The sequence below is a fragment of the Genypterus blacodes genome, unplaced genomic scaffold, assembly GCF_046128005.1.
Source record: "Genypterus blacodes isolate CSIRO-AG114 ecotype Tasmania unplaced genomic scaffold, CSIRO-AGI_Gbla_v1 ptg000037l_1, whole genome shotgun sequence".
Taxonomy (NCBI): domain Eukaryota; kingdom Metazoa; phylum Chordata; class Actinopteri; order Ophidiiformes; family Ophidiidae; genus Genypterus; species Genypterus blacodes.
Genome location: NW_027466850.1, coordinates 222873 through 501055, shown reverse-complemented (window position 1 = coordinate 501055; position 278183 = coordinate 222873). Strand labels below are relative to the sequence as shown.

The 278183-nt window shown below is 45.1% G+C and overlaps 28 protein-coding genes, 1 non-coding gene and 1 pseudogene across 56 annotated transcripts in view; 15 read left to right on the top strand and 15 right to left on the bottom strand.

Annotated features, from left to right (window-relative positions):
• Positions 1–9911, bottom strand: part of LOC142996278 (protein polybromo-1-like) — an 11497-nt gene extending 1586 nt beyond the window's left edge. Inside the window, 29 exon segments of the mRNA XM_076147218.1 lie at positions 78–135; positions 137–190; positions 192–238; positions 1051–1206; positions 1304–1505; positions 1612–1813; positions 1916–2099; positions 2216–2373; positions 2515–2660; positions 2789–3040; positions 3131–3288; positions 3382–3567; positions 3649–3860; positions 3948–4587; positions 4672–4777; positions 4876–5155; positions 5236–5330; positions 5421–5562; positions 6283–6499; positions 6923–7008; positions 7081–7166; positions 7249–7347; positions 7444–7512; positions 7994–8110; positions 8241–8390; positions 8509–8656; positions 8738–8835; positions 8945–9092; positions 9824–9911. Coding sequence (XP_076003333.1) covers positions 78–135; positions 137–190; positions 192–238; positions 1051–1206; positions 1304–1505; positions 1612–1813; positions 1916–2099; positions 2216–2373; positions 2515–2660; positions 2789–3040; positions 3131–3288; positions 3382–3567; positions 3649–3860; positions 3948–4587; positions 4672–4777; positions 4876–5155; positions 5236–5330; positions 5421–5562; positions 6283–6499; positions 6923–7008; positions 7081–7166; positions 7249–7347; positions 7444–7512; positions 7994–8110; positions 8241–8390; positions 8509–8656; positions 8738–8835; positions 8945–9082 — 4486 coding nt within the window. The 5' untranslated portion in view covers positions 9083–9092; positions 9824–9911.
• A 1121-nt stretch (positions 9912–11032) lies between these two features.
• Positions 11033–13625, top strand: wdr77 (WD repeat domain 77). The gene is made up of 10 exons (XM_076147069.1): positions 11033–11386; positions 11517–11702; positions 11788–11929; positions 12045–12094; positions 12303–12373; positions 12563–12617; positions 12723–12791; positions 12894–13002; positions 13084–13152; positions 13246–13625. Exons 1-10 carry the CDS (start codon positions 11278–11280, stop codon positions 13391–13393), a joined length of 1008 nt encoding a protein of 335 aa, XP_076003184.1. The 5' UTR covers positions 11033–11277; the 3' UTR covers positions 13394–13625.
• Positions 13626–13698: 73 nt separating this feature from the next.
• On the bottom strand, positions 13699–20759 carry LOC142996412 (uncharacterized). The gene is made up of 5 exons (XM_076147396.1): positions 20619–20759; positions 18465–18553; positions 16979–17069; positions 14647–16546; positions 13699–14547 (listed from the first exon to the last, which is right to left on the bottom strand). The coding sequence occupies exons 1-5, from the start codon at positions 20695–20697 to the stop codon at positions 14448–14450; spliced, it is 2259 nt and encodes a 752-aa protein (XP_076003511.1). The 5' UTR covers positions 20698–20759; the 3' UTR covers positions 13699–14447.
• guca1ab.2 (guanylate cyclase activator 1Ab.2) lies at positions 20728–25903 on the top strand. Of its 3 annotated transcripts, none has more exons than XM_076147404.1 (7): positions 20728–20811; positions 22700–22870; positions 23141–23258; positions 23645–23847; positions 24632–24781; positions 24981–25071; positions 25475–25903. In XM_076147404.1, exons 4-7 carry the CDS (start codon positions 23650–23652, stop codon positions 25606–25608), a joined length of 573 nt encoding a protein of 190 aa, XP_076003519.1. In that variant the 5' UTR covers positions 20728–20811; positions 22700–22870; positions 23141–23258; positions 23645–23649; the 3' UTR covers positions 25609–25903. The 3 variants fall into 3 exon arrangements, with proteins under 3 accessions (XP_076003519.1, XP_076003518.1, XP_076003517.1); XM_076147403.1 differs by lacking the exon at positions 20728–20811 and adding an exon at positions 20882–20960 and having other exon boundaries at positions 23648–23847; XM_076147402.1 differs by lacking the exon at positions 20728–20811 and adding an exon at positions 20882–20960.
• A 1202-nt stretch (positions 25904–27105) lies between these two features.
• irf6 (interferon regulatory factor 6) lies at positions 27106–30764 on the top strand. 4 transcript variants are annotated; one of them, XM_076147399.1, is made up of 8 exons: positions 27106–27351; positions 28025–28199; positions 28326–28521; positions 28616–28717; positions 28805–29071; positions 29165–29557; positions 29636–29754; positions 29884–30764. In XM_076147399.1, exons 2-8 carry the CDS (start codon positions 28026–28028, stop codon positions 30112–30114), a joined length of 1482 nt encoding a protein of 493 aa, XP_076003514.1. In that variant the 5' UTR covers positions 27106–27351; position 28025; the 3' UTR covers positions 30115–30764. The 4 variants fall into 4 exon arrangements, with proteins under 4 accessions (XP_076003514.1, XP_076003513.1, XP_076003515.1 ...); XM_076147398.1 differs by having other exon boundaries at positions 28021–28199; XM_076147400.1 differs by lacking the exon at positions 27106–27351 and adding an exon at positions 27364–27440 and having other exon boundaries at positions 28021–28199.
• A 687-nt stretch (positions 30765–31451) lies between these two features.
• Positions 31452–36806, top strand: eps8l3a (EPS8 signaling adaptor L3a). Its single transcript, XM_076147083.1, has 20 exons — positions 31452–31618; positions 32334–32415; positions 32586–32659; positions 32741–32805; positions 32892–33050; positions 33146–33295; positions 33381–33445; positions 33530–33636; positions 33726–33853; positions 33966–34071; positions 34161–34234; positions 34338–34412; positions 34776–34921; positions 35078–35213; positions 35470–35507; positions 35597–35693; positions 35787–35894; positions 36114–36199; positions 36323–36455; positions 36545–36806. The coding sequence occupies exons 2-20, from the start codon at positions 32351–32353 to the stop codon at positions 36575–36577; spliced, it is 1845 nt and encodes a 614-aa protein (XP_076003198.1). The 5' UTR covers positions 31452–31618; positions 32334–32350; the 3' UTR covers positions 36578–36806.
• A 241-nt stretch (positions 36807–37047) lies between these two features.
• Positions 37048–61319, bottom strand: ampd2a (adenosine monophosphate deaminase 2a). 7 transcript variants are annotated; one of them, XM_076147168.1, is made up of 22 exons: positions 61210–61319; positions 60977–61069; positions 58608–58777; positions 58417–58472; positions 57479–57882; positions 46099–46229; positions 45845–45975; positions 45258–45326; positions 43916–44027; positions 43622–43808; positions 42933–43074; positions 42744–42833; positions 42512–42641; positions 42151–42345; positions 41928–42059; positions 41647–41810; positions 41401–41527; positions 41130–41293; positions 40903–41023; positions 40421–40594; positions 40193–40303; positions 37048–40054 (listed from the first exon to the last, which is right to left on the bottom strand). In XM_076147168.1, the coding sequence occupies exons 3-22, from the start codon at positions 58626–58628 to the stop codon at positions 39839–39841; spliced, it is 2877 nt and encodes a 958-aa protein (XP_076003283.1). In that variant the 5' UTR covers positions 58629–58777; positions 60977–61069; positions 61210–61319; the 3' UTR covers positions 37048–39838. The 7 variants fall into 7 exon arrangements, with proteins under 7 accessions (XP_076003283.1, XP_076003286.1, XP_076003285.1 ...); XM_076147171.1 differs by lacking the exons at positions 57479–57882; positions 58417–58472; positions 58608–58777; XM_076147170.1 differs by lacking the exons at positions 57479–57882; positions 58417–58472; positions 58608–58777 and having other exon boundaries at positions 60977–61028; positions 61210–61256.
• Positions 61320–64513: 3194 nt separating this feature from the next.
• LOC142996399 (G-protein coupled receptor 61-like) lies at positions 64514–65911 on the bottom strand. The gene has a single exon (XM_076147378.1). The coding sequence runs from the start codon at positions 65909–65911 to the stop codon at positions 64514–64516; it is 1398 nt and encodes a 465-aa protein (XP_076003493.1).
• A 6053-nt stretch (positions 65912–71964) lies between these two features.
• Positions 71965–75605, top strand: LOC142996234 (amphoterin-induced protein 1-like). The gene is made up of 3 exons (XM_076147147.1): positions 71965–72132; positions 72518–74718; positions 74776–75605. The coding sequence occupies exon 2, from the start codon at positions 72589–72591 to the stop codon at positions 74113–74115; it is 1527 nt and encodes a 508-aa protein (XP_076003262.1). The 5' UTR covers positions 71965–72132; positions 72518–72588; the 3' UTR covers positions 74116–74718; positions 74776–75605.
• Positions 75606–77742: 2137 nt separating this feature from the next.
• Positions 77743–82461, bottom strand: LOC142996259 (pepsin A-like). Of its 2 annotated transcripts, XM_076147183.1 has the most exons (9): positions 80463–82461; positions 79676–79811; positions 79467–79584; positions 79146–79264; positions 78868–79064; positions 78671–78787; positions 78434–78578; positions 78253–78351; positions 77743–78109 (listed from the first exon to the last, which is right to left on the bottom strand). In XM_076147183.1, exons 1-9 carry the CDS (start codon positions 80519–80521, stop codon positions 77981–77983), a joined length of 1119 nt encoding a protein of 372 aa, XP_076003298.1. In that variant the 5' UTR covers positions 80522–82461; the 3' UTR covers positions 77743–77980. The 2 variants fall into 2 exon arrangements, with proteins under 2 accessions (XP_076003298.1, XP_076003297.1); XM_076147182.1 differs by lacking the exon at positions 80463–82461 and having other exon boundaries at positions 77745–78109; positions 79676–80455.
• A 131-nt stretch (positions 82462–82592) lies between these two features.
• Positions 82593–88097, bottom strand: LOC142996258 (RNA-binding protein 15 pseudogene; annotated as a pseudogene).
• A 6955-nt stretch (positions 88098–95052) lies between these two features.
• Positions 95053–101711, top strand: LOC142996336 (sodium-dependent neutral amino acid transporter SLC6A17-like). Its single transcript, XM_076147304.1, has 11 exons — positions 95053–95335; positions 96944–97101; positions 98131–98257; positions 99327–99508; positions 99584–99694; positions 99815–100056; positions 100147–100339; positions 100456–100648; positions 100757–100916; positions 101069–101231; positions 101313–101711. Exons 1-11 carry the CDS (start codon positions 95053–95055, stop codon positions 101709–101711), a joined length of 2211 nt encoding a protein of 736 aa, XP_076003419.1.
• A 2299-nt stretch (positions 101712–104010) lies between these two features.
• LOC142996300 (uncharacterized) lies at positions 104011–107069 on the bottom strand. Of its 2 annotated transcripts, none has more exons than XM_076147257.1 (6): positions 106556–107069; positions 106044–106130; positions 105709–105936; positions 105234–105465; positions 105076–105147; positions 104011–104945 (listed from the first exon to the last, which is right to left on the bottom strand). In XM_076147257.1, exons 1-6 carry the CDS (start codon positions 106787–106789, stop codon positions 104398–104400), a joined length of 1401 nt encoding a protein of 466 aa, XP_076003372.1. In that variant the 5' UTR covers positions 106790–107069; the 3' UTR covers positions 104011–104397. The 2 variants fall into 2 exon arrangements, with proteins under 2 accessions (XP_076003372.1, XP_076003373.1); XM_076147258.1 differs by having other exon boundaries at positions 105234–105462.
• Positions 107070–107155: 86 nt separating this feature from the next.
• On the bottom strand, positions 107156–114003 carry strip1 (striatin interacting protein 1). Its single transcript, XM_076147256.1, has 20 exons — positions 113844–114003; positions 112779–112848; positions 112620–112694; positions 112389–112523; positions 112160–112280; positions 111839–112014; positions 111621–111748; positions 111326–111508; positions 111024–111244; positions 110832–110897; positions 110677–110740; positions 110527–110598; positions 110296–110370; positions 110063–110160; positions 109688–109814; positions 109493–109593; positions 109313–109379; positions 109115–109219; positions 108786–108990; positions 107156–108672 (listed from the first exon to the last, which is right to left on the bottom strand). Exons 1-20 carry the CDS (start codon positions 113949–113951, stop codon positions 108425–108427), a joined length of 2445 nt encoding a protein of 814 aa, XP_076003371.1. The 5' UTR covers positions 113952–114003; the 3' UTR covers positions 107156–108424.
• Positions 114004–115442: 1439 nt separating this feature from the next.
• LOC142996288 (S-adenosylhomocysteine hydrolase-like protein 1) lies at positions 115443–128356 on the bottom strand. Of its 7 annotated transcripts, none has more exons than XM_076147236.1 (17): positions 127886–128356; positions 122928–123060; positions 122702–122830; positions 122398–122498; positions 122017–122119; positions 121410–121504; positions 121220–121326; positions 121026–121142; positions 119978–120041; positions 119615–119703; positions 119434–119504; positions 119190–119284; positions 118896–118994; positions 118346–118414; positions 117885–117963; positions 117524–117644; positions 115443–117363 (listed from the first exon to the last, which is right to left on the bottom strand). In XM_076147236.1, the coding sequence occupies exons 1-17, from the start codon at positions 128063–128065 to the stop codon at positions 117357–117359; spliced, it is 1659 nt and encodes a 552-aa protein (XP_076003351.1). In that variant the 5' UTR covers positions 128066–128356; the 3' UTR covers positions 115443–117356. The 7 variants fall into 7 exon arrangements, with proteins under 7 accessions (XP_076003351.1, XP_076003349.1, XP_076003353.1 ...); XM_076147234.1 differs by having other exon boundaries at positions 122702–122845; positions 127886–128355; XM_076147238.1 differs by having other exon boundaries at positions 122702–122845; positions 122928–123039; positions 127886–128355.
• A 3371-nt stretch (positions 128357–131727) lies between these two features.
• On the top strand, positions 131728–136208 carry srsf3b (serine and arginine rich splicing factor 3b). 4 transcript variants are annotated; one of them, XR_012961751.1, is made up of 8 exons: positions 131728–131811; positions 132352–132425; positions 132590–132800; positions 132889–133023; positions 133574–134019; positions 134991–135029; positions 135204–135290; positions 135549–135562. XR_012961751.1 is itself a non-coding variant. In XM_076147331.1 (7 exons), the coding sequence occupies exons 2-7, from the start codon at positions 132395–132397 to the stop codon at positions 135574–135576; spliced, it is 531 nt and encodes a 176-aa protein (XP_076003446.1). In that variant the 5' UTR covers positions 131728–131811; positions 132352–132394; the 3' UTR covers positions 135577–136208. The 4 variants fall into 4 exon arrangements, 2 of the variants coding, with proteins under 2 accessions (XP_076003446.1, XP_076003447.1); XR_012961752.1 differs by having other exon boundaries at positions 133557–134019; XM_076147331.1 differs by lacking the exon at positions 133574–134019 and having other exon boundaries at positions 135549–136208.
• A 1409-nt stretch (positions 136209–137617) lies between these two features.
• On the bottom strand, positions 137618–137689 carry trnaa-ugc (transfer RNA alanine (anticodon UGC)). The gene has a single exon. It is a non-coding gene; the product is annotated as a tRNA-Ala (tRNA).
• Positions 137690–139707: 2018 nt separating this feature from the next.
• Positions 139708–143618, top strand: cdkn1a (cyclin dependent kinase inhibitor 1A). Of its 2 annotated transcripts, none has more exons than XM_076147377.1 (3): positions 139708–139943; positions 141741–142185; positions 142278–143618. In XM_076147377.1, the coding sequence occupies exons 2-3, from the start codon at positions 141750–141752 to the stop codon at positions 142331–142333; spliced, it is 492 nt and encodes a 163-aa protein (XP_076003492.1). In that variant the 5' UTR covers positions 139708–139943; positions 141741–141749; the 3' UTR covers positions 142334–143618. The 2 variants fall into 2 exon arrangements, with proteins under 2 accessions (XP_076003492.1, XP_076003491.1); XM_076147376.1 differs by lacking the exon at positions 139708–139943 and adding an exon at positions 141514–141573.
• Positions 143619–146227: 2609 nt separating this feature from the next.
• tmcc2 (transmembrane and coiled-coil domain family 2) lies at positions 146228–148552 on the top strand. The gene is made up of 5 exons (XM_076147082.1): positions 146228–146245; positions 146431–146835; positions 147101–147717; positions 147816–147951; positions 148053–148552. The coding sequence occupies exons 1-5, from the start codon at positions 146228–146230 to the stop codon at positions 148350–148352; spliced, it is 1476 nt and encodes a 491-aa protein (XP_076003197.1). The 3' UTR covers positions 148353–148552.
• A 1456-nt stretch (positions 148553–150008) lies between these two features.
• On the bottom strand, positions 150009–155812 carry usp49 (ubiquitin specific peptidase 49). Its single transcript, XM_076147310.1, has 7 exons — positions 155726–155812; positions 154364–154437; positions 152796–154264; positions 152493–152700; positions 152228–152336; positions 151896–152101; positions 150009–151588 (listed from the first exon to the last, which is right to left on the bottom strand). The coding sequence occupies exons 3-7, from the start codon at positions 154197–154199 to the stop codon at positions 151485–151487; spliced, it is 2031 nt and encodes a 676-aa protein (XP_076003425.1). The 5' UTR covers positions 154200–154264; positions 154364–154437; positions 155726–155812; the 3' UTR covers positions 150009–151484.
• A 1023-nt stretch (positions 155813–156835) lies between these two features.
• On the bottom strand, positions 156836–158388 carry med20 (mediator complex subunit 20). Its single transcript, XM_076147311.1, has 4 exons — positions 158300–158388; positions 157889–158034; positions 157492–157745; positions 156836–157403 (listed from the first exon to the last, which is right to left on the bottom strand). Exons 1-4 carry the CDS (start codon positions 158311–158313, stop codon positions 157182–157184), a joined length of 636 nt encoding a protein of 211 aa, XP_076003426.1. The 5' UTR covers positions 158314–158388; the 3' UTR covers positions 156836–157181.
• A 302-nt stretch (positions 158389–158690) lies between these two features.
• On the top strand, positions 158691–162828 carry bysl (bystin-like). The gene is made up of 7 exons (XM_076147381.1): positions 158691–159082; positions 159499–159655; positions 159771–159909; positions 160144–160277; positions 160386–160546; positions 161853–161955; positions 162154–162828. Exons 1-7 carry the CDS (start codon positions 158812–158814, stop codon positions 162506–162508), a joined length of 1320 nt encoding a protein of 439 aa, XP_076003496.1. The 5' UTR covers positions 158691–158811; the 3' UTR covers positions 162509–162828.
• A 447-nt stretch (positions 162829–163275) lies between these two features.
• Positions 163276–166105, top strand: ccnd3 (cyclin D3). Of its 2 annotated transcripts, none has more exons than XM_076147158.1 (5): positions 163276–163800; positions 163885–164100; positions 164576–164843; positions 165522–165664; positions 165907–166105. In XM_076147158.1, the coding sequence occupies exons 1-5, from the start codon at positions 163561–163563 to the stop codon at positions 166027–166029; spliced, it is 990 nt and encodes a 329-aa protein (XP_076003273.1). In that variant the 5' UTR covers positions 163276–163560; the 3' UTR covers positions 166030–166105. The 2 variants fall into 2 exon arrangements, with proteins under 2 accessions (XP_076003273.1, XP_076003272.1); XM_076147157.1 differs by having other exon boundaries at positions 164576–164858.
• Positions 166106–166717: 612 nt separating this feature from the next.
• nuak2 (NUAK family, SNF1-like kinase, 2) lies at positions 166718–174912 on the bottom strand. Its single transcript, XM_076147156.1, has 6 exons — positions 174471–174912; positions 171435–171555; positions 170850–171001; positions 169819–169884; positions 169429–169681; positions 166718–169339 (listed from the first exon to the last, which is right to left on the bottom strand). The coding sequence occupies exons 1-6, from the start codon at positions 174708–174710 to the stop codon at positions 168288–168290; spliced, it is 1884 nt and encodes a 627-aa protein (XP_076003271.1). The 5' UTR covers positions 174711–174912; the 3' UTR covers positions 166718–168287.
• dstyk (dual serine/threonine and tyrosine protein kinase) lies at positions 174886–188760 on the top strand. 2 transcript variants are annotated; one of them, XM_076147155.1, is made up of 15 exons: positions 174886–174963; positions 176866–178023; positions 179422–179831; positions 182899–183405; positions 183509–183704; positions 183841–184079; positions 184173–184256; positions 184346–184522; positions 185818–185947; positions 186546–186702; positions 187077–187209; positions 187320–187433; positions 187681–187795; positions 187877–188011; positions 188160–188760. In XM_076147155.1, exons 2-15 carry the CDS (start codon positions 177831–177833, stop codon positions 188345–188347), a joined length of 2778 nt encoding a protein of 925 aa, XP_076003270.1. In that variant the 5' UTR covers positions 174886–174963; positions 176866–177830; the 3' UTR covers positions 188348–188760. The 2 variants fall into 2 exon arrangements, with proteins under 2 accessions (XP_076003270.1, XP_076003269.1); XM_076147154.1 differs by lacking the exon at positions 174886–174963 and having other exon boundaries at positions 176845–178023.
• Positions 188761–189694: 934 nt separating this feature from the next.
• Positions 189695–234591, bottom strand: celsr2 (cadherin, EGF LAG seven-pass G-type receptor 2). The gene is made up of 34 exons (XM_076147081.1): positions 231039–234591; positions 217904–218614; positions 212562–212784; positions 208486–208601; positions 208311–208399; positions 204735–204892; positions 204208–204371; positions 203869–203994; positions 202041–202207; positions 201009–201188; positions 200809–200922; positions 200060–200216; positions 199771–199912; positions 199541–199661; positions 199079–199262; positions 198874–198975; positions 198593–198687; positions 198279–198488; positions 197561–197744; positions 197132–197450; positions 196472–196639; positions 196207–196330; positions 195911–196111; positions 195641–195815; positions 195334–195446; positions 194962–195044; positions 194647–194773; positions 194447–194557; positions 194151–194281; positions 193980–194065; positions 193721–193885; positions 193417–193611; positions 193060–193294; positions 189695–192138 (listed from the first exon to the last, which is right to left on the bottom strand). Exons 1-34 carry the CDS (start codon positions 234589–234591, stop codon positions 192114–192116), a joined length of 9054 nt encoding a protein of 3017 aa, XP_076003196.1. The 3' UTR covers positions 189695–192113.
• Positions 234592–236639: 2048 nt separating this feature from the next.
• On the bottom strand, positions 236640–247121 carry capzb (capping actin protein of muscle Z-line subunit beta). Its single transcript, XM_076147255.1, has 9 exons — positions 246856–247121; positions 242729–242818; positions 240974–241095; positions 240363–240476; positions 240118–240259; positions 239830–239946; positions 239670–239735; positions 239502–239578; positions 236640–237718 (listed from the first exon to the last, which is right to left on the bottom strand). Exons 1-9 carry the CDS (start codon positions 246856–246858, stop codon positions 237631–237633), a joined length of 819 nt encoding a protein of 272 aa, XP_076003370.1. The 5' UTR covers positions 246859–247121; the 3' UTR covers positions 236640–237630.
• A 1162-nt stretch (positions 247122–248283) lies between these two features.
• LOC142996229 (MICOS complex subunit Mic10-like) lies at positions 248284–251685 on the top strand. The gene is made up of 4 exons (XM_076147134.1): positions 248284–248392; positions 251170–251217; positions 251313–251422; positions 251523–251685. Exons 1-4 carry the CDS (start codon positions 248332–248334, stop codon positions 251529–251531), a joined length of 228 nt encoding a protein of 75 aa, XP_076003249.1. The 5' UTR covers positions 248284–248331; the 3' UTR covers positions 251532–251685.
• Positions 251686–253473: 1788 nt separating this feature from the next.
• Positions 253474–258442, top strand: nbl1 (NBL1, DAN family BMP antagonist). Of its 3 annotated transcripts, XM_076147127.1 has the most exons (5): positions 253476–253730; positions 253869–253956; positions 255500–255680; positions 256822–256933; positions 257816–258442. In XM_076147127.1, the coding sequence occupies exons 3-5, from the start codon at positions 255508–255510 to the stop codon at positions 258089–258091; spliced, it is 561 nt and encodes a 186-aa protein (XP_076003242.1). In that variant the 5' UTR covers positions 253476–253730; positions 253869–253956; positions 255500–255507; the 3' UTR covers positions 258092–258442. The 3 variants fall into 3 exon arrangements, with proteins under 3 accessions (XP_076003241.1, XP_076003242.1, XP_076003243.1); XM_076147126.1 differs by having other exon boundaries at positions 253474–253956; XM_076147128.1 differs by lacking the exons at positions 253476–253730; positions 253869–253956 and adding an exon at positions 253985–254132.
• A 2649-nt stretch (positions 258443–261091) lies between these two features.
• tmem88bl (transmembrane protein 88b-like) lies at positions 261092–266859 on the top strand. The gene is made up of 3 exons (XM_076147314.1): positions 261092–261261; positions 262487–262827; positions 265733–266859. Exons 2-3 carry the CDS (start codon positions 262534–262536, stop codon positions 265958–265960), a joined length of 522 nt encoding a protein of 173 aa, XP_076003429.1. The 5' UTR covers positions 261092–261261; positions 262487–262533; the 3' UTR covers positions 265961–266859.
• Positions 266860–278183: the final 11324 nt, after the last annotated feature.

Genomic DNA, 278183 nt, shown 5'->3' with positions numbered 1-278183 from the left:
TAGCCCCTCCAGCAAGTCAGAGTGGTAGACATGAAGCAACTGCGTAGCAGGTGGGGTGGCTATGGCAGCCCTCTTACCAAGGTGCGGCATTCCAGGCAACTCAGGCATAACGGGCGGGAGATGTCGGGGATAGACGGGAACCCCCATGCGATGGTGGTGGTGTGCCAGGCATACTAACCATGCCTTCCACATGGCCCTAACAGGGGCATCATAGCTGACCTATATGCACCCATCATACCTTCTCAGGCAGGGACGGTAGCAACACAAGACAGCAACATGCATCAGTGAAACGTGCATTAACTACTGCACTAGTAGTGTATGCAATAGAAGTGAGAGGGATTACAGTGGAGATGAATGAAAATAACACAGTGGCAGTTGGAACCCCAATTCCAAAGTCTCCCCAAAAGCCAGAGCTTGACCTGCCTTATAGTCAATCTTGATGTAGTGATGTTTGAAATGATGTAATGCCTGGAATGATGGCGGTTCTCCATGTTGGGCCAGAGTTTGAGTTGAGGGTTAAAGTAAGGGTTCAGGTCGTTTCAGAGCCTATGGAGTTGGTGTACCAGTGTCAGTTCAGTTCCCCGCCACAGAGATTTGTTTGAACACAAAAATGCAATATGCACAAAGAAAACCAGTGATGTACAAGCACTACTCTCAGCTCCACTCATGCATTAATCCATTTTGAAAAACTAAGTCATTGATTGGTGTAAAGTGCACTTCCCCCCTCTTATTCCTTCTGTGGACAGTGTACATGACTATCTAGGAAATGTGTCTTATAAACCATGTACAAAAAGCTTTCCAGGCTTCCATAAAAAACAAAGGAAATGTGATTAAAATGCATATACACCAATCAATGACTGAGATTTTCGACCAAGATGAAACGTCTAAACCCTTTTCAGATGTAATGTTAGAGGCACATCAAACAGCCCGTACATGCTGATGAGGACGTGATAATGACGTTTAAAAAGCCAAATAGTTGCAGCTGTTTAGCTTCTTATCCCCGTCCTCTATTGAACACTGGATGATCCATCTGCATCCATGAGGGGTTACCTGACACAGGCGACATGCTGGGATTAAGCATTCCCATGGGGGTTGGGGGCGGCACCACCCCCACCAGTGCCCCTACTGGGGTACCTGCTCTAGGGGACGCATGATGCTGGGACGCCCGGTCACGTTCCTGCTGCTCAGCCACTTTAGCTGCTCGCTCTGCAACACAACAGAGAGAGAGCGCTTGGAGCAAAAACAAATCCGGATCGACGTCAGAACGTATCAGTCTGTCCGAGGGAGGAAAGTTACTCCGTACCTTCATACTCTGCTTTCTTTGAACTCTCAAGGTTCCTCCATTCTGTGCCGACGAGGCGACTCAGCTCCCCAAAGGAGAAGTCTGGGTGCCGGGCTTTGATGACTGCACGCATCTCGCTGCTGAATAGAATGTATCCGCTCATGTTGATCTTCCTCTTTGAGCCCTCCTTCTTTGAAAGGCCCTTTATGGATTTTGGGGTAGACTGAAACCAAACATAAGAAAGCAATTTACAATTACAATACCAAATACACATAATTGTATTGCTCTAGGGGAGATTTGCAGTTCTTAAGAAGTTCTCCCACCCTGACCTGTGGCGGGGTGTAAGGCATGGCCTCCATATCATTAGACATGGAAGTCTGCATCTGAGGCAAGGACTGATCACCCTGTTCACCATCATCCTCCCCAAGATCTTCCAGCTCTTCATCTGTCATATCAGCAAACTTTGCCTCCAGTTCTTCAATTTTCTTGTCCAGCAGAGGAGACGGTTCCTTCTGCGGCACTATGAGCTTCCTGTGTTAAACAAATCAGAAAAACACAACAGCGTCTTGATTATCACATTTTCCATTGTGGTCATGGTGTTTGCAGAAGTGTAATTTCTTCCTGCCTGCTCACCTAAAATAGTAGAGCTCGTCTTCCACCACCTTCCCAGAGAGTGAAAAGCGTTTGAGACCCTTGAACTTCTTCATCTGCTTCTCACTCTCAATGTAGCGACTCTCACAGAGCAGAACATTCTCTTCTGGCACTTCAGTTGGCCGGCATGACAGATAGTCTTTAAAGGACGACACTACACATTTCCCTGTGAAATGTGACCGCATCATTTCCATGAACAACAAACATGAAACCTTAAATCGTGAAGGATTTTGTAAATATGAGCTTGGTTATTCAATTTAAAATGTACAGTAAGTGAGGTACCTATGATGCACGTCATGGGACAAGTCTCCTCAAGGTTGCTAAGGAACACTTCCTTCTTGTAGAACATCTTAGTGGGCTCATGCTCCGTTTCCTCTGGATGGATGAAAATGGGACCAAAGAAGTATCCAGCTCCGTCACGCATCCACATCTTCTCAATCCTGTTCAGTGCAAAGAACAATGGGAATCTGCGCTGGATACACTGGGAAACGGAGAAGCTTAGTACAAAACAGTCAATAGAAACCAAAGCAGCAGTGTTTGGATGAATATTTCTAAGCATACGAGAGCAGCATTTACAGTACCTGCCCACACGATGGCGCACTAGTCGATTGGAACCAATATAGACAAAGTCTCCCACTTTTAACCAATGGTTGTTGTAACAGAGCTGTTCATAGTACTGACAGCCCGGCTCCCCATTGGCCATGTCCATCGTTACGTCCTCCCTCTCCTGTAGAAACACACACACACACACACACACACACACACACACACACCGGTTTGCAGAATTGTTTGTATTTTCTTTTCATGCATTTTCTTTTCATGCATTAAGTTTTATTTAAAAAAAATGTTGTTTACCTTCTCCGTGATAGCATCTGTCATTTTTGTCTCCTCTGAGATCTCTGGTGGTTTCTCTTCTTGTTTGGGAGCAAACATGGATGCCACCCGGACCACAGGTAAGGGAACCTCTCTAGGAATGAACCTGACGGAGCTCAGGGGCATGGCCCACATCTTGATCTTCTTGAAGGACTTGGACTTGGCAGAGTAGCGTGACTCACAGACATAGACGTCCTCCCCTCTGAAGCCTTCTGGGTGAAGTTTGAAGTACTCCTGTAAACCCCGCCCCCATCAGAAACATTAGGTCAGTGCTCCACAGGCTCTCCACCAAAGCCATCCAAACTGAGAACAAAACGTATTGACCTTCACAAACATGACCACGCATTTGCCCAGGATCTTGCTGACAGGAGCTTTGTTGTAGTAGTCGCTCTTAAACACCTCCTTCTCCAGGAACTTCCGCGTGGCGAGATGGAATGTTTCATTTGGCCTGTAGAACCAGCAGCCGTACAGCCATTTCTCCCCTGCATTGAGTAGAGGTGGAGATTAATAACTGAATTAGACCCACCTTACAACCTTTGGAAACATGGAACCACTAAAACCAACAAAGCAGTAACCTGTGTCGTCTTGCCAGAGGCGTTCGATGTAGATGATGTGAGGCTGGAGGTTTGGCTCTGCAGGCTCCACGTATACGTAGTCTCCCACATGGTACATGCTGTCCTTGAAACTGCAGTCTTGACTGTATGTGCGCTGCAGGTTGGACTGCCACGATCCTCCCGCAGAGTCATCCCTCTTCTCAGCTTCTAGTAAGTCACAACTTCCTCAGTAAAACAGGGATAACGCTTTTCACATACTTGAGATTTGTCACATATTTAACAGCATACCCCTTTTCTCCTCCTCCCTCTTGAGTTTGTCCTCCTCAAACTCCTTGGGCAGCTTCTCTTTCTTCTCCTTTTCCACGTCGCTGTGAAGATGTTTGGACGTGTAGCTGAGAGCAGGAGACATCAGGATCTCTCCGTTCTTGCACAGCTCGTCTCTGATCCGGACCAGGAAGTGCTGCAGCTCTACAGAATCCTCGAAGATCTCAGAGTCCGTCCTGTAATGAACAAGTGGAGTGACAATAACTTTAATATGACAAACTTACTGGGCGTCACCAGATAATGGACAGTTAACAGAATGTCACCTGTGCATTCGTCTGGCCTTCTCCAGCACTTCAAACATGTGGTCCTGAAAGACATCCAGCCTCTTGTAGTGTCCTCGGTCTACGTTACTCCTGATGATCTCAAAATTGAGTGGTGGCTTATCAGAGTTGGTGGGATCCAGAGCTGGAATCTCAGCTAGCGAGTCGCTGTAGCAACGGCCCTCATCATCTTGGTGACCGAGCACCGACACGAAGAGGCTGCGGATGAGCTCCTGGATGAGGCGTGGGACATCAGGCACGTGGGCGTCGTCCCCTCCCTCCAGGTCGCGCCTCGTCTCCAGCAGGACCCTATGCAGCACCAGAGCGTCACGGTAAATCAGAGACTCCGGCTCGTTGTACGTGCAGGCGTTGTTGAACATGAGCACCAAGTCCTCCACCAGTGCATCCACATCCTGGTACTTATTGGCCAACATGTGGCTCTTGATTTTCTCCATGTCCACAGGCTTCTTGATGGCGAGGTAGTAGTCTGGCAGCTCTGCGCGGGACGGCAGCCGGAGGAAGATTGTGCTGAGGCGACGGCCCCGTTTATCTGTGTAGTTCTTCACGGCTTCATAAAGTTCACTCAGCTTCTGCTGTAAGGGCGTCAGGTACTTGGACTTCTTCAAAGTAATGCTGTTCTTCCCTGCAATTACATTAGTGTACGTGTGTTAAAACCTCCTCACACATGAATACTATGTCTAATAAATAAAGCCAAACACCAACATACTTATTTTCAACTTTGGGGACATGACATCATCATCATCAGCTAACGGACCCAGATCCCTCCGTCTGTCTTTCATAATCTTCTCCAGGACGTCAGCATCATTGTAGACCTGGAACACAATAAAGAGGCTCAGCAGGAATTCACGCTTTCTTTACCCAGTATAACTCAATATTCAGATTTGCATCTTAAGTCCAAACAGGGCCTCACCCGTGAGCCTTCCTCATTGTAATGTCGTGCATTGCGGAACATGAGCCTCATATCTTCCACCATGGCGTCCTCAGTCATGTACTTATCTGAGCGGATGTTGTGCTCAATCGTCCTGAGGTCCACTGGCTCCAGGATGACCTTGTAGTAGTCTGGGTAGTCTTTCTTCGACGGCTTGACCATGAACAGCTCGCACAGTCTGCGACCGGTGCCGGCTTCTCGCGCCTCGGTCACGGAGGCCAGGAGGACTTTCATGCGATTTTTCTTTGTATTCTTCTTGTGACTACAAAGACGAAAATACGTATACCAAACAGTTATAGCTCATAAAATCTACTAGTGAGAGTAAAGAGTATCAAAGTGTACCTTTTTCTTTTTGTGCTGCTGGTGTCGGATGTGGCAGAGGAGAGCATGCTGTCTCCATCGTCATCATCTCTCTGTAACAGCTCCTTTCTCTTCAGCTAGGCAGGAAACAACCACAAAATATGTCAACAAAACAGAATCTGCGACAACGTGAACCCAACTGTGGCCCAGTAGGATCTGAGGCTGACCTGCTGAACGTGCTGGAGCTTCAGCGCACGCTTGTAGATGGAGGAGTGAGGAACGTTGAAGCGTTTGGCGTTCTCGAACATCAGAGTCAGATCGGTGTCGATGTGCTCCACACTCTCATACTCGCTGTTCTTCATCTTGTTCCTGTGGGGAATTACGGGGCTCTCACATTTGGGAAGGAGAGCACAGAAATACTGTACTGTACAGTAAATGTGTGTGTGTGATGTGGTGGGGATAGAAAATAAAAAAAGAGAGAATGTTAAGTATGAAATGAATGAGAATGTCAAGTGTATAAGAAAGTTACTACACTGTATAACGCTGCATGTTACACACTAATCAAAGTGTTTTTAGGAGGAGAAAGGTGTTTTGGTGGTTGTGTGTTGTGTTATCTGACAAGTTACACACTAAATTGACTGTGCCTAATTAATTCACTGCCACCGCTGAATAATTTATGAAGTCTTTAACACCCTTGACTTTAATATTGTGCAGCAAGAAGTCAGAGTGGATTGTGGTTTGATAACACAATGTAGTAATCAAAGCATGTGTTTTGTGCATCACAGGGGAGGATTTCAATTCTATTTCCATCACATCATTCCATCTTTGGCCTCATGCTGTCAGCTATCATGTCAGCTATTTATAGAAATTACGATGCATGTCAAATTAAGTGTTTCTACATAGATCAATGACAGGAAATGTATTAAGTCCATGTGGAATTCAGACTGACAGGCCAACATGTGGGTGGATCAAAGAAGACAGGTGACTTTGAGACAGAATGAGAAAAACATAGACCTCAAACATTTGTGCTTGTTAATATGAAAGCATGTATGAACAGATAGAGTGAGGTCATCTGTAGCTCTGCCATACTTGATGTGATGGAGGCAGATGGGTTGGCTGATCTGGTGGTAGTAGTCAGGGTAATCCTTCCTGGAGGGCAGCTGCAGGAAGGGCTCAGAGATCAGCTGACCCTGGCTGTTCCTGCCCCCTCGCACAGCCTCGTAAAGCTGGAAGATGGGGTTGCTCATGTCCATGTTGGAGGACAAACTCTCTGCCTCCGACTCGCCCTCGTCGTAGTGGACGGAGCCTAGAGACGCAGGGGAGAAAAGGTCGGTGCTGAAACAGCGATGGCACTGCAGCTGTCTGACAAACGCACAGTATGTCTGTAATAACGCACTACCCGGATCCCCCCTCTTAGGACATCACCTACTCTGTCCTAGCTCTTCTTATGCTCTTGTTTTCTAATCTTTCATTTCTAATTTGTCCTTTTTACTCATTCATCATAGTACCTAACTTATTGCACTTCTACTCTAGCTCTAGTTATGCTCTTAGCTGTTGGTTTAGGAAGGAAATGCGCTTACGATTTCTTGTGACCTGAAGTTCTTTTATCTACCTTTGTTGAACACACTTATTGTAAGTCGCTTTGGATAAAAGCGTCTGCTAAATGACCGTAATGTAATGTAATGTAATGTAATGTAATGTAACAAGAGGTAAAGAAGTAAAGCCTTACCTGAGAGAATGCCTTCCTCATCACTTTCGTACTGGAGAGCCATGGTGATTGCTGAGAGGCGGTCGCCCTGGGCTGACCTTCTATTCCTGACAGTCAGACGGAGACATTTTAGTTCCAAATCCCCTCACAATATACTGATGTGTTGTTTCCAAGCGTACCTGATGCGGATGCTGGACTTGATAGGTTCCCCGTGCTCCATCTCAGACTTCTTCTGTGCAAATACCTTCTTGATGGTGTTTGCATCCTGAGTAAAGATTAAGTTGTTTGTCATGTTGCACAATATTGCACACGCTTTGTGTTAACATAAGAATCTATTTCCAGCTCACCTTAAACACCTGTGATCCGGGCTCATTGTAGGTTTTGGCATTCTTGACCAGCAGATCAATGTCTTTGGCCATGGCACTAACTGTCCTGTACTGGCCCATCTACATTCAAACACATTTAATGGAGAATTAACTAAATAAAGTACAAATAACTGAATTAGATTTGATTTCATGGAAGGCGTGTGTGTGATAGATTACCTGATTTTTCTGAGCAATGATTTTCAGATCTATTGGTTCCTTAATGATGGCATAATAGTCTGGGTATTGCTAAAAAAAAAAGGGAGGAAATACACATCAATGCAGGGAACAGAGAGGAAGATAAGCATGACCCAGCAACTCAAAGGCACAGTGGAGAGCTGGAGAACATGGAGGACTCTGGGACGCCAGAATTCACTGAAGAGCTCTCAGGAAACATCATGACATCATTGTTCTAACTCTGTTAGCTTGATGACATCATTGTTGAAGTTTGAGGATGCCACTGTCATATATTTAAAGTGACCACTAGGAAGCTACAGTGACATCAGGAAGGCAGGAATTGAGGGATTTTAGGACGCCACTGTTGAGCCCTCTGGAGACGTTGTGGGTCATTGACAAAACGGAGGAGGAGGAGGAGGAGGGTGCCTACCTGATAAAACCAATGTGCCCACTGTCTGCCACTACTAACATCAATGCAATCTTGGATAATATCACCTCATCCAGTGTTTATTGACTCTTGATATATAAGGAAACATTCTGAAGGTGTCCGTACCACTCTGGAGGGAAGCTTCTGGAACAGCTCACTGACCAAGCGGCCAGTCGGCTCAGTGTAAGACACCACAGCATCCAGGAGCTGCTCCAGGATTTCTTTCACGCAGGAAGATCCACACTGTGGAGTACAAGCAGTCAAAGTGTTAAAACAGGGAAATGCTGACCTCAGTCGCATACAACTATGAAGGCAGAATTCTTTGTCATTATGAAAACAATACAAAAGTCTTTATTATGTGTATGAGCGTCACCTCGTCTTCAGCGGACGCTCCGGGATTGTCTTGTGTATCATATCCATCTTCATCATCATCGTCATACTCCCCTCGCTGAACAAATTCATTCTTGGTTCGCAGGTAAAGGTCCCACAGTTTACAGGCGGCTCTGTACTCCGGGCTGTCTGACTGCACACAAGAGACACACAAGAGGCCTTAATGATGAAAACTGAAGACATTTATAGATTGAATTCCATTTTCAAGTTTTCAAACATTTCTAATAGGTTTATAATTGTAGGTTTGTTACCTTGTAATAGGTTTTTGCATTGTTGAACAGCAGCTGAAAGTCAGCGGTGAGTTGTTCAACATCATCATATTCCTCCATCTTCAACTTCTGCTGGATCTTCATCATGTCAATCGGCTGTGACACCACATGGTAATACTCCGGCTGATTCCTTTAAGAGATGGACTCGTGTAAATCTACTACGTCTGCTGTTTCATAATGTAATTATGTGCACAACTTTAATGCAGCTCACCTTCTCTTCGGGGCTCTGATGAAGAGTTCACACAGCATCCTCCCCTGGTCGTCCTTATAATCTCTGACGGTGTTGTACAATTCATGGCAAACAGCAATCTGAGAGGTAAAGATGAAACACTAAACATGATGCACACATCTGTCTCATCTGTGTAATCTGTTTGTGTAGTCACATATTTCTGATAATAATTGAAATCTGTCAAATTACAGGATCCACAGTTGGAATGTTGGACGTTCGTTTCCTCTTTCTCCCAATGGAAGACACCAAAGATGAAGGCTGGTTATCTTCAAAATCTCCACTCAGACTGCTGGAGGGGGATGTTGCCCGTCTCCTTTTCAAGGCCATGACAGAACCCCTGAGGTAAAGACAAACAGCCCAGCAGCATGGAAATATGGAAAGACTAAAGGCCACATATGGATAACGGCCGCAGGCTGAACTATATTCCTATCCGACTAGTACAAACCTCATTCAGTTTGCTAAATAGTGCACACTGTACATGTACACACTATGCATAAGCTTATTATTATGAGGAATTGATTAGGATAGCACCAGATATACTCCTGTTTATATCCCAATAGCTCCCAATAGAGTTGTTATAATAGAGATAGTGATTAAATAATACCAGAAATACTTCATTCACCCAAAACACCAGCTGGTAGCACACAAACAACCACTAACAAAACCTAGAAGTACCTCAAAATGACAACACTGTCAAATCCATAATTGATACAGTAAAGATCAGACTCATCAGCAAACACAGGCATTAACTGCACTTTCACACTTTAACAGCGCTCATTTATGCTGTGTGTGTGTGTGCGTGCGTGCGTGCGTGCGTTACTGACTGGTCCAGAGTGAACACATGAGCAGTTTACTGTGTGTGTGTCACTGTGTGTGTGTGTGTGTGTGTGTCAGTGTGTATGTGCAGACAACACAACAGCTAACATTAGCCAGCGTTAGCTTTCGGCATCATCCTGACCGAGACAAAGGCATCACTGTAAATGTGAAAAATGTCGCTAAGTTCGTAACACCCGCGTCACCTGAGGGCGCATACGTCATTTTACCTGCGTGACAAAGCCAGGCGCTTACCTGTCGTGTTTACAATTCACATAAAATTTGACGCATCAAGAAAGCCAATCACTTATCGATTTTTGGAGAGAGGGACACCACTGTAAAGTTAGCGAAAGTGTAGCGGCCATGTCCGTAAGTGTCCGTTGATATTTTCAAAATAAAAGCTTTTACGCTTACCATGGGTATGTGCGGAATGACTTATGTATGTATAAGTGTTTATTCTCCTCTTCCTCTGATCAACAGTTGCCATTTAATTCTGACATGACCTGACTTGTTTAATCTTACAAATATGTGTACATTCAACGAAATAAAATGTAACCTACAAAATTAATGTCCTATGATATTTTGACACACTGACAGTTTTCCTGTTTTACATCTGAATTGCATTTCAAACTTGGTTAGACCTCCTTGTCACCATAAATACCTTTGTATTTCCTCCTGAATCAGAATAATCGCACGCCAACAATGACTTATATCTCTTTGCTTTGTATCGCATTGTATTGTATAATATAAACAATATAATAATGTATGTAGGCATAAATCAGAGTATAGATTTGCCACCATCACTGTCATGAGGAAAAGGAGTGAAGTAAAAACTCACTGGTGCTTATTTCAACGTAATGTATGTCAACACACGGATTTCTACTCACCTGTTAGTGGTTTATAAAAGACAAAATACACAGATTTTTGATTTTCACTTGGTTTTTGTTTAATTTGTCTAAAATGACGGGCGATTTCGGGGATTCTTTGCTCCATACGAGAGAGGGGGAAAAACTGCATCTTTATATGAGTTTCCTCTGTCATAATCGTTGGACATTCTCGTCCTACAGTATAAACACATACATGTAAAGAAAACAACACCTGACATGTAGTGTGGCGGCAACGTGCCAGCTTGAGACGTGCGTTCAAATCCTGTTCATATATACTGTATGTACGTAAAGCACGAAGAACGCTTAAAGACGCAATTCACAAGTACGTCCGACAGATGGCAGTGTACGACCATAAAGATAGCCGCTGCTGTACAACATCGACGAAAAACAGATAGAACCGAACGACTTGGAAACCTTTTAGATGATGGAGATGGGAGAGATGCTGTCAATGTCTCTATTTCTAAACCACCTCGCTAGAAAGACGACTAAAATCCACTAACCATAATGTCAAGACAGCGGTGCACACTCCGGCCCAATAGGTAGCGACATAGAGCTCTAAAGCTCGTTTGCAGGCCACCAATTTCCCAGAAGAAGAACACAATGCGACCCGGATCCGGAAGCTCTTGCGTTCGTTCATCGGCTCCATGTGACGGTCCTACTGTTTACCCGCTCGTTCTTCATTCAGTGGCTTGTCTTCACTCTTCAGGGTTCATTATCATATTTAACGATACACCACCTGCGTCGGGTGTCTTAATTAAAAACCCAACTATCGTCCCGATCGCCTCGTAGAAATCACGCTAAAACCCGGCCCGCATTGTCTGGATGCAAAGTGCAGTGCAGGGTAACATGGTGAAGGAGAACCCGTGGAACATCCCCCCTAACGCGCCGGCATGCATGGAGAAGCACCTGTGCTCGGCCCAGTACAGAGCAGGTAACACGTGCTGCCGCTTTAAGAGTCAACAAGTTATCAGTTACACCTTACAAAATGTACACACTGAGGCATGTCATAGATTAGGGGGAGCCCGCTGTGTTGTGATGCTGACTGAGTGACTCTCTTGCAGATGGCGCCTTGCTGCTCGGGGCCTCCAGCCTCAGTGGCAGGAGCTGGCAGGGGTCCATCTGGATCTACAGCGACCCCGAGCAGGCCCCCAACGAGGGGTTCTGCAAAGCCGGCGTGCAGACTGAGGCCGGGGTCACAGATGTCAAGTGGCTATCAGAGAAAGGTGTTATGGTGGCATCTGACTCCGGTGAGTAGATAAAGAGTGTAATGACATAAATCAAGCAAACTCTGGGCTTTAAAGTTGTTTATCAAGTTTGTTTGTCCTCCTGTAGGCGCCTTGGAGCTTTGGGAGCTGGCGGAGGATGAGCGCCTGTTTATGAATCGCTTCACCAAACATGAACACGATCATATAGTCACGACTGTGAGCCCGGTCTCTGGAGGCAGCGGTGCCATCACTGGCAGCATGGACTGCGGGTGAGACGCACTGATATACAGCAGCACATACAGGAGATACATGTGTAGCTAAAGGTTCAACGTTAGAAAGGTGTACTTTCGTCAAATCACATGACTTTCCCTCTCTACATTACAGAATTAAAGTCTGGGATCTCAGTCAGGAGATGGTCGTCACCACCTACAGTGGTAAGAGAACCTCAGAACTGCTCTCTTAATGTTTATGTTGTAGGACTTGAAAGGGCCTTTCTGTGTTACTTATTAAAATGCAGTGTCATGTATTATAACTCTACGAATCTAAAACTATATCAATGTTGGATGGCTGTAATCTAAAATGAACAGTGGTCTTATCTGATATGCAGTCACATCTAATATCTGAACTCAATCCTTCCTCCAGCTCACATCCAGCCGGTCAGCTGTGTGGTCTGCAGTCCTACAGACGAGTCTCTCTTCATCTCCTGTGGGAAAGTAAGAAATCAATCCATGGCTTTAAAAACATTTCCCAACATTGTGTTTGTCAGCAGTGTGTAGCCAGGGCTGTGGACGGTGTGTGTTTGAAGATGCAATGCTATGAACACAGTAACTCAATGATTAAAACATAGAAGAAGAATTATTTGTCCAAACCCTTCCTGTCCTTTGTCTCCCTCCTTCCTTTAGGACGGCTGCTTGTTGTGGGACAGGAGGAAGTCGGCCAAACCAGCCTCACGCATCGGTGGGTGAACCAGTCAAAACTTACACATCTCAATTTTACAATCTAGTGTAGCGGTTTCTTATTATTTATTCCTTTTCTGTATATCTGCCTGTGTTGCTGTCTCAGATTTGGACCCCAGTTGCCGCCCGACCACTGCAGCTTGGCATCCTCACCACGGCACCACCATCGCAATCGGTAAGGATTCAGGGCGGATCGCTGATTAAATGACACGCGTGAGTTTGACAGTGTTCGGGTTGTAAGCGTGTGTGTCTGTGTGTGTGTGTGTGTGTCTCTCAGGTGACGAGCAGGGTCGAGTGATCGTCAAGGATTTCCAGGGAACGCAGCCGACACAGACAGAGAAGGTGCACAGCCGCAGAGTGAACGCACTCGCCTTCTCTACGCACAGGTGAACGTCGATTCTCAGCCAAAGCTTCAGCAGTCTTACCTCAGTGCTCTTTGACTTACAACTTGTTTCTGTCCGTCACAGCGCCGCCCTGCTGGCCTCCGTTAGCGACGACTGCTCCCTTGCCGTTCTGAACTCTGAAATGAGAGAATTGTAAGGCGATATACTTAAAAAAAAAAAGAAATTTAATACCTAAACGGCTTTTGTTGTTTGCATCAAAAATCTGACCTGTTGTTCTTTCTGTAGACATCGAGATCGGCGACACCAGGACTTCGTCAAAGGTGTGTGTTGGCTCAAAGGCGGCTCCAACACCCTCACCACTGTGGGCTGGGACCACCTCGTGCTTCACCACACCGTTTGTCCAGAAGCAGGCGCTCCCCCCTCCTCCTCTTAGAGCCCAGCAGCACACCCGATAGTAAAATGTTAAGTTCTGTAACTTTACCTCTGTTTTTGAGGAGTGTAAAGTTGGAAGTTTAATCTACATGGATTGAAGTTGTCGTGGTGCAGCACTCCAGATTACACACACGGCGTTTGATCATGTCTGACGCGTAGCTTCATTTCAAACTATACACCTGCAGTATATTGTATCGTTTTACATTAAAGATGACTTCATGTTGTAATGGCAACAGCGTTTGGACATTTCAATGAATTGAGTTTGTTTTTGTTCTCAGTTTAAACACAGTCAACACACAAACAGTATTATTTTGAAAACACTTGACTGTCTGGATTTATTCTGCTGGCTGATGAAGCTTACACATTTCCTATCCTGCAGCTTAGCTTACATTGGCATTTAAAACATTTAGTCTATTTCCTATATATACTTACACAACTCTGGACACATGTACATCACACACATCTCACTTAACTTTACACACGTTCATCTATACACAGCAAAAACCTCTCCTGCAGCAGAACATCCTTCATAACAGATCAATCCACTTCATCAATCAATAAATAAGTGAACAGTCCCACTTAGAGCTCCACGTCGTCTAACACGCACATGGACACTCTCCAGTTAAATATTAACTTTGTCTCTTACGACCAAAGGAACTTACATAAATGTGCATGTAACAGCATGAGAGGCATGAATGCACCATCCATGCATTTTACCTTTTATGCTCTTAACTCACCGGATACAGTTTACAGCTTTTAATAACCTTTGTAAGACATGAACTCATTTGGGCTTTCAGACTGAATAAGCTTTGGTCAATAAGGCAAAATGTTTCTATAAGGCGATATGTTTCTATACTGAAACCTGTCGAGAATTGCACTTTGTGTTCTTCAGACGTACATCAATACATTCAGACTCCCTTGTTTTGATAGAATAAGGCGATAATTACCCTGTGGGACGATCAAAGTGCTCTATTGTTCAACGCACACACAGCTCCTTTACACAATCGCGCGATCCGTGTTGGGCTAAACGGGGTAATTGGCTTTGTTTGAACCTCTCATGTGGAATCTCCTCTACTGACGAGTGTGATGGGGTTCTTGGTCCCGGGCCGGACTGTAAACGTCATACCGAACGGATTTGACGACTGCTGTCCATTGCTGAAAACAGAAAGAAGAATATAGTTTTGATGTTGAAGGTAAAGGTTTGGGCTGAAACAGAGGATATGTTCTCAAACAATGGAGGCGTCACATTCTTACCTGGTAGGCACTTTAGTTGAGGACATCCCCTGGTATTTTTTGGCAACTTTGTTCTCCAGTTCGCTCATGTTCAGGCTCGGCGTCTTGTTGTTAACCCCCGAGTAGCTGTTACTCTGCGGAGTAGGTTTCCGAATGGCGGGAAACCGGGGCGTCTCCTCGTCGGACAAGGGGGATCCCCAGTCGTCGGAGGCGGACTCGGACTCCTTCGACGAGCCCATTTTGTGGTCCATCTCCATCATCTTCTTCTGTAGGATGCTGAGGAGCGTGGACTGACTGGAGGAAAGCGCGGGCGAGGGCTGAGCAGGCGGCACTTTGGGCTTGGTCTGGATCGCCAACTTTGGTCTGGTTGTCATGACGGGAGATGGGAGCTTGGGAGGCGTCGGGGGTTTAGGTTTTAACAGAGAAGAGGGTACTGGAGCTGGAGCTGGAGCTGGAGCTGGAGCTGGAGCTGGAGCTGGAGCTGGAGCTGGAGCTGGAGCTGGAGGACTGGGGGCTGGAGATGCTGGGGCCTTCTTCCTGGGAGGCTCAGGTGGAGGCATAGAAGGCGGAGGCTCCATAAATCCATCAAAATCGTCAAACTCTGGCGGAGGGGGGAGTAACGGCATACTGGGCTCTTCTCTGTCAGGCGGACTCGCTACATTGCGAACACTTGCGTCTGTGCTGAACCGGGTCGATGGCGTCTCATCCCTGACCGGCGCTGGACTCCTGACTTGTGGATCTGGACTCTGAGATATCTGTCTACGTTCCATCGGACCCGCAGACGCTGGGCTTTGTTGTCCTACGTCTTGACTCGATATTAAAGTGGACGAGCTGGACTTTGGGGTGACGACAAAGGAATTGGGACTGGAGTTGCTGTGGTGGATGCTGGAGCTGGACGTCTTGCCGTTGTGGGCGGTGTCTTCCCGGGGCAGAGATCTGTGCTTGTCTCTATTCTTAGCTGCCATTAGAAGAGCCAGGGGGGACGTTGCAGGTCCGTCCCGCGCCCCGCTCATCTCACTGCTCTTCAGGTTGTGTAGTTTACGATCTAATAAAGGGCTGAAGCTGCGGCTCTGACTCGGGGATCCTTCTGCTGAGCTCTGGTTGTCCTCTGACTTCATCGCCACGTTGTTCTCTTTCTCCAGTAATATTTCCTGGAGTAGTTTGTTTGCTTTGGCGTCCCTGGTTGGGACGGGACCCTGAGGCGGCTGAATAGTCTGTAAGTTCTCCTTGGGCTCCTGTAGATCGATCGAGAGGTTTCTACGGACTGGTTTGGATTGTGGAACCACAGGTGGAGGTTTGCCGTCAACCTGGGCAGACGCGGGGGCTGATTTAACAGACCCGGAATCTTCCATGAGTAACATCTGCTTGGGTCTTGCCTCATTGTCCACACTTCCACCCAGGAAGGTAGTGGTCGGGACATTGTAAAGCTTTGCAGTGTTTTGCGGGTTGAAGGTGGAAGTCCGCTGGGGGGTAACAGGGGTAGGAGTGGCTGGGGGAGACTCAAAGCTGGACATGGAGGACAGCCTCATGGGTTTTGGAGGCGGGGTCTTCAGAGTCTTGTTCTGCTTTTCGTTGGGGGGCGGTGGCGGCGGGGCAAATTTGGGACGATCAGGGACAAAGGTTTCTGCTGGGCTAGGAATGGGCGAGGACAAGGCGGAGATGGTAGAAGAAGAGGAAGAAGAGGGAGGCTTCGGCGGCGTCATGGGCGGGGGTTTGAGGGCGCTCAGATCCTCCTCCTCGAGCGGCCGTGGAGGTGGCTTTGGAGCGTGCATGGAGGGCGGCTGAAGGTCGTTCAGGTCACCCATGAAGTCTGGTGGGGGAGGGACAAAACTGGGCGGAGGGGGCGGAGCCATCAAGGGAGGAGGAGGAGGAACGGGGACAGGCACAGGTGAGGAAGATCCATTGGACGTGTATCCGCTGGCTGTTAAAGAGAAAAGGAGAGAGAGTGAAGTTTGGTTGCAGCTCATTACAGGATTACAGCACTGCAGGAAGGAGAAGACAAACTGGCTGCCATGATTATAAACCACTTTAATACTTAATTTACAGACCAGCATCTTCATCTTCGTCCTCCTATAAGTCTAGGAAACACATATTGCCTGAAGAGGATTATAATATAAATAAAATATATTTCATTGCTTGTTAGTAATGAAGTAATGACTGAGCACTCCCAGTCAAGGAAACATGCTCACAGTCTGGTATGTCAGCTTGGACGTGTTGCGCAATCGCCTGGACAAACATTTACCTGCTGCATTGTTTTTAACCCTTTATGGCCACTTTGGATTGTATGCTTAAGACTGCGATCCATCAGCAGTAATCTAAGCGAAGGGCAGCGGTGAAAGGGTGGAGGTCTCACCTGAGCCGTTGGTGCTGAGCCCATTGAAAGGGGGGAGGATGGGGACTTTTGGCGTCGGGACAGCGAATCCTTGGAAACTGTAAGACGAGGGCTGAGGAGGAGAAAATACGGGTCAGGCCGGCTGTGAGGAAGAGGGCAGCGGCAATATCATATCAACTTACTGCTCCTGAGTTTGAGAAAAGGATTTTTTTGTGAGTGAACAAACCAGTTCTTACCCTCTGAAGCTCTAAATGTTCTTAGAAATGTTCCAGATTGAATAATTACACCTATAGAACAGAAACCTCAGCCCCTTTCCCTTTCATCTCCTCTTACACCAGGCAGGTTCTTGGGATTGTGACGAAACTATGCATTGTATGTGACAACCATCCATAAAGAGTTCAAGCGATGGCGCAAGATGTGCATTACGATAATGTAAGTGTCATCTTGTTTCCGTGTTGGAGCATTCTTTACTCATGAGGCGCTCACTCTGAATCACAGGCGACACCTCATATTCACCTCATTGTCTTGTATCAAACTGGGCACGGCACGCCGCTGCGACGCGTGTTTGGGTGCGTGCGTGGCGACGAGTGGGAAAGACAGATTTGTTCTCATCGCGGCTTAAAATAAACACAGACTGTTGACTCAACACGGGCCTCAAACACTCCACAGGGCCGCTGCCCTTCAGAAGGACAGAAAGTCGTTCCAGCTGTGACACTGTGTCACTTTACAAGCTAACAAGCAGCGCCATGTAACGTGGAGCTTGATCACTTCGTTTAGACATTACTTCCATTTACTGCTAATGGCGTATCAGTTAATTAGGCCTTTGGCAAATCATGACAGAGTGCTGAGCCGAGCGCTGGGCGTGTCGCCTGGCTGGGGTCGGATCCAGTTTGATTTGGCCTCTTTGTTCCCTTTGCAATGAGTCACTTTCATGCCAGGCAGGACAGTGAGGCTGCTGTCCTGCCCATGTGCAGCTGGGTGTGGTGCATCCAAAACATGCCACAGCCTCAGTAACACACAAACACTCCCAAACACTGAGGTGTGTGTGTGTGTGTGTGTGTGTGTGTGTGTGTGTGTGCCACAGCAGAGATGACCTAGGAATTTAGATCTGTGCCCGAAAGTGTCTGATAGGAACCCTGACAGATGCACAGACACTCTTACTCCAGAGGTGTGTGTACAAGATGACCTTGTTCTCCACAGAGCCTTCACTTACAATATGTGATCAATACAACAGCATTGTTTTCCTATAATCTATTTCTGCTGTAACTTGTTGCATATGATCTCATCTTACCTGCCGATACGGTTGATGATGTGTAACACTGTTGTAAACTGTCATTGATTCTCGCTTTTTGAGACACACACACTGTATTTACAGGTTGATCACTTCCTCTTCCGTTTCACACTGCACATGGCAACGCAACCCTCTGTTACTATATTATTATTATTATTGTCGTGATTCATCATTTGGGAAGTAATCAAAGGAGGAAGGAAGGAGGAAGTTACTTACAATGTGGTGCTTGACTGTGGGTCTGGCCCTCACACTGGCCGTCCCTGATTCGGGGAAGGCTGTTGAGCCCAGGACAAGCTCCACGTTATCTGAGGAGGGAGGAGAGGAAGGTTGTCTTTTAGTGAAACTCTCAAAACCCCACAAATAAGGAAACAAAAATACCAACAAGTGACCTTAAAAGTTAAAATTCAAACACTAACTGCATTTCTGACACTGACTTTTAACCCAGACAGTCAATGAGCTTCTGCATTGCCAAGAGACTCACTGTCTATTGTTCCTTACGCAGGTAAACGTGTACATTCTAATCACTGTGCAGGTAATGTTACACACACTTCAGTGGTTTGGTAGTAGTTCCTGGACCGGATGATGTAATGTGTTCTCCTACTGCTGTTGCTGACAACAAAACCATTATGTGCAACTGAAGATACTTGGGTTTATTTCACCATGGTGACAAATACGCTTTATCACTGCAAATAGAGTTGGAAAATTGAATTAATCTAACTGGAATAACATGACAGCTAAGTAAGGACTTGAATGGATTTGGTTTCTTGACGTTTGCACTTTTTGAAGTGTAAACATTGGAGAACAATGAGCGTTAACATTGGGAAACATTGGGAACATTATTTATGTCATTCGTTAAGGTTAAAAGTGAAAAGACCAAACAATGATGATCTCATGGTTTTGATGTCAAACCTGTTTTCAGGTCAAAGGTAACATTTGAAATAAAGCCCTGAGGTGACACAAAGTCAAATAGCACACAGTAAATCAACGTAACATAAATCCTTCATTCATCTTTAGATACTGAACACATGAACAGTCGCAACGGTAACAGAAGTCAGCAGGTTGACAGAAGGAGAAAGCTGAGCTTGTGTGTCCCTTTGCCTTTCATTCCCATGTCAGTCAAGCTGCTGTCCGTGAAGTGACTGATGAAAGGAAGTTGTCAGCGAAAGGCACTTAGTCTGAATCCTCAGTCAGCCGTCTATAGTTAATGCTTTTCAGGTAGGGGCTAAGCAAAAACAACAATCACACACTTCCATTCAGTTATAAACAAGGACATTTCCTGATCATTTCCTGTATTTATTCATTTTCATTGCTTTTGTCCCTATGAGGTACAGCAGACGACATCGCTCCTATCAAAACAACGTAACTGATGAAGACTACGGCATCAGCACCTGTGATCTTTACCAAAGTCTAGCCAAATTATTTGTCTCCCCATTATGTCCGATTTGAATAAACAAATACTTATTTTGCTTTCTGACAGCTTTGCATGTCAGCGGTTTGTGTTTCCTGCCCTCATCAACCACAGGGGACAGACGGACAGTAGGCAGCAAATGATTTACATAAATATAATAATGTAGAGGGTAGATTGAATTCAGGTTACGTGAATTTGAACAATGAATGTATGATTGTTACAATCCTATCACTAAAATAAAAGCACATAAACAAATTGAGATATTTGAGTATTACAGTTAGATGATCGAAACTAAATCAAGACAAACAAAGAATGAGATATCCTTTGTTGTGCTTTCACTCTTATTAGTCTTCCTGAAACACCTCTTGACATCATTTCATTGTCTTTGTCGTTATATATTCACTTATATTCACTTAAATCGTAACTACACCCATATACTGTATGTGTGTGAATGTAAGCAGACATATACTGTAGATTAAAACCTATTTTTACCTGTTTTACCTAGCCTATTATTATTTTAGGGTGTAGATTAGTTTGCTCTCTAGGTTGTTGCGTCCACACACTGAGGACACGCGAGGACAAACTCGCGAATCCGTGAAGTAAGCGTGCACAAGGTCATCAACATTTACCTTGAATGGACAATAACGTTAAAACAACTTTTTTTTAAAGATTAGACAAACTTTATCCTTTCACTTGTTGACATCTGTCGCCTGTCATCACCTGAACACGTACAAAAGCAAACAGTGTCGAGATTTCTATAATGATTTCAACGCGAGTGTGGGTAACAAAATCACCAAAAAGACCTTTAAGTGTTTACAAAAGTCACAATACAACTGGAGCTTCATGCAAAATAGCATTAACACTTCTTCTCCACGGTTCATGTCGACTTCAGCGGGTGCAAAGGTCGCGTTATTCAAATTTAAACCTCCTATTCTTCGCTAACAGCCCCATATGGAACTCACCCATGTCCGTCATCTTGGTCCCGGTGTCGAAGAGAGACGGGTTCTTCCGACCCAATAAATTCAGCGTCCCCTTCTTCATGGTGACTCACTGTGTAATGTAAAGATTAACGGACGGTTCGACGGTTCGAGTCGGGGTCAATGACACATTTCCTGCCGCGTTCTTAATTCGATCCCGGGGCGAAATGGAGGCGAGGTGAGTTTAGCTTCTGGCTCCTGGTCGCGACAGGTGCGCCGCCAGGTATAGGTGATTTTTTTTATTGAAAACTTCGCCGGGGAGAAAATGGAGGTGAGCCCGCCTCCTCCTCCCCTTTTACTGAGCCTCCCTGTGTTCTACTCCCACAGGTGAGGCCTCCCAGCGAACTCACACACAGAGACAGACACACACACCCGACATTCCTACACACACCTAATCCGCGTGTACGTGGGCATGAGAGAGTGCGAGAGAAAACCCTTAATGCGTGTGCTTAAAAAACTAAAATGGCTGCGTCATCACCGGGACAACCTGGGTTAAAAACACAGCATCTTCAACTGATAAATGCTGGATTTGGGTCTGAAAATGTAAATGTTTTGGTTTAAACCTGGAAGTCAGACGATAATTAGGTGAAAAATGTGTGAAACATGTGACATGAGCATTTGTAATGATACAGAATTGTGAAAATGAAACAATTACAACTATGGCGGTGACGCCTCAGTGTATCAGCCATGTGTCACGCATTCTATTGACACCTCACATCAGAGTAAAACAGGCTGAGCAGTTAGTAATTATGTCTTTTTTAAATCAGCGTCAGGGGTTGGGTCTTGAACATGTGACCCATGTAAGCAGGATAACAATAGAGATGAAGATGAAGGGCCTAAAGAGGATCAAGACTAACTAACCTATTAACACCCTGACCTCTGACCCCTGGGCAACCCCACCACAACGCCCACACACACACAACACTTTTCCTTCACAGACGTGGATTACAAGAAGTTAATGTGGTTGTTTACACTTTGCAGGAAGATAAAAACAGATCTAGGAACCTTAAAAATAATGATTTAATAAACAAAGCATTGACTTATTAGATCATTGCTCTTAAATGTAACATGAAATAGGTTCACAGAATATGATAATGTTTTCAGTCATTATTTTGAATGACATAACTCTGTGTTCTCTTATTTGGTCAGTCTCTTTGCCCTCTTGGCGAGAGACGCTGTATGTCTGTCAAGTGTCTGTCGCACCTAAACCGTAGCAGTCCCAGAGACAAACCAGACTGGTCCGTCCTGCTCCTCTGTCTTTTGTGAGGAATTCACTATGCTGACTGATGATTAGTGAAATGTTAAGAATGTGCTGGCAAGAACCTTTAATGCTTTATACAGTGCACAGAAAGTGCACAGACATGGCGACACACTCTATCCAGGATATCATGAAAGAACAGCAGTATATTTGCATTCATTTGCTGTAATTAAATGAATTTAGTAAGTGTATATACAATTTATTTGGTTACTTACTTACTGTGTGGTCTCATGAAACATAAGCCACAATCCCTAACCTGAAAATTCCCCCAAAAAATAAAGATTAGAAGGAAGAAGACGATTTACATTCTGCATTTACAAACACTGAGAAGAAAGATTATATCACTGCATAGCTAAGAATCGATGTTTATCTTTGGGAGGAGCCAAGGAAATGAAAGTACAGTTGGATATTTGACCCAGTGTTATAGTGTCTGTAATCATGGAGATGATATTACAAAAATAACTGTGCATTTCAAGATAATAGATATTTTAGTAGCACTTCAATTCTGTATCCTATAGCTACAGATGTTTTAGAGTTTGTTTTTGTTATAGGTGGGCAGTTCAAGGTACGACAATGTGGCAGAATATCTCAGTAATAATCGGGTAACAATAAAAATCATATGCTTATCTGAGAGATTTGTAGAGTGGTATGAAATTTTCTGAGAAACTGTTATAGAGGGCGCAGTAAACATGAATCAGAACTTGAAACTCCAGTTTCATTTACAAGGAAACAGCTAGAAGTTTCTGTTTGATAATGATCAATCTGTTCTGGTAAAATCCATTTTGATGTTTATTTCCTGGTGATGTAGCCCACGTCTACACACTCCGGTGGTCTCTGATGGCGACAACAAGTTCTAGGTGTGGGGAGCAACAGGGTCATTCAGGCAGGATGGATGCTGAATGGAAGTGTGAGCAGATGGAGGAGCCTTAAGAGGGGCTAAAGCAACCCAGTGACTGTCATTTGCTTCAGTCAAACTAGGGTAAGCTGGGCCATCCCTGACCACGGCACTGTGCAGACTTAAAGGAACGGGTTTATGGATATTGCCTCATATTTGGGGTCAGATCTTTGTTAAAAATGTCACACCATTTGATTCAAAAAGGCTGAAAAACGCACAATACTTGTTGCTGGTTGATGCTATTTGTTTGCTGGTTAGTTCCTTTTTTTCTACATTACCTTTTTTTTGGGTGGGGGGAATGTTTACCTTAACTGTTGCCCGAGGTGTCACTGAACTCTTTGCTGTTGTGTTCAGGTCAGATTTGACTCCCATGCAGCGTCACAAATCTGAGACGGTGACAGTACATTGGAAACAATGTCAACAACCTGCAGAGGGAACAAACCCATTAACATCTGACCCTAAAGGGGAGAAGGTGGGCGTGTGATCCAGTGAAGTCTCAGAGTTCAGAGTTTAATTTAGAGTAGACATGATTATAAAAACTGCATTAGAGAGAGTTGAGATGAAAAGCCTGCCTGGGATGTTTGATATGAATGTTTTTGACAGCTGACGCCTACCTGTCCATAGGCATGTACAACATTTCTGCTCTTAGGTCTCTTAAATGACTTAAGACGTTGCTTGCGAGCAAAGTGGATTAGCTTTTGACATGGACAAGATGATTGGTTAAAACAGCCACACAATCCTGCTGCTTGCAAACACGTTAAGCATGCATACGTTAAATGACTGCATGCTGCCTGGATGGACTAAATGTTTGCTATGATTTTTATTAGGATTTTTGAATTTTTTTTTCACTTTGAGAAGCAGACATGGGAAACTGTAACGCGGTGAATGTGGAGAAACTACAAGCGTGTGAGAGTCATCAGTGGTACAGGAAGTTTATGACCGAGTGCCCCTCCGGACTGCTCACTTTCTACGAATTCAAGAAGTTCTTTGGCCTCAGTAACCTGTCAGAGTCATCAGATACCTATGTGAAGAGCATGTTTTCAACGTTTGACATGAACAGTGTAAGTACATTCACAATCTGCAATATGTTTATACATTAAAATAGATATAATGTATTGTGTAATGTAAAACTTAATGTATTTATTTGTAGGTAGATCGCCTATGCTAATTCTACTAATACAGCCGTTGCCATACCTACAGCCATACTCACACCAATAAGAGTACCGATAAGGTCTACTTCTACTACACATAAAAACATAATCATTATCATAAGAGGACCCTTTCATTTGAGAGACAAGAAGCTGATGAAGAGGATATATTTATAATACAAAAGTGATCTTACACATTGTTTATTTTAGTGTTTCAAACGTGTGTGTGCATCAGTGTCAGCTGGTGCCACAGGAAAGTTGAGCGTGTTATTTCTGTTTGAGCAGATTTTAGCCTATTAGAGTCGGGGGCTTAATGCAGGAACTCTGCTTACCCAACTGACCCACAACCTGACACAAGACAGGGTCAACCTGGTTACACAAACAAAACCACACAGGACTAGATATTCTCTCCCATAGTATATGAGGCTAAAATTATGAAAATACATGTTTTACATCTAAGGGCATCTAACTAAGACTAGATTATTTATAGATATCAATTATATCTTTGTAAGAGACAGATAGGAAGATTTTGTTCCCTTTTGGCAGTAAGGAAGTACAGACATATTAAGCAGATGAGTGAGTAAGACGCCCACGTGAAGACTGATTTGTGATTGTTGACTTTTATGCTGATGCAAAAATGTATTTTTTTTTCTCCACTGCTCCACTGATGACAATGTTGTGTTGTGTTCCTCTGCAGGACGGTTTTATTGATTTCATGGAGTATGTAGCAGCTCTGAGCCTGGTTCTCAAAGGTGGAGTGCAGCAGAAGCTACGCTGGTACTTCAAACTCTACGATATGGACGGGAGCGGCTGCATTGACCGTGATGAACTACTGCTGATAATTAAGGTGCGCATGAGTTGTCATGTCACATCAATGGCTTAGTGAGAGACTTAGAGGAGTACTGTCCTGATACAACCTGCTCAGCCCACTGCTGTCTGAGGGCACAGTTATGAAAGCAGAGCACTTAGCTGACCTCTACTGGTTAAAGAAAGATCACAGTCAGCCTTCATCCATACATGTGAGCTCTTGTGTTTGTGTGTCGTAGTCCATCCGTGCGATCAATGGAAGTACTCACGAGATGTCGGCTGAAGACTTTGCCAACATGGTGTTCGACAAGATTGACATCAACGGAGACGGTAAGAGGCCTGAAATCTAAACAGTATATTAGAAATCATAAACGATTATTACAGAGGCAGAATATTTGTTTTTAGGTTTTATTTTCCAATCTAAACACAAATGTGACAAGAATCAATAATGTAGCAGCGTAACAGATCAACTCTATACAAAACATGAATCAATAGGTTCCATTAATATACATTCCAATTTTAAGATGCAAGGCAAATTTACACTCTGGGTTAATCTCCTGCAAATATTCAAGATTTACTGGTGTTATCATATCCTCTCTATATCATTGTTGGCACTTCTACTTCATTTCACCAAGACTTCCATTTCAAAGTAGGAGACACTAAATATAAGTCATCTAACATCTACATTATTCTAATCAGTAACCTCTGTGTGTGTATGTGTGTGTGTATCCAGGTCAGCTGTCCTACGAAGAGTTTATGGAGGGGGTTCAGAACGACGAAATGCTGCAGAAGACTCTAACCGAGTGTTTGGACCTAACACACATTGTTGAAAAAATTCAAGGAGAGGTGATGTTGAGCAAAAACTAAGTCTGACTCTCAGATTCACACCAACCAGTGTTCAGGAAAACGACTCTGCAGGACTCTGACCACGTCTACATTGCTGAGCTTTTTCCAAGAAGCAGCATCCTGACAAACTGATGGACTTTAGCCTTCTCCACTAGGTTATGCAAACCAGGGTCAAGGCCGATCACATACCGGTCATAAATGTTTGTCAGGAGACGATGAATGAAGACTGAATGAACAATGCTGCAGACGAGGTCTTCTGAAATGTAGATGAAAGCAGTCGGCACATTGTTAAGGATTTACAAAGACAAACAGGAGGCGTGAGGAGACAAAACCTATGATGTCTGTGCTTTATGATGAAATGTCTTTTTAATTTCAGCTTTCAGTATTGAAATAATTAAAAAAACACAAAAATGTAATGTAAAAATCCAGTAGAGGAGGCTCCTACCCTTCTATAGTTGAGGTGCATTAGGGTGTTGTTGCTGATTCTGCTGGACTCTGTTGGACACACTGGTTTACTTCTCATCCTCCTCCATGTTAAGTGCCATTATTGTCGCAAACGTAGCTGTTAAACTTTATATGTTCAAGCTGAAATCTGTTTTATACTTTGATGTTAGATGTGACGCACTGCCTACTACACTGATGTAAAGTAGATTCACTGTAACAAAGTACTGTATGTTTGAAAATAAACAATTGAAACTGTGACTCATTTCTCCATTGTCACTATCTTAATATTAAAGTTTGTCCTATAGAAAGCACACAGGCTGCCACAATAACCACTGCTGCCTTAAATGAGTAATAAACTGATGCCAATAATCAGAGTAATACTACACTCTGATTATGTAAATTTAAATGCAGACATTGATGCTGATAACATATCCCCTAACCCTAACCCATAAATGGTTTGTAATTAAATAGTTTCAAGTATAGACCGATGCCTGTGTATACAAATTGAGATTGAGAAATCAAAAACGTTCAATTAAATAGATTAGAAAGTTTACAACCATCTGCCCATCACATGACCCTGAGAAGCTGCTTTGGGTGATCAGTCTTTGAAAGTAAAGGTGCCCTTTATGATACTGTACAATCAAATATTTCAGAGTTTTGGGTCCAAATAAAAGTTACAGTGTGTGTGTGTGTGTGTGTGTGTGTGTGTGTGTGTGTGTGTGTGTGGACTATACCGATGGACAAAGAGCCGTGAGCGGTTTCAGGGAGTGGCTTGTTGTTGTCAGGCTCATCATCCCAACGTCCTGCTGCCCTGTGTCATTTAACCCTGAACGCAACACCACTCACTGTTCCTCACTCAATCACTCAAATAAGTCCTCAAACGCAACATGACGTGTAATATGAGGTGAACTCGCTCCAAGTTTTTAAATACCTAAACTAAATGAATTAAATAAAAACATATGGCGCTTTCCCTTCAGTCTGACAGGTACAAACGCTGTAAGGAAAAAGTCACTTAATCTCCAGCTGCTGAGAAAAGGTGTGTCAACGGAGTGACGTCACCCGCGTACCTGAGTTTCGGTGAGGAAGAGGACGGACCGGAGCGAGAGAACCGAAACACATCGACACGGCAAACTTGTCCGAGGTGGAACTTTGCCTTTCATTCTCACCGAGCCGCTTCGCCGGGAAGATCGAAGCCGTAGATTGGAGGGGGAGACGCGGATCCGCAGAGGGGTCAGACGGGCCTAGAGCCTCCTGATCCCGCGGTGTGTGTGAGTGTGTCGGCCATCGGGAAAGGACCTGACCTACTTCCTGGTTCCACAGGTATCAGACTACACCGCTCACTCACACAAACACACACACACACACACACACACACACACACACACTTGACTTTCTGTGTATTCCGTGAGGTAAATGGATTTTACGCTTCGGTTGTTAATTTACAATTAGACGTAGCAGCTGCAGACTCTGAGGCGGAATCACCGAGCTGTTTGTTCCACGGTTGTTTGCGTTGCTCGGTGTGTGTTCAATGTTTGGAAAATCCCGCAGGAATTTCGGTGTAATATCGGCTGGGAATGTGCACTCTGATATCCAAAGTAACATGCTCCTTAATTTTAAATACACGTTACAAGTTATCACCTTGTGTTCCTCGGGAAATATCAAAGTCTGGCTTGAATAGTAAAAATAATCAATCATTAATCACTAATTTGGAATCTGATGTCTCTTGCAGTGATGTCCATGCTTTCACCTTTATTGCAGAAACACAAATAAGTCATTTTTCTCAGATTTTCCCCTTTGAGAAACTCTGTTTCACTGTGCCACCAATCAGAAACAAGCTCAGATGGAATTATGTGTTAAAAGTTAAAACATTTAAATCTGCACATTCAGCATACGAGACATAAAATGTACAATCTTTTAAATGAAGCTTCGTCCTCTGTGTGTGTGTGTGTGTGTGTGTGTGTGTGTGTGTGTGTGTGTGTTTCCTGGAAGTTAGAATGTCGGTCACTCCGCGTCGTGTGCGCCTCAAGCCCTGGTTGGTAGCTCAGGTGGACAGCGGGCGATACTCTGGCCTGGAGTGGATCGACCGTAACGGCTTGCGCTTCAGGATTCCATGGAAACATGCAACGCGTCACACACCGCAACACGAGGACGAGGACACCATCTTCAAGGTGCATACACTGGAGGATGCAGATCAACCCATCTCTCGATTCCTTTCCTGTCTGATAAGAATCTGAAAGGCCCGTTGGCGTGTTGACCTATTGACCTCACCGTCTCTTTGCGGTTCCGTCTTGCAGGCGTGGGCGGTGGAGACGGGAAAGTTCCAGGAGGGAATCGACGAGCCGGACCCGGCCAAATGGAAAGCTCAGCTCCGATGCGCCCTGAACAAAAGCCGAGAATTCAACCTCGTCTACGACGGCACCAAAGAGGTCCCCATGAACCCGCTGAAGATTTACGACGTCTGCGACATCCCACTACCCCTCAGTAACCAAGGTAACAGGGCAGTGGTGACAAATGGAAGAAGAAGAAGACAAACTCAAAGATAACTGAGATCTTTGATTGATTTTCTCTGTTTCTCCCCTCACAGGCTCCTCAGATGCAGGCTCTTGGACTCCTTATGAGGATGAAGGAGCAGAGGAAGACATTCCAGATACTCCAGAGTCTCTTCCTCCATATCCCTCCTCCAATGGTCAATGGCTTCTCCTCATACGTTTGTGCCTAAGGAGTGAATCAAAAAAACTGATTTGTAACTTCCTCTCTCTCTGCCCTCTTTCAGGCATGAGTCCTTCCCCTCTCATCATGTGGTCGCCCCTGGGCTCTGAGTCGTCCATGCAGCCTCCCAGCTGTCCCCCTTCGGTGGAGGTGTGGCCTAAAGAGGAGCCTAACAAAGTCTGGCCTAAGGAGGAGCCTGTAGAGATGGAGATGCTGCCCACACCCATGAGTGTGATGCCTCCCCCGCCTCTGCCCGACGCGTCCATGCATCCCCAACCCATAGCGGAAGCCATGTTTGCCTCGCCGGAAACGTGGATCAGCTCTCTTCCGAGTAAGTACGGCAGCCCGGCAAGGGGGGGGGGGGGGATGTATCGGCTCGATCCTTTCGTCATACGCGTGTGTGTGTGTTTGTTGCCGACCTCAGTGACCGACCTGGAGGTGCAGTTTCAGTACCGGGGAAAGGAGATGTGTCCCACGATAACGGTCAGCAACCCCCAGGGCTGCAGGTTGTTCTACGGGGACCTGGGCCCCATGGTCAACCAGGAGGAGCTGTTCGGCCCGGTGAACCTGGAACAGTTACGCTTCCCGACCACGGAGCACATCACCAACGACAAGCAGAGGATCTTCACCAACCGCCTGCTGGACGTGATGGACCGCGGTCTCATCTTAGAGGTCAACGGTCACGACATTTACGCCATCCGTCTCTGCCAGTGTAAGGTCTACTGGTCTGGCCCCTGCGCCCCCAATCCCACCGCTCCCAACCTCATAGAGCGGCAGAGGAAGATCAAACTGTTCTGCCTGGAGTCTTTCCTCACTGGTAAGTCAAATTCGTGCTTTAAAGAAGAAGGTTGATCTTGATAACAGCTCGGTTCTGTAACGAGCTCCAACTGTGCAGGTGTGATCTCCCACCAGCGTGGACAGACGCAGAGCCCCCCCGACTTTGAAATCAACTTGTGCTTTGGAGAGGAGTGGCCTGATGGAAGACCCAGGGAGAGGAAGCTCATCATGGTGCAGGTAAGGAGAGTAGATGGTCCTCCAACATGTTTAATCAACCTTTGTAGATTTGGAGCCACGTTTCTTTTTCTGCTGCGCCTCACTGGTCCTATCCCTGTCCCTGTCCCTGTTCCCGTCCCTGTCCTCCAGATCATTCCAGTGGTGGCGCGTATGATAAGCGAGATGTTTTCCGGAGACAGCACGCGATCCTTCGACAGCGGCAGCGTGCGTCTGCAGATTTCAATCCCAGATATCAAGGACAACATAGTGACCCACCTCAAGCAGCTCTACTGCCTCCTACAGACCCACCAGGGCCAGGACAGCTGGCCTCTGCCCCCCGGCTCAGGCCTTAACATCGCCCAGGCCCTGCAGTCGCAGTGAAGACGCCCGCGGACGCTCAGTACGCACACACACCGCCAATCTGAGTTACAGTTAGCAAAGAAGTACTTATGTGTAATCGTATTTAGGGTTTGTACAATTTAGGATTCACACAATTTCAGCTTTTCTCTCGTACTTTGACCTGATTTGCTTTTTGTTGTACATAGAAGTCACCTTTGAAGGTTGTCTTCACCGGTAGACAGATTTGGCTCCTGCTCGGGCCAAAGTCCTGCTCGCCGTGTTAATAAGTTACAGACATTAACCCCGTGTGCCATCTTTACCCCAAACCGCTCACAGCTTACTACATTCCTCATTTCTGTTATTCGCAAAATGGTGCATGATGCCCTTTGTCTTCTCAGCTCTCAGTTTGTGTTTGTCCCTGCCCAGTGTGAGACTTCTCAAACCTTCTTGCCAAATGTTTCCCACAAGTTAGCCATTTTGTAGTGGTTAGCGTTTTTACTCTTCTATTGGTATTTACAGTAGGATAGCTAGCATTTTTTTTATAGCTTTTGTTGTATCCAGGCAGTAACACTATTTAACTAACATTGAACTGTACGGATGCGTTCTGTAATGTGTGTTATGGCTGGTTAGATGTCAGTGTATTTACTTTGTGATTGTCTTGTTTATGTTATCAAATAAAAATGCAGATATGACTTTGGATTTGTGACTTATTCGCCCTAACTTACTTTCGTAAAGAGATACGGACATAAAGAGACGGTGTTTGTTGTCTCAGCTTGTTGTTTCGCAAAGGCTGAACGAGACAATCGGCAAACAAGCAGGCAAACAAAGCAAACATCTCTGCTGACCTACTTCACCTTCTGAACCCGCTGGCGGAACATCAGTGCCCTCTGCTGGCGGACTCAAACAACTGCAGATATATAAGAAGTAGAGAAGTGAGGTATAGTGGTTTGGTCCAATATCGGAGCAAACCAATATACTGTTTAAATATATACCAATATAATGGACTGAATACTGCTATTATTATTTATTTTTATTTTATTGTGTTACTTGTAATAGTATTACTGCATACTACACATTATTATTAGTAATTATAATACCAATAATAAAAAAAAAGTCAATTAATTAATTTTTAAAGCTATTATTATTAGTATTAGTGTAGCAGGCCATAGATTAACAAAGTACAATAGAAAGGAAATGATACTTAAATATAATAAATTAAGTAAGTAAAGTATCTGTATCCTGTTTAAAGTCCTGGAATGCTTTTAACTCATCCAGGCTGAGGTGGTTTCCTCCGTATCTGCCTGACCTTTGCTCAGGAGGGATGCCACACTGAAGGCCTCACACACACACAGACACACACACACACCTGTCCACCTGTGTGTCGCCTGTCACTGTGGACTTTGCTCATCTCCGTTATGCGGAAGTCTCCTTGTCTGTATTTATCCGTGGACTGACACACACGCGTAGAAAATGAGTCGTCTGTATGTTAAAGAAGAAGGAAAATCAAACATATAGAAGGAAAAGATTCAACTACTTAACATCAAAGGTAAGAGCTGACGTCTCCATGGTAACCTGGATATGATTTTGCTCTCTTTGTAATCTGTACTGAAGTGTTGCTAACTGTCCGGCGAAGTAAATCAATACAACAAACTATGATCGCTTTAAAAGTAACATTAATATAATAAAATGATGCTTATTTACATTTAAATAGATGAATAAAATCAGATTAAATAAGATGAAAGTGAATTCAATGTGTTATTCTTGTTGAACTATTTTTAAACTTTACACACATTTCCACTTAAATTCAGGTTCATTTATTACATGAACCAAAAGGTGTCATTTATTCATATTTAACTTATATTTGTTACATAAGTGAGTCTATTTATAAAGTTTAAAATAGTTTAATGACACAATAAAGCTGATTCATCAGCGTTTATCTGCTCCTGGGCTTCACCATGACAAGTTAATATTTAAACTCTACTCATTTATTACTTCAGTGCTGCTAATTCATATGGATCCAGAGGGCGTCTCTATTTGATGTCTGATTAGTTTTAGTAAGGTTACTTTTCTTACAAGTTTACATATCAATCAAACAGCTTTGAGTAAAGACTGCAAGTGTTACATTAAAAATGAATGATTGACAGATTTCTGCCACTGGGTTGTTTCCCCAGACGATCTCAATGATGAGTCATCTCATATCTGTGACATGAGGCATTCTTGCTGTGTGTGTGTATGTGTATGTGTTCCATTACATCATGCAGGTGTGTCACTTACAGAGATGTTCAGGAGCAACAGTCCATTCGGAAACGACTCCAGCAGCTATGCCGGATCCATCCAGTCTAAGTGTGTAATCGGGTGTGAAGTAGCTATAAAAGCAAATATATACGCACATAATCACACACACATACATGCTGTGATGCTGTGTGATCAATGTTGCCCTGATCAGTGAAGAGCCTGATTTATTGATTCACTCATTCATTCCCATGACCTGTGTGTTGTGTGTTGTGTGTTAGTGCTTTTTCTTTAATGGACGAGGCGTCGTCACAGACGTCAGGTCTGTCGAGGCCCAGCGCTAAGCTGATTTACAGTGAGTTCAAACTCCAACGTATAAGCAATCAACGCAGCTGCTCTGTTCATTTGATTAATGAATGTAAATGTGTTCCAACAGTGCAGAGGAAGGAGTACGCAACATCCATAAACAAGATGATGAACAGTTTCCAGTACAGAGTGGAGGTATCATCCACATCTCTTATTGTTCTACATCCTGAATGATGTGATGTCATGATGTGTTTGTGTTTATGAACGTACCTCCTCTGCAGCACCTGTTCACGTGTGAGCTGGATGGGAAGGAGGTGAACAGCGTGTCTGACTGCGTGGAGCGTCTGAAGCTGCTGGAAGGGATGGGCCGCGTCTGGGCTCAGAACATGCTGCTGGAGGTCAAAGGGGGAAACCTGCTGCTCAAGGACATCGAAAGCAAGGTTCCATCACAGCCAATCAGATCTCTGTATCGACCGCAAGCAAGCATCTTACTGTGACGCCCCGTGTTTCCTCTCCCTCTGTGTGGAACGTGTAGGAGGAGCTGGAGGTTCTGGCTCTCAGCGACATCCTGGAGCTCCAGGCCGTGATGGATGGTGAAACGTACGACTCCCTGCTGGTGGTCATTGTCCGGCATGGCAGGAAACGCACCACCAACGTTTTCTTGTTTCAGTGTGACGACGTCAGGGTGAGGAAGAGCCCAGTTCAAGCTGCACAACACTCAAATCACACAAATGAGTGATTGATTTAGTCGTTGTTGTTGTTGTTTATAGGCAGATTACGTTCAGAAGGACCTGACCAGAGCACTTTCACGCATGCCGCATGAGTCCAGCATCAGGTACCAACCTTCAATCACTCAGCTCACAATCTGGACCTGCAGCTTCACTGAATTTCCTTCAAACGTCTCTTGTGTCTTTTAAAGCAGCAGTGTCGCAACATCTGGTGGACGTGAGATGATTAGAAACCTTCAGGGTAAAGAGCAGGAGCCGGCAGTCGACTCAACGTCCCAGCGGATGTCTCCAGACTACAGTGAGGCAGCCACAGCGCACACAGCATCATTTGTGAAATATGCAGTCAAAATCATATCAAACCTCCTTTTCCTTCATCTTTGGTTGCAGGTATAGACGATGATGATGATTTCTCTGCACATCAGGAGGAGATGTCAGTGCCTTTGCCACCACCGTCCATCACTGAAGAAGAGCCGCCGTCTCCTCCTCAAGTATACACAGAGCTGCAAAGGAAAGTGGTCAGTGTCCTTTTTTATATTCAAGGGAGAAAAGAGATTCATGTGGGAATGGACGAATGGGATTGGAGGGTGTGTGTGTGTGTTCATGGATAAAGGTGAGACGTGTTTACAGGACACCTTGAATCACATCATCAACGACCTGGAAATCTTTATGGGCGGAGTGGCTGCAGCAGAAGCTAAAGGTGGAAAGAAAAAGAAGAAAAAGAAGAAGAACAAATGTAAAGTGATGAGATGAATCCAATACATTTCAAAGTAACGTAATGACAGATTGAATGTTTTTAAAGGAACATGTGTTGTTGTGTTGTAGCCATGAAGGGGATGCCCTCTGTGGAAGAGTTCACAACATGTCTCCAGAAGATCAAGTGTGGCTTCAACCTTCTGGTTTGTTTACTCACCATCATCACAGCTGTAATCAATAAGTGCAACAGTCCTTCATCTATTCTCACTGTGTTGATGTTATTAATGGGAATCTTCATTCTGGCAGGGAGAGTTGAACGGAAAGATTGATAATCCCAGCGCTCCGGACTTTGTCCACTGCCTTTTCTCCTCTTTAGCATTTGTAAGTCCTTCTGAAAACATTAAGCACAAATATCTGGATTTTCAAATTTTGTATGATACATTGTGTTGTTGTTGTTGTTGTTGATTAATCCAGGAAGATTCATCCTCAGGCCCGAATGCCCCAAATACTTTGCATTAGACTTTGCAAAACAAACAAAAGAAAAGAAAAGAACCTTTTTGTTGTCACTCAGTGTGCATAGCAGTGAAGGGAGAATAGAAATAGATGGATATGTTCCTTTAAGCACCGACCCTTAAACATGTTCCTCTTTCAGTCACATTACCATCACTTATTGTTAATCTGTCAGTTTGTGTACTTGTGTTTGCTTCAGGATGTAAATGGTGTGGGCTCATGTTTCCTCACCAGGTGGTGTCTCACTGTCCGGAGGATCTGCCTCCGTCCGTCGTTGCGCCACTGCTGACGCCCCAGTGTTTCCGTCTTTTGAGTGAGGAGGCGTCTGCTGAGGAGGATCAGCTGTGGCAAAGTCTGGGAGACGCTTGGAACATCCCCAGGTGGGACAGTGAGCAGTGACCTCACCTGACCTTCCACTTGTACCTCATAGTATTTCAGTCCCCTTGACACCCTTGACACTGTTCCCTGCATCTCTCTTACTGCTGATAAACAGACTTAATGTACACGATGTGACGTTCACACTGATATGTTCACAGCACCAAATGGCCAGAGGATGATGAGGACATCCCATCCTTCACTCTGAAGTTCTCGGATGGTTGGCAGGCCCCTGAGGTCACTGCAGAGCCTGAACACCAAGAAACCACAAGAGGGCAGCAATCAGCACCAAAGCAGGCAAATAGCCACATCACACACACAAACACACAGATGGAGTTTGGTGAGATGTGAGCCTGAACACTGAACCTGAACACTTTGATGCTCAAGTTTACTATCTAAGCTACACATTTATGAATGACTGTTTACCTTTAACAAAGATTTAAAATGGACAAGGTTTAGATGTAATGAAGTATTTTCCCGCTGTACTAATACTAACCTATTTAAAACTAAAAACTAAGATAAAATAATCATAATTAACTCTTTTTGTGTGTAGACCTCAGCCCGATGGAGACCAACAGCATTTTCCTCACGGTATGAACAAGGAGATTAAATACAACTCAGTGTAGATGTTCATAACATGAAGGTTTATTAATATCTCTGGTATGTTTGGTGTTTGTCAGCTCCGGTGATTCAGAGCCCAAACACATATGTGTTTTGTACGACTTTGTAGCGAGGAACCCCAGAGAGCTCACCATCAGCAAGGGAGAGATCGTGGAGGCAAGTCAGAGCGAAACCAAAACACGACTTAGCAGCAGCAACTAGGTCCCATCACACCTCATGGTTGCTCTGTTGCTCTGTGTGCATTCACAGCTGCTGGACACGTCCAAGCAGTGGTGGAAAGTGAGGAACAGCCAAGGGGAGGAAGGCTTCGTGCCCAATAATGTCCTGGAGGCTCAGGACCAAGAAGCTGATGAGGAGGTGGCACTCACACATGCACACACACTCACACACACACAAGCATTAAAGATTCAACCAAAATTGAGATAACAGACAAGTTGACAAAGATATCAGCCCTTGATTTAACTTAACCAGTCACTCAAAAAACAGAAAAACATTCATTTAAAAACACTCTTTTGCAAATCTATTATTCTATTTACTGACTGCAAAAAAAGATTGTGAAATTCTCTCTCTCTTTAGCAAATCAGTGGCTCTCCTGTCCTGACCAGGAAGTCCAAGCCTGCAGAGGTCAAAGCCTGGCTGGAGGACAAAGGCTTCAGTAAAATGTAAGCACACACAAACATTAGATTCCATTTTAGATTCAGATAGTTTTGCATTTGCCCCATTGTAGATCTTGCTAGAATGGGTGTATTGATTGATGACATATTGATATTCTGTGCGTCTGGCAGCACCGTGCGCTGTTTCGGCGTGCTGAGCGGCTCCATGCTGCTGGGGATGAGCAGGGAGGAGCTGAAGACCGTGTGTCCAGAGGAAGGAGGCAGAGTCTTCTACCAGTTACAAGCAGTCAAGTCCGACATGGCTGTAAGTGAGAGAATACAGCTGCAGATCTGAACGCCGCCACAATGGGGAAATGATGTTAATATACATTTGTCCCTCTGCTGTCTCTGTAGCTGGCCAGTGAAGGGAGACTATCTCTGCAGTGAGACGACAGGAAGAGGAAGTCACCACGGGATAATCCTGATATAAGACATTTACACAATCTCTGAAACTTCCATCATTCAGACACACTCACAACTAATATGCCACAGAGTTTATACATAATGATCTAATGTTATTTACTTAATGTTTGGACTCTGAAAGGAATCAGCTCAGTCAGCACAGCGGGTTCTCAAAATGTGGTTCAAGCGCCATGGACGACTCTGGGAACGTCTGCAGAATCAAAACAATTTAAATATATGGAAATTCTTCTATTTAAATAATAAATAAATAAAAACATTGTTTCTTTCCATGCTTATCCTTTTTAAATAGTCCAGGTTGTCCACTTTGTCCTCTAGATGGCCGTCATGGCAGTAGATGTTTTGGTCCACTTTATATGATTAAGTATTAAAGTGAGGATTCAGCTGGTGGCATCTAAGCTTCCCCTGTAAATAAGAACATATGGACACTTGTTGAGTAAACATGCTTTATTTTATTGTTCAGACATTACACATGGACTTTATTTCGAAGTATCCCAATCTGTAAAACACTGGCAATCCCAATTCAGGCAATGATAATGGCTACAAAAACTAAATCGGTATAACAGACACAAAAAGAAAACAATAATGTCCAATGTCAAACGAAAAAGTGTCAAGAAGAGGATCGGAACACTTGGAATAAACATCATGGAAGTGGAATTATATTCAAACCGATGTGTTGAGAGTGTAGTGAGAACTGATTCATTATTTAGTGAAGTTTGAGTCAGCAGCCTCCTACCAAATAATCACAAGAGTCACCGAGCGAGCAGCGTGTTGGGTTCCAAACAGCTTGTGTTGTTTCTTTTTCTCGTCTGGTTCACAGGGACGCACCAGCTGAAGTGAAGTGAACCCAGAACATTATTAAGCTGACTGAACTGGACAGAAGGTTCCCAAACCTCGGAGGGCTTCGTGCTCTGTTCAGGGATGCCACAAATCTGGGGGGGAAAAGCATCCTTGAGCAGAGGTCGTAGGTCGTGGGGCCCCCGAGATGCAAACCAGTCAGGATAAACGCAGAGGTTCTGTTCGGTCTCTGACGACTCGGAACTGAAGGAACTAATCAGAACGAGAGGTGGAAGCAGCTTCAAGATGTAAACAGTTTGTCTGGTTACAGCACAAAATGTAATGAATCATACATGAGCCGGTCTCTACACACTAACACCAGGAACAATAACAAGCTGTGTGATTGTGCTTCAGATGGAGCGTCCATGCTTAGATTACAATCCTGCCGAGTCCAGAGTGACACTGAAGCACGCAGGAGTTAAATGTTTGTTACATATACGGGGCGATTACGTGATGTCGGCCTTTGCATCCTTTGAATAAAAACCCAGCAAAGGCCGACGGATTCAGATCATGTACAAAAGAAAGAAAAAAGGTCCGTTTCTACGACGCTACTTCCACTGTGTGTGTGTGTGTGTGTGTGTGTGTGTGTGTGTGTGTGTGTGTGTGTGTGTGTGTGGGGGGCATGCTACTACAGAGAAGCCTTTCGTCTTTTAAAGAGGTATTGACCACGATCCTACAGTCCTTCATGGATAACACAGGCGTCAACAGGAAAGAAGGCCGACGCTAACTTATGTAAAACAAACACAGAAAGCCGTCCAATTATCATCAGAAATCAAAAAGGCTCGCATCAATAAAACAAATCTATGATCGTATTCTCTACTTCTTCTTTTTTTTGTTATGGGCGATTTATGTTGATTGACAACAACAAAACTAAGCATGACATCAATATATTCTGTGTATAAAATTTGTTATCTCTATATTATAGCCTTTAAAAAAATACACTTTATACATTAAATCCAACAATCATACCAACGGCACCGCGTCGGGCGCCATCGTCCCAATGATCCGTCGTTTAACGTAAACATGTGCTAATACATTACTGTGACTGATCTTCATATAAAGGCTCACATTCCCTCGCCTTCACCGTTTAGAACACTCTGTCGGAAACGAGTCCACTGGCAGGCAGAATGATGTGAGAACATGGACGAGTGTGGAATAAGAATTATAATAATAATAAGAGTAATCATAATGAAAGTATAGTAAAGGTGTGATCCGTCTGTTAACCATGTCCCAGCATGGTTGGTCTACATGTACTTTCCAGTATAAAGATAAAAGTGTGTGATGGACGAAAACAATCACGACAAACGGACGTTGTGACGTCGGCGGCTGGTCGGCGGCCCTGAATGCATTCAGATGGTTCACGTTACAGCTTACTGTAAACAAACTTCTCATTCACTCCTGCCTCCTCCGTCCCCTCGCAGGCATGCAGAAGAAGCGACTACGCGCAGCTAACTGTGAGAGAGAGAGAGAGAGAGAGAGAGGAAGAGAGAGAGAGAGAGAGAGAGAGAGAGAGAGAGAGTTTCCTCTTCGAAAAGGAAGACCAAAGTAAATACTACTTTACACCGAGCATGCAGCTAGGTGGGATTCTTATTGCAACAGCAGCAGCGCCTACAGTGTGACGGAGGCAAATTGATGCTATATTGGGAAAGACGACAACATCACACGGGGGAGAGGGAACGGTTGGGTGGGTGAGGGTGGGGATGGGCTGAGGGGGGGTGGAGCATGCAGCGCCGAAAGCTGGACATGAAAAGGCACAGTAAAGTCTTGGCTGGGTGCATACAGTGCACTGCATGCAAAAGGGGGGGGGGAAGCTCCACAAACCAGCTACCAGCTACTTTGTCCACAGGGGCGGGAGTGAGTGTGATGGAGGCCCATTTACAGAGAGAGAGAGAGGGAGGAGCTACAGATCGTCAGTGACCACAGTGAGGTAACGGCGCCCACGTCCTGGACAATCTGTGCTGTTACATACACTGAGATCCGATGGCTTTTGGCAGGACGGGGGAAGGAAGTGGGGAATCTCAGGCTACATAACAAAGGCCGGGCGAGCATTTTAGCATCAACCTGGTGAGCAATGATGCCGGCTCAGACACTGAAAACATCACAGTGAACGCTAGAAAGAGAAGTTAGAGGGGCGGAGGGCCTATGGAATAACATTTTGGAATTTAAAGACGAGCCCTAGTCCGCATACTAAAACACAAGACGGTTGAATCTGGAGCGTTCTGGGAGCACTGCGTCCGCGGCGTGTGGTTTAGTTGATTCGTTAGCCGTGTATCTATCAGTGTGCAGTATAAATCTATAGTGGTGGTCAGAGGTTCACACCGCCGCCCCCTTACGGCGTCATGCAAACAAAAGGACTGAGGATTTGCAGGACGAGGCGATTGAACAGTGCTCTCAGCGAGGTCCCGGCAGGGGGCCCATGCAGATGGACTCCTCCTCTTCGATGGCCTCCAGCTCGTCTGTGCGCACGGCGTGAGTAATGAGGTGGAGCTCCTCAGACAGCGTCTCGCTCCGATAAGCCACGCGGATATCGGGGACGTTGGTGCGGCGGATGTCGTTGCTCTCCGGTCCCACCTTGGCGTAGCTCGGGCCCAGCCAGTAACTCTTTACCTGAATTCAGGAGAGGGTACATGAGTGAAAACCTGAGCTACAATTACCCACAAGCCACCACTATAAAGGGATTGATTTGAATTGAATACTTTGTGAGAGCAGAAGCCTGAAGAATGAGAGCAGCAGTGAAAGGGTTACCTTGTGTGAGAAGCCGCTCATGAGGACGCTGTTCCTGGCCAGCTCACACATGTCACACGAGCTCAGCTTCCACACCTGAGCTGCAATGCTGTACTCCTCCATCAGAGGCTCCTGGGGTCAAGCACACACACACACACACACACACACACAGAAAATAAGTTATTCAAGCGTCCTAAGCGGGGAGAACTCGGCTGAATGTCGCAGGTGAACAGATGATTTCACGCTGACCTTGGTGAAGTGGAACTGAAGGGGGTCGTCGGTGGACAGAGAGACGATGAGGCCTCTGGACAGATACTCAGGCAGGGGGTTGCGGTGATAACTGAGGAACAGGCTGTTGTTACTCAGCGGGGACATGGCAATGCCAACCTGAGCCAAGTAGTAAAGATACTGGAGGACAGGAGCCTGAGGGACACAGAAGAAGGGAATGACTAAACAAAGCTGTGAGCTGCTGTGGATCCACATGAGCTACAGGCTGATGCTGCCGTGCCTCAGGCCTCATGACGGCAGCAGCTGGCAGGATTATGTTCTACAAGCCTGCTGCATTAAGGGCAAAGCTCCAAAGTACAAGAGCCTCAAAATTGGAGAAATATAAGACATAACTTTGTGGCAAGTCATCTGGATTTGTCTCAGCTGGCATCAGGAATGTTAGCAGGATAGAATAATAATGTTGTTGTTGTTGTTTCCCCCCCCGGTCTTTGTGCTCTCCTGACCTTTCTGAGCATCAGCCCATGGGAGATGTTCTCTGACAGCATGAATCCTGACACCAGGTGGTGGATAGGCCCCGCCTCCCCACAGTGAGGGCGCAGCACAAACGTGTGTAAGCCTCGCTTCCTACAGTCAACAAATTAGAAAGGGAATGTTATTCATTCATTTGGGGTTTGTTGTGGATGAGTCTTTTGATGGATGACAGTCAGAGAGGAGCCAGTCTGCGTCGGACCTGCGCAGGTGGTTGAGCACAGTCATGTTGGCGTAGGTGTAGTAGAGGTAGTAGGAGTAGGGCGGGTTGTCCTCTTCTGTCCAATTGGCTGGCAGTGGACTGTCAAGATTGAAGATGTGGTGCTCAGGTTTGGACTCGTCGTCCACGCTATCGAAGCCCACAACCTATTACCACACACACACACACACACACACACAAACAACAAGTGTAAGTACTTAGTGTAAGTGTGAATGATGAATCCAGCTTTGACTCCTGCGTGTTGATGACTCACGTGCTCGAGGAAGAGGTGAAGCTCCGGGTGGCTGCTGGGGTCGATGCTGACCTCAAACAGAGGCATGAAGATGTTCTCCAGCATCTCCTGGAAATTGGCCAGCTGCTTCTTTGTGCGGTACACATCACTGCGACAGGGACGAGCATTATAAATATGTGAAAACACTGGCAAATGACCGAGATACAGAAAACCTAATCACTGGAAACCTAATCCAGGCGTAGAATCAGCCGGTGTGTGTGTACTCACAAAAGCCGAGGCACCTGGATGAGCCAGCGCACGTTATCGGAGTAGACGCTGTGCTTGACGGCCCACTGGGCCAGCTTGTCCCACTCGTCTCTGCAGCGTCCGTAGATGGAGAGGCGGAGCTCGCTGTTCTGGTACTTGCTCTCCTCCAAATCGTACATGACCTCCTGGACAAGCAGGGACAGGCGACAATGGTGAATCAGTGTGTGTGTGTGTGTGTGTGTGCTGCTACATTATCCATAGGAGGGTCAGGTGAAGTTATTAAACACTTTTCTTTTACGCACCTTGATTATGTGTGCAAAGTATTTTCCTTCCACATGGTTGTCAGTCTTGATAAAAATCTCTCTGAGGATGGATTCTCCGATGGGATTGTACTTGGAATTGAATTTGTCAAACCGGTGGAATGTGTTGCGATCCTGCGGAGGAATGAAAACACTTCCAGGTCACATGTCTGTATAGATTCTTGAACAGTGTACAGACATATGTACTGCTGTGTCAGTGTCTCACCGCGTGCATGTCCAGGGTATCTACGCTCAGGTCGAAGGCTGTCAGGTTCATGGTCTCAAACACGTCCTTCAGGGTTTGCCCGTGCCCTTGCTCCATGTGAACTATCTCCGCTGGGTACTTCTTCATGGCTCTCTTGATGAATCTGAGCAGGTGCTTCTGATTCATGCAGGAAGACGCGTGTATGTGCGTGTCTACCTGCAGACGCGGACAGAGCCCAACATGAAAAATAAGGACGAGATCCCTTAGTTCAATGAATGGAGAAGCAGGTTGAGTGTAGAATCAGAACTACCGGGGGCTGCCATTGCAATTCCTCTGCAAATGACAGTTAAGCCACCAGCCGCCGCCTTGTGTTGGCTCTTACCTTGCGTATGTTGTAAAAGTCTCTGTGGGGAACCTTCTTCTGAGAAGCCAGCTCCTTCATCTCGTTCAGAAGGATGTGCATCTGGAACTTAGAGCTGAGGTACTGCAGGCGGCGGTAGCAGAAGGATTTCCTGGGGAAAAACAAAACAAAAACAAGAAGCAGGGACGCGTTTAATTCCCTGCATCAAAAGTGACATTTCTACGGCGATGACTTCAAAGAGACGGATGCTCACACTGGCCCGTTGATGATGAGAGCCATCATGACGTTCATGTCTGCAATATACTCCTTCAGGTCAGGGTAGGGCAGATCCAGCTCTGTGCTCCTGTGCAGAGGGAGACACGGTTAAAACCACAAGGCTCAAATCAAACACAGCATACAACATGTATGTTACATGTTCTAGCTAAAGAGGCGCTTCTCTTACTTGTCCATCTGCTCCTTCTTGGTGTAGACGTGCATCACTCCATCCACCATCTTGCAGCTATAACCCGTGTCGGCCGGCATGCTGCTGGGATCCATGTTCTCGTAGGGATGCGTCTCTGAGACGGGCGGGTGGACGGGGGCGTCTGGGAGCGCAGAGGACGGAGGTCAAACAAGGTCGTTATCTTGAAACCATTACGTCAGATAAGTTCAAGTGATCTCTGTGATAACACACCGTCCTTCAGATAACCCCGGTTGCCATAGTGACATCAAAACTAATAACCCTTGAAGTGTCGGTGACGACCATTACGCCTAAAAATGAGTGTCCTGCTGCTACGACTACGACCGCTGCTGGTCTGTCCAAACACTCCAGCTGCACTTTGAGCACTTAGGCCAAGGACCATGAATGAAATTGTTATTATAAAAGCAGGAAAGGAGAAGAGGACGTCACACTGTTGGCCTCTTCTGCCAAGGGCACACGACAAGACAGAATCCAGCCCCCCTTTGATGTCGAGACAGTATGATAAGACGACATCAAGCTTGTTTGAAATCTGTCATTGTACTGTAGCAGCTGTTGTCTCTTGAATACGACCTATGGTTTTGTTGTACTTCTTTCCTGATAACACACTTAGTAATTGATATTTCTGCGTTTGTTGTGTGTGTTTGTGTGTTTGTTGTGTGTGTGTGTTATACCGGCGTCCACAGGGGTCTCTGCAACATCATCGTAGACTCTCAGATCCAGGTCCTTTATCCCCAGATCCTGCAGGGAGTGAGCCGTCATCTTGCAAAAGCTCTGCATGGATCGAGCCACGTACTTCTCCCGGATGAACAGAGCCTTCACCACACACTTGGCAGCATCTACCAGGTCAGTGAAGGGCACCTGGGAAGATCCAAACACAAAGAAAAGGGTTTGGAGTGTAGCAGAGAAATTAGTTTCCATTGCTGCGGGTGGAAGGAGCACAGCTGAGCAGACGTTTGTTTCCTCACCCCACACTTTTCTTCTCCGGATATGGACACGCGCTGGTACTCCCTCTCAATGGGCAACACCCTCGCCGTAAAGCCATAGCCCACGGTGTCCACGCTCTTCTCTTTCAGTAATCTGAACAGGACGTGGACGGAGAAAAGGAGAGTGTAAATGAAGATAAAGGAGGACAGAGAGCATGAGACCATCGGGATTAAAACAGACAAACTGACAAACGAGGCTGCCTTGACAAATTAGGGCAGATTGTTTAGTATGATCTATCTACAGATTAGTTACAGCTCTCTGAGATTGGTCTTACGTTTAGGACTTCAGTTCAAATATTCCTACACTTGGTGATAGCTTCATCATCAATCACGGGATGATCTTTAATGCTTTGAACCTCTTTAAATGCCAAAACCAAAGCCGGCCTGAGATTCATTCATCCCAGACGGAGCAGCAAAGTGCTTCAAACGTCTCCGGTCCCGTGGCTTCTCTGAAGGAAGCCCTGAAGCTTCTGTGCCGAGACATTAAAACATCTCCAACTTTTACTGAAGGCACATCCTGTTGTGTTGCATCATTCATATCTAATTGCTATGTGGATATTTGTGTGCCATCAATCAATCGATGCTTTTTACTAAAATAACCTGATTTTTTTGTAACTAATTAGCATACACATTCAGACCTTTTCTTTGGTTCTTTGCAAAGGCTCATTAGCTTGGAAAAACCGCTTTGTGCCTCCTTTGATGTGCCGAGGAAAAGCTCCATCTGTGCCGTTTCTCCAATTCCATCCTGCCGATTCTCACTCAACTCTGATTTTCATGTCTCTCCACAGCTTTTCAAGACAAAGCTGCGTGTCCTCGAGACATTCCAGCTCTGCGTCGGCTTTGTGCCTCTAGGTGTGTATCGGCTGCGGCCCACCAGAAAGTGTGAAGCTGGTTTGTTTCCTCTATTCATGAATCCTCCAAACCTAAACCTAAACCCAACTAACCTCAGTCTGAGTGGATAAGTGAGTGATTATTTAGTCCAGACACAAACATGACAACAACAAAAAGATCATAGGTGTGTGTGTGTGTGTGTGTGTGTGTTTCCTTGACTGAATTTGGCATAGAGGCTTCTAGCAAGCAGAGCAAGGGGTTAACACTTTGACATTACTGCATTAATCATGTCACCAGCAGGTGGGAGATGTGGCCCGTCTCTTCGCAGATGGTCTCTGTCGGTGGTTCTGGTTGAAAGTACTTATTCTGCCATAAATAGTGTCCTCTACATATTGAGAAGTCAGGTGAGTGGCTGCGAGGCTCGTGTTGTGAGAGAGCGAGCTGAACACAGATGAAAGGATAACAGAGAGACATAGACGCAGTGCTCACTCACTCTAGGTCTGCAGCACTGTCGATTTTCATGAAGTCCTGTTTGGCGCGGAGTAAGATCTCTGGCTCAAGCCTTGGGGTGAGGTGCAGCGGCGCAGGGTAGCGTGGGCAAGGCAGGAGGGAGAAGATGAGCACCAGAGGCAGTGAGAAAGAATTTAAGCAAACAAGTCGAGAGAAACCAAATATACGCACAAGCACACGGATAAGCAGCGACACATCGGTACATGCTCTCATAAACGAGCTCTCTCTCTCTCTCTCTGTCTCATACACACACACGAAAAGCATGTTAGATATTAGGTGATCCAGGTGAATAATAAACAAACCACAACATCAGCAGTAGTACAACTAGATAGGAAGCCAGGTCAGATAACCACCCAGAGGCTTGGGGAGGTAAAGTGTGTCACCCCAGCACCCAGGACAGAACCCACTAGAACAGCCCAATGGCCCAGTTAACTGGTGTTAGTTAGCCCACAAACCGATATGTTGGAAGCTGTTGAGCGTGTGTGAGTGAGTCTAAGGGAAACAGGGACACAGCAGGAACCTCAGCCCCCTGTAAGCCGTCTGTGCCGAGGCGTGTTTGGATTATCTCACTTGATGTCCTGGCTGATTTGTCTCTCCAGGCGGTGCCGTCGCTCCTCCAGTTGCTCGATGGGGCTGTCCTCCGGGAACTCGTACGGAGCGCTGCGCATCTCGCTTTCGGCCATGCTGCGTGTGAACAGCTCCTGGGGGGGAAACACAAAGTTACGCCTGGTAAAGTAGACACCGGTGTCTCATGCCACAGAACCTCAGGGCAGATTCCAACTCAACCTCAAACGCATTCGTCTGTGGCTTCTTCACAGTCTCACCTCAGCTATCTCTTTGTACTTCTCCTCCATGGATGTCCGCAGTTCGATTGGGAACTGCGTGAGAGAGACAGACGTCCCCGGGAGAGATCGCTGAGGCTTGAGGGGCTTTGGCCCGGCTGCACCACACAGATCTGGAGACAAACAGACGCGGAGAAATCATTTGATTATACAGACTTTCATTTCAGGTTCTGGTAGCTATTCTTAGTGTAATTGAGCAGGACTTCATTTGACTCTACGTTGAGAACCATTGAGTTAATCACATCTAAAAACAGAGCGTGCACACACACACCCACCCTTTGCCTAACACACTGTATGCTGCCGTAGCCTCAGTTCAGTCGTTCACACTGAATGTCAGAAAGTGAGGATTTACAGTTTGTATTCTTCTTCTAGTGTTGTGATTTCTTTTTGATGTACGATCACATGAGCACTTTGTTTAAGCCTGTCACTCTGATATCACATAACAAAACACCAACTACCATTCAAAAGCAAACACACCTTTTTTTGTATTGTTAAAACTTACAATCTTTACTCTTAACTCTTACTTTAACCACAACAACATTACAGCACCGACCCTTTATATTCAGTCTAGACCTGTTTTCTGTCATTCAGCTACACAAACATTATTCCCAGTGTCGACACAAAAAGCAAAATGATTACAGCCTCATATGTAATAAAGAAAGTCAAACAGTAAAACGTAAATCTAAATGAAATAAATCCTATTAACCTACAAAAAGACAAATCAGATCACATGCACACACTTACCAAATGATTACCTTCACTAACAAATAGATACACACACACACACACACACACACACACACACACACACACACACACACACACACACACACACACACACACACACACACACACACACACACACACACACACACACACACACACACACACACACACACACACACACACACACACACACACCTGACAGTGACACAGGGAGTGTTTCCCCACTCCAGACCTGCTGGAAACAGATGGCAACCGTTCCACTCCAGACGAAAACAACCACAAGAGCAGCGGAGCAACTAAAAGATCAAAATACATCCAACTCCTTAAACCCGAGCGTCTGGGTCGACTGAAGGACAACACATTTCCTCCACTGCTTTCTGTGTGCTGACAGAAATCTAAAGAGAAGTGATGTAGACGTCGTAATTCACTCGTGGCTCAGAGCGAACGCGTCTATGGCGTTGGGAGTGGTGCCTTCATTTCCCTCTGTAATCGGTGGCATTATTGGCTCTGTTTCATGAGCCGTCTCCCTCCAAAGCTGAGGAGGCAGAAAGACACAGTCGCTCTCTACAGTCGCAACAATACTGACTGGCAAGATGCTACACAACAGGAAGACACACAGTCAGTCAGACAATCACATGGACTGTGACCAAACCCCCCTTTGACCGTATATATGTCAGACATAACAAAGTCACATGTATTTGACCAACCTGCCCGTTGTAAACACTCATTACCTTCTTACAGAGAGACTTCCTGCTTGAGTTTGAACTGAATTTGGTTTGATTTCCATATAAGTGGTTTAAATGACAGCAGTGGTTTGGTTTCCGGCATGTGTGTGTGTGTTGCCTACCAGTCTGGGGCTGAGGTTTAGGGTTGTTACCATGAGTCCAATGTTATCAGAGCTGATAGAGCTGAAACACCCAGGTTGTAAAAAAATGTAATTTTCCCTCTAAAGGGTGTGAAGTACACCGACAGCAATCCTATCCTCAAGGACACACAGGTGGTGTTGCACACATACACACACTCCCTCACTGTACAGAACACACATGCCTGCATTGGAAACATGTGTGCATAACCAAGTAGTTGAGCTCAAGTACATGCATGCACGCAGAGCTTCTCCCAGGATAGTATCCATGTAATCCCCCGGGGCCTCCACAGGTGCCTCTTAATCCAGCACCCCCAACTCTGTTTATCTGAGTGGCTACACACACGGCGACACCAGTGAACCAGTGAACCAGTGGATCGGCCCATCCCAGCTCGGCACAGGATCTAATGGCATAAAACACAGGAACAATTTAGATTCTTAATGAATTACATGTCAAACTGATAACGCAGGGTTAATGATTTCATCCCCTCCTTATGGCGACAGGAACAATCGGGTTTATGAGGGAAAACTTGGGAGTGAACGAGCCTGGAATGCCCCAGGATTTGTAACGTCAATGATTAATAAGTCTACGAGTCCTGGAGAACAGAAAGCTGCATTTTGTTACAAATGAAACCAAGTAAACACAGATCAAAGTAGCAAGTTGAGGATTTCTAAATAAATAATGAATGAATCCATGTTTTTACTACTTTAATGATATCATAATGTATTACAAAGACCATTTATATCCCTGATGTCTTATCTATTTGAGCAGAATGAAAGTGAAGGTGTATCGATCTGAAGCTTGTGAGTGATGTTTAAACGTTATCTGCTGGTGATTGTCTGGTAAACGACTGAATACTTTTACTCTATTGCGCTCCCACAAACACCACATTATCACTAAAGCTACCCAATAAGGTTTAAAGTTAACCACTGGCAGGAATAATGGCCCCAGCCCATTAAAGTGTGATTAACAGACTCCTGCAGAGCTTCTCCTGATTCTCCCTGTGTGTGTGTGCCGTCATTCATCAGAACATCCGTACGACTGCCGGACGACCTCTCAGGAACATAAATTATTAAAACAATTAGATTTTCTGGTTTCTCCTTCATCTCAAAGACGTGTCTCTGCTTGAGTTTGAAACGAGTCTCCGGGGGCAAAACGGCAGAATGACTTCACCTTTCACACAAACAAATGGATTCCGAAGAGAAATCAAGAAAAAGACATAAAAAAACCCTAAATGTGTCTTCTTTTACCCCAGGAGCTTGTGGAGCGCTGTGAGAGGGTGGAGTCTCTGTTGGCTCCCTGTTTGTGTTGCGTTCCCTGCTTTTCCTGTCACCCCTGGGTGATGTCAGCACATTCTCCCTGATTATTGATGAAGTGAAAAATGACCTCCTTCTGTTTTGCTGTAACCTGCTTTTTTTTGTGTTAACCCAGCCACACCCTGACATCGTTACAGTATAACACCACAGAGATGCTGGATTGTGTCGAACACAGTCTAAAATTAGCAAACGGGCTATAATGTTTCTCCTAGATTCTTGTGAAACTGGTGCACAGGGTGGTCTGATGTGGAAGATCCGGTGAATGAGTGATGACGTGAAGCCATATTAAGGAGACGAACGCTGTCAGGCCACATTAGAGCTCAGATCTGAGTCTGTGGCATCAGGAGGGATTCTCTCACCGGATCTTACAGAGGTGAAAGTGATGTGCGGCTGTAACAAATGATGGAAACCGTAGTGGCAGAGAGAGAGAATATGCTCCTGTGTGTGTGTGTGTGTGTGTGTGTGTGTGTGTGTGTGTGTGTGTGTGTGTGTGTGTGTGTGTGTGTGTGTGTGTGTGTGTGTGTGTCAATTTAGTTATCAATAGTATGGAGTAGCACAATCATACGTTCCATATCCTTACATCTGTTGTGATCTCAACATGTTTTTTTTCTCCACAGCTTTCACTGGAGTCTCAGAGCGGTGACACAAGCTGCAAACGTTCCTTAGCAACCACAAATGAAAATAACCCCTTTACATTAGGTCTTCACATAGACAACATATCAATATACACAGAGTATATCTACAGCAAACTGAGGTAAAAGACTCACTTACCCGAGGTGCTACCCTGCAGTTTTCTTAACGGGAACAAAATGCAGCAGATGCATGAAGTGTCACACACACGGCAAACAGTGAGTCTGACGCCGAGCGGAGGTGGATCATTGACACTAACGAGAGAGGGGGGGGGGGACGTATGGCTCCTGACCTGTAGAATACAGTTCTACTGATGATGTCACCGCGCTGCGCTCCGGAATCAAACTTTCGACCCTCTCCAACACGCAGCAGCAGCGCTCAGCAGCTGTATCTGCTTTGTAGCAGTCAGCAAACTCAGTCAATTCTCATCGATCAGCCCGGCGGACATCAGAGCTGCATCACACTGAACTGTTGCCACCGAATCCCCATCCGCTCGCTGCAACAGTCTCTCACACACACACACACACACACACACACACACACACACACACACACACACACACACACACACACACACACACACACACACACACACACACACACACACACACACACACACACACACACACACACACACACACACACACACACACACACACACACACACACACAGCGCTGAAAGTGTGGGAGAAAGCTTTGCTCTGACCAAACAGATGATGATGACGTAGTCTTCTCTGCTGCCTGCGCCCCCCCTTTAAAAAAAAAAAAGCTTCCTCCCTCACTCCTGCTTTTCTCCTCACAGCCTTAAGAATGCTGTCATCATGTTACAGAACAACAGCAACATCTGCCCGGCACACTCATGTGTCACTTCCAGCTTGTTTTGCGTAACATGTTCAGAATGATGAGCACCCTCCCTCCCTCCCTCCCTCCCTCCCTCTCTCCCTCCCTCTGCCCTGAAACATCACTTATGAACTTCTACTAACATGACATTGGCAAGCAAAACAGCGGTTCCCTCCCCCAGCGTGTACAGTACCTCTACGTCCCTGTCTTGTCCCGCTCTCACAGTCTCCTCTACGGTCACAGTAGCCTTGTCTGAGCGCCGTGCGGGATGCTGGGACATGTAACTAGGCCTGGGACGGCCGGTGCACCCTCCCCCACCGGCACAGTGGAAGACCAGAGAGAGAATGACAGATAAGAGCGACAGAGAGCGAGAGAGAGACAGCAGGATACACTCTCTGCTAAACACACAGACACACACACGCTGCCTTTTAAACAGCAGCACGGTCCGGTTTTCCCTCTCTGCTCCTCGCTTCTCCTGCTGTAACTGTCTCCACCTCCTGTGTGTTGTGTGGCTGGGTTGGCTCTTTTTTTCTCTCTCTCTCTGTCTCTGCCTCTCTCTCTCTCTCCTCTTTCCCCCCTCGCTGCCTCTTGTGCCTCTGCTGCTTCCTGGAATACGCCGGTTTCCAGTGTATGAACAACACAGCCCGCAAGCTCCCCGTATTTAACTACTGGGTTGGATCGTACCACATGGTCGCCTGGGTGGGTGTGGGCCTGGGCTGTACCACTTCAGTCTGCTCCATTGTGCTGTAGAACGGAGGGGGCTCTCATCCCTCTGGCCACTCCTCCTTCTTCTCTCCCTCCTCATTTATGATGGCATTAATGCGCAGCTGGGATGATCTCATAGGTATAAATGTTTAAATTAGGCTGTGAATATTGATGATGGTTGTTTCTTGCAGACGTGTTACACGTTTAGACTCAGCGGCTGCAGTGAGGCAATGCAGATAGATGCAGATGTATGAATGGATGTAGGATCGCCAGTGGATGCATGTGTGCTCGTGTACATGCGTGTTTAAATTGCTTCCTCCCCCCCCGTGAGTCACGTGGCAGATGAAGCGGCGTCTTCCCTCGCTCACATGATTGCTGCATGACACAGGGGAGGCCTGTGCAGCGGCTTCACAGTGCTCGCATTCACCACACACACACACACACACTTTCTCACAGCTCTGCTAACAATTTGCTTTGGAGGGAATTTGCAGAGCATCTGGGAAGCGTCCGGAGGGAAAAGGTGGATACAGGAGAGGACACACACACACACACACACACACACACACACACACACACACACACACACACACACACACACACACACACACACACACACACACACACACACACACACACACACACACTAAGCAAGGCTCCATTTCTCCACGGACGAGGCGTCAAACAAGAAGCATAACACAAACCACATTCTGGACAATAGCCAACATTTTTGTGCCACATCAGCAGCCACAACGTCGACAAAGTTGCAACAGTAGACCAACCACAATTACACAAGTCTGACACCTCAGTCAGACACCCAATAACAACAAAGAAGACATTTAGACATGTCTAAATTGTGTGTATTTGCTCAAAGCGCGAGGCGAGAACTCACGCAAACCCTGCTGCAGTGTCAGTAATAACAATATAGTAAAGATAGACTCGTATTGTTCCTTTAACAGGGCGGGAGCGGCTTCATCGCTCTGCAAATGGTACAAAGCACAATTAACACAAGGCCACAGAACACAGAAAAAGTTGCCAGACAAGATGTGCAGCATATTCGTGGGCCTACATACACCTCCGCTGAACGTCTGGGAGCTTTTAGCCTCCAAATAAGGTCAACAATATCTATAAAACCTTAAAAAAGCCCTTTAACGATACAAGAAAACATAGGCTTGTAAATTGGGCTTTGTTTTTGTCTCTAAACTGCCAGCTTCTCCACCTTTGTCCACCTGGACCTTGGAGGACAGGGGACCTCTCCTCTGTGCGGGCCTGTAAGCCCTCTAAGACCTTGACATTGTAGGGGACATTGGGCAAAACACATACATCTTACTTGACGGTTAGGTGCATTCCATAAACATAAACATGGAGCCGGGGCCTTTCAGCGCCACACACACACACACGCAGGCTACAGGCTGTGTTTCCTTCAGTTCAGTTTGAGGTTTGGGTTGTTTTTAAAAACACATTCTGAGCCGCTCCACTGTGACCTCTGTTGTTTTCACCCGCTCTTTTCCCAGGGGACAAATAAACGGCACAAGGGGGAAGAAGCTGTGTGAGCCATTTTCACTCCACTTCTCAGACCCGGACCAACAGACAGGCTTATTGTTTAGGTCGTCGTCAAGCAAAATAACCAGACAATCTCTAATCATGCACCAAAATTCCCACGTGAATGAAATGGGTGAAACAGCCAAACAATCCAGTAGAAATGCAGATTGCCCGTCTCACACACACGCAGTACGTTCACACACACACACACACACACACACACACACACACACACACACACACACACACACACACACACACACACACACACACACACACACACACACACACACACACACACACACACACACACACACACACACACACACACACACACACACACACACACACACACACACTGCACAGAAACAGAGCCAGATTTGTTTGTGATAATCCAGGGCGCTCTGTGGCGGCCACACGTCTTGCCACTTCGGTCAATGTGGCTCTCACCGTATCTGAATATAGCAAAGCGGAGCAGCGTGTCACTCGACACTGTCAACACACAACGCGGTGTAGATGGCCACCCGAAGGTTAATAACTCATCTCAGAGAGTGAGGGTGTGTCTGGGATTAAAGAGAGGGCAGTGAGAACAAAGTGGTGTTTTTGGAGAGGAGGACTCTGACACTCCCATCCAACACTGACACACAAGACACACGACTGCAGGCTTCATTTTGTGACGTGCTTTTCGCTTTCATTCAGTGTGTCTAACTGCTGTACTTCAAATAAAGAGTGTGACTTATTCTTAAGAAGGTTAACTCCTCCCTTCTTTGTGATGACTGCATGGAAAGAAAAGTCTAGGAAATACACAAATAGATGCAAATGAACAGGACGTAATTCACAGACTTGACAACAAGCGCTAAACTGTGACAATTAAATCCTCCAAGCCAAATGGACAAAGGCCTACACAGAGACCTTCACACTGGACGTCATATGTCATGTTGCGTACCCTGGTGTGACATATGTGAGTGTATACATGTGTGTGCATCTGTGTCTGAGTCTACATGTCACCATTCTTTACTCACACAAGCCATGCATTAAGTTAACATAAAAGGTTTGTTGTATAAAGCAGGCTTTAAACTTTGGACGGTGAACTCAGTGCCTGGATGAGATCACAGGACAGAAATAAGGCAATCAGGCACCAAACGGCAGCTGAAATGGATTTTCCAGTCACCAAAGCGAGGGATTAAATCAGAATGGATCCTCATCCGGGAAAGCGGCGCGCTTAACTGTACCTCAATGATGAAGTTCAACCCATCATAAATGTTTATCTAAGTCTGTCAGCTTGGGAATTGCACACATGAACTGTTTGCACTTGTGTGTGTGTGTGAGTGAGTTCAGCTGCTCTATGCTCTGTGAACGTGACTGTGTCTGTGGCTTGGTGACGACTGAAAGCAGAGATAATTGGGCTCCAGCAGCAACAACAGATTGGCCCGTTAGTGCGATAGCTGCTGAGACTTTGGTTTGTGGTTCTCCGTGGGAGCACAGGAAGGAGCCCAGCGATTCATAGCAATAGAAACGCTGGAATGTTCCACCAAAACACAACCGCACTGGCCCCCAGTCAGGCCTAAATGCAGATCAGCTGAAAACCTGAGAGACTCACAAACTGCCACTTGGCTAAAACTGATGATGGGACTTTAAAAAGAAAAAGCTGTCATGGCTTAGACTCCCTCTAGTGGCGACAAGAGGAAGTGCAGATTCAGAGAGGCGTCATGTAAACAGTGGACATAAAAAGTAAAAATTCAAACCGTCTAAACTATTATTTGGGCAGAATAAACACTTCAAAATACTCAGGCCTTGCTGGTTAAGTGCAGGAATACAAAGTCCTGATTGTCAGAACTTCACAGCTGCAGGTAAATAAAAGTGCTTTATCATCTCTCCACTTTCCTACTCTATTGTTTAATAAACAATGCAAGACACAGCTGTGCCGCAGTGTCTCTTTCGGTGAACACACACACACACACACACACACACACACACACACACACACACACACACACACACACACACACACACACACACACACACACACACACACACACACACACACACACACACACACACACACACACACACACACACACACACACACACACACACACACACACACACACAGTTTTCCAGTGGGTGTGGATGACAGCCTCAAACTGCAGGCACTCACACACGCAAGGTTGTGCGGCCCCAGTGAATGACAGTTAGTGTGTCTTTGTCACATGTTTGTGTCGTCTGCATGCAGGCGAGGACGCACAGGGGAAGAACATGCAGGATGTGTAGGTGAAAGTCCATAGGGTGAGAGTGCAGCTGCACACTATGTTCTCTGTTGATAGTTAATAGACTCTGTAACCGTAGTTACAGGGGGTTACAGGAGCCACTGAATAACGATAGATTAAAAATTACGAGACAGAGACTAATTACAGGAGACACAAGATTACAGAGACAGGACGGATATAGCATAATGATGAATATGCAGAACATATAGGAAGCGCAGTTGTGAAAATGGTGGGAAGCAGCCACATTGCTGGAACGGCAAAGGTGACGCGTGAATGCTTGGTTCAGCTGAAGATTAAGCTATATTTAACTGTGAGTGTATTATGGATGTAATGCAGAGGTAGCTGACGGGTTAGTTGTTGAGTTAGTGGGGATCAACACACTGTAGATCATAACCGGTGCACCAGATGACATCAGAGCGCAGCAGTGCTTCCTGCTCCCTCCAAACATCCTGCAGGTTCATGCAACACTCCGCTACATATCAACGCCGTCCGTCTCCGGCTGCCACACTGGGCCGTCACACACACACAGCGTTCTGCTTGGTGTGATGCATCGAGGGTCCAGCGGAGAAGAGCAGACTGCTGACAGAGCGAACTCAGACTGGACTGGAGGCGCTGCAGGCCTGCTAACTACTTCCTGCGTCCCTACAAGAAGAGCGTGCTGTGGATCAGAAGCCTCTCCGGTGTCGCCGCCAGCAGGAACGTACAGAAGCGTGACCTAGATTGAAATTCCAACTGCTCCGCCGACAACTACATCCAGCAATAATGTGGTGTGGTCAGGGAGAAAGACTTGAGCGTGTGTGTGTGTGTGTGTAGCCTGTGTGGCTCTGACGAAGGGCCGGTGAGTGCAGAGGATTCAACCAAGCGGCTAATTGAGAGGACTTAAATGGCTGCATGGATGGAGAGACCTCTAAGTTATTTATTACTGCGCCAAAGACAGGATCCCACAGCACACACAGCATAGTGTGTGTCGATGTGAGTTACTGCGTGATCCGCCGCCGCCGCACCCGTCCAAAGGTTCTGCGTCGGAGCGGTGCGACGGCGTACCGAGGGTAAACAGCTTCACACACGCAAACACACTGCTACCATTTATTTCATTATGGATCAACTGCTGTGCTTACTGGCTGCTTCCCCCCGCCCAATGAGACCAGTTAGCAGCAACAATAATAAATCATCAAGCCTGTAGACGTCACACTAATACAGCCGAACACAACCCTAAAGACTAAAGTGACAGATGAATGTATAGATTTAATACGGTACAAACCTTTTACTCTTCACAGGTCCCAGATTTATGAGTGTATGACAATGAATTTGTTTGTTCGTATTAAGTGAGCTGAAAGTGCACTACTACTAACAGTGAGTGGATGATTACTGGTGTGTGTGGATGTGTGGGTGTGTGTGGAGCAGCTCCTGCTATTGTCAGGGGGAGTATCATTGTCTGTTAAGTAGTTTGATCATTTTACATGCTGACACTGGATACCCAAATCTCTCTCTCTCTCTCTCTCTCTCTCTCTCTCTCTCTCTCTCTCTCTCTCTCTCTCTCTCTCTCTCTCTCTCTCTCTCACACACACGCGCAAACAATTATTGTGTGTGTTTCTTTCAAAAAGCTATTTGCAGTAGCTAAACGCTGTGATAAAGGTGGTTGTAGCTGGCACTTAAAATTCAGGAGTCTAGAAGTCACCGTCATAGAAGCGGACTGAGTTTGGACAGAGTTCACACTGATTATTAGAGACCCTGATAGTAACAAAACAGATTTAAATGAAACAATCTATATTCATAGTAACAGATCTCTGGGAAATGCACCAAAAAAAAATCATTTCTCCATCTGCCTCATTTGCTTTCCTCCACATAGCGGTTGCATATTCTCCTGAGCGGACAGAGATAAGGTGAGACGGCTCGGCCAAACGGCTGGTGAGGCTGTCGCAGTGAGGGATGTGGAGTTGGGAGATAAAACCATCCCACTGCTCCGTCCAACCCCAGCTGATGAGATAAGAGGGCTGGAGACGTGATGCTCTGGCCAGCAGCCCCGTGATTAACTGTCCTTGCTCGGAGGGGAGGACAGAGGGGCCCCGCAAAGGGCCGGGCGCCACTTTACAGTCTGATGATAATCCAATATCCCCGGCCGGTGCACCAAACTCAGCCTGTTAAACACATCCAGTGCATCCACTGTGTGTTCACTTTGCTTTTAATTTAGCAATTCTACATTCACTAAGGTTTCTTTAAAATATCCTTTAGCTGTGCATCACTGTCCCATACAGAGCACCGCCTTCTTCCTGAATCAGTCAAAACATCACATTCTGAAGTACAACCAGCTAACTCATTGTAGGTAACCACATTGTAGCGTTCACAACACTGTTTCTGTTCTTTCACTCCCACTGCTCAGGCTTGTGAGCATATGTTTGACTCCAGATTTCTGTAATGTCTCCAACTTTCCTCCATTTTTCTATGGGAGAGCCAAACACCCCCCCTATCTACTCACCAGGGCTAGTGGTGCTCTGCAGGCTCCCCCTCTTGCGTAACGGTGATTTAGTTTTAGGCTTCCCTTGTCCATCGCTGGTGACGGAGGAGGAGGAAGAAAAGGACATCTTGCTGCCTGTGCTCCTGTTACAACTGGAGCAAAGCGAATTAGAGTAGTGAGGTGGCCAGCAGAGGGAGAGAGGAGCAGTAGCTCTTACGCCGGAGCTCCGTCTCACATTGGGGTGACAGGGAGGCAGGAACCATGCTGCGTCTGTAGAGACTCCTCTGCAGAGCTGGCTCCTCCCAGCCAGCAGCAGGTTAGCAGGCATGCTACACATCAGCCGCCTAAACGGCAGCCCAAGGCTCACCCATCTCCAGCTGGGGGCCATCCTCCTTGGTTTCCCTAGCAACCAGTGAAAGAGCTTCCTGTGGCACAGATGGGGGAATACAGCCAAGGAGGAGGCACATCAATGCCTCCAGCTAACATGACCGACACCGAGCCCAGAAACATGCTACCCAACACCAGCAGAGGACCAAGGTGAGTGGAGGACACAAAGTTCTTTCAACAATTTAAAAATAGATATTAGACACCCTCAAAACCCACAAGTTAACCAGATGAGCAGCTAGTGACAGAACAATCCAAAGAAAACAAAAATGAGAAGGAGCACAGGACCCAGCTTAGTGTCTGAGATGACAAATGAAGTCCCAGTGTCCTTTCCTGGAAAATTCTCTGAGGGGCAACAGACACTAAACACACCCAGCACAGTGCCACCTGACGTGAAGTATTATTAATAGTGACAGCTAATGCCCAGCAAAGCCAAACGCAACCCATGACAACTCCAGGCAGAACTTTCACTCATGTACTGTGACATGAGACACCCAATGTTACAACGACATCACCACAACACCAATATTAATAATCAACATTTCATCTTCATCATTTCAAACTATAGGACTCACAAAACTGAGAACGGAGGACAGGATGGTTCAACCAATAATGAACTTTCAGGCAAATACTGTGAAAGAAAGACAAAAAGAAAGAAAGAAGGAAAATCAAAAATCAAAAAAAAGTAACAATAATAACAAGGCACCATTGTTGATGCTGTAATAGTTATAATAATATGATACCGTTATGTAATGCAACTTAAGACCTTAAAAGAGGAGACACCCATCTAGTGGTATGAAAGTGGTATCACCCTGGAGGTGTGTGACGCTGTGTATTCTCTTTTGCAAACACTTAAACGCATCACAGCCGTCTATGAAATGGCTCCACAGTCTCCAGCCCACATACCCAGTAGGTGGACTCCGGTCAAGACCTGGACTGAAACACAATTTGACTTTGAAGTGGGAACAAAACCTTTAGTGAAACCTGATACTTGTAAGAGGCGAGGGCTCAGGTGAACAAAGGTCAAATGGCAATGTCCAAAACTAATCTATACAAAGAAAGGAAAGGTAATCCATGGCAAACGCACAATGAAATATATGGAGCAAATACGTGTTCATCCGACCTGAGCTATGCTTCTATGTGCATGTAGTTCACTCACTTAATCCTCCCTTGACATCAAGTGGACCAAGTGTATATATTTTTTTACATACAGTGTTATGCAGTATTTATATATTTATATAATGTGTATTGTTGCTATACATATTAGATTGTATTGTGCATTCATAGACAGACAGTCAATTGAGCTCTTACAAGACAGATTCTAATGGGTGACAGACAGAAAAGCACGAAGAGAGGGTTTATCTGTGCCAAAGACAAAAGCTTGTTTCAATGAGTCTCTAGCCTTTTCTGAAATCTGACCCATTTTGGAGAGAGCTGACACTAACCATCTGGTGTTAGCAGCAGCAGCAAGGACTAAAACACCCAGGCCTACTTTTTGTCTGAAAGAAAAAAAATCCTACAACCACCACGAATATGATCCATGGCTATGCCAGGAGAGAATTACTCACATTCACAGAGTCTTTACCTGGAAGCAGAAGGGAGTCTTAGCACCCTGTTGTCCTCTTTACTCCGAGCTTTCCTCTTTGCTTCTGCTGCCTTCTCAAGCTTCCCTTCTCACTGTGAGATCACGGTGCACTCACTGACTGACTGTTTGCTGATTTTTTTTCTCCACTTCCTCAGTGCAAAGCTCATGAGGTTCAGCATTTTTGTTTGCAGAGTCCACACACCAAAAGCAATGTTCCGGAGAAGCAACTTAAAGCCAGCTGAAGGCTTCATACTAAGCTCTTAGGTCCTTTGTCCTGAACAAAACTGATTTTTAAATGTATAATGAGATCATATCAAATACACCTAGCATTAAATATTGATAAATCTATTCATTAAATAAGCCTTTTTTTGGATTTTATCTCAATAGAACCATCACATGTTCTGTTCTATTTGAAGTTGTTTGCACATATTTTTGTTATTTATTCATCCATAATGTCATCTGATGGCTATTCCAGTCACATCAACATTCATTCTTGCTTGGACTAACTTATCTTGCTTTGGTTTGATGAAATTTACACACAATGGAAACGTCTCTTTCTTTATATCTCAGTACGGCCTTTGATCCTTTCATTCCTTGCACTTTGACCTCGGCAAATAAAGAGTGATTATTTTGAGTGATGTTGTTCAGCATCACCCTTACTCATCTAATCTACCCTTGGGCTTACTATTGCTTGGAAATGGATTTAGTTTTTAGAATTATTAATGGAGAAGTCAATATTTATGTTTATATACTTTTACACATGTCCATGAGAGAGACATTTAACCTTAAAATAAATTATAAATAATAATAAAATCGTCAGGCTTAAGCCAATTTGATTATATAACAATTTGATACATGATATTGCCATTTAATAGACTACTAGTCAATGGTGCACTGTCACTTTAAGACACAATGACGTGTTGTGACCTATGATGACGTATCACATTTCTATTGGATGCTTTCTAGAAGTCCACAAAAAGAAAGCGAATATGCAGTTATTCAGTCACCAAACACATTTTTTTAAACTAACGCACCGATAATAAAGTTGCCAAACGAAAGAAAAGTTAACTAACTTTACATGTGCATTACAACTTTAGTGTTTATGCAGGTTGTGTTACAGAGGGGAAACCGCAGACGTTAGCCTAGCTTAGTGCTGGGTCAGGTGCCACTTTGCCGAATAATCGATTACGCGCAAGTTCAATGGAAATTTGAGTAGTCGAGTATAATTGATTAATTATAACAGCCCTCACATGTCCCCCCCATGCCACTTTTACTTATTTACAAACATTTTTAACAGCCGAGAAAAGTATAATGTATAGCATACGATGACGTAAAGAAAGGTAGCGGCCATAAACAACAACAACAACAAAACTATTACCACGCTTGAGTTTGACAGGCTCAAATTACCAATTATCGTACGAACACACTGTACCAAACACACAAACATACCGTTGTAAGGACATAAGCAGTCAACTTTGCCCTCAAAATAAGTGACTAAATTTCGTGACATTTTACACAGTTTAAGCGAATATTTGTCTTTTCTGACTTACCACCTGACATGCTGGACACTTGCTGGGACCAGTTGGAGGACAGACAAACACCCTGCAGACAAATAACGACGGTGTTGAGCTTTCACCAACGTCCTTACACACGGAAACACAACATTAAAGACAAACAAAAAGCTCCAAATTCACCAATATGACCGTTTGTCTAGTTAGCGAGCTCATTCAATGTCGTACACAAACGTCACAAGTTACATTTTAATTCCAGGTTAATTACTTACCTCGTCAGGTCTTGGAAAAGGAAAAGCCTCGTGTCATAATCTAAGAAAGTGACAATTAAGCGTTTTAACGATTTTATTGTGAGCGTTTGCTGATTCAGTGAATGTAGCTTTGCCGGAAAAGTAACTTCCTGATGGGGAAAAAAAGGAAGTTTCACTTTTAAAGGAGCCGCGTAGTCTTGACGTCTCGGTCTCAGTCTGTCTGCGTGTCTGTCTCTCTCTCGCTCTCACACACACACACACACACTTACTTGTTAACTTATTATAACTTCAATCCAACGTTGACGCCCTGTTTACCAGTAAAACAAGTTTGACTGCACGGTACAATGCACAGTGTATTAAATAGCAGTATAGTGATGACGTTTCGATTTTTAAGGGTTTTATGAACCAAAGAACATAATTGTATTTACCATGTGTGTTCCTGATGGATAGAAACCTCTAAATAAAAAATACTACTACTACTGCTGCTTATCTTAAGATGCAGTGCGTTTAAATGACTAGATAATATTGTTGAGTTATTCAGGTGCTTTAGCTTAGTGTCCTCAAGAGAACACTTATACAGGCAAATTGTGATATTTCAACAGTACATTAGGTTTTTGCGTTTCATTTCTCCAGAGTGTTGAGATTTGACGATTGTCACCACGCTGGTAACCAACAGCAGCTGTATCACTGAACAGTATTTAAAAAGCACAATGATCAATTTGCTGATACTTAAGAGGGACATTTTACTATTTGTTCACATTTACTTAGAAACTGAAGCATGCTTTTCAAACAAGCAATCCCTATTGTGATAGAACAACAAAAACAAATGCTGTCGGCTCTAATTTGGGCTCCAATATATTTTAAGAAGCCACAGATAACGGTGTTGTGTTGGTTTCCTAGGCTCCTCCTCCATCCGCCCACTACAGTTTCTGAGAAATGTCACTAGGTAATAATTGCCATGGGGATAGCAGAGCCTGGTGAAGCCGGAGGCGGGTTGACTGAGGTCCATTACTGAGGTGTGAGGTCTGTTCTTCTCTGGCAACTTCCAACAGAAAGGCAGCGTTAATCAATCAACCTATGAATCTATGAATTTATCTATCTATCTATCTATCTATCTATCTATCTATCTATCTATCTATCTATCTATCTATCTATCTATCTATCTTTGAAGTGATAGTGATGTCTTTTCTTCCTGATGAAGGTCAGACCACTGTGGCTCGGGGCTTTTGAAGTTAAATGTTACCTTAAGGTCAAAGTGTTTCTATATTTTACACTCCCTCTTCTCAATCAAATGTGAAACCAGGGAGTTTGCCATTCACTGTGAGCAACACACAGATAACATATCAGCACTCACATGTTGAAACATTTTGGAAAAAAAACTTGACATTCTATTAATATGCTGGTAAATTTAAGGTAAAATTAGAAGCATCCATCCAAAATGTTTTACAAACATATGAACTCTTTATTATAACAGTATCTTACACTCAAGTTTGATCCATATATTTTCTCTAAATACAACCAGGTCATTGCATTTTCAATCTTTTATTTTAAACACAGCATCAAAAGAACAACCTCTGAAGAAGTGAAAATCCTAACAAAAATGTTCAACATCATTCACAGTTTGGGATATTTAGACATAATGGAAAGAGGATATCAAGCTCAAATTGTCTCTGGAAAAATATTGTAAACCCTGTATCCACAACTTGAAAGCTATTGTTATTTCAATCAATTAAATCAATGTGTATTTTACCAAAAAGTCTGGCATTAAATACATCATCTCGTCAGCAAACTGAGACTGAAAACATTCTGATCTGCACCTCTGTTTTTAATAAAACCTCAAAAAGCAAAGCATACCTGCTTTAGTCTCTTTACAACATTAGAAGTGCAGGAATCATACTGACAGAAAGTTGATACACGTAACTGTGCAGGACTATAAAATCTATTCTTCCTGCAGCTGAGGTACTGTAAAGACCCTGATGAACAGGGTCGCCAAAATAAGCACAACAGATTCTCTAAAAACACACAAAGAAGGCAGTGCAAACTGTTCAAAATACAACAGCCTCCTTGAAATGAACTTCATAACAAATGAGGAGTAATACTCACCAATAAGAAAAACCGTGTGTGTGTTGATTGGAATATACAACTCAAATGTTTACAGTTTTTACGAAACATACATATAGTTTCATACATTTACCAATGTAAGGAAAATAATCCGATTTGGGTGTAAATTCTGGGTATCAATAAATATAATACTGATTTGTAAACTCTATATCCAAAAGACACTGATTAATACACAACATGGCAGAAAGCTGGAAGACCCTCAAGATGAGTTCAAAAGTCAGCTTACGTTTTATGTTAATTGAGTCACAATAAACCTGTTTTAATTTTAGGAAATCAAGAAAAAGGACTTATTTCGTGGACAAGCATCAAAAGACGAGGGCCAAAATGCACAGGCTTATCTGTAAACAACGGTCAGGTCACACAATGTGTAGGCTTCCTCATCATCTATGGTTATGAGGTCTAATGTTTTAAGGTTTGAGCTTTATCACGGATGAACACTCACCTACAAATCGAAAGTGACAGTAGTGCCTCTCCGTTACCGCTTCTTCTAAATGTTCTGTTGTACCTTCCTCCACTTTATTGCTGTCTTCTTCATCTTTACTTTTCTTGAAGTTGACCTCATTTAGAAAACTCTTCAAAAAAATAATCTATATCCCAAAATACCCCAAAGGTTTGATTTGGCATTAAAAAATACAGAATCTGCTGAACGTTTGGAGAATTGAATCTTCATTTCTGAATATCAAAGGCAAATCTTCAAACAACAGAAAGTCACTGCACACTGACAAGGCGATGAAATGATAGTAGATAGTAGATAGTATTGCCTAATTAGAGATCAGATGGGATACTCTGAAAAAGATTCAGTTAGGTTACCTCTGTGGAGACAACCATGTTTAAAAAAATGGGATTTATAACAAAACAAAGGTGAATTTAACAAGTTAATTCAATATTCATTTACTGTTCAGTGCTTAGTAATCATCTGGAAGGCCAGAATAAAGCCACCTCATTATCTAGCATTCATTTCCTGTTCACAAAGAAGGTTCAAATGCAGTTCAAACAACTACATTTAGCTGCATGATTGCGACTTTTCAAAATCTAGGGTGAAAACCGATGAGGCAAAGTGTGATGTTGCATGGTTAAGATACAAAGTTAATGAATTGAATTGAGCTACCTGTTGGATTTACATATTCTCACTGAAATGACTCCTGAAACGCTTTAAGTCGGATTGATCAAAATTAGACAAATACTCAGAGAAAACATCAATTAATTAATTGTCTGTAATTGTATGGTTATTTTTTGACTGTTCATTTTCAATAAATTCTGAAGTCTCCTCTGCAATTTGTCCAGGAATACGAAAATCAATGGTCTGTGCAGGCTCAGGCTCAGGCGGCTGAGGCTGAGCCACGGGGCAGCAGGCCTCCCCCTTAGGACTGGAGGTGCTGAGGGAGTTCTGAGGATCCAAGTTGCAGCCGGTGCCCTGAAGAAACTGAAGGAAATTCTCCTCTATTGATCCTTCTCTGCTGGGCAGTCTGTCTTCTCCCTCCATGCCAGCTCGACGAAACAGGCAGGGCAGATGCTTGCCCAACTCCTCACGGATCTGTCTGTTGAGACAGCCGTAGAAGAAGGGATTAGAGGTGAAACAGAAATAGCCAATCCAGGTGACCACCTCCTCCATGGCGGCCAAAGTGGCTGGAGGGCTGGCAGCCAGCGCTGAATACAGGTGGAAAGAAAAATAGGGAAGCCAGCAACAAAGGAATTGCCCTCCAACTGCTGCCAGCACTGCTGCAGCCTTTCCTCCCCCAAAGGGGCGCTGTGGAGTCGTTCTGCCTGTCCCGCTTCCTGTCCCAGAGCTGGTCACCATAGTGGAGCGGCTGCTGAGTGATTCGGACCGCTGGCGACGAGGCGTATCCATCCAGGTGGGCAGAGGGCCATGTTGCATGGCCGCTACACGAGCCACTTTGAACATATTGCAATACACAACAAGAATGACCAGCAAGGGACACAGGAAATACACCAGAGTAAAAAGAACCATGAAGGCCAAGCGGTTTGACCCACCACCTGTCCAGTGCAGCGAGCACCTCCTGTGACCCTGTGCAGGGGTGGGTGGGACACCTCCTCCACCTCCCCCAACCCCACTCTCCAGAAGAGGAGTTCTTCCACCTTGCAGGAACCAAGCTAACAGCGGCAGAGCAGACATGGCCAGAGCTTTGATCCATATTCCCACAAGCACAGAGGCGACAAGCCCAACAGTCATCTTTACTTCATAGCGCATGGGGTGTATGATGTAGTAATAACGCTCCACATTTATAACAGAGATAGAGAGGATAGCAGCACTGACCAGGCACACGCTGAGGAAGAGGTAGCTCCGGCACAGGGCCTCTCCGAAGAAGGCTCGGCTGGAGAGCATACCCAGGGGCATCAGCACCAGGGCAGCCAACAGGTCCACCAAGCACAGGTGGAAGACAAAGGCAAACTTATGGAGCTGTGGGGCCTTGGCAATGACCGCCATGACAGCGACATTACCAACCACAGCAAGCAGATCCATGAGCAGCATGGCCAGCAGAGCTAATGACTGGGACAGAGCCCAGCCCTCAGATAATGAGGAGGCAGACATGTTGGACATGAACTGTTTAGGTGGCAGGGAGGAGTTCCACATTGGCTCCATTGAAGGGTGGGATGAGGCAGGCAGGCAGGATCAGTCACAGGCCCATCACCCATCCTTCACCGCCAGGAAGTAGGGCCAGAAAATAGATGCTTGAAAGTGAGGTCAAAGGCTGCTTTGTGCTCAAGACGACGACGGTGCTGTGATTGTCAAGAGGGTCGGATTTTATGATTTACAAAGTCCTCATGTCTGCCGTCAGTCAAAAGCAACCCTATGGAACAAAAGAGACGGATGAAAACCAGAGGATAATAAACTGTGTTTGTGTGTGATGTGATCAGTTAAGTTTATGCCATATTTAACAGCATGGTACTTATTTATGCAGAATAAATTGATCACAAATCATCACCCAACCAAATCATGCCAGTGAAGTGAAGTATCTCTATCTGCTTTTACAATTCAGGCTTGGACCAAAACCTCTTCCAAATGATTAAACCCACAATAGAAAAATAAATCCTAATCAGCTCCTTTGTGCTTTTATTAGCATAGTTAAAAAGGTCAGCGTTTACATCCAGCTGCAGGTGATGAATTCATTTCAAGCACACATCCTGTCAAAGCATGAATGCAGACTAATTCCCCCAAACCAATCCCATCACTGAATAGGCAACACTGTATCCCTTTCCTGTCACATCGCCACCTGCTGCGAAAGCTTTGTGGAATATCTATGCCCGGCATCTTAACCATCTGTGTATGACTACTTTCCTTATTAAAATACAAACGCTTACTGTCGATGCGGAAGGCCTTGTCACTGTGTTTCTCATCATGTACACAATATGTGGATTTTGAATGTGGATTAGTAGGAATCCCTTGTTGTGTTGTTTGTTTTTTTATACATTCAAAGTGGAATATAGCCATGGGTCACAGAAGCCATCTGCATATAAACAAGTAACGTCAATATTGCAGACAACATATAGACATGGATGGCTGCTCGAGCATGTGTGTGTGTGTGTGTGACCAGATTAGGGAGAACTAATTGGTCACAGCTATAAATGCTTCCTGCCACAGAGGTCACAAAAGCCCCAAATGTTCTTTCTAACCGTCCAGAGTGAAAACAATGTGAAGCAGGTAATAAACTCAGCTGTAACCTCCCTCATCACTTATGAATGATTGCCCTGAATGAGCAGTGTCTAAATATAAACATATATATATATATAAATCACACGCAGGGGGTGCTCCCAATTCAGCGGGACCCTCCTTTGCCAAATTTAGGCATGTCTTATCGCCTGCGGTTTGATCTGTCATTTATGCATTACACGCACTGGATGATGCAAGGCTGCTGTTGCATTAGATTTACTATTTATACCTCAACAGTGTGTGATCAGTAAAGGATGACGGGTGAATTAACGTGGTGGGAAAACATGGAGGATGAGATTGGGGAGGGGTGGGGAGAGGGGGGGCGAGAAAGGTAGAGAGCCTAATGCATGATGTACCTGAATCAGAGAGTGTTTCCTGATGGAGCTGTCTGCTGCTGTGGTCTCTGAGGATGAAAACCTGCTCCAGCTCCCACTGCTGAGGAACACAGTGGACATCAATCACTCTACCTTAAGAATGCGGCTCAGGTACTCCCCATTACGACAGCCCGTCCGTCCTCCCAGCCCTCCGTCCGCCGTGTGCATCCTTTTTTCCTGGGCGACTCAGGGCCGGCAGCAGGGATTCTTCTGAGAACCGCTGCTGATGTGAATGCGCGCAGAGACTCCAGCTCAGCCTCTGCTCTCCCCCTCCGCTCATACACAGTGACTGCAGAGATGGAGCAGGAGGCAGAGAGAAACAGTACCAAAGCCGCTGCCTCCACAGGGTCCTAGTGTCCTTACAGTCGAATTGATCAATCGGGAACTGTATTTGGCAGCAGTGAAGAGGAGGTGCTAGGGATTTATCTTTAGCTACGCTGGGAATATTGTTTTTCAGACATATTTGTGCAGAAGCTTACAAATCCTTTTATTCTTAAATGATGGCCTGAATGTGACCTTTTGGTGTTTGTTTTACAAATCATTGCTCACACACACACACACACACACACACGTGCCTGCATGTACACACACACAAAAAGCATGGTGTTGATATGGCTTCATGTCTTTATATTCAATTCCTCAGCTTAATTAATTTTGCCAGTGAAAATGATTGTGGTGGTCCGAAGTGATTTTTTTGGATTAAAGTTTACACAGACAACAAGGCATTGATTAGATCTCAGCTCCCACCATCCCAGCTTGTCAAACTGGGGCTCCTGTTGCCACGGTGATCTTTTTCATATAGAGTCCATCTCGTTGCTCTATGGAGGACAATGAAATCTGGGCAATTATGGGCAAGACCACAGCTCCTAGTCTACTGAAGGAGCAGGTGCTGGTGAGTCCAAGGTGTTTTTCATTTGCATATCTAAGGTTCCCCTTGACAATCTGCACATCATTTGCATTTGGGAATTGCATTTGTATCTCTTTGACCATTAAAAACCTGTTTTATTTCACTGCAGATCATAATGAACAGATTGATTCAGGCCTTTTAATGATGCCGTTGGTGCAGCCAGTGTGGGAAACAGGATCATCTGGTTGGAATATGAATCTATTTGGTGCTTCCCTACATCAGCATGTTCATCGTACTATATGTGCTATACATAATATAATAACTCCTAGAATTATTTCCATTTATTTTAAAGACTCACACAGCATAATTGCCTCCACATTTTTTGATTGAGGGAAAATCTAGATACTGGGTTTACAGAAAGCAATAATTGTATTGTAATTGTATTGAAAATAAATGATATGAGATACGAAAATATACAAATACCATAAAAGGCTTCACGTATCATGAAATGATACGTGTGAGGTTGTGTGCATGTCGCCCGCATCTGTATGTGAATTCTCGTGTGTGTGCATCAGCATGCAGTGCAGTTGTTAACATCTGCACCTGTGTGTGTGTGCGTGTGTGTGTGTTGACTCATGACAAAAATAGCAGAATCTTGCTCGGCCGGCAGCACCAATCACTGCCATCACAAATACAATGGTTTCCATGGAAACCTTGAAAATAGACTCCACATTCGCACTCAGAAATAGCAAAGGACGGCGCACTAACCCCAGAGAGCCCCCACTGCCAATAATAGCTACTCATAGATATGTGCACACAAATATCAACCGCACTCAGAACTGAAAACATGCAATTACATTTACCAAAACATAATTGTAGCAACCTACACAAACAATCAACTCAGATTCAAATGCACCTTTAGCATGGGTGTACTGATGCATGGGGACTGATTAACCAGCTTTGTGTTTCATAACATCGACACAAATAGACGTTTTTCTCCAACTTGATTTATGAGCATGCACCTTATATTAAGGGACACCAGGCGTTATCATGTTTACATTTGTCCTGTAAGGTTAAATGAAGAAGTCATTTTTCGATTTTCCTATTAGGTACAATAGGGAATTCTACACGATGATGTCAGATATTTACATGTTTAAGCACAGCAAAACAGGCAAGTATCATTTTTCTATTGAAGGATCAATGTACTCTGAACATGGATTGTCAAAGAGAGATCTGACCTGAGTCATCTGTGAAAACATGTCGTCTGTCACGTTGCTAGGTACTGTATCTCCATTTGTATGTCTTGAAAATCTACTGTCCACTACTGTCCACTTTTACAATTTTAGAAACTACTGCAATCAAAGCTGAGACCACATCCTCCGGTCTTATGCTCACTTGTTGTCTTTGTTTTCTTAGAATGGTGGGTGAGAGAATAAGCCTCTATGCAAAGGCACTGAAAGTTGATCACTGCTGTTCTGAGTGTGTCCGTTCAGCCAGATGGTGGCAGTGTGTCCACTATATATGAATTTCATGCATCACAGTAGCCGCTTGCTCCACCCAGTGAGCAGCAGAGATACAGTGTCTCCCGGAACTGAGCTGTTTGGTGTGAGACATTTTGATATACTCTACTCCACTCTACTCTTCTCTACTTGCCTCGCAGATCTCTACTGACTAAACATACATGATGTGATTTAACTCCTAAATTGCTGACCAGGTGTGTGTCAAAAAGGAAGAGAGACAGGAAGTATGCAATGCTGTGAAAATAAAATAAAATAAAATAAAATAAAATAAAATAAAATAAAATAAAATAAAATAAAATAAAATAAAATAAAATAAAATAAAATAAAACTCATTGGTGAACTACTGAACCAGGTACATTAAGACAGAGAGAGGGAGAGAGGGGGGAGGGGGAGCGAGCGAGAGAGAGAGAGAGAGAGAGAGAGAGAGAGAGAAAGAGAGAGAGAGAGAGAGAGAGAGAGAGAGAGAAAGAGAGACAGAGAGAGCCTATTCCATACCATGAATCATTTTGTGGCTTATTGACAACAAGAACACAAACAACAATGGAATGGAATGGAATGAGCAGTAGGTCTGTGTGTTTGTATATGTGTATACTGGGCCATCAGTACGTCTGTTGTATATTGTACAGTGTATATTTTCCAAGCTGGGAGCTGCAGCCAGATCTTCTGTGCAGTGAAGAGGCAGACATCATTTAGCTGATGCATCTCTCTGGGCCTGCTTGGATATTACACTAACCTGCTGTCACTGTGCAGAAGCTCATTCATAATTCACCAGAGAGCTGTAAATCTCCAGAGAATGGAACACCCATCCACCAGGCAGATGCATGAAACAGCACTGCTATCTGATACCTCCCTACCTAAAGCACGCTGGGCTGAAGCTTGTTGTGACAGCCTGAGATGAGCTGACATGACTAAAATCTCAAGTGCCAGGGGACATGGTATAAATAGTGTAGGAACAATGGATGCAAATGATGGAAAAATATATTTAGTGGCTTCATTTAGTATTATTATGGCTTAACTAAGACAAAGGCTGCATCAGTACTGATTTGCATAGGTTTTATTTACTATTTAAAGTATAATTCCAACAAATTATAACAAAACACTGCAACATTCCAGTCTGGAATATCAGCCAAACCGAAAGTACAATTCTGTGTGTTTCATGCATGTGTCCGTTTGTCCTGATGCTTAAAAACCCCTCAGTAGTCAATCATGAGTAATTACTGCTTCCCCGCTCCGTTGCCATATTATTAACAGAGGGAGACTTGAGATGCTTGAGATCTATTCGGACCACAAATTACAATGATGCACAGAGGGAGAGTGGAACGAGAGAAAGGAAGTTGCAAAGAGTCAACTCTGAATGCTTTCTGTCACAGCACTCAAACATCAGTTAATTGCTGACCTGGCACCCGGAGCAACCAAAAATATGGCCCATTACATCGTCATGTTGCATTTTATGGCGCATGCTTTTTGTATGAGGTGAGAACACAAAAACACTCAAACATAGCTCTTATTATGGAGCTATGCTTTAAAATGCAAGTATGCATGGGTTTCTTATATCTGCTATAGAGTCATGCACTATCTGTCAATGCAGATGTGATGATTTAGCGTGATTAAGTTCAGTTCAATCATCATTCACCCTCGTCCTTCACCACAGCACCAAGGTGAGCAAGAGGAAAGGTCTTCATCCTTGAGGCCATCAACAGTGAAGCACCAAATGAGCCATTACAAATGGCGCTGCCCTTAAAGAAGAGGAAAGTCAAAGCTCCCCTGGCTGCTTCAACCTCTGCAGGGAAATACACTGCAGGGATGAGATTGATCTAAATTCATAATGAGACAGAATTCCACATCCGGGAATGTTTAAGCTCATCCTGAAGATAAATCAGACCACACCTCTAACAAATGTTTTGAAATACTTACTTAGATATTGTTTAAGTGTATTATAACTGTCAATCTCCTACTGCTGCACTCTGCTGGCTCAGTATGATAGTTTAATAGCTCATTCATAATATATGGGCAATAATTCGCAGCATTATATTATTGTTAATGTATGGAGCCTCTAATGCCTGTAATGTATTATATTATGGTTTGGTAGAAGGGTGCAGAGAAAGAGAGAGAGCGAAGGGGGGAGAGGGAGAGCGAGAGAGAGAGGGAGCCATCTGATTACTGATCTGAGAGCAGGGGGTGTGATCTCTCTCTCGCTCTCGCTCGCTCTCTCGCTCTCTCCTCTCTTTCCCTCTCATCTCTCCCTCTCTCGCAGGCAGACCGCAGGCAGGCTTTCCGGTCATTTGTTTTGCTGTTACAGTTTGTCCGCCTGTAGGACCTCCAGATGGTGCACGGGAGGGACCGCTGATCGCAGGTTGATCCTGTCCCGTCTGGATCCCGGATCACCTCAAAAGATCGCGTCTGAACGAGAAGGTCAGAATAAACGTTATCGAGTGGAATAATGAAGTCTGCGTGTGACAGTGAGTAGCTTCCATGTGCAGCACCTGCGATGGAAACGATGGGACGCTTTGTATTTTTATTACAGATTTGATTCAGATGTTTATTCAGATTGTAACGCGGTATTTCTTTATATTTCCTGACGTGCATGCCGCTACAACTTTTTAACCAGTGAGCTGCCTGCTGCATTGCACCCTTTGTGTGTTAGAATATGAAGTTAGAGTATATCCGGAGCTGTACCTCTGTGAGGTTCAGAGCACCCCGGATATAAAATGCAAACTATGATGTCATTCCACGTTGATATTACATTTTTATTACCACAGTTTTAATTACATTCTGCTTGTACAATATGTCCTCACAGCTCCATGTGACACACACACGTGAAGAAGAGGTAAAGCATCCGGATAGTTTATAGCCCAGTCTAACCTTGACATGATGGGAGGGCAGCTCTGCATGTCCCAGCGGGCCAATGGAGCGGCTTGCAGGAGAAGCTTCTTGACTCTTCTTCCTCTGGTGTTATTACTGCAGACAGTGAGAATAAATGGACAGTTAGTTGGACCCCCCTTGGACTGTGGCAAGACTTGTGTCTGTGCCAGCAACATCATCAGCTGCTCTAAAATGAATCTCAGTAATGTTCCTTCACTGCTTCCACGTTATACAAGTGTACTGGACCTCAGCTTCAACTCCATCACCCGCCTACGAGCTGAATGGACCCCCGTCCAGCTCAGCAGACTGCACAGTCTCCTGCTCAGTCACAATGGCCTCACCTTCCTCTCCTCCGAAGCATTTGTGTATGTGACAAAACTTCGTTACCTGGATTTATCTTCAAATGGCCTCCGCCTGCTGGAAGAGTACATGTTTGAGCCTCTGGAGCACCTGGAGGTGTTGCTGCTTTATGACAATAATATCGCACAGATTGATCGTACTGCTTTCTCTGACCTCGTAAGCCTCCAAAGACTCTACCTGAGCCAGAACCAGATCTCACGTTTCCCCTTGGAGCTGGTAAAGGAGAGGACCCGGCTGGAAAGTCTCAAACTCCTGGATGTTTCCTCCAACCGGATCAAAGTCCTGCCGCGACATGAACTTCAGATTCTCCCTGCCTGGCTGAGGAATGGTCTGTACTTCCATAACAATCCTCTGCCTTGCACCTGCGAGCTGTACGATCTGGTGGCACGCTGGCATCTCAAGGATCTCAGCTCTGCCACTGACTTTAGGGCTGAGCATACCTGTGTGTTACCTGGGCAGCAAAAAGAAAAGATTGCCACGCTGGATCTAAACAAGGTCTCTTTGAACTGCAGTGAGGTTAAAGTTATGGATAGACAGGCCTACTTGGACCAGTTCCTGCTCCTGGACTGTGACACCAGACAGAAGGACATGATTAAGAGCTGGGCACTGCCTGGAAACATCCAAGTGTCTCCAGGAAACACCACTGCGATGATGCTTCCTGGTGGCAGCCTTCAGATTGGGCCGTTGAAGGCAGAAGACTCAGGGGTCTACACCTGCTATGCCACCCGCGACTCCCTTAATGAGACCCTGTATGTAACTGTAGTAGTGTACAACTCCACCATGAAGGGAGGGCTGGACAACTTCAAGACAGCCTACACCACCCTAGTGGCCTGTCTGTTCAGTGTAGTGCTGGTTCTGGTCTACCTCTATCTGATACCCTGCCAGTGTCCCTGCTGTCCAGGTAAAGGCTTGAGCAAAAGCATTGACAGCCTTCACTCTTCAACTGTTAGTGTCTCTCATGCCTACAATGAGACAGGACAAGATAGGGGGGACAAGGACTTCCTAAACAGACATATGGGTTGTTTTGAACCCAAAGGGCAGCTGGAGCAGAACGGGAGGTTAAACCCAATAGGAGAGGAGGACGAGGAGTGGCTGGGGGGGAGCAGAGAGAGAAGGAGGTCTGATGCAGAATCTGTCAGCTCAGTGTGCTCAGATACCCCGATGGTGGTGTGAGTGTGAGACTGTGGGGTGAGATAGCGATGAGGATCCATCTAAGGGTGCTTTGAATGTGTGCAGGATTCAAAAGTCATCATCTTTCAGTTTAACTCAGCGGGGGTGGTGAAAAACCCTTGAGGAGGGGGGGGGTTAGGTATAGGGTATAGGGTTAGTTATAGGGACTCTCCAAAGATGTGTAGCTGTACAGATGTTAGTCAAAGGCTGCTGCTGGAAAGCTTGTGGGGCTCACTAAATGAAGTTATTTATATATTTTATGCTATATTTTACATTCCTGTTTGGTTTGGTGCCCCTTACAGGATGGTGTACTGTGAGGATTACTGTTATGCAATTTAATATGCTATTGTTTGAGTTCATGCTCTCTGTTCTCCTGTTGATTGTGTGGAGGCTGCAATGACAGATATTTAGCCTTATGTGAACAATATTTTCAGTCATTCACCTCAGCTGAATGCTGATTTTAGTTCACAAAATAAGAATTACAGCATTGTGGAAGCTGTTTTGTGTATTCTAGTATCCTTGCACAGCAATTTATTCTAGCTCTAAAGATAATTTGCATAGAATTTCGATGAAACACTGACAAGAAAGGAACAAGACCTTTAAATTGTCGGAATACATCCAGCAGCGTTTATATTCTAAAAATGACCTAATAAGTACGTCTAGTTGTTTACATTATATAAATATCAACTATTAACGGAGACATTTCCATGAACTTTGTATTGGGAGATACCGTAGAATAATTTGGATGTGAACACAAAGATTGTGATGCCCTTTTCATTGCCATATCTCCATTTCTCTGTATTTATTTAAGTGTTTTATGTCCTACTATGCATCATTCTTAAAATTAAGACATCTCTTTCCTAGCAACTCTATGTTGTGTCTTCAGGAGACTAATTTGGGAACTGCAGCACAAGACAATGACCTCATCCATTAACAGGGTTCGGAAGTGATATCACAGTTTTTCCCGATTCTTCACCTCTTTCTTAGAAGTGAAGAATCTTGGTGACACAGACAATTGGTTGTTCAACTTCCAACACATACATGGCCACCCAGCTGCTGCAGGTTTGGACTGCTGATGAGATTACACACATACAAATTGTAGTGCTGGGAAATATTTCCCCACATAGAGAAGAATGGATTTGATTTCCAATAATAGATCTGACATAATAGGGCAATTAAAATGGTTCAGTTGGAAACATAAATGTCCATCCAGTCATATGGTGTGTGGGAGGCAGAGGAGCATCTCCCAGAGGAAACAGATGAGAACAAATACCGTCTACTGAACACTTCCGGCCATTAGTTCTCAACCTAAATCGGCAAATGTCAGCCAGCCAAGGGCCTCATAAACACATTTAGAAACAGCAGCTAGTAATATACAATACACAGGCCTGGTGGCTGAAACATAAATGTAGCAGCAGCACTTTGTTTACAGATCTGTTATGATTTATATCCTGTATGCTCACACAACTTGAATAGGTAGTGTCAGAATGAATGTCTTCCATTGAAAAAGTACGCCTGAATTTACAGTCGACAAATGTAGACCCATGTGTGAATGTTGTCGTGAGCTTGGAATTCAAAGGTTGAACTGATGAGTAATTCTCAGTGTTTGCCGTAATTTACAGTATTGATTTAAATAGTCAAATCCAGAGCAGATGTAGCAATGTAGAACTAGTTTTAGCTAGCTAGAAAGAAGTAGTTAGTTTATCTAGCTAGAAAGAAGTAGTTAGTTTTAGCTAGCTAGAAAGAAGTAGTTAGTTTAAGCTAGCTAGAAAGAAGTAGTTAGTTTAAGCTAGCTAGAAAGAACACCCAAGCAAAATGTAGAATCCATGGTGTTTGTTTTAGTGAATCAAGCGCCTCAATTAAATGTCTATAAAGGGAATTTAAACTAGTATAATGTATGTTATCGTTGTGATGGAGCTACGTGATTACGTGGTTGACATACTGTCTCCTGTGTGCTCATGTTGTAACCTGTTGGCTCCAAAGATGCACTCACTTCCTCTTCCACTGGTACCTATAACCAAAAAGGAATCACTTTAAAATGTTTAGAATTAGGAGCCGACATGTTCCATGTTTACAGTCTGTGTAGTTCTAGTTGTGTGTCGTATGTTTGTGTTTAGTCACACACTTATATTTTGATAATGTTCAGTTATGTGTAATGGCGTGTTGTATTGTATGCTCTTCTATCTGCTAGATTATCTCTGTACATTATTATGCTGTTATTGAATTTTTATTTGCATAAACCTACAAATATATACGAGGCGAATGATGTTGGTTGCAGATTCCAGACCATAGCCATCAGATCTTCATGTGTCACGGTCAGGAATCAGCTGGTCAAGAAGAATGCAAGTCCACTGTGTTCTGTTTGGGTGTGACAGTAATAACAGGCTGCTCAGAGACCACACATGCCACGAGAGCAGAAACTCATACACACACACAGTGGTATCTATTGCACATGTCCCTCCTGTTTACTTTATTCTGGCACCATTTGTTGCTGCTGTCCTTTCAGCCTTATTTGGATTGTTTACTACAGGACCTGTGAATGCGTCTCTGCAGTCTCTCGCCTGGGCCTATTAGGACAGGAGAGTCCACAAATTAGGTTTTAGTTTTGCTTGCTTCTTCAATCTGGGAATGGTGGGACATGAAAGGGACAAGTAATATACAAATCTCAAACAAACATGTCCTGCCTATCAATAGTTGCAATCACAAACAATTTGTTGCAACAAACAAAATAGTTATGTCCTATTATTCTTGCTGATCTCTTCTTTTTGTCCCTGTTGTTAGACACATTTTAAATTGAAAGAGTGCAAAAGCTTAGGTTACTGGTACAAGAGAATGTTAATGCATGTTTGGACATGGTGGAGGTTTGCAGCACTAAGAGCCTGTATCTGTATTGCATTGACTTTAGATAATCTTATATTCCTTCTACAAGTCTGTCTTTCATTGCAATAAACACATCGTTCTTGTCTTCATTTTTTGCATTTGTAGTGCATTAACATCTCACACAGAAGCTGGTCTGTGTTTCCAAGAGATGCTGCAGGCTGTAACCTCACCTGCTGCCGTGCATTTGTAATGTCGTCATGCACTGGATGAATGATTGAAGAGGCACACGGTCCATATTTCCTGTTTCATTAGCTGCTGTCTCATGTTACATGTTTACCCCCCAAATACATGCAGCTCCAGGCAGGTGTGTGTAATTAGTTTCAGTTACGAGGAAAATGCAATGCAAGACACGGCGCATTGAAAACAGAATTGAAAAATATTGCATTAAAAATAGTGTAAAATGGAATTAAGTGTATATGATAGATGATCTGTGTGCCTACGCATGTGCTAAAATGGAAAACAGCTGAATGACGCACCCTTTTGGAAATTAAATCACGAGATATAATTAGAACAAATCCCTCCCCGCCTATGAAGAAAACCTGATATGACTGAAGTCACACACACACAGATGGCAGCGATGCAAGCCGGCCTGTTGACAATGAATGACTGGCATTTGTTTCTGTGCTCCAAAAACTGAATTCTAAGTAAGATGACTCATCCTTTCCTCAGACCCCTCCCTGCAGAAGCTGATGAATGGCTTACTGACTGGAAATGCACCTCCACGAGTCTACTGCCATCTAGCGGTCACCAGACTGAAACAAACTCGAATCTGCTTTTGAATACCACACACACTCATGTTAAAGAGCAGCGTTTAGATTCATGTTTCTCTCCTTCCTTTCCTCCTCCAAAACAAGACTAAATTATTCAAACTGAAAATTTTATTTGTTTCAGTACAAACAGAAAAGAATGGACTTATACTCAACAGCAGAGAAGTATAAAAAAAAGTCTCACAGTCTCTCTCATGTTAAGAAAGCCTGTAAAGAATCGTTCACACAGCTTGAGCGAAGCCTACTCGGTTGTTGCCAATGTCAAAGACGGTGTAGAACTGCCGCATGAAGACATCACCCAGGATCCAGGTGCCTGGTCCAAAAAACCCTGTTCTGCAGCCAGACGCAGACTGAGGGTGAAGAGAGGAAGACAGTGACCAGGAGGGAGGAGATCATCTTACTTAACACAGAGTAGAACACTTAAATCTAATGTGAGTTGTGAGGAATACTGAATTTGAGTAAAACATGTCTGTTTGGTGCCTGAAATACAAACCTTTGTGACGTAGGCTGATGCAGGAAGAGAGAAGCTGTAGCGGTGTATGTTGAAGACGATGTCGGGCATTAACTTCGTATTACCACAGCTCACAGCAGCCTGTAAAGATGGAGACACAGCAGGACGGTCATGTCAGTCAGTCCTGTCACCTCTGTAATACGTTGAAAGCTGGAGAGCCCACCTCTCCATTCTGGTCCGTGTAGGCTCCCAACCAGCCGTTGATGTTGTTGATGTCTTCGCCGTTGCCAATGATAGCAGAAGTACCCGAGTCCACTACTGCTTCACATCCCCCAGAGCAAGCCACTGTGTTCCCATTGATGGTGATGCTGCAACATGAAGGAGATCTTTCACACAAGAATGTCCAATCACACACGCCTGAGGTCACAGATGAGGTTAGATGGAAAAGATGAGACAACACCTCTCTATTTCAACATTCCAAAAGCCAGAAGGCCGATGCACAGGTACCCATTTAATTCCTCCAGTGTAGTAGGAAGGGTCTGTTCCTCCAAAGATGAGCACACTGCCCTCCACAGAGCTGAAAGAGAGTGGGGTTTGGTAAGAAAACAAGCTTCATGTTGAATGTAGCGTAAATGTAAAGACTCGGTAAACGCTCACCTGCTCAGGTATATGGAGAACAGATTCTGGGTGATTTTGCCCTGGGCCCACATGTTGTAGAATACAGGCCTGCCTTTTACATGAGACAAGCTCGAGAAGGCAAGACCCAGGATCCCATCGAACGGCACAAACTCTAGAAACTCCGCCTCTTGTTCAGCGAGGCCGAAGATTTGGTGCTCCACGTACAGATCGCTTATCTGAGAGCAGGATTATGTTCAGGTTTATATACAGAAGTACACACTGTGCAGGGCTACAGGGCTACAGGGAAGCATCCTCACCTTTATGGTGTCATAGCCAGTGACCCCTGCTGCAAATCCAGTGTTATAGGCGATAGAGAAAGGGTGGGAGCCGGCCCGGAAAGAGGCCGATGCCGCGCTGTTGAACTTTGCGTGATTGGCTAGTGACACCGGAAACAAACAGGACGGAGGTGAAATAGACTTTGAGGCAGAGCGAGAAGTTAAAATGAAACAAATCACTGTGTGTGGTGGCTGAACATGAGTCAGAAGTCGGTTTATTTGCTATTATGATGATCAGATTAGAGGTGAAAGTCCTTGCCGCATTAAATGCCCATCAGTATCTAAGCTCAGCTTCACACTTACAGCAACCAGAGGTGGTGCAGCTCTTAGAGGGAACCCACATGTCAGTCGAGCCGGTGTCGAACAGAACTTTGAAGAACTGAGGTGGAGTCCCAATGCCAACAACTCCATAATACGTTAACTTAAGACAAAAGAAGATCGTTTAGTCCACTAAATGATGACATAACACACGACTAGAGTATGCAAATACTAACTTACAAGTATAAACTTACATCTGGATCATACTTCAGGGGCAGCGCACTCTGGTCTGTCCTGGTCAGTAACTTTGGAAACTTCCCCCTGTGTTTCTCAAACAAGCCTCTCTCCTCCAGCACATCTCTGGCTGACTTCCCTCTTATCAGGGTCATCCTGTTACACACACACACACACACCACCACCACAGTCATTATCTCTATCAAATTTGACCACATTCTTTAAAAAATGGAGACCATATAAGTTATTAATCAGGAGTCCGAGACAGTGAGGGATTTAATGAAGAGAGTAAAGGTTGAAAAGGGCCGATACAAAAGTTTCTCCAGGAGAGGGCAGCAGAGGCTATGCAGGCGGCTGAGGTCAACTTGATACATTGAGAGAGGCACTATAAATGAGCTCATACTTTTCCTTCTATTGTACAATTCAGCAATTGGACTGATGGAGCAAAATAAATCAAGATGACATTTTCTAGATTTCTGATAAGACAAAATCATCAAACAATTCATCTTTAGTCATTCATCATTTCTACTGATTTGCATCTTCCAGTACTGTTTGAAGATGTTGAATCTCGAACGTCCTCACATCCAACGCACCTTAATGAATTAGCTGCATGAAGTTATCCTCTCAATCATCATAATGTGTTTCCCTTTACCAGGATTTGCTACTTTCAAGAGGAAGGAGTGGAAGGGAACGTTCAATATATTCTGCGGTCTATATATAAAGAGCTCCTGGTAAACACTGCAAACATTATTAACACCTTTTACCAACTATTTATTCAGAAATAGGGAGTTAGATCGCCTGACTTACCTTTGAAAGCCGTGTGCGACGGTCAGGAAGGCCAGCAGCACCACAACGCTCTTCATCATTTCCACAAGTGAGCCCCAGTGCAAACTCGCATGAGGGCAAAGCGAGCCACTTTTATACGGAGGTCAGCATCAATCACAGCCGATAAGAAACCGCTCGGCAATAACAAACACACCAAGGAAATGTGATAAAGGAAACAAAAGCAGCTGCGAACGCTTTGTGTGTTCTTATCCGTGTCCAGGATCTATATTCTGTTCTATCTGTGAATTCAATACTATAAGACGCTCAGTGTTGATTGATGTTCCTGGTTTCCATAGAATAAACACAAGACATAAAATTAAAAATGTGTTTTATCTTTTCTTTTTGACACGTCAGTCACCAACTCATTCACATATAATGATAAATGTCTCAGGGCTGTTGTATGGAATGATCTAGTGTGACTGAGTGTATTTCATATTTTGGAGCATTAGTGCTACTTAGAGTCCCAAGCTGTGCCTTTACCGCAGCACATACTAATATAAATGAGACACACAGTTCCAACAACAATTCACCAGCCAAGTTTCTTCACAAGCTGTCAGACTTTCAAGTGCAAGATGACATTTGTAGTGAATAATGACAAATAATGTTACGTAAAGTGCAGGTTTAATTTCAACTGAAAACAAATCTGAATTTCACCCACGTTTGTGCCGCACTAGTTCACATTAGTGACATTTTGGAACACATTGAAAGTTTGCAGAATCCCACATGCATTAGTAAGAGATGGAGAGAATTTAAAACATTGGAATGAAGATTGAGAATTAGAGGCCATTGAATTTTTGGTTCATTTCTATAAGATTACAACGCAATTTATGAAAGATACTTGATAGTATCATGTTTTCTGTCCCCTTCCTTAACACTGCGACATCATCACATGACACTCTCATTCCAACAAGACACAAGTCAGGAAAGGAAAGGAGACATTAAGTTTTCCAAGAATAATGTCATTTATTTGAGCACAATTTAATTGAATGTACAAACAAAAGCTGACAAATAGAGAAGTGAGGTTAATGACAGAGAGAAACTCAAAATCCTACTCACCAAGGCACCCAGCAGCTTCCATCAGCACAGCTTCCCTGAAATGTGTTCAGACCTCCACAGTTCATCACGTCTCTGAGGTCATTTAGCAGGTAAATGTGAGCAGGTAACAGTAGAACGTTGTTGCTTCCTCGGCCTCCAGCCAGAGAGGAAAACCTGCAATACTCAGAATGTTCTTGTTAAATCATGTCTAACAAGCTTTTGTATTCAACTTATGTAAGCTTTGTGAAAATGACACATTGTATGATCTCTGCCTTGTACACAATTTGCTGTATTAATGTCCCTTATTGTGTCGTACTGAATGAGGGGACTGTCATTATGTTCAGAGCTGCTTTATGAAGGCCAAAGTCCAGATCCTTAACAGATTTCTATCAGAGCCACAGGATGCTCCGTCCGTTTCAACCAGCACCATTGATTTTGTGCCTGGGGACGATTAAAGACTACAGGAACTCACTCTAAAGAGGGGAAGTGCATAAATGAGTAATGTGATTGGAATAGAACATCAGTTGACGCCCAGTTAGGCCCCGTCTTTGTCCCCTATATTAAGTTTATGTCCAAAACCTTCGCCTTGTTGCCTAAATTTTGCTCCCCAGTCATAGTAGATCCTTCATCCTTTAAGTTGGTGACATTTCCCTTCAACTTTCCAACCGCAGAAGGTAGGAAATCCATGCAGTGCAGGAAAGAAAACTTCACCATGCACATACATTTCTGATTAAACTGAAGCGTGACATGTTTGTTTTGGCAACATGTCAAACCTGAGAATGGAGGGCACAACTCTCTCTCACACGCACACACTATCATCACACCATAACGTGCAAAGTTCAATCATTTTGCAGAATCGCAGAAATCCAATTCAAATAGTCATTCACTTTTGGTTTGTTTTGTAATTTGAGATGATCTCGTCTTATTTTGTCTTAAGTATTGGACAAAATAAGACTTCAGGATGTTCAGCTTGTTGCTTATGTCAGCCATTTGTAAAATAGTTCCTCTTTGCTAAAGCAGTTTGTGCTGTTATCACATTTTATGTTTCCACATTTCCTCTCCATTCTATTAAAGGTAATTTATTTTAATTGGTAATCTACTTAATAACCTAATAATTTACAAGCAATTTCTGGTTGAGTTGTGGCCAAACAGTGAACGTCTCAGAAATCACAGCAGGATAGAGAAGAGCAAAAGCAAAGAGGAACACGTGAAGCTCACATGTGAGCTCAAATGTGGATCATGCCTTCAACATCTCCATACTTACCCCAGCATGGGATTCTAGCTGTGTGAATACGTTACCTGAGTGTCAGGGGTTTAAACCTGTCTCACCACACGGGTCCAGACTCTTGCTCCCCACTGTGGTTCTGGTCCGGAGGAGACCCGGGCCGGCCCTAGCGCTGCTTAGATCCCGTTTCTTGGGAGATGAAAACCAGAAGCAGTGACGAGCAGGAAAGGCGCTGTGTTGATTGGATACATCCTGCAGAGTCTGAACCAATAACGGCAGGAGACTCTTGGTTTTTGTTTCATGGGTGGAAACTCTAGGAAAGATTATGTACCAAATTGACATATCAACTAAAAATTAAGAGTTGCCTGCACAGAACGCAGGCAATGTTTTTCTTCTGTTGTATCCTTTCCACTTAGAGGTGCAGTCACGACGAGTAGATCCTCTTCTCCAACACACGATGATCTTCAAAACTCCAAACTCCTGAACAACTACACACATTAGTATCATTGCTCCTTCTCAGGCTCGTGCATTCTGCACCAGCGTGCTGTCTGAGGAAGATGAAGACAGTCGGGCTTCAGCTGGGAGACCCCCCCAGTGACTTTCCCAGAACACGGCCGGGCGTGGAAACACCTCCATACACACCTGCCAGAGGTATGAGCCGTGTGTGACGCAACAGCAACTCGTGAAGAACTTAAAACTCTTACTATTGCCAAATTTCAAATGCAATGAAGGTCACGTGAGCGGCTCCATTCGTGACGGATAACAACATCAAAACACAGAACCGAGACGCCGTGTTCCCTCCATCTCACACTTTTCCTCTCCTTTCTGCAAAAGACGGCTCCCAGGCTGTCACAGTGACAAGGCATCGTGTTTTAGAGACAATTCCAAGAACAGAAAAGGTCACATAGGTCACAAAGGTTGTCTTCCAAGGCAGATACAATTGTGTTTCCCCCACGAAAGAGTAAATTTATTGAGACAAAATCTATCAAGTGCGTGCTGCACTTTGTGTTTTCTGACAGTTAGGCATAAGTCTGAGGCCCATGAGCATTGATGTTCTCCATTTTCTCTCCAGATTTCCTGAGTACACAGCACAAACCCTTTTCTCCATTTGAAACACAGTACATAAATCAATGCTTGAAAGCAAAACTATTACCAGTCCTTTCAGATGAAGGGATTTAAGGCCACGGCTGAGCGGCCACTTTCCTCACACGAGTCCATAGCAACACGCATGGCAACCATACAGTTTAGCTCCTCATTCATTGGTTACATCATTTTGAACAGTACATGCTCTGCTGGGTCATCGATTGCAATTGTTGGAACAGAACATTAAAATATAGTAATAGATGACAGTTCAGCCAAATACAAATAAAATTAGAAGATAATGGAATGCAATCCAACACAACGGCCCTGTACCATGTAACCTTTAAGAAGCTTATAATGCTTAATGTTGAGTTGATTACACTTTATGGTAATGGCAGCAAAACCTCTAAATAGAATTCAAACCAAAACAGAACAATTATGAGAACTAAACTTGAACATTATAAGCTTCAAAAAGGCATCCTTTGTGTTAACGTTAGATAACATTATATTACGTTGGTTAACAGTATATAGTGCAGGCGTAGATTTTAAAGTCTCCATCCCTGTGGTGGTACCAGTTCTTAGCACATAAAACATTAAACAGAGAAGTAATATGGCTCAGAAAAACAAAAAACCTTTTCACATTTATATAATTTATTATGCTGTAACCACTGAAGCCCTAATAATCGACTTTATAACCGACTAACTTATCCTGGATGAAACTTGTGATCAGATCACAAAACTAACACACTGTCGTTTGCCTGTAGAACGGTTAGGGGCGTGGGCAAAGCTGGAACAACATGGAAAAAGCTCTTATTCTGAAACTATGAATCTTCACTGGATGGGTTTTTAATTGGTCAGAAAGAAAGTCACACAGATGCACATGTGAAGTAAGTATTATTGATTAATTGGGGTATCTTTGGAGCAAAACAAGATATTGTTTCTTCAATCAGGGAGGATGTGTACATGAAGCTGATTCAAGTGTGCTGCACAAACACAGCACCACAAAGCAACTGAGACTGACCGATTAAAGGTAGACTGAGTACACAGACAAAAGGCTTATTACTCTGCTATGGATCTTAAAAGGATTTTTGTTACAATCTGGCAAAAATAGGAAAGGATTGTTGTCTTTGTAAATGAGATTAAAGTAACCAATAACACTGACTGACAGAGCGACACTTTGCTCTGAATTACGCAACGCTTCAATTAAAGGTAGGATACATTAGAGAGCAAACACACAGCATGTACCTGTATCACGGAATCAAAGCTATCAAGTTATCAAAATGTATCCAATTCAAGCTGACTTGGTCGCATTATGTAAACTCCTTTAGCATCATCAAATATGAGTTACCATGGAGATTAGTGACCTTCAAATCAGAACCCTGTCACTTCCTCTTATGATGCTTTCTTTCTTTTGTTAACACAACACAGATATTTCGTACATAAGTGTGAACAGAGACATTTTGTATTTAGATTTTTTTTTTCATGATGCTCCTTTGATTATGACCATCACCAAGTAGTCTTCCTCTGATTTGGCAAAGGATTTGGCAGAGGCATCCAAAAACTGCTGAGAGAAATCACATGGTGGGAAAGCGTGAAGGACTCCTCCGTGGTCCTTGTCTCGGCTGCCCCCCACAGGAAGGCTGATGATGCCCGCCGCCTCTTTCTGCTTCAGGTAGGACACCAGGTTCTTCAGTGGCCTCTCTGTAGAGCTGCTGGAGTCCGGCTCTCCTCCGTCCTCAGCTTTACCAGGAACAGCCAGGAGGACGGCGTACCCACTGGCGGCGGTGGCCTTGATGCGATGAGAGACCTCGTCCAGCTTGGGCTGGTCCAGGCGCAGGCGTTGGTTGATCTTCAGCTGGGACACTTGGCCCCCTGTGGGGCTTTCTGGCAGCAGACGTGTAGCCACAGCCAAATTCCCGTCTAGCAGGTGCAGTGATGTGGGAAAGGTGCTATTCTTCAGCATGAGAACACCCTGCCAGACCTGACTCAGCTTCTGTCCCCCAGCCCCCTGCTTCAAAGAGGATGAGGAGAGGTGTTCTGAGCGCTCCTCCTTCCTCGCGGGGCTCTTAGCCGAGTCACCGGCTTTGTGTTTGCGGTCCTTGTCACAGCCAGAGCCCTGCATGGCTGGGCTGAGTGTCCGTCGCCTCTTATCTCCTGGACCAGTGTTCAGGCAGTTCTGGCGCTCTCTCACAGGGGAGGTTCTACCAGAGCGAGGTGGGCGCACCCCATCTCGGCTGGTTCCTCCGGGGCTGCGCTCTAGTGAGCCGCCATGTCTACGTGGTCCAAAATCACCATTGTCAGGGGAACGATCGTGGCGCCAGCCCTCATCCACTTGTCTCCTTTTTCGATTTTGCAACTCACGTTCCACTGACCAGGTCTCCCGTCTGTCTATAGGTTCAAATCCCGGTCCCCGGATCCTATCATGCACCCCCAGGCCAGACCACTCAGCATTGGAATAGACATCCCTTTCTCTGAAGTGAATGGGGAGTGGAGGGGATCTGTCTCTCACTCTCACTGGATCGGCAGTGATGCGGTGGGCAAAGGGCTCGGGGACTAAGTCATAGTGTGGCAGGGGGAGGGGGAGCTGCATGTATGGCGGCTGCTGGTAGCGATGCTCTGTATCTGCAAAGTCCACTCTGACTCTCCTCTCCGGTCCACCGAGAGGGAAGCCTCGCATGTGAGCGCAGGCGGCCTGAGCGGCGTCCAGGCTTTCGTACTGGATGTAGGCCCACGCTTCACCTTTCCTATAGTCTATAGTCCTAATGGTGCCGAAACGGTCAAACTCTTTAGCCAGAGCAGCAAGTGGAACCCAGGGTCCAAGGCCCCCCACCCACAGCCTGGTAGTCGGTGTAGGCTTTCCATAGCCAATTTTAATTGGGTGGTGGCCCACCACTTTCCCCGACATTGCTACTTTGGCACGGTGAGCCATGTCCAGGTTCTCAAACTTCATAAATCCATAGGTGTTGCTCTGGCCACGCACCGCCCGCTTTATGTCCACCTCTGTTATCGCCCCAAACCTGTCAAATGTCCTCCTCAGATCATTCTCTGTGACAGACACATCCAGATTACCGAGAAACAACGTCCTGTTCGCCCTCTGGTCATCCTCGAGGGGCATCGGATCCTCCTCTCGGAAAACGGCACATTCCGGAATGAACTGGGGTCTATTCCTGGCGTCATAAACGGAGAAGTCCCGGTCTCTTTCCGGGTCCCTTAGGTGAGCAGGTGGAGGCACGGGGAGGCGACCCATGGCCAGCTGCTGTAAGCGGAAGTCTCTGTACCCCATCCCGGTGGGCGACAGGGCTCTCTGGGCCTGTCCGTGCCGGTGTCCGGGGGGGAAACCGTCCTTTGAAACAGGCGAGCGGCTTCTGCGTCGGTTCATGTAGATGGTATCGATTTTCAGCGGGTGGTCGTAGAGCACCAGCTTGCCGCGAGCGTGTTTTGCCGCTCTGGCGTCCTCGGGCCTCCTGAAGTTGACAAACGCCACCCGGTTGTCGTTTTCTCGACTCATTTTCACACTCACGTCGCCGAACCTCTTAAACTCGTGAAACAGTCCATCTTCTATCTCTTCGTCGTTCAGCTGAGAGCCTAACTCGCTTATTTTCAGAGTCTTGTACTCACTTTCTGGGTTTGGCGGAGGCCTCGAGTCGCTGCGTGAAACCGACCGGGAAGAAGCGGCGGCTTGCCCCGCGAGCTCAGCGCACCCGTGCGCTTTGCTAGAGGAGACAGCTCCGTAGTCATAACTGCTGCCAGTTCTGGGTCCATTATGTCCCTCCATGTCCCTTTTCTCGCTGTGTACATTTCTCCTGGCCGAAGCGCCGCAGTGAGCTGAGTTATTTCCGTTATTGCCGCTTACATTCGGAGCGGCTCCCATCTTCTTGACGATAGGGTGGCTTCCTCCTCGGTCTCTGCTATCATCTGGCGCCCGTGAGCGTTTCTTCACCGGGGACCGCTCTTTTCCCTTCATTTCAAGGAGCGGAGTGCTGCCGTCTACAAACACTAATCTGTGTGTGGAGTTTACGTTACTGGAATCGAGTGAAACTGGTCGAACGTAAACGCGGGCTCTGCTATCCTCTTAGGCGAGCCACATATCCGCCATGACTGACTACTTGGAAACTTACAGGAAGTCCCGGCTAGTTGGCTGTGGAGGAAGCTGATTGGTTGAACGGGCTGTCACTCTAGTAAACCAGAAGTCTACTTCTCCTATGATAACCAAGGGTGCGGCTCTGCTGTGAGGTCAAAGTGCATCGAGGAGAAGGTTCACCAAGGACACAAAAGCCACCCAGGAAACAAACAAGGAAGCAAAATTAGCTTTTTATGATCTTTTATATCCTACATATGTACCTTTAACTACTACTACTACTAAAAGGGGGGGGGGGGGGGTGATTGGTGAGCTGACCATGCAACCGTGCAACAAATGACATCATAACATGTACTGTCTGTATTTATTTTGGTTATTTTTTTAAACTAACTCTGTGTTGTCAATGACAGAAAACTGAAAATCGTGTGTTTGTCCTTGACTTACTTACTTAACAGATGAAACCACACCTGCTGCTTTCAGACCTGATCTGACCTGTGGATCCTGTGGGGCCCTACAGGCAATCTGGAAATTGTGCCCCTTAGAATTGGAGTGGCAGTGCAGGATTTTAGCACGGTATACCTGCATTACGTGTTGTGTCCTAGTTTGTATGTATTTAAGATGTCATATGTGTGAGAAGAGAATAAGATTAAAGAGAATAATAATAAATTGTATTGGGCCACTAGGGGGCAGAACAGATCATCTTCACAGCAAGAGACACTGCAGTATTTCAATGAAACAAGTCAAGTCAACTGTATTTCTATAGCCCAGTATCACATACAATGCCTCAAAGGGCTTTACAGGCCCACAACCACAGGAAATTCCCAAATATGTCGAGAGAAGATAAGTGTTTTTTTACTGTTTCGACTTGAACTCATATTGTACTAATATTAATGGAACCTTTGATAAAGATCATCAGCTGATTTCCTTGTGATGATTATGTATTTCCCCTCATTTCACCCATCAGTTCATCACACAAAACAGTGCAGTCTGTGTAGTGTCTGAGTATTTTCCTTGGTGTGTACATTTCTATGGAATACAGAACGCTGACACATATTTGTAGGACGCTCCAACACAGAGGATTATAGTCTGTCTGCTACAGCACAGGCTGAGATTAGAGCCATGCTGTTATGTACATGCATGTCAGATTGCAAGAGTTCTGAGGAATACAGGATAAAACATTTTGTAGTTTAACCCAAACGTGTTATCACACAATATGTTGAAGATTAGGATTTATCACAAACAGAAAAATCTTGGAAACCTGCAAATTATTAATGGGGAGAACATATTTAGTGACTAAGGTCTTGCCAGTAAATCACTGAACGGAACCGATTCTTTATGAATTAATGCTTTACCTCTTTGATGTTAAATTATTGACAACCTCAGGACAAAATTGGCCTTTGCTCTAACAGCTTTAGACTTACATCCTGTGTGGAAAGGTAACACACCACCCTGCAGTGTTTCTCTACGGATGGAGCACTGCAGTTGGCCCAGAGTGACCCACTTTACACCTGCGCATCTCCAGTTACTGATGCACTCTACAAAAATAGAAGGTCTAAATTTGCTACTGCACTGGATGAAAATAAAGTGGATTTCTGAGCTTATTGTGTTTTGGTTTAATGTAAGCCCTGAATAACAGTGTTTGCTTTGTTTTTTAATAAAGTGATAATTTTTCTTTGATTCAGTTCAACAATCGGTTCGACAGTGTTTCATTGTGAAGCCAAAATAGCATAATGAGAGAGCAAGCTTTCCTCATCAATTATCAATGAGCTCTCATCTTCCATTGAGCACAGGCAGACAGCACTATGGTGCGGAAAAATGGAGCCATCAGTCTAACCATTTCTGTAACTGAGTCTGATCTTTTTAGTTCTAAGGAATATTCACTTAGATTTGCTTTTAGGAGTAATTTCATTGTACCACTGATGAAATTGTGTTTCTGCAAGTGATCGTCATTATGGACCAGATCTGTGATACCATGTGAGAACTTCAACATGGTGCCCAGTTCAGGCTGCAAATCTTTTTTTAGAAGCTGAGAGTGACCCAGACGGCATAACACGAGTGGAGAAACAGGAGGGAGGGAGAAAAGGATGGGGGGAGGCTGGGAGAGAGGAATATAAATGAGAGTGAAGGAAAAGTACTGGACAGATATGGTGGTGCAGATGCAGAATATGTGAGGGCACGTGAGTGGAAGTGGGGCTGAGGGGGGAGCGCCAAAGAAAGCCTGCTTTCAGTGAAATGTGCACACAGGCGTCGGGAAAATGGGGGGGAAAGAAAGAGGCAAGTGAAGGTGAACAGCAGAGAGGAAGGTGCTTTGAAATGGTGCTGACGTCAGCCAGGAGAAACAACAGAGGATAGAAGTTAAGAAGCCAGGGGAGAGATTCTTATGAGAAGAATGTGACAACTCATGGTGTGAGAACATAAAGCAGCAGATGGTTAAAGGAATGGAAAAAGGAATGATGAAGACAGAAATCCAGAGGGGGAGAAGTGCAGACACTTTCAGGCTGGACAGACAAAGACAAACGTCTCGGAATACTTGTAATTGTGTAATGGTCAATCTAATGTTGAATAAACCAGAATCAAAGTCAGTTCTCCAGTGATTCTCATGGCCTTTAAATCAGCAAATTGTCACTGTAGGATCGAAGTTGATTGAAAATGTGTACATGAGAGGACACAGCCTCAGCTACCCCGAGCCCAATGGGACTATTCGGTCATTTGCTAAGCAGAGAGGGCAGCAGCAGCACTGTGCAGACACCCCCACAGGCCTGGAGAGCTGCTGATGTAAGCAGAATAAAACCTCCACAAAAAAGCTCAGAATGGTTCACTAAGTGACACTCAGATGTCCACTTAGCAGCTCCAAGGTCTTGAGGAACGTGTTTCTTTACGGTCAGGGACACAGCCCGCATGCATAGGTTACACATTTGAAATAGTGGAAGCCTCATTGAGATGCAATGTGAGCACGTCAAACACGAGTTCTCTTGTCAAAAATGTCTCCTGGGGCAACAAAAGGTCGTAAAGGTTGTGTGGGGTACAAAAATGCTACAGATGATCATCTTCAACTTGGGAAAGGAAATCTAACAGACCCAAACATGAAAGTGTTCCTTCCATTTGTGACTTTTTGGGTTTAATTTAGTTCTTCTCCACTAGGATAAGGCGATTTGTCTGGGGAAAATGCAGAAGAGGGAGTGCAGAGATGAGACAAAGTCTGTCATATGATCCTGCAGGTTGCTGTGGCAACTGTTCCCAGTAGTCGGCTCTGACAAGGTACGTAAACAACGTCACTGCGAGGTCCGGCTATAGAAATAGAAGAAGCAGAACAGCAAAACAGGCCCGGAGCTCGCCTTGATCACAGAACAAACTCATACACACACATCCTAACATTAACCCACAGCATTAAAAACAGGAAACAGATGGACGTACTGTCAAGGTCATGTCAGGTTTAATATTAAAGGATTTTGCACTCACAGAGAATTTAAAAGAAGTTAATTCTGCATATTTATACCCCCATCACTTACAGACCAAATGACACAGTGATGACGGTTGCATCTGTTTTGAATGCAGGTGAGGGAGAATATTGAGAAACAAGCAAAGGGAGGAGGTCTGACTAAGATGAAGAAGGAGGGAGACAAGTGGGGGACAAAATAAATCCATAGGGTCAGGATGAAAAATGGCCATTGAATAATATGTTGTTGCTGTATCAGGCGGTGTTAAAGAATACTGTGCTGGACGGGCTGTGAGTTATGGTCCCACGGGTGGCTGCTGCTGCTGCTGCAGTGTGTCAGTGCCTCAATAGAAGAAGACCACCAATATAGATCAGGTAGGGCCACAGAAATAGAATGTTATGATGAGGATGATGATGAAGATGATGACGATGATGACAATGATGATGCTGCTGACAATGATGAGGATGATGAGGATGATGAGGATGAGGATGATGATGAGGATGGTGATGACGATGACGATGGTGATGAGGATGAGGATGAGGATGATGAGGCTGATGACAATGGTGACGATGATGATGATGCTGATGATAATAACAATAATGTTATCAAAATCATCATCATCATCCTCATCCTCATCCTCATCCTCATCCTGATCTTCTTCTTCATCATCATCATCATCATTATTGCTCTTGTTGTTGTTATATATTATTTTTCATCATCATTCTCATCATCATAATGCAGTGGAAAAACCGTGATTATTACATTAACTTATAACACTTTCACTCTTTTTTACGCTTTTCTGGCGCTTGTGGGAGGCAGTGGCTCAGTGGGTAGTGCTTCCGCTTGGGAACCGGGGGGTCGCCGGTTCGAGCCCCTGCCGACGTGCCCCTGAGCAAGGCACCGAACCCTCAATTGCTCCCCCCTCTGCGAAGGGTGGTAATGTAATGTAAGTCGCTTTGGATAAAAGCGTCTGCCAAATGATCGTAATGTAATGTAATGCTTGTGAAAGGTTTTTTGTTTTTTCACATCAATTGAGACTTTTGGCCCCAGTCTAAATGAATCGTGACGACATCTGCGTCAGAAAATAAACACCCACTTCCTCAGACAGGAGTGGATAACCTTGGTCACTCCTGTCACTATCTCACTGTGCGTGATGAAGATCGTGCCGTAGAAAGTGAGTGTCAGGTGATAATTTGTGTGTGTTAATGATGAGCATCACTCTGTGCGTCACACGGTGCGCCCTGGACTCTCCACCCTGCATGCCAATTGTATCCAGAGCTGCATGTGACCCAGCAGCAGCAGCAGCAGCATCAGCATCAGCAGCCTCCCGTCTGTCCTCCAGTGTCCCGTGCCCATCGCCGGAACGAGCGGATATCTGTGCGTCTCTACACGTATGACGGCTGCGTAAAAGCGTGGATACCGCTGATAACCGCCGCACACTCAAGGTGAGAAACACGCCGTCCTGCTTTGCGATCAGCCGTGAATGAGATCGGGACTGTTTCTTCCTGCAGAAGTTCAGAAGAAGTGTTTGAAATGGAATTTAAGTCCTCGTTTGGCATCATTGTTAAGTTTTCTGTTGTTTGCTGTGATTGTAAACATTGCACCCCGCTGATCCGATCTGGACTCGAGATTAACGTGTTTGACCTTGGGTGCGTAAAAGTCACGTCAAGGTAAACACAAAAGGCGTTTAGATCGATATCAGAGCCGAACGTGTGGCCCAGCGTGCGGACACATGTGCGGCTGTGATGACGCCACTCCACGGCATCTGCTGCTTTGTCCCTGGGAGAACTATGGGATGGAAATAGACTTGAATGACCCCAAAAACGCAAACTTCCTCCAGTTCAAACATTTTAAGACTCTGGTCAAATGGGTTATTGATTAACTGTGACGCCATGTTCAGACAATAACAATTGATTGTAGGATAAGTGTGTGTATTTAGATGAGATTGGTAGCTGAGGCTGATTCCTGCAGACTCTGGTGTTTTACTCTGAATGCTGAATCTCTCTATACTTTCTGTGCTCTATACTCAAACATATGTACTTCATGACTGGGAGACGCTGGAATGCTCAAAAGTTATTTCTTAAATGGGATTGCTATGGAAATGTTCAGTTAAATATTACAATATGGTTTGTTTACCTGAAGTGATAACAGCCCTATAGGTCATTAATATCAAAATATAGGATGTGAACCACAATAAAGACCCTCGGAATGAATTCAAGTCATTCAGCTATTAACATAATATGTGTTGATGAGACATTTGGGCAGTTTGTAATAGGCTAACTGAAGGCATCTTAAGACATTTCTTTGACTAACTGAATCAAATGTAATAATGGTGAAAGAATCTAATGGAAAACATTAACAATGTTGGAGGTCTTCTTCCAAGGACAAATCTGTGTTCTGATCGACCTGTGATAGGACAACAACAAGTCAGCGGCCCCCTGCTGTTTGTCTTTGTTTTCCAGCCTGCTGAAGGCTTTTTCCTGCCATAAAAAAAACAGCCTTGGCTAAGTATAAAATTGCTCCACGTGCTCAGACTCATGGCATCGGCTGTGGCGATGTGAACACTGATTTCCTTTCAGCAGGATTATTGGTGTTTGTGTGTGCGTGCGTGTGTGTGTGTGTGTGTGTGTGTGTGTGTTGGGGGCGGGGGCAGGTGGGGGGGAGCTGTGCTGCTGCTGCTGATTGATATTATGTGTCCAGTATGGGATTGAATGACAAGACAGAAAGCAGTGCTAAAGGCTTTGCTGTTAATGCACGGGGGGGATTATGAAGAAGCTTCTCATATGACTTGTGAATGGCTGTGGATTATTATTACATCATAGGATGATGTTGACATGCACAGAGGAGGAAATCTGCCATGAAATATTTAAAAAAAATCATCAGCAAGCAAAGCAATGCAAAGACCGAGCGAGGTGAGAGCGGCTCTTTTGTGTGTGTTTTGGGCCATCGGTGACTGTGGTGACGATGAAGGCTTGTGTGTGTGCATCACTGCTGTTGCGTCACAGTGAAGATGCGGCAGCAGCTACAAGCCTCTCGAGATGTAACCCCACTCTGACTGCCCCTCTCTGTCTTCTGTGACCTCCACTCGGTCCCAGAGCTCCACTGTTTACTTCAGCTTTAAGCCCCTGAGTGTGAGAGCGTCTCCTTTGTTTTTATTCTCTTATCTTTGGGATCGTCATGCATTCAGAGCCTGATGGATTTTTCATTCATTAAGTAATGAGGCTACACCAGAACACGTGGACAGCTTGTTCACCGCACTATTGCTCACTTCTTCCATTACATTTGGGGTTAAACCAACCACTTCCTGAAAAAAGGGGTGAGAATGTCGTCCCGTGGCCTCAGAGGATTAGAGGATTTGCAGGGGGAAAAAAAAGCTTCACAAAAGTTAATCTTTGCCGAAGAGGGAAATAATTACATAGAACAATTTGCAGGATTTGGAATTTTTCATAGGCCTAAACATTATGTGAGAGACAAGGAGATGTGGAGTTTTTGTTTTCAATGTCTGCTGAGGTTTTGTGAAATGATGAATGATCTCCTGTCTTTATCTTGGCATCCTTCATTTCTCTAGAGTGATGTCGCCATGTGAATGGAAGAATAAATGTGTCACAGGGAATTCAACCGTTCAGGGTGTCTGTTAGCTTCATCTGTCCAAATTGTCTCCACTTTTACGCCTTCCTTGTCCTAACAGCCTCTCTGTCTCCACCTCCAGCATCCCTGATGCGGAAGAACAGCAAGGTGACGCAGCGTGAGCCGCCTCATGAACATGTCACAGAGTCTGTGGCTGACCTGCTCGCACACCAAGAGCCGCTGGACTACAAGAACAGCTCTCTGAATGTCGGAGAAGCCGCCGGGAAGAAAGTCCCGCAGATCGAGATCCCAGAAAACGACGGACGTCCCGCATGGAACAGCAAACTGCAGTACATCCTGGCCCAGGTGGGCTTCTCTGTAGGCCTGGGGAACGTGTGGCGCTTCCCTTACCTGTGCCAAAAGAATGGAGGAGGTGAGTAAGGAGCATTGCTTCCTATTGGCTGAGATGTATCGCTGCAAGAAGCACTGCCAACCAGGTTGCCAATAACATGTACATATAAGGAGATGGTTGATGCATTTTTAGCCATAGAAGCATCAAACCTGAGGGGATCAAAGGGGAGGGGGATAAATTCCTCTATAGTCAGTAGTAATAGGACCCAAATGTGTTCCAAAGCAAAGCCTTTTTCACGTCTGGGAGGAGGTGAAAGTGTGAGTGGGCCAAATCAGGTGAGCAGAGCAGATGCCAAACTAGTTCAAAGCACCAGCGAGCACGTAATCACTGCCTGCTGACCCTGTGTTCCAATCCTGCAACACACTTGGACCCACTTGGAGAGCTCTTGTACAAAATAGACACTCTCTGTATTTATAATACTTGGCAAATGCGCAGTATTTTGGTACTGTAAAATATCCGTACACTAACAGTCTGTGTAGTCGGGCTGGGCTGCAGAAAAGAGCCAACTCTAAATATAGACGGTATTGATCAGTACAGCTGGTAGGGTTCTGGTAAATGGAGAGGAGCTCATTAAAACACTAATGCATCTGTATAGTGATGCCGGCGTGTTTTTCATATGGAATACACACAGTCAGACATATACACTGCAGAACAATACTGTCACAGACCAGAACTGCTTCCACCGCATTGCATTTGTCTGTAACGTTGCTGTGTTTGCTGCTATCAGCCGGCCTTGCTGAACTTCACAGTCAGTGTCTGATTTAATGCAAGCATGCAGGATTTATTGCGTAGAAGCAGCATTTACCAGCAGTAAATTCTCTCCTAAGCAGTCAGGTTATGTGACCCGGTGCGACTCGATTTTTCATTCTGTAATTGGCTGTCTGGAAGCCAATTACAGCCTGAGTAAATGAGTGTGTGTGTGTGTGTGTGCGCGTGTGTGTGTGTGCTTAGGGTTAGGCTGCTTTCCTTTATCTCTCTACCACTTGAGGCCTTCCATTGCCCAACGCCCTCTATCATCCCCCTACCTCATAACGTCTCAATGCTTGGGAGCGTTTTGTGTACAACATGTTATATGGTTCAGATCAGCTGGGATGAAGTGGATTTGTTTGAAATCGCTCACACTGAGGATCCTGGCAAAAGCCCAAAAGGCTGCAGTCTGTATCCCAGCTGTCTCCATTTCCTCTCTTCCCCTCTGCCTCTACAATTTCCTTGCTGCTATGAGATGCGTGAGCTTTGCTGTGTAATTCCTACTTTAGATGTATTAACTGTACTGCTACATATGATGACCCCACCGCAGTTTCATCCTGATTACGCCTCTCTGGATTAAGGACCAAAGGGACAAATTCAGACTTCCATGGAAGAGAATTGAATAGAGCTGGAAACCTTACAAATATAAGTAGCCGGTGTGTGGAACTATATCTCTGTGCATCGCTTTCACCAGTGTATCCATATTTGAAGTAACACAAAACTGAAACTGACTCACGTAGGATTGACCCAATAAACTTCCTGTCCTGCACTGAAATGAGATCTGATCTAATGTCATCACATCACCCAACTTTTCCTTTGACATACTGCTACTAATACTACTAATCACCATTTTTCATGAACTCAAGCTGCTCTCTTTTCCAGGAGCCTATCTGGTTCCTTACTTCATCCTCCTGCTCGTCATCGGCATCCCGCTCTTCTTCCTGGAGTTGGCGGTGGGTCAGAAGATTCGGCGTGGCAGCATTGGCGTGTGGAACTACGTCTGCCCTCGCCTGGGTGGGATAGGAGTGTCGAGTCTGATGGTGAGGAAAACCATCAGTAAACCACAATCATCGCCTGTATTGCTGTGGGCATGATACGCACCCTTGATAACTTTCTTTGGTAGAAATTAAGCTGCATCATAATGCCACAGGAGAGAAGTGTGGGCTCCTCTGACAGGCATCAGGGAGAGTTTTAATGGGGCAGCTGTCAGAGCCTGCAGTTAAACAGCTGCACGTGTGCTGAATATGCACAAGTTAAAAGATACAGAAAACAAGGTGCTGCTCTGTCTGTGTGATTTATGAAGCTACTGTCTCTCCTGCACGGGCACACGCTTCCATTTTCTCCTAAATCTACACACAATTCTACTTTGGTCTGAGAGATAACAGTAATGTAATATGTTCTGGCTGTGCTGTGCCGCCCAACATGTGTAAATTAATATGTAAAAGCCAAACAATCATTGAAGAGATGTAGCAATAAACTGGATTAAGTTACAGGATGCTTCTAGAGTCACCACAACCTTTATCTGCTGTTGTATGACAGTGAACGTTTGCCTTCCTTTAGAGTGCAGATGCAGCTATAAATATCTCCCACAGAAAAGAGGGTGTTTCAATAATTCATGGTTTCCTCGACTTTATTTAGCTCCTGTATGTCCTGGGCTGACATGATCGTTTCCATGACTGACGGCACAAAGCTGTCGTCCTCATTTGCTTCCTTCACTCACACCTGAAATTTGACATTTCAGTTAATGCAACCTGTCATCGTGCAGAGTGGAAAGATTAGAATGTCCTTAATGTGCCTACCTATCTACCTTCCTACCTACCTTCCTACCTACCTACCTACCTTTGTACCTACCTACCTACCTACCGTCCTACCTACCTACCTACCTACCTACCTACCTACCTACCTACCTACCTTCCTACCTACCTACCTACCTTTGTACCTACCTACCTACCTACCGTCCTACCTACCTACCTACCTACCTACCTACCTACCTACCTACCTACCTACCTACCTACCTACCGTCCTACCTGCCTGCCTACCTACCTATTTAACTGCCTTCTCTCTATCAGGTGTGTGGTTTTGTGGGTCTCTACTATAACGTGATTATCGGCTGGAGCATCTTCTACTTCTTCCAGTCCTTCCAGTATCCTCTACCGTGGAGCGAATGCCCGATTAGAAGGAATGGAACTCTTGCCAGTGAGTAACGCCAAATGCTGAAATGAGTCAACAACAAACACAAACAAACACATGATTTTCATTTCTCCATCGTAAAAACAGATTGTTTTCCTTCCATCACAGCCTGTTAAATCAATTATGAGAGGGAGGTTTTCATTCTCTATTGTGTGTGTCTGTATGGGTTTGTGTGTGTGTGCATGTGTGTGTGTGTGTGTGTGTGCATTATAGTATGAAACAATATCCTTTTATGGACTTACTAGTCGATCCTTAGAGTGGATAGATGGAACTCTATCTGTAACAGTAATAACACAATGAGCCACTAGGAGCCACGGAATAAGATAAAGATAGTGGATGGGATAATTGTGGCCCTCAGCCTCAAGCCACATCAACCAAACCACGTTAACATCCTCTCAAGGTTCAGACATGCCAACATGGACATAATCCAGATTAGATACTGTGAAGTGTATTAGATTATAGGTGATAATAACTAAGACCCCTGGCAGCTAAGACACACTCAGCTGTGCATGACTCAGCAGCAGAGACAGACACTGAGGCTGAAACGCAGAAGCAGAAAGGAAACTGGAAATCTAGAGAGAACAATGGATTACTATGTTAAAGTTTAAATTTAAATGTACACTTTATTAATCCCTGCTGGGCAATTTGTCCTCTGCATTTAACCCATCCAAGTCCAGATCTACAGCCTAGAAACATTACGATCATAACACTCCTAACATAACATAACCTACAGTAGCCTCATTCTTTATAACTTAATCGCCTCACCAAGCTGAAGCCATAAAAAGAGAATATACAGTGTGTGCATGGAAGAAAATGTCAGGTGCTGTGAATGAGTGTTGACGCTCTGCATACTAAACACACAGACGACCTTGTTTGGCCAAGAGACGTAAAACAGCAGAGAATTGAGGTATTGACCCTGAGCAAACACTGTCAAACCCTGATTACATTCGTCCTTGTGCCTTTCTCCTCTCATCCTTCCTCTCTCCTTCCTGTCCAACATGGATAATCTGCTCTCACTCCCTCACCTAGTGTCTGTTCTTCTCTTTCACTGCCTACCATCTCCCCTCCCTCGCAGTCGTGGAGCCGGAGTGCGAGAAAAGCTCGGCCACAACGTATTTCTGGTACCGTCAGACCCTGAACATCACCAGTACCATTGCAGAGAGCGGAGGGCTGAACGTCAAAATGACCCTGTCTCTGCTGGTGGCCTGGATCATCGTCTGCCTCGCTGTCATTAAAGGAATCGCCTCCTCTGGGAAGGTAGTTTAACAAGAGACAAATATTGAGGAGGTCGCTGCCTGTCCTTTCCTAAATCTTCCCTCCCTCATTGTACAGGTGATGTACTTCAGCTCCCTCTTCCCCTATGTGGTGCTGTTCTGTTTCCTGATCAGGGGTTTGATGTTGAAGGGATCGGTGGACGGCATCTACCACATGTTCACCCCTAAGGTGAGACCAAAGGACACGACTTTGTCTTTCTCTCTCAGTGTCCTTGCTCATAAACACTCAAGAATCAAATCACAGACGCTGTTGTTGATGTTTGAGTTCAACCTCTTGTGTGTGTGGCAGCTGGAGAAGATGCTGGAGCCGCAGGTGTGGAGGGAAGCAGCCACCCAGGTTTTCTTCGCCCTGGGTTTGGGCTTCGGAGGGGTCATAGCCTTCTCCAGCTATAACAAGATAGACAACAACTGTCATTTCGATGCAGTGCTGGTGTCTTTCATCAACTTCTTTACCTCCATTCTGGCCACGCTGGTGGTGTTTGCTGTGCTGGGCTTCAAAGCCAACATCATGAATGAGAAGTGTGTCGCAGAGTAAGTTTGAGACGTGAAATCAAGATGCTGTAATAATGAAGAACAATATACATACCACTATCTTCACATTCCCCATTCCATCCTCTGTAGGAATGCTGAGAAGATCCTGGGATACCTCAACTCCAACGTCCTCAGTCATGATCTAATCCCTCCGCGCATGAACTTCTCCCACATTTCCACGGAAGACTACACTGACCTGTACGACGTCATAAAGAGGGTGAAAGAGGACGAGTTCTCCCAGCTGGGTCTGGACTCCTGCCTGCTGGAGGACGAACTCAACAAGGCGAGTCCATCAGGAGAGCGGGGAGGAAGGGGGCTCACAGATCAGGGAAACCTTCTAGAATTCAGCTCAAGTCAATGATTCCGCTTCATCTCCTCCTCCTGTCTGTGTCTCTTCAGGCTGTCCAGGGAACAGGTTTGGCCTTCATTGCCTTCACAGAAGCCATGACTCATTTCCCAGGATCCCCCTTGTGGTCCGTCATGTTCTTCTTTATGCTGATCAACCTCGGTTTGGGCAGCATGATCGGCACCATGACCGGCATCACCACGCCCATCCTGGATACCTACAAGATCCAGAAGGAGATTCTGACAGGTAACCCCTCCCCCCCAGCTGCAACAGCGAGATATCTATCGTTTGTTTTTCCAATCGATCATTTCTCACCCTCCTCTCCTTTTCTGCTGCGCCTCTGTTTTCACTCAGTGGGCTGCTGTATCGTCGCCTTTTTCTGCGGATTGCTGTTCGTTCAGCGTTCTGGAAATTACTTTGTCACGATGTTTGATGATTACTCTGCCGGGCTGCCTCTCACTGCTGTGGTCATCCTGGAAAACCTATCTGTTGCTTGGGTTTATGGCACCAAGAGGTACGAGTCAGTAGATGGAGGAGGGAAGGAAGGAAGGAAGGAAGGAAGGAAGGAAATATACTTTTTTTTCCACCTCTGGCTGCTCAAATGTGTGTATTTGGTCATAACTGAAACATTTTTGCTGTGTGTGTGTGTGTGTGTGTGTGTGTCAGGTTCATGCAGGACCTGGAGGACATGTTGGGTTTCAGACCTTGCATCATCTACTTCTACCTGTGGAAGTACGTCTCCCCTCTGTGTCTCATCGTGCTCATCTCTGCCAGCGTCATAGAAATGGCCTTCAACCCCCCAGGTTACAATGCCTGGATCGAAGAGCTGGTCAGTTTGTGTGTGTGTGTGTGTGTGTGTGTGTGTGGGTGTGTGTTTTACTCCTCACTAACTCCCTCCCTGTGTCTCTAGGCTCAGGAGCGTTTCGAGAGTTACCCGCCCTGGGCTCTGGCCATGTGCTTCTCTCTCATCGTCGTGGCGATGCTTCCCCTCCCTCTGGTCTTCATTGCTCGCCACTTCAACCTGCTGTCGGACGGCTCCAACAAGCTGTCCGTCTCCTACCGCAAGACCATGATGAAGGAAATGTCTAACTTGGAGGAGCAGGATGAGGCCCGGTCCATCCTCAGGGCCAAACCCGGGGAAGTGCCGCCGCCTGTCCCGAGCCGCAGAGCCTTCCTGAGTCCTGCAGGACACAAACCGCTGGATTCAAACTCTCTCTCCCCAAGCAGCTGCTATGGATCGGGCTACCAGAATGCCGCCATCAGCCCCACCACGCCCACATCACCTCTCACGCCGGACTCTGACTCATGACTGGGATCCGAGCCCGTCCAAACCCCCATCTGACCCCCCAGTCCATCAGCACCGCTCACCCGTCCGTCACAGCGTCTCCTCTGGGGTCCACTGCAGTGCAGAGAGCCCTCACCTCCATCCACTTCACACCCAATACAAGCATCACCGAAACAGGGGGCAGACAAAGTCCACTTCCATTTGTGATATTGAAGAAGTTGATGTGCTTCAGGTGAGGTCCTGTGATCTGATGTTCTCTGCCTCACTGCCGCAGGTCCAGCAGTAAGCACATAAAGGAATGTAGACGAGCCCGTGTGGTCCTGCTTGGCCACGATGGAGCCATAACAAGATGAATGTGTGTTTAATATTTTAAGATTTAAAGCCATTCAGTGTTTGCTTTGCTGTGTGTGTGTGTCAAAGCCATACACGTGGAGTTATGTGTTTTATTAAGTGTGTACACTGATATGAGCACAATCCAGACGCTCTGAGCTCAAGGATACGTGTCAGTCATTGTGAAGATTTGTTTTGTAAGTAGACCTCACAGGGCACACACACACACACACACACACACACACACACAGATCGTTTTTAAAAACTAACCTCTTGCTGTATCTTGTGCCTAGCCAGTATTGTTATGTTCTTTCTGTAAAAACTGATGTAGTGTATGATTATATTGTTGACGTTTGTGTATGTGGAGCAGCCATAGTCTCTCTCTCTCTCACACACACACACACACACACACACACACACACACACACACACACAAACACACCAAAATCACAAAGCTACAAAAGCACAAATAGGTTAAATACACAAACTTATAAAAGTCAACAAAGTGTTAGCTCCTTTTATGGACTTAATCAAATTAAGCACATCAAGCATGATCAGTGTCCAATCATGTAAAACGTTCCAGGCACATTATGAATAAGAAATCACAACGATTTACATGGCAGCACAGATCTAAATGCACAAACTACACACTATGTTCAGTGTGAACACAAAAGTCAAGATTTAGAAATGTGCCACATTAGCACAATAAAGTTTTTGAAAGAAACAGGAAAAATCAGCAACTGACAAAAACATTTGACACAAGGCATAGATATTAAATATGAATGTCTTGATTGATCTCCACTCTCTACTGTCACAAACACTGAACACGCACACACACGTGCACACACACACACGTGCACAAACTGTTTCTTACTCTTTAACTTGAACTGTTTAAACTGTTGCAGTATGAACGAGTCAATTAAACAATAACATGTTTGGGTTATTGATAAATATGATACTTACCTCAGACTGAGCACATTTGACTCCCTTTTATTTTGAAGGGTGCACCTTTATTCCTCAAATCACAATATAAGTGTGAGGATGAATTAGACTATATTGACATTCCTGAATATTTGCAGTAGAAGTTGTAAATTCTGTGATGAATAATGGAGATCTATCTTTTGAAAGTGACCAGTATATATTTTTTCATCTTGTGTGATGTATATTTAGATTGTATCCTTTATGAAGACCTCTCTATTTTGTAGATTGTGTGTGTGTGTGTGTCTCATCCTTGTTGTGATGTGTGTTCTCCTTTACTGGTCGAGTTCATTGTGTTCTGTTTGTTTTCAGGTCTGTAAATATCCATGCGTCATCAGATTATTGTGCGGATAAAGATACTCATGTGTTGTGTATGTGTATGTGTGTGTCTTAGCAGTAAATGTGACATACAGTTCAGATGAATGTGATTAATGCACTTTTTTTTACTTGGACCACTGAAATGGATTTGTGGTCCTCGTAGTGGTGAAGTCAAGGATCGTCCTCGCTCAGGCAAAGTCTGTTAAAGCAATATTAAAGTTATACTAAACTGCAGAGATAACTGTGGCTGAACGTAAACGAACCCTTATAACCAAAGGGATGCTGTGACCTTTCCTTATGGAGGTGTGTATGTGAGCGTGTGTGTGTGTGTAGATTCCTTCTTATTATGGATGCAGGACTCTCACACATTTAGAAGCGTCCTTTTATAGCATCTCTGTCCAGTTATTATTATTATGACTTTATGATATTCTGAAGTATTGTAGTGTATCATACTAAGAATCAGTGTAAAGATATCCTGTATATATATAAACCTGGGTATAACTAAAGTGTTAATAAAGAGTGGACGAGCTGTTGTGTCTTCATTCCAAACCTCTTTAAAACGTGTATGATAGAAGATGATTGCTCACACTTACTCACACACACTTACTCACACACACACACACACACACACACACACACACACACACACACAGAATAAAGTGTGTACATTCCCTTCTGTTTTATTTAGTTTATTGTTTGTAAAGTACAGTTTTATTTTGTACATTTCGGTTATAAAACATTTAAAATAAAAAACATTTGTTGATTAAAAAAAAGTTAAAATGATTGTAGGTGTAATTTTGGTTTCTGCTGGTTTCTTCTTCTTCAAAAAGCTTCACAGTCTTTAAATCGTACAGAAATGCAGTAAATTACCTTCAATTTATAATATAATATATCATATAATACTCACCTATGTGTATTGTAACGTCTGCTCAACCTTCATTTCCATCCAAGTGTCAAAGTTGAGGTTGAAGCTGAAGCTGAAGCTGGTGTTGCAGTTTGAATCTGGGGCTCCTTGATTGCGCAACCCCACTTAACATACAATATACAAAAGTTTCCAGGAGTTCTCACAGAATGCTGAGGTGAGTCAGAGTCTGGCTGGGCTCAGATCACACAGCCTGATGCTGCACTTCTCTCCCAGCCAGAATCCTGGATACAGCGGCTCAGCGAATTCAGCCCGGATCTTATACAGGAACTTCATATCATTCGACACCTCGTAGAACGCCAGAGTTCCCTCTTTGAATTTCAGATAAACCCCGATCCTGCAGCAGCTGGGGGTTGCTGCGAGTTGGACGCTGTCTCCTCTGTGGCTCACCGAATAGTTTTTGGCCCGATCGAGACTCCAGGAGTTCTGGTTCCCCCCGAAGGCTGACAGGCTGGTCCGTGACCTCCTGTCCATTCCTTTATAAGCCAGGGCGATCTCAGCTTTGCCTCCCTTCACCTCCAGCTCATAGTAGCAGCAATCAGCCCGCAGTCCCTCACTGCACAGCACTTGCCGGCGGTGGATGAATCTCTGGGGGTGACGCAAGCTCGGGTTCCTCCATGTTTCAGTGCATAGCTTCACCTCTTTGTCTCCGTTTGAGACGAGCAGATCTGCGTGAGCTGTGGTGGGATCCAGGCTGAGCTCACAAGCATCTGAGAGAGGAGACGGAAGAACACACATCACATTAGGAATAGGAGGTTAGTTTGGTATAAATGGGAACTTTAGGAATACAAAAGCCAAAACAAACATCTCAGGAAACTCTTTGTCTTTGTGTAAACTCACACTGTAGAAATTCTGCTCTGGTTGTCGGCTCGGCTGGAGGTCCGGTTAGTTTGCTGTTAACTGCACACAAACCTGTCAGGAAATATTCAGGTGTTTCACAGATGAATACAATATAAGCACTCCACTGGTCACCTCACAGTCTAATCTAACACACTCACCAGGCTGTGACACACTGGCTGTATATACAGATGTTTGCAGCTTATCCTCCTCTGCTCTCTCTGCCCGCATATGGGTGATTTGGGTGAATTTGTCATCACTGAAAGCTTCCAGTTGCTTTCCAAACAGTTCCACATCCCTCTTTATCGACTGAAAGGGATGGCGGGAATCCTCCAAAAACGTCTCCAAGTGGAAAGTGTCTTCTTCAGAGAGACTTGGCACAGAGGAAAACTTCTGAGGGGAGAGGGAGAGAGGGAGAGAGGGAGAGAGAGAGAGAGCGAGAGACAGAGGTGATGGAGAGAGAGAGAGAGAGAGAAAAAAAGGGAGAAAGAAAGAGAGAGAAAAAAAGAAAGAGAGAAAGAGAGAGATTATATACAAACAAATTTGGCTCAAAATTCTAATGGAACTCTTGGCGTGTTTTCAATTCTTATTTTTCTGTTTTCTCTTGATATTTGGAAGTATGTCCGTGTGTGGTACCTGTTGGACGCTGCTCTCACTTTCATCCATACAATCCAGCTGAGCGTCTCTGTTCTTCACGTCGTCCATCTTCAGCTTCAGAGTCTGTATGGATCTTTGAAGCTGAGCATTTCTCTCTTGCTCCTGAGCCTCTATCATCTCCCTCACTGAGCCATAATGCTTCTGAAGACGGTCAATGAGGCCGGCGATGATGCTCTCACAGTAGTCATCCGCCTCTCTTGCCATTTCCTGTTTCACAAAGAAGCACGCCGGCTCCGTGAGGGCATAGAACTCAATGGAGGGTTGAGAGTGTGTGAAGATAAAGTGTAAAGAGTGAGCTCCACATTTGTCCTCACCTGAATGTGTGCCAGGCTCTGTTTCATCGTCTTCATCTCCATTTCCTGCTTCTCGAGAATTTGTTGGAGTTTAATCTTTGTGTTCCTCTGTGGACATACACAGGATTTTAGTTAAGGTAAGTTTGATCTAGTCTTCTTATCTGATCTAAAATGTGTTCAATTTTTGAAACCGCCTGATGAGTGATTAGTGTTTTCTCACAAATCTTCTCAGTTAGTCATGTCAGTTGTTGACATCTGACATGACTAACAACTGAGGTAGTGCTCCCCCTTGTGGTGGGATCTTAGTTTTAGTTTTTCCTCAATGGGAGAGGCCAGACACACTTTCCACCATGTAAGCAATGTATCGAGATTGCTATCAGGAAGTAAAGAGAATTTCACCAAATTCAAAGATTTTTTTTTTTTTTTAAAGTTGCATAGAATCGCTTTAAGAAATTGCAGTTTATACTGCAATGGTAAGAAGTAAATGAGACTGAACTTGCTGTGTAGTTATAGGTGTGTGTTGTTGTTGTTACCTGTCTCCCCTCGTACGCCCCCTCGGATCTGCGCCCACCGGCCGCACCGTAACCTCGTCCGCCATCCCTGGAGACTGACTTCGAGGAGCTGCTGCTGATGCCGGGTCTCCCACACGGAATCCCCGCCGATGTCCCAGGAGACCCCGCTGATGTCCCGGGTGCCGCCCAGCTCCGGGGTCTCTTCAGGGACGCTGGGGAGAAGGCGCGCTGCTCCCCGGCACCGACCCGCTTCATCTCCGCGTCTCTCTCCGGCTCAGCCCGGGGTCGCGCGGCGTAGACGGAGCCGCACTGTGGGCAGCTGTAGAGAAACCCGCGCCTCTCCTCTTCGTCCCAACAGGCCCGGATGCACGACCTGCAGAAGCGGTGACCACAGGGCGTAGAGACGAGCCGCAGCGGAGCTTCTCAGCACACTCGCCCGCAGTGGACGTTGACGCTCGCCGACATTTGCATCATTTTTTTCACCGAGAATGGCGCCAAGCAAATGTTAGTGAGTTTCGTTTGTTCTGGGTGGAAATGGGCGTGACTGAATATTCAACAAAGGGAAACAAAGTGAAACCACAAGAGAAGAATGCAGAGGGAAACACAACACACACACGCAGCTATGACAGTATCGTTTTATTACAGTATTTCAATTGATGTAAAACAGTGACAAAAGCCAAGATAAATACGTTTTACAATTTATATTTTCCCATTTTCATCACCTTAAAAGTAAAGCAAAACAACCAAAGTTAAAACATAGAAAAGAAACAGAGGGAGAGAAAACTATAACTTTAAACTTTGAGGCCTTTCCAAGTCCAGAAATCTGTGTGTTGATTAATGAAGCTGCACAGATCTTTAATTTTAAGGGTCAATACTTAAGTAGGGAGCGTCTAGTTTGTTTTTCACATTCACACACCCAAATTATATGTAACCAAGACAACCAGATAGGGCAAGATTAAGTTTGACTGTCTTAACAATACATTTATATCACTCAGAATTTAAGGCTATAATTCCGCGACCATATGATTGAGCGAATGTCTCGACTGTTCCAGATGTCCCGGGGTGGGAGCAGTTGAATAAATAACAGAATAATGCAAATAAAAAGTCAATTCTAACTGCTGTGGAACACGGAAAGGGATTTCAAAGTAATACATATCTTTGAATTTTACACACAGAGATTTGAAGACCGCTCATTCCATTCATCTCTGAATTAAGATGTAACCTAAGGAATGTTTTCATAATGTTATGACTTCATTCAAGAGACAACCAGCGACAGGAAATACTGCTTGATGCTTTATGGGAGTGTGTTTCAGTAACCGGGATGCAAACACTCACACACACCTTCCTCTGAGTCTTACAAGTTAATATTCAAAAAAACCTTATTCTAAAGAGCTGAATGAAGAGAGTGAACACATTATACTGTAGTGCTTGAAGAATCCAAAGTTACTGACCAGCAGGTACGAAGCACACGGAGCAAATTCCTGTATAGGTATGTACAGTCGAGGGGTTTGGGTCCATGGAAGGTGCGGGGTTGGTTTCTATATGTGGGGTTAGTGCGGGGGAGGACATGATGACAGAGAATGCTGATAAAAAGGGACGTGGAATTACAATAATGCTGAATATCCTAGCGGCGATAGTTCGTCACGTGATGCGTTTGGTCGAAACCAAACTGTGAATCGGCGCTGATCCGTCTGTGATGCAGAGGCTGTGGGTGAAGTCGACACCAGTGTGACTTCAGAGGGTTAAATCCATTATCTCTCAGCCTGTACAGAACATGTAACACACTGCTTTGATCAGCGCTTCATCATGTGTGTTTGTGGTTTGTTTGATCTCCTGCTTGAGTCATTGTTTAAAAAGAAGGAGCGGGGAAAAAAAAGAAAGAAAGCGTTCTCACTGCAGCAGCTCTTCCCAGGAAATAGGCTTGGAGAACACCTCGCGTTCCAACCAGAGGTCATAGTTCATTTGAAAGTCCTCCGGCAGGTCCACCCGTTGCCCCAGGACGCTTTGCAGACAGTTGTCCACAGGCAGGAAGTCGGGGTTGGTGTGGTTCTTGTCGTAGCGGCGACTGTTGAAGCGTTCGATGTTGGCGCGCAGGGCACACTCTTCCGCCTGGAAGTCCCACGGGCGAGCGTCCAGATCTGCAGCCGGCAAAAAAAGCAATTCGTGTTCAGTCCAATCTGGGACACAAACAACAAACTGGCTATGCACAATAACACTCATCTCACACAAACAACTCCATAAGTGGACTCACCGTTCCCGTACGCCCAGTCGTCGTTGAGGCGATGACGGACTTTCTGATAGATGGCAGACATGGTCTTCATGTTGCTTTTCCTCCACTGACGCCCCAGATATTTGGTTTGCACTTTGAGCAGTTTGAGGACGTAGAGCTGCATCATGGCCTGCTTGACCTTCAGCGCCCTCTTCAGGATGGGAGCAGACTTGAAGACCACCAGCATCTGGGAGAGAAAAAGAGGGATTTTTGAGAACCAAAAGTCTTTCCACAGCGATACCTGTGTATGTTCTTAACCAACCCTAACTCTACTACATGTATCTGTCATGGTGTCTGTTAGGTGTCCTCACCATGGTTCTGGAGTGTTTCCACTTGGTCAGTTTGTTCAGGATCCTCAGCAGGTTAATACAGGAAAACAGATTCCTCCAACAAAATTGATTGTTGTCTCCCGCTTCCTGTAACAGAATATCAGATAAAACTATTCAGCATCGAGCGTGTGGAGCAACTTCTGACACCCGGACGGTTACAGCTACAAAACGGAGACGTACCAAACTCTCTGCAGTTAACTCTGGGAGCTCATGGACCACACAGTAAGGGAAGTCGAGTACTGAAATACTGTGGAGGGGGCAGAGAGAGAGAGAGAGAGAGACGGCAGTGAAGCAACAGGAATCACAGGCAGTTCAGTGTCATTTGATCATGATTTAAGAACACAGGGTGGTGAAGCGTACCTGTTCTTTGCTGTGATGTAAGACATGATGTTCTGGTTGAAGAACTTCAGAATGAGGGGAATGCAGTTGGCAAACACCAGGTGCTGAGCCATATACTCAAACTACCACAGAGAAGGAGAGTATGTCCAAAAGTTAATGTTCTGTTTCTGCTTAATCTCACACCGTTCATTCCGACACTGAAATGTGAGTGCAAACCTGGTAGATGTGGTTGAGTTTGAAGTGTTTGAGCAGCAGCAGCAGGATGGCAGAGATGGCCTTCACGATGATCTCTTTGTGTCGATTCACATCAACACCGAGCTTCATGCTCTGCAGCACCGTGGTCCTGCACAGACGCAAAGACACGCTCAGTCACATCAGAGATCCAAACCTTCAACACCTCACTGCTCTCTTTACATCTTTGTTTACACCTACACTGTAACACATGACCTTGTAGGATTCATTCGGTGCCACGCTCCTGTTTCACGAGGAGGAAAGCAACACTGAAATAGTCTGGGATGTCATGAATACTCCCAAAAGTCAATCGCAACTGAGCTGTTAGGAGGAAAAGGGGAGGGCGGCCCCGTCACTTACGGCATCTCCTCAGGGAGCACGTCGGCCAGGATGTTGATGGAGTCCGTCTTGGCTTTGGAGGTCGGCGCCGCTGCCAGCAGGATCTTCAGCAGGGCGATCTGACATTCAGGGAGACGCAATACCAATTATTTACAAAGAAGAGGAAGTCTTGACACGATGCTTTCATTAGATTCACTTTAAGGTTTCATTGGACACAGTGGATGATTATCAAACATATAGAGTAAATCACTCACCATATACTGAGGCAAACTGGGCAGAATCCCCTGATAAAGCAGCTCTGTGGAGGATGTGTCCACCTCCTCCTCACCCTGACACGGGAAAGAGAACAGCAGAAGAAGACAGATGATGCGTTAAGACAGAAACACCTCAGCCTCTGCTCGATGAATTCAGTGCATCTTATTACTGCATGGTGTCTGGATGATGTCATACAGGAAGACTTGATGTTCAGATTTGTTGACACTTACCCCAGATAAAGGAGTCTTCTGAAACTCCTCCTCTTTCAAAATCTGGATCTCAGCGATGGAGACGTATTTGTGCTGAAATGAGAACCAATAGGTTTATAAGCTCTTCCAAAGTCACCCCCAAAAGCTCTAACATATTCTGCAATGCAATACCTGCTTTAACGTCCTGATGCTCTCGTGGATCGGCCTCGGCAAGCCAACGACTGTATCTGTATCACTGAGACATGGACAAAGACAAACATCAGGATTGCCCACATCTCTCAGTCAGAGGTGTGTTTGCACTGTGTGTGTCAAAGATGGAAACTCACCTTCCAAGCGTGTAACCGATGAATTTACTTCGACTCGACTCCAGAAAGTTTTCAATGTCCTTTTCCCTGTTGGAGCAAGGGCGAAATCATCACACACACACACAAACCTGACCATCCTATAGTCTCCAAAACGCACAACAGATGTGTGGACGTTTCAGCTTTTCACCCAGTGTGTCTCTGAAAAGCATGTACCTGACTTTAGGAGCCCACGGCAGCCCCTTAGGGAAGGACACTCTCTCTGACGGAGGATGAGGGATGGGCGGAGGCATGACCTCGTCCCTCTCCAGCGGGAAAGTCTCCGGCTCCATGGAGTTGTCGTTGTCGTCGTTGTCGTCTTCATCCTCGCGAGAATCATCGGCCTTGTAGGGGTCCTTTTCGTTGAAGGCGTCCAGGTTGTCCTGTTTGATTAGGCCCTGTGTGAGGAAAGAAGTGTGAATGAATGGAGCTGAACAAAACATGCATCACATCTGCCTGTAATCAGCTGTAATGCCTACCTTGTGTTCTCGACGCGCCCGTTTCTGCTGCTGCTCGATGAGGTCGGACGCCGAGGCGGGCGGCGACGCGGCCCTCATGCTCCGAATGACGCGAATGCTGTCCTCCGGGAGCGGGGGCAGACGCAGCTCCTCGCGTTTGTGCACCTTTATGCTCAGGAGCTGCTCAAAACCTCCAAGCGTGAACTGAAACAGAAGGGGGATTCTTTTATTTCAACCCCTCATTCTGCTTTTGTTTGTAATATCATCTGACAAGAATTCAGCGAGAGCGCTAAGCGGAATTGCAGTGGAATCTTACCAGTATACTCTTCCACAACAGTAATAGGACCTTCTTCATTGGGAAGTGAGGGGCGTGGCCACTGCAGAACTTGGTCACCATACCAAACAGCATGACAGAGATGGGCTCGTTGTTGAAGAGCGGCGCTCCTGGATGAGAGAGTTGGGAAGGGAAGAGTTAAGACGGTGCATCCCGATGACATCATTGATACCTTCTTGAGGCTGGATTATTAGGCGTACCCAGCTCTGCTTTGAAGGTCTCCCTGATGGCCTTCCACTCAGGCTTGTCTGCCGGGTCGTCCTGCTGAATGGTCTCCACCATGAGGTACATGATGTTAAGCAGCACCCTCAGGTCTGTGCTGTCAGCCAGGGAGATGGCTGGTTTCCGTACAGCACTACTACACGCAGCACTGTTACTGAAAGAGATCAAAGCAAATGAGTGATAAGTGATGATTCTTCTTCTTCTATTGTCACTGCATGCTTTCTAAACTAATCTTGCAGGATTGAGTTTGAAGATTTGGGTCAGCTAAGGCAAGGTGAGCTAACCAGCAGGGGACATACTCAATCTCCATGTTGAGCAGTTCCACTAGAGCAGAGAAGGTCCCCACGTCCAGCAGCAGGAAGATGTTGTATCTCATCCAGTACTGCACCTCCACCTCTGAGCTGCACTCAGCAAAGGTTCCTAGACAGAAACAGAACACACTTGTTTAAATCAATGCCCCCATGCAGAGAACTGGATTGTCTTAGACGTCACTTCATCTTCAAACAGTATGAAGTGATGGTGGCTCACCTTGGGCCATGTAGAGAATGGCTCGGGCGACCTTTAACCTCTTCTCCCGGGCGATCACTTCCAGATTGTCCAACAGACGCATTGCGTGAGCTCTGTGCTGAGCTGCATCCAGCTCTGTCCACCTCTTCTCAGACACTGACACACAGAGGCAGACAGGTTGAGCTACAATATACATACATGACTCATTTGTTATGATTTTATCAAGTATGTGTATCATTTATTTATACCAACCATGAGGTGTGAATTCATCCTCAAAGCACTTCCTGTTAAGAGTAAACTCTGGTCCTTCAGTGTAACTGTAGAGCTCTGGAACAAACAGAAGAATCCATATTAAAGGCAAATATGCAAAAGGTTGCATGTTCTGAAAGGCAGAAACAAAATGTCACACACCTGACAGCTCTGACGCCCACTTGTCTGTATCCGAGTATTCAAACTCCAGGTCTGGAGACTCACACAGCCCCTGTGCACAACACATTTAACACACATTTAAGCCTTCATTACCAAAGAAATGACTCCCTCAGCGTACCTTTATACACAACTGTACTTTGATTGATATATTCAGTGTATAGTTTTAATTTTTTGACATTTCCACAGCATTTTTATTGCACATTTTGCTCACTATTACTTATACATGCACTTTATTGTATGGGTGAATTGCTCTGTGTGGCTGTAAGCTGTAATAATATTGACAATGGTAGCAGTGAGACTAGTAGTATTATAGGGTGGATCTAGTTGTCGATTGAGCAACACACTATTTCAACACTTACAGCAGGTTTAACATTGGTGAGATGACTATATGGCAGTGGATGACTTGTGTGTTTGAAGCCCTCAGGTAATGATCACAGCAAGAAAATGAATCACCAGCCAAAGTACACACTGCAACTTTACACAAGCCCTACGATTCAGTTAAACTTAGTGCATTTACATTGAAAATCCAGACTTATTTCACACACAGTTACTACATTACATTCAGTTATAAATAGTACCATTATTTGCCCCCTTATTTGGATTTCGAGGGGCACCACAGAATCCATTGCACACCTTCCCCTGCACTGGTTGGCTTTCAGTCACTCAGATCGCTTTGATTTGTGGAACTATGACATCCCCACGGCCGATATGTACACTGAGTACGTCAATACAGGCCTGATCGAACAGACTTGTCAACAGGTCCTCACACTCTCGACACTGGCCCGATGCTAGTTTACCATTAGCCAGCCTCAAACCGCTAAACTGTGAGTGCCCTTGCGTCAACATCACTTAACACGTCACGACAAACGTAAGAAAGTTACTAGAGAAGTCAAGAAACCCCGTAGCTCGAGTAGTTTTACTGTGTTGTGTCAGATTTTCGCAGGGTGCTAGCTAGCTCGGTGCTAAAGCGGGCCTGCTCTCTGCGCTCCGAGCAGTTTGACACTTTATTATTGTGAGTAAATATAAAGTCTCATCTCTGACTCTTACCTCTGAGTCTTTCCTTTGGTTGCGGATAAATTCTCCCCTGCTTTTGTTCGGCAGCATTGCTCTCTGTTTATTGTTGACAGGCAGCCCGCTACCGTTCCCACCGTCCATATTTTCTTTACAGGCGCATGTGAACTCTCGCGAGAAGGAATCGTGTTCGAGAGTAGCGTGAGTGCGTGACCTGCAGCCGCGCACAAACAAGAAAGAAGTTTAACCCAACAACTGCCAATAAAGGTGTATTTTAAAACATGTAGTGGCATCCAAACATCCAAGACTCAAGCGAAAAGATAGCATAAGTATTCAAATAATAAATGCTCAAATATTTAAAAAGAATATTATAATTATTTATGTTTATTTGTGATCATTCCAAAATCCATTATTTGTATTATTTGCTTAACCTTTCAGCAGAAACATTGCTACAATATACAGTAACAACTCTATTTTCTTCCAGTCTAACTGAGAATGACCTTCTTTTGTACATTGAGTAGAAGAGTCTAATGTGTTTGGGTTCTTTGTTTTGTTATTTTCTTATTATGTTAACATATTTTAGGATAATAAAGATGAAATGATCCTGCAGGCCCTGGAGCTAAACAAGAAACAGCAGGAGGAGAATAAGAAAGCAGGGCTGGACACGGTTTCTAGTCTGACAGCTTTACAAGCCTGAGGTCTTCAAAGGTCTTCGGTGCTGGATGGACCTGCGGGCATGAAATCAATGTCTTCTGTTTACATGCATTGGTTTTCTCTTCATACTCCAGTTCTCCCACAGTCAAAATGATCTAATACTCACAGCTAGTCAGTATTATACCAGACTGTGTAGGCGAGACAGCATGGGAGGCAGCTGTCCTGGGTTTGCAGTTTGTTTCCTGTGTTTGTCTGGTATTCATATGTGTTTTAAACAGGACTTTCTTTTCTCCAATAGGATCCAACGGTTTTACATTTCAGAATATGATATGGTTTCAGGGCAGATCATCACCCTGGCAACGTTGGAGGTAAAGTTATTGTTCCATTTGAACACACACACACACACAAACGCACGCACGCGCGCACACACACACACACACACACACACACACACACACACACACACACACACACACACACACACACACACAGAGCAGACAGGGGGATGTCTTATTCAAAGTATAAGTTGAGAATGTGGCTTACCTGTTTCTTTATGGGCCTCATGTTATTATTTCTCAATATTCAAATTATATATCTGTACTTTTTGAGCTGTATGTAATCAACATAATTGAGATGATGTGCTCAATTATGTTGTGTCATGTACATAGTTTGGGGAAAGTGAGCCAAACTGTGAGCAGCAGTGCTATCTCCTTGTAATAGAGGTTAAAAGCATTTATCAACATTATCTGCTCTATATTCTATCCCATTTACCCTGAGAGGTTCAGAGTATATATATAGGCCTAAAAGAGGGCAGAGAGACAGAAATAAAAGCTCCAGAAGCTTTCACATGAGACTGGACAGCTGTGTTGTTATTTGTTCTTCATACTTTACCACTGAAAATGTATGCCTTTGTATAGATAATACACATTTATTTAACACTCACCTCATGAAAAACTTCAAACCAGCAAGAGTGCGGACCTGTTAAATCACAGTGGTTTGCTTATTTATTGTAATGTGACAACAGTCAAGCTGTTCGCTCCAGTCAGAAGACATTCAGTTGTCAGGAGTTTAAGAGTAAAAGTATGCTTATTATTTAAAACAAAAAGAATCAATTATAAAAAAAACACAGAATACCAAAGAACAGATCGAGATCGAACAACACATAGTAAAGGTCGTCTATTAACGTCTCAACAATGTTATCCATCATACAGGAATGCATACTTCAGTACTGTGAAACACAAACTATCCACCATTTAACAACTAAAACAATGTTGACACATGAAAAAAACTAATGCTGCTGCATAGCAATTACCGTATAATGCTGGGTAACAACCATACAGTGTCTATGCATAAAGAAAAAGACAATTGTACATGTGAATGTGAGTCACAAGGCACTGTCAACTACCCAGTAACCATGGTTACAGCACTTATCATGCTGACAATGATGTCCTAACTCAAATGTTCGTGGCTCTAAAACCTTAAAGCTGTTAGTGCAAAGATGAAAGTACTTCATATAGCAAAGTATAGGCTGCTATTGCATAAACAGGAGTATGTGACAAAGACCAGGAAGCTCAGACAAAACAAGATTTATCTGTAACTCTGAGGAAGGAGTTCACGTTTTGTAAAAGGTAATTAGTTACTGAGGGAACACGTATGGCTCTAAGTGTATGGCGTAAAGTGGACATTATTACAGCCTGTCCAAATGTGTTTCAAGCTTTAAATTCAGTGAGATGCAACAACTACATGCACACTTAACTATTTAGCCTGAAAGAAAATCACTCAAGATCAGTAACTTTAAAAATATTACAAGTATATACAGAGAATTATATATAGCATGGTGATTTGTGCCTTTAACAAGCGTCCAAAAATAGTGTGGAGAAGTGCAAAGCAGTTACAATGTGCAGAAAACAGAGCAAAACAAAGTGTAGTTATTAGAAATACAATAGAAATGTGGCAAAAGCACAAGATAATGCTTATAAAACTAACACAACTGCTTTGTAAGATGTGTTGACAGCAACGCTTATCCATGTCTAGGCCAGGAACATTAAGTGATGCAAGAACACTTTTATTTTGTTTAAATCCTTAAAAAGAAATCATAATGGTTTAATAAGCGCATGTCTTATTGTTTATGATGAAAAACTTCTATAACCAGCATTATAGGATTGGCTCATCAGTTACTATTAGGTAAACACACCGGATTATATACATAAACTGAACATATAGTCGGTGTCTTGTGTATTGTTTACACAGAATATACGTAATATATGCAGATAGGTCAGAGAGGTCAGAGATCTGGGTTGAACCACATTTACATATCGAGATCTGAATGCCCTGAGGTGCAGTTAACGTTATTACAAGACACAGAAACCTCAGCAGTGGACACTTGCTCTTTCACGAACATCAATTCCAAACTCCCTTGTTACGTTTACTGGTGACAAAAAGTATGAAACATCCTTTTCCGTCCAGATCTGCAGCATGTTAATGTGAGGTCGTTGTTCCTTCTACTTGTTTTGGATGGAATGTATTCAGTGAGTGAGTGCAGCAGTACGAACCCTTCCCTTGCACAGACATTTGGCACATTAATATATTAATATATAATTCAAAATCTATCAGAACTCTAAATAACCTTGAGGCAAGCCTGGATGGAAAGTGGGAATTGAAAATGTGTTTGTTTACAGCAGATGTATAAGTGCTGTAGGTACACTGACTGCTTAGTCAGCTGGTGTCATGTGAAGTTGTGTTGCGAGCAGCAAGTGAAGCGACACTTGCTGTGGCTAATAATAAAATACTAAATAGAAGCTTTGCATCCTGTGAAGAGTCTGTAAAATACAATATATATAAATCTTCCGTTTGTCTCTGATGTTTAGCTTGGCTGAGGTGTGGTTCCCCTGCAGATTAATACCTGCAAAGGAAAAAAGGGAAAAGTTAGGAAATGCCTTATATACATATATGATAAACTACAGTATATCTTTCTCTATTTTTCTCACAATTCAACGAATGTTCCACTGTGTTGGCAAGCACGGTGTAAGTGTGTGTATGTGTGTGCAGTGATTGTTTGTTACCTGTAGTAGTTTGGTTTGAAAGGGCCGTTCTTGTGGAGGCCCAGGTACTTGGCTTGCTCATCGCTGAGCTCTGTGAGGTGGGCGTCAAACGTAGCCAGATGCAAACTGGCAACATATTCATCTAAAATACACAGAAAAGTTGCAATAAGCAAAATACAAAAACAATATAAATCACAAGAGGATCAACCTCAGAATGCGATTTAAGGTGCTCTGAACACGTGAACACTGTGAGTCAGCAGAGGAGATTCTGATCATCCTAAACATTTGAACTAAAAACAAGAGAGCATTTTTCAGTGTTTATAAGAGTTTGAGGGGGAAATTTAGTCGCACACCATCCGAAGGTTAACTTGATAGAACGTACCCATCTTCTTGGGGAGCAGGTACACATCCTGTTTGTAGCGTCCCTCAGGGGCATTGTACAGCTCAATGAGGGCCAGGGCCTGTAAAAACATTCATCAGTGATACCATATTGGGTGGATGCACATCATGCATCAATAGACAAAGCATTAAACAGCAATAAACACAAAGGACAGGCCTCTGATGACTCTAATATTCGATCATTCCTGACGAGAAGTATCATATTACTGTGAGGGTTTACAAGTCGTGTCGAGCCACTTCTCACATCTCATCCTGATGGGAAGAAAAGCTCGGCTCAGATAGCTTTCTTCTCTCTCTGATGACATTATGAGATCAGGAGGTGAAGTAATAACAGCAAATGGAGGAGCGGACCTTGAATACTCGCTGTTATCTGCAGCTCTATCATGCCTGTGTGTGTATGTGTGTGTTCGCTTACTGCTAGATGTGGGTCCAGCCTTGTGTTACCTGAGTGGTGGCTGTGATGGACAAGACAAAGGTCGGGACGGTGGAGCAGCTGAGGTTCAGGAGACGACCCTGAGGAAACAAACAACATTTTAATCGAAGACACAGCTTAATATAGAGGCGAGGAGTCACACATACTGTATGGATCAATCTTACATAAGCATCACAGACCGGAAACACAACAACTACCAACTGAATCATCTGAGACAAAACACTGAACTTCATTAAAACAATGTTTGTATTGTTTGTTGATTTAAGATAACACATGTTCTAATAATGACAGTATTGTACAGAGAACATGTAATGATCCATCCTGGTTATTTTTCTGTTGTTTACTTTCACTAGCCAGGCACGTGTAGGCTGATATTACTGTTTCCACACACGAGACTTAATGCATTATTCATGGATCATCAATTAGGAATCCAGAGACAGAAGGCGACATTCATGGAAGCTATTTGCCGATGTCACATGTTTTTTCCACGAATGGAACGTGAGACTGCACTCATCCCTCCCCTGCATACATGTCGAAAGAGATACGGGTTAAAGCAATCACCTCGGCCAGAAGGATAACTCTCTTCCCGTCGGGCCAAATGATGTGATCCACCTGAGAACGCACTCTCTCCCATGTGAGCTCAGGGGTGCGGAGGCTGGCCTGGGAGGGAGGAAGGGAAGAGAAGGTCAACCATCAAATCTCTCTATTTTGTCTGCCTCTAAAACGAGCAAATATCACGCCCCGTCCTGAAGGATTAGGATTTGAGCACGTCAAACAGCACCAACACTAAGTCAGTACAGCTGGGAGCCACGTCTTCACTCTTCTATAATTGAATTGAGGTTCAGGGATTCTCACCACATCAATCTCAGTATTGGAGTGGCCCATGTTGCAGACAATAGAGCCATTTTTCATCCGGTCCAGCTGGTCTCTGGTCACAACGTTCTTATTCCCTAAAGACGGACACAATCATCATCATCATCATCCAGCCCCATCAAAAACAGAGAACGTCATGGAATGATACAGTATACTATACAGTGCAATGCCATAATGGATGCATATCAATGAGTAGCTACATAAGTGTGGTTTGAGGTGGATTTACCGGTGCATGTGATGATGACGTCAATATGGCGGATGATCTCGTTCAGCTTGACCACTCTAAATCCATCCATGCTGAAAGAGTGAGACAGAGCTGTCAAATATCAGCGAGGACAGGTGGTTTTACAGGCAAAGCATATTCCACATTTGACACATTCATCACAGAAATATTATCATTTCCTCACCAGGCCTGCAGGGCACAGATGGGATCGATCTCTGTGATATAGACGATGGAGCCCAGAGCCTTAAGAGCAGCGCAGCAACCCTTCCCGACCTGAGGGGACAATATACTTTATGACAACAGACACCCTGACGCCAGCAGAGAAATATTAATCAGAAAATGTAAACACAAGCCACTGTAATATAAATCCAGCCAGGCTCTGTTATTAAATGCAACGAGTCTGCTGTTGTTAAAGCTGAGCTAACTCTGAATCCACGTCATCATTCTTAACAGACTACAGTCATTTACCAGTCAGTCAGTTACCTATTTGACTAATTTGACCACTACACAGCTGGAAAATAGTTAAAATTTTACATAAATGTCTCACCTCGCCGTACCCACACACAACCACCTGTTTGCCTCCAAACATCACATCTGTGGTTCTCTTCAAGCTAGAGAGGTAAGACACACAACATTAGAAGAAGAATTGGTAGAAGTGAAGGATAAACAACAGAAATTTGCTTTGGATAAAAATAGCAAATTCCATATGGCAGCATAATGGTTGTTGGTTTCAAACGACACAAACACAGCTATTCTCATGTGACCGCATAGTTTCAATTATTTCTGCAGATGTCCCCCCCTCAAACAGGAAACACGTTAAAAAGGGGAACACATACTGATTCTGTTGAGCAAAACGAGCATTAGTGAGCATCAGCAGGCGTCTGACTCACAAAAACAACACGCTTTGTTTAGAAGATGTCCTCGTTTGTTTGTACATGCTCATCTGTTCTGAGAATCTAAATTAATGTGAGGATAAGTAAATCAAAAGTGTGATATCAGACTCATGGTGTCAGACTGCTGGTAGATAATTACAGAACAGAACAGAATGAACAATGAATGATTGAGCGTTGTGAGAGTACAAAGCGCTGACCTCATACAAGGTTGTGCAGACATTGTTAAAGAGTCAAAGATTATTCATATGATACTTTCGCGATAATTAACAGCGGGGTAATAAAGCTAACAGTCCTTGTATGCCATCTGTCGCTCTGCTCATATTACAGGAGGCAATCTATTCAGACTGAGACTGACTGCATATTAATGTGGGATATAAATGCGGCCACAGCGTTTTGACGTTTGGCCAAAAATCTTGTGAGTTCACGTCAGAACTCGGGGATGAACGGTGATGCCAGACCACGACTGAAGCTAAAACGTGCCAGTTGGAGGAAACAGAACCTTCTCACATGAACCTTCGTCTTCATTTCCGTGTACCGAGCTCCAGATTGTTGATAATCAGCTTACATAATATCAACTGACAAATTAATCTACTGGTTCCTCCAAATGCACATTAGGAATTTTAGTCAGTATTGTAGGAACATGAATCCAACCGGAGAATCAAATTAGGTTTTTCCACGTAGCTGTAAAGACTTGAAACTTACCCGTCCAGGATGGACTCTCTGCAGCAGTACAGGTTGTCAAACTTCTGCTTCGTCACCGAGTCGTTGACGTTCATGGCCGGCACGCACAGCTTTCCGGCTTTAGACAGCTGATACAACCTACGGGAAAGAAGAGAGCGGTCGTTACACGTCCTGTGGTTCAGTCTCTCTGTGTGTCTTTTCAAACAGTAAAGTACCTGTGAACCCCGGTGACGCTCTCCTCTACGATCCCTCGGATCTTCTTGAACACATTGGGATATTTCTTGTACATCCAGTGAGTTAAGTCTCCTCCGTCGTCGAGGATCTAACAGATAACAGAAACAGCTGAAATACGTGTTTAAACCATCTGCAGTGCTTACACATCAAAAAGCTTTCTTTCCCTCGCACCATGTTAGGCTGCCATCCCTCTGTGTTGACGCAGCGGTCAATGCACCACCAGAAGTCGTCCTCAGACTCTCCTTTCCAGGCAAACACTGCTACACCTGACACATAAAAAGGGGAACAAGTGTCTGTAACATCAGGCTACAAACATAACTTTGATTTGACTATGCACAGAACAACAACACACAACCCTAAAATAAAGATTCTGCATGACTTGTTCATAACATTATCCAAGCTTGAGAGAGCCCCGAGTCTCCATGATGTCACTGTGACTCCCCGTGGCTGTGAAAGCTTCAGGGCAGGAATAAAGCCTCACGTAGCAACCACAGATAAAGAGCTCGTGTAGCGTTGTGCCTTCAGTAAATGGCGCACCCTCCCGTTATCTCAGCAGGGACATCTTACAGTAGTTTATTGAACATATTTGAACAGTATCCCAGGTTTTCAAAGACACAAGATGGCCACACAGCAAAGGCGCAGCATATAAAGCGAACACCATAGACTACAATATATTCTGCAATTGATTTCCATGCGGCGGCACAAAACAAAACAATACTCAGTGATGCTTATCAGAGCACTACCAGGCAAATGTAAATCTTTATTTCCTGCTGCTCACCAGTCTCTGACAGAGCGGCGGCCACTTCGTTCTGCGTAGAGTAAATGTTACACGCGGTCCAGCGGCACTGAGCCCCCAGAGCCACCAGAGTCTCAATCAGCACCTGCAGAGACGAGCAAGCAAGAGTTGGAATGGAACACGACTGCATATCACCAACGCTGAGTGCATTTTATCACCCGAGGTTACAGTCAACAAGGTCTGTTGTGTCTGTCATAACCCTGAAGCACTGCAGAGACATTTCATTTGAGTAGAGTGTCGCTGGAAGGACAACACCCTCCACAAATGTTTCACAATTTAAGCTGCGTTATACTGGAAGCAGCGCTGACAAATATCTATAGTCACATTGTGGCATTTGCTTGGTACGTCAAAGAGAAATCTTACTGCAGTCTGGGCGGTGATGTGAGTGCAGCCCACAATTTTGGCTCCTGCCAAGGGTTTCTCACTCTGCGCTCTCTTCCTGAGTGAGATCAGTGCTGACATATCTGAAAACAAGCAGACGTTAGATGGATATGAGTGACAAAGAGCCAAGGATGTAAAATCTGATCTCTCCCCAAGCTCTGATCCAGTTAATGAAAAAATCCTGAGGATGAAATGAAGGTTGTGTTTTCCATATAACAGAGAAAACAGCTGCATTAAGCATCAGCGACAAACTGTGATCTCCTACATGTGCTCTTTATGTCTTTACCTTGTTCTGCTATCTCAATCTCACGCCGGCCAAATTCGGTCTGTTTGATGTTCTTGACGCAGAAGTCGCTGCTTCCCTTGGAGTTGACCTGCGTCCTGTCGCGTGGTGACGTCTCGTCATCAGAGCTGTCTGTGTAAGACGCAGCTGTGAGGGAAATGAAGCTTTTCAAACAGCTCGTCGTCAAGTTAAGAAGAAGAAGAAACCGACTCCTTTCTCTGTTTCTTACCGGAGCTGTAGCTGTCTGTGGACGACTGAGAGATGGAGCGGGACAGAGAGCGGCGTCCTGCCTTGGTGGGGAACCTGCTGAACTCCTGCTTGTCCTCCACAAACTGGATTTGCTGATGGGAACAAAAGGCAACCTGTTTGAGGACAAGGGATTGAGGGACATCTTCACACACAGTTCACTTGCGTACGCCTGCACTCGAGTCCGACTTGTGTCTTGTTTTATTTCCTTCAGTAGGTTTTCAGGTCACCTTAATGTGGAATTGATCTCTGAAATCCTTCCTCGCTCAAACTTTGACAGAATATCTTAAACATGTCTGTTTGTTCCTTCATGTACTGTTTCCAGCCAGCTCTCATGTGTGACCCGAGACTCATTGTGCCGAGCTCGACTACTGTTAATTTCCTGTTTACAATATGCAGGTTCACGAACCGAGAAGGTGTGAACCCGTCCCAAGTTTCAGATTTATTTAATACACACAAATGGCTGTGAGAAACCTTTTTGTTCACGTTTCGGTTCAGCAGGTTGACTTCCTTCCTTTAGTAAAAAATGCAAGTTGGACCACTTGGTTATTTTCCTAGTTTGTGACCTTGTTTGTTTATACAGCTTCAGCCCTGACCTGCTGTACTGTAGATGGACTGGAACCAGGAACAAAACTCTAAAGCTAAAGTTGTTACATAAGCCAGCCTTGTTTCTCACTTATATATGTGTGTGCAGCTGCATAGAATCTGAACCTGGACCTATCTTTGTATTACCTCACGAGCACACATAGGAGGACTTTGTACAGCAGAGGGGCCGTGTTCCCTCCTCATCCTCCATCAGCTGATTTAAAAATAGAAGTTTGGTTTTCTACTCCCCGTCACAAAAGGCCGGCGCTTCTGTCTTTGCCTCGCTGCCTCGCGGGCCACGTGTCACAACCACTTCCTCCTAAAGACTCCCTGCAAGTGTTTCAGTCCACATACTTGAAGTGTCATAAGACCGCAACGCCAGGAAACATTTCAAAACATCTCTGCAATGTGTAGAAGGCCACACTGGCTTTATTATTGGTATTACTTAAATACAACAGTTAGTAAAAACAAGACAGATCACTGTTAAGTCAGTAAATAGAGAATGATGAGCTGGCAGAGAGGAAATGGATGGAGGAATGTCAGAACAGGTTCAGGCCTGCATTTTCCGATTTCCATGAAATCCATATTTAGGTGCTGTATTTTTACATTGTTCAACAGACTTGTGTTGACTGAACCGGGCTTTGACCTTTATCTGAAAGGTAAAGGTCTTCATCTGTGTGCGTGGGCGTTCACGTGCATCTGGGAAAGGAGACAACTGATGCTTCTGTTGTGTGTGTGTGTGTGTGTGTGTGTGTGTGTGTGTGTGTGTGTGTGTGTGTGTGTGTGTGTGTGTGTGTGCATAGCTTCATGCCTTGTCAGCTGATTTATTCATCGCAGCAGTAAAACCTGAACTATTTTTGCTGATGGTGACAGAGCGGACATGTTGTCTTCTCCCATGCCACGCCGCCTACGGGGAGATCTCCTGGCAGGGCTCGAAAACTCTGAGGTTTCTGGCCCAGGTTTAACCCCACCAGCCTACAAACGTCTCTGCCCTTTGTCTCTTCAAGTGTATGAGAGAGAGAGAGAGAGAGAGAGAGAGAGAGAGAGAGAGAGAGAGAGAGAGAGAGAGAGAGAGAGAGAGAGAGAGAGAGAGAGAGAGAGAGAGAGAGAGAGAGAGAGACCCTCATAAATATCACCTGGCCTCATTCCCGTCATTCTATGAGAGTCAAGTTCTTCGATCTGATCCAGCCACTCTCCGGTTTCTGGGTTCAGGTCTGCCAGTGAAAATAACATGGCAAGTAGAACAATGAGAAGCTGTTTCCTCCAGATTAAGGTGACAAGACACTGCATTTTTCCCAGCACAGGATCAGTGGTGTGGGTGGCAGGACAGTAAAGCCGGAGTGAGAGTGATTTTGTTTTTTGTTCGCCCCGAAGGGTTCAAGCTAAATACAGGACAAGACAGCGAATTTAACAAAGAAAGGATCAAACTTTGCACTGTAATTAGTCAGATACTTCTTTAAAAACAGTTCCACTTTCAACTCATCACAATAGGTTGTTCAGTATAGGTGTGCAGTCCATTAAACACTGTGTGTACTTGACCTACGTGACCCTGCCTCATAAACAAAGCTGCAGCCGCTCACCTTTGTTGTGATAAAACTTTGATATTTAGTCCAAAGGTCATTTAGAAGGAGAAACTGATGACTGGCCAAACGTGGGTTAGTAAATATCAGCTTGGACGCCACAAATCTGCTGTTTGAGTTTATTCAACACACGCTGCGGTGAAGCTGTCAATCTTCCCCAGGAATGTAGAAGATTCTGCCTGTAAATGCAGGTGTAGATGAGAGGAGCTTATAAGAAGCTGCCGTTAAGCTGTTTTAAGGTCATCAGGGTGCGTGTTGTGTGATGTGTGAAGATCCCCAGGTGGTCTACAAAACTCTAATCAGCAGTTAGGATGGTCTCAAGTTAAGTTGATTGCTAAAATTAGTTACTCGGGGTATAGACGCCTTATGTAGCCCCTCACCCCACATGGCCTCCTGTGAGTACGGCTGCTTTCTTTACTGTGGTGAAGCATAGACTACATGAGAAAGTGGGACAGTACCTATCAAGAGTCATTTAGTTCCAATTAAAATATGTCATCAATTCATTACTGCTGTGACATAATTCTCGTATATTAGATAATAATTCCTCCAGCCATCAAAATCTTAAAACAACAAGCAAAGCAACATAACTATTCAACCTAAACATCGAGCAATTAACAAAACTGTCGCAGGCAAGTTTGTACTGACTTCACATTGCTGAACCAAAACAAAAGACAACACGTGAAGGTTCCACCCAAACGGAGAATGAGGATACAAAAGGGTCGGAGTGATGCAACAAAGGTTGGGCTGACGACGTTTACGGCAAAAGTTTGCATTTGCTCCATAAGATGACAAAGAGGCGTTTGTGTGTTTGTGTTTTGACAGACACTGACAATAGTTTGACTAATTACCATTCACTGTGTGGAAACATTCCATTCCAAATTAAATTCAGCTCTTCCTTCTTCCTTCTTGTGTCTGTTTTGACCGCAGCCTTCCTTTTAAGTGTTACAGGAAACAAATCATACTGCGAGTGCTTAATGGTCAAATGCAGACATTCAGATGCAGCTGCTTCTTCAAACTGATGACAAATGGGACATAACACAATTGTGAGGTTTGAGTTGTGCAATGTGTTTAATTCTTCAGCTTAAAGGTGAAAGGCAGCGTGAGTCAATGAGCGAAGGAGGGCAGCAACAGATTGTTGCTCATTGTCGTACGCATTCAAAAGCAGCGATCGAATGACTTCTAAAGGAGCCCTAAGAGCAGTGTGTGAAATGTGAGTGAAGGTAGATTACAGCACAATCAAATAGTGGATAAGGGCGTGATTGTACTTGTGTGTGTGTACTGTGTCGCTTAAGTAACTGTATATGGCAGCTGTATTACATTGGTCGTAACATTACTCTTTCCTAAATTAAGCGATGGCAGCTGAACCCTTCTGAATTAGAATCCTTGCGAGCAATGTGGCCACAACTCAAACTTTTATAAACCAAGCATCAGAACTATACATCCCACTGCTTCACACATCCTCCCACAATGCATCATTAATGTAGCCACTCCAGGCTCATCCTGTGTTCCATCACCCATTCACCCATTAATTTCTACTTTCTATATTTCATGTTGTAATTACTAATACATATAGGAGAGAGGGACAACGCCTCCCACACACGCAGCATTCCACTGAGTCAGGAGCAATAACTCTAAAAGCAGTCACAGTCATTTGTCAGTGCACATGTTTAAGACCTGCATGGGAAATGAGACCTCAATTGTAATCTGAGTTTCCGCAGAATTACATTAGTCTGAGTGTTTAGGAAGCTCCGCTAATCCAATCTAATCTTTCAACAATATGGGAAAAACACTGCATACAGTTTGATTCCGTTGTGCTCTGCAGGATTTCAGGTTGCTTACGTGTCACAATTCCCACATTGCTTATCTTTTACTTGAAACTCGTTGTAGAGGGGATGTTAATTTGGAACGAGGACTTTCTGTCGATCACTTAATAGATTACTGGTTTGCATGCCTTTCTAGTTCCCACTAGTTACTACTTTACAGTGTACACTATAGTCAGCACCGTGGAATCCTATGACTTCTCACTTCTTGTTGATTTATGTGATTGGCTGCTTCATCAAACACTTGTATTTGTTCCGTCATCCAAACTCAAGCTGCATCATTTTGATACTCATCTCAGACGCATTCAAGGTTTAAAATAATGAATTAGTATCAATTTGTAATACCTACATTTTAATACATGGTGATTATGTTACTAGCACACTGGACTGATCTATCATACATTTTTATGATATTAAGAAGAATTTAAAGTAGCAGCAGAGGGTAGATGCTGGATTATCTGTAGTCTAAAATAGATAGAAATATTGCCTCAAGTTCTGTCCAGTTCTGAATCACCTCCCCACTGCACCAAACTATAAATAAAGTCAAGATAATAACTGAACAAACCCTCTGTGCAGGTATGCAGTGGATGTGGAATGCTAAATGGAATGGCGTTAAATACCACACCATGAGCAGCATTCTGTATGTCGTGATGTATGTGATCGTACATGTTATCATTTTGGGTTATGCCTATTTATGTGTATGTTTCTATTGTCAATGTGTCAAAGTTTATAAGTGCCATGTTGCATTCCATGACCAAAACAAATAGAATTACACTCCGAAGGTCATGTCAAGGAAAGCTAAAGATTAAGGTGATGAATAGCACCTCAGTAATAAGTAACGTTGTGACAAATATAGGGCAATATTGTTCCCCAACATTAAAGTTGTTCGTATTAGACAGGTTACAGGGTAAATCGGTGATTATCGTGACATCACTTTGCTCATCACTAACTCTTACCTTCTTCACAGGTTTGTGTGTGGGCACCGCGCTGAAGGCGGACGACAGCTCTCCCATGTTCATGTCGCTGTTCTTGCTCACGGTCATAGCGGAGTACTTTTCCGCCACGTTTTCGCTCTCCTTCACCTCCTTGCTGGCCTGTTTCACTTCCAGCTTTGCCTCCCCGGCCGTGTCTGACATTTTGGCGGAGCGTGTGTGACGATACCTGGACACGAGCAGCCGTGCAGTCCCGTCCAAGTGCCTCCGTAGTATTTCACGTCAGAGGCTAATGTTATCCGCGCAGGGCTAGCTGGCTTGTGTGCAGCAAACAGCAGAAGACAGGCGGTCAGTTAAAAATGGTTAAAATAAAAACTTATAAACAACAACAGCGAAGTGGCTTTAATCAGACCGAACTGTCTAGTGACGTTCTGTTGTGTGTGGTGCTGCGTTCACGCTCCGCGATCTTTCACTGCTGCCTCAGCTGTCACCTGCCTGAGTTACCGAGGGGGCGGTTTTTATTAAGGCGCGTTTAGGGCAAGTTGGAAACTGGAACCTTTCTACGAGGGGCAGAAAGTGTTCACGTGGATTATCATGTTTGCGTGGAGACGGTAGTAATGAGCTTTTTATTATTATTATATTATTCATAAGAATTCAAAGGGGGTGGGGTGTCAAGAGAATTGTGGCAGTGGATCGAACACAACTATTCACGTGCTGGAAATGGACACGCAAAGGTTATTGAAGTGATAATGTAGGGAAACATATGAGAAGCAGGTGCTTGTTGCACAATGTTGCCATTGTGAGGTAAATGGAATGTCAAGGTAAATGAAGCTTCTTTCCTTTTCGAGGGTGCAATGTCACCGTAACTGGCAATGAAAAACATGTAGGGCTGTTTTTTCTAAACGACTTGATTTCCAAATTTCCATTTAGTCATAAAGCCTTTATGAGTGTTGCATCAAAAATGAGTAATTTTAGGATGAGGTTACAGGTAACGATGCACTGCAGTCCCTCAGGTCCAGTGTGGCGTTCTTACCTTGGTTAACTTCATGATCTGAAAGCTACCAAATGCAAGCAACGTTATAAGTTTGTTTGTTTGTTTGTTTGTTTGTTTGATGGTTTATGGTAGGTTCTACAAAATACTCTAAATAGAGAAGACTAATTAGGATACTTTGTCAAAAATATCTGGGTTCCCACCTTTCATGAATGCAGCTTCAACCCATAGGCATCCTCAACCAGCGCGCATGCTCCGTTTACTTCAATACTGCAAGGCAAAAACATTGATTCAATCAGTCGTTCAGTGCACTCATCAGTCAGCTGACTTTAATTACACAGCATTTTAAACTGCCATTACTACAACAGTAAGACAATTACCTCAGCTCAGACATTAACGAAGAACACATAGAACAAGCAGAATGCTCAGCAATAGGAATGCAACTTTTAAAGGGACATTTTGCAAGTGTAATATAGTTTCAAGGGAAATCTGAACTTAGTGCCTTGTTGCTGTATAATTGACAACAACACTGTATTGATTTGTGAGACATATCAATGATCCTTATTACCCTTCATACATTACATTCACTATGTTTCCTCTGTACATGAATATATTGCAGCTGGCCTGACCTGTGTGTTTCAATTTGTTAAGTACCCAATTTCACAGTATTTTTCCAGCGGACATTAAGATGTGGTTAGGGTCAGTCCCTTGAGTGGATTGTAGAACAATCAATCAGAATGTGTGTTTGTGTGTTTGATGTTTGTATCCTGCTTCTCTGAGACTTCTACTTACATTTAAGTAAATCATCAGGTATCAGGTATAAAAGCACACATGGGGTCCGAGGATGAACATAGGTCATTTGTGATTTGAGGAACATCATTCAGGTGTACAACTCACACATATTGTTTCATCATTTTGTAATTTAATGAGTGAAGAAAGCTGCATATTGTGTATCATGTAGAAAGCTTACCAATCTATCCATTTAACATGATCAAGTTAACATTTCTTCATGTTCTGAAAGCTTACCACAGCCTTTGCGGTGTGCTGATACAACTGGGCACTGACAGAATTTGTTCTTCAACATTTCAGTGAGTGACCCAGATGGATACATCTGCTGAATGATGGGCGTATCACCACCACCACCACCACCTGAAATGAGCTATTTTACAAATATAGAGGTTAAAAATGCTTAAACTGCAGTTATTCACAAGTTGTTGTTGGGTTTTCTTTTCACCAGCTAGAACTACAAGAACTATGCACACTGTGTTCATTGTTATTTGGGTTACTATGAGCTGCTACACCTGTGAGACTGGAAACAGGAAAGCTCCCTGGAGTATTCCTGTTTTTTTGTGCATGTGATTAATACTCTCCCAAGTATCTACAACCTAAAAACATTTATATCTGACTCAAATTGATCAGGTTCCCATAGTGGAGAACAGTGCCCTCAATATTGATTGGTAGGGTCACTGTAGGCTGTCAGTACTGACCCTGGACTGTACACAACATTCAGGAATAGTTACATAGAACAACATGCTGCCTCTGACACGTGGAAAGAGAGAGGGAGAGAGGTGACACGTTAGCCAGTAGCTATGCCATTTTCTGTCTTGCACGGTAGTCTATATTAAACATTTATGCTCACACGACATGCTGTATGTTAAATAATACAGGAGCTTCTCAAGGCATTTCATACAATAAACAAATCACAATCTTCAGAAATTAGAATTCAAGTCACCTCAAACAGCAATCACCTATTTAATGCATAGTGAGTAGCTTGTAATATTTGAGGTTTGTTTAAACTTCACTGCTTTGGGTTAATATTATATATAGAATAGTAATCGTATCCGGTGATAATGTGTTGAGTGTGAACCTGAACCTTAAGTATCTGCTCCATCTGGATGAGGATCCAAGTGCATCCGATGGACCTGAAAAATTAATAAATGTACGTCACTGTTCCTGAAACTGTACAATATCTAGCGCCATCATCAGGCCATTACGTGTAGGTCACCAGAATATACAATACATTTAATCCCCATTAGAGGAAGACATGTTCACTGTACTTGGAGGAAAGAATGGAACTCACAGCTTACACTACAGCAATTCAGCATGAGTTATATAAACATAAAATAGATTATATCAGCAATATGGGACACATTTCAAATGTACCAAGTAACTCGTTTTCATGTCCATACTTCAAATGTCAAGAAATCTGTGATCTGAGACCAGTAGCCTACCCTGTAACCCAAAAGTTTATTTGAACGTTGAATAAACTCTGTTCAATCTGTCAACAGAAAAATTAAACTATTGAACACTTATTACATTTATCCACTTGTAATACCATGGACTGATATACTTTTTTTTTTTTACTATTTTTGGTATTATTGATAATATTGATTTTAAATGTAGGTATCAATTAAATATCTACATTCCTAAATTGTTTGCTTCTTTCTTTACGCATTAATTTATCAGTTTAAACAATGTGTCCATTTTCAGCCAGTAAGTTGGACAGGTAATGTATTGTGTTAATTCCCGTCGTGCTTTGTCTCTGTAGCCTGAGGCTGTCTTTTTCCAGGATTCTGTGGCTCCACCCCTGGCTTGTGCGTACCGGCAGACATCCGCGCGCCTGAGTGTGCGTTTGATACATTCGCCGGATCCGCACGTTTTATAGCCATTTCAAAACTTACGATTTTTCTAAGAATTTATGTATCTTATGAAACGCTCCCTCTATTGTCATGAAACTGTTTATAGTCTAAAAATGTAATGTGGCGACCAAGAAGATTTCATTTAAAACTCTACATGTCATCGCTCCGCCCTCACGGGATGTGCACTGTTTCGCAACGAGCTGCCACCCGGCCAACCTGGTAACAAACGTGTATTTAATCACGCCATTTTCCATCGACGACCGGGGAGGCGTAAGCTAGCGTGAGGAAGTGGAAAATCGTCGCGACAATTGCAACGCACGGTAATATATGAACCAATTATTGAGTAATATTCGCCCTGCAGTATTCTAATGGTTGGGCGATTTTTGAAAGCTAAAAATGTTCTTTTGCTGTATAAATTAATCTGCAACCTACTCGGTTGCTTCTTGCTAGCGCCAGCCCCTATGAAAAAGACAGCCATTTTAGCTCCCGTTAGAGATAACGGGAATGCATCGAAATTTAAGAAACAAAGCTTTTAACGTCTTTTTCTGGTTGTCATAACGTTGTGAGTTATTGGCCTGAGCACCTTCTAATTTTCTGTAAATGACATGTTTTAAGAGTCGCCAAAGAAGCATACAATGCCGTTTAATTCTCAGTAATGATCGATGCTTGTAAATGTCAAATGAAATTGTTTTTATTAACGTCATATATACCTCAAGATAAAAGCTAATGTTGTAAATTGTTATATTTTGTCGTGGCCGAAGTTATTTTTTAATTTGCATTATCTGTTTCCTGTAAAGTCTTGTGTCGGTAAATAAGCAGTTCTGTGTATGCAATTTTTTCTAAAGCACATTGTCTTACAGTTTGCTTCCAAAGGAGTTTAACTTTGGTATATCTTGGAGAAAAATGTCATTGTGTTCAAAGAAGACTGAAGAAGGTAGATCACTGCACTGGAAATCAAATTTAGGACACTTGTTGACTCATTCATTTGTGTCTTATTAGTATTTGTGGATATCAGAGCATGATTCTTTCTCAAGAAGTCTCTTGCACAGTAAGTTGCAAGTTGACTAAATGTCTGTGTCCCTCCCCTTGCTGTCTCAGGTCCAGCCATGCATAGAGATTGCCCTCTCGACTGCAAGGTCTACGTTGGAAATTTAGGCAACAATGGAAACAAGACGGAGCTGGAGAGAGCATTTGGGTACTATGGTCCCCTCCGAAGTGTGTGGGTGGCAAGGAACCCTCCTGGTTTTGCTTTTGTAGAATTTGAAGATCCCAGAGACGCAACTGATGCAGTGCGTGAGCTTGACGGAAGGTAAACAGTGGATAGGTCTATATAAACTAGGCTTGCTTTACCAACAAAACGTCATGATTGGTTGTTTGCACTGCATGTGCCAATGCAGGACATTGTGCGGTTGCCGTGTGAGAGTAGAATTGTCCAACGGTGAGAAGCGCAGCCGTAACCGTGGCCCTCCCCCTTCATGGAGCAGGCGACCTAGAGAGGACTACAGACGGCGCAGTCCACAACAGAGGCGAAGGTAACCACACTTAGACCGTCTGTCCTCTTGTAGTTTATCGCTGCTCTTTTTGCTTATTATTCCACTCTTGACACACAGAATATTTCTCGTAATTGCACGTTTTTTCAGTTAAATCATTGCTAGTGCTTAAAATCTTGTGTCCTGTTGGAGTAAATTGGTGTCTTGTGATGCCTAAGGTCTGCAGTTTCATCTCCATTGACATTTTGAGTCATTTGTGTAGGGAGCCAAACAGCTACACATTCATAAATCCAGTTTCTTCAGTGAAATTCAGAAGCTATCCAGGGTGATGTAGTCTTGCTAAATGTATAGAAATCTGGCTGGCAAGACTTTCACTTATGATTTAGTCATTAAAATGTCTTTTGAAGTGTACACTTATTATACACTTTAAAAGGGCACTTAGGCATGTGAAACAGGATTAGGTTGTTCCTGTTTTGAAAAAAAAGAATCCTTTGTTTAAAGCTTGGGGGGATGAGAATGCCAAATGTGACTTTTCTAATTGAGGATGCTTTTTATTTTCCATTTATATTAATAAGAATGACACCCGTTGCAGAGACACCACCATGCCTCTTCTCACCACCCTCAATCAACTAGTCCTCTTTCAGCATCATGTGGCTGCTGACCAGCGTCCCCCAATCAGCTTGGCTGGTGTTGTCACATGACCCAGGCATGGCCGGTCGTCAGGTTGCACCAGCCCATTGGTTCCTCAGCATGCCGTTCTCAACCACCTCCTCCTCCTTCAACCTTAACCCAAACGGCAGCGGCGCCCCTCACATTCCCGACCAATCAGCGTTTTGCGTTCCCAAATGTCTACAACCTGCCAGCAGCAGCCTTCGGCTAACCAATAAAAGCAGGAAAAAGGCCACTGCCAGCCCCCATCTGCCTGCCACCTAATCACCTTGCAGCATCTGGCCAGTCCTATTCAGCCAAATCTGCCTACCCAGCTGACAGTCTGCCTCCCTTTCGTCATATCTAGCTTGTTGAAAACCAAAAATACTAGTAAGTTTTCCTGCTTCATACTGTACACTGCTGATTACAGTTTTGAAAGTGAAGAGACAGCTGCTTTAAAGGGTCTTTTTTCTTTTCTTTTTTATCATCAGTTTCATTATGTCCTCACCCATTGTTGTAATTCCTTGTTTCAAAGGGGAATGGCTCAATATCCAATGTCTGGAACATCACATTTCCAGATATTTGGATTGTAGATAGTCATCTGGTTTGTGTTGGGGCTCTGAGCAGAAATAGTTCTTCCATACCCCAGTGAAATGTACATTTTATTTTCTTTGTGGTATGGTTGGTTTTATCTGTTTTTTTTGTTTTTTTTAGCAGACCTCGTGGTGGTTTTTGACTTATTCCTAAAGTTCAGTGTATACAGATTGAGAGGAGCCTCATTTTCTGATCTGATGTGTGGTAGACCAGTGCCATACAGGTGGTCGGCCGTGTGTTCTATGTCCAAACCACGGCTGAACCACAGTGCAGTGTTGAATCCTCAGATAGGGGTGAGACATGCAGCTCAGGTCTAAGGTGGTATTGCTATTCTGATGTAGTAAGGAAGCAAGTAGTTCAGGCTCCAACATTAATTTTAATCCAAATTTAATCGAGCAGTAACTGTCCCTGTGGCGGTTAGTATCTGCAGAAATAAATCTTATTTCTCTAAATGTAGCTGGACAAGTTAAGACACAATCTATTGCTTGGGTCACAAATGTACTGTGGGATACTTTGAGGGTACAGAGTGGTGACTGATGGTCTGCCACCGTTGTGTGATGGCTTTTAGTTGTTTGTTACAATGAAACACACTTGAGTCTTACATTTCCTTTAAATTAGTTATTGAGGTGAGCTCAAGTCTACTACAGCAGGCTTGTTAAGGGATTACCTCTGGGTGTTGCGGGTATTCAGTGCATTAGAAAAGTTTGGAGCTCAGCCGGTGGCCACTGAGGCTCTTTTTTTTAACATTTCCATCTTTACCCTCTCAGATCCCCACGTAGGAGGAGCTTCAGTCGCAGTCGAAGCAGGTATGGAAACTTCCTGAATAACTTCCTGAGTAATTCTGTAGCATTAAAAAAAATCGATGGCTTCACATCATCAAAATATTGTTGCATAAAATACCTTGACCAGTGTGGATGTATTAGTCTAACAGAGTCAGTGGCATTGTCATTTTGTCAAAGTAAGATGTCTTGTTTTTGCAGGTCCTTCTCCAGGGACAGGAGGAGGGAGAGGTCCCTCTCCCGTGACAGGAACCACAAACCTTCCAGGTCCTTCTCTAGATCAAGGAGGTACTTATCTGTTACAGCCGTTTTACTTTTAACCCAGAGACCTTCAGTCGTTGTATCTTAACTTTGACATCATAAATCTTGAAGTACAGTCTTTTTTGACATGAGAATGGTGATTGTCCCATCTCCTACCGCCAGTTTAAATATACTTTGGTTTGTCATCATTTAAAGCTCAGGTCTAAATGTGGTGATAATGTTGCGTGGCAGATTTTGTGTTGTTGTGAACAGCTTTTCTTTTCTTTTTTTTTGTCCCCCACACAGCCGCTCCAGGTCTACTGAGAGAAAATAAGTGTCTATGGCAAACGTGCCTGAAGGGAACTGAAGACGAACGGTTGTGCTGGCTTTGCCGATTCGTATGCTAGACTTAAACAAGACCCTGTTTAAACCCCTTTTTTTGTTGGATTTTTAAATCTGTCAATTTTAGTATTTTTCCCGTGTTTTGTTTTTGCCTCTGTAAATACAGTGAGTGGGTGTGTACAGGTGTAATGCTTGTCACTCCTGTCGGTGCTGAGACATTGTGCCACCCAGCATTCCAGTTCAACATTAACTCATTTTTTTATTTTGTTTTTTCGGTCAATGAATGTACTGTGTAGTTTTTGACATATTGTAATAGATCGTTGTTTTTCAGTGTGTAAATGCCAGCAGGACTTTTGTTGGGAAGAATTGGTGTGTTAATGAAAGTACATTACTTTTTGATTGTCTGAAGCCAACTTATTTTCTTAACTGCAATTTTCATACTTAACGGTTTCTATCTGTTAGTGGTTGGTCATTTGTAATAAAGCCATCCAGATTAAAAAATTTGGAAATCTGTAGTGAAACTTGTCAACACAAGTCTAAATTTTGCTCTGTAAAAGATTCCAATTTCTTTCTGATTCTGTGAGTTGGTCTCTACAATAAAAATCCCGTTTAGGGAAAAATGTATTTGTGTGTATTGAGATCATTGTACTACCGTTAGTTTCTGATTTTCCACAAGATGGCGCTGCTCTATTCCTCAAGGCTCTACATTCTCCTGTAAGGCTTGGATATCAGCAAGGAGGTTCAGTAATAAAGATGATAATCATACACATAGCTCTTGATTAGTTTGGTAGTGTCATTGAGATTATGCTGATTACTTTGATTTCTATTTTTGTTTATTGTGGCTTGATTGTCAATCCCATAATAAATCACTGAAAGTTTCCTTGAATTCTCTCCACCTCAATTTAACTTTCTTTACCAACACCATCACATTCAATAAACACTGCAATCTGTAAATTGACTCGTCCCACACGAAGCTACCACGATGAGTTCATGGACCTGTGAGTTTCCCTCATTTTTCTATCATACACGCTGTCCTGTGGGAAGCTGTTATCTAATTAGGTCGCCAGTTTAACCTCTTAAACACAACTGATAAGACATCCAAGTAACCCAAATATCGTTGGGCTGACAAAGGTACTGTAAGACTGTGCCTGAGCACTGTGGAAAGTCACTGACCTCAGCATAAGTGACATTGCTCACAGATACAAATATACCACATGAATTCTTCTTTTGCCTGCTACATTTACATAAATAACTAATAACTTGATTCAAACAAAAAGTGTGTGTTCAGATTGGATGGAAATGTAGCTTAACCAAATGTGTTGTTTCGTAAAACAGTTTGGTCCCTTCCACATTCCCACAGAGACTTGATGTTACCCGCCACTTTCCTCGTGTATCCAGGTGCGTGTTTTCAGTCACACCCCGATAAACCCCACAGTTCACAGCGTTCACCCTCTCAGTCCACGTGAAGAACCGGCATCACAGACCGACAGTCTCGAATTTGCGCGCGCTTTACCCTCGTGTACTCAAGACTCGATGACGTCACCACGCCCATGACCACACATGGTATCAAGTCCACAGTGTGTGTTTTTCAGCCACGGAACTCGCGGGAACCCACTCAGAAACTTTCGGTTATAGTCCACCCATTTTCTGTAACATGATCTACCTATAGACAATGCACAGCCTGTGCAGCTCCCTCCCACGGAGCTCACGGGCTAAAGAATGACAAATCACGGATTCCACGCAAGGATGGAATGGAAGGATGTCTTATTTTAGACATGGTCACGCTATGTTTAGATTTAAGACACATTTGGTTTATTTATATATCGAGTATCTGCCTGTCTGTGTGTATCGGCTGGCAGCCTGTAGACAGTTCAGTCGACAATGACGGCTAAATGTGGCGGCGTGCTTTATCCCTCACAATGTGTGCTATTTTGTGTAGTGTTCAATGATACTGAGCAGAGTATATAGTTTGTACAGCAGGTGGTGACAAGCGCTGCTGGAATGAAACACGAAAATAAAAATGTAAAAGGAAGTGGAGATGCCGGGGATTGAACCCGGGGCCTCATACATGCAAAGCATGCGCTCTACCACTGAGCTACATCCCCTACCGATGTCCATGCTGTCTTACATACAATATATAAAGTAGTAGTACAAATAGTCTCACCCTGTTGTTGACCGTACATTTGACTTTCTAATCTTGTTTTCCTAATTAAATGATTTAAAGGAAAGGTGATCTAGTTTGGTTGTGCACTTTCTCAAGAGGAGACCCATCCATGTGTACTGTGCTGGAGTAAGCCTTTAATATTATTTGTTGCATCAATGTTCGAAACAAGTCAAACTTTCCACCATGAGAAAAACTTTTGTCTGAGATCAATGAAATTTATTGTGGATAATTCGACATTATTGAATTTACACACTGTGTAAACCTACACAGTTACCAGAGCTCAGTGTGTAAGGCAGCAGGCCATCCCACCTGACCTGGTCGGTGTAAAGAGGCAGGAGATAAGAGCCTTCCTCACCAGCAGGAAAACACCTCATACCCATAAACCTGTAGGGTCCACATGTTGTATAAGCACAGTATGCAGATAACCGTTACCATGTCAATACAGATTCTTACTAATTTGTTCTATTCCATATTCTTTTATTTACTACACTTCTGCATGCAGTAGCCTCTAACATGGTGCAGGTTCCCATCTTATTTCTCATTTCCTACTATAATTAGATCGGGTGAGTATGTCTGTGTTGGGTACAACAAGCTCTACTCGTCCAATCAGCTCCAAACGTTGCCTTCCTCAGGCTGTGTTCACTCACAGTCAGCTCTACACATCGTTCTCCAGGGAGAAGAGAGACAGTTTTCATTGAAGGTGATGAGCAGAGTGCCCAGTAACAAATAAGACAATGTGCAAGGGCAGTGTTCAGCTGCCCTTGAGCTGAGAGATAATAAAGTGTCTACTCAGCTGTACACATGTACATACTTTGACTGTAGTCACACAGCTGCCGCTCTCTCTGGACTCATTATTTCTTTCCATTTAGTCACAAATTCATTAGGTTGAATCTCTTCAACATCTACCGTAATCAGTGTAGACATAGGAAAGGGGTTCCAAGTCTGAGTGTATTTCTCCTTGTGCCCCTTCGACTTCTTATGTGTTTCTAACAAAGACCTCTCTGTGATATCAGATCAGTCAGGCCATTATGCGCCGCATCCTTCAGTTGGGGCTCTTTGTGGCCATGCTGGGAACTGGGCTGAAGGCGAGCGTGATGGGTTGGACAGCATGAAAGCATTGGCTTGAGGCTGAGTCACTGGCGAGATAAACAAACCTCGCTTCAGCAATAACAAGGCTCGGGGGTGGAACAGACCTTGGGGAATATTTGAGCAGGATTGGAGGGTTGCAGGGTAACAATGCAATATCACAGTGTGAAAATAGTTAAATACAAGTTGATTTGATTCAAGGAACTGATTGAATTATTGAATGGTTTTAATTTAATAATAATATACAGTATAATGACTTTGATGTATTATGATGAATCCTTATTTGATGTTGTGGATGCTCTACCAACTTCATATACTGCTTGTTAATTGATTAAATATCAATGCATCATATTTAGTGAGTGTCTAATGTGTGTATTTAGTTTATCTGCAGGGTCATGCTTTACACCTGCCTGGGGACTTTCCAAACAGGTTGTTGTGAAGGTTAAAAGAATGTTCTCAGAAGGGGTGCAAGAAACTTTCCAAGAAGGGTTTGCAAAAAAATAAAAAATCGGTGTAGAATGTTTCGGAGCATTCTAGAAATATTAACACACTCAAAATGTTGAACTGGAAAAACATGAAAATCGGAAGTAACCCTAAAGTAAACCAAACAGTAAAAAAAAACTGGGGTGGGGGGAATTCCTTATAAAACTTTGGCCATAATCACAAAACGTCTGAACGTAGAGGTCAGAAAGAATGCTGGAAAAGTTGTGTAAACTCCCTGAAATTCAACATTAACTCTTCCATGTTGAGTTACTGTGGAGTTTTGGGGGCGTAGACTTCATTCTGTGTTGGCACTGCCTCTGACATGCGCACTGGACCGCCCCCTCATGTATGCTCCCCGCCCAGTCGCCCCGGCGGAGTTCATAAAACTTTTAGCCCGTCCGAACCTGTGAGAATACTTGGAGAAAATACAATGCGAAGCGGAGACGGGATTTGATCTACAGTAGTGTTGGGTTGTTTTACTTAGTGTCTGTGAGCTGCCGTGAAAAGTCACATCGGAAACAACAAGGAGAGGAGATAAACACACCATTCATCAATTTACTAAGAAGATCTGAACCTGATTTAGGTTGACCTATCCTGAAACACCGATTGACTGACGACTGATAAATGTAAGTAAAATTAATCTTAATTTACGTTTGACAACATTTTGTGTTTAACTACTTTAATTGGTGTCTAGAAACAAATGTACAATTCTTTCTTAAAGGCTTCTACCGAGTGTATCTAAACTGTTTTATCGTTATTTTATTTATATATATATATTACAATCATTAACATTATCAGCTCCTCAAACAGAAAAGTTCTATACGTTTCATACTTCAGATTTGTAGTTTTATACGTTTCACACTCCAGATTTGAGATTGGATCCGTCAGAAAGTTAAGTAGGTCAAATCAACTTTGAATCTCCCAGAAAACTCAGAAGTATGTTTGTGCGCATGCGTGTGACTGTGAGTGCGCTGAGGCCATTCACCCTGGCTGGCAGCTTGACACGAGTAGTAGATTCACGCGGAGTCTGTAGTAAAGGGGCGGGGTCTTCGGCTTTCCCGACCCTGCCGAGCTGGAGCCTTGCCCGCCATGCTTGCCTCCCTTTCCCGCCACAGACTTGAATAAACCCCGCCCAGTTCTCTGACTTCCTCCGGATACATTTTGAAAAAACAAGTCTAAAAGTGTTTGTTGTGCAGAGGGAACCATTTTGGGGACCACCTTGCTCCCCAAACTCTCCAAACTCCCCTCCACCTTCTACTCTGACCCAACGTAGATGAGTACAGATGAGACCACATTTAATAATTTTTACAGTGTTTTGCTCCTGTGATGGAGCCTCATCTGAAGGGGGCCCTCACTTCAAACAGAACTAGGATTATGTAAAACTATGACGGGACAGTACAGTACAGTTAGCACAACCCATGATGAAGACAGACTAGTCCACCCTGTTTGTCTTTCACCTGAGACCTCTTGGACACACCCAGGGGCCCTCAGCCTTCCCTATTGTTCACTGCATTCCTTCATGTTATCAGACGAAGTGAGCCGTTGCTTGAGCTTGTGGTCATTTATTCATTCATTCATTCCATAGGTTACATCATTTGAAAAGAAAGAGAAATAAGACTGTCATAAAAAAAACATTTCTCTAATGTACAGATACAGATAAGTTTTCTTTATTTGAATGGGGAAGAATATACGTTTTAAGTGTTGATTGTAATAGTCTACTATTGTGATTGATAAGAATTGATTGACCACAGGTCCATTGTTGGTGAATGGTTGGATAGTAGGGGTGGGGAGGATTGGACTGGGAACGCTGTCCAACACTTCCCGGATATCCATAATGACTTCACTGTGGGCTTGACTAATTCCTTCCTGTTGAGTTAAGCAGCATTGTTCCGTGACGTAAAGTTTGTGTATGAATTCTGTGTGTGATCACCCAGAAAGGAATATCACATTTATGAATAAATCCCATTTTTTTCTGACCTTCACTAAGTCATTTCTGATCAGATGGTGATCGGCTGAACATTGAGGCTTTCAATTGTACAGTTTTGTAGATGGACTGCTACTGTCGCCTAGGGGTGACTGCTGGTACTGTCCGCAGCAGGGACTTGCCCTTACATGTCTGCCCAGGCTTATGTCTAGGCATGTACCAGTGACTCGTGATGGGAGGGTTCAGTGAGTCATTGCAGTCTGTATAATAAAGACCCCACATCACTATGATCTGCACTTTTTTACTGAGGACAGTTAGAGTGAGCAACCATGGTGAGACTGGGTCCTGTTTTTCAGACATGAGCAGTGATAAATAACTTTTATCCATTTAAAGCCTGGGTCAATCAATATCTGATAGGATTGTTTGGTTGTATTTTTGTTATTTTTTTACATTCTGTGGACATTTTTTAAACTGTTTTGCATCTGTTTGTTTCCTCCAGTGTAGAATAATGGCTCTTCACAAACGGATCCTGAGCTCTTTGGGGAACGGTCCTACCCGACGAAGCCTGTTTGGCCCAGTGGACAGGGAGCAGCTGCAGGTGGAGTACCGGGCCTCCCTGCAGAAAGACCTGGAGGAAGCTTCACAGCGATGGGGCTTCGACTTCTTCGCAGAGAAGCCACTGAACGGCAGCAACTTCAAGTGGGAGGGCGTCCCAAGCACCAAGGTGCCACTTCTTTACCGATCCTCCACGTCCGGTGTGAGACGGGCAAAGGGCCACAGTGCTGCCGAGGAAACCGTTACACCCTCAGGAGACAGGGCGGAGTCTCCACAGAATGATAAGGAGAACATCCCACTCTCACCAGACAGATGCTCACTGAAGTTGGAGAAAACGCCAGAGAAATGTGAGCGTAGAGGACTGAAGAGGAAGCAGACAAACATTACAGGTACATGTTTGACTGATTCTGAATGAGTAGTTTAGTGTGTGACTTTTCACTGCAGTGCTTAACCCAAAATCTCCTGTTCTTGATCTCAACAGATTTCTATCAGGCTAAAAGAAAAGTCGCCGGGATGCCGCTCAAATCCAGCCAATAACTTTCAGCGCAGTTTATTGCGAAGGTGCCAATATTCCACTTGCCGACTTCACTCAGGAATACTACATTCTGCACAGACTCCACACAGTGACTCATTACGGTCTGTTACCAAGTGATTCATGTGTATAAACAGACTGCAAACTTAAAGTGACCTCATCTACGCACTGCTGTAAGGCGAGTTAGGGTACTGTACTGAATGTACAGCCTAAGAGCAACCTGTCATCTTGACGCTTCTTACCGCACATTCCTCCCTACTGAGGAAGCGATCACACGTCTACTTCTGGATCTCTGCTGCAGTTCTACTGGAACACAAGGTGACGCAGGACTTCACACAGAAATATGATGGAAATTTGTTGAAAAAATTAGGGAATAACCGTGACAGTGTTGCATTTAACTGCAGAATGATTGACATGTAAGTAAATGGATGAGGCCTTTTGTGGTGGTTGAGTTTCATTTTGTATATAAGGGCGAGGGATGTTTTTTTATGTCTGCTTTCTTTATGTAAAATTTTGTGGTTTTCTATAACATGTAGTCAAACGCAGTGGTTTGAAGACATCTGCTCTACTGTACATAGTTTGCTTTGCATAGAACAGATAATCACTGACAGAAGTGACGTCCTCTGCCACCCTCTCAACTTCGATCTGTCTAAGCTGTGGCCTCGCCCACACAAGTGACACACACTTAATCAAAACTCAAAGAACAGTGTCTTCTGTGTATATGTAAATATTATATCAGGGATTTATGTAATTACTTTAATATGGCACTTATAAGTAGAATCATCCAAACATTGCAGTATTGCAAATACAGCAAAAAATGAATAGTGTTAATTGGTATTTGAAGTTCCTTTAAGGACAATCCAAACGTTCAGACCCAACAACAAAGCTCTTATTATTAAGCTAAAGTGCTTTATTCTTTTCTATTTTGAAGCACTGTATAATTGAAGATACGTTATCTGCCAAACAACCAATCGTATACATTTGTTCACTACATTTTTGTGTCTGGAATGGCAAATCCTGCTGCTATGGCCGATCTGAACAGGTGTCACACAAGGTCACTGTATTTGCTGATTTACCGCCTGATAACGTTAAAATGTTAGCGGTGCAGCAGACGCCGGCTTTGCCCCAAACAGTGAATGCACTTCTGTTAATAGACGCTTGTGCGCAGGTCCTGCATACTGTAGTGTTTTATGTTCAATGAAAGATATATTCTTATTTATTATGAAAGGAAAATGCCTTGTGATGATGTAGTTTCAATTATCAATGTTCCAATAAAAGTGTTTAAAGAGATTTATGTGGATGCTTTGCTTGATTGTGATCTTCATTGGGATGAGACACTGCCGTCTGAGCCTTACATAGTAGTTTAGTTTGTTACATATATACCAAAGTTTAAGACAAAGAGGACGGAAAACATGACCGTCCTTTAGTTCAGACTACAGCCTGAACTTCACTCACTTCAGTACTGAGAAACACCCTCCATAATCTGAGCAGCGAGATGGAATATACCATTAAAATAAGACTGCATACCTCCTCCAAGGCTGGATAGTCCTACAATAATGTCCTTAAACAAACCAACAAACTTGATTCTGGCATGTCTGTATCTGAAATGTATTTGTTGCTGTTATATCGCCACCTCCAGGTGGTTTTGAAGTACAGTCGACTAATTAATTCATGCGCTACAGCTCTGTTTGAAGAATGAGCCACGCCCACGCAACAACAAACTGGGGAAATCAAACACATTAGCAATGTGGATATTTTGTGATGTGGCCTTTATGAATGGATGGATTTAAGGTTTAAAAGTTATAGACAAAAAGACAGACAGAGAAACAGACAGACAGGAGTGAGAACATGGAGCTAATGAGAGCAGGAGGAGATAAATGCTGCAGACTGCTGCATGATGGCACTTTCTCTTCAAGATTAGAGATGGAAGATGCTCTCAAATTCTTTACTTAAAACTCTCTCTCTCTCTCTCTTACACACAAACACACACAGTGGGGGGTTAACTTGCAGTATTCCTTCACTGCTCCTGCTGCTTGTGTCACCACATGCACTTCTCCTTCCTTTGTGAAAAGGCAAATTAAAACAGTGAGTCATGGATCAGTCAGACATTTTGCGTGTGTGTACTGTGGTTCCACATCACTTCAGCCCCACATAGGTAAACAGTGGGGTGTGCTTGCTGTGTACTTTGAGGATTTCGAAGGGATGAAGCCCCCCCCCCCCCACCAGCGCCGAGGCACCTGCACGCCTGCGCTAAGCCCTCTCTCCCTCTCTCTCACACACACTCTCTCTCCCATCCCCCTCCCTCTATCATCATCTGTCCCTCAGCTCCCACATCCATTATAGGGCAGGACAGCAAGCATTTGCATTTAGACCGAAAGAAAGAGCGGGAGGGGGAGAGAGAGAGAGAGAGAGAGAGAGAGAGAGAGAGAGAGAGAGAGAGAGAGAGAGAGAGAGCGAGCGAGCGAGCGAGCATATGACACGAAGGGGGGGGGGGGGGGGGAAATAGATCAGAGAGAGAGGGAGAGAGGGAGAGAGAGGGAGGCTGCAGATATCGATGCCATTAACAATGGAGCATTAGGATCTAGGAGGCGATAGCCAGACAACGGGTGAGGGGGACAGATTTTTGAGGAGGGGGGCTCCTCTGTGAGGGAGGAGGAGGAGGAGGAGGAGGAGGAGGGAGGAGGAGGAGGATGGGCCTCGAACACAGACTGGCAATGGCACTGCAAAAATTGGATTAAAGCAGTATGGTAACGTTTCTAATTTAATCTCTCGCTGTGCTGGTTGTGTCTCATCCTCGTGTGTTGGTCTCATGCTTGTTGACATCCATCGGCCGCCTCTCATGTCACAGTGAAGACAACGGGCACATTCCTGGCCCCTGTCCACTGTCTCCTGTGCTCTTCTCGTCATTTATTTGTTTGTTTTCGTTGTAAGACGTCGTAGACATCTGTTATCTTCCATCTTCATCATCATCACCATCATCACAGCCCCGCTTCTGCTTCCACCACCAGCCCGGAGTCTCGATTCACCGCCGGGCCGCTGTTTTGTTAAAGACACGGTGCTGTGATGCGTTTACGTGCACCGCATCCCTCTCATATAAGCCGCCGCTTCGCTCCTGCATAAGCATCCCACTTTTCCTGGGAAAGCTCAGTGAATGATTAACCACCGGGGACTGCATTCATCTGTTTTTCCTGCCATTACAATGTGGTTGCAACCTACTGGCTTAAAAAACGCACCATCCGCTTCTTCCTCGCCTTCTTCGTCTTCTTCTTCCTCGACGGGGCTGATTTAGCTCCAAAGCAAACGAAATAACAACTAAATCCTGTAACCGTCCTGGACAGAGGAATTAAGAACGGCGCGATGAGGCGTTCAGTGTCATGTGTCTGCCTGTGTTCATGTTTGACCGGTGTGATTACAGTGTTTTGACGTGAGCAGAGGGTCGTTAACAATCCCACCATCTGCCGAGCTACATAGAACATTACTGACCAGGGAATCCCCACGTGGATCAATGATGTGTCATCAGAGGTTCATTGTTTAAGGGGATTAAAGTCGCTTGCTATTGTTTTGCTATCAGACAAGGATAGATCTGTATCATTACCATCATTATGAATTGCTGCATAAATCATACCTGCTTTAAATGTACAGTTTCTGAGGCTGTGTGGGTCATTGCAGCGTAGTTGTGTATCTGATTTAAGTGGAAAGTAACTGCGTGCAAATACTGTTGTTAAATTAGTAGTGTTGATTTGATTGTTGTTATATGACAGGAATCCAAACATCTAAATACCTTTCTGTCTAAATGAGAAAGGAAAATATGCTCTGATCTACTTTGGGAAGGCTATGAATTATAGAGGAGCAAGCTCTTAAGCTGGTGTGGTTCATTTAGGAGGAAATTGCATTAAAATATGATATGGGAGAGAACTGTGAGAAAGCATTTTTACACAGAGGCAGCGGTCATCACTGAATCTTGTTTGTATTGAGATAGTTGTGTCAGTATGCAGTATTGGTGCTGACGCGTAACCATAAACCAGAATAAGTGATAAGTGGTCTGTAAACAGAACATCAGTAGGAATAGCTCTGGAACAGTGCTCCCCCTCTCTTTCCTCAGCTGGATAAGAGCGAGGTGTCGACTCTCGGCCTTCCCTCCACCACCACCAGCCATGGAGGCTCTGACAGCAACATCAGTGCGGACGGAGCAGGGGCGGCGGCGTCTGGGGTCATGGCGGGTGGAGCCGAGGGGCCCGTTGTTGCTGCTGAGCCGCAGCGTACCCGTGCTGCTCTGGAGCATCTGCAGCAGAAGGTCCTAAAGGTCACCGAGCAGATTCGCGTGGAGCAGGAGGCCCGGGATGACAACGTCGCCGAGTACCTGAAGTTGGCCCACAACGCGGACAAACAGCAGGCATCCAGGATCAAGCAGGTCTTCGAGAAGAAGAACCAGAAATCAGCACAGACCATCGCCCACCTGCACAAGAAATTGGAACACTACCACAAGAAGCTCAAGGAGATAGAACAGGTATGTGTGTGAGTGTGTACATGCAGAGCGCTGTTTTGAATATCATGAATCCTTAGAACAATTGCTGAACTATCTTTGTGACTCCAGTTGTATCCAAATATAGAAGTACGATTCTCATGTTTTAACACTTATCTTAACACATTTCTAATTTGCAGTAGAGCCTCATCAGTCTTCCTTAAGTTCTCCTGTGTAAATCTAATCACTGCTCTGCACTTCTGAGATCCTCTATATCTCATTTAGGCTTGATTCTATTCCCTCCCCACAGAATGGACCGGCCCGGCAGCCAAAGGATGTCCTGCGGGACATGCAGCAAGGCTTGAAGGACGTCGGGGCAAACGTACGTGCTGGAATAAGCGGTTTTGGCGGCGGAGTCGTCGAAGGCGTCAAAGGAGGCGTCACCGCCCTCACACACACAGCTGTGGTGTCCAAGCCCAGAGAGTTTGCCAGTCTCATTCGCAACAAGTTCGGCAGTGCTGATAACATTGCTCATTTAAAGGACACACTAGAGGACGGAGTTGGGGGACACTCTGAAGACACCCCCACGCCCCGGGCCCTGAGTGGAAGCGCCACTCTGGTCTCCAGCCCAAAGTACGGCAGCGACGACGAGTGCTCTAGCGCCACGTCCGGCTCGGGAGTAGCCAGTAATTCCGGTGGAGCAGGCGGAGGAGGTGGTATGTTAGGACCAACCATGGGCAGTCCCAGGCTAGACGGGCACCACCATCACCACCATCACATGCACAGCTCCTGGGACTCTCTGTTAGAGGGCCTGCAGGAGATCAAAGCCAGTCAGGCACACATGGAGGACGCCATCGAGGACATGAAGAGACAGCTGCAGAACGACTACTCCTACATGACACAGTGCCTGCAAGAAGAGAGATACAGGTACTGATACGGCACATTACACACAACCTGCATCTTATTATTTTAGTTGGTAGGAGGAGGTGATTGATTGTGATTCCTGTGTGTGTTTTGTATATTAGGTATGAGCGACTTGAGGAGCAGCTGAATGACTTAACAGAGCTTCACCAGAATGAGATGACGAACCTCAAACAGGAGCTGGCAAGCATGGAGGAGAAAGTGGCCTACCAGTCCTACGAGAGAGCCAGAGACATCCAGGTAAAACATCAGAGCTCCATAAATGACCCGAAACAAAAGTTATTGGTTTAAAGTCCACTCTATGGTTACTCCTGTGCGTGTTTGTGCATGTGCGTCTACAGGAGGCCGTGGAGTCGTGCCTGACCCGCATCACCAAGCTGGAGCTACAGCAGCAGCAGCAGCAGGTGGTGCAGTTAGAGGGAGTGGAGAACGCCAACGCCCGAGCTCTCCTGGGGAAACTTATTAACGTCATTCTGGCTCTCATGGCCGTGCTGCTGGTCTTCGTCTCCACCCTCGCCAACTTCATCACCCCGCTGATGAAGACCCGAGCCAGGGTAGCTACAACTGTCATGCTGACCCTGCTGCTGTTTGTCCTGTGGAAGCATTGGGACTTCCTGGAGCTGTGGCTGCTGCCCAGCTGAGCTCCACAGAGAGAGAGAGATCTGTACACACCAACAGCGAGGATTCTGAGACTGAAACAGGATGATGGTCACAGGCTTCAAGGGACCAAAGATGGCATTTGAGCTGATTTTAGTTGAAGTCATGAGGTGTTTACAGAGACAAACAAAGACATACGCGACAAACAGCATCTTCTCATCTTGAGGTCCAATCATTGATTGCATTGCTATCACCAAAAAAAAAACTTTCTTGCAAGAAATCTTCGGAACTTCTTTTTCTACATATAATAATTCAACAATGAGGACTTGAACATGATGATAATGACTTCTGTAAACCGCTGATCAAGTTTGCTGTAACCTTCACATTGAGGCAACACTACAGCAGATTTGAGAGGAGAGGGGTTTTCTCATGAATGTTCTGTGCTCATGCATGTCCTCATATGTGCATATGATGCATCTAGCTGGCATGAGTTAACGTTTTCATTAATTAAATAAAAATGAATCTGCCATTTTGTTGTCAGAAACAGTGCAAACATGCTGTATCTTGGCTCAGTGTTATTCCTGATTTCGTTCACATCTTGTTCTGGTGTTAGGTGCGTTTCATTTCTGGCTTTTTCTTGGAGTCGAATTACTTTCTTCAGAAAAGAATAATATATGCTGACGTTATCATAAAAACTCAACTTTGTGAAATCTGTTGTCCATCAGTCCATATCCACTGTTGTAGAACCGCTAATATCCACGGTGTCAAAATAATAACTGGCATGTCAAACCATCGTCTCAAAGTTTATATCCAGTTTGCAAAAATTGTTGCAGTTGTTAATAAATGATTTCTTATCTTATGCTCATCTTGAATATGTCCTCATCCTCCCTCTGTCACCTCTCACCTCTTACCTTGAAAGAAATGAAGAAAAGACATCAAACCACAGCATTGTGAAATTCTGGGGTTAGCTTATTTACTAAAAACTATATATTTTTAATGAAACAATTTCAACATTAATATGTAATAATAATAATTCAACAGTAATAATGTCATCATGAAGCTGCATGAATGACTGAATGCAGCTCTGGACTTTAATCCACTAAAACCATCATCTTTAGTTTTGTCAGCGTTTTCTTGACTCCACACCATTTATGTGTTTTTAGAGTTAAAATGTCTGTTTAGACAATCACAGTCCTACCAACAGAGGTTATTGAATAAAACTTTCAAAGCAATGTTTTGTGTTTGATAGACTTTCTAGGCATTATTGCTGTATTTGAAGATTAAAGCTGATGGATTCACAGGCAGAATCGCTTTTAAATCAACAAATGAGATGGAAAATGAAGTGATTGCAGAGGAAAGGACATGATGGTAGATCAATGGAAGCAGAGACGGTGTGGGCGTGTCCAGCTGCAGCAGAACAGACGAGTCTCCTTAGGACTTATTTGCATTTAGAACGCGGTCTCATCAGCAGGATCCTGGATTGGAGCAGATTACATTTATTCTTAGTTACAAATCTTTAAGAAAGCCTCAGAAAAGAGGAATTAAACAGAAGCTTCAGATCAGCTGGAATCCATCTGCCCATTCATTTCCGTTACTATTATGGTGCAGAACGTAAAGCCTACATGATTCTCCAGACTTGATCCATGGAAAAAGGATGAGAAATTTCGAAACACGGGTTCTGATAGAAAGCACAGAAGACATTTCCATTTTGTTTTGTCTTTTTAATAATTACTGTCAGGCAAAACCCTTATGACCATTACATTTATGACAGGTATTCTTACAGTACAAGACAAAACTCAAGGGCTCAGCGGCGGTTTATCAGCCATACGCCACCGCTGGAAAGTAAGACATTCATCGTCATTAGATTGTTCCAACTTTTACATAGAGTTCACAAATTAATTTTGCATTTGACTCCTAACAAACAAACAGTTTTTTTCTTGATTACCTAGCAAATCCTAAAGACCTCAATAGAAACAGCAGAAGAGTAAAAAAAACAAAACAAAAAAACATTGTATAACAAGCAGAAGAATTCCTGATTTTATCTGAACTTCCTGTCAAAATGCAAGATGTACAATATATTGCTTTCAGGTGCTCAACTCAAATAAAATAGGTATCCCGAGTCTCCCAAAAAACACATTCGTTAAAATCACAGCCTGCCCTCTCGCTTGGTTTCCATCCCTATGTGTTTAAATGCAGGTGCAGCCGTTCCGACCCGGGCCCAGACTAATTTAACCGTTCAACCACAGGGGGGAGCTGCCGTGGAAAGAAGGAGCTAAAAGATCACACAACCACAAAGATAGGACCAAAGATACTTGGCCCACCTCAAAAGTGCAGCTATCCCGTCCATCGCCCTTCATCGCCCTCGTGCTCTTTTTCTTCTTTCTTTTTGTTAAAAAGTGAAAACAGGGGGCGGGGGGGAATGACTACCAAAAAAAAAATCATGATGACAGCGCAGACCGAGGCCTCAAGTCTAAGACACAGTAACCAGTCACAGCAGTACATTTGAGGAGAGGACATGATGAAGTACAAATGACACAGGGATGAGTATCAAAGTTTCCATTACTGACATTTCACAAGAATTAAAAAAGCTCAGCAGGAGGCAACAGGCAGTGTAGATCTTAGTCGGGCTTCTGCCATATTCCAAATGGTCGTAAAGAAAGATACGCCTCGGTGTGTGGAGTACGTTACGCCGTGCCAAAACCCAGAGTCCGTGTTGCCTCCTGGTGTAAGATGCTGTCACAGGAGTGCGTCTGGTTGTTGCCGGACTCAACAGATTTGAGTCTGAAAGCCTGAATGCCGCCTGGTGTTTTCCGCCAGGAGGACAAGGAGGAGTCAGATCTGCTCCCACAGACTTCAGGCTGTAAACCAGTATGCTGGTCGAGTCCCCGCTGGCTGAGACACCCAAGGCCTCATTTATGAAAAGTTTGTTTTTCCTACGAGGTCGATTATAAGATTTTAACCAAATGTGATCATTTTTCGTTGGCTTTTCTCATCCGGATTATGCTACTGGCAGTTTTCCGTCACAGCTTCAGAGGTGATTGTGGCTGTCCTACTGCCCTCATTACCGTTTTTAATTTATTCTTTAATGGCATCTGGAATCGGATCGGAGAAGCTTTTTCATAAATGCTGCCCTGAGTCACCAGGCTGAGGTGGACATCACAGAGCCAGGAGTCCATCTAGGCAGACCTCTGGGTGTAGAAGAGAATGTAGGCCTGAGTGTTGCACACTTCCTCCACGCTGCACACTTTCATCTGAGAGTCGTTACAATGGACCCAGAAACCTGAAAACACAACAACGTGAAAGAGTCAAACAAACAGCAGTAAATTCGCTCAGGCAAACTAAGTGTGTTTGTAGACCTGGAGGTCATTTGTTCTGTTTGAATCGGGGACTAAACGCTGGCGCAAACTCACTGGTCAAACACGTCGAGGGGCGGGAGGAAAGGAAATCACAACAGGGAGAATTTGACTATGCCGTGGTCGCTTTTAGAAGCACTTCCTGGTTGTAGAGGCTAAACTATGGCAGCAAAGTGATGAAGACGTGGCTGCTTTCGGGCAGATTACCTCTGACTGAATGTTATGAACGCTCACCTCCTTCTGTGTTGTAGCAGTATGCGGTGTAGTGCCCTGAGCCGAAGCCTTTCCCATGATGCATAACGACAGCGGACAGATCGTAGGTGTAGCCTCCTCTGTGGACGGAGTGACCTGAGCCTGTGCAGCAGTACGGTTTGATGTTCAGAACCTGGTCGAAGGCCACGTGGACGCCAATCTTCTCCCTGTGGTTCCGCCCTGACCATCTACCAACACAAACGGAAACAAGGATCATTAACGTTCCAGTTTGGGTCCGGAGCTTTTAACACGTGCAGGTTTCCTCAAAGTGAAACTCCTCAAATGGAAACTGAGGCCCGTTGGGGGAAACTTGCCTGAAGCGTTTGAGGTGCAGCCGTAAAACCTGAGGTAAACGGTAGATCAGAAGCTGCTTACAAGCCTCTGACAGAACTAAGGGTTTATGGGAGGTTTTCCGTCTTCTTTCTGAGGCGCAGTAAAAGAAGAAAGGCAGGAAGTTATTTCACAGATGAATTCAATACACACACACACATACACACACACTGCGCAGGTCTGGCACTCTCAAAACACAAGACAAGAAATTAGATGTATCAAACACTTTGAATTTGCGGTTGTACTGACTGTTGCAGTGGTTGCAGGCGTAGATGCTGCCTTCAAGGGCCTCCGTCTCTGTAAACTTGGCCAGCATCTCGGTGAGCGTACAGCTGCGCTGGTAGGCTGTGGAGCCTGAGCCTTTGTCTACGCTGTGGTAACGCTCAGGAAACTCCAAAGACAGATCCCAGAATGGCTCGACTGTGTTGGACTTGTGCTTACACGACAGACAGGTCACCTGGGAAACGAGGACAGGGGGGAAAGATACTCAGAAACACTCAAAAATCAGAAAACTTCTCTACGTCCTGTTGCCTGGTGTGTTGTGGGTCTCACCTGGCTGAGTAGCTGCCCGTGAAAGATGGTGTTGAGAACCTTTAGCACTTGCTTGGACAGCTTCCTCTTTGTGATGGGGATAACTATCCGCCGCTTAGACCCCTCCGTCTCCAGCTCCTGCTGAACTTTGTCCAGCAGCTCGCACAGGAACTCCTGGGCGTCTTGCTGGTCGTAGCCACGGAAAGCTGGGATCAGGTTCCACACGGAATGCAGCATGGCAAAGGGGGAGACCAGAGACCACCGGCCCGACCACATGACCCTGAAAAGTGTATGCAGCTCATGGCACAGGGACATCTGCTGACGGGTGGAGCAGCGCGGAGGCTCCTTGGGCTGGACCAGCTCACCGGCATGCGGGGGAGGTGGGGCACCTTCTCTTCTGCCAACAGGCAAATTCAAACAGCCGGCCTTCTCTGTGCGTCCAAGCGGGCATCCTGACAGAGCTGTGTTACCGCTGCTCACCACACTTCCTGTCACGCCCTTCATTCCCTGGGAGTGATTGGTCTTGGCCAGCAGCTCCTCGGTCTCACACAGGTCCAAAGTGAGGAAACACTCCCTGAATTTCTGCAGGTGGCTCAGCACCTGCAATATCGAGTTCATGTAGCATGTGTTCCCCAAGTTGCGCAGACCGGTGACGCCAGGAGCGAGTCGGGGGCGCGTGACCGTGGAGTAGTATCTCCTCAGTTTAGCGGCTCGGCCATTCTGAGAGGCCTTGCGGGACAGGGACAGAATGGGGGGCTTCTTGGGAGGCGGAGGTAGGCGTTCAGGAGGGTCGCGAAACTTGCGAGGAATGAGTGTGATAGTGGAGCGCGGTGCCTGAGTGAGGAGCCTGGCACTCTTTCTCGGAGGGACGTTGCCAAGTTCTTCCAGTAGTCTCTTTTTAACCTCTTTCTTTTGTTGTCTAACTTCCTCCATCTCCTTCTCACGCTGATTCTGCAGCTCTTGATATTTGCTCATCCATCTCTGAAACATCTTCCCTAGGAGCGCCTTCCTGCGGTGACGCAGAGCCAGCTGCATGGCCGGCTGCGGGCCCCCTTCGCCCACCCAGGGGGTGCAAACGCCCCCCGTGGAGGAGCGCAGCGAGCGTCTACCTGGGCTACGGACGGTAGAGAGCGCCCCCCGGAGGAGTTTGAGGTCTCCCTCTGCGTTGTCATTGAGTACATAGTCTCCGCAGGCGAAGCAGAAGACGTCCAGCTCCCGCACCTCCATGGCCAGTGGGTGGTGGGACTCCTGGAAGTGTTTCAGGGAGTGCTCCTCCATGAAACGTCCACAGGCCACGTGAGAGCACTTGAGACAGGCCCACACCGAGTCGGTGGTGCTGCAGTCCACGCAGTGCCATTTTTGCGGATTGAGGATGGAGTGGTCGTGGCCCAGGCGGAGGCGTCCCACGTGTTTACAGCGATCCATCGCTCCAGATACACATGTGGCCTCAGTGACAGGACACACGTCCTCGAACCGAGCAGCAACTCATTCTGACGGGGGAGGAAAAAATAAATAAAATAAGGAATGGACAAATACACTTTATCAAAGATTCCGTTTGCTTGATCAGGTTTAGGACAAGATCTCAGTACCTGCAAAGAACTCAATCTGAACATTCAGCCTAGTCCCCATGTCCACCGTCACCACCCACACTCACAGGAACATCCTAGGAAACAAGGAGGAAATTAAGATGAATTAAAGAAATAATGGGTTAAAATGGTGTAATCTGGTGCAAGACAACACTACATCACAAGTGACATAATTGACAACAAAGTATGCCCTCTATAAATTACAATAAAACATGAGAACAACAAGAACACTGGATACAGATTCTGTCAAAAAAGCCCACAAGACTCAACACACATATCAACCTGAACTCTCCCGTTTACATGCAATTGATCCCATCTATGATCCTAATTTATAGTCTGAAAAGGTAAATGTTGTGGTATGAAATATCAGTTAAAAAGTTAGACTGCTGTGTCATTACATAATCTTAATATGTGGCTTTGATTTGGAAGAACAACATTCAACAAATACTACAAAGATCATGTTACAGTTTAATCATGAGCCTGGGGTTTATGATTAATAAAGCAGGAAATGGAGTGTGTGATAATAACACACATGTCCGGATACTGTCAGGCCCCCTGCAGTTCAATTATTTATGGAAGTTTGTAATGATTTATGCGATGCAGAGGAAACTTTATGACTTGATGACATGAAAATAAGAAAGAATGTAAAACGCGTAAGGCTGTTTGCACTAATGATATTTTATATATAACACATTTCGCTTGCTCGCAGCTTAGACTGAGCTGCATACCTACATAGTGTTAAGTTTAATGATACTGACATTGCTGCTCTGCGGATATCCAGACATTTAAACTGGACAATCCTAATGCTTTCCTAACGTCCCGAGTGTGTGTGTGCATGTTCCCTAGCATGTTGTGTGTCTTCTCCCCGTGCTCAGCTGCCGTCCATCTCCATGTTGAGGCAGAACAAAGAGCAGCAGAGAGCTCCACTCTGCAGGAACACCAACAACTTTGTTGCTCTGCCGCTGCCCAGCGAGGTTTAACTTAGCTAAGCCCGCTAATCGCTAGCTCCGGCGGTGCAGCGTTAGCATCTTCTGAACCTGATCATGTGCTTTACTTTGTTACATATAAAGGATGCAGCTGCCACCAAGGGGTTAATATTAATGTTAGTAGCTTGCCACAGTAGCTACCGTTAGCTACTGTGGCTAACGCGTTTGCGGAGGACAATCGAAGTTAACGGTACTGTTGTTGCTCGCTAACTATGTAGCTTAGCTCGCTAGCGAAATGCGCCGATTAAAACGAATAAAAACTCTCCGATGACATTGATCACAGAAAGCCGGTTCATGAGGATCACGCCGCCGCTAGCCGCGTTCATGTTGGCCCGCTACATTTACAAGACGCGCTAATGTAAAAGCAGAGTAACGTTACCATCTCCTCCATCCATTACAGAGCTGCTTGTTGTCCTCTCACTCAGATTGAACAACCAACTCTCAGTCCGATTCCGAGTCGGCCGCTCTGATTGGACCGGGACACGCAGGCGGCGCTCCGCTCATTGGCCCGCAGAGCAGAACAACAGGCAGCAGGAGAGGGAGCCGCGGCGACCACATGCAACAAGACCCAGACCAGGAGACCAGGAGGACCGGGTCTCCAACCAAAGCACACAGGAGCCCCAGCAGTCTCAGGAGATTTGAGTATAAACAAATGTCAGTATGAGATCAACTAAGAGGGAAATGAGCCTGTAGTGACGTGTGAAGGGAACATGGGAAGGATCTGATTAGTGTTGTTACCTTATTGAAATGCAGAGATTTGATTTGCTGTGATTTAATCTCCATTGTTGGGATCTCACATCACCATTCTCCCTCACAGATTATGACACAGGCCAAAACTATTAAACATGTTCTTAACTGTGTAATTTGTATGTATATTCATTTGTATTGTGGTGAGATATGTCGGGGGTTCACTATCATTCTGGGAAAATGGCAGGGAACATAAGAAGAACATGTGGAAGTGCCATGAAGCTCGAGTCAGACGAGACTTACAGTGCGTGCAGGTGAGACGAGATGAGCCGGCAAATTCCGGATCATTTGCATTGGTTTGACTGTGCATTCATACCATAACCTTCTTTGAAGGTTAGTTAGACATCAATTGAAACACACAAGTTGGAGACAGGCTCTGTAGGAATGAGTTGAGATGAGTCAAGCTGGATGGTGATTGGTGGTTGTATGGTGGGATTGGCCAGTAAGACAAGGGGTTCAATTTTTGATCAATACAGATGACGGTGTTGTTCCTTCATCCAAGCTGAGATATGAGTGAGACATGCTGACATCTGTCCAGTCTGTCAGAAAGGACAGGGACGGTTTAAGTCCATGCCTCCGTGTCTCCTGGTAAATACAGTACATGCTTTTGTTCATTTGTGTGAGTTGAGTATGAAAATGTCTCATTTTGTAAACAAGAAGTTCCTTATATGTTTGAGTTTAATAATGTCACTCATTCATGCCTGCAACATTGTGGAAGTCATCGGCTTAGAAGCACTTAGTTGTTGTTCAAAGCTTTATTAAGAAACACATAAGACAAACATTGTTTTGTTTTGGGCAGAAAGTTGACAAAATACAAAAATAGCAATATTATTTAATAGTGTCGAGCTGCAAACAGTATTAGCCCTGCCAAGCTGGCAATCAGTACATGTGTTTATGATCATACAACTATAGTTCAGGTAAGAAATAAACATTGGATTATGGCTCCTCTACACAAGAGGATGTATAATAACACAAAATCATTACACACCCCAGGTTGTTTCAAACACCTTGCTGATCCATAGGACCAGAATTACGAAACAGTTAATTAAAACGTGAAAAAAATACAAACAGTTGTTGTTACTGACAGATCAACGTACATTACTACCTGAGATTTGCAGTTTGCGTAGTTTGTTGAACAACTCTAGATACTGAGTCATTGTGTCAATGCAGTCTGCTGGAGCGTAAAGCCCCTCAGGCTTGGCAGCAAACACAGACGGTAGTTCAGGCACACTGGGGCCAAGAAAGGACTGCATGAACTCCTTAATTAAGTTCCAGCAGTCCCCCGGAACCACACAGGGACAGTATTCCACCTGAGGACACACACACACACACACAGAGTTGGTACAGTCTCAGAGAGGAAAGCTTAACGTCACGACTCTCATCATAATACTTAATTACCTCGACTGTGATCCCTCTTGCGCTAGAGCTCATGGTCACAGTACCAACTTTGATTAGGAAGTCAACGTAGCGAAATCTTGTCCCGCGACACTCCACCTTGTGCCCCTTGGCATTCTGGAAGTGACTCTTGAGCTTCACCATGAGAACGTCGAAGTTACCGTCTGCTACGACGCAGGGGCCGCCTTCAAACAGGGCCATGCAGCTCAGAGGAGTCTCAGAGTTGTGCATCACATACAGAAGCTTGGAGGGCTGACCTGGAATTGGACAGGAAACACCGACCACTGATCACCTTTACTCAAACTATGACACATACAATAATAATCATATATTAATAATATTATCAAGGATCAAGTTCAAATTGAAGCATCAGATGTCGATTTAAAAAAATAAATCTTACCGCTGACGTTTCCTGTAGCATGGTACGTCTCACAGTCCACACAGAAGCTGCCTTGCTTAACTGCACCGAGCTGCTCCAGCTTCCTGTGCAGGATGTCCACAGTCTGCTGCACACTCTTCCCCTCTGCCACAGGAACCTGGCACACACTACAACACAGCACGTTACACAGATACAAACCTGATATGTGCCGATCGATTATGCCTGTATTAAACAAATATGACTTTATTAAACAAATATAGCGTAGGTTTCTTGTTTTGTTTGATACAGAGCATCATCGAACTGAGACAGGGCAGAGCACCAAAGCAGAGTCCGCGGAGAGATGCTCAATATGTGCCTTTGTGAACATCATTTAAGCAAAGAACCTCAAAACTTAATGAGAAAATAAAAAAATAATACAGTTGTAACTCTCACCATGTAACCCCCATTGATTCTCAGACTCCAGTTACCGTGTATAGCAGTTAGCGGCTAAACCCAACTGCTTCCGGTTGACAACAGCCCTGTCTTCCGCTATTTTGTGGCATCAAAAATGACATGAAAATATCATATTTATCATACAAAAATCGTGGGGAAAAAGTAGTAACAATATTTACACTTTGGATATCAAACAAAACAGATAACTTCGTTGTACTAAAATAATAGAGATAATTTGCTGTTTTAAAAAGCTTCAAGAGTCAAATATAAACTATAATATATTTAAATTCAACATGCAGTTCTTAAGAAAGAATACTGCAACAACAAAATAAAAAATAAACTTTAAAATAAACTTTTTAACCAGATTCGGATGTGACGGAACATTAAAGTGCGTCACTTCCTTCACACTGGACACGTGCTAAACAAGTGTGTGTTTACGGACTCCGTAAACTCTACGCGACCGTGTCAACAAAATACACGGCGATTCTCTAGTTTATGTCAAATCCACAGCGATGCCGAAAGTGAAACGGTCCAAAGGTGGAGGAGGTTCAGAGAAGAGCGGAGCAGCAGCGGTGTCTCTGGCGGACCAGATCATGCAGGGGGACACGATCCGAGGCCGGGGCCGGGTGAAGACCAGAGACACCCGGCCTGAGAACGAAGACACGTACGTGGATGAGCGTCTGTCGCGGAAGATTCTGCTACAGGCTCGAATTCAACAAGAGGAGCTTCAGACCGAGTATGGTTTGGCACCGGAGAAGAAGAAAACGCCGGCCACCGTTCTCGGTAATGTCGACAATCGGTAGTATTAGACCAGGAAATACCTGCTGTAACTCCTTTACTCACAGAGAGAAGAAGAGTTTTAGTGTTTATAAGCTCCTCTATGCTACTTGTTCTAGAAGATCATGTTTACGTACATAGCTTCCTGTACTGTTAGATCAGTTTAAATTCAACTATCACGTGCATCTGATATGATGAGATGAAGTCCTGCACACTTACTGTACACATTACAGAAAAGAGTGTTAATTGCTCTATATCGACTTTGTTATTGGGCTCTTAATTCCAGTATGACATATGTACATGGATACCATCCTACCTCAAAGTCATGCCAATTACTACTGACATGACCTGACTGTAGTAAAGGATCAGCAGGATTGGAACGATTGGTCAGCTATTGATCAACCATCTCTTTGTCATTTCAGGGCCAGACTCTCAGGATGCAGACTCGGATGAAGAGTGGCCGTCGCTTGGAGCAGCCGGTGCCGCTGACGACGATGTTGAGGGTGATACTGATGTAGTTGTTGACCCTGAGGATGAGAAGGCCATGGAGATGTTCATGAACAAGAACCCTCCAATGAGGCAAGATGCACATTCAACCTGACCTTCACATCAGCCGCTGCACTAAGAGCTTTCCATTTTAGTCTAAATGCTTGGTTCTCTTTCATGGTTTGTCCTCTCTTTGTGCTTCTCATAGACGGACCTTAGCAGACATTATCATGGAGAAAATCACAGAGAAGCAGACTGAGGTGGGAACGGTGATGTCAGAGGTGACGGGATGTCCGATGCCAGAGCTAGACCCGAGGGTAACAGAAGTGTATAAAGGTGTCAGTAAGGTGGGTTGCGTAAAATAAGATTAATTTGCTGATAAATTAAAAAATAGCAGTCTAAAAGTCTGTACTGTTACTATCCCGCATGGTTTATGAGCATAAACCATGAATTTCACTTTTGCTGAACTCTTAGATATCTGCACAGCTAAATAATTTACATTATTTTTTGAAGAAAGCATTTTGAGCACTAATTATTGAGGACAGTTAAGTTAAATGTGAAATTCTGCTCTTTTGATTCAGGTTCTGTCCAGATATCGTAGCGGCAAGTTGCCAAAGGCTTTTAAAATCATCCCAGCGCTGGCAAACTGGGAACAGGTTCTATATTTGACAGAACCTGAGGCCTGGACTGCAGCAGCCATGTACCAAGCAACAAGGTGAGGGAGTCGTCCACTTTGCACAAATAAGAATTAGGCCATTTACTGTTGTTATTTCAAAGTTGGTGTAGCACCTTGTAAGGTAATACTTTGTTCTTTTGCTTGTAGAATCTTCTCGTCCAATCTGAAAGAGCGAATGGCCCAAAGGTTTTACAACCTGGTGCTGCTGCCACGAGTGCGAGATGACATTGCAGAGTACAAACGACTCAACTTCCATCTGTACAGCGCTCTGAAGAAGGCTTTATTCAAACCAGGAGCATGGTTTAAAGGTGAGAATCAGCTCTAAAGTTGAGGAGATGGATAATTGGTGGTAAACTATTGTGGATAGATTGAACTGCATGTGTATTTGTGGGATCAGCCTTTGAGAAAGAGTGAAAGCTGTGACGGGACAACTTCTAGTCTGACAGCGGAGGTTTGCTCAGCTCCTCTCCCATCCTCTGCCTCACACTTCCAGGGTAGGATTGGAGGGGGAGGGGAGGAGATATATTTGGGTATGAAAAGAGACAATTTGACAGGCTGTTAAAATGTCATTTCAGGGCTAAATTTAGGAATTGTATTCTGAACCAGGACAATGACAGTGAATGAGAGGATTAGCTTGTGTCCACAGGCTCTAATCTAACACCGCTGGATCTGGTGGCACAGTAATTAACACACTCAGAATGAACTGGGCCATGTCATTCTCCACAGTATATCTAGAGTTCATTTCAGCTAATGATGGTTGCTGATGAAAATAAGGAGCGTTCATAAGGCTTAGGTCATCGGCTTATTCTCCATAAACATTGTCTGCCTGATGTGTCCCATATTTTGAGAAGCCTCTGGTGCGTTTCCTCCCAATGCTACTCCCATAGAAGCCCTGTACTGCATATTTTCCATCTGTCCCTGCTCGACCCACCCTTGATAATCTGATTCATGTCGGTGTATGAGATCAATAATGTAAGTTTCCTTGCTCTGGGCTGACCAAATGCACCCAATTCATCCAATCAAAGGCATAATAATTCCATAATTAGGGGGCTGATTCAGGGAGAGATGGAAAATATGCCACCCTGTGGGTTTCCCCAGGAGCAGGATTTGGAGCCACTGCACCAGTATGAGACAACACCACCAAGGGGCAGCGTTGCACATGAATACTGCTACAACTCACATGCAAGCACACTGTGTACTGCATGTGAGTTACTGCTCCATTTTGACCACCAGATAGTTCAGTCTTATCTCTCTTATCGGTTATTTGGATTCTTCCAGTCTTGTATCATATATTTGTCATTGATATTTATATTTGAAGGTTATTGGTATGTAAAACAAAGTGTAGGCAAAGCAAATATTAACACAACCAGTAAAACAACCTTAAGGCAATTGAAAGGCATGAACTTTTGAACTCTTGAATTTTATTTTAATTTGTTTTGCATATCATGCGTGTTTCCAAATTCAAAGACATGTTCACATGCTCAATCACAGGATAAACAACATAAACTTGTGTGTAGGAGCTCTAAAATATGTCATTTGTTATCAAGCAGTACCTCTTTTAGGTTAATTTTAGTTTTCTTTCTAGGTTAATTTTGTCCTTTTTCTGTCCACCAGGTATACTGATCCCCATGTGTGAATCTGGCACGTGTACTCTCAGGGAGGCCATCATAATTGGGAGCATACTGACAAAGTGCTCAATCCCAGTACTGCACTCCAGGTCAGTTCTCCTTTCTCACATGCACACACAAGCAGGCTTCATATCTGTGCAGTTGTTTTGATTGAACGTGTTTAATCAGTTCCTTGATGACGGCACATTGTGTGGTTTAACAGAGTACGTGTGCAGTAATGACCACATTTGTCAGCGCAGCACAGGAAAGTCCACCAGTTTCATATCGTGTTATTTCTTGCCTTTCAGTGCTGCAATGCTTAAGTTGGCAGAGATGGAGTACAACGGCGCCAACAGCATTTTCCTGCGTCTCTTGCTTGACAAGAAATACGCCCTGCCTTTCCGTGTCCTAGATGCCTTGGTGGCTCACTTCCTGTCCTTCCGCAGTGAGAAACGCGTGCTTCCTGTGCTGTGGCATCAGAGTTTACTTACTCTGGCACAGCGCTACAAAGCTGACCTGGCCTCTGAACAGAAAGAAGCACTGCTGGAGCTGCTCAAGATACAGACACACCCTCAGATCTCTGCTGAGATTCGCCGTGAGCTGCAAAACTCTGGCTCGCGGGATATTGAAGTTGGAATGCCTGTTACCGTGGATATGGACTGAAGATGCGATCTAGTCAGGCACCCTCTCCTGTGTTGCAAAGGTTCATGGATTCTTCAGCAGATGAAATAGCAGATCAAGTTTTTCCTTCCGTAATGCTTTGTCCTATTAAAGGGCAATTTTCAACATTACAAGGACTCAGAACACCAATCAGTTTGTAATGTGCCCAAACGCATATTAATAATGGGGTGGTTGTAATATATTTAGAATTCCAAAGGTTTATTTGCTGCTGCAGTGCAGTGACTTCATAACAGTACAATGTCAAATTTGTCTGCAATGAGGCATTTGGATTAAAAGAAAGACAAACCCAATCCTTCAAAGTGCTCAGGGATCATTTGTCTTTATTCAAAAGAATATTTGGATTTGCTGACACATTTTAAACTCCATATCTTTATTATTATGACTTGGGGAGGTAGGTAATTGTTAAGATCATTTATAATGCTAGAACCGTCATTAAGATAATAAAATGTAAATGGGAGTTGATATTTCTATGTCTCACACTTAAAAAATATTAAATAAAAGGTAAAAAATACTTTGATTGTTTTAGTTTAATTGTTAGGTATTTTCATTCATTAACTTGGTTTGACCCTCTGCCATGCCACATACTTATAATTACGACTTAATGTGTCATGATTGTGAGCCTGAATAACTCATAACTATGATATTAAATGTTATAAAACCATATAACATAGGCTGGCCGTGGTAGCATTAACTCTCCTCTGTTTTGTTGTGTTTTACACCTGGCGGCCATGTCAGGCGACGGACTGGTTGATTGTCAAAGGGGAAACTAATTAGCTCGGAAACAAAATGTGTCCTGACACCACCGGGCTCCCCTGAAACGCCTGCGTTACTGAATTCTGTGGTCATTAGTTCATTTAGTGACCGGCACACTTTACGATATTAACCCCGCGTTTTCGACAAAATTTCGTTTAAATTGGTTCAACCATGATGTAAATCTTGGAATTGTATGTATGTCGTGTGTGTCTTCATAAAGTTTCTGCTAACAGTTAGCATCACCGGCGCTACAGGCCGGTCGGCTCGTTCGTTAGCGGCTCATGTACGCGTTAACGTGCAGCATGGAGGACGGCAGAGAGGCTCCGGCTGGAAGAAGTACCGACGAACGGAGTGGCGCGGTCCCCCGGGCGCTCAGGGACCCCGCTGTGACCGGAGACCTCAGGGCCCTGCAGAACCTGAGGGCCCAGGAGAAGGCCAACCATGTGTCCCAGTCCTTTGGCCCGGTCCAGACTGAAGTCCAGCCGTACATGAGGAGGATCCTGGCAATTTGGATGCTGGAGGTTTGCTAACTCCTGTGTTTCCCCTCATTTATCCCCATAACTGACTGCATGACACACAGACTCCTCTTCATCCTCTATCCACAGGTGTGTGAAGAGCAGAAATGTGAGGAGGAGGTGTTCCCACAGGCTGTGCATTACCTGGACTCTTACCTGTGCCGCTTTGCTGTTGAAACGTCAAAGTTACAGCTTTTAGGCTCTGTCTCCATGTTCCTGGCCTCCAAACTGAGAGAAACATCCCCACTCACCGCCATCAAGCTCAGCATCTACACCGACCACTCTGTCTCTGTGTCAGACATCTTGGTAAGTCTGAAGGTGGAATGACCGATGTGCAAAGGGTCAAAGTTTAATCTGAGGACCACCTGCCGGCCATGAGGTCTATCATAAATAGAGAATCTCCTGTTATATCTCACCACAAATAATGCAGGCAATTCAGAACTTACTTACAGCCATCACAGATACCTAGATATGCATTATCCTGTGAAATGGACAGCGATGTGCGTGTGTTTGAGATGTTAATAACCCCTTTAGTCGTCATCTACACTAATCACCAGGACCATGATCGCCTGGTGTAGGAGGATTCCCTCGAACGGCGCCATGAAACCGCGTCTAATCGCTTTATTAGGTGTATTGTGACATGGCTTGCATTTTATGCCTCTGTCTGATGTTGCAATCTAGTTTTTAAAGCCTTGATTAGAAACTGACCGCGTCCTGATTAACATCTGTATTATCTATTGACCTCTATCTTGTTTTATGTTGGAATGTGTGTGTTATACAGGAATGGGAGGTGGTCGTGGTCTCCAGGTTACGCTGGTGTCTGGCCTCTGTGGTACCTTCCGACTTCCTGGAGCCAATTCTTCACGCCCTGCCCATTGTTCACCCCCACCATCTTCAAAATGTGCGCAAGCATGTTCACTCCTACGTTGCGCTGGCAGCAGTTGGTACGTCATGTAACAAGTCTGTCAACACGAGGGAGGGCTCCTCTGTGGCTGATCCAGCAGGAGATAGACAAAATATGCATTGGGAGTGGATGGGAATGATTGAAGGTAAAGATTTCCCCGGTCAGTGATAGTATAAGATAATTTTTTATTATTTCAGTGGTACCTTACGTCCAACAAATAACATTTTCGTAGTGAAACGGGATGTAAATATGAAAGGTTGTCGCTCAGATTAAGTGAGTTTCTGCATAGTGAACAATAGGCACAAAGCAGCCATAAGTTTAATCACCGTGTGTCAGCAGTTCATTTTGGAGTCAGAGAGCTGAGTTTGTGTAATCCTGTATTGTGTGGCTGTGAAAGACCAGTGTCCATCTATTCAGCTGGACCAGTTCCCACGCATCTCCATGATGCTGCCCGAGGCAACAAGTCACCAGGATGCAGTCAGTTAGAATGTTTAGATGGTAACTCTGCTGCCCATAAAATGAAGACGATTCCCGGCTCCAGACATTGTTCTCCATTCAAGAAGGTGTCTGAGCAAAAAGGATTGAATGGTTTTCGCTTTTTGTCTCGTCATCTCCTGCCTCAAGCAATAAGGCTAATGTATCAGATTCTCTGGTTTTGGGGGAAATGTCTGCGGTTTAAGCACTTCCCTTTGTCTCTTAGGGTGTGTCTGAAAGTGGCATCCCCTTAATTATCTGCTATTTAGCTTTTACTGTCTTGTATCCTTTAAGTGCACTGGTCATCCTAGTAAGTTAAGGGCCAATAATGTTTCTCTCTCATCCTCAGAAAGTGAGTTTTCAGTGTTCTTGCCCTCCATTATCGCATGTGCCTGTGTGAGCGTCGCCATGCACAGGCTCAAGTTACTGGATGGTGCCGTCTCCTCTGATGCAGGCATGAAGTTTTTGGCCAACCTTTTGGTCATTGATCTGGTAAGTGTAATGTTTAACCAGACACAGTAAAAGCCTGGTATCTGTGCTATCTTTTGACTTTGCCCCGTTGTCAAACTTGGCCAGTGTGCTTTTGATCATTTTGGCAGATGAGGCCATTAGAAACTGCAATGAAACATATGTTAAATAGTGTGTTGGAAAAGCCCACATTCACATTCAGCACTGGACGAGATCCAAAGAAAAGGTGAAATGTGAAGAATTGGTTTGAATGTGATCCTGAACAGAACTCCATCCTCCTCTGCCGGGAGCAGCTGGTGAGCGTGTTGGAGCTCAGCCTGCCTTCTTGTTGCCAGGATCGTTTGCAGATCAGGTACACACAGCTCAGAGAGCAGCAACACCCAGGCTGACAATCAGGATGTTGTATTGACTGACACCTGCTGCATTCATCCAGGACTCCACCCTGCCTCCAATGGCGGCTGTCTGTGTGTGTGTGTGTGTGTGTGTTTAACATTTACAACCATAAGACAAAGACAGGAAAGCTCAATGCCAAGTGAAGCATTTGTTCGTTCAAAAAAAATGCAATGCAAATGTAGCATTTTCAGGTCTGACAGAATGATTAAGTGGACTTGTTTGTTCATGCTGTTGCTGCATGTTGTGAAACCGTTTAAAATGTATTTCGAAATAGCTGAAGAAGCTTTCTGGGATGATTCAGTTTGAGAGTTATTATTGCCTCACTCATTTGTTTACATCATATTACATGTGGGGCCAGACTTCACAATTAAATTGCACTTTTAATAAATAACCTGATCAGTTTCAGTATCTTTTCTGTCTCGCTTCATTGTGCTCCTAAATACACAGAAACTGTAACACTACCAACATAACCAGATGTAAAACTACTAACATAACAAGATGTCAAACAAACAAAACGAGGTAATATGTAGGTCACAAAGATGAATCAGCAGTTTAGAGAATTTCTTTTTTTTTTTATTGATTTCCTCGTCCAGTTGCCAGCTCACACACACACACCCACTCTTGTAAATGATATGCCAAACATAATCAGTAATGGTCAAAGAAAACAAACCCTTTAGGACAAGATCAGAGACAGAATGCCTGATGCAGATTGTATTAAGATGAAGAAACATTCCCTTAAGCCGACTGTATTAATTAGCCTGCATCACACTGAAGTAACACGCTTTGATGGTCAGTTAACAGTAAAAACATTTCCACAAATGACAAGAACTTCCAGTTAAATTGGGATAATTAGACAAAATGAAATCAAATACATTCCAGTTTCTGATCAGCATGATGACGTCTTCATACTGCTCTGTGCAACACAACTTGTTCCATGAAATTAGTTCTAAATGATGATTTGAATGTATGTTGTCAGGTCTCAATGGTCTAATAAAGTGTGATTACAGGCACTGAGTTGATACTCAAACATCATGCTGCTATGCCAGTCCAGTATTTGCACCATGTACCTTTCTCTGAGCCTCAGGGGCCATTTTACAAAACAGGATCGACAAATTCCCCAGATCGTTTTAAGAGTTTCCTCATCAATGGAGACCTATCAGCATGCAATACACATCATACCACTCAACCTAATATTCCCATTAAACAGATTCAAATCATTATATTGTATATTTCTGGTGAATTTTGTTTCCTTGTTTTGTTAAATCTCCCCCCAGGTGTTCTGATATTTGCATACCCATGTTTGGTCTTGAAGACTGGATAAAAGGTTACACATTAACCATGGTAGTTTGAACTATGCCTTCGCTGAAGTTCAACACTTTGCTGTTATTTCAAATTCTGACCTTTTAAAAAACCCGATGTAGAGTGATGTAATGAGCTCTGACAACCTACACACAATGAGACGAGTGCCATTTGTTCGCTTGTGCCAGTGTAAGCACAAGTGAGAGCACAGGCAGGTTCGACAGGTTACACCCGTCCTGACTCATGGTGTTCCAGTCATCCTTCAAGTCATTGTCCAAATTTAAAAACAAGTCAACTCAAAGAAAATCAACAACAATAGAATCCTCTTGACAGCTGAGGTCCATGTCCACGAGTACTTTCAAGATAAATAAAGTTCCAATGACAACAGCTAAACAGGTCTTTGGTATCAAGTAAAGAATTCAGTACGAAGCTGTTGCATAAAGTTGTAAAAATGGAACTATGCATCCCAAAGCTAGAATCCAAGGAACAAAACAGTCTTTCTCAAACTGCCTTCCTGGACTATGTTGTGGTTCTAAACCGGAATAGTTGAATGTACAAGCATGAATCCTTATGCAGTTACCTTAAACATCACCAATTTGGTTTCTGGAAAAGAAATTCACATCAATTAACACATTGAAAAGGCGTCCTGCTTGAAAAAAAGAAAAGAAATAAAAAGGCTCATTCTGTCTCCTAAGCATCTTTGAAATGAACATTTTAAACTGCAGTCAGTTTTTGTAAAATACTGTGCCACAATTAAGCGTTATTACTCACAAAAATACACTCTGATGTTCAACATAAAGACCAGCACTTTTTGGCACTGAGCAACGTCTGAAGTTTACTGAAACAATCACGCTGGTCGTTTCACATAATGCACTTTGGCGATGTTAGTTCAATCCAGTTACATCCATTTTAAACTCCTGACTCAAGTTATTTGTCCATGAATAAAGTCTGCTCTTCAGCTGGCTGTAGTGCCCCGTGTAACCATGGCGTGTTTGTAAGCCTCCGTTACATTCTCGCAGTCTGTGATAGAGAAAGCGCTGTCAGCCACTCCGGACTCGTAGCAGTTCCAGGAGCTTAGCAATCCGTCCCCGAGACTCCTGTCCTCCTTGATGTCCAGCAGGTTGTCGGCGGACACGCAGCCCCTCATACTAGCCTTGGCTGGTTTCTCCATCTGCCTGAGAGGTCCCACGCGGTCCGGCAGATCCAGCTGATCGAAGGACTCTGAAGACAGAATGCTGTCCTCGCTGATGGCCCCGCTCGACCTCAGCCTGGTGCTGCCGTGCGGGAGAGACGCGGCCAGCTGATCCAGAGAGCCGAACTCCTGCACACCGCCTGAGGAGAACTTTCCGTTGCGCTTGAGGATGCCTTTCCTGTACGGAGGCGCTGAGGGGCACTGGTGAGCTTGACCAGCCCAGGAGTCACTGTTGTCGGGAGAGGAGGAGTAGTAGCCAGACTCTTGCTCCGTGGGCTTTTTCAGGATGCCTTTGCGAGGCACCGATGCAGCCGAGTTGGCGTTGGCATTGGCTGGTGTAGACAAGTCTAAAATGGTTTGCGGCTCCACTGTATCTGCAGCCGGGGCTTCATTGGCCACTTTCTGTTTCAGACTTGTGCGTCTCTTCAGAATGCCCTTGGAGGGGCGAGAGTCTGCGGTCGCTTCATTGACCGACTGGGAGACGTTGTTTTCCTTGCGTGACCTGCGCAGGGAACGCTGCCGCACCACTTCCCCTCCTCCGCCCTGTGGCCGGAGCAGGCAGCGGATCTTGGAACCGTTCTCTAGTAAAGGCCTGGATGTGCGGCGCAACCAACCGGCAACACTGGCGAGCCCGGTAGGTTGCGGTGTCGTCGGAGAGGCCGCTGAACTGGACGGCTCAACTGGAGCGCTCTTTGCCTCGGCCAGTAACGGCTGCTGGTAACCCCAGTTGAGCCACCAGTGTCCTGCGATCTCCTCTATCGTCGCTCTGCGCTCGGGATTTATCATCAGCATCCAACGAATAAGGCCACATGCATCTGATAGGGAGCAATAAAACAATACATGTCATTATTTGTGTGCAAGTAAGGAAAGCCAGTACTTCACAAGTGCACAATCAAATACTCACCCGAGGGTTTTTTGGGTTTACGGTAGTTTCCAGTACTTATTTGCTGGACCAACATCTTATGGCTGCTTCCGTCAAATGGCATGGTGCCATGAACCATCGTGTACAACAGCACACCAAGGGACCACGTGTCCACCTCCGGTCCACGGTAGGGACGTCCGTTCACAATCTCCGGGGAGGCATAGAGAGGGCTGCCGCAGAAGGTCTGAAGATACTCGTCGCCGTGGTAAAGATTTGACAGGCCAAAGTCTGCAATCTGCAAAAGAGAGAGACGCCGTGCTAGGTTCAGTGTCACATCAGGTTGGAGCACAAAGTTTTACAATCCCACAAATGCAAAATACATCAAAATGACTGAATGAACGGCTGTGTGTGAGTGTTGGGATTATGCATTACCTTAACGTTGCCGTTGCCATCTAGTAGAATATTTTCCAGTTTCAGGTCACGATGGACTATTCCATTCTGAAAGAGAAAGAGACATCAGAGAGTTGCATAAAAGCTTTGACAATATGAACTCCCAACCCCACACATGGGTTCATCCAAGTTATCTAAAACAGCTTCATCATTACTGCGTCAGTTAGAAATTCTGTCTCCATGAAGCTCCCCCCTCTCCTCCCCTCCCCTCGCCTGGTATGCCAGCTATGCTCCATTGTCCTCTGCTCTGTGGGGGGGCATGCCTTAGACTGCAGCGCGGCCTTGATATGGCCTTAAAAAAACTAGGTCAGCTACTTTCTTACTGGCTGTTGCGAGGGACTTTGGTTTTCTTATGTCCCCTTCATTCACTGCTCACATGAAGAAACTCAAAAAAAATTTGATTCCGCAAACCGAAGATAATCTTTGCCTCACTGCTGCCAAAGTAACATTTAACAACATAATAGTAGATACATAAATTCTCGATAAGGAATTGATAACAATGGAGAAAGTGATAGGTGGTTATCAGACTATATGACTGCAATTCGGTCTATAAACACCAACTGAACATTTATAAATGCCCTGCAATATCCTGAGCAGCTAGACTTTATATGACTGCATCCTCAAAAGGCAGATAACGATGCGTTTATGGTCAAACTGACAGCGTCTCATGCGTTTGCCCAGCTCTCCTGTTCCCTCATTAAGAGTGCGAGGCTGCAGGCGCGTGCAAGCCTCTTTAGCCGCGATGCTAGCTCTCCACAGACTAGCTATTCATTTCCCCCTGTGTCGTTCTCACAGCCTCCCCTTTTGAAACAGTGAAGAATGGATGTTATGTAACTCTGGGGGTGCTGGTGCCCTGAAAAAAACAACAACCAACAACCCAAGAACAATGAGCTCAACAGTTGGTGTGTGTGTGTGTGTGGAGCTCTGCGTCACACTGTGTTACGTGGCAGTGAACTGTGAAAAGGTTCTGCAGGGGTCATAGTTTTAATTTATGGGACATCTTGGCGCCTCACCTGATGGCAGTAGTGCACGGCAGATACTATCTGTCTGAAGGAGTGTCTGGCCTCCTGCTCGGAGATCTTCCCTTTGTCGCAGATGTAGTCGTAGAGATCGCCTCGGCTGGCGTACTCCATCACAATCACGATTTTGTCCTTGTTCTCGAATACTGAAAGACACAGAAACAGATTAAGTAAGAAAAAAAGGTTGAGACTTTCAAACCAAACTCATCAAAACCCAAACTATACGTGTCCATTTTTGTCTTTAGCTGTGCAAATAAGGGCCTGATGGGATGTGAGCAAACATGTGACGAGGCAGAGAACACCAAGCCGCCCATCTGTGCGGCTGTTTAGCGACACGAGGCTCAGTCAGGCTCAGTCAGCACCATCGCCCTGCAGCAGTGACGGCTGTGACGGGTGTAACCTAGCATCCGTCTCTACACAAAGACTTGCGTGACCAAGCACTGAACTCCTTTTCAAACAGAGACTGATTCAGAGATGTCTTCAGCCGGAGTCACGTTTCACTCTGCATGTGGGCTCATTCTGGCTGAAACACACACACACACAGACGGAATGCTCACTGTCGCCACATCATTTCTGTACCTTCATATATGGTGATGATGTGCGGGTGACTGAGCGAGGACATGATCTCGATTTCTCGGCGGATGTGAATCAGGTCTTGCTCATCCTTTATCTTCTCCTTCCTGATGGACTTTATGGCGACCTGAAAGAGAGAAATAACATTTTGGGATTTCAGGGCTTTGATGTCTGATATCTGAGTCTGATCAATAACAGAACACAGCCAAAGTGTTAATAAAGTGTGTGTGTGTGTAGCAGGTGTGGACTCAAAGCGATGAACATGAAGGTCAGCGGTTGGGTCAAAACTAATAACTTAGCATCACAGCAAGAGTTATGCAGTTTAATATCATTTGTTTGGCTCAGATTTAACAAAGCTGAGCTCAACGGGATGAAGGACAGATAAGGACAATGGGCAGCGAACCGAAAACACCACAGTGTTGTTCCGAGGCAGATGGCGAATGAAGTCGACAGCATGGCCTTGTGTCCACACGGATGTTTCACTCTGAATAGCCTCCTTCAGGGTCTGTGAGCTTTTCACAAGTCTGTATTCAAGTCTGTGTGTTGAGTTTGTCTATTTGAAGCTGGGATGCTTGGGATTCCTCTCTGGCCCTGGGTGCGTCATCAGTCTACCCCTGAGTTGAAAGGTGTCACAGGGGCACCAGATGGCGACGGCTGTATGAGTGGCGGGGTGTCGTTGTTTCCTCTCCTTTATGACCCTCCGGGCTACAGACACGGGGGAATGAGTAAAGCGAGGACTTATATCAGCCACAACACGAGTGCCTCCTCCTGTGAGTCACCGTCTGGCCTCGGGTCAACACAGGTTCTAACGCCACGCAGGGCTTTTCTTTCCGGTTGTGCGAATGGGGGAGATTTCCTGTGTTTGTTTTTAGAGCCGTCAGACAGGCTGAACTCACACTCACGATGAGTTCACACCCCTGTGAAGATATCTGTGTGTGAGCAGTCTTTACGTCAGTCTGCTGCGCGACACACACTTGGAAAATGCAGAATATGCGGGTTTGCTGATAGATAAGAGAGAGAAAACATACCTGCAGAATTTAACAAGTTTGTCATGGTTTGCCGAAATCAAACGTCTTTTGATATTATGATTCAATTAGATTTTGTTGAATTGGTGGACTGCAGACACCTTCCATCAATAAACACAGTCCCCACCCGCCTCCTTAAAGGATTATACAATCAAATGTATTGACTTGGACAACAGGACCAGCTGTGATCATAGAGCTGCAGAGCACACGCAATGAAGCCAGCCTTTTATTATTTCACTCCGTGTCAAATTACAGATCTGTGCTCACTGTCTCACTGCCAGGATTGGGGCAATTAGGTAAACAACAAAAGCATGGGATGGTCTATCCTGTTTTTAGTTCACGCTAACTGCCATTTAAGCCATCTTTGTTTGGGGCGACCCCGAAACACAACTCTAGGCTTATCAGCAGTTGAAAAGCTGAACCTGGGTCAGAGGCTTGCAAATTAGAAAGTCGCCCAGAGAGGTAAACCTCAGAAACAACAACAACAACAACTTCCACCCTTCAGAAGCAGACAGCAGGTCATGCCACACACACGTGCTGACAAGACACAACATGTATCAGTAAAGGCTGCCGGAGGGGAATTCCAGGTTGTTATTTCCCTGAGTTTTTAATCTCACTTCTGATGAAAACAATCTTTTCACGCCGTAACAAGACTAAGCAGTTGAGCAACATTTGGTGACGAAGTTCATGTCTGGGCCAAGTATCGTGTCAGGGTTTTGTTTATTAAAGCAGATATTGTATCCAAAATTAGACTACAATGGGAAAAATACATTTACAGTATAGACACAAACAAAAACTCTATATGAAGTATATGTACTGTAGTATAATAACACACTGTATTCATGAAGCAAATCTTGATGAGGTGATTTAAAAACATGGTTGCATCCTAAATGACTTCTAACTAATTCTTCTGGTTTGAATACTATATTTAGAGACAGTATCATCCATCTAAAGATATTTAGCCTGATACTAGACTTATCAATGACCCTATTATTTTAATAACCTCCCATTTCCCTTTAGGTCATGGAGACCTGGAATCCACCTGAAAAGCCAGAGGCAAATTTCCCCTTGTGCTTTTTCCAGAAACAGGAAAAGTTACCTAATATTCCTGTCTAAAACTACATCCTGGTTCGGACAAATCCCTTTTAAATGCTTTTCAAGTACAAAGCAGGGTGAGATGTCTTATTTCCTTTAAGATTAAATCAAACACTGGGAGTGGATTATGTAAAAGTCTGGAGTACAGTAATGACAGATTTATTGACCTCCAGTTTTACCTCTCGCTCTATTATGGAAAGAACACAAGCAGAAGTATTTCTTGCAGTCACACCAGGAAGGATTGCTTATAATAAATAATCTTTCCCTTTCCTTTAATCACTTTTATCACAAATGTCGTGCTAACCTTGTCTTTGTCAGCTATGAAGAAACCTGAATTGGCTCTCTAAGTACTGAATTGACAGTATTACATCATTTTTAATTAAATCTATCTGCTAATTTCTCAGAGGACCAAGATTGTCAACATATGCAAACAAACAACTCCCTATTTTTGTGGACTGTGGGAGTCTAGAAAGAATCAATCTCACGTTTATAATAAGTTATGTCCTTTTAGCAAAAACATTGAAGTATAAAGACGTTTGGTGGTTCAGTATCTCAAAAGTCAGGATTTGCAGCTTTTTTCATTTCATAAAAAAAAGTATTTGAAATTGAAACTGAACAAAACAAGCAAGCAACAAGCTGACGTACATCCGTCAGTGCTTGTCTCGTGGTTAATACAATGAACTGTTTATGTCAAAGCTGATCGATAATCGAAGCAATCATTACACGTTAAAGTTAAAGCATCCTAATCATCGATCCTATCAAATGGACCGACGGTGTGTTCAAAGACCACTGGGAAAAATAAAAGCCGTCACCTACACTAGGCTCACATTCGGTAGATACGTTTACTTTTTCACCATAACAGTTGCTAAAATGTACTTTTATGACAAGAAAACAAATAAAAATGTAAATATTGAAGTCTTACCACTCTGCCGGACCTTTCCCTGGCTTTCTTCACCTTCCCATAGGTTCCTTTCCCCAGAGTCTCCAGAAACTCGTACCTGTGCTTCAGGTTGTGTTTATGGTGGTGTCTCTTCACCGCTTGCTTCTTCACCGACACCTGACACGGAGCTTTCCCGCACGGCGCCCCGCTCTCATCGGGGGAAACTCCGGCGAAACTCGCCCTGCAACCCGACAACAAACGGCCAGCATTGGAGCTCTCCATGGCAGCGAGACGTGTTCTGTTTCGGCTTTACTATCGGACACAGGTAGCGCTGTTGTTAAGCCGCATTCCTCCCTATGCAAACTCTCTGCCGGCGCCTCTCCTGCTTCCAACTCGTTTCGCTTCAGGTTATTCACAGTTAAACCCGCTGGAGAGTGTTTGTTCTTGGTTCCTAACCCTGAGCTGGCAGGTAAACTTCTGAACCAGCGTGCTGCCGGGGGAGCAGAAACGTCTGAGCGACCGGGAGGCGTTTCAGGTACGCGGAGGTACGCTTCATTTATGTGTCAGGCGGTGCCGGTTTACTGTTTACAAGCATACAGTACTTTATTTTCATACTAAACGATTTTTATAATGTGTTTATAGTTTTCAATAAGACTTGTATATAGTGTTTGTAATTGTCAGTGAGACTTGTAAGTGTTTATAGTTTTATACGATGTTATATATAATACTTAAATACTGTAGTAGTTTAAGTGCGCTTGTGTGCTATGTTGGAGTTGTTGTTTACCGCAACGGAGAGAATGGCGAACAAATAGTTTGTTTTTAATGGAGAGAATAATTGCATTGCTTTCAGCTTTTTGCCATTCAATCGACTTGGATTTATTTATTTACGTGTTTAATTAACATCTGCCTTTTCTCGATTACTATTCCCTGATATCATTTTTAAGTAGTCACCTTACATGTTGCAGATAAGTGTGCAGTAATACCTATTGTAGCAGTATAGATAAGAAGTAAATATCACCGCTCGTTACAGTCGAGGCCAGTCGGCTAGTGAGCGAACACACCACAAGGGTTAGGGTTAGTAGGTGGGACAAAGAGTGAACTTTGACAAAGTTGTGAAAATGAATCGTACCTCTACACAACTATTACTGCTATTACAACTAATGATAAGAGGGGATGGTAAATGTACAGTTGTCAGATCATTTCAACATTGCGACGTTTTATTTATATTTAATCTCAAAATGACACATATACTTACATTAGCTCTGAAACTAATTGTAAATAGAGCAAGCCAGTATAATACTTAAATGGATGTCCAATATTAAACACTTTTGAGTTGTTATTATTACCAGGTCGCTTGCAGATAATTCGTGATGTATTACACTACTTCCGCCACAAGAGGGGAGTCATGGGTAGCGTAGAAACTTCTGGGTTCTTCCTCAATTTCAAACTAACTGCATTTTATTTGCCCCTTTCACCTAACAATGTGTTCATGCAGTTTAATAAATGTACATGGAACTATACGAATTTAAGCTATGCCAGAATGTAGCTACAGAGAGGGCTATGGGTGTAGGGAAGTGGATAAAGCTCAGTTTTTATTATTTCTATTATTGAGGTAAACACGGAACTGGGCTATTCTAATTTCAAAAATCACATTTATAAAGTGATAAAGGTGAATATAAATGCAACTGACATATGTCGTGTTTGATTCATTAATTCTGTGCGTTAAAAAACACCAGGAAACAAGTACCAATATACAAAGTAAAGAAAATAAAATGGAAGGCGATTCACTCACATTTACTGAGTTAACAGTTTATTAAGCACACTTGTAAAAATCTAATGCAATTCCATGCAATAGCTCTGCAACTGTTCCTGTTCCTCTTGTTTTTCGATGTGGCAATTCAACTCTACAACTACAATAACTTGAATAAATAAATATATATATTATGGATTACATTGAGGTAGAGGTGTTTCTAATATTGTGTCCTGTTGTATATACTGTATGTAAATGTGTGTGTGTACAAAACTTTGAAAACACCTTTTGATATAGTCCAGTCAAATACAGCAACACCGCCACCTATGGTCAGCAAATATTACTACTGTTGAATCAGCACTTCTCTGACACATTCCAAATAACCCAACGTTAAAATTATGTTTTAAAGATGATATAATAACAACAACAACAAAAAAACAACCTTATTCGCTACACTATCACATGATGGCACCATTCCATTTAAGGTAAAGCAGTGAGCCAGCACCCACAACTCCAGGACTTCGGACCTTAAACACATAAACACAACAAACTGCTAATCCAGCGTTTACTATCCTCAGTGACGTAAAGAAAGAATGTCTCCCACTAAAACCACATTTCCCACAATACCACGCGTGACTCCGCCTTTCTCCTCCCTTACTTTTTCATTCGAGGAATTTCTGTTTGCAGTGATTTTGAAGGCTCGTCCGGAGCTATGCGGTCGGCCCCGGACACACCTCGCCCCGCATCATCATCACTGCCCTCCTCATCTTCCTCAGCCGTGACACAGACACTTGCTTGACTTCGGTTCTGTCTCCGTCGCTCTGCAGGGTGGAATATGTCCGCTGGCTTATTTGGTCCAAAGCCAGTTTAGGAAGATACTTTTTCCAGCGGAACCTCAACAACAAACCTCCCCAAAACATCTTATCTCGCTCGGGGTGCTATCACTGGCCGAGTCGGACCGCTCGGAGGTGTATGCTTGTTTACGGTGCCCGGGTTCGTCGGCTCGACCTAAGACGGGAGGCGGTTATGCGCGTTCTGCCAGGCCGAGGCGAGGGTTGGCACGAGATGGGCTCCGGCTAGCAGCGCCGCTTGTACCACAGCTAACTAGCAACACAACGTCGACATCTTTCTTGACTTTAGCTTTCTGCAACACTCCTCCTCCAAACAGACATTATCAACTGAGTACAAACACCAGCGAACCCAGCATGCCTTAGCGATTGTTACTTTGCTCTCTGGCGGTAGCTTCACCGTAACGCTCGCTCCGAGTCACTCCGTTTAAGTTAGTGAAGTAGCTAGCAGCGCCATCATAACAAACAAAAGCCAAATGATTCGCTTGTATTCCAGGACTCCAGAGGCTGGAGGCGCCGGTGTCGGTTCCAAACCAACATAATACACTAAAGTTAACCAGGGTATGTTTGACGGGACGAGACAGGCGATTGTTTCTGAGGAGTTTATCACAACCGGCAGCTGGGCGGACAAGCAAGAGTACTAATTAGTCTGTGATGATAAAGTTATGATTGCAGAAAAGTTGGATCTCTGATTTGTATTTGAACGTCTCTCCACTATAACGTCTAGTTTGAGTGTTTCAAAGTTTGGCACTCTACTTGAGAGTTGTAACTCAAACTCGGCAGCAGCAGCTCGACTTGCACATCATGGAGGCGAGTGTGCAGAAAACGACTCACTTAGCTCGGGAACTAATGCGGACATTTAACGGGTACAACAAACACTCCGTCCAGCTGAAGAGGAACCTGAAGGAGACCAACGCTTTCTTCCGGGAAATACGACAGAATTACAGCAATGCCTGCGCGTCCGCCATGGGCTCGGACTCTGCCTCCCTGGATGCAGGTAAGTGTGTGTGTATGTGTGTGCACCTGCAGCAGCAACATCCCAACACACCTGCAGCTCATCGGCACACTGACATGGCGCGTTTTGCAAATAAATCAGGCCTCACAACATCAACAAAGCTGCTGCTGCTGAGTGATTCCTCCTCCAACACTTCGACCGGAAGAATGCCTTAATTAGGGTCAGAGTGAAGTAAAGAGATTAGGACTAAGTGCTCCAAATATGTTGAGATTCTTGCACATGTGCTGCCCCTCCGGCTGACTTAGACTTTATTCTCTGCGTTTATTGTGCATTGGGTCTGTTTTCTATCAGTCAGTGAGTGTTTAATTAGGTTTATTATCTATTCAAAGAGTCCAGATATGTTAATCTAATCTAGATAACTAGATAGAATTTGGTATCTTCTTGTGCCAATTTAAATCTGTAAATGAGATCTCTAATTGGACTCAGTCACAAGACTTTTTAATTGTAGTGCTGCAATTTGCAATAATCAACAATTAATCCATCTGTGTCTGATACTTTATGTTTGAGCAATGCCATTCATTGATTAGAATTCTTGTCAGTGAGCGATTTTTTTGTTTCCCCCAATAGTAATCAATTCCTCCATATAGTTTTTAATATTCAAGGGATTATTGAACCGTTTTGACCATCATATGTGTGTGAAACATTTATTAAACACACAGTATGACCTCATAACACAGAACAATAATGCTCCATTTCATTGTCAAAACCAAGTGCATGTCTTCCTTTTCTCACTAGATTCATCTTGCAAATGTTTTCTCTTTATATATACAGTGTATATATATATATATATGAACGTTTGTAGTTTTTGAGCAGTAAACAACTGAGGATGTTTATCATTATCTTGCCACAGAACACAAATCCTGCACTTAAATTCCTTGCATTTGTAACGTATTGCTTCAGATTCATATCCGGGCTGTAAAGTCAGTAGAACCTCGTGGTGAGAGTGAGGCAGTGTGTTGATGGAGGCAACAGAAGGCCTTTGCTGCTCTCTTCTTTGTTGTGTAACTGTTTTGGACAGTGACTCAGCATCTCTGAGGATTATGTCTTGTTACTCTCAGATAATGAGGGTAAACTAGTTCTTCTGTGTGTGCCGGGGCTAAATCGGCAAATAATAGCCTCCAGGATAATACTCCCCCAACAGTGAGCCATTGTATGATGGGATAAAACGAGGCTCTGATATCGCCCATAATGCATCATTGATCACATTCGATCGCTCCTTTCTGTTTACGGCACCGACGGAGAATTCAATCATTCATCCCTGCAGTGATGTTTTTAAGGTTATCTGCTAGTTTGATGAGGTTTATTGAATTTGAATCAAGGTCTGGTCCCAGTCTGTCTGTTTGTTTACATGAGCTGCTCTCGTCCCGCTTGTTCCTCCAGTGCAGATCAGCGGCATCTCCTTCCCAGGCCACGAGGAAGACTTCCTACGCAACACTGTGGGCGCTGCCCCGTACATTCTGGTCCTGGGCCAGGACTGCGCCGCCCGTTACCAGCTACTCAACTGCCTCCTGGGGGAGAGACTGCTGCCACTGGGTCCCGAGGCCGGAGAGGCGTGCGACGGCGTCCAGGGTAGCGTCTGCAAGAGGAGGAAGCTGTGTTTCACCCACGGGAGGCAGACGCGACTCAGCCTGGCGCTGCCGGGCCAGTACGAGCTGGTGCACCAGCTGGCGGCCAACTGCGGCCGCTGGGACACGGTGCCCCGCGAGGACCTGGAGATCCATGAAGAGTGCGAGGACCCGGCTCATAGGCTGGCAGAGCTGGAGATCACCCTGCACCACCCGCTGCTTCAGGTAGGCTTCGATTCACATACCACGGAAACAATGCAAGGGTGAGTCCACACATTCCTCCTGTCTCCACCTGTCTGCGAGAGGGCAGGGGTTAATAACACGTCTGTCATCCATGCTGCTTTATGTTTAGATGAAGAACTAAGTTTCAATCTGAGGTGAAGCTAGAAGCATGTGGATCATCTCTTTCTTTATGTGTGTGGCTGTGACTGGAACACGGCATGATTACTAAACGGCGTGGCCAAGCAGGACAATAAGTGGCCATCATAAGCGTAACGTGTCCTCATGAGGCTGTGACCGTATGAAAGTGTCATGTTTTGTTACGCTGTCATGTTGTCTCATTGTTTGCTAAATAGATTCGCCACGTTTCAGTCATCTTGACATGCAGTGTGTCAGCCATGAGGCCCGGCCCATGTGCGTGTGTGTGTGTGTGTGTGTTTGTGTGTGATCATGGTCTTGGCCTTCGTACTCGCACATGACTCGGCTCACAAACAGATCATAGAACAGAACTGATTATTTCCTGTTTGTCTTTAATAATGACAATAATCAGGATCCATTGCAGCACCCAGGGTTGTGATGTCAGGGGCTTGGACCTCAGCCGGAAGGACCTGGACATCCCAGTCTCCCATGTGGGGTGAAGTGGTTGGCACTTGGCAGGGTGCAGGGATAGTTATCTGTTTCTATCATGTTTGAAATGTAAATAAGTCTTAATTCTTTGTAGCATCTCACACACGCACACACCCACTCTCCAGAGACGAGGCCCAGATTTGGCCCTGCTGCCTTCTCGCCCAACCCCCATTACGTAATGGCGCTGGTCTGGTGCGATTCACATGACTAGGTCACTTAAAAAAAAGAAAATCTCAAACCCCCTTTGCTGTGATGAAGTTGTCATGGTTACAGCCCAGTCCTGGGACACTGATTGTTCGTGTCGTTACAAGGCAACTTTATTAAAAGTTGTTTTTGGAGTGTGGTGATGCTAAAGTAACATCCATGAGCTGTAAAACACATCAGGGTTGATTTCTGTCTTTTAAAATGAACGTTTAATACCATGTGTGTGTGTGTCAATACACTCCTCAGTCCGTCTCTCAGTCCAAAGATAAATCTGTGTGCTTTGAGATCCCGTTTGCTAACTGTTGCGTTCTCAAAGGAAACTCAATAATGTAGGCAGACTTGATTTATGCCTCAGCTCGTGGTCACGGAGTGTGTTCAGTGTAAAGGCGGCTCCATGTGAACTTTCACACGTGGCTGAGGGGGGACAGGGTTAGATTCTGTCATGTGTTCCATATAGTTTGTCACTTTTAGGAGAACTCTTAAGAGAAGACATCACTCTCCTGTTGCTCGTCACAAAGAATCTACATAAACATTGAAGATGGACTTGTGTTTATGCTGCCTGATACATATTTGCATGTTAAGTTGCGGGATAATGAAGTCGGGGAACGTCTCTCTCTCTCTCTTAGCTGTGATATTCACACCCCGCTGCCATAATCACACACACGCTTTAGAGGCCAGGAGAAGAGAACCAGCCTCTTGCTAATTAGTCCTCTCTGTCTGCTTCTCGGAGTTTGCTCATGCTTACCACCTCAACTTGGACACACGGTGACCCAGAGGCCAAACCTCGCCACGCTGCCTTCCTCTAAAAGGCCCTTGAGCTGCATAATCTTGTGTGATTCTCAAGTTCCAGAGCTCCACGAGGTCACATAAGACAGCCTGCTTATTAACAGAGGGCTGTGATAATGGCAGACACTAAAATAAGCTTTTAAAAGACGATTCAGGCGTCTCTGGGGTCTTTCGCCTTTGCTGTTAGGTCTTTTTTACGCGTGCGCCTGCATAACAAGGTCAACAACATGGAAAACAGAGTAGAGTCCCGCAGATATTTTGTGGAAGGGTTGTTGTTGTTGTTGTTGTTGTTGTTAAACCGCCTTCACTAAGGCGACATGGACATGTGTTTATATTTCTTTGGTTGTGAACAAATGTTTCCAGGCCATCTTTGTTCCAGAGAGACGGCTCGTTTGGGCCCGGCTCTTGTTTCTTGGAGACGGGACTGACTGCCTCCTTTGTGTGGCCGCCGGTCATTTCTGCCTCTTTTCTCTGCGTCTCTCCTCTCCACCCCATCATGGTCGCCCTCCCCAGCTCACGCCAAGTCTATTTCTGTTAACCTCGTTATGTACCAAGGGGTTAGACGACCCTTCTTTCTCTCGTGTTGTTTCTCTGCCCTGTCGCAGACGTTCCCAAGGCTAACATAAATGTTTATCTGCCATGATGTGCTGGGGAATAGGAGGAACATGTGACGTGTGTGTGGATGTGTGGGTTTCCCCTCTGGCAGTGGAATCCCTTTTAACATCTTCTGATGTAAATGAGTTGTTGAACTGTGCTCCGTTTGTCTGGGAAACAGAAAACCTGCTGCATTTTAAAGTGATACACTAAGTCCATTGTTGTTTAAATTTCACCGTTTTTAGGTCGTTTACCTGCAAACTAGGTCACTGACGGGCTTTTATTTTGTACTTTGGTGATATTTTGCAATCACTCGGCACGTCTGTAGGCCTGTGAATGGACACTTATGGATCCCTGTGCGATGAAAAGCCTCTATAGGCTGGCGAGGTCATATCTTTAGGTCAACGCAAATATGTTCACCTGCACCTCAGGATGTGTTTAACCCTGAAAGGTCTGTGTTCTCCTTGTGAAGTTAGCTGAGAGAATGTGGGGAAAATGAATGGAAAAAGGAAAATGATACAGTAAGAAATGTTGGTTTTGTGAGATTATCCGCCATTATTGCGCAGAATTTTATCTCGCCGCCCACAAGATGGGTTGAGCTTTTATTGTGGTAAGGGCACAGGGGTCCATTCAGACGCCGACGGACCTGTGAAGTGAATGCCAAATATCCTCAGAATGCTGCAACTTACAACAAAACAATCAGTCACCTTGTTCAGCTGTGGATCACGTGTAGCCATGACAACATGTATGTTTAATCACCACAGAGTCACTTTAAGTCAGGACGTTTCATCATAATTCCACCTATATAAACTGGTTTCCTTGAATATAACCTTCTGGCGGTTTCTATCTTGTTCCTCATCAGGAAGCAAAGGTCATGGTGGTGCCTTGCTCGAGTGTCCAGCCCATAGAAGAAGCCCTGGAGGACTGCACCCGCAACGTAATCCCCATCATCCTCTACGCCATCAACCAGGACTCTCTTAACGCCGAGCAGTTAGCCGAAATCCAAAAGGTCAAAGAGACGCTCGCCTTCCCAATCTGCTTCATTCGTATCCCCGCCGTCATCCCCGCAGCCTCCCCGGAACCTTCCCGCCGCATGGAGAAGGAGAAGGAGAAAGAGAGGAGCGCCCTCCACAAGCAGCTCGCCTCCCTCAACTTACTGAGCACTCCGGTAGGCAACTGTACGTGCGGCGCCCCCACGGGGTCGCCCAGCCCGGGGGCCAAACCTCAAAACATCCTGGGCGAGACCTTCGATAGGCTCCACCGGCTGCTCGTGCCCTTTGCTCGCCAAGTGCTTCAAAACCAGCAGGTGGAGGCGGCCAACCTGCTGAACGGGCTCCACTGCCGCTGTCTAGACCTTTTCATCAACCAGGTCAGAGAGCGAATGTCTGCAGTTGGTTTGACTCGAGTCACAGGAGTCGACGTCGACGTTAACTCGCTAAATCACCTGACCGGACGTTTGTGTTCCCTAACAGGCCTTCGACATGCAGCGAGACTTGCAGATAACCCCCCGCAGGCTGGAGTACACCCGGGAGAAGGAGGGCGAGCTCTTCACCTCCCTCATGGCCATCGCCAACCGCAAGCAGGAGGAGATGAAGGAGATGATCGTGGAGACGCTCAGCAGCATGAAGGAGCAGCTACTGGAGGACGCCGCCAACCTGGAGTTTACAGGTGAGCGTTTGTCTGCAGACAAACCCAGGGGTTACTATGACACCGTGGCACAAACCAAATCTGTAAAGCATTACATCATTATTATGCTGCAAACTCTGGTTTAGTCCACATTACTCCACATGTTTCCCCCCTGCAGACATCATCGTGACAACCAGCGGCGAGCCCATCTCCTCAAAAACGATCAAATCCTGCATCCACCAAATCCAGGAGCTGATAGTGGTCGGCCTGAACCAGGCGGTGGCGAACAAGCTGATCAGTTCCGTGGACTATCTGAGGGAGAGCTTTGTGGGAACGCTGGAGCGATGCCTCAACAGCCTGGAGAAGTCTCACAACGACACATCCGTCCACAACGTCACCTCCAATCATCTCAAACAGGTGGGCGGGGCTTTGCTTTTTGAGGCACAGATGGGGAACATGTGATTAGGTGCTGTGAGGTTCGACGGCAGAAACTTCTTCTTCTCTCCACAGTTACTAAATGCTGCATACCACGTGGAGGTGACGTTTCACTCGGGCTCGTCCGTCACTCGTCTGGTCTGGGAGCAAATCAAGCAGGTCAGTATCGCTCAGATCCAGTCAAAGCACTTTCAGGCAACACTGTGAAGGCGCCGCCTGACACGCAGGCCCGCCGCCACGTCTCTCAGATCATCCACAGGATAACGTTCGTGAACCCTCCTGCCATCAGTCCAGAGTGGAAGCGGAAGGTAGCCCAGGACGCCATAGAGAGCCTGAGCGCTGCCAAACTGGCCCGAAGCATCTGCTCCCAGTTCAGGACACGTCTCAACAGCTCCCACGAGGCCTTCGCTACATCTCTGCGCCAGGTTAGATCGTCTCTCTCTCGCACTGTGACACTTTAGTAGCCTAAAGATCCATTTCCTGTGGCCTCTGTGAACGCTACACTAGTCTTGAATGTGCAGCATCACTAAAACAAAACTAGTCTCAGGAAAATATGAACCTGAAAGTAAAAGTGTCAGGGATGGTTTCCACATGTTCAACCACAGTAACAGAAATATTACTCAAGTTTCCTGTGCAGAGCCAGTGGCTGTGTGATGAAGCATTAGCAGTGTTTCAGTACTGATTTAACCCTTTGAGACAGAAGGAGCCAATGCTCAGTACAGCTCCTGCTCCTCTAAGGCATGATACTTAGCAAAACTGATTATTTATAGGGATTTGTGCTGAGTAACCTTGAAAATATTAAGTGTTTGATACATGTTGCATGTCCTTGCAAATGTGTTGGACCTGATAACTGGATGTGCTTTCAGTTCACATGCATTCCATTAATAAAGCGAAATCTAATGCTTTTTCTTTCCACGGCAGCAGACGTACGACTGCACGTGTCTCATTGAAACCCCCTGACAAATCCATTTGAATCGCAATGCTTTGATGATAGCCATCACATGACTGACTGACTGATATGATTCGCATCATGGCTCTTCTTCATGCTCCCTAATGCATTATTCTGTACTGAAGCTATGAGATAATGTAACTCTGACAAAGGAGTGAAGCTTTATCTGGCAGAGATATCAAACATCTAATTTGAGTTAGAAACGATGAAACTACACGTTGAGACTTCTTCATCCATGAACTCAAACGGGTTGATGTGATGGGGATTCAGAACTCAGCGCCGCCAAACTAGACTAAGCTTAAATACAGCAGGTTTCATTTAGCTGAAGCGCCAAAGTTGTTTGTGGCCCAGAACGCGTCTGTTCTCACGCAGGCTTAATGTTCAGCAACACAAAACATGGAAAAGTAACAAGGACATAAAACTCCCGGGAAGAGGCCGAGTCTGAAACACATGAACTTTGACCTTCTGGGTTCTCAAAACTGAGACGACCAGGGAGGAGGTCTTATTTAACCAGACTAATGAATGAGAAGGAGGTCAACCGACCGGCCTGGGGTCAATGAGCTTTATGGGGTCTGCCCTAGGCAATAGTTTCCATGGTGACAGCACCCTGTGACGTAGGAGTGATGTCGTTTAATGTCAAGAAGACTAATTGAGTTTCAGCAAGAGGGATTGCAATGAGACTTCCGCGTCGTTTTCTTCACGCATTTGCACACAAAACAAGTCAGGGCTCCTAATTGTAATCACGGGATGTGATGTCATGTGTGGCTGCAGCTGGAGGAAGGACACACAGGCCGACTGGAGCGGACCGAGGATCTGTGGCTCCGCGTGAGGAAGGACCACGCCCCTCGGCTCGCCCGCCTGTCTCTGGAGAGCCGCTCCCTCAGAGATGTACTGCTGCACGGTAAGTCACCAACAAATCCTCCCCTTCATCTCTCACTCACTCTTGCTCTCACTCTCTCTAACTAACTCACTCTCTCTCTCACACTCACTCTCTCTCTGTCGCACTCACTCTCCCACTCGCTTGCTCGCTCCCACTCACTCGCTCGCTTCCACTCACTCACTCGCTCTCCCTCCCCCTCTCTCCCACTCACTCAATCTCTCTCTGTCTCTTTCTGTCTCTCTCTCCTCCTCTCTCCTCTCTCCCTCCCGCTCTCTCGCTCTCTCCCACTCACTCTCTCTCTTTCTGTCTCTTTCCGTCTCTCTCTGTCTCTCTCTCCTGTCTCTCTCTCTCTCCTGTCTGTCTCTCTGTCTCTCTCTCCTGTCTCTCTCTCTCTCCTGTCTGTCTGTCTGTCTGTCTGTCTGTCTGTCTGTCTGTCTGTCTGTCTGTCTGTCTGTCTGTCTGTCTCTCTCTCTCTCTCTCTGTCTCTCTCTCTCTCTCTCTCTCTGCCCGTCTTTCCCTCCAGTTCTATTCTTTGATGAAATAAATCTAAACTTGAGGGTCTACTATCTTTCATCACTTTTACCTGCATTCCTAAATCAGTTGTGTTGTTGTTTGACAGGCAAACCCAAGCTTGGTAAGGAGTTGGGCCGAGGCCAGTATGGGGTTGTGTACCTGTGCGACAGCTGGGGGGGAAAGTACCCCTGCGCCCTCAAATCTGTGGTGCCGCCTGACGACAAACACTGGAACGACTTGGCTCTGGAGTTTCACTACACGCGGTGAGTTAAGAAGCGCGGGTGTGAAGCAGATTCATGCTTCTTCAAACCAAACTGCAGCAGGGACAGAAACATTACAGCCGACTGAACATTTAAGGCGTCTACGCAGGAACTTGCAGATGGCTGGAGTAACTGCAGGAGCAATTCCATTTTTTTCATTATCTTGATCCGTATCCAGCTGACCACACCCAGTTAGTAAAAATAAGCGGTGACTGTTTGGGCCTTCAGGCACGCACGCACGCACGCACGCACGCAAACACACACGCACGTCTGGGCCCTGAAGACCTTCTTTGTTTTGTTTCATGTCTTTCCCAAGCGGTGAACTTAATTACTTAAAGACTTTAAAACTAAGCACTTGTTTATATGTGTTGATTCAGGACTTTGCCAAAGCACGAGCGTCTTGTGGACCTGCATGGCTCTGTGATCGACTACACCTATGGAGACGGCTCCAGCATCGCCGTGCTGCTCATCATGGAGAGGTTGCACAGAGACCTCTACACCGGCCTGAAGGTGGCGCAATACGCAGCCGTCTGATCGTTTTATATGCACCGTCTCCTTCTGCTCTTCCATCTCGCTCTTCCGTCTCATGTGTGTTCAATACATCTCTCTCTCTCTTCCAGGCTGGGTTGTCGCTAAGGGAGAGGCTCCAGCTCGCCCTGGATGTGGTGGAGGGGATCCGCTTCCTGCACAGTCAGGGCCTGTTGCACCGCGACATTAAGCTTAAGAATGTTCTGGTAGGGGCAGAGAAACAAAGATGCAAGATGCTCGATTTTCACAGTGAATATTTTATTCTGCACCTGGAAACTGAACCAGTCGGCTCGTCTTCAACCAGCCGTGTCCTGTAGCAGTAAACTGTACGACCCATTTCACTCCTCAAATGGAACAGAAACCGATTTCAGTGGCTAAATGTTTCCTACTAGTGTTCTTTCATTATTTCTTTGATTTGTTTGTCATGTGTGCCGTCCTCTGTTTGTCTTCCAGTTGGACAAACAGAATCGTGCGAAAATCACAGACTTGGGCTTCTGTAAACCAGAGGCCATGATGTCTGGAAGCATCGTTGGAACTCCCATCCACATGGCCCCAGAACTCTTCACAGGTAAACCCTGTTTTATTTATTTTAATAATGAAGTCTCTTCTCTATTATGTATTCATCTGGTTACGTCCTCTCTCCTAACAGGGAAGTATGACAACTCTGTGGACGTCTACGCTTTCGGAATTCTCTTCTGGTACCTGTGTACGGGTTCAGTTAAACTCCCAGAAGCCTTTGAGAAATGTTCCAGCAAGGACCAGCTCTGGAATAACGTTAAGAAAGGTAAAAACACTCCCAAAACCTTTAGTAGTAATAGTTGGTTCATCAACATCCAGCACAATTGAGCAAGTCAGTCCAAGTGTGTGAGCGGGTGTGTTTGTTTTTGTGCGTCGGCCGACCGAGTGTTTACTTGTGCCCCCGTCACCCGCAGGTGCCAGACCGGAGCGGTTGCCCACTTTCGACGAGGAATGTTGGCAGCTGATGGAGGCCTGCTGGAACGGCGACCCCAACCAGAGGCCTCTGCTGGGCATCGTGGAGCCCAGTCTGCAAAGCATCATGGTCCGCCTCTGCAGCAGCGGCTCGGAACAGAAGCGCAGCAGCCTGGACGACTCCAACTAAAGACACGCCGAGACACTAGCACTCCATTTAGCTTAGGATTGTTGATGAGAAAAGTTTTTTTTGTTGTATTTATGAATACTGGAGTATTTCTGACGTACAGGTGATCAATGAGATTCTGTTCTTGTTGTTGTTCTTGTTCACAAGTGTTGAAGTGGCTTTACATTATTTATGAGGAGTTGAAAAATGTTCACAAATGTATGTGTCCATTTTATTGTTTGTGCTCTGTTTACTTGCTTCTCTACTTGTTACTGTGCTAATTGCTACTGGATCATATAAATCTTACTAGATGCACATTGTTTTAAAATGTAGTTCTCAGTATTATGAAAAAAAATATATAAAAGATTAATTTTAGACTGTATTTAAACCAGATGTGTCCTGCATCCATACCAATACATCTTTTTTAAATAAAAGCATCTATGAAACATGACATCATGATGGAGGGTTTTGTATCATGATGCCTTTATTGTATTTGAGGCCCAAACGCTTCATTATGCATTATTTTATAGATTATAAGCGTTTTTTTTATTTTGAGCGTGTGAGCGTGTGTTTATTTAGCCAGAGCAGTACAATCGAAAGAGGCGCATGCGCACTGAAGATTATGCACAGTGTTTCCAATTTAGCGACTTTCTTGGTAAATCTGACGACTTTCCAAATCCTCGTGGCGACTTTTTCAGAAGCGACTGGCGACGAATCCCCCTGATAGAAAGAAGGGGGGCCCTTCTATCGTGCACTTTCCGGTGAAAACCACGGAAGGCTATGATTTAAAAGACGGGGCTTTTCTATTATGACCGGCTCCGCTTTTAAAGATTTTAACGGTAATGGTTTAGCGAGGAAAACGCAGGGACCAATTGTTTGCTAGTTAAGCCATCCCACGTGATGCTACTCAAGCCAATCAGGTTTGTGCCTTTTGGCGGTAAATATTGCGTCTCCACAAGCAGATAGGTGATTGATTTACAGCCAAGTTGAGGACGGAAGCGGTAAAAAGAGCGACACAGGTAAGTGAAAATGTTAAGCTTGAAATTCTCTGCTTTAGCTTAAAGTCGGAACATTTTGACATGTGTTTAAACAAAGAGATATATTTAAACGACTGAATTGGAGAAAGATGAGAAACCCTTGACGGGGAAAGGGAGACAAAATGGCGCTCTCCCAAAAAACTTAGTCGACAGCGAAAATGGAGCATTTAATCCAGAATGGACGTGTCTCATATGTTTAGAATCGGTGGCCCCCGCATTAAAATTAATTATTAATTGAAAACTTTAAGTAAATGAAATACTGAATTATTTGAACATGCACAATTTTCACCACATCACCTTATTCTAAAAATGATTTTTAAAAATCTTTATTGGCTTAACGAAACGCCTCTGAGGCTTTCACACCTCAGACAGCAGAAGCAAATTGATACTCATCATTAACACAGCATTCGTCTCTCACTTATTGAATTTTGGCGAACCTCTTCACAAAGTTATTACACATAGAAAAATATGAGCCATTTACTAGAAACTACCCTGGGAGACTAAAGCTTTGAGATCTACAGCAGTTCTTGGTTTTCAAGCAGTTGATTGCTGAGCGCTAAAATGACACAGCGAATAAGAAACAGCAGTTATACAGTGTGTTCAATAACAGAAAAATAAGGTGTACAGCAGCTGTGTAACATTACTGTGAATTCCGGGTACATGTGTGTTTAAATGAATAGACCTCAGTGTTTGTAGCCTGGTCTCAACATTTGATATGTCACTTGTATTTGCAGTTTGTATAGTCGCAAAACTATGAATGAAAGAAACATTATACAATCAAAACAAAGGTTTAAGAATGATCAGTATTGTTCTGAGTTGGCACAAATGAAGGTTGAGGTAACATAGGACAGGTAGAAAACGTAAAATCACTAGAAGAGAGACACCGGAGTGAAGAGACGTGGTTACCCTTGTTTGGTAACCACGTTGATATGATTTCATAATTAAACTGCTGCTGCTGACTTGAATTGAATCTATACATGAAACGTGCTCAATTGGTAAAAAAAAAAGATATCTACAGAGATCACATACTGTAACAGTGAGTGGAAATCAGAGCAGAAACAAAGAACGACGGAATAGAGACGAACTGGCCCATCTATGAGTCTGACAGTGTGAGACATAAACATGTAGCTATAGAATTCATTTAAAGATTTGTTGAAGTCCTTGTTTCCTTTACAGACCCCCCACCCCCCTCCTCCCCTCTGTACAGTAAAAATTGAATACAGCTCAAATAGTATTACATCACACATTTGTATTTCATTAAGTATTTTACAATAGAGAAACGCTCCGTAGCTAATCTATAAAATCCAGCTGTTTAGTCACAATTGAACGCATCATTCCCTCGAGACAAAACGATGAAAAACAAGAGCACGTTCAATGTCCATAGAAAATCTCAGCTCTCTTGATTTACCAAAACAAAAGTCATTTCTTAAAAGTCCTTAGAGTCCTTTCAGACCTGCAAATGCAGCTTGTGGAGGGACGCTGTCAGTGTCTTAACATCTGTGCAGCTGTGAAACATCCTTCATTAACGACAAGTAGCTTATACGTTAGAGGCAGAGACCGTGCACGGCCATTTTGTCAGTGTTTCAAGTCCACAAATCCACTAAGAGCCTTTTTCTTCTTTTCCCGGTGAAGTACGGCGGCCCGTTTCAAGAGTGGAAGTGTGTGAGAACAGTGTGTGTGTGTGTGAACGAGCTCGACCCGGCCGCTCTGTGCCTCTGGGACGTTTCTGATCCGAACCTGAGTCGGCACAAACATTTGAACGCCTCCGACTGTAACATCGCCTATGCAGGCAAACTGGAAAGACATTACAACGTAGTTTTAAGCATGATGAGGAAATTCCCTGAATGTTTGCAAGTCTACCAAACTAAATGACCCCCAACCCCAAAAGAAAGAAAAGCGTGACGGCTTTATTGTTCCACAGTCTTCAAAAACAAAATATATATCCTGGAACAGAAGAAGAACACTAGAAAAACATTGACCCCCGCAAATATGGGCAGGTGGTTCATCTTACAAAAAGTGCATTGCTTCAAGTATGTAAACAAAATGATTTCTTTAAAGGGGGAGTGAGGCTGTGTCCAAAACGGGTTCATTATACACTTTATAAAAGAGTCTGTACATTGGACGGTATAGTGTGTGTGTGTGTGTGTGTGTCAGGCTTTTCCCCCCTTCAGCAGGTGTCTTGTTTACTGTTTGTCTGCCTGTCCAATGCATGATGGTAGTTGGCGGCCATGATTAAAAAAAAGCAACATGTTGTATCTTTTCTCCAAACAATAAAGGAATAAGCGGACGATTGTACAGGCAAGATTAAACTTTCCTCCATATTGTTCTGGTGGTTTATGTTACTGGTACAGTGGTACACTTTCCTGTTGTATTATGGGATATTTTGTGCCTAACAAGGACTCGGAGTGAACCGTAATGGACACAGCCTGAGACTCGTTGGATCAGTGTGCTGGAGCCTCGGCCAGTGCAGTGACTCTTGATGTTTGGCACACATTTACAACAACAAACACACACAACACAACATGCACATACAGGCTGACCTAAGTATGACATCACACATACACATACACACACACAAACACTCTGGAGGATCATGATGACGAAGGGGAATTCCATCTTTTTCCATGTTTTCAGGGGACGTCCGATGCTCCCTGTGGAACTCCGCTCACATACTGTATTTGCAATGTAGGTCGGCGTTTAGGAAGGAGGCTCTATGACCTGCAAAGACACACCCCATCCATCAGCGAGTGTGGTCACATGGGCGTGTTGCAGTGGCTGCTGGGAAAACAGGGTGGCGCATATGAGGGTGAGGTGGAGGAGGCATCGGGATGAAGAGGTGTGCAACACAAAACACCAGAAAGAACACAAAAAGAAAAAGAAAACATGAGATGTGAGCATGTGAATAACGTTTATACACACACACCACACAACAGGCACGCACACACACACACACACACACCGCGGCTATGAGGGGTGGGATGTTGAAATGATTCACCAATCTGAAGACAGTGATCCTGATTTGTGGGAATGAGGATCAGTGCTTCATGGGATAAAATTAAAGAATAAAAATCTGTGATTTTTGGAAAGAGAGAGGGAGCAGAAAGGGTTAATTAGTAAACTAGAAGATATTATACTAACTTACTAATAAGCTATTATTATAAGACTTAAATATGCACATTAATTCACATGCACAGGTGTTTTTGATTGAGGTCGATCAATTAGTCTTATTTTGTAGTTCTACTCGTTAACATTATCGCATTTTTAGGCTTTAGGTTCATGGTGATTCTTCCCTTATTTAAATATTGTGGACTGTTCCTTTAACCAGGTCGGGCACAGTGATGATGTCATAATCACACCTGCACAAACTTGCCTTTGTTCTTAAATTATTGAATCATGTTCTGCTTTATTTAATACATTTCTATCTTCACACTGATTTCAGGTGAATGACTTCAGATTTGCGTCGTCTTTACTAACAGTGGCAGGATGGGAACTGTCTTCATTTGGCGTCTGTAAGACATCAACAGTAAAGGAGCTTAGTGGACGTGGGACAAACTACGAGTGATGATGACAACGACTGAGGACAACGGGACAGACAGACAGACAGACGCGAGAAGAAAAAGATCACCGACATACAGAACGACAACAATGCACACGATAACTCACATAACACTTCATGTGGTCAAACGCCATGACACTCACTCTGATCCCGATGAGTCGCCGTCCACCGTCCCCGCCTTGATGCTCATGGCGACGCCGTTCAGCTGATCCGGCGGGCCGAGCGATCTGGCCTGGCTGGGTTTGGCCTGGCTGGCTCGACCCTCGCTGGAGGAGGATCCGTGCGGGGAGCCGGGCGCGTTCTCACACAGCTCGCCGTGGAGCCGGTTGAAGCCGTTTCTCTCTACGATGGGGGAAAGCTGCTTCTTCTTTAGGATCCCTGCATGTGATGGAACCAGATATGATCAGATTATGAACAAATGCACTGAAATGAGGAATTCTGTCATAATCAGTTTAAATAAATGACCATCAAATCTATAACAAGTCAATAAATCCTGTCACCTTTGTGTGGATGAGCGTTCAGGTTAGGCAGGCTGGGCAGCAGCATCAACATGGTTTCTCTGTCCCCCACCATGCTGTCTGGAGTCCTGAGTCCTAGTCCAGACTCAGGACTCGCCAACGACTCTCCCTTTGCTCTGTCTGCACCTCCGAGCTCACCGTCGCTCGCCGGTACTGCAAACTCACCAGGCCAGAAGTCTGAGGAATCAAAAGAGAGTGAGCATCATGATTCAACCGTGCATAAACAAAGAACATTTTCTTCTCATTAGTCTTAGATTCTAAATTAAACGCTGTGGTCCTCCTGTACCATGTGGTTGTGGTCTCTTGGTGCCGTTGGCCGCCAGGTTTTCCCAGCATTCCTCTGGGGGAAACGGTCCCTCCTCATCCTCGCTGTCAGAGGAGTGTGTGGAGGCGTAGGAGCCGCTCTGGTCGTCCTCCAGAGACAGATCGCTGTCCGAGTCGCTATCACGATCTACACACAGAGACAGATTGCGGGTAAAACTTCATCTGATGTAAACGCAGGTGAGCTGGATAAGGAGGTGGGTGGAGTCAAAGGAACCACGAACCATCCTGGTGCTCTTTGGTTTCCTGGAAGAGTGACGTGTGGTCATTCAGAGCGATGTGCGCCTGGCTGTTATTCAGTCCCTCGTCCCTTCGAAACAGACAAATTCACCACGGTTATGACCGATCCAGACACTGGTGACAGGTAATGATGCGTTTGGCTTTCTGTTCCCTACCTGAGCACAAAGGGAACGTAGCTCTGCTGGCTCTTGCCGCTCTGCATGGTGCCGTTCAGAGACACGCTGGAGTCTCCAAATGGAAGATGGTACAGCCGGCCGTCCATGTAGCTGGTGTTACATTTGTATCCCTATAAAACACAGGGGAGGAGAAGGTGAGGACCAGGTTTCATTGTCAATCATACTCGTTTAGCAGTAACATAAACAGATGTGATGAGCTTGATGTAATGCAAAGGCAGCATTAACATTTTACTAAAGATGTTTTGAGGCTGGTTTGTTTACACGGCGACACTCACAGTGCTCTTGGATTTGATCATGTGATCTGGACGCTTTCGGCTGCAGCAGTATTTCATGGCGTTCCTCGCCTCCTTACTGAAGACGATGCGGAAGAAGAAGATGAAGGGACCCTAGGTTGGATCAGAAGAGACCGGGTGAGACTCAAGACAGAAAGCAGACAGAAAGCAAACTTCTTGGAGTTTAGCAAAAAACCACTCACCTGCACACAGTTGAACGCAGCAAACAGGTAGTGGAAGATGATCATGTCACTGTTGACGGAGAGGAGCGCCAGAAAACAGGTGACCGAAACCAGGAGGAGGACGCCACCTGCTGTCTTCAGGCCTGAGCTGCAGGCACGATAATGTGACAGAAACAAGTTAAAGGAGCCGATCAAACATCAGAAGTTCAATAACACTATACAATCATTACATTCCATAGATTACAATCGATTCTGATAACCACTGCAGGCTGGACATTGATCAACAACAGGACTTAGTGACTTTGTTTATATTGAGGCGATTGTTGGGTGACTCACACTCGAGGCTGTTTCTTCTCCATGCTGTGGTGTCTCAGCGAGCAGGACGCTCTGGAGGACAGGATGTAGAGGAAGACGTTCATCTGTGGACACAAAATAACAACATATTTTAAGTAGAGAAAGAGAATAACCACGCAGGCGCGCACGTTCAAGCAAGACGAGCTGAGCAGGTTAAGTGTTAGGTGTGTTCACTGTAATATCTGGAATGCCGCTGCGGTGACATCAGCCGTCATGAGTCAGCATGTTTACTGTAACGCTTCAGCGACGGGAAAAACCCGACCGTCTGAAGGTCACGATGACTAAGCAGGGACCAGCAGCAGCATTTCTCTCACACACTTCCTGATTTGTTGCAGGTTGGTGACTTGGACTCACCGATACGACCATGGCGATCGGCCCGGCAAAGCTCCAGATCAGAGTGTCGTACATGGAGAGCCAGCAGAAATCTGGGTTCCCGTAACCTTCAGGGTCGAGTCCCACCGCCAAACCTGGAGACACAAATCCCAGATCACATTCACACACACACCAAGCTTTCCTTTAGCTAATGGAACACATGTCCGTTACACTGACATTCATATTCAGCTTCTCTATTCATCTGATAGGAGGAATCTGAATTTAGTTGGAAAGTTCCAATCGTCTCCTCTCTGTAGTTTCTGTTCTGTGTTCATGTGAGGGCTCAGACCTGTGATGAAGGCCGGCACCCCCCAGCCAATCAGGTAGTAGAACCTCATGGGGCCGTAGTTGATGTCCCGCACTTCGCTGATCATCCGGTAGACGTGCAGCCCCTCCAGGAAGAGCCAGGAGAACGTGCACAGGTAGAAGAAGTGCAGCAGGATGGCGATGACGGTGCACGCAAACTATCACAAGAAACAGGCGTGTGATTAAAAACACGGTTACGCAAAAGTCAAAGTCTCACAAGAAGTTGAAGGAACTGTTTAAAGGGTTTGTTTACAGTGTTGTCGGCCTGGTTGATGCCCAGGATGAAGACGAGCTCGGAGAAGAAGAGGGCGGTGGCCCCGTTGTTGATGATGCTGGTCTTGTTGCACTGCATGGCCCTCAGGCAGAGGAGGAAACACGTCGTGAGGAAGAGGAAGCCCAGCGTCACGCCCACAGTGCTCCACGTGATCAGTCTGATGGGCAGTATCTCGCCGTTCTGACAGATGAAGATTAGAGAGGAGGAAGATGAGGAGTTGGAGTTTCAGATGTGTGTGTGTATTTCCCGATGGCCTGACGTTGTGCGACGCTCACCTCTCTCCTGGAGACGTCCATGAGCACGGCGAAGCTGGTCATGTGGTAACACTGACAGCTGATGTGAGAGTTGTTTCTGAAAACAACCTCACAGCCTTTCGCTGACCAGCCGCCATTACCGCCACTGAGAGGAGGAGAAGAGAAGGTGAGAACGCCGTTTCATCCAATATGTGACTCATGTGGGGACAGAACCCTCCAGCTCATGTCCCCACAGTGTAATGTGTGTGTACAGTGTGTGTGTGTGTGTGTGGCAGTGTGTGCTCACAGTATAGTGTGATTCCAGAAGACGCAGATGGGTTTGGAGCGCTCCTCGGTGGTGACCAGGCGGAACTGCACAGTGATGGGCTTGTCGAGCGCGTGCTGCAGCAGCTCGTCGTTGTCGTGCACGGTGATGCTGACGACTGGAGTGTTGATGACCGGACGCTTTGGCACCCTGAAATAAATACATAAACAATTAAAGCTACTGCTACACAAAGACAGAAAGGACCAAGTGAAGACACAGAGGTCATGAGTCCTAAACAAGTCATACTGTGTTAAACGTAATATCAGACTCACACTTTAATATGATTATAAACACACTATATTGTATAATTGTGATATTTTTAATTTAGCCTTTGGTTTTCTAGAGTCTCTAATCTGCAAATTTGAGACCAAGTTACCGATGGAAAGAGCTCATTAATGAATCAGTTGGAGGAGAGCAAGTCAGCGTCTGTCATAAATTGTCAACAACTTAATTAAAAACATTGTTAAGTCTCATTAACGAAATTGAAAACACTGACAGCAACATTCAGCTCCACAAACCAATGAGTGTGGATGGAACTGTGCTTGTGAAACTGAGATATTAGTTACATGACGAATGATGTCATCTGATCAGAATCTGAGGTCCTGAACATGTTGATGTCTGAGTGTTTGGTTTCCTTCTCACCTCAGACTCCTCTTGTCAGGGTCGTAGCTCTCAGGCAGCAGTGACGCCAGGCTGTTGAAGATGATCACGCTGGCGATGGCGTCCTGCTGGGTGTCGTCGGGATGCCTCTTCCTCCTGTGGCTCGAGTGGTTCCTCGGTAAGGATTCTGGGAAAACGTCCAGGTGCCTGTGTCCCTTCGTGTCCACAGGTGGTTGGAAGACGGAGTCGGGCAGGGTGACGGCCGTCTCCAGGTCAGCGGGACGAGGGCCTCTCAGGGCCTGATACCGTGGCAACTTGGCTCCGGCAAAATTCAGTTTTTTGAGACGTTCCACCGAGATCACTGTGGAGACACACACACACACAGATTAACAGATGGCCAGGAGGATGGAACCTTGTGTGTAAACCATCAAGTGTGTCAGTTGAATCATTGCTCCTGTGTTGATTGCTCACCGATGTGCGGGGTCACGATGGTGAAGGGGCTCAGGTAGGTCTTCCTCATGTTCTGTGCCAGCGTGTTGGCGTACTCCTCGTAGTGGCGCAGCAGTGCAGCGGTGCCGCCCTCCGTGTTCTGGATCAGCTCCCAGTGCGGCCGAGTGTCTGGAGACAAGATGGCGCTGCCCACACGCACCAGATTCTGTGAGAAAACAGGGAGTTCAGTGTGACAGGATGTGACAGCAGCAAGTGGGACGAGGTGTTGTTTACGCTGCGATGCTGTCAGCTGCAGACGCAGCGGAAAAGACAACGACGTCTCACAGGGAAACAGTGTCTCACTGTACATTCAACACTACAATGACGCCTCCAGCAAGGATGTGATTGTTTTCATCCTGTTTGTTTGTTAGTTTGTGATGATTGTTTGTCAGATATTCAGCAGGATATCTTAGAAACCATAGATTTGAGTGAGATTGTCATTGTGTCACATTTGGCTTCAGGCAGAGGAAGGAAGCTCTACATGTTTTCACTCCTGACAGCACAGGAAAGTCAGATCAGTTCCCTCCCTAACCTCCCATTGTGTAGCTGCAACTAAAGGTCGATTCATCTTCTACTATCTAATGTTCCCAGTAAGGATTTGATCTGTGATTGTGTTTTAATCCCTATGTGCACTGTGATGACAACACATTTTGAGGCCTGTGCAGCTTTGATAGATATCCAGGAGCTCGTGGATCTTCACCTCAGTGAAGTGGACGTCCTGTGTGGCTGTGAGGTTGAAGCCCTGCTGGCTGCTCTCGTGCTGCAGGAGCCCCTGGGTGAGCCGGTACGCCACCTTGACGTCGCTGCCATAGTACTTGTTTGTGTGCAATGTTGCGTTAGCCAACATAGCTGCTGTCTGCTGCATGCGCCCGGCATCCAGCAGAGACGCATTACGGGAAATCTTATCAGCCTGCAGGAAGATAAAGAAAGTGGACGCATCAATATGAGGGAGGGTTTCATTGTGGGAAAATGAGATTGGTAGATTGTAGAGATTAAGGGAGCACAGCTACACACCAGAGCTTTAAGCTTGGTGAAGGTAATGGAGGTGCAGTTGAAGAGATTGGGAGGCAGCCAGCCTTTGTGCTCATCACAGTGGCGGATAGCCGTGCCTGGGAGAGAGAGAGAGAGAGAGCGAGAGAGAGAGAGAGAGAGGGGCACAGAAAGATAGCGAGATAGAGAGTCATCATGAGAGATAAGGAGGCGTCTGCAGCACAGGAAGTGCTGGAGGCAGATTTCACAGGCTTGTAATGCTGGTATGGTAATTAGCTGAGCTGCTGAGCTGAGTGCTGTCATACCCAGAGTTCCCTTGGGGCAGGAAACTGCTGCAGGGAGCCCAAACTTGGTCCTGGGCCACCAGATCCCAGCCTCGATGGCCTGAGGACAGCTGTCATAGATCACTGAGAGTGATGGAGAAACAGAGCGAGGTGACATTTATTAACGAGGCGGTTTACATTACAAATTTCATTTCAGCGATGTCACAGTTGTTCGACGCCTCCTGACCTTCGCAGCCATTGGGTGAAACCTCGGCGAAAGGGTTGTCACAGCGGTCACACTGGCGCCCGATGACGCCGGGCTTACACTGACACTGGCCGCTCTCTCTGTCGCACGCACGGGAGAACGAGCCCACCGGGTAACAGTCGCACAGCAGACAGGCGTCGCTGCCTTCAGGGCGGTAGTGATTATCCTGAGGGGTGACAGCAGACAGGAAGTACTGATTTACACTCCGTCGTTTGCTGACTCGGGTTAATTCAAGGTACTTCATTCATTAAATCAAGTTTTTCCCATTGGAGTTTTGATTTCTAGAATGGAGCTCCAAATATAGAAACACCCACTTAACACAGAGTCTCAACGTCAGGAACTTTTCTTTTGCAGTGCTGCATGAATTTGTAGTAAGGGAATCACAAAATGATTTTGACAAATCAAAAAAGTGAAGTTTCCTAACGAGACTTCCTGCACGCTCACCTTGCAGCGACACTCTCCGCTGGTCTTGTTACAGTCAGAATCGAAGCCCTTGTCCGTCTGACAGTTACAGGGGCCGCAGGTCTTATGACCCCACCAGCCTCTGGGGCACGGCAGGTCGGTCCTACAGGAACACAACACTTGAGTATCAACAACACAAAATAAAGCTAAAATACAAGAATGTGCCTTTATGTACAGAAAGGTCAGACAAAAGGTGTAAAACTGTGCCGTACTTTTTTTCACAGTACTGCCCAAAGTAATGGCTGGGACAGTCGCAGGTGTAACCACGAGAGGAGCTCAGCTTCCTGGTGCACGTGGCCTCGTGCTCACAGGGGTTCAGCCTGCATGCATCTGTACAGTTGGCGCCATAGTAACCTACAGCGTCGAAAAACAAGAGGAAAGGAGTCACTCACAGCATAAACCTGTGATTACATGTAAAAGCATCATAGTAAGGGATTATCCTCAGTGGAATAAATGAGATTACATGTGCAGTGATGGATTATGGGGTGTGTTCAGACTGACCGGTGAGGCAGGTGCAGGAGTGGCTGTCCCAGTCATCGCTGCAGTAGCTGTTTGAGGGACAGGGGTTTGAGCTGCAGGGGTCCGGCACATTGCAGCCCTGCTCCACGTTCACCTTCCTGGCCTGGGACAGACTCAGAGCTCCGCCCACACGCAGACCCTGAGCACACACACACACACACATACAGAACAAATCCATTGAACACACCTGTATGAACACCCAGGCCTCTTTGTTTGAGTGCATTTTAGTTGCAGTCTATTCTTATTTCTCAGTCACCCAGCTGTGATCTGCTCATTTGCATCATCTGCTATTCTGCTTTATAATCAACAGGGATTTGAAATTCAATTTTATACTTCAAGACTCCTTTATCTCTTTCATGTTCAGATTAAGCTGAAATATGTATGAGGCAGCGACTTTAAAGGATAATACAGCTGAATCTGATCTTTAATAGAGCCCAGTGAAGGTGAGCTGCTCACATTACACTTTACATGTGGATCTCATTACTTCACCAATGCATGATGACATCATCTATTTCAGCACTGATTTAGCTCCAATACAGCTTGATTATTTTGGTTAAAGCTATGCAGACATTTGTTTTTTGCCATGGAAACATTTAAAGGTCAGAATCTGCACCTCAGACGTCAGATTTATCCTCTACATGTAAGTAGGAATCAGTATGATATAAAAATCAGAATAAACTGAGAGCAATCTGTTACAATGCGATGCTAATTAAAACACAGAGCAGACGGACCTGAATGCAGCCACGGAACCCATGCTGAATTTTCCCATCAGGCCTCTTCACGCCGCCAACAGTCACCGTTTTCAACTTGGAGTCCCTCAACTTGGCGTCCACCTCCATGCTGGCCTGAAAGGATTTAATGAGCGTGAACCTCAAAGAATCTGTTTGCCGTTGATGCGCAGAGACTTTAAGCACTGACAGCCTCAGCTCACCAGGTAGAGGCCGTGATCTACAGACAGCACCGCCTTGTGGTGGGTCGCCGCCCCCGACGAACTGCTGATGTCCAGCTTTACGTGATGCCAGTCCCCGTCGTTCACCAGCACCTCCTCAACGCGGGAGAGGGTGGAGTCCTCCCCCCTGTGGAGCCCCATCAACACACTCCCACCGCGCAGCTGCAGAGGCACATAGAGAGATCAGACGGTGTTCAGGAAAGGAAGGAGCAGTGGGAGGAATGAGGAGGAGGAGGAGGACGGAGACGAGAAGACCAGATGAACACAAACACAGACAGAGTTCAAACTGAGCATCGACTGGAAATAGATTTGAGACGCTTATGCAACATCTAAGATCTTAAAGGAGCTAAAAATGGCGACTCCTTAGACGCTGCAAACAGAATCTGAATATACAATCAATCACTGAATTGTTGATCACTTAACCTACACAAAACAGGATGAGCTGTTACAAGAGGCAATAAAACAAAGGGAAAGCAGCAGATAAGACACTGAATAAGAGGAATAAATCCAAGAATATTAAAAATAAATACATAAATAAAAACTAGACCAAATGATTGAAGATAAAAAAACCCTGATAACAATAATAATACTAACACTACTACTACTAATAACTTTGTTTCAATGCCTGATTTGGCCAACAGGTGGAGCCTTATTCCAAAGAAAGTTCCGTCTTTTGTCTCAGGATCTCTAACACGTGCTATCCTGTAGGGAAGAGACTCCAAACACGACTGAACCAGGTGCAGGTCCACAGCCTCGGAGCATGTAAGTGATCATGCTGATGAGGTTCAGTGACCATGAAGAACAAAACAAGCCTGGAGGTCTTTCCACTCCTTTACCATGGTTTTCCCCTTGAGGATAAATTCATATCCCTGTGCATCGCAGCACTTCACTCACACTGGAGCTGTCAGTGGAGTGTTCTCACGTGTGCTGTGACTTGGCCTCAAGCAGAAGGAAAGCATATGGGTTAACCAGTGTGTGTGTGTGTGTGTGTGTTAGTACATGCTGTGCTCTCACCTGCAGCGTGAGGTTGTGCTGCAGACCACTGGAGATGTGCAGCAGTGTGGCGCTGGCCTGACGTGTTCGGAACATGAGCTCAACGTGCCAGGGAACAGAGACCAGAGCAGCCAGGTTGTCCCACTGCAACAGGCTGTTACCCAGAAAACGCTGCGGACTCACCATCACTGCAGACAGGAGAGAGCAAACACACAACACGTCAGTACAGACAGAGACACACAGAGAGAGAGAGAGAGAGAGAGAGAGAGAGAGAGAGAGAGAGAGAGAGAGATTCACAGCAGGTGACATGTCACAGTGAGTCATTACTGTCAGTCAAGCAGCGAGTCCAATATGTCCTCTGATCATGTCCAAGTTTTTACAGCTGAACAGCTCTCACACATGAGTGTACAGATATCAGAAAAAAAAACCAGAGGGATTCGACCACATTTTCAAGGCCACAGGGTTTTTAAATCCCATCCCATATGGTCACAAAGATGCTCACACTGGCTGTGCCGACTATTAACCTCACAAAGCGCTGCTATATGGGGTTAGAGTAAATGTTTAAAGCCCTGGTGAATACGGACGCTCGTCTACAAGCAGTTTGAGGTAAGAACAGCAGACAGTCACTCATTATCAGAAAGCCTTAAAAGTGCTTTCTGCTTGATGGGAGTGATTTTAGAGCGGGAACACGCTGCACCCCTGCAGCTCCTCTCTCTGAGCTCTCTGTTCCTTTTTACCTGACAGGAAAGTGGCAGGTGAGGATGTTTGGTGAGGAAGAGTTTTTGCCTCATTAGGCCGTCGCTCCACGAAAGTGAGGAAAGGTGCACTGAATCACCCGCACTGAGTGATTGATTATTAAAGACAAATCCATCTGAGGCGGTGATGCAGATGCAGAGAGAGCGACTGTAGAGCAGCTTTGCATGGCGGGAAGAATGACTGCACATGTTCTTATTTTCATGTGGGGCTCTAAACTGAATGCTTTTTATGGCTTTAAGGATGCAACAATACTTTGAAACACTCCCAGGCTATGGGACTGCTGTGCACACTGAGTGAAAAAAAGAAGCTTTATGTACATCCTAAGCCAGACACACACACACACAAGACAGAATTCCCACAATCCGGATCTTCAAAAGTGGAAGTTTATCCGATAGATCATGTTGAGAGTACAAAGACACAGAGACTCACAGACACAGACACAGACACAGACACAGACACAGACACACACACACACACACACACACACACACCTGGCTTACTGGATCCTTTTCTTGCCTATAATTATCAATCTCCCTCTCAACATTCCCGTCCTCCTGTGGTTTCTTATCAAACTCAACCCGCCCCCCTTAATAATAAATCTTAAAACTTAAATAAACCTAATTTATAAAATAAAAAAAAGTAATTTAAGTAACTTATATGAATCTTTTTTTTAACTGGTTCCATCATTCTCCCTCTCTCTCTTAAAACAAAGAGGTTTAGGGGCTGCGGTCTCCTTTATGACTCATTTCTCATCCTCTGTCTCCTCTCAAGTTGCTGTAAAGTGTAAATCAGCCCAGATAACAGCTGCAGTGTTTCAGACCGCACAGAAAAAAAGAAAGCAGACACTGAAGATGAAGAAGAAGAGGGAGAAGAGGATGAAAACATTAGCTCCCAGTCTTCAAAGCCAATGAAGAAGAAGAAATCCCTCTCTGCTGTGGTTCGACCTTTTTCTATTTCAAACGTGAACCCAGAGAAAATGGAACTTTTGTGGCGGATTCACATAAAGGACCGAAGATATTAGATTCTTTACATTTAAACTCAGACAACCAATACGATCTTCATGATATTTTGTCAGAATTCTGGACTTGTGTACCTTTTTCACAGTTTTGCCCTCCAAATCCTAAGGGACAATCACAGCTGAAGGAGCCCCACAGGTTCACACAGGTTCCTCCGTTCAGACACGGGTTGTTGTTGCAGAAATGCCTCTTGGCGGAGCAGCCTAGCACGGGGACAGAGAAGGACGCATCACATCCATCCACACTCATTAGTCCATCAAAGTGGCAGCGGAGAGGGTAAATGCACTATTCATGGCAGGCACAGAGATCATTCCTCACTGCTGGACTCATTATCAATGCTGTTCATCTTCATTGGATTATATTTGACTATTAAACAGTTGGAAGAGTTAAAGTGAGGTCAGAGATGAGGAGCGTACCTGGCAGAGTGCCGTTGTTGGCGATGAAGCTGGCCATGTCTATGTGCTGGTTGTCGATGCGCAGGTTCTTCATGCAGCCCACAAACTGCCGGTTGCTCACGGGGAAGTCCTCCGGGAGTTTGGGAACGCCGCCCAGGAGCAGAGGTCCGGTCAGGTCCAGCGATCTGACAAAAACAGAACACATGCAGATTCTCACAGCCGCAAGTTTTGCTGCTGATTTCATCGAATCACATCATCAGCTCCGGCACAGGGAGCATGAAAAATTCATCAAAGAGAGTTTTGCAGTATTAAATTTTCCCCTGGAGACAAAAGCAGGAAGAGGATAAACAACATAAGGAAAAAGGCAATATGTAGCTCACGCCCCGCAGATGGAGAACTTTATTTCACAACAAGTTTCCTCTATCTGATAACCAGATAAGTGAAGTGAAAGTGATCAGTACTGAAATCAATACAGCAGCAGTCCACCAGAGAGCAACGCTTGATGTTGTCTGGCTGTATTCTTGTTCATGGGGCCCAGGTGGACTTACTTCTTGGATCCTGATTGGCTGCCCTGAGCTGAGCAGGTGTAGTTTCCAATCAGGTGACCGAATCTCAGAGCCACTGAGGAGTCACAGTTGTCCACCGTCACTACGACAACCTTCTGGTCAGAGGGGCCCTGAGGGAGGCCGGCCTGGTTTAAGACGGGCTATGGAGAGAGAGAGAGAGAGAGAGAGAGGGGGAGAGAGAGAGGGGGAGAGTCAGGAATGTCCATTATGAACGTCCATTATGGAGAGTCTTCCTTATGTTTCAGGAAGGCATCAGGGAAAACAATAAGCCGCACAACAGAGTCTGTATTGTACACACACACACGCTCACAAACACACAAATAATCATTTTAGTTGTGCGCTCGTATCAGAGTAGTTTAATCACAAAGGTGTGTTACTGCACTTATGTACTTCTGCATTTCCAGGGATTTGGATTAGTGCGGTTCAGTTTAGTAAAGCAGATTGTGTATAAATAGGTTGATTAAAATGGACATAAGCTATTATGATCGCCTTGCATGAATTCCCTCCAGAAAGCTTCACAAGTATAAAAATGATGACACTCTTAACAACAAAGCTGCGTTTTCATGGAGCTATTTTTAATAGAATGATGTATTTCTGGTTACTGTGCATGTAAATATAGGACTCAAGGTGGCTCATTGTGTAATATATTTATTATTAAACTAGGATCAATACCTATATCTGGATATACATAAGCTCTCAGCCAGCATTTAAATAAACATACAATAGATTCAGAAGCTTCAAAAGGCAGCTTTGCATAAGATAAACAACCAAATGATCTAAATCACACCTGGTTCAATCTCAGTTCAGCTCATTTCAGCTGTTATTCAGCATTTAAATAATTAATTTCATATCAGCTGGAGCTAAAAGGCAGCGGTTGGTTACCACACACACACACACACACACACACACACACACACACACACACACACACACACACACACACACACACACACACACACACACATACACACACAGAGGGCCTTCTCTCTGCAGGACAGCAGCACTGCCGACAAAGGATCTTTCTCATTGTCTGAGAAATCAATAGGGGGAAGCAACAAAAGGAGGCGGGACCTGCAGGGCGAGAATGATGATCCTGTCAATAAAGGTCGCGACCTCTTTTCAACGCTGGCCGTTTCTGTGAGGTCACATAGAGCTCATATTAACCCTAAGTGTGGGTTCAAGCCAGTGTCGCGGGCTGCTGCCACAGAGACGAGCAGTGCAGCGACCGCCCTCACACACACACACACACACACACACACACCACAGACCTGAACGCCTGCAGGGGCTGAGCTGTCAGCTGGTCAGACAGGACTTAACCAGCATTAACCCGTCTCATGGGCAGAGATGATATGAGGCTGTGGCCTCAGTGAGAGCTTGGGAACACACACACACACACACACACACACACACACACACACACACACACTCTGATGTATCTGCTTTCAGATCACTGTCTGATCCTTTAATTTAGAGGCAAGAATGAAAGACAAACATCTACACTCATACTGAATTATTTCTCCCAACTACGTAGAGCGGCGCCATCATGATTGATTTCCCTTACGTCTTGTCGTTAATATCTCATACTAAATCTCTGTGGGTCATGATTCCACCTGAAAGTGGAGAAGAAATGTGTCAGCTCTCACTGAACATTAATTAAACTGGAAATTGGAGAAAGGTTGGCTTTTGTTTCCAGAGCCTGTTGAGGCAAAATGGACAAATTTGTTACGAATGTGTGGATGAACCTGGCAGACATGTGGTGTGAAAGCTTCTCATTTGCCAAAGGTGAAAACATCCGACATGCTCTTTTCCACGGTTTCCCTCCGCTGTGAAAGGTCTTAAACAGGCCCGGTTCCAGATCCGACGGTGCTTTCACTGACCTCTGCTGTCATCAGTCACGGCTGTTGACTCTCCCATAATGACTCTGTCTGCTCATGTCTTTCTCCCATACAAACCCGCTCCTGTCAGCGCTGATTGGAACGCAAATATTTGCTCAAGACTACAGTAAACACTGCTCTCGCCCGCCGCTACAGGGGATTATGGGAATATGAGTTCCCTGTCACCCTCCGTGACAAGGTTGCGCCGGAGGAGCACCGTGGCTCGCAACACAAATATGGGATCTAAGATTGACTGGAAAACCATAGCAACTAGCGGGGTTGGCCCTGAAGCGCAGCCTCTCCGTTCACAGCCAGAGTCAATACTTCTCTCTGCTTTTCTTTCCCCTCCTTTCGCTCCTCTCCTGCTCGGCCTTTCTGTCCTCGCCGGAGAACAGAGAGAGGGGCACCTTCCCCGGGGCCGCATCATTCACTGCCCGTGATCCCAAAGGAAGCAGAGCCAAACACAAAGGCAGCGGTCATTGCCATTCTCCACAGTTCCCCCGCTACCCTGAAAGCCACATTTCAATCTAAAAAAAAAAAAATGCCCCCTCCCCATCCACGTCCCCGTCCGCGTCCCTGCCCCACCCCCTGCGGACAGGGACGGACCGGAGTGGGCCACCGTGGGATACCTCACGGGGGAGGAGCCATCTTTCTACCTCAGCACCTCGCAGGATGTCCAAGGAGGAGGCTGAGGATTAGTTCAGCCACCACAGGGACGCAGCTGGACCGTTCTGGACCACTTCATCACAAAAGCTGTGACAAATAGGTCCAGAATAATTCCTCCTCTTTCAATCTGACGCTGTACATCAAGGGTGACATCATCATTTAACATGTAGCCCACACTGACACACACACACTGCTTCCATGTTGTGATTCAATCTCAATAACATCAAACTAAAGATGAAATAAAGAGGAAAGACTTTCAGAGGTGTGATCAAAGTAAAAGTATTCATAATTTCTGAGGGACAAAGACTCTTTGGGTTTCTGGAATTAGTCCCAAAGTGATTAATGAGACTATAATGTCTTCTTGGCAAACAACCAAATAGTTTTCATCCAGCAACTTACAAGATCCCCCCCCCCCCTTTACTTATTCTGGCTGAATTCTGACATGTCAACGTTATCATAGACACTGAATTGAATATCCACAGCGGGGGTGTTGCCCGGCAACATCTTTATGATGCAAAGTGACTTCCTCAATAGGCTAAAATGTGACATCCTGTGTGTTGGTGCTTTGGTGGGAAACGACTGAGTGAGCAGAGACAATGAGTCCATACACTCCTCACTGATTGAGCCGCGACCTCCTCCAGGGAAACGTCATCATCAGAACATATTTAGTCCGATTGGAGCACGTCTGTAAATGAAGGAGCCACGCCCACTCACATTTGGCAGCCAATTAGAGAAAAAAACGGAAGATTATCCAGAAAGAAACATCCGGCTTTTGTTCTGCTTGGTCCAGAGATTCAACATGTAAACTTTGTGACCATGAACCCAAACTTGTAGGAGGAAATTCAGACCCAAGGAATCCAGGAAAGGAATTCTAAGATTTACGATTCAAAAGTTATAAACCAAACCCTAAAAGAGTTTATACAGCATCAACTAAATGATTGGTGCGCCGATCATAACCCAGGCTGCAGTTTGTAGGCAAGGTCGCCCTATATGATTGACAGGTCTGGATCAGTCGTACCTTGTTGTAGTAATGGACTTGGACCACGTGCCACTGGCCGTCGCTCACACCGCCCAGGATGAACGGAGAAACGGTCGTCTTTGTTTCACCTGGAACGCAAAGGAAAGCTGAATCAGTGACACATCTCAATGGATAAAGGTGAAATCGGAATATTGATCGCTTGGGTTTGCTGGACCTGCAGAGAAGGTGAGCTGAATCTGCTCGTTGATGATTTCCATGGCGATGAAGTCGTGCTTCTCGTTGAAGCGTCCGTTGTAGAGCAGCAGGCCGTTCGGCTCTTTGGTGGCAAATCTGCAAAATGAAAAACGGAGACAAATTTAATTCTGTTCTTCAGACTTTAATGAATTCTACCTCCAGGTATTAGTCTTCATCACTTAGGTTTCTATTCCATGTGAACAGATCGAGAGCGGCCTTTTGGCTTTGGCCTACTTTAACACATCCCCTGATATGGGGCTTCCTCATGTTCACCTTGCTGTCCCTTCACTCCAGATCGCTCCTCCGCCGTAATGCAAAGTGACAGGGAAGCTCCCTAATGTGGACTTTAGCCATATTTTAACAAAGAATGCTGCCCAGTCAACAGGGCTTTAATCACGAGTAACGAAGCGAGCCAGAGGGAGGAGAAGACGCGGCACACTAACAACACGGGAACTGCCTGCCGTGAATAGATATCGGAGGGGAAACTACATACGAGGAGACAGAAAGTAGGCCAATGTGAAAGCAGCAGTGTGTGGAGACTGTGTGAGTGTGTGTGTGTGTGTGTGTGGAGGGGGGGCACAGCAGCACAGTGAGTAAGGCAGCATAAGACAGTAATGAACAACCGCCGCTTCAAAATAGATTTTCTCATGGAAAGAGAATACAGACAGCTGCTGTAACCGCAGCTCCCGTCTCAGGTTTCTGTTTGCATCTTGGTGGTGTCACTATAGTGCCTGGGGGCCAAGTGTGTGTGTGTGTGTATGTGTGTGTATCACCTGTTTCTTTACATATTAATGTACAGTTGGATATGTATGAGCACACAGGTCTGGGTCTGTGTGCGGACAGGAGCTCAGGGTGCAAAAATATCAGACTTTACCTGTCAACAGAGGCCTGAGCTCGTAAATCTGATCCTGCAGAAATAGGTCGCAGGAGTGTGTGGAAGTGTGTTACAACAAAAAAAGAAAAAAAAATCCAGCACTGACAACTGGATTCCATCATTATCCATCCCACCAGGGGGGGGAGGGAGGAAGAATGGAGGCTCGGCTCACATCTGTCTGCTGCTGAGATGTGTGCCATCATTTGTGTGACTTACTGGCGTTGCTGTTGTCCCCGGTGGAAAGTCTGCTCCGAGGTTGTTGTCCACATTAACATGCAGGGCCAAAGTCTTATTATAGAACCGGCCAATCACATGTCACCGTTTCAACCCCAAACTGTAAAGCTAACCTGATTTTTCTGGAGCCAAGTGTCACAGCTCAGATTATTTTGGGATTTGGGAGGAGCACACACACACACACACACACACACACACACACACACACACACACAAATAGTCTCATTCACACTTGCACCTACAGGCAGTTTAGAGATTCCACTTCACTTCTTCTGCATGTTTATCAACTGCAGGAGGAAATGGGAGCACAGAGAGGAAATGCACAGACACACGCAAACACAAAGAGGCCAGTCAGATCTGAAGCAGGACCCTCTCCACTAAGGACTTTACTGACAGACATTATGAGCAGCAGCGCCCCCCCCACACACACAGACACACTCCCTGCTTGAGGGTCCATGCTGTATTATACTAACAGTATTCTTGAGCTTTAGTGGGGCCACAGGGCAAAGCACCGCTGACCTGCTTACTGAGAGAAATCAGCCCTACGACCTCAGAGGAGAAGAAGAAGAAGAAGAAGAAGAAAGATAAAACGTCATCTGATAATAGACTCAGCCGGAGACCGAAACAGCAGTCTGAAGGCGCCGATACGTCCTGTAAAAACAACAAAACGCCAACTGGAATTATTACCCAGAGTCCATCATCTCCTCTTCTTCTACTATGACGTATCGATTTAAAAGGCTTCTTCTCCACATCGCTGCCCCCCCCCCTGCAAGCCCTCTGAACTATATGAGAGCAATCAGCCGGAACTAAACGCTGACTCCACTGGCATCATAGCGTGTCCCATTAGGCAGCCATCAGTAAAAATAACAACCAGTCTGGCCCTTATGAAGGGAACAGTGTCACGCTATGGGGCTATCAGGCTGCAGCGCGTAAAGATGTGCAGCACGCTGGAAGGAAACCCCAGAGCTCCTTTAATGAAGTGTGGCGTTAAATATGGCTGCGTCCTGTAACCCTGCCGCTTCACTACTGAGGGAACGCTCTCACGGTTGAGTTATTACCATTTTTTCAACGTGATTACGCTTCGTTTTGACCAATGACCTACATGTCAGCGCAGACATGATGTCATTATGATGAAGATGAGCCCAGAATGATCTCTCTCGATGATCCTTCATACGCTATTACAAGAACTTTCACACTGCCAGATTGTGGGGAAAAACCTATGAAATGAATTGAAGAGTTGAAAGTGTCAAAGTTAGTCTCATCATTGATCAATAAATGGTTGATTAACCCTTATTAAAGCCATTAAATCCACTGTGTAACCCCTTTACAAAGCCGGGCCTTGTTAAAAAGTGGTACCAAACGTTTTAATCGCTTTTTGTTTAAAAACTTTTATCCGTGAAATCTCCGAGCAGAGGCCTAAAATGAACTTTCTGTCCGTATCGACACGATCCTCATCATAACAGAGCCTCTTTATGGGAGAAACCGGATCAGGAGGCTCAGGTAACAGAGCCGCCTGTTGATCTCACTGGCCTGAAGCTCTGGGTATCGGCGCCTTTACAGCGGCAGCGAACACACCGCAGCTCTCTGACCTGCCGGTGAAAATGAAGACTGCCTTCAAAAAAAAAACAAAAACAGGTTTGTGCTGTTCCCCCATCAAAAAGCCTGTCATCTGAACCCTCTTAAAGAAAGGCACAGGCCATAAAGCTCACAAGAGGGATCGTGTTTCCACCGGCAGCCATTATGAGCGTCGACCTCTGCCAAGCTCGTCTAAGGTGACGCCGCATCACAATGAGTGAAGCGGAGTGACGGGACGCATCCCTGTGATCGCGTCCAAGCGGCTGCGCTTTTGTTGTGACACAAATCAAACGGAGCTGACTGCTTTCATCACCGTTTACGTTTCCTCGCTCTCTTCCCCTCCTCCCCCCCCCCTCTCTGCATGTTTTTTCAGCCACTCACACACACATCCACACACACACACACACACACACACTCACACACACACACACTCACTCACACACACTTTGCATCCATCTCCCTCCCGCACCTGGGATGTGACAGCGGCGTACGTGGTTACACGGCGCATACACGCGTGAGGTAAATCATGATGAAGATGACAGGACGCCGTCTGCTTATGAAAGAGGAGTGAAATGGATGTGAAGTGAAGATTGTTCCTTATGATGTCATCTTTAAATGAATCGTTTGTCTCCATACGTACAGTGCATAATAACTGAAATACTGTAGTTGGACTGTGTGTGGGATGTATTCAACAATTTGTGCAAATCTATACACGTTCCTGCTGTCAGTGTACAGATTCTTTATGTTATTAGAGGTCATATTGAAATCTTAAAATGGAGGTTAACTAATCCAAAAGTCTTGTCGATGACGCAGCAGAATCAGGCGGCGCTGACTCATGGCTCAGGCTGACCGGCTGATAACAGAGTGTAATCGGACTCATCGCAGGCCGCAGCAGGGGCGCAGCTAAGAAGAATTAACAACCACCCCCCCCTCCACCCAGCCTCCAACATGTAGTTCAGCGGTGCCACTGTATTTATGGATAAATCTCTAAAGTGGCCTGATGGTAAAGTGCCCAACCCCCCCAGCCCCCACCAGCGATCTCATTATTGCTGTTAAATGCCATTACTGTTACATAAATGTGAAGTAGGAGAGAGAGAGAGAGAGAGAGAGAGGGAGAGAGAGAGAGAGAGAGAGAGAGAGAGAGAGAGAGAGAGTGGAGAGAGAGAGAGAGAGAGAGAGGTGATGGTGCTGCAGTGGGTGTGAGTGCAGAGGTGGGATGCGGGGGTGCGGAAAGAGAGAGAGATTATTGGGGGAGGGAGGCGGAGTGATAACAGGCAATAACATGCACAGGTGGAGAGGAAGTGAGTACATACACACTAAACTCTTCATCACAAAGAGTACATTTAGACCGGGTACTTCCTGGGTCGTCTTACGTGAGAGACAGCGTGAAGTGGAAGCGTTGGCGGAGGCCTCTGAAGGTCAGGAAGGAGTGCGGCGGGAAGTTCCTGGTGGTCATCTCGCAGTAGGGCTTCTCATAGCCGCCCGATGGACACTCGCACTTGAACCCGCCCACCAGCAGGTTGACGCACGTGCCGGCGTTCTTGCAGACGACTGGCGCGCAGCGACCGGAGCGGGACGACAGCTCGCAGCGCTCCCCTGTGGGACACGGAGACAGACAGAGGAGAGAAATGAGGATTAATATTGTGTGTGACAAGCAAGCTGACACCTCAGGGACCCCATGCTGAGACATTAAGATACATTTTCCCTGCTGCTGTCCTATAGGAGCCATTATAAACTGTAAACTACAACAACACACATCACACATACAGGGAAACAAAGAGAGGAGCAAAGTTACATCATCTTTCTTCTTCATCTATGCCAAATCCATGCTCATCCTCCTCATCAAATACATGCAGTATAACATAAACATAAACATGATGATGTCACGGTAAAGCTCATATTCCAGTGTCAACATGGACAAACGCTGCATTTCTTCACACTGATTCAAATGAAATCCCATTAAAACGCATCACAGGAAAACTCCCATTCAAATCAAACGCAAAGACAAAGCGTGTATGCGTGTGAATGGAAAGAGGAGAGGGGAAGAAGGTGACGATGAGCGATGATGGCGCACAGAGGGAGCCACATGTCACAGAGGCCGGACCCCCAGCTTCAGTCTGGAATTTGTGTCAAAACAGCTCAGTCAGCATTGTGCGGCGCTACTGTAACACACACACACACACACACACACTTACAAACACACACACGCAGCAGCAGCATCTTCACCCAGACCGGGGATAAACAGGCCTTTTATTTACTCGGCCTCTATTAATCACTCTATTCATCCTGGGCTGAAAGCAAGTTTCCTTCTTTAATCACTGTTGTCAGGGAGCATGCATTCACTCTGCGGAGACGTTCATTACTCTGTCACTGAATATTCATGGACTCACTCATAATGAGATTACAGAGATAAATCAAGATCAGCGAGGGACTGCAGCTCATACAGGAGCGTCTGTCTTTATGAACAATAACTGATCACTAATGAATAGATTTGATCGGTAATAAGCCGTTGTAGATTCACGACTTGGATTTATGCGTTCTGATTGATTCGTATTGATCGCAGGGATTATAAATGATTTATTAGCCTTTGGTGAAGACGTATAAAACCTTTATGAGTTTACAGTAAAAGCATCTGGCTGCTTCCTGTTGATCCATCCGACTGGAAACCAAGCTTCCCGCTCGCTGTGCTGTTTGCTTCGTTATTTATTCACAAAGTCGCCGTCGGCAGCCAGCGACTTGTGTTTCTCCTTTTACTGCTGTGATATGAGAACAATCAGCAAAAAGCGAATAAGACTACAGATGCATCATCATCAGTCAGAGAGTCGACAGAATGAGCCTATCAATAATTTAATGCCCTACACACGCGCGCACACACACACACGCACACACACACGCACGCACACACGCACACACACACACACACACACCTTCTGTTTGCCTGCCTACACACCTGAGAAATCCAAGAGGAGATGGAACTTTGTCAGCTCCTGTTTTTGATGAATAAAAGCTTAATTTGATCTGTAAATTATAACTAAGGGGGAGAATTGAAGGTAAAATCTTTCAAACTGAGACGATCAGCATATGAAAGAGAAACTGTAAAAGTAGATTTGCATGAAAGCTTCCCACCTCCTGGAATACTAATTCAGACATTAACACCTCCGCCCGTCCACACGTTAGCCCCATTATTCACTTTTCTACAATATCAAATAAAGCAAAGCGTCCAAAAATGACTTTCCCGTCGTCATAATATGATCCCGGAACATTCAGACAGACGAAAACAAAATGGAGAATAAAAGGTGACTCATAAAAGGAGGAGACCCAACGATGATTACAGATAATGAGCATGTGAAAGTGTCCTGTGTGAAGAGACACTGGGTAACTTCACTGCACCTATGGGTGTGTGTGTGTGTGTGTGTGTGTGTGTGTGTGTATGTGTGTTTAAAAAAGAACATTTCCTCAGAGATCCCAAAGCTGAATGGGCGTTTCTGTGTTGCTTAGTAACAGACGAGCTGAATCTACAGAAGCGGTGGGTGGATCCCAGTGGATCCGTCTGTCGAGGGCGCAGAGAGCTCAGGGAGGCCCGGCCGCCCAGATCCACCGGCGCCACGACGACGCTTGGGGACGCCAAGAGTTCAGTGCTCGGTGAGGAAGGAGATGCAGAGGGACGAGGGCGTGCAACTCTGAGATTGTGAAGGTGAAGGAATAAGGAGATGAGGATGAGGAATCGATAAGATGATGCGCAGGAGAGCTGAAGCTTTATCTGACAGGTCGACTGCAGCCAGAGGACAAACGCAGCCTCAGACGCTCCAACGGAAAAGATGCTGGTCAATAAAGATGCTTTAAGGCGCTTGGTTTCCTCTCTTCTGGCTGGTAAACAAAGACAAAATCACTTCCTGCACCAAATATACTTCAGTTACTGTCAACACACTCTGCTGTTACACACACGTTACACACACACACACACACACACACACACACACAGGCCATATCATGGATTCAGCCCAATCAAATCTACAACGTCTCACAGTTTGAGAACAAAGACGGTGATGTATTAAAGTGATTTTTGTGTCATTTGGTGCTCGGCAGGCGTTAATTTCCTTTGTGATACAAACACGTCAAACTGACACCAGTGTGTGTGTGTGCTGAACTGTCAGCAGCCAGGACGATACATGTGACTGGGTTTTACTTCAGTCTGCTGTGTGTTCAAAAAGGAGAAACATGTAAAAGGAGAAAAGTGTCAGCCTCCACTCAGTCTGTACACACACACACAGACACACACAGACACACACAGACACACACACACACACACACACACACACACACACCATCACAGCCAAGACAAACTCACATTGTCGACAGCTCTGTGTTATATTTTCTCCTTTCCTTTCCTTCTACCATCTGGCAACGCCTACAGGCCAACAGTCTCTCTCTCTCTCTCTCTCTCTCTCTCTCTCTCTCACACACACACACACACACACACACACACAGACATCCACACAGCAATAGGGGACGTTCTAAATTCTCACACGCATATTTTTACCACTTAGTAACACATCCTAATCACATGGATTGAGCATGCTTGCATACACACACACACACACACACACACACTCACACAGAGGGGTTGGGGTGGAGGTTGATGAGCTCAACCCTGTGTGAGGAAGAGCAGAGACAGAGTTCCGTCAAATCAGACCTGTGTGAACGACCTCGGTGGCTCAGACGCAGACAGCAGTGTGAGTCACACGTCTTTAATCACCGCCTATCAAACGACTATCATTCCTTTTTCCGGTGGAACTGGGTGCACCAGCATGTGGGTCCATACACACACCCTCACACACAACCACCTCACCCACTCACCCACTCTCACACACACTCTCTCTCTCTCCCCCATTACCATTAAAAGCACCTGCAGTGCAGCGTGAACACCCACAGCTGCGCATGAGAACGGGAACGAGTGGCACTCCACCTGGACTCTGAGCCGCCGAGCCCACACACACACTGAAATGCACACCGACGCTATTTCCATCTTCATACACACACACAAGAGCGCGTAAAGCACGATAATGGGAGAGGACCCTGCTTTCTTTACGTTTCCGAGGCCTGATGCAGGAGCTGGGCGAGCAACGAGGGAGGGAAAAGTCCACAAAATGGAGGCATTGATTCTTACTAAATGGACCAAAATGACCAGTAGCTAATTTGAATAATTTATTGTTTCTTTATTGATCAATTAATCGATTTATCCAATTTTTAAAGATCCAATTTATTACCATATTTATTACCAAATTCCATACAAACTGATCAAATCCATTCACTTCAGATGCCAGAGCCAGAATTTGTAATTGCTCAATGTCAAAAAAAAGTTATTAACACTTCTGTCAGTAGTTCTAATATCTTATAATGGGCCGTATAGGGACTGACTGACTTGGAGAAGATAGAACTAAAAATATGACATTAAAAAGTCACAGTTTGACCCACATAGCCTCTCATCAAAGTATCCTCATATTCCTTCTGCATACATTTACATATTTTAATCCCCCCTCTCATTTTATACTCTTTAAAATGATTTTCAGACGCTCTTTAACCCTCGGAGGATGTGAATCTTTTTCTGGCGAGGTGAAGAGAAGAGCAAATTCAGTTTTAATGCAATTTCTGTTTGAAAAAATGTGAAAAAGGGAATCCAAGCAGCTCAGCAGCAGTTGGTTCACGATTCTCCTGCCAGCAATATAAATCAGTGTATCATCAGTAAAAGAGAAGAGGAAGCGTTTGTTCTCTACGTCGCCGCAAACTGGGAGCTTGGTGAGGATTTTATTTATTATTTTTTGTAAACCAGGGGGCATTTTAGCAGCCAGCAGAGTCTCCATCTGTACCCATCTATATTTTATCACTTCCCTTATTTCTCTCAGCGATATGAGACCGGACACACAAACCGAAGCTCTTTGCTGCTGTACAGCCTCCAAAAACACAGCCACTGGGGAGGAAACAGTGCGGTTACATCACCGTATCCTGACACACCGCTCGCTCCTACGGCTCCGGTTTGACGTTTGCAGCGAGCGGAGGTGTAGGTGAGTGTGTAGGTAGGTAGACAGCTTACGCAACGGCAGGACGCACGGGGAGAAAATGGAGCTTAACCGTTCAGGCCTCAATGTAGCGAGAGAATAATCAAGTCAGTAACTCATCACTGTATGGAACGTTAACACCGTCTGCGTCTCTAAAGGACGAGCTCCCGTCTACATCTGAGGAGCCAGTGAATGGAACAGATGTAACGCTGACAGTCCCGCGGGATTTAGCGACAAAGAAAGCAACATTTGGTAGGTTACAGTCGCACAGCTTGGCAGTAATTCTGTCCTTTCATCCTGTTTATTGTCTGTTTGAAGCAGAAACGCTCGATGACAGGAATCAGGCGTCCGTGGGCCCGTTCACTCCTTCAGGTTCTAATATACTCACCTAAATATATCAATAAACTGCTCTGAAATGTCAGGGATCAAACAAAACTATGGGTTGATAGGAAGATATGTTAGAGAGCATCTGTATGGCTCATTATTACATCACCCAATGCCTGGATGACGTCACTTTCTAATCATAAAAACTATAGATTAAATGGTTTCGTTCGGGCCGATCAAATCCATCCTAGAATTCAGACCCCGGTCACCAAACTCTCCTGAAATGTGTCGAGCCCTAGGATGAATCTAATCAAACACCCTCTGGTTCCTCTCACCTGTGTAGTCGTCGAAGCACTCGCAGGTGAATCCTCCCTCCCGGCTGCGACACACACCGTGGGCGCCGCAGGGTTTGGAGTAGCACAGGTCGATCTCCGTCTCGCAGTAGTCTCCCGTGAAGCCGGCGGGACAGCGGCAGCGCAGCCCGGCGATGGGGTGGATGGGCCTGAACAGGATGGTGTCCGACGCCACGAACGGCGCCAGGCTGTCGAACTTCAGCACGGACACGCACTTCATGTAGTTCTCACAGGGCTCGCGCAGGCAGATGTTGTCGTCGAAGGGCAGCACTTCCTGCGAGGAGATCTGAGCCAGCAGGCTGCGGTTCAAATACAGCCTCTCCTGGAGTTCCTCTGAGCCAAAAAACTCCAGACCTCCGCCTCCTCCTTCGATGGCCCTGCCGTGCCGGTCGCCGCCCCGGCTGAGCGCCACAGGCCTGTGATCCTCCTCCGGCACGGGCACGGCCACAGACAGGCTCACGTTCAGGATGCGAGCGCTGACGTCCGTGTCGTCCTGGATGTTAAAGATGACCACGTCCTCAGGGGCGGCGGACAGGACCCGGGCTACGCCGTCCAGGAACTGAGCCAGCAGCAGGGACAGGAAGTGCTCCTGGGAGGTGTTGGCCAGCCGCAGCGTGATGCTGTTGGAGAGCATCTCATCGGTGATGATGGTGACCTGGAGGAGACACTGGGCCGACACGGAGTGGACACCATCTGAAAAGACAGAGGAAGGGACGTTAGGACGCTGTAAGAGAAGGTTCAGGTACAGAACAGAGTTAGGGTGAGAGTTCAGCAGAATTCCATCCAATCTGAAGGAAGAATCAAACAGATACTGGTAGATTTGGCAATGAACAATAACAAGTTTTAGATTTTGAATAACAAACAGGAGTTAAGAAAAAAATCCCACACTATGCAAAACACTCATTTGTAAACCAGGCTGGTAACAAATAGAACAGAAGATGTAAACGTGTGCGTTTGCAGCATTGTTGACATCCTGAACAGGGAGGTGTGTGAAATTACCTCAGAATGTGTTTGAATCAACACTTTGTTAGATATCAAACACTTTCTCTTATTCATATTCTTGGCGTGCAGAGGCGCTTTTCTTCTCCTGCCAAAACAGATAACAGACGTATGCCAACACTAAGTGAGAACAAGAGTCTGCTTCCTTTCAATAGATTCCAAGTTTCTAATCAGCGATTTCACGCCTGCGCTCACAGTTCACCCTTTCCTTTCTCTCACCGGAAGAGAAAAGCAGAGAAGCTCCTCCATTAAACAAAGACTCAACGCTCAAATTCAACACTTTCCCTTCCGTAAACGAAGCATTTCCCATCTCTACAAATCACTCCTCTATTATCTCCTGTTGATAGCAGATCTGCTGTCATGTCATCCTTTCTTCTCTCAGCCTTTCAGCGCCTGCAGTCTTACAGTCAGAGGATTCCTGTTGGGTTTTGTCCCTCCAGCCTCGTGAAACATCTTGTAAATGTGTCAGGGACCAGTTAACCACCTCAGACTCCTGCTGAGGATAAAAGTTTGATTCATCATAAAAACAGACGTTCATCAACATGACGCAACACGACGGGCCTCACACACACACACACACGCACACACACACACACACACACACACACATACACACGCACACACACACATCCACATCCACTTTAAAGAGCTTGTTTTATGTGCCTGTATCAACCGCATGACAAAAAAGGGAAAACTCTTCATCGGCAAATATCGCCTTCATCACTGTGCTCACTGAGGGGAAACATTCTATTGATCCAACATCCATTCTCCACTGTCCAATCACAAATATGACACACACAGATCACAACACAGACGTTCTATAGTCTCTCTGTCCCTGACGAGCAGAGCAACGCATGGACCGAATACCTCCACCAAGGCCGAGCAGTAGCTTTTGATTCTAACACGTGCAGTTTGACAGTTACTTACTAAATTTAACTGTTATTGTTATTGTGTGACCATCAGTGAGTGCAGGTGTCCATGAGGTCATCCATGAGATGAATAAAAGTATAGAAAAGAAGAAGCCACGCCCACTCAACTTCAACAGCAAGACGGTGTGAAATGTCAACAGACAAAGATCAAACTTTTATATGGTCCAATTTGGTGCCAATTGACACAAACTTTTAGGAGGAGAAATGATTTGAAATAGTACAAAATGTTGTTTGGTAGAGAGGGGCGTGGCCTATGTGAACAGATGCGGATAAAGCGATGGAATGCAAGGGAAATGTTTTGAGTCTGTGATCTACAGTACAAACATTATACGGCAAAAATGTGAGTGGCTGTTACAGCGACACCCTCAGGTCGACTGGTAGCAAAGAACACGTCCAAGCAGAACACAAGGTTTCATTCAAATCTGTCAATAACCTTTTAAGATTTCATGCTAACAGACAGCACCCAATTACTTTGCCAAAAGGTGAAATATGTGATTTTGTTTTCAGGTTTAAATTGATAGAAATCTGCTGTTCTTGAGGTGAAACGGACAAACTAGCGGCTGGGGGTCTCACTGCGGGCCTGCAGGTTCTTGTCGCCTGAGGAGCAAACACAGAAACGCTTAATCAAATCAAACGTGTCATGAAAACAAGCCCCGGGCTCTCCCTCCAAAATGATCAATAGGACGCTTTGTTCAGCCAGTCTGGACGCCGGCCAGAGAGCAGAACCTGTGAGCAGAACCCACACAAACAAACAGCGGAGTTACCAGATCCCTGCTCGGCGCTGGGCTGAGTTTACAGCCCCGAGTGCCAAAGGGAGGAGGGGAGGAGACGACAGAGGAAAGGAGACAGAAGCATGTTTGACACGGCCTTAATCCTCCAGCTCCCTGCTCACTAGTTCAGGCCCGAGCAGAGGAAGTGAGCCGAATCAAAGGAAAGGCGCGAGGAGGGGTTGCTTCTCACATTCACACCTTACTGTAAACACACACACACGCGCGCACAAACACACACACACACCTGTGTACGCAAAACAGCACTTTCGCATATAAAAGGGAGAATGACAGAGTCAGAAAAGCTCAAAGTCTCTCAAGGAAAAGACAACAGCCTCATTCACACGCAGATTTCTCTTCCTATATTTGCCTGTAAATTCGTTCTCGTCATCATTCCGTCGTCCACACTGAGCGGAGACAGATCGTGGATACGGACGGGACGCGGCCTTAGTTACGTCCCCTTGCCAGATTCACATTCTTGGATGGGGGTGAGCGGGCAGAGCTCCAGACGTGGATGCAGCGCTGGGAAACTGCGCGCAAGGAGAATCTCCCCTCAAAGAAACGGGGCCATCCTTCAAAGAGGTCATTCTCTGCCTGAGGATCCTTCGCTCGGGAACGGAGGGAGGGGGCGAACGGAGCGCTGCTGGGGCGTCTCGGGCCAAAACCAGGGGAAAAGAGGGGATACTTAGCTGGCCATAAGATGCGGTGCCAGCTCTGGAGTGTGACACCGCTTTCAGGCCGGTGTTTGACCCCCTCAGGCCTCTGGGTGCCAGGAATGCTCCAACAGCTCGGAAGTGGCGCCAGGGAAAAGATTAAACACACACTGTGGCTGCAAGACTGACACTGTGTATGTGTGTGTGTGTGTGTCACGGTGAGCCATAAATCAATACAAGCATAGCAGTGCAACCACAAAGGAGTGATGTGTCTGCACAACGATGAAATGGGTTTGATCATCGCAGAGAGATTTACTTTACAATCAACACTTCAGATTCAAACCTCAGAACTTTCCAGAAGTCGCATTTCAAAAGCTGAGCCGGTCTGCAGATCGAATTCGAACAAAGAAACATAAGGCACATCAAGGAAGCCGATCTATTAGAATTTATTATGAAGTGTCACTCAGAGACACACTTGCTTACTCATGTCTGACTTTATGTTTAGGCCAATAACAATGTCAGGAGCCACGAAGCTTAGAGGGCCGAGGATAAACAGCTTTTATCTCTGAAATATTAATGAGGCTCTGTGTCAGCTGCCAAGAGAATTAAGAACTCCAACGATGAGCGAGAGAGAGAGAGAAAGAGAGAGAGAGAGAGAGAGAGAGAGAGAGAGAGAGAGAGAGAAAGAGAGGGCACTAATTAGAACACAGAGTTGCCCTCAGATCTCCCAGTTGACTCGCGGAAAATGTCAACAAAGTGGCGGTGGCTTAAGATCAGAAGGACACTGAGGACAGAGACGGAACAACAACCCTCCTCCTCACACCTCCTCCACCTGCGGGGGTGAAAACCACAATTAAGTCATTTAAGCACTGACTTCTGGCTTAGAGCACGGAACGGTTCCAGGTGGGAGAGAGGGAAGGAGACGCCACGTGACAAATGCTCACAAATGATCTAAAGCGATAATATAGCAGTTAGTATATAGATCCAGTGTCTTGCTCGGGGGAACTTCAACAGAGTCACCGCACCTTTAAACTGGCCTTCTGAATACAATTCATCATGGCCACTGACTAACGTAGATAAAGATACGGGTGCTCAAATATCCTCCGTCACGCCGCAGATGGTTCCATGTACAGATACCAAGCGAGCTGTGTGTGTGTGTGTGTGTGTTTAACCGCAGCAGTGTGGTTTACATTGAGGGGGGGGAAGGAGGGGGAACCACCGGGTGAGACGGTAATGAGGCCGAGCAGAGCCTGTCGCCTGCTGCCCAGCATCAGGACACTACAGTATGCACAGTGCTGACTAGATCAAACTGCAACAGTAAAAACAGGGAGGAAGAGGAAGAGGAAGAGGGAGAGGAAGAGGTCTTTCCCAGCTCAAGCCTGCCAGACGCTCGGCAAAATCTCCTTTCTAACAACGTTATGCTGTGAGAATAACGCTGAGTCGGCCTTAAAGCAGCATTAACCTGTGATGGTCCACACAGTGTGTTTACACAGACGCTCCAACTGTGACACCACTTCCATAAACCAATACACAGATTCTATGAAACAACACAATCAGTTTAAACATTGACATGTGTGTACTGCTAGAATGTGAGATTGTAAATGATTTCACAATCCTTCATCTTACACAGAATCTAGAGTCGACAACACTCATGTACACACAGACAACGGCAGAATGCTGTAATGTACTGAAAGTCAGGACACACACACACACACACACACACACACACACACATGTTCAGAGACCCCTGTGGTGTGAACAGGCCGTCGTCATATGTGCCATGTTTACATAATGCTGACAAACACTAAAACCACAGGTCGCACAGGAACAACACACACACACACTCAACACACACACACACTCACACGCACACATATATCAAAGGAGTGAGACCTGAGAGTTCCGTCCCTTTGGGGCCCCAACAATGGGCCACAGTTTAATTTAATTAGAATCACTCTGCCCTTGGAAGAGCCCAATAATTACAAACATTAATTACCGGAGCTCCGTTGCCCTTGGTGACCTCGACTAATTCATTACAACTCTCTAGTTCTGTAGGAGGCGTTGACCTTCCACATGTCAAGAGATCAACTGCGCCGCGCCGTCAACTTGACACGTTTATAGCCTCTGACGCAGTTGCTATTGGTTACAGTTTTACAGGTGTTGGGATTCATCAACGTTGAAGCTGTAAAACCGACCCTGAGTCAAATCTGTGACTGGTGGCCTTACATGCGTTACTTACACATGGAGTCCTTTGTTAGAGAGGAGCCATTTTGTTTTCATGCAGGCCTCCTTTGCCTTAGAATGTTTGTGTTTGGACTGAAATGAACTTAAGAGTTTTGTCCCGCCTGTGTGTGGACTTACAGGAGCAGAGAGCAGAGAGCAGAGAGCAGAGAGCAGAGAGCAGAGAGCACCCAGCAGGACGTCAGGCGTTGATCCTCTCTCCTTCAGCCCCGTCAGCAAACTGGACTCCAATCGGCTCCCAGTCAACACGGAGAACAAAACCTGCTCAGGACCAGGATCATTAATGAGCGCCGAGGTTTGGTGGGTTCAGTTTCTACACGGAGCTTATCAGATGTCTGAGTCTTTAGAGCGGCTGGGCGTTGGTTTAATTTCGAGGCTGCAGACTGAAGTGGTGATGATCAAAAGGGTCGCAGGCTCTCGAGTGAAGAGTGACCGAGGAGATGCTCGCTTGAATGCTTGAATTAACCACCGCAGCCTCAATAGAGACTGATGACTTAGATGAGGGGGTGGTGGCCATGTGTTTCCAGGGGAGGGATGGGCTTTTTATCCCATTAACCCCCCCCCCACACACACACACACCCCAACCCCCTCTTTCTGACCCCCCACAACCCCAGCAACGGCTAAACCCCACCAGGACCCCCAGCCATCCCCCGTCTGGAGTCGCTAAGGAAATCTGTAGGCTCAAACTTTTCACAACAAACACACGGAAATCATCGCCTATACACCCACATACAAATCTAACCGCTAATATAAATACCAGCTAATCCGGTGAGAAAGTTTGCCGACTACTTAACTGGCAATTTTGAAGTCGAAGTAACGGGGAAAAGAGCAACCAGGAGGGAGAGAAAATACGGGAAAACACTCAGTAGAAGCTTCTCTAATCATATCAAACGTTCGGACTAAGTGATTTCCCTTATCTGAGAGAGCTTAGGGAGCCATTGTGTTGCCATAAAACCCAGCTGAGACACTGTGTGTGGGTGTGTGTGTGTGTGTGTGTGTGTGTGTGTGTGTGTGTGTGTGTGTGTGTGTGTGTGTGTGTGTGTGAGTAATATTTGGGCTCTGCAAATAAACTTGACGTGACTTGTCCCGACAATGGAAGAGGCAATTTCAGGAGCAGGTTCCCGATCAGGTTTTGTTCTCCCCAGGTCGAGAGGGCAAAACAAGGCCACTTCTATTGTTCGGAAAACAGGTGAACCCAAACGCAACGGCGATCGGCTTCACGTACGACAAAAGTCCTACGCCGATCTCGCTCGAGCTCTTCAAAAGGAACCGACGACATGTTGAACCTCCCACGCGGCAGATTGGCTGTTATCGCTATCGGAGCTAACGTGAAGGCCGAATAAGTCACGCCGAGCATCATAATGAGCCATTATCACTCAAACAGCTGGGAGTGTGTGAGTGTGTGTGTGGGAGTGTGTGTGGGCGTGAAGGTGCATTACATCTATTTATAAGTCACGCCTGTTATTCCGCATATTGATTTTTAAATGACTTTATTGGTTTATAAAGGTTTACATGCCCGTCCTGCACCTGCTTACATGTTCTACAGTTTAATCCAATTTCACAAGCCTCCTATTTATTTGATTATTTTTGGTTTTTACCTTTTATCATTGTATCATGTTTAAAATGTAAAGTCATATATTTAATATGTCTTTAAATTTTATCAGTTTATATTTACACGCACCTTGCTTACTATGTTGTCATCAACTATGGATCGCAGTGTGCATCTTTCTTTGAAATTAAGATTGGTTGATTGATTGATTGATCGACTGATTGATATACATGTGTTCATTAGTTTCCGAAAATTAAAAATACACATAGAAGCTAAAATACTTTACCACAATAATACACAATAATAATAGATTGTTTGTTTTTCTTCAAAGAAACACAAATTACCACAATACACACACACACACACACACACGGACCCTGACGTCCTCTGTGATACAGTGCAGTGAAGTCGATAATGAAAAACGCCTGTGTGGCTCAATGTCAAACCAAGGACTTCAATCTGGCGGCGAGAGAGCAAAGCCGCTATCACACTTTTGATTGTCTCCCTCCGGCAGCACAGAGAGAGGACGGACGGACAGACGGGCAGAGACGCTTATTGCTGCTGCAGGCGGACACAAATATCCTCTGATGACACTTTTCGGCTTTTCTGCCGAATCGGACAAAAAAACACAAGCAAGAGGGCATTCCTGAGATTCTTCCTTCCTTTTATACAATAAAGCAGCTCAGAGCGGAAAGAAAAGGAACTCACAATCCATACATTAGCATATCAAAGGGAGACTGCTGGTGGGTGCAGCTGTGGAGGGACGTGAGCAGGCAGAGGCAGGAGACATGACCCAACACGAGGACCATCTCCACGCGTACTCGCTGTTATTAAGTATAAGACAGACAGGCCTCATTGTACTTATGGCCAGAGGAGGAAAAGCCACCCAGGGTTCTTACAACAAACTTTACCTGAACGACGCACAAAACATGACAACGCTTTAAAAAAACAGCTGTTTCTATTCAAGATAACACAAACAGCAAATATCAAGTTATTTTTGGATTTATTATGGTTTATTCCTCATGAATAAACAACCACTCCATGTCAGACTGTGATATCACACTCCTGTATTGACTCACAGGGGAATCATCTGTTCATTAAAGCCGATGTCGTCCTGTCACTGTTCATCCATATTTTGACGCTGACAGAGAGTCTTCAAATTCACTCCATCTCTGCCTCTCTCTCACCATCACTGTCTCTCTCTCTCTCACACAGCTTGACTTCACTCTCTGGCGTGTAAACATATGAAAGCAGGTCAGTGTGAAATCTCAGTCTGGTTCTGTGCTAAATGGGCGCAATGTAGCGTAAAAGGTAGCACACGCCTGTTACATAAACACACTGTGTAAGGATCTCACATCAGAAATGAATTATTAGGTGAATTACAAGAATTATTAGAGAGCTTTTAAAACATGTTGGATCAGTGTTTTGGGCATCAGGGCGTGTACAGTTAACAGGATGAATCATGGGTAATGAACAGCATCACTGGGGACAAACAAGTGGACACAAAGACGCAGACAGAGTCGACTGAGCGTCCCCATTGTCTGGTCTGATAAGGCCGGGGGGGGGGGGGAGATGCAGGACAGCACTGAGATATATGCAAGGTGCCCCCTGCCCCATCCCTACCCCCCAGCGACCCACCAGCCCTAATCCCAAACACCATTTCCCCTCCTTCTACACACACAGAGATGATGTCATCCCCCACCCCGCAACGCCACCAGCACCCGTATCCCACCGAAGCGTAGAGAAGTGGGGGGGGGGGGGAGAAACCGGGCCGGCAGCAGGAAACGGGACACCCGCTTCTCCAAATCAAAGAGCGTCAAAGTTGAGCTTCACCTTTAGCTTCACGCTCTCGAGGGGCCTTCAAAGTCTGACTGAGAGAGAGTTCTGCTTCTAAAAACACTCCAGAGGAAGGGAGGTGGAAAGATTGTGCTGGTAGTCAGGTGTCGTCTGACCCGCGGTGTGCCCTATAAAAATGAGTGAGAGCGGCGAGGACAGGTCGCCGTGTCTCACAGTGTTACAGGTCGCCCCCCTCCCGCCCCCACCGGCCCTAGAGAACAACGTCCATGCTTCACTGCAAAGAGGCAGAGGGGGACAGTTGCACTTTAGAACTTTATGTGCTTCCCCTCCCCCCGCCGTCCCGCTACAAAAGGGACCTTACCCCTCGTCCCCACCCACAAGGAATTTCTCAGGCATTGCTGGGTTTACCATGACAACTGGGCGCCTAACAAAGCATTTCTCTTAGGCATTCTTCCTTTCACAGGGGAGAGGAGGGAGGGAGGAGGGAGGAAGGAGGGAGGGGGGGTAACAGTCAAAGGAGATAGAGAGAGAGAGAGAGGAGGGGCGGAGGAGCTCGCAATGATGGGAGGCAACGGCAGAGGTTGCAGGGGTGAGAGCCATAGAGCCAGGGCGATAGGAGAAAAATGGGGAATGGTGACAGGCGGACAAAAAGTGGGAAAGAGAAACAGGATCAAGGTTGATAGGTGATGCGGTGATGTGAAGGGAGAGAGAGAGAGAGAGAGAGAAAAGAAGGGAGAAACAGGGCGACAAACATTCCAAGCAAGCCTGCGAGTGTGACTAACGCCGTCCTGGGAGGCGAGCGAGGCACAAAGAATGAAAGGAGGGCATTACGCGTTACGGGATGACTCTGGTCAGCAGAACACGGGGCCGCACGTCTACACGCCGCGACTCTGACGCTAATAACTCAAGCGGGGAATCAGGGAAATCCGACGTGCGGAGGGAAGGGAAGAGCGGAGAGAATGAAGGGCGACGAGGGGAGAAGTAACTAGATCAGTCCAGCTGTTGGAGGCCACACACACACACAGACTTGCATATTTGCGCGGCTAATGTTACAACCAGGGTGGCGACGATGAGACAAACCCCTGAGAAAGTCCCTCCTCAGACACTTTTAAAGTTTTAATAGACTCTAATGAAATCACGCTGGCTTACAGTCTGTGTGTTGGAGCAGCGAGTCGCCTCCATTAACATTCCTCTCTTGTCGTGTTATCTTACACAAGGATGGCACCAGGAGGGTGTGTGTGTGTGTGTGTGTGTGTGTGAGAGAGAGACAAAACACCATTCAACTTCACTAAACGCAGACTTCTAGCTTGGAAAGTGTAAGTTGTATTGCGTCTTTATGAAAGCAACAAACTTGGTTCATGAATGGAGGCTGGTTCTGCTGTAGGAGGCCTGCAGGGGGGCTGGATGGCAACAGGTTTGGTTTAACCTTAGAACACACACACACACACACACACACACACACCCTCATGACCAACGATGAGCACCGTGTCAGATGTCCACTGATTCATTTGTGAGCATCTGTGCTACCTGCAGTGCGGTGTGAGCGGAATCAGGCCGCCGTCATTAGGCGAGGGGGCGCGGCTGGATGTTGGATCCATCTTGATCTTGGGGAAAAATATTGGCTCAGACGGAGAGTTTTAAAGGACAAAGCGTCCTGGTGGCTCAGAGGAGATAACACACTCTCACAGCTCCAAGTTACTCCTGCTTTAAGTGCACAACATATCGAACACATCCTACACAGCCAGACAACATGAAGTCATATTCAAAGTAACAAGCAAATGAGTTCAAATCTATACATTCTACAGAGAATGCGATCGTGGATTTAAGGATGAAAGAAAAGCAGGGGAATAAATCCTTATCAGCGAACGCAAACAGCTACTTATGCAGGTGCACGCTCGCCTCCTAACAGTAGATCAGCGCCTGAATATGTCAACACAGAGTCTGACGGATCCCAGAATACCGATGCGGAAAAACTTAATCCCACGGACCGCGACTGGCCTCATCCTGCTGTGTGACCAGAATCCTCATCATCATAACTCCTCAAACAGGTCGCAGCATCGTCTTCCTCTCACTGCGCACGAGGAATGAATACATTTTGATGTTGATGAGGCGAATGATATGAAAGAAACCCCAAGGTATCGTCATTGTGTTTGATTAAAATGATTTAAGGAAGGATAAACACTTAATCTGGCTCCACCTCAGAATAGACTTTTGTTGTGTAACTAATTACATCAATGATGACTCACTTCCATTCAATTTTATCACCCAAATAGCAGCCTGAGGTGTTGTTCCTGAGGTGACACTGTTGAATCTCCAGCAAAACCAAGCTCCATCTGAACAATGATGTCAGTTTCTGCGAGGGAGCGAGTGCTCGGCGGTGACGTTAATCACATTCTGACGGTGTACAAAGGAGCCCATCAAAAATCGTCCATCATAAGGGCCCACTTAAACAGCAGCATAAAGGACAAGATAATAGGGAGACTGTGCAGGGGGGGCGGGGTCCCTTGTGGGGGAAACCTTTGAAAATTGGGGTCAGCAGAATGTAAGAAGAGCTCATCTCTCTCTCCTGAAACCTCCACATGACTTTCCCTCTCTACACGCTGCATTTTCCAAATATGTCCGACATGTTCCAGTTTACATGACCACAACTTAACCCCCTCCTCCCACACAACACACACGCACACACCCTCCCCCACTCTTTCTTCCTGCCCGCCTCACTCTGTCTCACTCTCTCTCTCTCTCTCACTCTCTCTCTCTCTCTCTCTCTCTCTCTCTCTCTCTCTCTCTCTCTCCCCTGCAGGGGTGCTGACACATTTACCCCAGCAGGTGCGGGACGCGCAAGAGCTGAAGCCAGGCCTCTAATTGGTCCTCGGTGGAGTCACAGCTGTTGCCCCCCAACCACCGCCTGGTATGAGCTCAGAGCGCCCGGCCCTGAATCGACAGCTTTCCATTGTCCTCCAGAGAGGCAAAGCACAGCTCCGATCCATAATAATGACTACCCACGCCAACAGTACAGTAGTTGGTAAAGAAAGGCCCATAAGAAAATGCATTTGGCAACGTCAATCAGTAAATGGCTTCTAAAGGATCAATCGGCTAAACCGCTGTGTCACTCAGTCAAATTAATAACTCCCAAGATTCCTTCCACCCCCAAATCCTCAGCGGTCTTGTTAATAATGCTTTCATCTTTAACCCCTAATGACCCCACTCTTGCCAACAGTCTTGGGCTGTTTCTACCTTTGAGGAAGAGCCAAGGTCCAAACAAGAAGGCAGATTTATAGGCGGATTGAGGTCAAACACACTCCCACGGAGGGTATAACAACACACTCGTGTTCTACACAAGGCTGCAATTCAAGTTCAGTCACATTTCTAAAGCAAATGAAACTGTAATTATGGTATGGGGAACGGATGTGATTTAAGACGTTAAGAAGAAGCAACCAGGAACACCCAAGAGCCGGGCTTGTTATGGACGTACTGCCTCTCTCTAAGTTCATCTTAAAAGCCTGCACAGTCCAAACAATGACTCTGTTATCTGCTTCTGCTGCTCTGCCTTTGACACTGCCGAACCCCGTCGCTCAGCCTGCAAACACTCCTAAAACAAAAACAAAAACAAGCCCGGCCCACAATAGAAAGTCTTAGACGGGCGCCCCCTGCGTCTCTGAATAAGCTGTAGACGGAGCATAATTGAATCGGGCCTCTCGTTCTTTCGGCGGTAGTATGACGGCCAATTACAAGGGATGATCGCTCTGCCTACTGGAGTGTGCTTCCCATCCCACAGGATACAGACGTGCTCAGACAAACAGCCATTTCAATCAGACAGCTAAGTCAGGCTGGTGTCACCTTAATGAGACGAGCAGTAACCAAATGAAACAATTTACCTCACAAACGCACAGAATGCTTAAACACATGTGAGCGCCTTGGCACCCAGGAGGGATTAAAAATATCACGCAATGAATATTTAATCCTACTTAGTGAATAAACTTCTACTGTTATAAGGAAGTAGCTCAGGAGAACCAAAGGCAAAGAGGACATGCAGCACTTAAATCATCCTGACCTCCATCATGCAGTGAAGCGAGGCACAAATAAATAAATAAGAGACTTTTAAGAATGGAAATAGGGTATGAACAAGGTTACTCTGCCCTCGCTGCACCCAGAGGAGTCACTGGGTGGAGTCTAAGCTCTCACCTGTTACGGAGATCCTCATGGAGGCCTCCAGGGGCCGGTTGTTATCCAGGGCCTGGCTCAGCTGGATCTCTCCCGTGCTTTGGTTCAGGATGACTAAGTTCAGCTCGTTGCCCATCTGGAAGCTGTAGTGGAGCTGATCCGACACGTCAGGGTCGTGGGCGGGGATGCGTCCTATCACTCCCGTGGGGAAGCTGCTGGACTTGTCGGTGACGTAGTTGTTGAAGATGATCTGGAAGTTTTTCAGCACGGGCACGTTGTCGTTCTTGTCCACGAGTTTGATGTGCACTGTGGCGCGGCTGACCAACGGGGCAGATGTGGCCTGAACCACTATCACATACTCAGATCTCGTCTCATAGTCCAGGTCTATCAAAGAAGTCAGCTCCCCGGAGAAGATGTCCAACTGGAACACCTCTGGGATGTTACCCTCAACTATCTGGTACATAATCTGTGCATTACTGCCTTCATCTGGGTCTGTGGCTGATATGTGTGCGACTGCTATGCCTATGGGGCTGTTTTCCAGCACCATGATGTCAAACTCGTCGTGCTCAAACACAGGGGGGTTGTCATTCACATCCAGGATGGTCACTTGGATGTTTATGGGTGTTTTCAGAGCAGGAACTCCCTTATCCACAGCATAGGCCTGCAGGCTGTACACAGGCACGTTCTCCCTGTCTAATCTGCGCAGTGTGCGGACGATGCCCGAGGTGGATTCAATTATGAAATCCCCATCTCCATCTTCTCCTCCCTGGAAGGTGTAGAACACGCGTCCGTTGAGCCCAGAGTCCCTGTCGGTGGCGGAAACCTGGACTACACTGGTGAACACGGGCACGTCCTCCATCACCGTGCCAACGTAGTGATCTCTCAGGAAACGTGGGGAGTTGTCGTTCACGTCATTCACCAGTATCTCCAGGTAGGTGGTGTCCGACTTCTGCGGGATGCCGTTATCCCGAGCAGTGATGGCTAACGTGTAGGAAACCTGGTCCTCATAGTCCAGCTCCATCTGAGTGGTGACGGCACCGGAGTCCTGGTCGATGTCAAACTGAGGGATGCTGTCGTCCATAATGTAAGTGATGCGCGCGTTCTCGCCTGTATCTTCATCCGTGGCACTTATGATGACTACAGTGGTGCTCACAGGTCTGTCCTCGTTGATATTGACGGTGTAATGCGAGCTCTGAAACACAGGTCGGTGTGTGTTGGCGTCGGTGACATTTACATAAACCTTGGCGGTGTCAAAGCGCGTGCCATCACTTGCTGTCACAGTGAGAACATATTGTCGCTCCAGCTTGTAGTCGAGGGGCAGTGCCAGCGTGATCAGACCCCCTCCGCTCTGACTGGTGATGGAGAATCTGTTCCGGGTGTTTCCGCTCGAAATCTGATATGTCACCACGCTGTTGATGTCCTGGTCCACAGCGGACACTGTTACCACGCTGGTCCCCACAGTGGCGTCCTCATTCAGTCGCATGAAATACGCTTTCTGGGTGAACTCTGGGTTGTTGTCATTGACGTCTAGAATAGTCATGCTAATGCTGGCGGAGGAGGACATGACCGGGTAGCCGTGATCTCGGGCCTCCACTCCAAAATTATAAAAATCTACGCTTTCTCTGTCCAGCTCGGCTGCAACGACAATCCACCCGGTGCTGTTGTTGATGGTGAAGGGGAAGTTGGGCGTCGTTTCGGTAAGCCGATACTCCAGACGGGAGTTTTCTGCAGAATCAGCGTCCACAGCTTGGATGTGAATGATGGAGTAACCCAGAGGCACGTTCTCCAGAACAGTGGCCTGGAATGGGGTGCTGACAAAAATGGGGGCGTTGTCATTAACATCTAGTACCTGCACGGAAACCAGGCCACTGATGTTTGAGAGCGGCGGACGTCCTCCATCCTGAGCTCGGATGCGCAGAGTGTATTCTTTGTTGGCCTCGTAATCCAGGTGACTCACCAGGTCCATCTTGCCTGTCTGAGCATCGATATAGAACTGACCCCTGGTGTTTCCACTCATGATGCTGAAATGCACGACAGCGTTGCTCCCTTTGTCCTCATCGGTGGCAGTGACCTGTAGGATCTCTGTGTTAGGGGTCATATCCTCTGGCACCTGCACCACATAGCGCTTCTCGCTGAACTGCGGGGCGTTGTCGTTGTCGTCCTCCACCACGATATGAACAGTGGCGGTGGCGCTGCGGGGAGCGGGGTCTCGACCTTGATCGTTGGCCTCGACCAGTAGCATGTAGGCTTCCACCTGCTCTCTATCTACCAGGCCATTGGTGCGAATCACTCCAGACCGGGAATCAATCTCAAACACATCATTAGAGCCATTACTGTTGAGGATGTGGTAAAGGATGTTACCATTCACAGGTGCGTCCCCGTCAGTGGCCCTCACAGTCAACACCTCGTATCCTATCTCTAAGTTCTCCCTGATGCTTTCCTTGTAGTCCTGCTGCTCAAAAACGGGGTCGTGGTCGTTTGTGTCCCTGACCGTGACAGTGAGGGTGGCCATGGCCGTACGGCGGGGCGTGCCGTGGTCAACTGCGGTCACGCGGAACACATGGGTGTCCTTTGTCTCCCTGTCCAGCACGTCCACAGTGGACACGGCTCCACTTGCCAGGTCCACGGCGAAAAGGTTGCTGGAGCGGCTGTCAAAGAGCGCTTCTATGAAATACTCCAGCCTGCCCGCCTCCCCTTCATCCGCATCCACAGCTTTCAAAACAACCACAGACGTCCCCACTGGCTTGTTTTCTGCCACGGACACTTGATACATGGGGGGCTGAAACTGTGGGCTGCTGTTAATGCTTCTCCTCCTCCTGCTCACCATGGCCGAATTAGACCAGGATGCCTTTTCTAGCAACTTTTTAATGTGGCCCTGCCTGAAGGGGCCCTGACCCACACGCCAGTGGATGGATACTGGGCCGTCTTGAGAGCCTGGTCTGTTCGATTTGATTACATCACAGAGCAAATCGAGCTCCAGGAGTGTGTCCGGTCTCCAGCATCGCTTCTCTGACACAAACAGATGGCCCTCAGAGAAATAAAAGTCCCGGCTGTTGGTCACTCTGCAGCGGCTCGGGGCTCCAGGTAACAGACCCCCTACCGGGAATAAGGAAGAGCCCGCTCCGTGGCACTGCGGGCGGCGGTGGCTGTGAGTGTCAAACAAACTGAGGACCTCCATGTCCCACTGAGGTTTTCTTCTGCGCTTGTTGGAGCAGTTCGTACCGTGGACGTGGACGTCGTACTGGCTGGTGAGGAGGTGCCTGTATCCCGATTCGGCACCGCTCGAGTCCCTGCAGTCCGCCACGGTGTAGATGGTGAACGGGTTCGAACGCAGCGCGCGGCAGTTGACCGAGTCCGACACGAAGACTGTTCCCGCCGCCGAGTCGGTGCTCAGGAACCGCTCGGTAAATTTCGGAGCGAGTACCTGATCCAAAGTGCACCGCGCGCCCCGCTGCCGCGCGCCGGCAAGCACCGTCCTCTGCCCCGCATCCTCACTGATGTGAACCGTGAAACAAAGCGAGAGAGAAAGCAGTTTACACCACCACAACAGCAACAACACGTCCAATTTAACCATCGCTCCTCTGTCTTCTTCACTCCCGAGTGGGAATTTCTGCTGCTCCGTATTCCTTTAAACTTTCCGTCTGTTAGTTTCCCTTTGTTGCAGAGTATCCATGCTCTCCGCGCACTTCACGCAGTGCAATCCGGGGGAGGTAGAGAGGGGAAAGCCGCAGTAACCTTGGCCCGGAGCTCCGTCACTGCACACATATACGCGCACACACACACACACACACACGCGCGCAGACACACGCCGGGAAACAACACCACCTCCGCTCCGTCCGATCAACTCTGTATGAATGGGAAAAATGGCTCCTGCTCCCCCTGCGCCTTCAGGCTCCTCATTATCATAAGATTGTGAGTGCTGAGTGCTGAGTGTGTGTGTGTGTGTGTGAGAGAGAGAGAGAGAGAGAGAGAGAGAGAGAGAGAGAGAGAGAGAGAGAGAGAGAGAGAGAGAGAGTTTTCAGTGTTGTGACAAAACAGATCATTTCCACACATGATTTTACATGTACATCAACATTTTGTAGTTTACTCTATACATTCTTTTTATTCTATGAATTATTGTATTCTTTTAATCCCACGGGAATCTGTCAGAGGCTCCGTCGCCACATGCTTAACAAATGGATGAATGGTGGAAACAGCTGAGATTTGCCAAGCACTTCATTTGGTGGTTATGTGAGATAGCAGGTGTGCAGCTAAGAATTATGACCCCCCCACACAGCAGATGACTTTGGACCCCATGTGTTCTGTAACGTATATCTCATTTATCCACACTCTTCACTGTCAGACTGTCCGGAAATTAGAATGGCCGTATCACATGTGTGTTTTAATAGATTAAAAGCTGACGACAGGCTTTTAATATGTTTACAAAAAAAGAATGTTAAGTTTGTTTGGATTTGCTTTTATGTATTTGTCCAGCAAAACCAAAACCAAAAGAAAATAAAGTAACATGATATGAGGGTCAATTTCGGTGAAAGTATGCAAAACATTTTGTTTAATTGATAAATTCAGATACAAGTGTAATCTGATTAAAAACTGTGCAACAGTTGCAAAACCTTGAGCTGAACTGAAGCGCTGAGCTTTACTGACACCTAGTGGACAAACGGCAATCATACAACTAGAAGAGGAATCGTATTTACGGCACAGGTCAGCTCACTCATTACTCATGCTGCTCACTGCCTCACCCCCCTGCATTTCCATGACTACATTTGCATTTCCCCCCCAGTAAAGATGACTGCCCACATGCTTGAGAGTGTTACATAATCAGCTACGGCTAAAAATAAATCCAGTCACAAGGGTGAACGATTCTGTCAGGCTCCATCTGGTCTCAGTGTGAAGAAATGCCTGGGGTCAGAATCCATGTTTCCAGATAAGAAATGTTTAAATTAACCTTTCTTTTCTCTTTCTCGTGTTTCATGTTGCAGTTTTGTACAAAGGAGACATTTTTACATTTTCTTCCTGAAGCAGAATGCAAATATTAAATGCTGTATGCTTCATTCATTCATCTATGATCACTGCTTAGATTTAAAATGCAGTGGTTTTATCATACAACGTCCCTCGGGTTGCTGAATTTAAAATCAGTCTGGCTTTTCTGTGCATAAAGGCATTTCTGATTTACTGTAATTATCTTTAAGTCTTTTTTCAGTTAAGTCAAAGTTGCACTACAGCTTATGTTAATTGCACAACATGAAAGTTGCTTAAGGTTACCATTTGCTTTTGCATCTCATGCAATTTAGATTAGAAATGAGGATCAGCTTTCTGCTAAATGATTTGACTTGTAATGATTTACTTCACTTATTGTGCAATCATTAAGCTATTACAACCTGTTTTTGCATCCATCAGCTTCCCTTTTCTTCATGTTTTGGAAACCACCTGTTCCCCCATCTCTGTTCACACACAGTGAACAGCCAGTTGAGGAACGCCCGATAACTGTCACCATAATCTCAATGGCATCAGACTTAACTTAAATTGAGGATGCTTTTGGTCGTGTGCTCATCTCACTACCCGAGTTTCTGTTATTCTGTCCTAAACATTTATAGTACATTAATAAAACATTAAGGCCGAGTGTAGCTTTTTACTGTTTTTATTGTTGCTGGAGGCTCTAATACAATATGAATCATAAGCTTTACAAAATAAAAACGAAACAAAATACAACAAAAAAGATTCCCCTCCAAAATGGAAACCGTGAAATGTTTCCACACCGAGACGCAAAAGACAAACTTGTGACCCCCAACAAAGACATAGTAGGTGAGAGGAGAGAGAAGCTGAACAGAGGGGAAGCAAACTGTCATGATATACACAGTGTAGGGGTTGACAACTTGGGGCGCACCCAGTGAATATAACAGTCCATCCCCGTGTTTTGCAAGTCTACATTTCCACCGACTGCGGCCCCGTGCTCACTCAGGCTCACATGCATGTGGACAGAGTGGAATCAAGAGTCAGCTCCTTTCTAAGACAAACTGACGGCCGTCCTCTCCGTCTCGCCCGGAACAATGACAGTTACACCGACAGTTACAATTTCGTACAGATATATCACGAGGGTGGCGTAGACGTGTGAGACAAAACAGGTGCGAGAAATGAATCTGATGTACGTAATAGTAATAATAATAATAATGACAGTCCTGCCGAGCCTACACCACCTACAGCACAGTCTGTGTCCGTTTCCTGGTCACCGTGGAGACGCCAGCTGTGACCACATCGGGGGATTATTACTAGAAATGACCCTCACAATGTAAGATTATCATTAACCGTCGTAATACTATCATTATATTCATAATGTGGGACAGAATGAGAGAGGAGAGACGGAAAAAGTGTCAGCGAATGGCTTGGTGGCAGATGAGACGCACCAAAAACAAAAAACCCAAACAAAAAGAAACAAAAAACATAAAAAGCAAAGCATTTTCTCCTTTTTTTTGTGTTCCACAAATAAACAAGTGCAGCACTGAAACAGGCGTGGAGGGAGAGACGTGAAAGAAACAGAGAAAAGATGGCAGAGATGAGGCGGAGAGAGGGAGAGAAGAAGAAAGAGAGACAGAAGAAAAGTAGAACAGTAGCATCTCTAGCTTTGATGTTTGCGTTTCAGCGCCTCCACGAGGTCGTTCCTCAGAGTCTCCTGCTTTGACTTGTCGGCCAGAGTCTGAACGCTCCTGCGGGAGGAAACACAAACAGAGGCGAGTCAGAGTGTGTGTGTGTGTGTGTTTGTGTGTAAGAATCCAGGAGTGTTTTGTTTTTCCTGAGAGAGACGGTAGAAGTTAGTAGATTCAAGGCAAGAATTAGTAATGAGGACGTCACAGTCTGACTTCTTGCATTAAAACATGACGACATCGTGCAATTAAAGTCACACAACTCCAGATTGAAAGTGACTCAATTTAAGAGAGCAGGTGGGTCTGGGGTCACACATCCACAGGCCACATTGCAGTAAGATCATAATCTATTTTGCATGTTTTTTTTTTTATTATCTACACTTTGCCTTCGTTCATACGTCTCACATTCGGCCCTGCTTCGCTGAGGAGAAAAGATGGGTTAGAGGACAAACAACTGTGTATTACCACACACACACATACAAACACAACTAAATTTCAAAAGTGTGGGGTTAATATCAAGCCAATGAGTGGAACGTTTACAGTTCTTCCTCCTCGGTGTTGAATCTGCTGACGGTGCTTTCAAACTGAATTCACCCACACTTTGCTGCCAAATCCATTTAATTGAGAAAAAGCATCAAAGTGAAAACTCATTAATAGAATGGAGAGATGAAAATAGCTTAAATGTATTCATTTTAATTCCACCCTCTTGCTTTGTGATACCAGCACACAATCCCTCTGCCGTGTTATTGTTCTGCTGTTAAACATGAGAGGCTGAATACTTCTGCTAATTAAGTTTCTCTTTTTTCAGTATCGTTTTTTCGTAGGGCACAGTTCCACCATAAATGAGTTTGTGACCTTTTTAGGAGAGGAAAACAGGCAAAGCATCTATATTGGTGTGTGTGTGTGTGTGTGTGTGTGTGTTCACCTTCCTCTGACACAGATTTGCTTAGGAGGCGCTGACAGACCAAACAATAAGGAAAACCGGCTGCAACATGCCTGGATGACTGCTCAGTGTGCTTAACACTCTCGGGATCATGCACACACACACAAGCACACACGCATGTTAATTAACTTCACACATTAGTCTGAGGAGTAAATAAACTCTGTAACTGAGTTTGTTTGATTCGTGTCACTGACATTTCCCACTCTCGGGGTTCCTCTTCCTATTTCAATCAAGTTTCTCACACAGCTGAAACGCTTTCATCTCTGCGCCTGCTGCCACCTAATGACATCATCACATCTCACCAGAGTTTATATTACAATAAACTAAATAAGGTATTCAGATTCAAGGTACAAATGCAGATGAGAGATGCTTCATTTCTGTGAGGGAGGAGCTTAATTTGCCTTTGTTAATCTTTATTCAATAGCACTAACAACACACACACATACACACGCTTCCCATGCCAGGCAGGCTGTACCTCTGACCCTAATCAATGAAGATCTGACGCTGGGTGAGGACCTGCGACAGCTCCTTCTGGAGCTGCCGGTACTTTTGGTTATCGGGCAAAGACTCGATAGATCTGGAGCGCCGAGGAGAAGCAGCAGCGCAGGAGAGTGACAGAGGAAAGGAAGGAAGGAAGGAAGGAAGGAAGGAAGGAAAGAAAAGTAAAAACAATGACATGGGTGGCATCAAAAGCAAAGGGAGGGAAAGCAGGGGGATGGATGAGAGGAAGGAGAGGATGAAGAGGCTAGAAGAGGAGCAGGTTACGTCAACACAGAAAAACAATGAGGTTCAGGAGCGGAGCAGCAGCTACAGGTGGAATCAAATATCAGAAAAGAAATGAAACACATATAACAAAACTGGAGACAAAGGTCCTGCAGAGCTGTGAGAAGAGAGGATGTGTACCTCAGGCCGTTGACGATGTCCTTGGTCTTCCCAAAGTAGATTTCATTCAGCGTGGAGCGAATCTTGTTCTCCATATCCTGGAACAACAAAAGAGACATTTGTACTTCCAGTCAAAACGGGAGCAGAACTGAACATCTGAACCAAAACGACATCAGAAGCTCTACTTACTTCAACGAGGCGGCCGATGTTGGCGATGTGCGGTGAAGACTCTGCGACTGTCTCGTCTTTCTCCATCTGTGGAAGCATGGAAAAAGCTCGATTACAAAGGCGGCCGAGGCAGCGCAGGGTGAGGCGGGCGGGGTTAGAGGCTCCAGCTCAGCCAGCTCACCTGTCTCGTCAGGCTGCCGCCCAGGTTCATCGTGCCGGAGCCCGTCTTGGTTGTTTGGAGCCACAGCATCACAGTGGAGGTGAGTTTGTAGTGAGCGGTGCGTCCACTGGGCTTCTCCTGCTCACGCAACAGGGACACGAAGAACAGGAAGAAGAGAGATAAAACTTAGAATTACTTATTACTACAAAGTCCAAAATCAACACAACCTCTCTCTCAGTTCTGCTGAACTGAAGACAGGAGACAAATGAGACTGTTCAAATGAGGTGTTCTGGTTTCACTCATTCTCACCTGCACCTCCACCACATGGATGGAGTCCCAACATCCTTTGATCTTCTTGGATCCATCTCCGGCTTTCTTGATGAGAATGACTCCAGCGAAGCCGTGATCCAAGTCCCAAAGGTACACAGAGGACACGCCTCCCTCAAAGTACCTGCAAACCACACACGTTATCAGTCGCAGGTGAAGTTTGTGTGAAGTTCAGACAGGAGAAGAAGAAGAAGCAGCAGCAGGTTTAGAGCGCCGGCCTCACTCACAGGTCTCTGTACTGGTCAAAGGCATTGTTGGCTTCCACCTCCAGCTTCCTCAGGCGGGCGGAGGGCATGGCACCATCATCAATGGGAGGTTCGTACTTATTACTCCATGGGGATCTGACGGGTTGAACGCAAACACAGGACAAAGCAGTTGAATGAGGATCTAAGCGACATCATTCCTTCGCCTTAACAGCTAATGGCCGTGACCCTTCTGACCCTGACTTTGTCTCTCCGACTATGAGCCAATCACAACACCTGCTCTGTATCAAACAGGCACCTGATTGGCTCCTCATAAGACTTTACCCTCTTTGCTGATCCGGGTGACTCATAATCCAACATTGCTCAAGCATTGATATCAAAATGTCACATTAGGAGTGTGTGAGTGTGCTCTTGTAATTCTGAGTCATTACACTGAAACGCAACGTTGATTGACTGTGTTGGACTTGGATGCAGTTTGAACATTTGGAACAGTTGTCTTGAGATTGCAGTGCTGCTGTTTTGACCCCAGTGTTCCATTTTGGAGGTCTTAACCTGCTGTGCTGATCTAAACAGGTCATCATATAGTAACGGGTGTGTGTGTGTGTGTGAGCCTGTGTTGCAGTGTTGTGCTGCACCTGTAGGAGTCGCCGTCTCGGTTGTAATCACAGAGCAGGTAGTCTTTCCCCACAACTTTGTCCCGGGCAATCTTCAAGGGCTGGTCCACAGAGGAGAGGAGGTCCTCACACAGACTGGGTACCTGAATGAACACACAGAGAGAGAGGGAGAGAGAGAGGGGGATGGAGGGAGGAACACACACACAGGTTACCAGAGTGTTTTTCTGCTACTTCACTAAAGCTGCTCCGCCTCGGAAACACTCTGCATCAGTGTTGTAGCAAATGTGAACTGCTACTCTCACACTGAGCAGAAACGCCAGAGTTGTGCTGTTATTTCAGACTTCCTGTGACAGAGAGAGGCAGGCAGGACTGCAGAGGAACAAACCAGACGGCAGAACAAGAGAATCCTGCCATTGGATATCTTGTGACTCATTTTAGGTTTATAAGGAGTCTTTCCTCACGTTACACCTCCGCTCAATAAGCAGAGGATATCTGTGGATATGAGGAGGGGAAATATCAGTGTGAAGCCTGATATGTACAGGATCAGGGGGTACAAATGACTTCTCACACACCGACATGGACCCCCTCCTCTGCATGTCAGCACACACACACAAAGGAGGCCCTGTTTCCAGAAAGGTGGAGACGTGGCAGGAATGTGGGACAAACAGGGAGCGAGTGTGAAGGAGGTGATCTCAGGTGATTCTGGACGCCCGGTGTGAACACAGCCGGCACAGCCAAAAAAGCGCCTTGCAGCCGACGTGACTGACAGCTGAGATAATAATCAGTAATGATCGAACGCGGCGCAACGCAGCGAGGCGAGAGCCGATACCCTAGAGAGAAAGGTCAAAGGTAGAGGAAGAGGAAGGTGAGCAGCTCGGGGCTTGGCTGGAAAGGAGCGGGTGCAGACCTAGGGGGGTGGTGGGGGGGCGGGTGTGTGTGATTTGACTGGTCTTAATTTGCCAAACTTGGCTGTTGTGGAGACGCAAGTGTGCAGGTAGAAAAGCTTAGCAGGTGATTTTACACGCCGACATCCGAGCCGCCTCAAGGACGCAGCGTGCTTCCACCGACACCGCCCGCCCAACTCCACCCCAGACTCAGACAGAGGGTAAATGTGTTTACATCTCTCCCCAAATAACCATGCCAGGGGGTGTAGGTCATAAAGAGGGGACTGTGTGTGTCTGTGTGTGTCTGTGTGTGTCTGTGTGTGTCTGTGTGTGTCTGTGTGTGTCTGTGTTTGTGTGTCTGTGTGTGTGTGTGTGTCTGTGTCTTTGAAATCGTAACTTGATGAATCATATTAATTGGTGAAAAGCCACAAACATTGACTTAAGGAAAAAGAGGTTTTGGCACTTCACTGAGCTCACAAGTGGAGATACACTCAGTGGGCACAGCTGGGTTAAAGTAACCGTAAATTCCTTCAGATTGATTATTGCAGCTTTTACTAAACATCCCCTTTCTTAAAAGTTTGTCGAGCCTGTTGAACCAAAGATCAGCAGAGTCAAATAGTCAAAAGCCTGTAAATACGCCAATAAGCATGAGGAATGTGTCCACGTTACATTACAGCATCCTGACGTGTGTGTGTGTGTGTGTGTGTGTGTGTGTGTGTGTGTGTGTGTGTGTGTGTGTGTGTGTGTGTGTGTGTGTGTGTGTGTGTGTGTGTGTGTGTGTGTGTGTGTGTGTGTGTGTGTGTGTGTGTGTGTGTGTGTGTGTGTGTGTGTGTGTGTGTGTGTGTGTGTGTGTGTGTGTGTGTGTGTGTGTGTGTTAATCTCATCCACTCACCAGGTCAATGAGGTCACTGAGGTTCTTCTCGATCTGCTGGGGAGGCAGACGCCTCATCAGGTCCAGGGCACAGTCCAGCTGCTGCTCATTCTGAAACACACACACAGCAGCACACAGCACTGATCACACTGAGCCACAACTGGATATCAACATCACAGCGCAAACCTTAACAAAAGGAGCAGCTTTGTGGTCTAACCCGTTTTGTTTTATGTACAAAGAGAAAATATGCACAAAGATTAAAACCATTGGATGAAGGAAAAAAGTTTGTTTTTGTCTTTAAAACCACAATGGCAGATTTAATTAAAAAACAAAACAAAAAATGGATTTACCACCTTAAAGATCACTAATATAAGTCAAATGTTATTTTCACTCCAAAGATTACATTTAATACATACATATATTTTTACACATTGTTGGAAATCAGTAATAATAAGTTCTTTGGTCTGATATGATGTCATACATTAACTGTATATGAGCCTGCTATCTAACATGCAATATTACAATTACATACAGATTAACATTATCTCAGGTGGATCATAACTTGCAAATAAATGCTCTACATCTGCAATCAGGAGCATTAAGTGTTGATTTCAGAGTATTTATGATACTTAGACTGATAATACGTATATATTTATGATACTAACATCACCATTATAAAAGGGACACGATACCTTTAGGCACACACACACACACACACACACACACACACACACACACACACACACACACACACACACACACACACACACACACACACACACACACACACACACACACACACACACACACACACACACACACACACACACACACACACACACACACACACACACACTAAACCTCCGTCCTCCTCTACACTGAACTCATGAAGGCAAAACTCAATATTGGTCACAACATTGAAACCAATTGTGATCTGTGTATCGGATTGCTTTGAATTCAGCCGTGTTTCCCTGGCGTCTCACAGCTTTAAACTGCTGCTGTTGGTTGAAAACTTGCATCTAAACTTCATGGCTCTGCTCATGCCGAGGATGAGGAAGCATCCAAGCATTCCTGTAATAATATTTCCATACTTCCACTCTTTTCTGACAGATGCAAAGCAGAATAGGCACCTCGGAGGTATGAACTCTGCACAGCATACAGCTCCACTTTAAGTGTGTGCAGAGGAGTTACAGGAGAATAAAATGAGGCCCCCGTATCAGCAGGCCGTACTGAATATTCCACACCGAGCTCCTTCACGTCGCCAACAGGCTGTGAGGAGGGTAATGATGACCTGCTACATTCTGGACCGGGGCTTGGCAGCGGCGAGGCCATTGGCTGAGGAGGGAAAACACACACACACACCCTCTCTCTCTCAAGCTCCATCACAAGGGCTGTGAGACTGCAGACAGCATTTCCCACACACTGGATTGACTAGCACTCAGTATTTGTCACGTGACTACTCCACAGAACAGAAAAGGGAATGAAATCACGACTGGGCTTCATCTTTTAATAACGAACTGCCGCTTTCTGCCGTTTGCTGCTGCACCACTCTGAAGCTATTACAGCATCTTGCACCGATCACTGACGTCACAGCATTTATTGTCTATTAGTCAAAGGAGAAACACCTGCTGTGGCCTGGCAGAAGTAAACCATCGTACCCCATCAGCCACTACACTCCACACAAACACTACATCCTCATCAACCAGCAGGGGGTCGCTTGAAACAAGACCACAATCCCTCAGAAACTTTCCCGCCGCTACTTTGATGAAGTTCAGCTCGGGAGAGAACCCAAGTCACTGGATGTAACATCATCTTTCCCCACCAGAGTGTTGACAAGTTTAGAACATCCCGAAATGAACTGGAACCATTGACAAGGAGTCCATTAAGAACTTAAAGTATACCTTTACTATCAGAAACAATGGGAGCTATGTGTATTGTCACCTTAAAGGGCATCAGAGCTGAATCCATACCTGTTTGCCTAGTCATGTTTTATTATCTACTTCCTAGTCACATGGTTCATCTGTGACACGGTCGTCAAGCATCCCACACGACAACCGTCACAGAGACAGACCCAACCTTCTTTAAACAGATTAAAGTTTACGCATTATCTCAGCGACGTTGGACAGAAACCTGTCTACTCTCCTACAGAGACCATAGTGTCACAAATCAGCTTCGGGGCGACAAACAATGTGAAATATTTACAAGACAATTAAGAATGAGAATTTGTAATGACCGCCCTGAGAAAATCCAGCACAGAGAGGCGAACATTACATATCCTCCTCCTCCTCCTCCCCCCGGGGGCTTCGCTCACTTAAATATGCACTGAGCAGCAGGATATCAGTGAGCAGTGGAGGACAGGCCAGCCACGACATGAAAACCCCCTGAGAATGTGCAGGGAAATGTAGGGTGTGTTTGTGTGTGTGTGTGTAATAACAGAGAGAGAGGGAGAGAAAAGTTTTGTTTCAGCAAACCCTTGCAAGCCATTTGGTTGGCCTCAATCCCTTTAGTAAAGACATTAAAATACCATCAAGGTTTCCTGAAGGTTGGACCGGCGTGTTAGAAGGAGTCGACTTACTGATACACTTATTTCAGTACCTGGAGTAACGCAATGATCACCTTCCTAATGCCAGTACAACATGTTACTGTTACTATGAAAGCCCCATAAAAAGATCTACAAGTCTATCTTTACTCAACCAATGGAACTCCCAAGGGAAAGTGTATCCGCATTGGAGACGATTTAAAAAGGGAATTTGTTGAAGTGGAAATGACAAATCGATCCATAAAGGCCTGCAGCGTTTCCATAACAATTCCACCACCCCCCCTCAAATAGCAGAGATTCCCTGTCACAAGCCTTAGACAAAGCTTGTCTCACCCCAAGTGCTTGACCTGTCAAGAGAATACACACATGCAGTTACTCGCCGGTCAATAATATGTTAAATAAAAAAGTGAGGCCCCTCTTTCCATAAACACTGGTGACCCTGAACCTAACACAAGTCTCTCAGCTACATCTCCACATCTTCTCCTGTCTCACACATCGCTTTTCGCCCGTCTTAAAATCTTTCTCAGCCGATGAATCAACGCGCTCCGTCAGACACCTGCGCTCCTCGACACCGTGTTTACCGACGCTCCTGTCTTAGTGTAAACACCAGCTCAGACTGACAACCCTCGGGGTCAGGGGGGAGAGCGGCGAGGCTGAGCCGTGGCGATGGATGAGGTGAGGCTGAGGAGGACTGTGGGGCGGCTCCAGAGAAACTCCAGCTGGTCCCACAAGAGAATTTAGACAGTGTACAAGAATGGAAGAACAGACTTTATATAAACACACAAGCTCAGGCGTCTAACACCAAAGAACCAAACATGATTTGCTTAATAATCTTTGGAGGTACTGGAGGGTTCAGGAACACAGAATATAACCAGTAAACAACAGTTGCTGGTATGACCCAAATAGAGTTTCTGAGTGTAATAACTTCCTTGGTTAAATGTGGGGAAACACTCTGGGGCAGCATAAAGTTAGCAGAGGAGGCTGGCCGCTTGTCATGTTAGGAACAGGAGGAGCAGGCAATCTTATTATAGCACAGGCACCCGGGCGCTCAGCTATTTTGGCCTGTGAGTGCGTGTGGGGTGCACGACTGGAGGGGTGTGTGTGTGTGTGTGTGTGTGTGTGTGTGTCCATGTGTGTGTGAGCAATATATTAGGAACCCTGTCAAACACTGTTCACGAACTTGTCAAATCCAAAACATCCTGTGCAAACTCCGTGCTAACTCTGTGCCACAGCCAGCGGGGCATCCAGCTGGCAGTAAATTAGCTTACACAGGTAGCTAGCTAACTAGCTTCACACAGCTGCTGCGTTGGCCAAGAAGCCAAAACTCGTTGCATGGACGCGACACTTGTGCAAACCGTGTAAATTAGATATTCAGCGATGGTTTGACAACTGCCGACAAAGTCAAAAGAGGAAGATTAATGCACTCGAACGCCTCGTCGATGCTCTCGGGTTACCACCCAATACTTCCTGTAATGGACAGCTAGCGGTAGCTTAGCCTAGCACGGCTAACGGATAACGCTTAGTTAGCAGTAGCACTAGCCAGCAGCCGATCCAAAAACCTCGTCCCCCGTCCCCCGTCTCTCCCTCCGGTCCCCACCGCGGCCCTTACCATGTCTGCGGCGGTCTGTGGCGGCTCTAGCGGGGAAAGGGAGCACGATCTCACCGACGTCGGATCACTTTAGCTTAGCTTTGCAAGTCGCTCCGCTCGGCTCTTGTTGTTTTGGTGTTCTTTAAGTCCCCCACCGAAGATGTTTCTGTGCGCCTCTCCCTCACGGAACCCAGCCCTGTCAGCGAAATCCACTTCCTCAACCGGGCTACAGGAAGGCGGCTGCAGTCAGAAAACAGGCCCCGCTTGCATGTCCGGGTCACTCCGGGCTCTCTCAGTCGCAGCCAATAGCGAAGGAGCAAGTAAGGCATTGCCAAGTATGGAGAGAGAGGAGTGGTGCAGTAAACATGCAGGCGGAGAGGCGGCAGCTACACCCAAACTCACCGAGGCAGCCCCGACACAAACATAACATGGTATAATAATGACAACTGTTGAACATTATTATTACTATTATTATTACTATTATTATTATTATTATTATTATTATTATTATTATTATTATTATTATTATTATTATTAACCTTAACCTTAATCTTTATCTTAATTTTATTCTTTTTTTGGTTTATTATTATATTGGTTTATTTTTATTTCATCATTAATTTATCATTATGTTATTATTATTTTAAGTAGTATTATGGTGCCATTATCTGGTGACATAATAATAACAACAATACTGATCATGGTAATAGTAATACCACCGCTACTACTACTAATAATAATAATCCACCTTATAGCAGCACGCTTTCAGCCAGGCACAACAATAAATATCATTGTTTGTGAGTGGATTGCCAATTTCAAAGAGATTTCATATCGTTAAAACTGCACCGATAAGGGAATATGACTAGGCCTGACAGATGATGTAACTCTGCCTGCTTCTCTTCTTTTACATTATTTCCTATTGGGTGTCGACAGGTGGGCAGCAGTAATTTACATTCAGGTATTTCCTCTGAGAGGAACAATAGAATGCTGTCAATAAATCTCCTGCTGTATAATCTAGCATTGTTAGCTGGAACACCTTCATAGAAACGAGTTTTTGAATAAGGAAGAGATCAGTATCACTAAATTGTCATGCATGAATAAAAGAACACACTGTACAATGATGTGCACAGCCAAAAATGTATTTATACAGAGAATCTATTATATAGTACACAACTTCACGGTGACAGAAACTCTTCACTGCTTGCATTGCTAGAAAATCAAAATGACGCAATTAGTAATTAAATAAATTACTATATACTAAAATAATATAGGAACTTTAAATAATAAGTCGCTCATCATGCTGCTTTCTTATAGACTTAAAGTTACCAACAAGATTCAGGGAGCGAGGTTACTAAATAATAATGGTGTCTGATTAATTAAAATAACAAGAGGATTTATGGACAGAAAAACAATTTAGAGGGAAAATCAGGCGAGCTCGCGTCATTTGACGTAACGGATATCTCGCGAGATTTCCGGACATCTTTTTTGACAGGCGAAAACATGGCGGAAGAATACGGACGGAAATGGGACCGCTGCCTTGCAGACACCGCCGTGAAAACAGGTACTAATCGTGGCGTAACGGTCGTGTCGTAACTTCACGTGTTAGTGTGAATGCTGCGGTATGTGTTACACTTGTAGAGAAGCGGAGCTGCAGCTCAGTGTGTCCTCTGTGTAGGACGTCTCATGGCCTCGCCGTTTTATTCAAACATGTACGATCGATAATCAAAGGTACATGTTTAATTTATTAGAGAAAATATCAACAACACACCTCATATCTAACATCAGAGCGCACTGAGTGTTTATACAGCTGTAGATATTTTCTGACGTGCTTATGCTAATTAATGTCACCTGTCAAACGTTATTCTTATTCTATACATGTATACAGTCTATATGTGGGATTCCACTTATAAATGAATAGTGCAACATTTAAACCAACAATTTGTGGTCAGAATCCTCATAATACTTGGACCTCAGATGTGGTCAAGTGGACATTAAATTCTACATTTGTTAGTTATAATTTTGTTGCAGTTAAAAGTAATATCTTCATTTTTTTCTTCATCTACATAAAGTGAAATTTCTGACAGCCATATTATAACCTAAACTTTAGTTCCATTTATTATTTAACAGGAATTAATAACACCATACATCAGACAAGTCTAAGCCTCCATTTGATGTCTTCCAGTGGCTCAGAAGTAATGAAGAGATGATTCACAGCACAGATCACCATGGGGATGACACTTAAAATGGCAAATAAATCTGTGCCAAAAGATTCTTAATGACATAAGCCTTGGCGCAATAAAATATATTTTTCTCCAGTTAGAAAAACATTTGCATCATATCGTCATCGCAGATGCTCGGTGCAGCAGTGAGCAAAGAGCCAAAGACAGCATCTTCATGTGCTTTGTAGTTAACTTCCAAACTTTTCTCTGTTGACGTAATCTTGCACTAATATTTGGGGAAATCAACCATAGTGTGAGACATTTTATAATACCGATAAATAAAACAATTGCTAAGATAAATGAGAGGCACTGGTCAGATTATGTGGCGAAACTCTTGTTGTTGTATAAAGTGAGGTTTAATGAAAGAGTGACTCAGTGCTGGGGGAGGAAGACGAGTAGTATCATCCTGTTTAGGACAGGAAATAGCCGAGTTTATTGGAAACATGGTCTTTATTTTCAGGACCACTAAGATAAACAAACCTGCAGTGAGCTGGAACTCATTAGTTTCCAATAATAATTCCTCTGTGTCATAATTAAGGAGACAGCTGTGTTGGTAACTAAAGGCTCTGTAGCACAGTTAGTCATAATATTACTGTTGCTTATAAAAACACACTAATGTCTCTACAATATTTGAAGCTTTCATTGCCACGGAAGCAAGATTGCATCAGTCCACCAGGCTCTCAGAGGCTCTGATTCAGCTGCATTTACTGCATTTGCAACTGATTTGTGTCTTTATCCGTGGCTTTGGTGTCCACAACAAACATCTGACCTTTTTATGAAGGTGCAAAAACAGCCTGGCTCATCATACTTCTATCTTAAAAAATCGCTTAATCGGAGCAATGGTGAAAGCTTTATCCACACACACACACACACACACACACACACACACACACACACACACACACACACACACACACACACACACACACATAGTCACATCATTCTGTTCTATGCCTGTTGTAATCAAAGTTTGCAATGTTTATTAAAAATGTCTGTATTTTTGGGCCCCGACTGTATTTTGTCCACAAAATGTAATAATAAGACGTTGTGGCTGAAGGTTATGTGTAATTGATTCAGTTTGCACAGTTTGCAACATACTCTGGACTCCATTTCTGGCACTTAAATCCCACTGAGTGTGTTCAGGCCCGAGGCTCGTACATGCACATTTCATCCCGGTCCAGCGCAAATGTTTTTGTTATAATCCATTTCTCTTGGAGAAGATGTCCAGACGAGGGGGAAAGGGAGCCAGAAGGAGATGTTGATCCGCCTTCACCTTCTGCCAATGCTTTATTGCTGTCAGTTTAGGATCATAGGCGTGACTAAATAGCCGAGGAAGAACAAACGGAGGATAAGGAGAATCTCTGGGAAGGGACGGCGATGATTTATGGCCGATCTCTACCCGTCAAGAGAGGATGTGCGGGACACTTTGGTTGTTTTCGTGGTCCTGTTTGACAGTTGTTAGTTTGTGTAATCGCAAACAGTCTGGTTCTGGGTTCTGGTTCAGGAGGAATCGGTCATGCCGCATAGCTCTCTGAATCCAATTAAGAGGCAGAGGGGCCCAAATGGCTGCTCTTTATGTGTTCTCTGTGCTCTCTGTGCTGGCTGGCCTGCAGTTGGGTGTGGCGCGGCCTGCAGCGAGGTGAAGTTAGGCGCACAAACACATTCCTCCTCCAGATCGCACTCTGGCGCGAGCGTTTGGCCACTTTTTGCGCCACTGACTTTCTACTTGACCGTGCTGGGACTTGGAATTGCTTAACCTCCTCGTGCAAAAACCCATTGACCTGTGCCTCCGCTGCCTCCTGACCCCCATCGCTGACGTTCCCAGCTCCGTTTCCTCTCTCTCTCTCTCTCTCTCTCTCTCTCTCTCTCTCTCTCTCGCGCACAGCTTTTTATGTGTTATGTCTCTGTTGAAGTGTGTTCTCTCTAAAGAGCAGCGTCTGCCTAATGGGTGTGCTGTTTACCAACTCATGCATCAAACCCAACGACCGCCTAATTACAACAGATATCTGCAGCAGCCCGCTTGTGTGTTTGTTCTGTGTTTGACCTCATCGCACAACTTACAACAGCAAAGTTAACTCATGTGAAAGTAACTCAAACACTTCTTCTCTCTTCCTTGCAGTGACCGGCCTCGGTATCGGCATTGCGTTCTCCGTCCTTTTCTTTAAACGTAAGTATTCCTTATAGAGCGAAACGAATGGCATAGGTATTTTTATGACTTCTGTAAAAAGCATAACTGGTCTATTGTCTGTCTGTGTTCCCCAGGACGCACATGGCCGGTGTCCTTTGGCTCAGGTTTGGGTCTTGGCATGGGATACGCCAACTGCCAGCATGATTTCAAGTCGCCGTACCTGATTCACGGCCAAATGGTGAAGGTGAGCGTTGAATATACAGTAAATGTTATTTATTAAGGGTCGTACCATTATATTACATGATGCCACATCCTTTCTGTGTGTGTGTGTGTTTGTTTTATAGGACCAGTAGTGACGACACAGAAGATGATGAGGCTCTGAAGAAGAAGAAGAAGTTGCTCATCGTTTTTTGCGTTGGCCCCTAATTTGCAATCTAAAAATCTATAGAAGTCTAGCTATCAAACAGCGATGGATGTATATTTAATAAAACTGAAAATGGAATGTTCCGTCCCCCGTTTCTGCTTGTGTTTGTGCGGAGAGAAATGTGGTTTTTGGGGGGTGGGAGGTGATTCTGTGTGTTAATGAGTTGGGAGGTTTGAACTCCTGCTGTTTTGGAATGAGGGCCAGGCTCAGCATCTGCAGAGCTAAAAGGAGAGTGGGAGGATAAGAAAGGAGCGTTGTGCAGGAGGATGGAATAAATAAAATGCAGTTGGTGGAAGAATAAAGCCAGTGTTTAAAACAAAAGGTCAACAGGTCACAGCTCCATATGTTTGGACATTCTCGCTACACTGGCCAGGTATGTTCCTGTTGATCCAGACAGGAAGTTACCCAATGTGCACTTCCCCAAAGTCACGTTGCACTGAGCGTCACCGCATGAGGCCTGCGTGAATGCACTCCTGCTGGACGTGACAAAGTGTTTTCATTACAGGGAGTGAAGAGGTTAAACACACACATCTCTGCGTCGGGAGAAATGTCTTGCGTCTTGTGTATGCGTTGGCTGTGCATCAGTTTGGCAGGAGTGTTTGGAGTGTGACTGATCACTTGTGTGTGCGTGCACAGGCCTGCGAGGGGAGAGAGAGAGAGAGAGAGATTGTTTGTGTGAGCATGTGCACGAATTTGCACGCACACACACTTATCCAGCCCCCTGGTGAAGCAGAATCCATGGAATGCAGCAGAATGCCATTTCTGGACTGCAGCTCCGTCTTATTACTAACAGGTGAGTTCTGCACTGTGCACTTGGAAGCAAAACACACACACACACACACTATACACCATCACATCAAAGGAGAATACCGGTGCACGCAGACACACTCGCGTTTCTCTCTCCAACCGCAGAAAGGAGTTCAACCTTCCTCAGCAATGTAAGCACATACATTCTTGCCTTCAATAGAGTCAAAAATACATTCCAGCGCTCACAAAGACCTGTTTTCTTGAATCCTCCAGCATCGGCCACAAAGTAACTCTGTCCAAACTTTTAAGCCACGTCACTCGTCCCCCGCCATTAACATATTTGTTTGCAAGTGAAGTGTGTAACGCAGATAGGGGCGCGCATGGACACAAGCCAGGAGGAACACCTGCAGGATGAAGAGCAGGGGGAGTGAGGGGGGGGGGGCTGTGACACAATACAGGTGCTGATCTGCTCTCTCATAGGCCTCTCTTGTTAGTGCCCGTCAGGAAATGAGAGAAAAATAATGTATCGGCTCTTTCAAAGCTCCAATCTCTCCTGTTTGTGTTTGGGAATATCCAGTATATTATATTTTGTGTTGTTTTAATATGAAACTAAGACTCATGTTACAAAAGTGTAATTTCTAATAAGAAAGTAATGTGTAGGTGAAGTAGAGTCACTTATTTTATGTTGCTGAGTCTTATAAGTTACATTTATAATACATTTGCAATCATTCATCATAGTTACGTCACTTGTTTGTGTGTTTATGTGTTTAACCTGTTTTCCCTATCGTCTTCTCCTGCTGCCTAGATGCCCGGTTGGAGGGAATGCGTTCAAGTCAAACTGATCAGAGTTTCACATCTGTTTCCCAGTCGTCCAGCATTTTCATATTGAGGTTCCATTTTTCAATTTCCAATCCTAAAACCGTATGTGAGTAATTAGCCTGTAAAGCAGTCCCAGATGGAGCAGAGCTGTAAATATGGCCTATTTGTGTCATCTTGTTCTGTTAGCTTCTTTTTCCCTTTTAATGTCCCGTAAACCTGATCTGCGGTCTCGCCTGGTCTCCCCACCCTTCCTCCTCCTCCTCCTCTTCCTCCCCCCTCCACCTCCACCTCCTCCTCCTCCTCCTCACCCGGGTTTCTTTCGTCCACAAACGGCACAGCAGGGCTCCTGTCTGGGGGCTCAACCGCGCCTAACCCCTGCCGAAGAAGTTTTACAACCCCGAGACGACAAGCTGGAGGGCGGCTTTCAGCGAGCTTTACACGGGAAATAGAACCTCGGAGGGGAAAGAGAACAAAGAGGAGGGAGGGGGACGGTCTGTTCCGATGGATCCAGAGATGAGATAGCGCGCATAAAGCCCCTCCATCTCCCCATCCTTCCCCATCGGTACGGACGCCCTCTCTTCTTTCCGGATGATGTAACAGTTTTATGAGAGACTCTCGCTCACTGTGCTCATACTTTCCTCTAATCATCCTCACCATCATCATCATCATTATCCTCATCGCCGTACCGCATCCTCTCCAGTTTAGGTGCCCGGGTTCAGGCTCAGCTCAGCGGGACGTTGCGCGCTGCTCCACAGGCCGGGTTGCTCCCCCGGGGTCGGTGAGCGCTGGTAAGTGCCGAGACTAACTACGACCATCGTCATCACCACCGGCGGGGCTCGTTACTGACGCAGTACGGGATTACTTTCTGCTTGTTTTGGGGGGAAACAACGACATTAGTTGATTTATGAAACTTCCAGTCGGTGATAAATCAGGGATCTCACCGGGAAACCGATCTTGGCGCACGGTAACTAACATGTGAATACACGTCCAAATGAGTTTTACTTTGACGTCAGCTATTTTTGTATTTTATTTTATTGTAATATGTCATTACCGGATTAGAAACATATTGGATTTTATCGGTGAAATGCAGCGTTAAAACGTTTGAAACGGTTATTTGTTTCAGTGTGTTTTTGGGGGGGAATTGTGCAAAATGCCTGTAACGCGTTAGGAACGGTGGAGCTAAAGTGTCTGGAAAAGCTATTTGGCCTCAGTGATCAACATTAATCGACTCAATCAATTCTTGTTTGTAAACGTTGCTAAAATAAAAATAATAAATAAGTTAGAGTAGCAGAATCCTGTTTTTATTCTGATATGACTAAGGGCTATTCTGGTGTTTGGCTTGGGGGAGGCGACGCTGCTTGTGATTTGTGTGTTAAAGTGCTGAAAGTCAGTAAAGTAGTCGACGTGGGTGAGCAGTCTCGCCACTTTTTTATTAGCAGCAGGAGAAAACGATTTTGTTGGTTGTAAATGACGTGAGCGGTCGTGGCATTTTGAAAGAAAAGAGTCCAACAGGCGCGGATGAGAGTCAGGTGGTTTGGAGCTTTATGTGATTATTTTTAATGATGTTTCCCCCCCCGAAAAATCTGTTCCCAGTAACTCTAACCAGCCGATTTCTGAGAGATATTGGTCTTCAGAATAAACAAACACATTGGAAACGCTTTGATCTGCGCCACAAGTTTTACAATGTGGGGAAAACGTAAATACTGCGTAGCAAATCAAGTTAGAGAGGTGTCCTATGATCTTAGAATCAAAGGGAAGTGTTGGAAACGTGTCAACTCCACTTTAAGTGAGCTTGTGTTTCCTGTGGTTTAGAAATGAACCTTGGTCTCCATTAGTTTTTCTCTCTACATACTCTCATTGACTTTGGCTGGAAGTGCATTTGATGGGAACACGAGTATAAGTGCAGATTGTTGTTTGATGTGATCTGAAACTCCTCTTACTATGGATTAGTATGCTCTGTTTAGAAGGTTACAGGCATTGATTTGACCTTTTACTATTGGCTTCGTCTTTCCCAAAGCTCAAATTGTGCTTTTAAGATCATTTGCCTTTGTTATTATCATTATTATAGTGTTCATCCTTGTCTTTAAAGTGTTTTCTGCTAAACTTCAGCATATGAGGCAAAGCGGCCCCAAATCTGCTGATCACCAGAAGTTGTCAGTCCATATCTACATATTCAAAGTTCATATTTCATTATGATAACCAAAGTAGAACTGTTAATGAGTGAATAATGTTTGTCACCATGCAGCGTTGCAGTGTGTGTGTTTGTGCTCCTTGTGTGTGTGAAGAAGGTCTACAGAGCACTAACACATTTGTTTTTTTTTTCCCATTTAGGTGCAGTCATGTGGCAGAGGATTCAGATTTGCTGCGCACTGTTTGCACTGTATTCGGCAGCACCGCCAGCACACATCAACCGCCTGGCGCTGTTCCCTGACAAGAGTGCCTGGTGCGAAGCCAAGAACATCACACAGATAGTCGGGCACACGGGATGTCAGCCTCGATCTATTCAAAACAGGTCAGAGTGAGGGCCGCCTCTGTCTGAGTGTGTCAGTGCGAGAGAAAGGAAACCATCTTTGCATTTCATATGTTGAGCTCTGACAGATCCTCACACACACACACACACACAAACCCCCCTATGCTCACTTTGTTATCTCAGTAGTTGTAAGACCACATTAGGGTTTTGGCACTTCACCAAACACTGCTAGACACTGTAAACACATCCAGGCACTTCAGCTTTACGTCAGCGTTTTTGCATGTTTTAACCCATTTACTACAAATATATATTTGACATTATCACCCGCCATCTTCCAAAGCATGCAAATGTGTTTTAGATCTTTTCTTAATGTGTTTTTGTACCTTCCAGGCAGCCGTTGGTTTCCATTCACTTCAGCACAGAGTACAAATGAACTTGCACAGACTTGAATCTGGCCCGAGTTAGATACCGAACATCATATCACCTTTAATAATGCTGTTTAAATGACAGAATTATATGCAAAACCGTTTGTTATTGCATTCAAAAACAGAAATAAAGTTATTGCATTGCACTGTGATGCATGATGAATCTCAGGCATGGATCTCTTCACTGTATTGGAATGATTAGACCGCCTTACAGATCCAATAAACTGTGGTTTGGTTTGTAAAATGATTTGCAGTCATGTAAAATATGCTTAATCTGTGTTTAATCGGCAAAAACTTGCAAAAGCACAACTAAAGCTCTTAAAAACAAACAGTTACATTCAGCAGTTGTAAGTTGACAATTGGGTTAATAACGTTCATTAGTACCGGTTGATTTATTGTTAATTTTACTCACACGGTCAAATAAACACAGGAGGTCAAACACAGTAGCTTGTTGTCGGAATTGAACTACAGACACATTCTAATAAGAGTGATTCACCTATCATTCATACGTAACAACTCTCCATCCTGTAACTGCCGTGTTTGTCCTGGGGCCCCTCACAGGGCGATCAGGCGTCTTCAGACTCAGCAGATCAGTTCAGATTTCAGCCTCTTTATTCCCGCAGCTCTTGGTTACGCGTACATGAGCAGACTGGCCATGTTTGTGAACCGAGCACGTCACGTTTACGGGCACAGGGAAATAATCCACTCTGTCCCCTCTGTCCCCCCCCCCTCCCCCTCCCCCTCCCTCCCCCTCACAGAGCTTGTCTGGGCCAGTGTTTCAGTTACAGCGTCCCAAACACCTTCCCACAGTCGACCGAGTCTCTGGTGCACTGTGACTCCTGCATGCCTGCCCAGACCCAGTGGGAAGTGGTAAGTGTGATGACAAATTAGATCGTTTAGAAAACCACACACCAACACTGCGGTATCAAACACTCACTCACAAACCACAAATATCCAAAAATGTAAGACGGGGCTCATATTTTCCTCACATGAAGGTCAGAGCAGAAGTAAAATATGATTGGAAAATGTTTTGTAATGGATTTCCACCACAATCATTGCTCACCCCGAGTCTGTACTTTATATTTGTCTAAAGATTTTGTCCCTTCTAGCCAGAGGGAATCCAGACTTATGACAACAAAGGCTTTGTGGTGAGGTGTATGTAGTTTGGAGAGCTGCCAGGTAGGCTAAGAGGGTGGGAACGCAGGAGAGGTCACCTCATGTTTCACTGGAAATCATCTCTGTGATTGTACAGCTGTTACTCGATAATTTAATGAAGAATCTTTTATGAACTCACTGTTTGAGAAAGGTCTCATAAAGTGCACGTACAGAACAGCGTAATCTCCACTTACATGGACATCACTGGATGTTTACCTCTGTGGTAAACTATTAAACAGAATTCAGAAAGAGAGATGGTTTGGCTTACGAGCTGGAGCGAGATGAAATTGAAGAAAGATCATTTTCATTGAATAATATCAACAATGAGACGTTGCTGCAGGTCCAGAGAGTCGGTTCAGCTTGTGCAATGTGTGCAGAGATTTAAGGCTCCTTTGGGTAAAATGAAACCGCATGTATTTATTTGTTTCAATTGTGCTTCTCTGACCTTGTGTTCTTTTTTCATTTGATTTTTACTTTGTTTTACAGAGCAGGAAAGGGTTGCTAGGTTTCAGTAAAAGGCCAGCAGGAGAGCACTCAACTCTTCTGTGTGTGTGTGTGTGTGTGTGTGTGTGTGTGTGTGTGTGTGTCTGAGAGCAGGTGACTCTGGAGTGCCCGGACAGTGAAGAGTCTCCACGCGTGGATAAATTAGTGGAGAGGATCTTCCACTGCAGCTGCCAGTCCTGCAGTAAGGAAGGCGGCCAGGAGGGGGCGGTGATGCAGCTTTATCCAGACAGCGGCCTGGACTCTCCACCGGTGTCCGATGCCCTCACCGGGGCTCAGTCTCACCCTCTGCCCCAGTCAGACACACACTCTAAGCATGCCCACACACGCACAGCACATCACGCACTACCACACACATCAGATGGAGGCTAAGTCCCGCCCCTTTTATCACTCTACTCATCTCTAATGCCTCCTCCACTCTCGTCACCTATGTGTCCTCTACACCAGCCTGTATCATTGTAAGGCACACACACACACACACACGCGCACACAGACACACACACAAATACACTCAAAGTCACACACACGCACGCACACACACACCCTCACAGTCACGCTATCAGAATACACCCTACTGTATATAAAGTCGACTCATAGGGAAACATTGATCACCACATGCTTCTGTGTGCATCTCTCCACCCAGACACGACTATAGTGTGCTAAGATGTAGTCGCATTACCTTTAATCTGATTTAAATGCAATAAAGTCTATTGTTGTTATAAATTCCCTCTTGTTTTTTATTGTAGTCAGATCAATACTGGGCTATGTAACACACTCTCTCTCTCTCTTGCGCTCTCTCTCTCCCTCTCTCTCTCTCTCTCTCTCTCTCTCTCTCTCTCTCTCTCTCTCTCTCTCTCTCTCTCTCTCTCTCTCTCTCCCCCCCCCTCATGTGGTCATTGTGTGAGTTGGGCTTTGACATGTGGTCTTCTTTTCATGGCTCGACTTCAGTAAAGCGTACAAAGTTTCAGTGATATAAAGATGCTGTGCCCGTTGCTGATCCACAGAGTTATTGTTTGCATGCTGAGAAGAGGCCCTGCTGTTTGCTGATTTGTTGGTCTGAGTCTGATCATACTGTGCCACAAACCTTAATGAGGAGCTCTGATGGCAAGACATCAAAGGTTTATCCCACATACTTTCACTCGACTTGTTTATCGACCATTTACATGATTTATCTACTTTGAAATATCCTGAGAGTTCAGAGAATTGTGCAAAATACTAAGTCAAAACAGAGTGTGTGTGTGTACAAGTACACTACAGGGGTTTGTACAGTGGGATTTGTGGTACGCTTAATAAAAGAAAAAGTATTTTCATCTAATTTAATCATTTTAAAATGGAGCAAAAGCAAGTTAGAGGCACATGAAAGCACTGTTGGTTCTAAAATAAAATAAATAAATAAAACATCAACACGACTCTCACAATCATTAATGAATGAACGGATTAATTTGTTCACTCGCTGCACAGTGGAGGCTCATTATGTGTATTGTGCTGTATCCTGCAATTATGGCACTAATTTTAATCTAATCTGCCCTGACAGTAAACGGAGGGCAAATTGTCTGACACATCATTACAGTAATGATGTCATGGCCTCGGACAAATCAAATATTCTTATGCAATGGAGAGTTAAACGCTTATGTAAGACAGATTGACAGACAGACAGGCAGATACATAGTGCAGATAGATAACTAATAGATAACATGTGTCGTAGTTGGCTTTCATGTGCTATTTGATGACCTGTAATGTCACCGCCGGGATAAGATGAATAACCATAGCAACCCACAGGGTGGTGTTCAGTAAATGGGTCGAAATGAGTAACACGAAGGCAGTGAGGGAGAGAAACAGAGGGAGAGAAACAGAGGGAGAGAAACAGAGGGAGTGAACCAGAGAGGGACAGAAACAGAGGGAGTGAACCAGAGAGGGAGAAACAGAGAGAGAAAGAAAGAAAAGGAGAGAAACAAAGGGAAAGCTGAGGTTCTGGTCTGTTGGGTTAAAGTCAGCTTAGCCTCAGAATAAACACAGACCAGTGAATAAAGAAAACCTGGAAGATATTAGTGAAGAACATCGTTTGAAGTGGCTGCCAAGCAATATGTGTGTGTGTGTGTGTGTGTGTGTGTGTGTGTGTGTGTGTGTGTGTGTGTGTGTGTGTGTGTGTGTGTGTGTGTGTGTGTGTGTGTGTGCATGAGAGCGAAAGAGAAGGAGAGATTTCATAGACAGTCCAGCAGATGTCAGCAGACTTTACAGGTAGAAGGTAGGAAAGTTCTTCTAACTTCCCGACATACTGCTCCTTCCTGAACTCTCTTCCTCCACAAACCCATCACCTTCCCACCTCTGAATCCTTCCTCTTCTGCATCTTTCCTCTTCCTCTCATTGCCCATTTCCTCTTCTCTATCCCCAATATCTCTTTCTACATTTCACAGCAGCTCTCTCTCCATATCCTCCCATCTTTCCCTCTGTCCTGTGTAATTAAATTGACCACCTACAGGATGACAGGCTATCTGTCCTGCAAAACAAATCGATCATCCCCTTATCTCCAAGCCGCACAGCTGACCAGAGTCGGAGATTAGTGAGAGGCAGATTGCAGAGGAGAAATTCAGACACAATCACAGGTTTTGTGCCAATTTGCACACTTGAGAAATGTTTTTTGTTGTCTTTTGTTCTCTTTTAACCATTTACACTTCTCTGTCCTCCTTCAAACAGTATAAAGTGCACCTTCTTCTCTTCACTTATGTGTGATCATACATGTATACATGTTCTGGTGATTCAGATATACTATAAACTTCCATCCATACAGACACGTGTGCTTCATTTCTCCACCTGTACGCATTGAATCCACTTTCCCACAAACTGACTAACTGACTAATCTTAATGTGATCCAACACCGAGGCTCCTGATTGGCCAGTTGAACGGGCCAATGAACTTATCCAGTTCCATCCCAACAATCATTTCAAATAAGATTTCTCTTGCCATTATTTTGCTCTTTTGTATCATAAATTGAATTAGGACAGCAGACCTGGTTGATCAATGACACATCTGCTCAAACCCCCTCTGAAATCTATGATCCATGATATTATCCTGTAATCTACTTGTCATCTAAGATCTGATCTATTCTTTCATTACACAATGGTGGTGGTGTGGGGGTGGGGTAACCTGTGTCCTCATGGGCCCCCCGGGGTCTCCAGCTCTAGGCTCGCTCCTGGGGACCCAAAGCGGTGGAGTTGATCACCAGAGCTGTGTGAGCGCGCAAAGAGGCGCGCGAACCAGAGCTGAACTCGCTCGGACAGACGCACAGAGGATATCTCTCTCTCTCTCTCTCTCTCTCTCTCTCTCTCTCTCTCTCTCTCTCTCTCTCTCTCTCTCTCTCTCTCTCTTTCTCTCTCTCCCCCCCTCTCTCTCCGTCCTCACAGGTGCTCCTCTCCTCTCTTCTCTTCTCCTCTCCGCTCAGATTGGACCAAACTAACGGCTCAAGCCTTTGATTGTGTTCAGCAAGTGGATCACTGGATCACAAACGCACCGCAGGGATTTACTGCTCTGATTCTTCCAGGCAGGTGAGGACATGTTAGTGATATTAAATCACTGTTAATTACAGCTTTACATGCAGCGATTGTGTCACATCGTGTTGCTACTGTGTGTGTGTATGTGTGTGTGTGTGTGTGTGTGTGTGTGTGTGTGTCACCAGGAGGCTGCAACAGCGATCGATAAGTCTAAACTCAACTGTAAAAACGTTTAATTTAACCAAGCAAAAGCAAACATCTCACATAAAGTAACGGGATGTTCAGTTCATGCAGCGATGAAACTAAGAGCAGCGATGTGTGCTCGACTGTGTGCGTGAGTGAGTGAGTGTGTGCGTGCGTGCGTGCGTGAGTGTGTGGTTGCGTGCGTGCGTGCGTGCGTGCGTGTTTCTGCAGACCAGCAGGTTAAATGTTTCATCCTGGTCCAGTTTACAATGAGGCGTGTTAGAGTAAAATCATGATCAAAGTAATCGACCGCTATGTGCGTGTGTGTGCGTGTGTTTGCGCGCGTGTGTGTGCATGAGAAGTCAGGACAGGTTTCCTCCTCATTTACATAGTCTAATGACTTATCGGGTTTATGCCTTGATGCATGAAAAAAGATGGAGGGGGCAGTGAGGGGACAGTCTGTCTGTCTGTCTGTCTGCCTGCCTGTCTGCCTGTCTGCCTGTCTTTTATTGTTCAGCATTGAAGCTTCCATCATTATGCATGCCTGAGGCTGAGGCAGACGGTCTGTGGAGGACTGATACTATGTCCTATTCATGTAAATTCATATGGAATTGCACTGTGATAAACAAAGCCATTAAACATCACCGTCTCCACATAAGAGGAGCGCTAATGCTTATAGAAATATGGATAAAACTGTGCAGCGGTGCCAGAAGTCTGCAGAAAACAGCACATCGCCGTCCTGTCACTCCTCTCTCACCATTTCTGCTTCCATTAAGTCTTGTCAGCTAAAACATCATGGGGTTTCACATGAATACGCCACTGATGCAAGGAAATTAAAATGAAAATTGCCTTGTTATCACTGCAGAGTTCTGCAGCATCAGGGTCAGAGCTGACATTTAATTGAGCCAACAAATCTGAACAATTCACCCGCTGAGAGCGACCTGGAAGTCCTGCAGTGAATCCCTTATTTATTCCTCTTATACCCTCTTATATTGTGTAAGCAGCTGAACATAAACCACTGTTAGGCCCTCATCTCCTTCTTCAATAGGGTGACAAAAACAGAAAGACCTTTAAATCGGATGTTTTTTCCCTATAGAAGTAAATCCAGCGTTCAAAACAAACCTCAGACCCTCGTTCTTCAGGATGTGTGGCATGGATGTGGATCTGGACGACGGGGGCTCAGCTGATGAGGAGAAAGAGGAGGAGTTATGGATGGGCGAGGGAGCCAAGATGCTGCCCCCTCCCGTGGCCCACAGCGGGGGCATTGCGTGGGGCAGCAGGAGGGGGCGCTGTGGCTGCCTGGCCTGCGGGGCGGCTTTGGTCCTGTGGAACCTGTGCGTGGTCCTGGTCTGCGTTTTGCTCCTGGCTCTGGTCTTCACTGTGGTGCTGCTGCCTGCGACGCTGCTGCTCTACGCTGGTTTCCTCTGCCACTCCAGGGTGAGTTAACAGCCTCATTATGCTCTTAATGACAATTTATTCTCCTGTTTGTTTGCTGCAGGGACAAGCTTGAAGATAGAGAGAGTCGTTTTAGTTAACAACCAATCCACTAATGAGATTTCAACTGCGAAATTCAAGTTGGCATTGCGATGTTGTAGCTGGAATCCTATGTGATCATCTCCATCAGTCAGGGGACCGCTCGCCTGCTTCTCAGCCTGCATGAACATGGGAATAAACTCGAAAGCACAAAGCCTCAAGGTCCATATGGAGCTGGGTGACAGTGATGGGTGAGGAAACTGAGCGTCTCCTGCTGCTTTGATAACTTCCTGTCTTGCATTTTCCTTGGAATTGAGACAGCATAGAGGGCACAAACATATGAGCCAGGCAGGGAGGACCGGCTGGAGGTTCCATTGCCTCCTCCCCACCCCCCTCCTTTCTAAGGTGGATGCTCTGGTTTCAGGCCCAGAGCTTTGCTGGCAGAGCGGCTGGCCTGCTCACTGATCTCTGCAGAGGGCCGCAGGTTACACAGGCTCAGCTTTGTGCAGGCTTGACTTATTAGTTACATTGTTATTGCTTTTTTTCCCCCCCTCTTTAAAACAGTTTCTTGGTTGTTTTCCTTCTCATTTCGCGACAAGAATACTGCAGCGTTCTGTGATTTAGCAACAAGATTTAATACGATAAGATGAGTCTTTGGGTTTTATTACATTTGGCTGCGAAATTTTGCTGCCAAAGGTAAACTGTGACATCTTACATTCATACTAAACATTGTTTACTGATCAATAATCTAATCTCGACTTTTGTTTTGTTTTGGTGACATAGAAAACAAGCCTGATGTGTCAGTCTGTCACTCACATGCACGTCGTCATGGATCGTTTCTCCTCATAATCCTGACGCTTTTGTCTTAGGGGCTGGTTCTTTGCGGGAGGTTGAGAGTGTGTCCACGTGTGTTGTGTGCACGTTGGGAGGCTTGGAGGAAGGTTGTGCTCTGCCCAAACATGACAGTCTGATCTGTGGGGGCGAGTCGTTTCTGTGCTGTTTCCAAAAAATGAGGTGGGATTATGTCTCATTAAGGAGAACATTGGCACCTGGAATACGTAGCCTGTTGGGAAGCAGATAATAACACACACACACCTCAGGGGCTTATTCTTAATGTTTATGCTCAATTTTCCTTTTGATTATTAACAACAAGCGAGATCTAGAAACATAATGACTCAACTTGAATATCAGCGCCTGTCAGTCAGCGTTTCCCTTTAATGAGGCGAGGAGGCGGGCGTGACTGATTTCTCGTGAGTTTCTCGTGAGTCAAAGTGAGCTCACCAGTGGAAGGTGGGACGACGCCCAAGCCATCCTGTGATCTATGGATCCGTGCACTCAGCGGATCACTCAGAGTCTGACAACGTTCAACATTACACAACTCAGCCTCCATGTACGGCGGAGTTGTTCTGCTTTTTACGCCAGAGGCCTTGAGTGTCTGGGGTACAAATGCTTCGGTGAAAAGTTCAGATTTTACAGTGATTTGTGAGCTTTTAAATGTACCGTACAAAGTACACATGTGCCGCAGAGTCTCATCGTAATGAGATCAGAGCAAATGTCAGTGTCAAGCAAACAGGCAAACAAATTGCAGACGACGTCGCCCACAAAGTTCATCCTGTTGATGTTGTAGCAGGATGAAGGTTGACACAGACAGGAGACAATTAACAGCTGTGCACAGTCAAGCTGACAGACAGAGGAAAGCATGGCGAGCACTTGATGGAGGTGTGTGTGCGCGCGTGTGCATATGTGTGTGTGTGTGTGTGTGTGTGTGTGTGAGAGAGAGCTCTATGTTGCTATGGTACATCTGTGGGAGGAGGAGTTCCTTTTTGAAAAGAAGGCAACAATGGGAAATTGTTCTGCAAAATGCTTCAATCATTTTGAGTGTCTTTGTGTTCATATATTTGATATAGAAAAAGAGAAAAAGTCCTCCCTGTGTGTGTGTGTGTGTGTGTGTGTGTCATCATAGTGTCCTGTATAGGTAATGTATTTAAAAGGATTTTTGTGTGTATTTCTATAGTCGTGACTTCGGCTACACACTTCATTTGCAATGTACAGTTCAATGTTTAGATCATTTGTGCTAATTTTCATTCACCTGCATGTAGATGATAGTTACTGATGACTTCATGACCTTGAGATAATACATAAAACAGTTTAGACTTTACACCCACACACACCCACACACACACACAGAATCCTTCGTCTGACCTGATAAAATCCCCAAATATGTCAACGTTTTTGGCTACACATCATACATAAAATTTTATCTGTAACAGATTTTTGGAGCTTTTCATGACTCAGCACTTTGACACAACACGTTCCTCACACTGATTGTGCTCGATTTCATTTTACTGCTGGTTTCCTTCAGGGCTTTCGGTATTCTTCCACGCTGGTGTACGACATTTAAAGGTTTCAGTTCTTCTTCCTGCCTGCCTGTCTGTCTGTCCGTCTAGCTGTCTGCCTGTCCTCCTGCCCACTCACCCCCTCACACAGTCATCCCGGGTGATAGACAGCTCAGGGGGATTATTGACAGGTTGTGAGGCTTCTTATCTGAAGAGAGGGAGGATGGGAGAGGCTCTGTCACACCCCAACAACCACATGGTCCCTATTCTGCACAAGGAGCATAATGAGCACACACACATGCACACACAAACACGCACACATATTTTCACAACATGAATATATCTACCAAATGACCAAACTTGCAGCTCCTGCTCGTCTTTACTGAAGCTGTTTTCCCTGAGGCAGAGGTGGAGATTTGCTAGATGTACAACATTTACTCACCACTTTGATGTACTTGGTTCATTCTGAGAGACTTCCTGTTCCGCTTTGCATCCTGGTCCTGTTTTATGATCCCCTGTTTCTGTCATCACAGATCCTCGATGCCCCCTCTGCCATGTGCCGTTACCTCGACGATAACAGCTGCTCCGCCCTCATCATCCTTGGCTTTGTGATGATGTCACCGCTCGTGGTGGTGGCGGCCGCCATCTTCTGCGGGCTGCTCCGGAAGTTTCAACTCCTTCTCCTCATCCACCCGACGACCCGGGCGTGGTACCGCGGGCGGCTCCAAGACTGGGTGGGCAACCTGCACGCCTGGGTGTGACAGAGCCGGGACAGAGCAGGAATGAGATCGGTTCAACCTCAGAATGGGATTGAATCCAATACAACAACCCTGAAATAAATTCTACTTGTCTAAAGCTTCAAATCTAAAGTTTTGATTGGTTTATCAGGGGTGTTAATTCAATTCTGTGGTCATTTAACGCCGCACTATTGTATTGAATTGCAGTAGATTGTACAGGTGTACCTAATAAAGTGGTAACTCTACCTTCTGTATATTTTGGGTTGTTTGGGTTTGCTGATTATGCATAGGTTCATTATAGCAACATCCACCCTCATTTATTTATTTGTTAATGTATTTATTTATTCTAGTGACGTCTGTGTGTCCACCTACAGTAAGATCTCTAAACATACTACGCACCAGATGTGTATTAGGTAGAATATGATTGCAGTACTCAAGCTATAGTTTGTGATTTGGTATTGCCTGTTTGCCAACGATGCAGAAGTTTGTACATATAGGATAAATTGCTGTGATCACAAACATTAGATAGTAAATTAGGTAGTAGAGGGTTAAAAACTGAAACACGACATCAAAAGCACCAATAAAGCAACAATAACATATTTAAATATAGAAAGCGTTGCTGTTTACTTGCTGTATTGTGATGTAGCATTACTGTACGCTGCTGTAAGTTCTTAAGGGATGGAGGGATTTGTTTACATATTTGATTACACGGTGCCATAAAACCATTGTAAATAAATCATGAGCTCACTGTACGTTGCAGTCACAGTAAGAGCCAGATGTTCAAGTGACTTTTCATTAATCAAACCAGCACCTCCATCTGTTTCTTACATACATTATTTGTGTTTCTATGATCTGTAATTAAGCTTTAAATTACCAGTCAGCCTTGGAATCATGTTTTATGAAGAGCTGTTGTCATTTGTACTGTGCTGTTATTATTAAAACATATTTACTGATGTAACTGAAATGCATTTATTCATTTTCTTCAATGTAAATTTGTGCTTTTGCATCTTCACATCAGTCCTGCTATCGATCTTCCTCTCTGAATACCTTGTTTGTCACAGTAATGGCTCCAATATTTGAGACGGCAGTACAGGAAACGCATGGTTTAATGTCATTCCTTTCATTTGAAGCAGTTTGTGTGGAAGTAATTACGCAACGTGAAAGATTATGGAGGCTAATTGAGGTTGTTGTTGGTTTGGCTGCACCAGTGACACATTGTGCTGTTCACATACTCCATTTAAAGACTTCCCATCCTTTCAGACAACACAATAAAAACAGAGGCTTTTTTCCTTCCTGTTTGTGTTTATAACGGTGCGAGAGCTGCTGGTGCTTTGACACTAACCAATCACACGGATGCTCCCAATGGGATAGAGCACATCAGGGTAGATAAGTAAAAGCTTTGTCACTCCCTCTCTACTGTGAGTCACAAAGTCCTATATCAGTAAACACAACACAGCCAGATGTTTTGCAGCAGACTTGGTTGCAACTTGCAGAAGGCACCATGTGGACTTTGTGAGGAGAAGAATCACAGCAGCATGTCAGATCTTCCTACAATGGGTTTAGAACAACTGTTATACACATACCAGCATGCACTGCACATTTACATCTCAATGGTAAACACAGATAAGTCCACAGGCTCGAGAAGATGGCTTTGTTTAGCTTGCAATTAGTGTAATCTCTGCATCATGTCTACGTTCCAAAAGCAAGTGTGCATGCTTACCTGACAGACAAAACACAAACAGAACAAACGCTCAGCAGAAGGGTTTCACATTGAGGTTTTATGCTCAGAATGAATGCTTGCTCTTCGATTTTTCCCTCACAGATGCATTATGTTTGTGTGTTTGTACTTTTCAGCTCTTTATTTGTTCAGTTATTGCACACATAGGAGATGCTAAACTCCTCTGCCTCAGATATGATTACTCCACTAAAAGCCGGAGCTAAAGCTGTCACTTTCTTTATTACTTCCACTCCACATTTCCATGCTGTTACTTGCTCCCCTTCATAATGTCTCTGTGCACCTGACGGGGATCTGATAACGATCTCTATAATTACATTTAACATACATTTACTTATAAAGGGAGGTAAAGGAAATACAAAGAGAGTGATAGAGGGAATGTAAGACGATGGAAAAAGGATGAACCAGAGAAAACAACAACAAAGTTTAAACCATTACTGCGTTGATGCATTAACTATAAATATGATGTCATTAATGCTGTTATAATACACGTGGCATGAAAATATGACAAAACCTAAGACCCTCCACTCAGCAGATAATTGTGTCCTTCATTTAACCACTTCAGCTACGAGAGCTACCAGAGCTACCAAAACAAAACCTCAGTGTCCATAAGGATTATTAATTCCATCCGGTTTTACTGATTACATTACATAACATTTAATGAGATGGGAAACGTTAAACACTCCTAATGCCAAGTGACTAACAACAAAATTACTAAACTAAATACACAATATCAACTTGAACACGCATTGTATTTCAAGAGTTTCCCCCCTTTGTTCTTTCTTTTTTCCCTTAGTAACTGGAGGATGGTACCATGACAACGCATCGCTCAATCAGAGAATCGCTGTCATTTTAATTGGGAGTCCCTTAAGTCAAATGCATCCCCGGACCCCCATTACGTCATCTATTGTTTTATATGCTATATAGTGAAAATGCTTCAATAATTACTGCATTACATTTTGTTTACCTGTTTCCATTGAATCAAACTTTTTGTGAAATTGGAGAAAACTTAAATTCACTGAATGATCTGAATTTAAAATGGAGCTCGAATCACTCATATCTTCATTCCAGTGAAGCTCATGTCCGTGTGTAGAAACCTTTTTGAAACAATTTCGTGCATGAGTTGATTAAAATCCATTTCCCGTTGTTTCCCCTGATCTTTGTCAGCGGACCTCCAGCTGCTCTCACCTGTGCCACATATTCTCTGCAGTTTCCCCCTAATGTGTGCCAGTAAACGCAGCTCTGTTTGAGAGCGGCCTGTGTAATGGATGCTTCTGTTGTCAGAGTGTCACTTCTATGAGGAGAGTCTATTGGGCAGTGATTCAAAGCATTCATTTCCACCAAGAGGAAATGCATGTAGACTACCAAGAGGAATGTGGATTGATTTTCAATGAGCTGCTGGTTCGGGGAATTAATAGTCATATATTTTATCTACGTGACAAAATAGCTCACATAAGCCAGATCAAAGCTGCAATTCCCATAAAGAACAGCTAACTATGGTTTATAGATTGTTAAATCGACTCTTAACCGGACCATTATCGCTCTTATTTAGTTTGTTAATCTTATCTACAGGACCGGGGAGTGTTTACACAGGCACTGAACAGACGTTTGTAACAGTTAACATTGGCATTTTAGTGCTGAGGGCGAAGCTCTGTCCTTACAGTGACGGTCTATTTTCCATGGTAACCAGATAACATCAGAGAGATTATACCAGTTACACCTAGAAGGGACAATGTGTGCTGCCGTGTTGAAGGACCAGTTGAACTTTTATTGGGCTTCATGTTGCACCTCTCAGCTGAGTTTAACCAATGTCACCCTTCTTAGACTCACTCTCATGATATCTGATATGTTTCATTGGTGAAGAGGAGTATAAAGGTGTAAATGTGTCACAAACATCAGAAGCACTATATGATATACCTGACAGAAAAACCCCTGCAGAACAACATCACACCGGTAAGTAAACACTGTCATCATCCTAATCTGCAGGATTACAGGAAGACGATGTAATGAAGACAGCAGATTAGTCTCATCGTCAACGCAGACACACACACAGGATTAACTCAAAACCAGGCTGGAGCCAAGCTTTGTGCTTCCCTCTGTGCTGCGTTGGTGTGTTTAAAGCTATGGCAGCGAGCAAGTGTGTTAGAAACACAGACACACACACACACACACACAACCCCTCCTCTCCTACATCCCCCAGCCCGGCAATTTTCTTGTCAATTATCCTTCAGCCTCATAATAGCGCACCTACATCCAACTAAATTACCATCACCTCCGATTCAAGAACAAAACAAGGCTTAAAGGTGGATTGTTAAGCGGCTGCAGACTGATTTTATTGAGGTTATAGTGTGGTACGTGTGTGTATGCATGTTCAGGATGTGCTCGGCCATTGTTTTAGTGATTAATTGCAGCACGATATGGCAATGGAAAAAAGGTCATGTTAGCGCACAGATGTTCACCAATGCAAACAAGTAAACAAATCCTGATACTCATTCGATCTGCCTGCCAACTGCCGCCGTTAAAGGACAGAAATACAGAGAGACGGTCACCGGCAGGCCAGCGAGGTGTCGTGGCAGCTGTCAGAGGTGACATCGCCGTGACCACGCACGGTGTGAGAGATTTAATTGGTTTAATGAATCCTCCTTTTGTCAGATATGCTTCATTTATACGCCCACGTTCCAATTAGCCACTACAGAGAATCCCCTGAGGAGGTGCGGAGGAGGTGAAGGGTGGGAGGTCATGTCAAGGGCTGGAGATGTGCCGCTACCAACCCAAACTCAGCTGCCATCACACACTGGACTGAGCACTACTGTATGCGGGGAACCCTTTGAGTGCTTGAGCGATCCAGCAAGAAGCCCAGATTCCACAGAGCTTGATCATCCATTTTTTTAATCCAGACGTAATCACAGCTAATCATGTCCCCCTTCTTGAGATGATTGTATTCACGATCTCAAATTGTGCTCACAATCACGGGGCAATCATCAGAGAACATTCACAGCGCCGATAATAACCTCCATCATTCCCTCTCCAGGTCTGTCTGCAGCGTGAACGCGGCCTTCTGAAGAGGAAGATGATACCGGAGAGAGGAAACAATTTGAAGGCATCGATATCAAAGAACAACAACATAAGCATAAGCAATAAAGCCAGACACGTTTCACTCTAAATCCTCCCATCATAATGTTTTTTTCTCTCTCTCTCTCTCTCTCTCTCTCTCTCTCTCTCTCTCTCTCTCTGTCTCTCTCTCCCCTGTCTACCTCTATTTTCTGTCTCTAGCCTCTGCCACTCTCTCTCTCTCTCTCTCTCTCTGTCTCTCTCTCCCTTGTCTACCTCTATTTTCTGTCTCTAGCCTCTACCACTCTCTCTCCCTCTCTCTCTCTCTCTCTCTCTCTTTCTCTCTCTCTCTCTCTCTCTCTCTGTCTCTGTCTCTGCTACTTTCTTCGCCCCCCCCCCCTCACTCAGCCCTTTTTCCTCCAACATTCCTGGTAGAGAAAATGACTCACTTATTTACCACTTACCTGTGCCATCTCTGCTCTCCTGCTTCTTCTATACTTCCCTCTCCTGTACAATCTGGCTTTTTCCTCTTCTTTTTCTCGCCAATTTTCTTCTTCTGCCTCCTTTGTAAAGAGGGCATTGATAAATCGCTGTCTCACGCTTTGGTTCTACTCCACTTTCTGACATACATAGAGGGGATTTTGACAGCATTTTCATTTGTAAGCAATTTACAGGCGGCGGCGGCAGTGGCGGCATTTTCATCCATTTTTACCTTATGAAGCTCTGCCATCAAGCTTCCAACAAATTGCTTCGTTACCTTGGAGCCAAAGCAAATCGAGCACACAGGTGAGGAAACCTTGGTCCATTTAGTCACTTTTGAATAGCTGCAATACTTTCACAGTTAACAGGCAGGTTCTTTATGAGATAGATAGGAGATACACTGGAGGTGGACATCAAAGAGGAAGTGACGTTGTACTTATGTGATCTGATGCTGAGGGATTTTATTGTGAAAGGACCATTTATGTAGACAAAGATGCAGTTTGGGGAAAAACCCTGGGCTTTCTGAGAACTTTCACAGGCACATACATGTTACAACTATACAGCCACATTCATACAAAACCAAGAAAGTGGTAAGAGACATGATACCGACTAACCAATTACATCCTGGTTGTCAAATCCCAGGTGGGGGAGCAAAATAATGTGTTTGCTGAGTTCCTCTCTGTCCCTCATTATGCTCAGAGTCTCCATATTTTCCATTCCACCTGTATCAAATGTGATTCTTTTGCATGCCTGGAGACATACAGCGACTGTACCGTCTGATTTCTGACCCGAATAAACCCGTGAACATGAGAGATGTCGCCCCTGTGTCGGCCACGCTCCTCCTCTCATTACCGCCACCAGGGAGAGAAGGAGCTCACCCACTGTCTCACCTACATTATCTTCCCTCTTTCCTCCAGCTTTTCTCTCACTTACTTTGGATTTTTGACAAAACATCGTCGACCTCTGCCACGCTTCCCATTTCCAGAAAATCCCTCTCTGTCGATCTACTTTTGTCTCATTAAAGCTTTACCTCCATCTCCCGTGGCTCCGGGATGAAAAGGAGACTCATCGCTGGCTTTTCACTTTCTCTAATTTCCTCCCCAGCGAGCGACCTGCGGCTGTCGGCAAAGGTTTTAACTCCGTCTCACGGGGTCGCAGCAGCTATAAGTCACATCTCACAGAGGCGGGGAATTATTTCTGGATAATCAGTGCTATGCTACATGGAGAGACCTGTGGATGTGTTGACAGCATGACAGCGCTGTATTTCTGCACTGTGGATGAACTCTTTGTACTTTGCATCTCCGCTTAGTTCCAGTTTATGATTTCACACTGATGAGTCAGTCAGTTCAATGTCCTTCTTTGTCAATGAAAGGAGAAAAGTACAAAACTTAAAAGTGCTCTGTCATCTACGTCTCCAGTTTTACTCATTTATCAGGGTTATTCATCAATGTTGCTTTTTCATGTAAAGGCAGTCTCTGTTCCACGCCGGCGTCCTTGGCGAGTCGCTGAATCCTTTCCATTCACATTCTCAGGACACACCGTGATTGACAGCGGATGATAATCTTGCAACTCAGAGGCCTTTGTTTCTTTGTGTATCTTCGCATCGAGACATGCCCGCACATTCCAGAGCTGAGAGAGGAAAGGAGCTGCTGCTGCTGTGAGATTAAGGACCTGCGGGATTCTGTCATCTTCCTGCCTGCTCAGGGCCGCAATATCCAAAGGGCTGTACAGAATCTGCTTCATAGGATAACAGATCAGACACAAACACGGTGCAGGGATTTCATTACAAAAATGTTGTTGATTCTGAAAAAAGTAAGAATGAATTGAATCTATAAACTTCATTCCTCAAGCTTTTTAAATTGGATATAGTACATAAGCAAACTTTAATCTGAAGGCTTTCACCAAAAAACACACATATTGAGTCACATCCAATCAACCGCAGCCAAAGCCACTAGCACGAGGCAAGTGGCCTTTAAAGTGAGAAACAGCTGGCGGTCATGATGAAACATACTGTGTCTCGTGTTCGTGTTTTCTTTTAGGGTCTGGGCGAAGTGTTTAGAAATTGCACTGCGATTATGTACTTGCTGGCTGCTGTCTGTGATTGTGGCTTTGAACTTATTCAGCAGCCATCAAGCCTCACCTGATTTGCACCGTGAGACTTTCATGTCTCCGCCGCACATTGAAAAGGCTGCTGCTGAAGCCAGTTTGGCCTCAGATCATCATATCAGCAAAAACCTTTCAGCCAGCCAAGAAAAGGGCTCGTGCAACATGCTGGAAAAGAGCAGGAAGGAGATAACGCTGCAAAATTAATAAATAGCACGCAAATTACCCGCCAGGCCTTGTATGGTGTTCTGTTGTAACTCAACATAACGACTTCTGCTTGGAACATTCTGAGCAAACGGGAAGGATTCTGTGTTTTCAGAAGCAAAACTGGACACAGCTGGAAATCCTGCTGACAAATCCAAAGAGAAAACTGCCGAAAATGTGAACATCCACCTTCCGAGCCTACAGCGGATGAAGCATCACTTTAATATTGTAGTTTAGTGCCACAACCACCATAAATGTTACACAGTGCCATCACCATCAATACAGAGTTCCCGGTGTAGCTGTGTCAGCTGTGTTATCCAGCCGCAGCGTCCGGAGCTTTACCCCCGGCTCACATCACCGCCTATGAGCAATGGACTGGAAAGCGGTGACACATTAACGTGCAGGAGCATGCCTTTTGACAAACATGTATTTGATGTTGACTCCTGCTGGCATGAACACGGGGGGGAAAAATGTCTGCACAAAAACAAAAGATAAGAAGGAGAAGAAGAAGAAGCCATATTCACTCTTCTCTGTTTCCCCCTCAGGCTAGTCAGCAAATACAGCAGAAGAGCCAGAGAACCTTTTATCATCAGTGTGTGTGTGTGTGTGTGTGTGTGTGTGTGTGTGTGTGTGTGTGTGTGTGTGTCTGTGTGTGTCTGTGTGTGTGTGTGCGTGTGTGTGTGCGTGTGTGCGCGTGAGTTAGTGCGTGAGTAAGTGCATCGGCTCTGTCAGTACCTCTGCACATCTGACCTTTGTCAATATGGTGCTATCAGTGCACACACATACACACACACCAGCAGAGAGGTAATAATTTAACACACACACACACACGGTTCAGGGTTGGACAACAGAAGAGACAGTGTGGCGAGGTGGCACAAAATGTACTGTGTGTGTGTGTGTGTGTGTGTGTGTTCCTCTCATACAGGACAATATATATTTTTGCATTTTTTTTGAATGGCTGTGCCAGTTGCTGCAGCTTTTCTATTTATAACCCGTTTTAGTTTATTAGTCATCTGGTGTCTTGACTGGAAAGAAGCTGCGACAAAAGCCAAGCAGCACAGTTTGAGTCAAGACACCCAGAGCACGATGTGAGCGCTACAGAGTTCAAAGAGAGGAAGTCGGACACAATGATGGAGGAGCAGAATAACAATGATTCTGACAGGGAGGCGGTGTGCTGGAGACTGAAGGCCTCTACGCTGAGGAGAATCAGGAGAATCAGGACTGTGACAGTGCAGAGTTTCTCAACCTTGGGGTGTGGACCTTCATGTGGCGTTTGGTTAAAATGCAGGTGAGGTGATGCCTGGTCAACTTTGTCAGAATGCAGTGGACTACTGTATATACAACTGTCCTACATTCTGACTACACATACATCTTTGAGGAATCTCCTGCACGAAGCAAACATCCATAAATAAACTCCATTGCTGCAACTCATGTAGGCGGCAGACTCCTCACTTTACCCCGAGGGGCAGATAAAAGACTCACCGGTGACAAAGAAGAGAGAGAGAGAGGGGAAGAGAGAGGGAGAGAGAGCAGGCAACAGGAGCTGATGGATGTCAGAGAGTGAGATAGGGGGTGGGGTGCAAATTAGGAATGAAGCTGACAGGAGTGAACAGACAGGTGGGAGGAACAAGACTATGATCCTCCTATGACTGGATCGTCATGACAACAACATGGATGCAGCACACACACACACACACACCTGGAGAGTCACGCTGAGACAAATCTCCTCAGAATAAGCCAGAGAAAATAACTCCATAACGTCAAATCTCGGATCCGCTTGGATTCAAATCATCGCATAATCATCTGGAAGTGTCACGGCCATGTTCAAGCGCAACTTTCCAATAAAAGCATCACACACACAAGAAACACACACAACAAACGCAACAAACACAAAACAACAAAAAGAATCAGATCTATAAAAAGTAAGAGCTGTTATCTTTTATGTGTGAAAGCTGATAAATGTGTAGTTATAGTTTTTGATTTTCAGCTGCAGCCGTCCTGTGTGTGTGTCCTCTGTGTGTTGCTGCCTCTGGCACATTTACAAACACACTGCCTGACATCTTTCATCCTCCTCGTCCCTCTACCTGTCTCTTTATTGCTTCAGTCAGCACCAGAGCACACACACATCTCTCTTCTTGTGTGTATGTGTGTGTGTGTGTGTAGGTGAGACTTATGTTGTCAATGCAAGGTAGAGACAGCCTGGGGTAATGCTATCACACACACACACACACAGACTAATTTGTGTGACAGGGTGGATTATAGAACACGTTACAAAGCAGGATCAAGGGCAAATTGAAATGGAATCAGCTGGATAATATTATCATGTCGTGATTTACCCAAGGATTTAGTGAAACAAACCTCTGGAGCTTTAGAAAGGCGATTACATCATTACAGGGCTGTGGGGGAAATGAAGTGTGTGAGTGTTCTGTGTATGCTGTATTTGCTTCAATGATTGCCGGAGCAAAGTAAAGGTCCATCAAAACAAACATACACCAGAACAAATCAATACAATGGAACCCTTGGAAACCATTTCCCTTGTTTTCTTCTTCATCCCCTCAGGTCACTGCTGTCAGAATATCTAGAAAGATCGCCGTCGCACTGTAAGCACAGACACAAAAAGACACAATAGAACTGTGTGTGAGGAACACAAAACGCACGTCGCGTTCATTGAAAAAGACTGAAAGGAAAGAACGTGGTGTGTGAAAAAAAGACGGAGGAAATCAAAAGGAGAAGAATGCCTGATGAGACCACAGGGAGTCTCTGTCTGTCACAGCAAACTGAACAGATGTGTGAGACGCAAAAAGCAGCGGCAGCATCAGTGCTTGAGAAAATGTGACGAGCTGCACAAGAGAACGTCTGAATCCTGATGTCTGACTCATATGCATGCAAAATAGCATCCACTCACTGCTGCTGTCGCTCAGATGACTGGGGACATGTTCCATTTATTATCCCTGTTTACATGTAGGACACTTGGGCACATCCACTCACTCACTGCTCCCTGCTGCATGTAGCCGGCTCATATCACTGAAAGGCCTCAGGATATCGACTGCGGGATCAGAAATTGCCAGAAAAACATCACAAAAACTCTGATTGTGTGTAATGGAGTGATTTATGTGTTTATATGTGATATTTGCACCTTAAGTAATCTGCTCTATATTGTCCTGGACCACCTTGTTTAGCCTGAATGAGCTTAGGCTGATTCAGTTCATCATAGTCAGACTATTGCTGTGCATGTAAACATAATGAGTTCTAATTTTCCTCCTCAGATTCTGCATATTGGTCCACTATTTGGCAAGTAAACTGTATAATGTTGAAGGGGGAGAAGTCAGAGAAAGTGACCTCTATAACTGCAGGCTTGAAATCTAATGCTGCCAATTTGTTAAAGCAAAAGCAGTCAGAGTGGATACAGTGGTGTTTTGCGGTTTTCAGCCATGTAACTGTTGCCATGTCATTGACTGTAACTTTGTTTCCGACTTTGACAGCTGTTTGGCAGAGCCGTGACCCTTCACTGCTCGATTCTCAGCGCTCTCTGCATCACTATGGTATTTTGTTTGTCAAATGCTTCTATGACGTGATGATTATATTGCCTACAGCTGAGAGGCAGACTGCAGTGATGATGTCGTCTAATCCTGGAGCTGTACCATACGGTGAATCATAAAAAAACAAAACAACTCCTATCTGAAATTCTAGCTGTTTCCTGGCCCCCCCACTGTGCTCGCCCATCCTGACAGAGCAGCCGACAGTGTGAGGATCACGTTTCGATTCATCCCGCGCCTTCAACACCATTCAGCCACTTCTGATACAGGTACAGGCAGACACATCCACCGGGATCTGGATTAATGACCGACAGGCCACAGTGTGAGCACAGCAGGGGGTCTGCCTCGTCTCTGTTCCTGCTCATGCTGCACACCTCAGACTCACACTTGCAAAAGATCTCTGATGACTCTGATGGAGAGAATCAGAGACTTTGTAGGATGCGTGTGGGAGGAACCAAGCCCTCCTCCTACATGGGGGTGGACTTTAGGACTGTGACTGATCCACACCCACAAGAGCCTGACTGTTGATGTGGCCAGCTGGACCCCAGGCTCTCTCCAGAAAAGGATCTGACTCTATCTGACTCTATCTCTCTTCTGAAGATGCTTTAATGTGCAGGGAGAGGCTGGATGTCTTTTATTACTCTGTGCCGCAGAATGCTGGGTGAACAGCGTCAGAGCAGATTAGGAAAACTCATTCAGGAAGAGAGGACAATAAGCAAACTGTTTTACATAATGGAGATCTATCCTGCACACCTGCATCATCGCTACATTACTTCATAAAGCAGCCGGCACTTTCAGCAATGAACTCACCCAGCTCTGCTGCAGCAAAGGTGCACAATGGGAAGCCTCTAATCTAATCTAATTTAATTAAATCTAATTAAATCTAATCTAATCTAATCTAATCTAATCTAATCTAATCTAATCTAATCTAGTTGTATCTAATCTCTTTTCCATCACAATACAGGGATTATCTGTGTTTGTAGAGATTTTCTGTTTACAAGGGAAGGAAAAGTAGAGTCTATATAATTTTTATGTTGTTATTTAGATATATTACCTGGTATTCCAAACAAACCGTCTTTATTGAGGTCAAATTATGACTAAACCCCTCACAGGACGTGGAATCTCTTCTTCATTTCTT

Coding starts and splice junctions, on each gene's coding strand:
- LOC142996399 (XM_076147378.1), bottom strand. CDS start 65,911: ATGGAGCCAATGTGGAACTCCTCCCTGCCACCTAAACAGTTCATGTCC.
- usp49 (XM_076147310.1), bottom strand. CDS start 154,199: ATGGATCGCTGTAAACACGTGGGACGCCTCCGCCTGGGCCACGACCAC. Junction 152,701..152,795: donor ACGGGCAGCTACTCAGCCAG/GTGAGACCCACA, acceptor CTCGTTTCCCAG/GTGACCTGTCTGTCGTGTAA. Junction 152,102..152,227: donor CTGCACCTCAAACGCTTCAG/GCAAGTTTCCCC, acceptor TTGTGTTGGTAG/ATGGTCAGGGCGGAACCACA.
- capzb (XM_076147255.1), bottom strand. Junction 240,477..240,973: donor CGAGACGGCGACTCCTACAG/GTGCAGCACAAC, acceptor TCAACCCGTCAG/ATCCCCATGGAGTAATAAGT. Junction 237,719..239,501: donor GACATCGTCAACGGCCTGAG/GTACACATCCTC, acceptor TTCCTCCCGCAG/GAGCGTTCAGACTCTGGCCG.
- LOC142996234 (XM_076147147.1), top strand. CDS start 72,589: ATGATGGGAGGGCAGCTCTGCATGTCCCAGCGGGCCAATGGAGCGGCT.
- LOC142996412 (XM_076147396.1), bottom strand. CDS start 20,697: ATGAAGAAGGGGACGCTGAATTTATTGGGTCGGAAGAACCCGTCTCTC. Junction 18,554..20,618: donor GACCAAGATGACGGACATGG/GTGAGTTCCATA, acceptor CTCCCTCCTCAG/ATAACGTGGAGCTTGTCCTG. Junction 14,548..14,646: donor TCAACTAAAGTGCCTACCAG/GTAAGAATGTGA, acceptor TTCTGTTTTCAG/CAATGGACAGCAGTCGTCAA.
- LOC142996336 (XM_076147304.1), top strand. CDS start 95,053: ATGCGGAAGAACAGCAAGGTGACGCAGCGTGAGCCGCCTCATGAACAT. Junction 100,057..100,146: donor AATGAGAAGTGTGTCGCAGA/GTAAGTTTGAGA, acceptor CATCCTCTGTAG/GAATGCTGAGAAGATCCTGG. Junction 100,917..101,068: donor TGGGTTTATGGCACCAAGAG/GTACGAGTCAGT, acceptor TGTGTGTGTCAG/GTTCATGCAGGACCTGGAGG.
- tmcc2 (XM_076147082.1), top strand. Junction 147,718..147,815: donor CTGCAAGAAGAGAGATACAG/GTACTGATACGG, acceptor TTTGTATATTAG/GTATGAGCGACTTGAGGAGC. Junction 147,952..148,052: donor AGAGAGCCAGAGACATCCAG/GTAAAACATCAG, acceptor GTGCGTCTACAG/GAGGCCGTGGAGTCGTGCCT.
- strip1 (XM_076147256.1), bottom strand. CDS start 113,951: ATGGACGGTGGGAACGGTAGCGGGCTGCCTGTCAACAATAAACAGAGA. Junction 110,898..111,023: donor CCGTGGGCTCCTAAAGTCAG/GTACATGCTTTT, acceptor TTGCTCCAACAG/GGAAAAGGACATTGAAAACT. Junction 110,599..110,676: donor GCATCAGGACGTTAAAGCAG/GTATTGCATTGC, acceptor TTCTCATTTCAG/CACAAATACGTCTCCATCGC.
- ccnd3 (XM_076147157.1), top strand. CDS start 163,561: ATGTACGCGTTAACGTGCAGCATGGAGGACGGCAGAGAGGCTCCGGCT. Junction 163,801..163,884: donor TGGCAATTTGGATGCTGGAG/GTTTGCTAACTC, acceptor CTCTATCCACAG/GTGTGTGAAGAGCAGAAATG. Junction 164,859..165,521: donor TGAAGGTAAAGATTTCCCCG/GTCAGTGATAGT, acceptor TCTCATCCTCAG/AAAGTGAGTTTTCAGTGTTC.
- LOC142996288 (XM_076147234.1), bottom strand. CDS start 128,065: ATGTCAGACACGGCCGGGGAGGCAAAGCTGGAAGTGAAACAGGCCAGC. Junction 119,505..119,614: donor ATCTGTGCCCTGCAGGCCTG/GTGAGGAAATGA, acceptor TCACTCTTTCAG/CATGGATGGATTTAGAGTGG. Junction 117,645..117,884: donor CCTGCTCCCCAAGAAGATGG/GTACGTTCTATC, acceptor TGTGTATTTTAG/ATGAATATGTTGCCAGTTTG.
- cdkn1a (XM_076147376.1), top strand. Junction 142,186..142,277: donor GAAGCAGACAAACATTACAG/GTACATGTTTGA, acceptor TGATCTCAACAG/ATTTCTATCAGGCTAAAAGA.
- srsf3b (XM_076147331.1), top strand. CDS start 132,395: ATGTCATTGTGTTCAAAGAAGACTGAAGAAG. Junction 133,024..134,990: donor AGTCCACAACAGAGGCGAAG/GTAACCACACTT, acceptor TTACCCTCTCAG/ATCCCCACGTAGGAGGAGCT. Junction 135,030..135,203: donor TTCAGTCGCAGTCGAAGCAG/GTATGGAAACTT, acceptor TTGTTTTTGCAG/GTCCTTCTCCAGGGACAGGA.
- med20 (XM_076147311.1), bottom strand. Junction 157,746..157,888: donor TGCTACAGGAAACGTCAGCG/GTAAGATTTATT, acceptor GTCCAATTCCAG/GTCAGCCCTCCAAGCTTCTG. Junction 157,404..157,491: donor CAAGAGGGATCACAGTCGAG/GTAATTAAGTAT, acceptor GTGTGTCCTCAG/GTGGAATACTGTCCCTGTGT.
- LOC142996300 (XM_076147257.1), bottom strand. CDS start 106,789: ATGAAGCGGGTCGGTGCCGGGGAGCAGCGCGCCTTCTCCCCAGCGTCC. Junction 105,466..105,708: donor GTGAGAGCAGCGTCCAACAG/GTACCACACACG, acceptor CTCTCCCCTCAG/AAGTTTTCCTCTGTGCCAAG. Junction 104,946..105,075: donor CAGAGCAGAATTTCTACAGT/GTGAGTTTACAC, acceptor CTCCTCTCTCAG/ATGCTTGTGAGCTCAGCCTG.
- LOC142996229 (XM_076147134.1), top strand. CDS start 248,332: ATGGCGGAAGAATACGGACGGAAATGGGACCGCTGCCTTGCAGACACC. Junction 248,393..251,169: donor AGACACCGCCGTGAAAACAG/GTACTAATCGTG, acceptor TCTTCCTTGCAG/TGACCGGCCTCGGTATCGGC. Junction 251,218..251,312: donor CTCCGTCCTTTTCTTTAAAC/GTAAGTATTCCT, acceptor TGTGTTCCCCAG/GACGCACATGGCCGGTGTCC.
- wdr77 (XM_076147069.1), top strand. CDS start 11,278: ATGCAAAGTGCAGTGCAGGGTAACATGGTGAAGGAGAACCCGTGGAAC. Junction 11,387..11,516: donor CTCGGCCCAGTACAGAGCAG/GTAACACGTGCT, acceptor ACTCTCTTGCAG/ATGGCGCCTTGCTGCTCGGG. Junction 12,618..12,722: donor CAAACCAGCCTCACGCATCG/GTGGGTGAACCA, acceptor TTGCTGTCTCAG/ATTTGGACCCCAGTTGCCGC.
- eps8l3a (XM_076147083.1), top strand. CDS start 32,351: ATGTTCAGGAGCAACAGTCCATTCGGAAACGACTCCAGCAGCTATGCC. Junction 34,922..35,077: donor GACGCTTGGAACATCCCCAG/GTGGGACAGTGA, acceptor ATATGTTCACAG/CACCAAATGGCCAGAGGATG. Junction 36,200..36,322: donor GACAAAGGCTTCAGTAAAAT/GTAAGCACACAC, acceptor TGCGTCTGGCAG/CACCGTGCGCTGTTTCGGCG.
- bysl (XM_076147381.1), top strand. CDS start 158,812: ATGCCGAAAGTGAAACGGTCCAAAGGTGGAGGAGGTTCAGAGAAGAGC. Junction 160,278..160,385: donor GCCATGTACCAAGCAACAAG/GTGAGGGAGTCG, acceptor TTTTGCTTGTAG/AATCTTCTCGTCCAATCTGA. Junction 160,547..161,852: donor ACCAGGAGCATGGTTTAAAG/GTGAGAATCAGC, acceptor TCTGTCCACCAG/GTATACTGATCCCCATGTGT.
- LOC142996259 (XM_076147182.1), bottom strand. CDS start 79,873: ATGTGGTCAAATTTGATAGAGATAATGACTGTGGTGGTGGTGTGTGTG. Junction 78,579..78,670: donor TGGAATGTTGAAATAGAGAG/GTGTTGTCTCAT, acceptor TTCATGTTGCAG/CATCACCATCAATGGGAACA. Junction 78,110..78,252: donor CATCAGCCTACGTCACAAAG/GTTTGTATTTCA, acceptor CTTCACCCTCAG/TCTGCGTCTGGCTGCAGAAC.
- guca1ab.2 (XM_076147404.1), top strand. CDS start 23,650: ATGGGAAACTGTAACGCGGTGAATGTGGAGAAACTACAAGCGTGTGAG. Junction 23,848..24,631: donor CAACGTTTGACATGAACAGT/GTAAGTACATTC, acceptor GTTCCTCTGCAG/GACGGTTTTATTGATTTCAT. Junction 24,782..24,980: donor AACTACTGCTGATAATTAAG/GTGCGCATGAGT, acceptor TGTGTGTCGTAG/TCCATCCGTGCGATCAATGG.
- tmem88bl (XM_076147314.1), top strand. CDS start 262,534: ATGTGTGGCATGGATGTGGATCTGGACGACGGGGGCTCAGCTGATGAG. Junction 262,828..265,732: donor GTTTCCTCTGCCACTCCAGG/GTGAGTTAACAG, acceptor CTGTCATCACAG/ATCCTCGATGCCCCCTCTGC.
- celsr2 (XM_076147081.1), bottom strand. CDS start 234,591: ATGGTTAAATTGGACGTGTTGTTGCTGTTGTGGTGGTGTAAACTGCTT. Junction 200,217..200,808: donor GGTTCCGTGGCTGCATTCAG/GTCCGTCTGCTC, acceptor GTGTGTGCTCAG/GGTCTGCGTGTGGGCGGAGC. Junction 195,447..195,640: donor GGTGCCGGCCTTCATCACAG/GTCTGAGCCCTC, acceptor TTGTGTCTCCAG/GTTTGGCGGTGGGACTCGAC.
- ampd2a (XM_076147168.1), bottom strand. CDS start 58,628: ATGGGTGTCTCCTCTTTTAAG. Junction 45,976..46,098: donor AGTACAAAGAGATAGCTGAG/GTGAGACTGTGA, acceptor TTTCCCCCCCAG/GAGCTGTTCACACGCAGCAT. Junction 40,055..40,192: donor TGAGCGGCTTCTCACACAAG/GTAACCCTTTCA, acceptor TCCTGAATTCAG/GTAAAGAGTTACTGGCTGGG.
- irf6 (XM_076147399.1), top strand. CDS start 28,026: ATGTCGGTCACTCCGCGTCGTGTGCGCCTCAAGCCCTGGTTGGTAGCT. Junction 28,200..28,325: donor ACGAGGACACCATCTTCAAG/GTGCATACACTG, acceptor TCCGTCTTGCAG/GCGTGGGCGGTGGAGACGGG. Junction 29,072..29,164: donor GTGGATCAGCTCTCTTCCGA/GTAAGTACGGCA, acceptor TGCCGACCTCAG/TGACCGACCTGGAGGTGCAG.
- nuak2 (XM_076147156.1), bottom strand. CDS start 174,710: ATGGAGAGCTCCAATGCTGGCCGTTTGTTGTCGGGTTGCAGGGCGAGT. Junction 171,556..174,470: donor GGGAAAGGTCCGGCAGAGTG/GTAAGACTTCAA, acceptor TCTCTCTTTCAG/GTCGCCATAAAGTCCATCAG. Junction 169,340..169,428: donor TAAACCCAAAAAACCCTCGG/GTGAGTATTTGA, acceptor GCTCCCTATCAG/ATGCATGTGGCCTTATTCGT.
- dstyk (XM_076147155.1), top strand. CDS start 177,831: ATGGAGGCGAGTGTGCAGAAAACGACTCACTTAGCTCGGGAACTAATG. Junction 186,703..187,076: donor CTGGAGTTTCACTACACGCG/GTGAGTTAAGAA, acceptor GTGTTGATTCAG/GACTTTGCCAAAGCACGAGC. Junction 187,434..187,680: donor TTAAGCTTAAGAATGTTCTG/GTAGGGGCAGAG, acceptor TTTGTCTTCCAG/TTGGACAAACAGAATCGTGC.
- nbl1 (XM_076147126.1), top strand. CDS start 253,773: ATGAGAGACTCTCGCTCACTGTGCTCATACTTTCCTCTAATCATCCTC. Junction 255,681..256,821: donor CCTCGATCTATTCAAAACAG/GTCAGAGTGAGG, acceptor TCCCCCTCACAG/AGCTTGTCTGGGCCAGTGTT. Junction 256,934..257,815: donor CCCAGACCCAGTGGGAAGTG/GTAAGTGTGATG, acceptor GTCTGAGAGCAG/GTGACTCTGGAGTGCCCGGA.